The sequence below is a fragment of the Desmodus rotundus genome, chromosome 3 (genome assembly GCF_022682495.2).
Source record: "Desmodus rotundus isolate HL8 chromosome 3, HLdesRot8A.1, whole genome shotgun sequence".
Classification (NCBI taxonomy): Eukaryota; Metazoa; Chordata; class Mammalia; order Chiroptera; family Phyllostomidae; genus Desmodus; species Desmodus rotundus.
In genome coordinates this window covers 13,514,959-13,717,179 of record NC_071389.1, presented here as the reverse complement: position 1 = coordinate 13,717,179, position 202,221 = coordinate 13,514,959, and the positions used below count along the sequence as shown (strand labels likewise).

General features: G+C 54.6%; 1 protein-coding gene across 4 annotated transcripts; it reads right to left on the bottom strand.

Annotated features, from left to right (window-relative positions):
• Positions 1 to 9,983: 9,983 nt before the first annotated feature.
• Positions 9,984 to 180,125, bottom strand: EPHB2 (EPH receptor B2). 4 transcript variants are annotated; one of them, XM_053920924.1, is made up of 16 exons: positions 179,927 to 180,125; positions 118,907 to 118,971; positions 115,240 to 115,924; positions 47,289 to 47,444; positions 45,819 to 46,154; positions 34,231 to 34,355; positions 26,285 to 26,447; positions 24,088 to 24,196; positions 23,084 to 23,151; positions 17,728 to 17,850; positions 16,900 to 17,147; positions 15,718 to 15,933; positions 14,696 to 14,845; positions 13,312 to 13,505; positions 11,715 to 11,870; positions 9,984 to 11,179 (listed from the first exon to the last, which is right to left on the bottom strand). In XM_053920924.1, the coding sequence occupies exons 1-16, from the start codon at positions 179,985 to 179,987 to the stop codon at positions 11,071 to 11,073; spliced, it is 2,964 nt and encodes a 987-aa protein (XP_053776899.1). In that variant the 5' UTR covers positions 179,988 to 180,125; the 3' UTR covers positions 9,984 to 11,070. The 4 variants fall into 4 exon arrangements, with proteins under 4 accessions (XP_053776899.1, XP_053776900.1, XP_053776901.1 ...); XM_053920925.2 differs by having other exon boundaries at positions 23,084 to 23,148; XM_053920926.2 differs by having other exon boundaries at positions 26,285 to 26,354.
• Positions 180,126 to 202,221: the final 22,096 nt, after the last annotated feature.

The window sequence follows — 202,221 nt, the reverse complement described above, 5'->3', positions numbered from 1 at the left end:
CGGTTTAAGGGATTAAGCAGGATGGTCTGTGCAGAACACTCAGCACCACAGAAAGCAAGTGTTGGGCCAGTTATCTGTGGTCGAGAGTGACACAGGTGTGTGTGAGTGTGTGTGTGTGGTTGGATTAGTGTGGGGTGAGTTTGAACATGAGCCTGTACCCACACGTGCACGCGTGTGCATGAATATGTGGGCGTGTGGGATTTTACGGCTTTGTGTGTGCCTGTGTGTCTGTGTGTGGCCGATGGCATGAATGAGTGTGTATAAATGTGTGGGTGCCCCTGGGTGAAGGGGGCTCTTTATGCCTGCGTGTGCGTGGATAGGGGTGGGAGGCTGGGGCAGGTGCCAGCTCGTGCCTGGCTGCCTTGGAACCAGTAGCAGCAGTAGCCATAGAATCTCAAGTTTTACCATTGGTGCCATCCTTGGGCCGGAAGGGGAGGAGGTGCCAGCCGTGGGCAGGGGGAGGGGCGGCTGGTGGCCCCCGGACTCCGCATGCTGAGCCATCAGGGTGTCTGGGGCAGAGCTGGTCCAGCAGATACTTTGTCTGACGAGGATGAGTGGGGGTGGGGGCAGGCCATTTCTACAGTCCCACCTGGAGTTGGGGGAGGGGGCCCTGTGGCCATGATGCCAAACTCAGTGAGAGACTATGGGGAAAGCTCCTCCCGTTTCCCTTTGTCTCCTTGGTGACATGTTTTTGGCAGCAACAATGCCTCTGTCCCTGTGAAATGACTGAGCCTGTGGATGTCCATATAGAGCCAGGAGGGACAGTGAGAGGTCTCAGCTGCCCCTTGGGTGGGGAAGAAGAGTGAGCAGAAGGTTGAGAGGAACAAGTAGGGATTGGTGAGAGAGCTGGGAGGGAGCAGACCTGGGCCAGACCCCCATGAGACTGCGCTGGATCTGAGAATGGGCAGGGGAGCCCAGTGTGGGCCAGGGACTGGGGCAGGTGGGACCGCAAGGGATCAGACTTCACAGAGGCACTGGGCTCGGACAGACTGATGTTGTCTTGGGTGATGGGTCAGTGGCCCCCGGGTGAGTAAGGGAGGCCTTGGGTTGGCATGCTGGGCTCTAATGGTGCTCTGTCCCTGAGAGCGGTATATGACCCAGCTGGCTTCACTGTGGGTGCTCAGAGTCTTCCTCACCAAGGGGGCTGGAAGCCCTGCTGCCGGTAGGTGCAAACTGGTTAAGCTGTCATTCATTGTTTTTTTTAAGATGTTGTTTATTTATTTTTAGAGGGGAGAGAGGGAGATGTGTGAGAGAAACATCGACTGGTTGCCTCTCACATGCTCCCAACCCAGGCATGTACCTTGACTGGGGATCAAACCGGCGACCTTTCGTTTTGTAGGCCGACACTCAATCCACTGAGCCACACCAGCTGGGGCTGTTATTTTTAATGTGGTAGTCATGTTTACATCTACTTGGCTTACATAGTAATTCACGTCACAAAATACAGGGTTCGGCAGAAGTAGGGCCTTGAGTGTGGTTGGTAGGGTAATACCATGGGCGTAATCATTGACAGTTTTAATTTGAACATTTCACCTAAAATGTCACATGGCGTGCTTGGCTGGGATATTGTTATGTTACAGAATTACATGCTTATGATTTTGCAAGAAAAGATTTTGTAATAAAAAAGGGGCGTTCTTTGTGTCAGACCCTGCCTATCCATCTTGACTTCATACCTCTGTGTCTGCTGGTCCCTCCAACCCAAAATGCTTTGTCCACTTCTAGCTTCCAGGAAAACTCCCAATTATGCTTCAGAGCCCTGGTCGGGGGCCCCCAAGGGCTCCCGTCCGGGGTTAACTACCCCCTTCCCAGAAGCTTCGGACACTTGGATTGTTGAGCAGCTCCCGTCCCCCCGCGGTATCTGATGCAGCACCTGTTATGTAGCAGGGACATGCTCAGTGCTTTTCCAATGATAGACAGAGTGAGTGGCAGCCTCGGATGCCCCGCACCTCTGACTTCGCCACGTGTCCAGGCCCAACCTCCGTCTCAGCCCTGCTGTGCCTCTGACCCCCAGGGCATTGCCCAGGCCAGTTAGCTTCTCCAAGTGTGCTCCCAGGGACAGTGGTCCCATGAGGCACTCCCTCCAAACTGGGAAACCCTGCAGATGATGAAACCCTTAGACTTAGGGGGGTCCAACTGCTGGTCTGTGGGCTGCATATGGCTCAGGATGGCTGTGAATGTGGCCCAACACAAAATCGTAAATTTTACTGAAAACATTATGGGCTTCTGTTGTGATTACGTGTCACAATATATTCAACACGTGGCCCAAGACAACTCTTCTTCTTCCAGTGTGGCTCAGAGACGCCAAAAGGTTGGACACCCCTGCAGTTAGAGGTTCACATTGCACTTTTAAAGTATAGGATTTTACCCTGACTGGTGCAGCTCAGTGGATTGAGTGGGGGCTGCTAACCAAAGGGTCGCCAGTTCGATTCCCAGTCAGGGCACGTGCCTGGGTTGTAGGCCAGGTCCCCAGTAGGGGGAGCATGAGAGGCAACCACAATTGATGTTTCTCTCCCTCTCTTTCTCCTTCTCTTTCCCTCTGTCTAAAAATGAATAAATAAAATCTTTAAAAGAATACTTAAAAAAATAAGTATAGGATTTTAAGCATAGTTAAGAAATCTGACCAACTTACCCAAGTCCAAAATTTGCCTAATGAACCCTCCCCGAATGCCCCCTTCCGGTTTTTTTTAAGCAGAACTTCAAGTGACATTTATTTGACAGACAGTTATTGAGACCCTATGGTAGGTCCGGCATTGTCCTGCTTGTGGAGGACACAGCTGAATGTACTACAGACGTGGGCCCCGACCCTTCCAGCCAAATCCTAAGAGCCAGCATTTGTGCATGCTACGCACTCGACGGGCTTCATTTCATTTAATCCTCACCCACATGCTAGGAGTCAGAGGTTGTTGCCCCACTTTACAGACATGAAAATGAGACTTGGAGCAATTATGTGACTTCCCCACGGAAACATGGCTGACAAGTGACAGAGTTGGTATTCACACCCTAGGACCCCTGACAACAGAGCTCAAACTCTTAAAGGAGGATGTGTATTCTGAGCACACTTAGGAGTTACTGCTCCAGTTCAGTGCCCCCTTCCCAGCCCAGGCCAAATCGCCACCCCAGCCTCAACCCCAGCCTCAGCCCCAGCCCTGGCCCTGGCCTCATCCTCAGCCCTGGAAAACTCCTAACGATGCTTCACAGCCGTGCCGGGACCTCCAGGGGCCTGGTGTGTTCCCTGGGAGACCTCAGCAAAAACACCAAACCAAACCAGAAAAAACCTCTGTGAGTCCACATGATAATTTTTACAGTTTACATTTATTTTGGGAAAAAAAAATGGTTCTGCTAAAATACTCCTACAAAATCATTGGAGTAACAGGGCCAGGGGCCCATGGACACAGCTGGTGAGATTTCCTTGGTCACAGCAGTGGGGGGTCCAGGTCTGACCCACGGCCATCGGAACCACAGCTGCATCGCCTCCCCATCCCCCAGCGTTATCAGAAAAACCCATGTTTATGACCAAAGGAAACAGGGGTCTATGAAGCCTGCCAAACGCCACCCCGCCACCCCCCAGGGTGAGAGTTCTGGCCTGCATGGCCCAGGCTGGAGCAAACACCTTGGGCAGGGGGAGGGCAGCCTGGGACGGCGGCTCATACAGCGGCTCTAGGAGCTTAGGATGTCCAAATGCCTCCAAAGAGAGTGCCCCCTGGGGGTCTGGGATTTGACTGGGAAAGAGTCTGACAGTGGAGGGAGGCTGAGTGGGGGTCACTGGTAGCAGCATAGCGCAGTGACTGTGTGGGCAGATGCGGGGGGTCAGAGACCACCGACCGACTGTGTGGCCTGGGAAAGCCCCTATGTGGTCTCTGAGTTTCCTCGTCTGTGGAGCAGGAATACTGACCACACCTGCCTCCCAGAGCGGTGTGAGGATTAAGTGAGACACCGTGTGTAGAAAGGTAAGCCTGGCTTCTGGCACATAGTTGTCACTCAAGCAGTAGCAGCTGTGGTTAGGGTTCGGGGCTGAGCCTGGCCAGCTGGTCATCGCTCTTCTCTGCACTCCAAAGAGGCTGGCTGTGGGTGAGGTTCCTGCTGGGCCTACCCTGGGCCAACCTCAGAGGCTCAGCCTCGTGTCCCCTGCCCACCAGAGTTCCTGTCCATGGGAGGGAAAGCAGATAGGCTGATTACTGAGCCCCGAGCAATCCTCAGCTGGCTTCCCAGATCCGATAGGCAGTGGCCTGAACTAGAAAGGGTTAAAGGTCCCTTTACAGTCACCCTTGGAATGGGGCAGTGACTGTAAGGCCATGACGCCACACCCCAAGTGTTAGCAGGAAGGCACCTGGCTCTGGGGCTTGCAGCAAGACCCTGTGGTTGCTCAGTGTTAAAATTACAAAAAAAAAAAAAAAAAAAAAAAAAGACCAGCTCTGCACTGGAAGGCAGTGTACCTGGGGAAGATTCTTCAGCAAGTCTCTGGCCTGCAGCCTCCTCTTTGAAGGGTGGGTGGGTTCCACTCCAGATGAGTCCTACCCCAAACCTAGCCAGTGGGGGTCCCTACTTGGCTCCTGAGCTGAGCTATTTAGCCCACCAGCCAGTGGGCACTGTGGCCTGCATGGGGCTTTGCTCAGCTGGGACAGCCAGGTGTGGGCAATTCCGCTGCTCTACCAGGCAGAGAACTTCAGCACGGAGGGAAGGGTCTTGGCCCCTGGGAGGGTCCACTTCTGACTCTGATTCAAAGGGTGGGGCCGTTGTCAGTATTTGTTTCAGCTTTCGCCCTCACTATCTCTCTCATTCTCATTTCTGCTCTTTCTTTGTGCCAGGGTCTTCAAGTTTGGGGGCCAATGATGAAGAATGGGACTTGAAGTCTCAAGAATTAGCAGCATAGAATCATATGGGGATAGAATGTTAAAAACATGGAATTCTTCCATGGGAATCTTAGAATTATGAGCTTTTGCAATCTTAGAACTTTGGAATCTTTTACCCAGACTGTTAGAATTCTGGGACTCTTGCAGGCTCAGCAGGGTCCCCAGTGTATGTGGTCCTGGCTCTGACTTCCCCCCTGCTCCCTCCCATGCCCTGCCTCTAACAGGGGCTGTTAGACGGGATAGAGACAAGGACCTTCATTCCCTCACCCAGGGAAAGCCCCGGGTCTTAGTCTGGGTTGGGGGGATATGAAGCTCCAGATCCAGCTGGAAGCCCCATTCTTCCTTTGCCCAGCCCACCTGGCCAGGTGTTGAGTGAACAGGCCTTGGGGTCCAGTGGTCTCCATAGGGTGGCCCTGGGTGGGCGGCAGGGCTGCTCTGAAGTGTTAAGTTCTTGTTTTTTCTTGCTATATCAGCTTCCCTGAGGCAGCCTTCATGCTGGGAAGATAAACTCAGACAGACTCAGGGGCTGGGGGTCTTTCCAATTTTCCCCGAAAGCTTAGCTCAGTCTGAACACATTCCTGAGGGTCAGCCCCACCTCCCACTTCATGGGCCCTAATCCCTGTCTGAGTTGGGGCATCTTATCTGACGATGTCCTGCTTTCTCCTAATCCCTGTCTACGCCAGCCCCTCTCTCTGCAGACATGGGGGCACAGGTCATTGTGGGGAAAGCGAGGAGAGGATTTCAGTCTGGAAGAATCTCCTGTAAGAGCTTGTTAAGAACACAGGCTCCTGGGCCTGACCTTGGGGATTCTGGCATAGGTTGGGAAGCAGCCTGTGAGTCTGCAAGAACAAGAGATTCTGATACAGGTGGGCGACGGCCAAAATTTTGAGATCCCGGGAGGTGGGAGATCGGAATGCTCTGGCATCCCTCTGGGACTCTGCTTCCTCACCCGTAGCGCGGGGAAGGTAGTGCCCGTGAGATCCCTACTCTCAGGGCCTCGCACTTGGCACGCATCCAGCGATTAGTGCGATCCCTGCGGCCGCAACCTCCTGTGACTTGCCTCCAGTGGGGTGTCCCTGAACTTTCCTGTGCCACAGAACAAAGGCCAAGCCGCTTCCTGGGACCAACACGCTGACCTTGGTTTCTGTGAAGGGGAGACTGGCCAGCTTTGAGGCCCTTGGCCATGCTGTTACGGCAGGACCCATTTTCTGGGGGACTGGGTCAAGGCCGGCAGGCGGTGTGTGCACAGAGTGGCCCCCTAACTTCCTTCTGGGTTTCCCAGCATAACAGGCTGTTGTAAAGGGTGGGATCCCAGACCCTTCCAACCTGGCCCTGGTGAGCCCACCAGGGCCAGGGCTGCTGGGGCAGATTCGGCGTTCCTAAGCGGAGTGCGTGCCACCACCTGACCTCCAGCTCCTACTTGCACCAGCGCTCTGCTCTGTCCCCTCGGGGCTCTGCCACATCCACTGCCTGCCTGCCCAGGCCAATACTGCCACCCACATCTCTCAGCTCTGGTCGGTGCCCAGCAGCTCTCAGAGAGGCCTGGAGGAGCGGGGCGGGTATCAGTCGAACGCAGCCGAGTTAAGGATCAGGTAACACAAACTCCAACCCTGCTGTTCCGAGCAGCTGAAATGACTCTTCGGATTATCTGCGTCAGTGAGTGAGGATGGATAACCAAACAGCGGGGCCTGGACTCTCCTGGAATACACGAGGATTTCTCCAGGGGGCTCTTCCTCCCCAGGCAGGGGGCAGCCGTGAGGCATCCTGGCCCCACCTGATGGCCGAGCTGACTTAGAACCGGATGCTCGCTCTGCTACTCTCCTGCTCGAGCACCTGCTGTGGCTGGACCGTGGATCACGTCCAAACGGCCTCACCTTCCCAGTACATCAGCCTTGCCTCCCACTACTCTCTCCGGCGTGTGCAGACACAACTCCCCCCTTTGGGAGCATTCCAGCCTCTGCATCTTCGGTTTTACTCTGCCCCCCACCTGGGATGACCTTGCTCTCAACTGCTGTCATTTTCTGGACAGCCTCCCCATGAAGCCCTCCCTGACAACCCTAGCCCATTTGAGCTTTCCCTTCTCTTACCAGCCAGCGTCGGACACCAAGTGCTCTACGTCCTCTGAGTGTGTGGAGTGGGCACTGGGAGCAGATAAACATGACCTCACTGTGGCTGGGTAATCCTGAGCAAGGTACTTCCCCTCTCTGAGCCTCAGTTTCCCCTTTACCTATGGGAGGAAATTGTGCCTTTCACAGGACTGTGGTGCGTAAAGTATTTTGCACACCCGGCTTACCCAGTCCAATCCTCTCATTTTGCAGATGGGAGACTGAGGCTCAGCGAAGGGAAGTGGCATGCCCAGATCCACGTCTTCGGTTAGTAACAAGACCAAGGCTACCATTCTGGTGGCAGGATGCTTTTTCCCTAGCAACATGTGGCATCCTGTCCTTTGAATGCATGTACATTACTTTCCCTGGCAAGAGTCTTCCATCCTTTGGTACCATCTTGGAACTATAGGCACCCAGGAGAGAGCCGGGAGTAGCCAAGCCCAGCACGGTGGGGTGGGGTTGGGGGGCAGGGTGGTCTGGGTCCTGGGTCCTTTCTGCGCTTCAGCTGGGTGTGAGGAAGAGCCAGGCAGAGGGAGCTCCCAGTCTTCTGAAGATTCCAGAGGGTGCAAGGCTAGTGACTGTACACCAGGGGGTGGCAGAGAGCTCCCTGAGCGGTGGGAGTGTGGGGACCAACTAGGGAAGTGGGGAAAGTCCAGCTGATGCCATCTGAGCAGGAGGCACCACTGGGTAGTAAACAGCCACTGCCCTGCGTCCCCAAAGTGTCCCCTACGCTGTCATCTGTTCTGATGGGTCTGCCTCCATCTCACCAGTTGACAGATAATATCACCCCCCCGAGGAGAAGGCTGCTGATTATCAACAGTAACTCATTTTGGGGGCTTCCGGGGCAGTCGGAGCGGAGGAGATGGCGTGGCTCTGTCACCCAGCCTGGCCCTGTGAAGACTGCTCATCACACCCGCTTTAGAGCAGCTGGTCCCATTCCCACGGTGCCCTGGCCCATGTTCACAAGGCAGCTTTCTTTCCTCAAGTACCAACTGTGTGCGGAGCAGCCGGAACCCCCTCTCACGCTGCTGGGCAGGTGGGGCTGGCACTTGGGACGGTGGAGCCAGGAAAGGATTAGTAACCAGGCAGCGGGCGGCGGCTCAGAGCCGCCTGGGTGAGCAGCAAGGCTGGCTACTCCCCGCTGAGAAGCCAGCAAGAGGTGGCGGGGGGGGGGGGGGGGGGGGGGGGGGGGGGGAGCTGCTCCAGCAGCAAGAGGCAGACATCCACCTGCACCCCGAATGGCCGCAGTGACGTCTATCACCCTGAAGGGTCGGGGTAGCACCCTTCTTGTTGAGAAGCAGGCACGTGGGGGCCCGGGACCACTGAGGATTCAGGGCCTGGAGGGTGGAGGGGCAGACGTAGGGTGGGGTCTCAGCAGACCCCAGCCTAGCGGCCATCTGACAGGAAGCACTGAGTGCCAGCCCTGTGGGGCCCCCAGAGCAGTTGCGGGGGGCGCAGGCTGGAGAGACAGAATTAATCTGAAGAGCATCAGGGCAGCTCCCTCCAGAAGGTGACCTTGTGGACTCAGACAGCTGCCACCCGTGCTGGGCATCTCTGGGGCACAGAGGGCGGCAGGCTGGGCCAAGGCTGGCTAGTTCTGGGGAAACCAGCCAAGGCCTTCCCTGTGGCTTGCTCTGCTCCCCCACCCCCTTCCCGGAGAGGCACGCTTTCCTCTAATCCCTTCCCTTTGCATCTCAGGCTCTGGAGAACAAGTGAGTGACGGACAATAGGCTGTTCCATGCTGGATGCTCTGTCGGACCACTGAAGAGCCTGAATGTGTGGCTGGCCACCTGTGACCTGAATCTTGCCCACTGGCCAGTCTCCCATGGACAAAGGAAAAGGTCCTGAGATGAGGCATCCCTGCCCTCCGCTCTTCAGATCCCCTGCCTCCTCCTTCTACATAAAGAACCCTGACTATGTATGAGTAGGAGCCCATTTGCATGGAGGTCAGTTGACCAGGACAAGGTAATCATTCCTGAGGTTTTAACTGGGGGTCTGTGGGTACTTCAGTACCCTCACACTCCCACTATCACAGCTCACCTAATACCGTACCCCTGTCCCCCTGGCCCCCGGTGAGCTGAGGGCACCTGTCAACGCCCTGCTCCTGATGCATCCCGCAGAGGCACCAAAGGCCGAGTTCTGGGCCACTTCGAAATCACTTCTTTCATTGCCTGTGCTTTTGATAAGCAGGAGCCAGAAAGGCCACATGGACTTTAGTGTTCTCCGTGTGTTTCCTTAGCCCTGGCCCTTCTATGACCCTGAGGGTGGAAGGGTGTCCCTTAGAAGAGCATCATGGGTCACTTGACAAGTTCCAAGGGTGCCAGTGTCTCTCTCTCTTGGAACTTACAGAGAACAAGGGTCATTTTATAACTAAAGTGTTTATTTCCATTCAATTCACTAACCAATTGGTCCACTCAGGTGCCTGTGTTTGCTCACAGGAGGGAGACTGTGGCCAGACCCCTCGGCGGATGGGTTTTCCCATAGCCAAGACCTCTCTGATCTGGGCAGAGGTCTGGAGGAGGGGCGGGGGTGGGAGAGCAAGCACACACTTTCTCCCAGGGAGGAAAGGAGCATGCCTGGACGTCTCCGAGGGTGATGCTCTGGAGGCTGGGCTATCACAGTGAATGAGCCGGGCCGGGCCTCTGGTGCAGCCTGGGTTAGGCTCCCCGAGGCGAAACTGGGTTCTGGCCATCGGAGGGCACTCAGGAACCTCAAAGGGGCCTACGTGCCTGGAAAGTACTGGATATACTGGGGCAGAAGGCGAGTGGGCAAGTGGGCGGAGAATTCTGGCTCTGCAGTCTCAGAGCCTACACTTCCTGCTCAATCTGTTGCTTTCAAAACCAGTCCTGGGGGAGGGGATGCTGCTCCACCTTGGCCCCCACCTCTGCCCAAATCTCAGTCTATGAATGGCCCAGATGGCCCCGTGGCAGTTGGCTTTGGTGAGGCCTGGCAGCAGGTGGGAACTCTATTCAGGGAAAGCAGGGGAGGGTGTCAATGAAAACCATATAAAAATCCAGAAATGTGCATATAAAATCTCGCCCTTGGTGTATTGCCTAAGTCAGTAAGCAGAAAGCACCTTCTTCCTGGAGAAGGATCAAGTCCTCAAAAGGTAGGAAATGTCAAAGTGTCACTTCATTGTCATTAAAAAAAAAAAAAACCCAAATCCCAACAAACAAACCCCCAAACCAAATTTGCCCCTGACCAAAATACCCCCAGTCCACGGATCGCTGTAAACAAACCCAGACGCAGGATCAACCCTCCTCAGTGGCAGTCGTAGCTGATGGCAGTCCCTGCAGCGTCAGTCCTCCAGGTGGGGGCTGTCAGGAGCGGGCGCCCCGTGTGCCGGGCCGCCGGCCATGGGCGTGCTGTGGACATGGAGCTGCAGACCTGGGGGGTAGCCAGCCTCGGGAGGGCTGACCTTTCTGGTGTCCCTGTGTTCTCCGTGACCCAGGAAGACAAGAGTCCCTTTTTAGCCCCGTGAGCCAACAGGAGAAACAAGTCTCTTTCGTTGGAGTTTCTAAAATATTCTCCAAAGACAGAAAAATTCTTCTGTTTGCCCAGCGGCAGCGGGAGTGGGTGTTCCCCGAGTGGTTCCCGGTGGCTGCCCGTCTGCTGGACACGCAGCTGTTGGGTGAAGCCTGGAGGGGCAGCCTGGGGGCGGGAGAGCAGGAGGGCCCTTGTCTCTCCCCTTCACATTTGTTTTCCTGAAAGTGTTTCTTGGCTCTGGCCAGGTCACCGTCCCAGAGGGAGTTGGAGAGAAACTGCTTCTGGTCTCCAACTGGGCAAGTCACATGGATCTCCCGAGCCCTTTTTTTTGCCCCCAAGAACAGTGATCGCTTTCCTTATGAGAATCCTCTTTAAAAAATATTCCTTGTATTTCCCACCCCCTCCCAGGATCTATTTTCTTTTGCCCCCATTCCCATTTTTTTTCCAGCATCTGAGTTGCCCGTGTTCTTGGTGACGTCTGGTGGCCGGCGTGCTGCTTGGTTCTCCCTGTTGCCGTGGCCTCCTGGCAGGTGGCTGACCCGTCAGTGGACAGAGAACCGGGGCAGGGGCCAGCATGTGGGGTGGAGGGGCGGGGCCTGGAGGAAGAGGTGAGCCGAGGTTGCTGAACGTCAAACCTCCACAGACTGGATCTGGTTCATCTGTGCCCGCATCACCTGGATACTGTTCAGGATTTTTTTCTGGTGGCCAGCCAAGGTGACGCCAACCCGGAGAATGTCCCTTTGGGAGAGAAGCATGTGTGTTAGGGAAATGTGGGGGTGGGGGGGGGCTTTGGGCCAGGTGGAGAACTGCCTGGGCTTCTCCCGGGGTTTCCCGCTAAAGAGAGCGAGGGAAGGGGTGAGGGGCGTGGGGGAGTGGGTGGCCACCGGAGCTGAAGTGCGGGACTGCATGAGGTGGAAGGGGCACGTGGCAGGAGTCCGGGCACCTAGACGCGCTCATCTCCTCTGCGCTGGGGAAGGGGAAGGGAAAGGGGAAGGGAGCCCGCATTTACTGGGCACCCATTCACTCTGCACTTCCTTTGATCTTCCTACAAACCCCCAGGTTACAGAAGGAAATGCAGGGCTGAGGGAGGCTCTGTGAGTGCCCAAGGTCACGTAGCCAGTAGGTGGAAGGCAGACCTGGGTGTTGATCAGAACGTGCTCCAAAGTTGGCCCTCTCACCCCTTGGTCCCCACATGCCTGCTGGGCCATGGTCTATTTTTCACTCTCCAGAGCCCCTGGCTCAGTAGGGTAGGTGGAGGCAGCTGGGCACTTACTCCATCATCATCTGCGACACGACATCAAAGGAGGTGAAGCCGGCATTGGCGAAGCTCTCCTTGTACTGCCCCATCTTGATGGCCTCCAGCCACTCGTCCACTGTGTTAAAGCTGGTGTAGTCGGGGACTGTGCGGTCCAGCAGCGGCAGGTTGATTCTAGGGGTGGGGTGGGCAATAGGGACAGTTGGCAGGGCACGGGCTGGCCTGGGGGTGGGGGTGAGCATGAGGACGGGCTGCAGGCGTGCCCTCACGTGTGCATCCATCAGTGTGAGCTCGGTGAGTGTGTGTGTGTGCATGTATTTCCGTGTGGGTAGGCGTCAGTTTGGACCCGCACAAATGTGCACACATTGCGTGTATGAGAAAGTGGGGCGGCCTGGAAAGTCTGGGGAAGTCTCTGCAGGGTCTGCTGCGAGGCTCACCCTTGGGTGAGGCGGGGCACATTTCTAATTCAGCAGGAGGGCTCAGCTGGACTCATTGCTGATGATTCCCTGTCTCCGCCCCCAGTGCCACTGTCCAACCTTGTCCACCCTGGTTGTGCTGTAGGAAGCTGACCTTGTGAACCCCATCTCCAAAGTCCAGGCAGAGCTGCTTCATTAATGGGAACGACTTCCTGTCTGGCTCTGAGAGAAATGACCCTCAGGAGGCTAAAAGCTCACAGTATTTATATCTGGAGAGTCAGGAGCTGCTGACTCAGGGTCAAGGGGAGAAGCCACTCAGACACGAAGATCTGTTGGCCACAAGGACCTGGCAGGTGAAGGGCTTGGGCCCCAAAAGTCTCTGGACACAGCTAGCCCTGGACCCTGAGGGCACCTGCCCCTCAGAATCCCTGTGTGACTGAGGGTCCCGGAAGGTGCAGGGTCATGAGTGGGGCTGTGACAGCGCCCAAGCAAGGCGGTGGTGGCTACAGGCTGATGGAGCCCGCTGTGGGGGCTCACGTGTGTGTGGTAAGTGTGCGCTGCTGAGTGTGTACGCGTTCGGGTGCCTATGGATGTATGTAGGTGTGAGTCTGAGAATGGGTGTGCATCCATGTGTGACTGTGTGTGTGAAGGAGAACACAAGCACAAGCATTTGTGCCTATGTTCATGCGAATGATTAGAGCTATGTCCTCGTGTGTGCACACGTGTAGGACTATGTTCTTGTGTGCATGGCTATGTTCTCATGTGTGCATGTGTGTAGGACTATGTTCTTGTGTGCATGGCTGTGTTCTCGTGTGCATGTTTGTAGGACTGTGTTCTTGTAGGGGGGGGCTGTGTCAAGGAGGATGTGAACGCAAGTCAGAGAGTAAGGTCTGAGCGTGCGGGTAGTTAGGGAAGCAACTTAGTGATGAGGAAATCTATTCACCAACCAAGCTAACTTTCCATCAATCTTTCCGATCTGACCATGCTTTAAAAGTGCTTCCTCTCCCATCCAGCATGCACTGCATCCTGAAGGCCTCTGTACCCCAAGGCAGCACAGACGCCCACAAACTATCTTTCCCCATCCCTGTTTAGGCAGAGCGCCTGCCTGAAGCAGGGGAGCTGGGGTGGGAGGGCATGTGGAGAGGGTGAGGGCCAGCTGCGGCAGGGCCACCCAGAGACGGGGCGGGGCCGGGCCATACCCGGAGGAGAGGGGCGCCATGGCTTTGAGGCTGTTGGGGTTGCGGATCATCTTGTCCAGCGTGTTGACGATCTGACCAAACTTGGGCCGGTGGTTGCGGTCCTTCTGCCAGCAGTCCAGCATGAGCTGGTGCAGGGCGCTCGGGCAGTCCATGGGCGGTGGCAGCCGGTAGTCCTGCTCTACAGCATTGATTACCTGGGGACAACACAGGGGCTGAGTGGGGCTTGGCGGGCGGGCAAGAGCCCCTGCCCTCTGGCCTGGCCTACGGTGCCCCCAGTGCATTTCAGAAACTCCTCTTTGGTTGCCCTCCACCTCTTCCAGGCAGCCCCAGGGATGGACCTCACCTGCGTGCCCACCAGGTCCAACTTCAGTCTGACCTGGCAGCTGGCTGCTTGCCTCCCCCTGCCCCAGTCTTGGGACAGGAGAACTCCAGAACCCTGAAATGGCCCCTTAGGACCCACCCTCCCTCCCGTCTCTGAGTCCCTCTTGGCTTTGACGGCTCTGAGGGCTCCTCCTCCTGGCCCTTGACCCCAGAGTGGCCACACTCTTGATTTCCGGGCCATTTATGCTCCGTGTGAGACACCTTCCTTGTCAGGCCTCACAGCACAGCCTTGGACCCCCTTCCCCACCACCCCCGCCTGGCTGCTCTGCCAGGGAAAGGAGCTCAGACACCTCTCCAGCCTGTCCTGCCACCAGGGCCAGTCTCATCTTCCAGCTTGATGGCGGTGGGCAGCAGGGGGGAGGGTGGTGTCACCCTACCTGCTCAAGAAGCTTCTTCAAGTCCTCCTTGTTCTGCATCGTTGCAGAGTGAAATTCTTCGAGTTGGCTTTCAAACACCCCGTTATCGAACCTCACCAACCTTTCCGACTAGCTCTCCTCTCCACTGCTCCACACCACAGCCCCTCGTCATCACCCTCTGGGCCTCTGCTCAGGCCGCTCTCTCCACGGTCCCTCCCATCCGCAAGTCCCACTACTGTTTGAGTGCCCCTGCCCCGCGAGACTTCCTGGCTGCTCTTGCCCACACTGCTCTTGCCTCTACACCTGCCTTCTCCAGTTTAGCATCTGATTGTAACATTCCTGGTAACTTCATCTGGTTCTCGGAATAATTGTGCTGTCCCCAAATTAAACACCTGAGGGGCAGACACAGTCTCACTCAGGGCTGGCCACAAGGTGAATACATCCTAGATGGTGGACCTTTCCTACTCCTGGCCCCCTGGAGCGTCCAGGGTCCTGTGCAGATGTCTGAATCAGCCATTATTGGGCTGGGCACCGCCCTCGCCCAGGATCGGAGCCCTTGCTCCCACTCTCTGGGAGATCAGCAAAAGGCCAGGATGCTAGATATTCCGCGACTGGCTGGTCAGACAGGCTCTCTCTCGGAGACTTACGTCCTGGTTGGTCATGTCCCAGTAGGGCCGCTCCCCGTAGGACATCACCTCCCACATGACGATACCATAGCTCCACACGTCACTGGCCGAGGTGAACTTCCGGTACTGGATGGCTTCTGGGGCCGTCCAGCGGATGGGGATCTTCCCACCCTGTGCAACAGAATGAAGAGGGCTGATGGGTGGGAGGCTGACCAGTCTGGCCTCGGCTCTCAACATGCCCCCCCCGCCCCATGCCCTGTGCTGCAGCAGTCTTATGAAGCATCTTACTGTTCCCCAAACTCACCGTACTGCTTCAGACCGCCGGGGATTGGCACGTGCCTTTCCTCTGCACGGAGTGCCTTTTCCCACTCTGACATCTGGAAACCTCCTTCTCATCCTCTAAGTCCCTCTGAAAGTCTTTCCTTCAGTCCCAAAGAGTTGGGCACCCTGTTTAATCCTACAACTGGACTCCGCATCTCTCCATCAAGCAGGCACACAGAACAGTAGGCAGATCATTTGCTCCTCGCCTGGCTCCGATTGTACCATCTCCGAGCTCTTTGAGGGCGGGGACTGTGTCCTATTCCTTTCTGCTTAAAACCCTTCAACAACCCTAACTGCTTTCAGCAGAGACTCGTGAGTGTGGGCATTTAGGAGCTCCAAGATCTGGCCACGCACTCTTGCTCGCCACCTTTCCCCTCACATTCCAGTGTCACTTTGCCATGAAAACATGGCATCTGACAAACTTTTCCTGGCCCTTCAGCTTTCGGCTCAGGTATCATCATCCCTTCCAGCAAGCCATCCTCTGCCTCCCAGAGCTGGTGTCCTGGCCAGTCTAGCCCTGTCACTCCGTGTTGCTCTGTACACGTGTCCCCCCCAGCCTGTGAGCTTCAAGAGGGCAGGAACCATGTTTCTGTCCCTGTATCTCCAGGGCCCAGCACAGAGCTGGCATGAGCCGCTGCCCATGAACATGCACTGCAGGGAGAGATGGGTGTGTATGCCCTCTCTTGTGACACTGTCTCCAATGTTTTCTGCCCCCATCTTACCAGGGCGCTGGTGTAGGTGGGGTCTGAGGTATCATCCTCCAGAAAGCGCGAGAGGCCGAAGTCAGACACCTTGCAGACCAGGTTGCTGTTGACGAGGATGTTGCGGGCAGCCAGGTCGCGGTGGACGTAGTTCATGTCTGCCAGGTACTTCATGCCGGCCGCAATGCCCCGTAGCATGCCCACCAGCTGGATGACTGTGAACTGCCCATCGTTTTGCTTCGGGGGGAGTGGAGAAAATGCAGAGTAAATGGAAGGGTATGAGCTGGACTCTGGGTCATCTTCACAATCAGAAGCCAGGACCCTGCCACCCTGGCCTAGGCTCTGTGTGGGAAGGACTCAGATGCTTGGGGACCTCAGGCCCAGGAGAGGCCGGTTTCAGGGTTGCAGAGAGAATGCAGACTGTGCGGCAGACACAGCTGGTTTGAATCTGGCGCTATCCCCTGCTGGCTATGCAACCTTGGACAAGTGTCCTAACCTCTCTGAGTCTCAGTTTCCTCCTCTTTGTGTTGAATGGGGATAAGTGACATACACCCCCCCAGCGCTGCCTGTGCTAAAGAAGAGGGTGCATGGAAGGGGCCTGACACCTATTAGGTGCTTGAAAAATATTTGCTAAATGGCGGCTGGTCCAATGGCATGCTTCCGACTCCTCATCAGCACTCTCTGTCTGTCTGGTTGGCTGTGACCCCCTCGGAGCCTGAAACACTCCTGTTGGCCGTGTGCTCTGAACTTCTCCCCCTGGCCTGTAGTGCTTTGGGAGAATCCAAAATCCAGTGAAAAATCTGGACTGGGGGTCAAGAGACCTGGCTTTCACTTTGACCCTCTGGATGACCCTGGTCAAACTCTACCTTTCTTTGAGCCTCAGTTTTCTCTTACGCATAATGAGAAGGCTATCTAAGAGCACAGATGGCAACAGATTTCGGGTTGTATGCCAACTCTGATCAACTGGTTATGGTTTCCTGGACTGAGAAGGATTCTGACATTTGCTTTGGGTGTGGTTGGAAAGACTTCTGGGATTGATTAGCAATGCCTGCCGTGGGTAAGGGAATGGAAAGTGGCAGCATGCCAGCCATTCCCGATCTAGATGTTCTCCCAGACCCTTCCAGGTTCTAACAGTAGGAAGCTATGTCCACCACTCCTCTTCCTGCCCTGCTCGTGGTCCCTGACACTCTTGGCTTCCCCTACCCGGAGAAAGGAGTCCAGCGAGCCATTCTCCATGAACTCAGTGATGATCATCACGGGCGTGCTCTTAGTGACAACACCCTCCAGGTGAATGACGTTGGGGTGGTCGAACTGGCCCATGATGGAGGCCTCGCTTAGGAAGTCCCGGCGCTGCTTCTCGGTGTAGCCCGACTTGAGCGTCTTGATGGCCACAAAGATCTCTCTCTTGCCTGGCAGTTTCAGGTGGCCACTGCATACCTCACCAAACTCCCCTGGACAGACACACCAAGAGAGGCAAGACGTCACTTGCCAGGGGGAAATGTCACCTCCCTGTTCCCTATAACCTCCACCCCTGTGGCCTCCTCAATGGCCAACTACATCCTCTCGGGCGCAGAACCCCTTTGTAGAATATAGGGGCCCAAGAAAGCCCCAGCCATCTTTGAGAGTGGGAGTAAAGTCTTCATGGCTGCCCCGAGGTGTTTGGATGGGCATGGGGTGAGGATGGAGGGGGACCTGGAGAGAGGGAGGGAGGGACATGGGATGAATGGTGGGAAGGGCAGAGCACTGGGCACTGAGTCCAGAGAACTGGCTCCAGACCTAGCTCGATGTCTGATGTGAGGTGCCAGCTACTCCCCAGTCCTGTGCCTCAGTTTCCCTATATGTTGATGGGGTGCTTCTACTGGGTGACCTTTGAGGGCCTTTTCCACCCTGGGCATTCTGAGCCTTCAGGCCCTGGAGTGTTCTCTGAGGCTCCTGGCCCTCATCCTACCCTCTGTCCCAGCAGTGTACATTGCGGTGGTCACCCCACCCCCGGCCGAGGCCATGGTACCTGGGGGGGCACCAGCCACCTACCTGCTCCGATCACCTGCTCAATTTTGACACAGGAGATGTCAATTTCCTTGGCAAACTCCCGCACTGCATCATTGGGGTCCTCGTAGGTGAAAGGGTCAATGTAGATCTTCATGCCTGGGGTCACTGGGGGACAAGACCAGGCTTGGTCACGGGCACGGACTCAGGACGGGGACAAGTGGAAAGGCGAGAGCCAGTCCATGTATGGGGGGGAATATACTCCCAGGGCCCCTCGAAGAACTGGGCAACCCCCTGCAGGTCACTTGACCTCTCTGGGCCTCAGTGAGCACATGAGTGCTGAGCAGAAGGGGGAGGGGGACAGACTGCTCAGCAGGGATGGCAAATAGGTTCCAGCTTCTGTTCCAAAAACTGGACAAATAATGAATTCCTGGAGCTGCTAAAAGACTATCAGGATTGATTAGCAATGTCTGTTATGGGCGTGGGCTTAAAAGGAAAAGAAGGATGGATACGTTTGTCACTCTTGTGATAGAGAATCAGGGGGGCCAAAGTAAAGGAAAAGGAAGTCAAGAAGGAAAGGAGAGAATTATAACAAAAGTATAGAAAGAGCAGACAACAGACCATGTCCTTGGACCTCTGCTAAGGAAGTCTCCATATATTTCAAGGCCTAATTCAAGCCTCCTCTCCCCTCAGGAGACTTTGGCTGCCTCGGCCCTCCCAGGCAGCCCCAGAGCCTGGAGGGCTGCCTCACCGGCATCTGAGTACCCATGGCTCCTGGGACCACCACCTGGGACCCCCACTGGCCAAGTCTTAAGTCTTTATGGATCTCAAATTCCCCGTTGATCGGCGTTAGGCAGGACATGGATATATGAACTCCTGGTCTGGTGCGAATTTTTGCTTTTTGACACAGAGGAAGGAAGGAGGTGACCTGGATATGAAAGACCCAACTCTGACCCCAGCATGGAGTCCACAAAAGCTCTGAAAGAAGGAAAAGATGGTCCAACCCTCATTGCCCTTACCAGATAACTGGTTGGTCTTCCGCCGCCCAGACCACCTGGCTCTCTGCCAGCCTAGGCCTCCCTCTCGCTTCCCCAGCTCCCTGCCTGCTCTTTCCCATCACTCCAGGAGCTTTTGGCAACAGCTCTAGGAGTTGGGAGCCGGAGTCCCTGGGCCATAGCCAGGCTTGGCTGGTTGATGAGTGGGGCCATCCACCCTGCTCAGCTGTGTGACCTTGGACGTGTTAGTCGACAGCTCAGCCTCTGTTTCAGTCATTCCAGGAATCTAGGAGGTGGAACCTCTAAAGAGGGATTGAAAAAGTGGCCCACTGTCTGTTTTGTAACAATGTTTTATAAATAAAGTTTTATTGGAACACAGCCACACACACTCCTTTGCCTGTGGCTGCTTTTATACCACAGTGACTGAGTTAAGTAGTTAAAACAGAGACCATATGGCTTGAAAGCCTAAAGTATTTACTATGGGGCCCTCTATGGAAAAATTTCCCAATTGATGTTCTTATACACATGAGCTTCATTTTGGATTATTTGCCTGTCTAGCCCCTTAGGTCAGGGTTTCTTCATTCGAGTCTGGGAACCACTTGGCAGTCCCTGGGGGGTGGGGTTTGGGATGGGACAGGGGGTAGAGTCCGGTAACCTCCTCTAATGGGTTGCATTTATTATTATTGCCTTTTTGAATCAGAAAAGTAATTAATGTTCCTTTAGCCTGAACATTCTGGAAATAAATATTATTGAAAATAAGTTTTCCAAAATCTACCCCTGAGTATAGATTTTTCTGGATTCTCCTATCTTGTAATTTTATATACACACATATCCAGACTTTTGTTTCTCTGGCCACAGGATCCTAAACTTTTAGCATTCTCAGTGGAGCCTAAGACACCCTCCTCCCAAAGAGGTTAAGAACCACTGTCCTAGACCGTGGCAGCCTGGGGGAGGGGGTGGGCCCGTGAGCTCATGCCTCCCTCCCAGGCGCACTGTAAAGGGCTGTGCGCGCAACAGACACCGGATGTGTGTGGCGCTGAGCAGACTCCGGATGACAGAGATAGAAGCACAGCACGTACTGCCGCGTACTGAGCCCTGTGTCTGTGCCCGACACTGTGCCGGCCTCCGGACGTGGCTTATCTCTCTCCTCTGCCCGACAACTCTGGGAGGAAGGGATCATTATTCTCATTTCACACCTGAGGAAAGTGCAGCTCAGGGAGGCAAGTCGTCTGCCCAAGGCCACACAACTAGCAAATGGCACAGCCAGGATTTGAACCTGGTCTGTCAGACTTGAGCCAGGGGCTTGCACTCTGAATCACCATGCTCGCTGCCTCCTGGATGAAATCCATCCAGATCTGGCCTGTGAGTCCTCCTCCTTCCCTGAGTCAGCCCTCCTCGGAGCAGGGACATGGGCTCTCCAGAGATGCTCCCTTTTTTTTGGCTCAGACTCAGTGACTGGCTTGTGTTCTTAGGGACCAATTTTCAGCCTCCTCCCTAACAGAACTGGGGGAAGCCCTCGCTGCCAGGGCAGCTAAGGCAGCTAAGGAGAAGCACAGGGAGGAGCTCAACACCTACATGGGGGCTGCCAACCGATCGGATGCCAGCACCCAGCCTTGACCAGGAGTGCTGTTCAGGAGGGCTCTCTAGCGCACAGGACAGAGGCAAGTGCCTTCACCTGGCATTCTGAGCTGTCAGTGATGGCCCCGCTGACAGCTCCTGGTCCTCTACACGCCAGCAAAAAGGAAGCGTTTACCCAGAGGTCTCAGACACGCCTCATAATTTCTTGCCTCCGTGTTTTTGTTCAGGTGGTTCCTTCCACCTAGAAAACCCTTCTCTTCCTCTTTGTGTCCAGATCAAATGCCACCTCCTCTGTGAAGCCTGCCTGGATGCCTCCGGTGGAAACCCATGCTTTCTCCTCAGGCTCCCGCAGCCCTGTCTCCACACCCTCCTACAGCACTGATGTCTATATGGGGTTTTTTTTTCAACCTTGTATCGGGGCTTCCAGACACATGCCCAGAGCCCTCACCACCCCTTTCTGTTCCAGCGCTTTGAAAAAAAAAACAGAGTCCCGCCCAGACCAGGGCACGAACTTGAGCTTTAAAATGTACTGCTCTGCGAACAAATCCTGGGGTCTATTTTTAAAACAAGCCCCTGCTGCCATCTTTTTGCTGGTTACGGCTCAAGCTCTAAATAGTGATGCTCCAAATGGCTCCAGGTGACAGCGTGTGCGAGCCTACCTAATTCTAGCGCAGTCAGGTGCAGACAGCACAGGGTGGTGAAGAGTGAGCGCCCTGCAGCTAGACTCCCTGGGTTCGCACCCAGTCCTGCCCTGAGCGGCTGTGGGACCCCTCTGTGCCTGTTACTCATACTCACAGTGGGACGTTACCGGGATGAAATGAGTCAATACATGAAAAGCATTAAAATAATTCTTGGCACACGGAACACAGTCCATATGTTCAGCCACATCTACGACCATGATTTCACTGCTTGGGGAACAGGAGGGCGTGATGTAATTTATGACTTTTAAGGTACAGGTGATTTTTATTTCTGTGTAGTTAACTGTGTCTGCCTTTTTCACACGTTCCTTCCATTGCTTCTACGCTTAGAAAGTCCTTTTCCATCCACATGTCAGTTTAAATAGTTACCTGAATTGTCTTCTGGAAATTTTAATGGTTTAATCATTTTTACATTTATGTCTACAATGATTGTGAAGCCCACGCATTTATCTTCGAACTGAGTTTTACCCGGAGGCTTAATACCTAGAATTCCTTGACACTGACCTTTCTTGTACACCCCACTTCCACCCCTGCGGCAAAGTTAGGGGCTCTACCTTCAGCATAGGTCAGAATCCAACCACATCCAACATCTCCACGCTGCCACCCTGGTCTAGCCACCGTCGAATCATCCCTGGGTTACACTAACGGCCACCTCACGGGTCCCCCGCTTCCACCTGCGCCTGGCACGCCTCGGCCTTCTCCATGACAGCCAGGGAAGTCCTGCCAAAACTAACTCAGGGTGTGGCAGTGAGCTCCTCATTTCACTCTGAATAAAAAAAAAAAACCCAAGGCCCTGCTATGAGTGACAAGAATCCATCTGCTGTGGCCCCTCACACTTCCCCCTCCTGCCCTCTCACTCTGCTCCAGTGACACTGGCACCTTGGCTCTTTCCGAAACCTTCCAGACACACTCCAGCCTCAGGGCCACTGCACTGGCTATTCCCTCTGCCCGATGCTTTTCCCTGAGGGGTGGCTACACAGCTTACTGCCCCAGCTCCTCACGCAGCCCTGGCCCCACCACTCTCAATCTGTTACCCTGTTCTATTTGGGCTTTTTTTCAACAGCACTTTCATCTTCTAACATATCACATGCTTTACTCATTAATTACATGTTTGTTTGTTTGTTTCAATTCTCTGTCCCTGACACTAGGATATAAGTTCCATGAGGGCAGGCCATTTCGTTTGCCGTATGTCCCCAGCACCTATAACAGTGCCTGGCATACAGAGCAGACCACAACAAATACGTGACAAATGAATGGATGTGCTGATGGCCCTTCTTACCCAGTGGCCATTGAGGAACCCTATGGTCCCCCACGGAGTGTAGTTGGAGAAGCTGTATATTAGACCCATTGGGATTCCTGTTCTCTGAGTGAGGTGTTAGGACATACCTTCTCCCAACCCCCACGCCACCCCCCATAGATTGTTGGTTTGCCAGGACCAAATGGAGAGGAGTCTACACTCTGCGTTTCTCTCTGCAGGGCCCCTTGGGAGGGGACATCACTCCCAGCCCTGGCCTGAGGTAGGATGGGATGGTGGGGGAATGTGGAGGCCCTGGGTGGGGCGAGTAGTCACCAGAAGCGTTCCCGGGAAGGAATGACAGGGGGCCTCCCACCTCCCTTCTCTCTTGTCTCCCAGGCCAGGGCCCAGGGTCCTCTTCGTCTCGTTCGGGCCATGTGCCTGTTCTTCAAACGTATGTCTAGCGACTACCCTGTGTGGGAAGTGCGCTGGGGCTGGAGGCCGTGGTGAGTGTCAGACACGATTCCGGGTCCCCAGTGCTCCCATTATAACATCGGAGAGGCCAGGGGATGGCCATGACCGTGTAGCTAGGTCAGGGGCACTGTGCAAACACATATGCTAGCCCCAAGGCCCGGGTGGGTGGGGGTCAGGGAAGCCTTCTCTGAGGGGTTTGCATGTGATACGGCCTGAGGGAGAGAAAGAGACACTCAGGTGAAAAGGGGGGGAGCTCAGAAGAGGAACAGCATGTGCAGAGGTTGAGAGGTGATAGTGAACTTGGCACATTCAGGGAATAGCCTGACATCTGGTCTGATTACAGCAAGAAAGAAGGCTGGAGATGCTGCCCGGGACCAGAGAGTGAAGGGCCGAGGGTGCCAGCCCTGCTGGGGCATACGTACTGTGGCCACTGGTGTAGTGCTGCAGCTTGTCCGTGTACTCCGAGTCAGCACGCTCAAACCCCCGTCTTCTGGAACAAGAGCAAAGGGCTGGAGCCACCTGGAGGCGCCCGGGGAGCTGGGAGCCGCAGTAGGTGATAGGGAGAGGGTGGGCAGCTCCTCAAAAACACATCTCAGTCAGAGGCCTCCCTGCCTGCCCCTTGCCTAGCAGCTTCCCCTGTCCTGGCCCCACCTGTCCCTTTCTGCCTCTCCCACTTCAAGTCCAGGCTCACTATTTCCCCTGTCCCTTCTCTAGCCAAGCTCCTTTCAAAGAGCAAAGTCATCTCCTCTGGCTGTGGCCCTGGGCCCCAGAAACCCTGGGGCTTTGGTCCATCTGACCTCGTGACCTAGTCTGTTCTAAAGGGGGGAACTCTTTAAGGAAGAAGAGAGTCTCTTTGCATGTGCCCAGCAGGGGTCAGGGACCCAGGCCCACCTCCTGCCTTTGCACATGCTGTGCCAGCCACTTGGGGTGTCTTCCCCGGCCTCCTCCTGTCTGCGTCCTCTCCATCCTTCCAGCCACCTCAGTCAGGGGGCCTTACCTGAGCTCCACAACCTCCCATCTGATGCTCTGCTTACGGCCCCATTCAAGAAGGGGCCTCAACTAGTGCCAAAGGGGGGCCACCTGCATTCCCTTTCCACCATCCCCTTAGCTCCTAGCACCCTGCAGCCCTCCAGCCCAGTGCTCTGAGACATCCCTCACGCTGAAGTATTAGTGCTTCAATGTGCCACCTCCTTGAAGTGGACTTGTCAAGGGCAACGCCTAACCCGAAGGGATGGGCTGCTACTGGTGGTCATTTAGGTGGTAGGAGGCCACTCGAGGGTGCCCAGGCTGACCCGAGCCTCTCCCTGCCCCCGTAGGGATGGAAAGCCTCCCCAGTTCACAAACGCTGTTCAGGAGTGGCTGAATGGACGCACAGCCAGGCCTGGCGGGGCGGGGGGTGGGGGAGGAGGGGACGACGCCCACCCACCTGTTACACACGATGGCGATGACAACCACGGCAATGAGGAAGACCAGGGCAGCTGCCGAGGAGCCGATGATGAGTGGCAGCTTCTCCTGGATGCTTGTCTGGTACTCGGCTGAGGAGAAAGCACAGCACGGTATTCTCTCCTGGCTCTGGGAGTCCTACGGTCCCATGGCCCTGCGGGGCCTCCTGGGAATCCAGGCTCTATTCCTGCTCCTCAGAGTACCTGTCACATGCTCGGGTGGGGACCTGGCTGTCATTTGCTCACAGGTCACCTTGAACAAGTCTATGGACTGCTCCGGCCCTCAAGTTCTCATCTATAAAATGAGCATGACACCTACATCTCAGTGCTGGTGTGGAAACCAGAAGCAAACATGTGGAGAGGCAGCTATGAGCTCAGACTCTGAGGCCAGACCCCCTGGGTTTGTGCCCGGACAGTGCCACTTGCCCTCTGTGCGAGTGCTGGTAAAGTGCCTTACCGGTACCCCTCTGTGGCCCAGTTTTCTCATCCGCAAACTGGGGAGGATCACGCTTTCCATTTCATAGGTGTAAAGCACTTCATACGTTCCACGTTCGAAGTGTAAACCACTTAGAACAACACAGGGTGGGAGTAAGCAGTCGGTACTAAATCATCACTGAGTGTTTTAAGGGTCGCTCACTGTGCTAACTTTGTTATGTATCTTGTTTGATTCTCGGAACAGCCCAGTGACACATCGCCTGTTACCCCATTTTACGGATGAGGAAGCTGAGACTTACAGAGGTCATGCCTTGCTTGAGGTCACATGGAAAGTGGCCAAAGCCAGCAGTTGAACCCAGGCCTGTTTGACCCAAGGCCGTGGGGCTTAAATGAGATAATGCATGAAATGCACTCAGCCTTGGCCAGGCTCTTGGAAACCACTCAGTACATTCTCAATGCCACCAACAGCATCATTGTACTTCATTTTATTATTAGTCTCATTATGTTTTGTGACCAGACGGGGGACTGGCGAAGCCAGGGACAAGGTCAGTTCTGGGTCCTTAGCACCACATTTGTTGAGTTAATAAAGAGAGGACACCGGGACAGACCGCCAGCGCCCACGTCATTCACACTCATCTAGCATGCAAGACGGCTTACTGAGGTGAAAAATGCTGGCTGTGAGGGAGGGGGATTTTACAGAGGAAGAGATGCTAGAAGAGATGGCGGCCGTTGTGAGGGAGGATTATGGTAATAAGGTACAGGCCCAGGGGCCTCTGAAATGTCCCACTAGGCCAAAGCCAAGGCCCACACCCAGGGACTGAAGCTGATGCCAAGAAGGGATGCTGGAGCCTGATCCAGGAGCTTGGCTGGTTGGTGGAAGGGCCCCCAGACTCACAGAAATGACAACTATAACCTTACCTACTCTTTGGTGAGCGTTATCTAGGCGTGAGACCCAGGGCCAACCCTGTGCAAGGTCCTGTACATTTAGCCCCATCCTGATACTAGTTTGATGATGATGATGATGAGATAGTTGTTACCATCCCCATTTATAGATGAGACAACTGAGGCTCAGGGAGGTAAAGCAAGTCACTCAGTTAGGGCTGAATCTCTGCTGTAATTTCCATCTGTCAGGCATCAGAGCCCACACTCTCTAACTACGCTGCCCCTAAAGATTGTTAGAGCAGGAAGGGTATCTAGAGACCGTGTGGTCCCAGAGCGGGAGGCACACAACACGTGGGCTGCAAGCTCCCATTCCTGCCCGGGGCAGACATGACTGACCCACCCCGGCACTTCTTCCTGCTGAACTCAGATGTGGCTTCAGAATTATTCTCAATCCAACTGCAAGTCACTGAAGTGGTGCTTGGATAGAATAATTTTGCACTCTCAGATTGAATAGGGTGCTTTCATTTTATAGATGAGAAAAATGTGGACCAGGGAATGGGTGTGCTTTGCTCAGGTGACTCTGCAAGTTCAGGCTGAGATCCCAGGAGTTGTGGGCAAGGAAGTAGCCCGGCTCACATGATGGTAGCGGTGTATCCTTTCCAGGCCCCTGAAACAGTGCCTCTGTACATGGCCATGCAGTTTGTCCAGTGCACAAAGTGTCCCAGCCAGGGGCAGAGGAGGGCTAACAGTAAGTAGCAAGGGTGCATTTTCTAATTTGCACAAAGGCACGTTGTAGGAATGGTGGCCCTAGAGTTTGTTCTCGGTGGAAGTGGCGCCCTCTCCTGCCCTCTGGACGCCTCTTACCTTCTGTCATGGTCTGGAAGTACATCTTGCCGCTGTAGCGCCCGTAGCCCGCCACGGTGCGTGCCCGCACCTGGAAGACATAGATGGCGCCGGCTTTGAGGCCCTGCACAGTGACCGTGTTGGTGGGGCTTTTTATGGCTGTGGCGTTGTACTCACTGAGCTCCTGCCGAGGAACAGAGAAGACAGTTAGCGAGACTGTTGCCCACAGTGGGTCTAGAGCCCACTGACCGCTCCTGCCACTTGGGGTGGGTCTGGCCACCCCAATCCTTCGCTCCCTCCCAGTAACAGAATCACACAACCGCAGCTTTTGCATGTGGCTTTGCCACGCTGCCCACAAAAGAAGGCAGAGTGTATTTCTCCTCCTCATGGATGCTGAGTTTGTCCACATGACGTGCTTTGGCCATTGGAATATTCTAGAAGAGATGATGCAAGCCGGGGCTTTACATGTGCTTATTGTTTTGCCTCGAACTCTTGTTATTCTGCTGTCTGCCATGAGGGGGGCCGTTAACCTGGGTAACAGCTGGTTCCAGAATGAGAAACGCGGAAAAGGCCTTGATCTAACTCCTCGGATGAAACAGGGCCACCTCAGCTGACCCACAGACCCAAACCAATGAGCAAGAAATGCAGCCGCTTGTTGTTGGTCATTGGATCTGGGGGGTTGCATCACCTCGATGACAGCTAATACACCTATGCAGAGTGGTCACTACGTGCAGACCCCAGGATCTAGACTGTGAGCTCTTGCTGGCAGCAGGGAGGAGGCCCACATTGCTCACTTCCGCACCCCTCTCCCTGCCCCATGCCTTAATGGATTGAGTGGAAGGATCCCCATCCAGCCTTAGCACACTTGAGTCAGGCGAGAAAGCGAAAATTATGCTCAAGGTCAGCTGAACTGCCTTAGGACTCAAAACCATGCAGGGGCCACCTCTCAGGTTCATGTGTTTGGGCACCTAGGACCCACTGTTCCCTCCTTTCGGAGATGCAGAACGCTAGTTCTGACTTCCTGAGCACTGCCGGGGTGACCCAAGGAGCCTGGGACAGGACAAAGAGCCAGCTGCTGCAGCTGGGGCGGAGATGTGGTTGAATTGGATGCAAATGAGTACCAGCCCCGCCGATGCTCATTCAGGCATCTGTCAGCTGCCCAGCTAACCTGCCCCAAATACCCTCTTTGCATTAGGCCCTGGGCTGGGCACGGGGGACCCACAGAGGTTAAGCACAGGCCCTGGCCTTGGAGAGCCCAGTTCAGAAAGCAAACAGTGTGGAGATCTTAACCCTTTGAGGATCCAGGACCCCTCTGAGAAGCTAATGAAATGCTATGAACCTTTAAGCAGAAAAACACACACCTGATTGTACATGCCAATCATGTACATGTCAGGGATGCACAGAGCCCTTGAACACTCTCCCGAGACAATGAACTTCAAGGTGAGCAATGTGATTACAGACAGTAATTGGAACTACAGTGCTATTACAGTGCAGAGGCTAAGATCAGGAACTGGAGCCAGACTTCCTGGGTTCACATCCTTATTCTACGGCTGATTACCTTTGTGGCCTCGGGTTAAGCTCCTTAATTTCTCTATGCCTCCTTTTCTTCATCTGTGAAATGGGGATAGTACCAGCTACCTTAAGAGCTGTTTAGAGGATGAAATGAACTAATGTGTATAAAATGCTTACAGGGGTAGGGTAAGCACAATGAGGTGAGGGGTGTGTGAACTGGCCTGGGTGTGGGATATCAGGTGAAGTCAAGGAATGTTCCTTGGAGAGTGGGGGCAAATGGAGTAGAATTTTAGGTGACAAATAGAAGTCACCCAGGCAAAGAAGGGGGTGGGCATTCTGGACCAAGGAGCAGCAGGTGCAAAGGTAAGGAGGTGAGAAAGAGCTTGGGATGTGGGGGCTACGGGGGGACTGACCTGTGAGTGCTCCCCCCCATACCAGCGGGCAATGGCAGACTGGGAGCCTCTTTTCCTTTGCCAGATCACCTCCCCCCTCTTCCAGGAAGCCTCCTTGACCCCCAAGCCGGACATGCCCCCTCCTCTGAGCCCTGGAGCGCTTGCTGTGGGTACCGGAAGAGGGGCATTCTGCTGCGTCCCCCGCCCTGGGCCAAGGCTCGGCTCATCCTTTTGACTGTCAACCCCTGAGGGAAGGGGCTGCATTCTGTCCCCTGCCCCAAGCACGGGGTCTAACATGCAGAGGCCTTCCCTAGCACCCACAGGATGAAGGCTGTCCTCCTCAGGGGCATTCCAGACCCTCCCTGACCCACCCTTTGTCCGTCTCTGCTGCCCCATCCCTCGTGTCCTCCAGCTCTAGCCACGTGCAGCTATTACGTCCCCTTTCCCTGGGAGGGCTGCCAGAGTTAGCAGATGAGAGGATAGGATGCCCAGTTAAAGTTGAGTTTCTGATGAAAAATTTTTAGTATAAGTATGTCCCGTGCAATCTTTGATATATACTTATACTAAAACTTATTTAAAAAAATTCAGCCCTGGCTGGTGTGGCTCAGTGGAATGAGTGCGGGCTGCGAACCAAAGGGTCTCTGGCTCGATTCCTAGTCAGGTCAAATGCCTGGTTGCAGGCCAGGTCCTTAGTGGCGGCCATGTGAGAGACAACCACACATTGATGTTTCTCTCCCTCTCTTTCTCCCTCCCTTCCCCCTTCTCTAAAAATATATAAATAAAATCTTAAAAAAAAAAATTCAAACGTAACCCTGACGTCCTGTATTTTATTTTGCAGCCCTACCTTCCCTGGATGCTCAGAGCCTTTGCAAGAGCTGCTGCCCCATCTGAAATACCCTTTCCTCCTCTGCCTGGTATCTCCCTACTCATTGTCTGCCGGGGAGGCTTCCCAGCTACCCCGGCCAGAGGTTGCGGGTTCATCCTCTCCCCTCCCACCTATTGTTCTGATATACATGTGTCTCCTCTAAGGACTGTGGGTTTCCTGAGGGCAGGGACCTTATCTCATTCATCTCTGGGACCCCTAGGCCCTGCACACAGTAGGTCGTTGCTCATATAGGTGCTCACTAACTACTGACATGATGAATGTTAGGACTACTCATGATCTATGAACCCAGGATGCACTACCAGGCTTGGCCACTAAGCGCCGCCGTCTAACATGGGATTTGCTCCGGCTTGTGAAAGGGATGGATGCTGCAGACTCGGGGGGTGCCCACTTAGGCTGCAAGTTTTAAGTTCCTTATTATGTGAGGGAGATGGGAAATAGCTGCATAGGTGGCTGGGGAGAATGAAGGACCAATCTGAGTGGATCCCTTCTCTAAGGTGGGGCACGGGACCCGGCAGGGGATTGGCAGTCATTTCAAAGGCCAGTTCTTCCACTTGCTTGCATTGTGACTTTGGGGGAGACCCTTCATTTCCTTGAGCCCTGTTTTCTATTCCAGAAAATGAAACCATAAATTCCAACCACCCAGGGTTGTGAAAATAAAATTTGATCAGTTAGTCCCTGGCACAAAGGAGCTGATCAAGAGCTCCAACAGTTTCCTTCCCTCCCCACTCCCCACTCCCCCCAGGAGTATACCCTTATGTGAATAAGGATGGAGCACGAAGGGGTTAGAGGAAGAAATTTAGTATGAAACCCACTAATTCATAGTTTGAGCCCATACCCAGAGACTAAAGGCCAACGAGACAATGGGTGCAATTGCTCAAGATCTATGAGCCTCAGTTTTCACATCTCTAAAATGGGATGACGCCGCTATATGCCACACACAGTGGTTGTAGAGATTCAACAGGAAATAATGGGGAAAGCCTTTAGCATAGTTTCTAGCACGTACAAGGACGTAAGGAGCGTTGGCTATTCCCATTGTTGTTGTCATCACCGACGTCCACCCCGTGGAAGAATGAATGTACGAGTGAACGAATGAATGAACAAACCTCCCCACACAGATACTGCTCCACGTACACTGGGCAACACCTGGAATGCAGCCTGGACTTTCATTCACCCCCTCCTGCCCCAACCTGGGCTCCCTCTGCCTGGAATGTCCTTTCCCTTCACTTCTGCCAAGCAGAAACTTCTGTTGAATATATACATAAATGGACATGACCTACAAGGGCCTGTCCGCCATAGGTGGCCTCACAAATGACTCTTCTTCTTGAGCTCTTAGGGAGCCAAAGGGAACATGAACCCGTGCTTTGGGGAAGTGCCAAAGGAGGCCACCTCCTCTGGGATGCTGGAACAGGCGGAAAAGGCCGGCCCTGGTCTAGCTGACGCCTTTTGTCAGCTGCCCCTAGAATATTTCCAGCAAAATGGTTGTCAGCTCCGGGCTCCAGGCGGGCTGGGAAATCCCAGTGAAGCTGGGGAGAGGCCAAATGGAGAGCCTGCTCCAAAAGAGCCCTTTCTAAAGAAGGAAAGGAGGTAGGGGTGGGGCCCACGTGGAGCTGCATGGCCAGCATCTGACCTCCCTACTTGGGAAGATCTAGAGCATTCATTAAAGAAATCAATTGTGGGCACCAGGAGGATTCTGAAGTATTAGGTAAGAGCAGGCTGTGGACTTGTCAGAAATAACTCTCACCACTTGCAGCCTGGCTGCCCGTCCCTGGAGGTGGGGCTAATCCTGGACGGTAGAGGTGGTGGCTGGGATGTCAGAGCCTCCCTCACCCAAGGGGCCAGGGACAGAAACTACGCCTGGTTCTCCTCCCACCCCTGTGCCGGCATCTCCTCCAACACTTTGACCAACTGCTTTTTCTTTCTGTCCTTAAATCTTGCCAGTCTCTTGTCCTTCCACTCTGTTCTTCCTTGGCTCACTCTCCTGTCCGTTCTTGGCTACACCTTCCCACTCCTGGCAAGCACCACACCTACCCCTTCAAGTCACAATCCCATATCTGCCCCAGGAAAAGCCTCCACCATCTACCCTGATGGGAGTTGACCATCACCCTTCCCTGATCCTCTGCGTTTCGAAATAATTGTCTGAATCTGTCAGTTTCTCACCATCTCTGCTGCCAACTCTCCAACTCCATGCCACCATTATTTCTCACTTGGTGTCCCATGGGAACCCTATATAGGGTCCACCTGTGTTCCCGGGACCCCTTATAGTCTATTCTCCACAAGGCAAGCCACAGGAATCTTTAAAGCAATCTGAGTCAGATCACATGATCCAAAACCTTTGAGGGCTTCGTAGGGTACTTTAAATTGAATCCAGCTCCAAAGGCCTAGAGGCCCACCACAATCGGCCCAGCCTCCCTTTCCAAATCCCACCCCTATGGATCCCTCCCTTGTTCATGTTGCTCCTGCCACACTCGCCTTCTCTGTTCCCCGAGTGCAGCCAGTGCATTCCTGCCCCAGGGCCTTTGCACATGCCGTTCTCGCCACTTGGAATGACCCTGCTCTCATCAACTTGTCTGTCTGGTGAACGCCTAGCATCTTTCAAGGCTCAGCTCAAATATCATCTGAATGAAGACTTCCTCTCACCTGTGCCAGGATTATGGGCTCCTCCTTAGTGCCCCCATGGAACCTTGCTGGCATTTCTGTGGCTTGTATCACATCTTGTCTAATGGTTACTTGTATCTGAACTTGACTTTTCCCCTGGACTGTGAAGAGAAGGCCTCCAGGCATGCCTGGTTACTCCTGGTATTCCTGGCACCCAGTCCAAAGTCGGTGACAGGGAATGTTGATCCAGCCAGTCTCTTTCTGCACCCAGGCCCTGGGAGGAGGGGCTGCTAGAAGAAGGGCTATGTGTCTCCTAGCCATACTGCAAGCCTGTCCTCCTCTTATGCTGAAACTCCCACGTCAGAGTCTGGTCCTGTCCACCTCTCAAAGGTTATCCCTGGGAGAACACTGGGAGGCAGGAGAGCCAAATGAAGAGTGAGAGCCCGGGTCCAAACCCCTGCTCTGCCACTGGGCAGGTGGGCACTCTTAGACAAGTCACACAGCTGCTCTGCGCCTCAATTCCCTTTCCTGCCCAATGCGGTGAGTAGCAACACTAAGAGAACGAATGAGGTAATGGGAGTGATATGCTCAGCACAGAGCGAGCACTTGTGAAACGTGAGCAGGTGGTAACGGTGGTTGCTGCAAGGCCCACTGCTCCTCCACCTCTGGCGAGGGCCTGGGGATGCCCGGGCCGCGGTGGAAAGTAGGGCAGAGCTGCCTCCTGGTTCACACCTCCGTCAGCCTCCCACTGCCGCCCGTCTGGGTAGGAAATGGGTCGTGGGCAGGACCTGTGCCGGGATTCCTCATTTCCGATCCTGTCTTTGGGGACAAACACTTTCGGTTTCATTTAATCATAAACCTTCTTAATTAGTTTTTTTTTCTTTTTGAATTCTGAGTTGCTAAGCTCTCCCTGCCAGAGGAAGTGGACATGATTGCCCCTGCAGGGCCTGGGGCTTCCCGGGCCTGGCAGCAGCTGGTCCTGCTACCTTTGAGGCCAGCTCCTTCAAAGCCGGCTCCTTCAAGGCCCTCCAGGGCCCTACAAGGGATAGAGCAGCATCCCTCACATCATCCCCTGGGGACACAGCAGAGAAAAGGCAAGGTCTCCACCCTTGAAGAGCCACCATGGAAGGGATTCATCACTTACTCATTCAACCAACATCTATCAAGTGTATCCTCGGTGCCAGGCCCAGGGTGCTGGGAAGAATGTGGTGAAAGAGATAGATGTGGTCCCTGGCCTCTAGGAATGCATTGCCAAGAGGAGGTGGGGGGTCAAGGAAATAATAATAAACCAGTTGTGTGAGGCTGGAGAGGTATGCGATGAACCCCTGAGACTCATTAAGGTTTGGGTGACCCAGCAGCTAGTAGAGGGGAAGGGCCTGGCTGGGCCTCAGGAGGCAGAGCTCCAGCAGGGCTGGCTGGAACTACCTCCACCTCATTTCCTCTTAGCCCTTAGGGGGAGCCTTTCCATCCATTTCCAGTTCCTGGTGGGCGTGGCCTCAACTAAAGCACTTCCTGTAGTCATTTATACCATAGTCTGAAAGGGAGCCCAGTGAAATCTTTTCCAGGGGCTCCTGCAGCTTCTGCGGCTCTTTGGTGCCTCGGGGGACAGGTAAGAAAAGTCATGAGTCAAAAGAGAGCTTTCTGGGCCTCTGACGTCCAGCTGCTCTGTCTGGGCCCCTGTATTTGCAGGTCTCACATTTAGGTGTGCTTAGCTCACCAGGCCGCCCATCGTGCAGCCCTTGACCACCATGATGCAGGCAGGGGAGAAGAGGGAGAGAAGGAAAGCACACTCCACTTTGCTGAGGTCCAGGCACCCACTTGGCACTATAGCTGCTTTTTTTCTTTGACCCCCACAGCCCCCACGTAAGAGCGGTGGTCTCATTTGCCCTTGACAGAGGAGGAAACTAAGGCTCAGAGAGGAAAGACGCCTGCCTAAGGTCACATAGCTGGCTATGGATGGAGCTGCGATTTGAACCTACAGCTTCTCACTTCCAGTCCAGTGCTCCTTCTACTCCACCAGTGGCTTCCAACCTTGGGTCCCCGGCCCTTAGAGCTTCCTAAAGGGAGTCGCAAAGGTCTGATTTAAAAGCTCAAAGAGAAGCCACTCTCTCCATACAAAGGGAACTCAGGCAAACGAAAACAAGTGTTGTAGCTGGAATCAGGGCAACACAGGAGGAAGTTCTACTCTCTGGGCAGAAACTGTCTCGAGCGGTTCCAAATCTCTGCTTTGCAATGGGTGACTGCCCAATTACTGCTTAGTAGAACGTGAGGACAGCTGAAGTCAAGATGTGGGGATCTTGGTGGGGAAAGGGCTGTGAGCACTGTGTTTTCCTGAGACGGCTGGCCTGATCCCCCAGTCCGGAAAAGCAAGACTCAGAGAGGTCAAGGCACCCACCTGAGGTCTCACAGCCAGGGAGGAGTGAAGCCAGAGTTAGGGGGTCTAACTCTGAGGCCAGTGCTTTCTGTTTCATGGGTGTGTCTGGTTGCGCAGGGCAGCAGGACCCCAGGCCCCCGCCTGGGAGGTGCCCTAGGGGGGGTGGGGGTGGGGGTGGGGGTGGGGAGAGTGCCAGGAGCTTAGGTACCTTCTCATAGTACTGCAGCTCATAGTCCAGGATGACGCCATTGGGCTGGTCGGGCTGGGACCACGATAGGGTGATGCTGTCCACAGTGCGGCTCACCTGGTGCATGATGGACACAGCCGACGGAGCTGGAAGAGAGGTCAGAGGTCAGGGTTTGGAGTGGGCATGATGGGGTGCCCATAGGGAGCTGTGGGACCAGATAGAGGAAACATCTAGTCAAGGCCACACACCCTGAGGAGCCAACAGGGTGCAGATGGACCCATGCAGGGCCCCAGGTGTCCCCACTGTGGGACTCGGCCAAGGTGATCCAGGCCCAAGAAGGGACACTGTTCCTCCCTTCACCTCTTTCCCTTTGATTTCTCCTCCCAACGATGAAGAAAAGCGGTAGACGGTATCTGCACAGATTACTGCGCTGTTCAAACTGAGGGGCACAGGCAGCTGTGTGAAAACTCGCATTGCTGGGCTCCCCCGGCAGAGGTTCCGACTCCACAGGTCTGGGGTGGGGCCCGAGAGTCGGCAGTTCTGACAAGCCCCAGGCGTGCGCGTGTTGCTGGACCCCACTAGAATAGCAGGTTCAGGGTAGAGGAGGGAAGTGACGTGTCCAAGGTCCCCTAGCAGGTAAAGATGGGGCGGGGACCAGAGCCCAGACCAGCTAGTCCAGCGCATTTTCTGCCCACTACGCTGCTTCTCACAACCTGGCTCTGCCCAGGACTGCCCCTCTCACTGCTCACTCTAACCCGTCCCTGGGGCCCTCAGGCTCAGGTAGTCTTGAAACAGAGGTACAAATAGTCCCAAGGGGCGCAGGGCCGAGGCCACTGAGCAGGCGGGCCGACCTCCAGGCCAAGGCCCTTGCCCTGTTCGGAGGCACCAGAGAGCCACAGGATGACCTGCTCCCCCACTAACACACAGGCTGTCGTCAAGCTTGTCATCTTGACGGTCCCTGTATGTCCAATGATGCCCAGCACAAAAAAGGAAAAAAAGCCGCACAGCTAACACCTAACACTTCCTTGTTCACTCTACGCCGGGTCCTTTTTCCAATGCTTTATGTCAGTTACCTCATTTACCTGTTTGTCAGCCCCACGAGGCTGTTATTATTATCATACCCATTCTATGGACGAGGAAGGGGAGGCACTGAGGTGTGAAGTACTTCGCCCAAAGCCGCCCAGTTAGCAGGCAATGGAGCTGGGGTGTGAGTCCAGGCCCACTGGGTCCAGCGTATCCTTTCCCCGCCCGTGGCTGTGGCTGATGCTCGCTGCCCGGGGTGGTCTGCGAAGCAGCGGACCCCAGAGGGCTCTGAGGACACCCTGCTCCAGGTCCCATCCTGTTGCCGTAAGGCTAACTTCACCTAGCTCCTGTTGACTCACCTCGCCCACCCGGCCTGCCTGGCTCCGGCTCAGCTGTTTGTGGGGGCAGGCCCCCCCCCGCCCACTGCCACGGGGGTCTGGGCCTGGCGGGCTTAGCTGGCAGACTTGGGTTACAGGCAGCTAGCCTGGCTCTGATCCTGTAAGCCCCATGTCCCTGGGTGTGGCAAGGAGGCGGCATTGCTGGGAAGATGATCAAGGCTGGCCAAGGGGGCCCCAGCAGGGCTGGTCTTTCTCCCGGAATCCAGGGGGATTAACAGCGGAGAAAAGGGAACAGCTGGATGTTCTCCTGTCCCTCCTGCCGCCCGCTGCCCACCCTGGGGTGTCAGGTTTCCCTGTAAGTTGGTCTTCGGGGAATTCTGGTATTTTCAATTACCAGCCGGGCATGCTGGCAGGGCGATGGGGTCAGTGATGTCCTGTGACCCCTGCAAGGAGATGGAGCCCCAGGGAGCAAGCACAAAAGAGGCTTGTGGCCGAGAGGGGAAGGAGGGAGGCCAGCCAGGCGGGGCCTGCTTGGCTAGAGCAGGTGGTCAGGGGCCCTGTGGCCTCCAGAGAGCCCTGGGGGAGCATCCCGTCCCTTCATTAGCTGAGACTTCTGCGTGTGCCTCCGTTTCCCCTCAAGGCATGGAGGGGTTGACGAGGTGGTCTCCAGGGCCTTCTGGGACCAGGGTCCTTTGACAGGCAGGAAGTCTGGAGGCCTGTGACCCTGGCCCTGCTCAGCTTTGCCTCCCCAGCCCTGAGCTCTGAGGAATGAAGGAGACCCCTACATTCAGCCTTTATTCTTTTTCCAGTTGGAGGACCCCATGAGCTTAGAGAGAGTGGGAAGTCACTGGGCATTGGGCAGTCTGGGACCCCCCGCCTCAGACTCTCAGATCCCGCAGCCTGACATCTTCACTCCCGCCGATAGCCCGCAGCAGCTTCTCACTGCCCCTGGATAAAACACGGATGCTCCACAGGGCCCACAAGGCCCACCTGCCTGGCACCTGGCACCTGGCACCTCCTGCCACCCACCCCCTCACTCCTAAGCGCCATCCACACTGGCTGCCTTTCTGTTCCCAATCATACCAAGGTCATTCCTTTCTCAGGGTCTTGGCCTCACAGTGTTTCTGCTTGGTATCCTCTTCCCCCAAATCCCACGGCCAGCTCCTCCTCTTCACTCAGGTCTCAGCTAAACTGCTGCCTCCTCAGAGAGGCCCTCCCTGACTTCCCCAGTTGCTCACCATCTCCTGCCCACTTTCTTTTCATTATAGCATTAACATTTCTGAGAGCAGGGACGCGGTCTCTTGTATTCAATCCTTTATTCCTAGTGCCTGGAACAGTGTGTGGCTCAGAGCAGGTACTTGGTTGATATTTGCTGAAGGAAGGAAGGAAAAGCAGGCTCTCACCATTTCTAGCCCCTTGAGGAACCTGGCTGAGTGCACTGACCTTGGGGCCAGACCCTGGAGTGATGGCTTCAGGTAGCAGCCAGGGCAAGACAGCGTGGCTTGTATGACAGTCATTAACAGTTCGCTCTCCCCCAGACCCTTGTGTCCACCTGTGACCCGACCTGCTGCCATGTCATGGGGCTTCTTGCGGAGCAGCCGGCCTGCAACCCCACACCCCTTGTCCACCCCTGTGCTCACGCCCTCCAGGGTCTGCAGCAGGAACTCCTGACCCGAGAGAGGGCTCCGAGAGCTTCTGGCCGGTAAGAGGAGAGCTGTTTGCAGTGTCTGTCTCTTAAACCTGTAGCAATGCGGTTAACTCTAACGACCCGACCGCAGTTCTGGGAGACCCGATCCTAGTTCTTACAACAGAATTCGCACAGATAAAACTCTTCCAGAAATGGGCCTGGGTTTTTTCTGATTGGACCAAGGTTCTTGGCGAGGTGTGTGGGGCAGAGAAAAGGAAAAGCTGAGGACTGGCGCTGGGGTGGCACTTTTCTATTAAGAAAAAGTGTTCTGTGGCCCAGAAAGTTTGAGACACAGGGAGTTCTGGAGCCCAGCTTGTGAGACGCACCCCGCGCACCCCACTGTAAAAGCTCTGAGGGGGCCTGCAGGGGGACACCCGGTTTAACCAGGCAGTGTAAGTGTCATCTGGCTTCCAAACCCTTTTCTCACATAATAGTTATTCATGTCATTTGGAACCTGTGATCTGTGGAACACATGTTGGGACAAAAAACGGACAGAAAAACAAACAAAAAACACACAAAAAAGGGCTCAGGAGATGTTATACTTTTTTCTTGAACCTGAGAAAAGCAGGTGGCAGTTGGCTTTTCCTCTGCTCATTCATTCTTCCCTTCATTCAGCGTAGATTCACGGGCTGCCACACACGCAGGTGGAGGAGGGGTTAATCCCCTCATTTCACAGACGAGGAAAGTGAGAGTCAGACCAAGTCTCTTGCCAGGAGTGCCTCAGCTCACAGGCGGCAGGGCTGGGGTCCGGATCAGGTGGGGACCAGGCTGCTTTCTCCCTCCCTGACTGCCTGGCCCTGAGCTGGGCGCTGTGGGCACATCTCATCACCCAGTGGGCTGCTGAACGGCCTCGATCCCACCTGTGTCTGCCGCGGGAACCCAGTCCTTCCTACCCAGCCCCTGGATCAGCAAGATGGCAAGAGCCTGGGCCTCAAATCAGGTAGCCCAGAGAGTCTACCTGGTTACTCCTCTGCAGAATGCGGACAATGGCAGGGGTGTTGGGAGGTTAAATGAAGACCCGAACATAAAGGACTGGGCCCACAGTGAGGGGTCAGGGAACGCCAGCCACATCTCAAACAGCTGTGCGAGTAGCTGAATGCTCAGCAGAGGCTTGTGAAAAGGGGTGGTGATGGTGGTGCAGGGGAGAGGAGGCAGCGTTCAGGGTTCAGATCCCGGGTCTCTTAGGACAGGTGACTGTGCGACCTCAGGCAAGTTATTTCTCTCTCTGAGCCCAAGTTCCTCAGCTATAAAATGGGGTGTGGTAGACACCTACTCACTGCCTGCCAAATATCCTTTATTCTCAAATTAACAAAACTCTGGCTAGGCACCTTGTGCCCAAATAAAAGACTACATTTCCCCAAAAGCTCTGGCAGCTAGAAGTGGCCGTGTTATAAGCTAGAAGTGCTTGCCTATGATATAAACTGAAGTGTGTGACTTCTAGAAGACTCCTTCAAAGGGAGGAGTCTGACCCTTCTCACTCTCCTTCTTCCATCCTGTTGCCTGGGACATGGAAGTGATAGCTGGAGCTCTTGCAGCCATTTTGGCCCACAAAGATAAAAAAGCTGTGTGCCGAGAAGCCTGGATCCCTGATGGCTGCATGGAGCTGTCCTAACTCCTATCTTGTGACATCCTTTACATAAGAAAAACAAACCTCCATTTTGTCTAAGCCACGAGGGTGGACTGGTTGTGGCAATCGCCTCCCTACATCTACACCCTTTGCTCTGTAACTTGTGTAGTCCCTACTGCCTCTGATTCTGGGCTTGGCCATGTGACTTGCTTTGGCCAATGGGATATAAGCAAATACGCCATAAGCAGAGGCTTAAGAAACCCCTTGGCATGTATCTGCCCACTCTCCTGGTTCCCTGTGATTGCCCAAGAGAGAACATGCCCAGGCTGACCTGCTGGAGGCCAAGACACACGGAGCAGAGTTGTTGTTCCAGTTGTCCCAGCCAGGGCCACTCCTAACCAGCTGACAGCAGTCAACCCCAAACATGCAATAAAGCCCTAGCAGAATGCAAACATGTGAATACTCCCCGCCAGGACCTGTCCAGCCTACCCGGAGACTCTTGAGCTAAATAAGTGCTTCTTGTTTTTCCACCATTGGTTTTATGGCCGATTGTTAAACAGCATTACTGTGGCAGCGGCTATCTGTTATTTTTCTTCCTGTTACACGCAGCCAAAGCCAATCTTAACTGATACTCCATGTCGGCAATGCCTTCCCTGCAGAATGCTTGGGAGGATCAAAGAGGACAATGCCTTCAGAGGGCTTGGCCCAGGGAGGGAAGTGCCCTCTCCCTCTCTCTTCCTTTCCCCAGGCACGGGCCTCACCAGGGGCTTTTTTGGCCCCATTCTCTCTGATTCCTGCCACCCCTGGGGAGAGAGGTAAGTGAGTACATGCTCATGCCAGTTCCAGAGGCTGAGCCACGGTGTGCCCGCCGCCCAGGAGGGCGGGAGGATCAGAGGAGAACACGGTGGCAGACGGGGCTTTGGAAAGTTGAAAGCCTTTCGATGAGAAAGCCATGTGGAGTGGTGTTACCTGGCCAGGCTGCTGGAGGCCGGCTCTGCCAAGGAGCTGCTGTGTGATCTTGGGCAGCCACTCAGGAACCTCTCTGGGTGTCAGCTTTCCCCTCTATAAAAGGAGGTGTTTGCACTAGCGGAACTTCAAGGCCCCTGCCAGTGCCGATGGGATGGGCAGAATAACGGCCCCCAAAGATGTCCACGTCCCGCCCCTGGGGTCTGTGGATATGTTACCTTACATGGCAAAAGGGACTTCGCAGATGTGATTAAGGTTGTGGCTCTTGAGATGGAAGATTATCCTGGATTACCCAGGTAGACCCAATCTAATCACTTGAGCCTTTAAAAGAGGGGAAACTTTTCCAGCTAAGGGTCAGAGAGCAGAGAGCTGGAGTGTGAGGAGTACTCGATGCCCCTTTGCTGCTTCTGAGATGCAGGGGCCATGGGTAAGGCCCGGAGAGAGGTCAGCTTTCAGCCAACAGGCAGCCAGGAAACGGAGCCCTCCCTCCTACAACCACGTGGAACTGAATTCTGCCACCACCGAAACGAGCCAGGAAATGGGTCATCCCATGGAGCCTCAGAAAGGAACACAGCCTGCCGCCACCTTGCTTTTAGCCGAATGAGATCTGGCCTGGACTCCGGACCTATGGAACTCTAAGGTGACAACTGCGTGTCATTCCAAGTTGCTAAGTTTGCAGGATTTTGGTATAGCAGCAACAAGAAATTAACACACCATCCGATTTTATTTAAAGCCCAGCTGTCATGTAATTGCTCACCTACTAGGTCCTAGGTGCTTCATGGCATCATCTCTAATCCAGAAACCACCAGGCAACGCTGGAATGAAAGGGACGTGCCCATTTTGAAGGCGAGGACACTGAGGCTCAGAGAACTGAGGTCTCCCGGTAGAGCCTGGCCACACAGCTTGGAAAGGGTTGTGGGCCGAGTTTGCCACGCCCAGAACTGATGCCTCTTCTCCCATGTGACCCACTGGCACGTGACAACGGGGGAGCTTCCTAACTGGTCAACGTACCGTTCAGTATAAGGGGCCCCAAAGGCTGCTGTCACCCAGCCAGGCTGTGGTGGGGACGGGCCTATCTGCACAGCCCCCCTGACCTCCGCGGAAGGCTTGTGCCGGCCAATACTAAGCCCCGAGTATGCAGTGACATAATTATTTAGGCTCTGCCGCTGACCGCCTGGCCACCACGGGCAAGTCCCTTAACTCTGCGTGCCTTGCTTTCCTTACCTAAAAGACAGGACACTAATAGGACCCACCTCATAGTGTTGTGGTGCAGATTCATCATTAAGGACTTGGAATGGTGTCTGGCACAGAGTGAGCCCTTGGTAAACCTGAGCTATTATTAAGACGAGAGTGACTGTAGAATGATCTCTGTTCTTTGAGAGCCTGCCCATGGGGCACCTTGAGAACAGCTGAAAGCCTCACAGCAATCCTGCAAGGCAGGGTGAAGAAACCCGCGAGGAAGATGCAGGCTAAGTAACTCGTCCACGGCTACGTGCTGGTGGGCAGCCAGGCTTGATTCAAAGCCAGATTGGTTGGCTAGGCGCCAAAGCCCAGACTCTCCCCGCCCCTTGCCACCCGCTCTGGAACCCGGGCGGAGGTTGCTGAGGGGAAAATCATGTCCCGTGCCGCCCTGGAGGGCAGCCAAGGACAGGATGTGGCCCTGAGGATGAGCCCCACGTGACTGACACGGTGCCCACAGCCAGGTCTGCACGGCTGTCTCTGCTTCTCATTCAGCTCTCAGCTTACATGCCACCTCCTCAGAGCATCTCCTCTGACACCTGCCCTGAGGCTCGGTCCCCCCTCCTGTCCCTTTCTGGTCTTGTCTGTGCGTGTCGAGGGCCACAGACCCCAGACAGTGAGGCTGAATTCTGGGGTCTGTCCCTTCCCAGCTGAGTGATCCTGGGAATCTGTTTGACCTCTCCGAAGGCCTGGGATACACAGCCCAGCCTCCTTCCTCAGGGGGTCGCTGGGAAGATTCATGCATCCGGGGCAGAACGGTACTCTGGGACAGCAGGGTATAGTTGAAAGGTATGACAGCTTCACGAAGTCAGGAGACAGCTCTGACAGCTCTGGGATTGTAAGCAAGGCCCAGTCATTTGCCCCGAAGAAACACTTTTTCCCTTTAAGGCAATGAGCTAGATATTTATACACTGAATTTTGGGGTCTGATTAAAGCCTACCACTGAATGCATTTGTCTGGAGATCAAGTCCCCAGTCTTGCCTTCCAGCCTTGCCGTACTCCCCCACACCCCACCTCACCCCATGCTTCTCTGAGCCCTGCTGGCAACGGCCCTTGAGCACTCGCTGTGGTGTGCCCATGTCTGGGTGCCAGGAAAATCACGGCGAGGAAAAGCAGACCCACCATGACCACCGAGTGGGCATGGTGGGGGAGACAGACAGGAAGGCAATGATCTCAGGCATAAGGCAAACACTCAGTTCCAGGAACTTCGGGGCCATGGTTCTGGGGCATGGGATCAGGTCAGGGAGGCCCATGAAGACACACGAAGGTCTGAAGGAAGGCTCGGGGTGGAGGAGGGGAGCATTCCAGGTGGAGGGTACAGCACGTGCAAAGACCCCCGCGCTTAGGAGGAACAGAAAGGGAAAGAATGTTAAAGAAAGGAGGACTCTCCCTCTGGCCTGCCTCCTGTACTTCTCTTTCCCGGGACACCTCCCTCCCTGAGTGCTTAGAAGCCTCTTCCTTTTCTAAAATCAAGCTCAAATGCCTCCTCTTCCCAGAAGTCTTCTAAGGCATGCCTGCCTCCCATTCCCCAGGAAGAAAGGGTTTCTGCTGCCTGTGGCCTCCTGCCCCTCCCTGCCCCTCCCCGGGCTCTCACTCATGCCGTCTTGTATGCAGACTCTGTCCAGGGCTCATCTTCCCAACCAGGACACAAATCTGCAAGGACAGGAACACTGTCCTCTCCGGTGTAGACCTGGAGTCACATCATCCTGGGTTTAAATTCTAGTTGAGGCCATTCAGTAGTGGGACTGAGCATAAAGGACTCTACTTCTCCGGGCTTCCATGTCCCCACCTGGCAAAGGGGGATGGTGTGGCGAGGGAATGGTGTGGCTGCAACGGCCTCAGCTGGGCCCTGGGCATCCATGGGGGTGGGGCTTGTCAAGGGGCGTGAAGGGCTCACAGGGGCTTAGACTCCCTTATACCTGGGTTTCCCAAATTTGTCTGATGGTAAGAACCCCTTGAGCCACTTGACAAAAATGCAGATTCTCAGCTTATTGCTGGGGTTCTGATCTGGCAGGTCTGGGGCGGAGTCCAGAACTTATATTCTGAAAAGCTCTCACATAGTTCTGACGCACACTCTGGTGGAGAAAGTGAGGCCTGGGGGAGGAAGTGATTTCCACAAGTGTGATAGGTCAGATCAGTTATCTTAGTTCTTCCTCTCCGTGACAGGGTTATGCACCCACACCCTTTGCGGAGTAACTCCTCAGGGCCCATTTACTGTGGGTGACTGCACCACAAGTAGAGACAGGTGTGTGTGGCATGGCCCGGCCCAGCCAGGTGTGTTCCCGCCATTCACCACGAGAGCAATACGCCGGGGTGCCTACTGGTCCAACGAGAAGGAGGAGACACATGGAACAGACTGAATCCAGTCCACGTCCTGGAGTCCTCCCCAGCACAGTCTATGCAGATTAGCTAAACCCTAGCTGACCCACAGACCAGTGAGTGAAAAAAATAAACGTTCATTGTTGGAAACCACTGAGTTTTGGGGCGGTTTTGTTATGCAGCGTTATGGCAGCAATATCTGACTAATACACTAAGGTCACCCAGCAAATGAATAGCAAAGCTGGGGCTCAGACTCAGGTCCCGTGCCTAACCCAGGGCTTGTTTCTCACTGCCTCTGTCCCTCAATCCTGAGGCTCTCCGGGTACCTCCTCTCTGAAAGCCCCTCACTTCCACTCGGCACTATTGCTATTCTCTGGGAGCCTCCAGCTCCAGATGAGAGGGCTCCATGCCATAGCCCAGACTCCATCCTCACTGCTACTATGCTGGGGCTTCTGGAGCAGGCAGTTCCACCCCAGGGCTCCCACATGGATGCCGGGAAGGCCTCCCCACCCCCAGCCAGGGAAAGAAATCCAGGGCCTCTGGGGAACTCTAGCTTCTCCCTGTTGAAAAGAGTTTCCACCCCTCTGTTCCCGCTGGGAGCCTGGCTTCCTTGCCTCAGGGCCTTGTCAAGCTGGAGAGGCGCACAGCTGCGGCGGCATCAGTGCGTTCGGAGCCTCTGCCAGCAGCTGCTGTCTTTGGAGGCTCCTCAGATGGCCCACCTTGAGTCGGCTCCATCCGCACCCCAGGCTGAGGGGGACTCAAGTGCATCCACGGCATCTTCAAGAATTGCAGGCACACGCTCTCTCAGCCATAGCAATACCACAGACACTCACAAACAAAACCACACTCCTCCTCAGACACAAACACACAGACAGCCAGACCACATTCAGACACACGAGCGCGTGCTCATGGACTCACGTATTGGTGAGAAGCCACACGCCAAGGTCACGTGCAATCACACACACAGTCACCCAAACAATAGGACATGCCCACACGTTCCCCAAACACACTCACATGCACAATCAGACCCACAGTCACACCCGAGGTTCCCTGGACGCACCCTGGGTTTAGCCCGAGCACTGGAGTCTGTTAGGCCTGGGGAATCCCTGCCTCTCGTCCCTCCTGCTTTGTGACTATACTTTCTGAGCACCGTCTGTAAAATGGGGAAACAGATGCCTCCTACTCAAGCAAACCAGGAGGATGCAGTGAGGTCAAGCGTGGAAAGCCTCCCTCAACCAGGACCCCCTGGCTGCCTGCCCTCTCTCCTGTGCCCTGTGCACGCCCTCCCTGCCTCCTGAAGTCCATTTCTTTCTATCACTCCCTTCAGATTTCTACTGGGCCTTTACATTTGCCTCCGATAGCAAGCCTTCTTGGACCTGTGTGGGCTGGGCAGCCCATCCCTTGCTTTCCTGGAGCCTGGCCTCCCTCGGCTCCTCCCTGGACAGGGCCCAGATTACACTCGCAGCAGGGGCTGGGCAAGGCTTGTTGCGTGAATAACTGAGGGGCATATTCACAGTGCCAACCACAAGGTTTTCTACCCACAGGTGCCATACAGTCCTTCAAAATCTCACCTGGCCCTTGGTTGGGGGATGAGGCTGAGGACAATGGTCTTGGAGGAGAGAAGGGGCCGGACACCTAAGTGGAACGGACTGAAGAGGGAGTGGGGTGGAGGTGAGACCCCGGGTTTGGCAGCCTTTCGCTGTGAAGGAAAGCAGGGGGAAGGTGGAGGGCGGCGCAGGGTCACAGGAAGGGTGATTAAAGGTGAGCGTGGGGAGAGGAGTTTTGGTGGAGTTAGACTGGAGTGGGCTGAAAGTTCACAGAAAGCACCTGTGGGAACTGCCAGATGTCCACTGGAGTCTGCTTGCCCACCTTCCACAGTGACGGACTTGAGCCAGGCTGGGAGAGATTACGCTTCCCAGCCCCCTTTGTGGTTCGGTGATGCCGCGGCGCCAAGTTCCTTCCAGTGGAAGGTGAGCAGAAGTGATAGGTGCTACCTTGGTCTTCCTCGCTTAAAACACTGTCACTGCCCAGGGTCCTCTCTCTCCCGCTCTTCCTGCAGGCCAGGGCACAGACACGCCCGCGACCTGCCTTGACCTCAGAGGGTGCAGAGACAACAAGAAAGAAGGAGCCCACCTGAAGGGTGGGTCAGAGCTACCCTGCCAACCTGGACGGCGCACCTCTGGACTCCTGCATGAGGGAGACATGCATTTCTGTATTCTTGAAGCCCCCCATCACCGGGCCCTTTTGTTACAGCAGCTTCACTTTCACCTTCGATAATACACGTTCAACAAGTGACAGCGATTATCATAAATACTACTACAATGTAACACTCTCCCAGGTGGCTGGATCACACACACAGCCTCTGAAAAGAGGAAACCACAGATGTGAGGGCGTCTTTAACGAGGGCTGGCAGGACACCCATTTGGCATGGCGCGGTGCTGCCCCCAGGGCCTGCCGTGGAAGTGCTCACCTGCCTGGTTGGTGGTGATGTTCACAGAGGCGAACTGGGGCGAGAAGGGGCTTTGGTCGGTGACGCCATTCACGGCCTGGATCTCGAAGGTGTACTGGGTGTGGGCCAGCAGGTCGCTGACGTAGATGCGGGGCTCGGTCAGGCCCAGCTGGCGGGGCGCGTACTGCACGTTGTCCCCACAGCGGGTGCAGGCACCCCGGCCTGAGCCGCAGCTCTTACAGATGATGTTGTAGACGAGATCCTCGCGGCCTCCCGAGTCGCGGGGCGGGGTCCACTCCAGCATGAGTGAGGTCTCGTTGACACTGGAGATCACAGCCTGGGGTGCAGAGGGGATGGCTGGGGAGGGGGGGGGGAGGGGTGTCGATCAGTGGGGGCTGTGAAGCTGTTTCTGCCCTGGTTCCAGCCCATGCCTCCCAAAAGGCTTCCCCCACATACTTGCTCCTTTCCACCCATCAGAGAGATGTTTCTAGAAGATAACTCTCAACCTGCTGCACATCTGCTTAAACCTTTCTCCCTGGATGCCAACCTCCTTGGTGTCTGGTACTAGGGACAGTCTCTTTGTGTCACACCCGCCCAGTAACTATTTTCCCTCCTTCCTTAGAGCAGAACCCAATTTTATTCAGGTGGCGATATATCCAACTAAGAGACTCTATTTCCTAGCCCCCTGTGATGAAGTGCTGGCTACTGGTTATAATGGAAGTTACAGGTTAGGACTTTTTCTTAAAAGAAGACAGGTGTAGGCCATCCCTTTATCCCTCTCCTTTTTTCTGCTGCCTAGAACATGTGTGATGGCTGGAGCTTCAGCAGCGATGTTGGACTACGACGTGACCTGACGGATAGAAACCATATACCACAAATGGCAGAGCAGAGAGAAGAAGCCAGGTTCCAGAGAACTCCATGGATTCACCGTACAATCCCAGGACTGCCTGTCTTTAGACTTCTATTCCATGAGAGCATAGGCCCCTATGGTTCATGTCCCTGGGGTCAGTGCTCTGTTACTTGCAGCTGAATGCCACTCCTGCGTGACACGGCGGTTGTGACACTGCCCTCGCAGTCACCCTTTCTTAGAGAACCTCAGCCTGGGACTCAGGCAGCCGCTGCCAGGTCAGGACATTAGGCAGGCTCTTCTGCTACAGACACCACCTGCATTGGTCCTTCCTCTGCCAACCCTGCCATTCTCCGTCCCTTTGTGAATCCAGACCTTGACCTCATCCTCCCTGTAACTTAGCAGAAGGAGGTAGGGAGCCAGATGCCTGCTCCATGGTACCTGTACATTGGCCGCATGACCACCCCAGGGACACCCCCAGGATGGTCCTTTGGTCACCAGCACTCCATTCCCCTCCCCCAGGTACTGGTTGCTCCTCGCTCAGGAAGGGCTGGCTATAGCCGGACAGCAGTACAGCCCTCGCTCTGGGAATTTCTGCGGGTGTCTGTGGACTCAGATGTCGCCCTCAGGGGCCCTGGACATACTTGTGCAGGGCATGTCCAGCGGGTCCAGGTCTGCTCGGTAGTAGCCATTGCGGCAGACGCAATTGGTGGCCCCTTCTGAAGTGGTCCGGCTGTTGATGGGACAGTGGGTGCAGGCCTCGTCCCCTTGGTTAGCCTTGAAGGTTCCAGATGGGCAAGCTAGGAGAGAAGACAAAGGAAGTGACTGAGTAACCCAGGAAGCACAGAGAGGACCACGCAGCATCGTGAGGGGCCCCGTAGACTCGTGGAAGGCCACACTGTATTATGGAGGGGCCACACAGCATCACTACTGAGAAACACGACCTCCTGAAGTCCTTGGGGAGTCTCCACTCTCCAATGTGGCAGTCCTAGCTGTCCCCAGAGTTTCCGGCTATCTGCTTTCTTGTCTCTACAGCTGTCTGTGCATTCAGCGGGGGCCCCTGGCAAGCCTTCCTTACCTACTCCGGGTTGGCTGTGCCTCAGCTTCTAGGACCGATCCTGACTTTGTCGAAGACTCTGAAGAGGCACGCAGCAGAGCCCGTGGCCCAGGCTTGCTTACTAATGGCTGGTTGGGCCCTGATTCCTGGACTAGAGTGCTGGGTTCCAGATGATTGAGATGATGACATTAGAGTGGAAAAGTCCTAGCACAGTGTAGAGAGGCAATGGTGGTACAACAGGCAAGAACACTGCCTTTGGAAGCAGACAGACCTGGGTTTGAGCCCCAGCTTGGCTTTGTACTAGTTGTGTGGCCCTAGACAAGGGGCTTAACCATTCTAAGACTGTTTCCTTATTTGTAAAATTATGATTCTAAAGCCCATTTCCACAGGCCATGGTGAGCACTTGGCATAAGTGTGTGAAGCACATGACATGGGGCTTTGCACAATATGGGTGCCCAGTGAACAGTAGCTGTTACAATAGGTGTTTGATCAATTTATTAAAATAAAGGGGTCTGCAGTACTAGGGTCAGCCAGACGAGGGCAGTGTTTGCACTTGGTGGGCATTCAGCCATCTGGGGTCTTTGGCTTTCTTTCCTCCTCTGGGGGATGCTCAGGACTTGGGTTCAGGCCCTGCAGCTCAGGGCTTAGGTTCGACAAGAGGTGACCACTCCTGTGTGGACCTGTGTGCCAATCCACCCTACGCTTCCCCCTGGCCCTGGGAATCAGGAGGCCTGGGCTCCAGGCCCTGCCCCTTTCCTGGTCTGTTTCTTCTTCCACTTACTGGCGTTCCTAATCCCAGCTCTGCCCTGGTGCCTTGGGGGGAGATCGTGCCAGGCGCACGTGAGAAGGTGAACAAGGAAGAGCTTTGCAAGGGGCAAAGTTCCTCTTTGGGATGAAGGGCGGCTCAGCTGTCCCCAGGCCAGCAGCTCTCACCTGGACCACATTCCTGCGAGGGCACTTGTGTGACCTTCGGGGAGCCACCCCGCCTCTAGGGGCGTCACTTTCCTCATATGCAAATGGCTCACCCAAATTTCCCAAATCGTTTTTCCAGCCCCAGGCTCCAAGCTTACCTTTCAAGTCCCAGTCTTAGCAAATCACCTCTGCCCAACCCCTCAACCAGCTCCGGCCTCAGAGACCCCATTCTCCTTGGTGCCAATGTGTCTTGAGTTCAGAGGGCTTTACTTCCCTGCCATAATCACTCATCAAGGGGTCTCTGGCCATCCTCTCGGCTCCCTGGGGATGGGAGCCATGTCCAATCCACAGCTCCTTCCCCGGTGCCTGGCTCAGAAGCTGGCCTTCAGCAGACACTCCGCATAAACACTCATAGAAACTACCTGCAAAGCAGAAAGAGCTTGGACTTTGGAGACCACGCAGGGAAGAGTGGTGGTTAGCCTGCGAGCTGCCTGGCACGTGCAGGGTGGCCTTGGGGAAGCCACTTAAGCTGTTCCCTCATCTACAAAATGGGGACAATAATCTCTACCTCCTGAGTCATGGTGAGGATGACATTTGGTTAATTTAGGGAAAAATGCCTAGAACAATTCCTGGCATTATTAAACTATTGGGTTCAACTACCAAATCTGCTGCTGGGTGTTCTGCAGTTTTAGGGGGTAACAGCATCTACCCCTAAAGTGGCCTCAAGAATTGCAACTGACGAGCAGTCCTGGCCTAGGGTTGGGAGGGGCTAGGGGCTGCAGTTACAACCTCAGGGCCTGTCGCTAGAACACGGCACCCCCAGCCCTGGGGCCCTACGTTGCCGGCCTGTCGAGGAAGCTTCTGAAAAGTGGAAACCGTCCTAATCAACAACCACCCACTGACGTCATCCTGACCAGGCCCTGTGGGGATCTCGGAGGACCAGCTCCAGCCTAGTCCTTAAGGGAGCTGCCTGGTGAGGGGAAGACAGGACTATGACACGCTGACCGGGCCAGAGTGACACCAGCAAGGACGGCGATGAGTGCCTCCTGGGAGTTACTAGGACGTCCGTGGCAGACAGGGAGACAGCGCTCTGGAGCATACATAGGAAACGGCCGACATTTATTGAGTACTTAGGAAATGCTGGCGCTGTTCTAAGGACTTAACTCGTAATAACTCATCCAAGCCTCACCAGGCCAGTGACGGACGTGATGTTATCACCGCCGTTTTCAGATGCAGGAACAAAAGCACCGAGGTGAAGCAACTTTCCAAGGATGTGTGGGCTTAACAGTGGCAGGGCTGGGATTCGATCCCAGGTGGTCTGACTCCAGGGGCCACTTCCCTAACCAACCTCCACACTACACCACCTTTATTTTCATTGTGTCAATAGCCCATGAGTGCTGACCAGGGATTGGCAGCTTCTGCTCCGGGCGCCTGTCCAGGGCTCGCTCCAGTTTGCTGCACTGGCTCTGGGGCCCCTGAGCCTTCTTGCCCTCCCTCCCTCTCGCCTTCCTTCTGGGCACCAACCTTTCCCTGCTGGCTGGATAAAGGGGCTGCCCTGGCTCTAGTTGAGCAGTTGACCTCTCTGAGCCTCAGTTTTCTCTGCTGTAGAATGGGGCACAGGGCTCCAGTGAGGGTCTAGGACCATCTTGATAGATGCTGAAGGGTTTTGGCTCCAAGGCCAAGATCCTCCTGGCTCCCCCTCAGGTGAGAGCCTGCCCAGCTTAGCATGCCCTTCCATCTGCTGGCAATTCCCGGGCCCGGCTGGTGGGTGGCTGCCCACTCTCTCTTCCATACCATGCCAGCCCCTCCATCTGGACCGCTTTCCCAGCTGTCCTCTTCCATCACTGTGTCCTGGCCCCCTCTGAGACTCCCTGGGCTGCCTCCTCCAGCAGCTTTCCCTCCTTGGGTGTGCTGCCCGGCCACCCCTTGGCCCTCCCCTGGGCTTTCTGTGGTTTCTGTATCTACTGGCACTGTGCTTCATAAAACCCTTTCTCCTGTAGTCCCTCCCCCTCCCTCCTGCAGCCAATCAATTACTGCGTCTTCCCTCCTCAGCAGTGCCCTGCCCTGGCTCTTCTTTGCCGCCCTCCCACCCACTCCGTAGCTTCTCCTGGCCATCTGGCCTCCTCCCGCACCCCCCCCCCCCCATCCCCAGCAGCTTTCCAAAGCGCAAACCTTTCTGTGTCGTGTCAAAAATCCACAATGGCTTGCAATGGAATATTATTTGGCTGTAAAAAGGAACGAAGGGCTGGTCCATGCTACGGCTTGACCAGCTGGAAAACAGTGTGCTTTGGGAAAGCAGCCAGCTGCAAAAGGCCACATCTGGACTTCCATGAAAACGTCCAGAACAGGCACACCCATAGACAGAGAAAGTAGACCAGTGGTTGCCAGGGGCTGGGGAGAGCAGAGAATAGGCAGTGATGTGGGGTTTCCTTTTGCGGTGACGAGAATGTTCTCAAGCTGACTGGGGTGATGGCTGCACAATTATGAATACACTAAAAATCCCTGAACTGTACAATTTAAATAGAGGAATTGTATGGTATGTGAGTTATATCACAGTAAAACTGCTATTCAAAAAAATCCACAATAGCCCCCAAACTCCTGAGGGCCCCCCAGGGCCCCAGGGCTGGCACATGCCCACCTCAGCCTTGTGCCGGACGGTCTATGCCGTCACCTGCAAACAGTGCCCGCCCCCAGGCCCCTCCACACCTCTGGCCTTTGTCGATGCTGCTCTCGTTACCTGGAACGCCCTCCCTTCGTCAGAAGGCGAACTGAGACTCAGCGCAGGTATCACCTCTTCTGGGAAGTCTTCCCTGAGACCCCATGCAGGGTCGAGGTGACTATTTTAATCACTTACTTACGAACCTATAACTACCTGGCTGGGTACTCAGTGATGAAGTGAGGAGCTGGGAAAGCATCCAGTTCAACCACCTTTTTGACATTGGAGGAAACTGAGTCCCAGAGAGGGGCAGACACACACGGCTCTTTTCTGATCTCCGCTGGCATCAGCCACTTCCTCTCCCACAGAGAGAGGTCAGGGGCAGCTGCCGTCCTCAGAGCCCAGCGGCCTTATAAGGGGCCACACTGCTCCTAGCTTCCCAGCTGGGAAGGCACCCACCCTGCCAACATCTGAGTCTCGTACAGAAGTGGGAAGAGAAGCACAAGACCTGAAGACACAGTCCTGGGCAGCTGCACTGCTGCCAGGTGTGTGGGCTCAGGCAGGCCCCTGCTGTCTCGGAGACTCGGTCTCCTGCAGAAAGGGAGCGGATGATGCCTGGATGGTAGAGACGCAGCACGGCCTCCGAGGGGTCTCCCTGCATGCTGACCCTTGGTGATCTGATGAGAATGAGTCAGATCCACCACACCCCGCTTCAGCTCAGCAGTGGCTCCCCGAGAGGCACCGGAATTAATCCACATACCTCATTCGGGCCCACGAGACCTACCAGGCTGGCTCTGCTGTCTTCCCGTCACTTCCCACCACCCCTTTCACACCGTGCTCCAGCCCACTGGTCAAGTGCGTCCTCACCCTGGGCCTCTGCTCGCGCTGTACCCTCTGCCGGGACCGCCGGCCTGCCCCTCCCGTGGCTGACCCTTTCCACCCTCCAGGGCCCAGCTAAATGTCATCTCCGGGACAGGGCCCCCCTGGCCACCCGCACTAAAGCGATTGTCTCACTACACTCTCTGTCTTTGTTTGTTTTCTTCATTGTCCCTCAGCACAGTGTCTGCAATGACAGTTGACTGTTAGAAACATGGGTTTGAACTGCGCAGGTTCACTTATATGCGGGTTTTTGTTTCAGTAAATACGGGAGGCCCTTCATATCTGTGGGTTTTGTTCATTATCTGTGAATTCAAGCAGCCATGGATTAACAACAATTTTTCCCATTCTCAACGCAATCGAAAATACTGTTCTCCATCCGAGGCTGGCTGAATGCACAGATTGGAAGGGCTGAAAGAAGGGTCAAAGGGTATAGGCAGATTACCGACTGAATGATGGGCAGTGCCCCTGATCCCTGCATTGTTCAAGGTCAACTGTGTATCAGAAAACGGTCTGGAAATGTGCGTGCTGTCTTTTCCCTGCACTGAAGGGCCTGGAGAGCAGCCGAGGAACTGGGTTTGTCTGGTCTCGTTGCATCCCTGGCTCACAACAGAATGGTGGGAACACAGTAGGTGCTCAATCTGTATGTGTTCAATGAACAAATACACCCCTTACAGGATGCTGTGAGCATCAGGTCAGAAAGTGGGTGGGGAAGGGCTTCGTCAAGGGAATGCCAGGTTTGAGGCCACCATTATCGTCTCGACTTCGTCAGGCCCCGTGGACACTCAGATCCCTCTCTCCCCATGTCCCATTTGCTCTCCCCACCGATCACCCCAGGGGCCTGCCCACCGGGGTGACCTGCTCATCCTGGTTTTCAAACTGCAAGCCCCGTATCCTGGAAACACCCTGAGTCTCAGGCAGCTGCCCTGTGTGCTTCTCCAGCCCCATCTGTCCCCTCTCTCGTCTGTCCGCAGTTCCCTAGATGCCCTGGCTGTACGCGCACTGGTCCCTTTGCCCGAATGCCCTCCTGCCTGCTCCCCCTGTCCCCTGGGGTGGGTGGGTCTGACACAGGCACCTCCGGGTCGCCTGCACCCCACTCTCTACAGCAGACAACCCAGACCCATGCTCCATAGCCAGTGGCGTGCTGGCAAATGGCCGACTGGGGGCGCAGGGTGGGAGGAGCCCCAATTTGTTATGTCTGCTGATTTCTAGGGTGTAGATGCTCCCAACTACCAACCTGAGATAACTGAGTGGGGAAGAAATGCCCACAGTTGGCTCTTGTAAGCCAAGCTGGTGCATACCAGCTCCAGCCTACCACTGGACCTAACCTGGGTGACTTCTCTGAGTTCTGCCCACTGGTCAGTGAGCCCTGGTTGGGGTTGGGGCTGGGTCTTTAATCTCCACATGCCTATCACCGAATACAGACCTGGCACATAGCAGGCGCTCAGTTAATTCAGTTTTCTGAATGAAGGCAGGTCTGTCTCCCCAACTGGACGGTGAGCAACCTGAGGAAGGGGCTGTGGGTTTGATAGGTTCACATATACAAAGCACTTAGTACACTTAGCAAGTTCTCTGTAAATATTAGCTGTGATGACTCATCCAGCATGCAAGGGCAGTAATAATTCCCATTTATCACGTGCTTTCCAGGTGCTGGGCCCAGGACAATTGATTTACATAGATTTTCTCACTAAATTCACATGACCGTCCACTGAAGTAACATTATCTATCACCCTCCCTCATTTTACAGACGAGGAAACTGAGGCTCAGAGGGGGTGAGGGACCACACCAAGGTCACATAGCTTCTAAAATGGCAGAGCTGAAGTTTGACCGCAAGTCATTGTTGTCCCAAAGACCCGTGCCCAGGTGCTGCCAGACACGGAAATTACTGAGTGGCCGAATGTCAGGACTGGAGGCCACCTTGTGAGGCCTCCCGAGGGGCTGGGGCTTGAGGGGGTCACTCAGAAAGGGAGACGCAAAGCCTGGGCCCCAAACACAGGACTTGAGGCCAGAGCAGCCAGCCAGCGTCCGCCTTCTGCTGATGCTCGGAGCCCTTGGCCAGGCAACCCCAGGTGGGGTGGATGGCAGCCGGCCGGGGCGGGGGAGGAGGATTACAGGGAAACAGATTTTCTCCAGCCTGCCCCCTGGGCTCCGGGGGTAGGTGATAATTGACCGAATGAGCCCTGAGTCAGGCCAAGGCAGGGCTCCATCTGGGCCTGGCACAGAGGGGCTGCTAATTGGCACTGGGTGATCCGTGGAGCCTCCCTAGTTGGTTTGCTGCTTGGCTCTCCCCTGTCCTCCCAGAGAGTCTGGCTTACTCCCCAAAATAACTGATGCTACAATGAAGTCAAAAGCTCGCTGGCCCAGAGGGGCAGGCCTCGGGGGCGGGGAAGAGCTTCTCTGTCTTCTGGGTGTTCGGTGGTTCTAGGCAGAGGAGGTCTCACCACAGTTTAGCTCCAGCTACTGAGAACCTGAGCAGGAGGTCTGCTGACATTGAACCTGGGCCTGAACTGTGGAGCCTGCTGCCAAGGCTAAGTCTCAGGCCTGCCTCTTGCTAATAGTGTGACCATGGACAAGTTACCTAACTCCATGCCTCAGTTTCCTTGTCTGTATAACGGGGATACTGATAACACTGACCTTGTATTTGTTACAAAGATTATATGAATATAGTGAAAACATTTGTCACAGTGCCTGCCTGGTTCACATTAAATGCTGTACACGTGTCTGCTGTTGTTATCTTCATTCATTCTTGGCCCGCCAATGGCAATAGAGACAAAGATGTAGCCCTCAGGACTGTGGGTCCAACTAGGGAGACGGTGAGTGATGAATTTATTCAATAGGCATTTATTAAGCCCCTATTGTGTGCCAGGCACGGGGACACTGAGACAAAAGGCCCAGGCTCTGCCTGTAAGAGGAAGCTGGAACACCACCCTCCTTTAACCAGGCCTGAGTGCTGGCCGCTGTGGGCAGAGAGGCCAGGGACTGGGTCCTGGGCCCAGCAGTGCCAGGTACGAGGGGCAGATGACACCTTTCCTGCCTCGGGATCTCCTAGAAGTTCTGGGTTTGGGTCAGGGAAAGAAATTTGACTGAATGGAGGAAAGAGCCCTGGCCCTAGAGCAGGGAGGCCCGGGCTCAGCTGCCGCTGCGGCCCCTTGCTCTGTGAGCCAACTCTGTGCTTGGGGAGGACCATCGCTATGGCCCCCGCCAGCAGCGGGACTCTGGCTGTAGACAGGCTCAGGGACCCAACCCTGGGCCCTATGTTCTCCTGAACTGTGCAAAAAACTCATCTGTGTATTTTCTGGGGCTTGCGCTGTATGCACGTCAGGGCCCAGCTTGTGTTGTTCTTGTGGTTGGGTGGGAGGGGTTTGGGGGTCTCCCTCATGCAAAGTGGCTTTTGCATTTTGCATGCTTCTTGTTCTTGCTGCGGAGGTTGAGCCAGCGGAGTCAGTCCCCCTGGGCTGGGCTGGGCAGGGTGCCCGGTCCTCTGTGCCATGGGCAAAGCCACACCAGAAGCAGGAGGCAAGCTCCTGGGACAGAAGGAGCTGCTGATCCCTGTGGCTACCACGCACCTGCTCGGTGCTGGGCCTGGAGCTTCCCTAACCCATACCTTGTCCAAAGTCACTCAAGGAGTTAGGGGTAGAGCCTGTGCCCCACAGCCCATGTTCTCTCTAACACCTGCCTCCGAAGCCTCTCAGTGTTCTAGCCTGATGAAAGCACCCCTTCCTACCCTCCTCCTACCCTCTCCTAAAAGGAGGGGCCCTCCTGCCTGGACTGATTAAGTCCAGAGAGCACCTCAGGGTCATTCCACTGTGGTGGTAGCTCCCACTGGGACCACCCAGGGGATGTCAGTCATCTTGCCCCCACTACCACATGCCCAGGTCCCCCCTGCCTGCCCCAGCTGGGACCCGGGCTCTGTGGCCCCTTGCCAGCAGCTGGCAGGACTACAGAAGTTGGAAGGCAGTGGTAGAACTGTGTTAACATGCCTCCTCTTTGCCTGAAGGGGGAAACGTAGGGCCTCCCCAGGCCAGGCTTTTCTACACAGGCAGTCTGCACAGTCCCTCTTCTGCTCAAGAATCTTCAGGGGCTCGCTGTGCTTGCAGTGAGTCCGGCCTCAGCTCCCAGCACCCCCAGCTGCGCCCTGAGATCCCATCACAAGTAGGTGGTGTCCAGCTCCCCAGCAAAGTGTGCTTGGCCTCACCTCTGGGCCTTTCCTCCTCTGCCCGACACGCTGCCCCAGCTCCAGCCTGGCTAACTCCTTTTTATCCTTCAAACCTCAGCTCCAGCCCAAATCACCTTGAGGTCCTTCTCTCAGGACTCTCTCCTGGGCTCCTGTGCCTGCACCACTTTTCATCCACCACTGCACGATTACACAGCCATGGTGCTCTGCAGGGAACAGCCGTGACAGCAGGAACCCACAGTGGCCGAGAGAGGACGGACAGGAGGTCTCCAGGAGTGTTTGTTGACTGACTAAGGCTCAGAGAAGTGGAATCTTGTGCTTAAGGTCACCAAGCCTGTGTGTGGACTGTAGATTTTGTTCTAGGTTTCTAGAGTCCCCCGGCCCATGTCAGAGTCCCCGGAGCTCTTCCCTGTGTCCCCAGGAATAGCTATCAATGTATTCCACCTCTGTCCTTCTTGGCATTTGGCTAACATTGGTCTCCCCATGTCCCAGCTTCTCACCTGCCCAACTGTGAGCTCCATGAGGACAGCCACCATACCCACCCTGTTCACTGCCTGGCGCAGAGGAGACCTCAAGATCCTTTGGCCCAAGGCTGGAGTAACCAGAACTTTCACAACCACTGTGTCTCTTGACAGCACCTTCCCTGCTGAAGGCGGGTATGAGGGGGTGGTAGAGCTCAGCCTCCCGGGAGAGTCAGACCCTGCACCCCACAACCTGCAAAGGCAGGTGAGGGTGTATCATGCCTGGCCCTTCCAGCCCCTGGATCCTATGTCAGGCCCCCGGCCCAGCTCTGGCCTGCCTCCCCTCCTGCTACCCCCATAGAGGGTCTGGGAGCTCCCGCCCGCCCAGCAGGCAGCCCCATTCCTCCAATTTCCTCCCAATTAATCAAGCTCTGAACTTTTTAATTATCTGCCTGCAGGGTGACTCCCCACTCTGGTGAAGCAATTAAGGACATTTCCAAGTGCTGTGTGGCTGCCGGCAGGCAGCTTTGACCAGGCCTTGATGGAAGAGGTGAGTGGAGGGAGGGGCTGGTGACAGGAGGGGCAGACAGGGACCCCCCTGGGCCAGGGAGCTGCTGGGAGCCTGTCCCCGGGTCCTGGCCAGGGCCTCTGTAGTGATCGGGGCCACACTGTTCACTCAGAGCCCCTCTCTGCAGCTGGAATCTGGCTTCACAGATCCCAGACAGTTAGTTACCCAGGCACTGGGCTAGGTGTTTTACAATCCTGCTGCATCCTCACCTTGACCCTGGGAGCAGGAAACATAATTAATCTCTGTTTCACAGATGAGGAAACAGAGGCTCAAAAACACCCCCAGAGGTGCCGCTGGGATTTGAAGCCAGCTCTGAGTCTCCACATCTGCTGCATTCTCTGGTCTCTTAAAGGTCACTGGGGCCTGTCGACGTGCCCAGGAGCAGTGAGGAAGGGCATGGGTCAGGGGAAGCCTCCGGAGGAGATGCCACCCAGACCTGGTGAAGAGCACCGGCTCTCCACGTGCAGGGCTGTGTGGGTGAGGGCGTCGCGGGTCGGGTGGGGGCAGCCTGTGCAAAGGCACAGAGGCGTGAAACAGCACAGTGTGTGCCTGGGGAGCTACAGCCAGTTCAGGGTCACTGAAGCCTGAAGTTCGAGGCTGAAAGAGTAGGAGATGAGGCTGCAGAGGCAGGTGGGGTCTGGGTCATTGGAAGTTGAGTGTATTCATGACCTTCCAGTTCAAGCTTCTCATTTATGACTGCAGAATAGATGAGCCAGACACGGACGGAGACTTCCTTAAGGTAACACAGCCATTTAGTAGCTGATGGAGCCAGGGCTGCAGCCCTGGAGTCCCGATGCCCAGACTGGTAGGGAAGGCGGAGGGGAAGGGGAGTGGTAGCTGTCAGACCCTGCAGCAGCCTCGGGACTGGTGTCTGGGCTTTCGCCCTAGCTCTCCCACCTCCCCACTGTCTTCTGGCGGCAGTCCGCTCTCAACGTACCAGCCACAATGGTCCTGCAGGACAGGAATCGGCTGTGGGTTGCTCCTCTGCTCAAAGCCCTCCGATAGCTCCCATCTCACTTGGAATACAAACGCCTCCCTTACCTCGCTGGTTAAATTCATTGGTAGGTATTTTATTCTTTTTTGTAATTGTATCCCTTTTGCCTCTCTGAACTTGCCTGCTACTACTACCCTCCCTTTTGTCTACTCCACTCCAGCCACACTGGCCTCCTGGCTGTCCTGGAGCACATCAGGCCACCTCCAGCCCCAGGGCCTTTGCACGGCAATTTCCTCTGCCTGGTTCAAGCCCCAGCTCAGCTACTTCTTCACTATGTCCCTCTTTGAGCCTCACATCTTTCTTCTGTAATTGAGGTTAACGCAGCACACTCTACCTCCCTCCCTAGGCTAACATGAGATCCTAGTGAGAAAATGGGGAGCAAACAGAGCTTCATGAAAGCCCTCCTTCCAGTTCGAGGTTATCACTGCACCCGGGCTTATAAAGGTCCTTGAGGGAGATCAGCCTCCCAGCTTGTAATCCTCTGGCCTCACAGATGCTGGAAAAACGAGTGTTAAATAATAATCACAATGTGCCTGAGGGGAAGCCGGATGTGTTGGGAAAGCTCCACACATCTGGCAGGGAGGGCCAGGCTGAGTCCCCCAGCACATCTGGCTGCTGTATTGACAGGTGGTGTAGGGGGTCACTGAGGAAGGGCCTGGAGGGCCAGTCCTGCTGCCACCAGGGGGTGATGGCCAGATGGAGCTGGGGAGCATCTTCCGAGCTGCCATGGGGCATTGCCCCGCTGTGGATCCTCCCCGCAGGCCACCCACTGAACTTTGGTGGCTGTGTTCTGAGAGGCCAATGTAGGACCCAGAACATGGGCCACCAGATTCCCAAATCCCCGCTTTATTTTGTCAGCGCCAGCCACCCCTGCTGGGGCTTGGGAGCCTGGGAAAGCCCCTCCCCTCTCCAGCTGTGGGGGGGTACATTTTCGGGGTCACCTCATGCAGCACTTCCATTTCTATGGGATCCAGAAATGTGGTCATCAGCTCCACCTGAGGGAGCCCCCTAGGCTAAGACTGGCCTCCTCCCTCCTCCCACCTGCCCCAAGAAAGCCATGGTCATTAATAAAGGACACAATTAGCTGTCAGCAGAGAACATGTCTGGAATTTTTTACCTGCCCATGAGCTCGGTTAAGGCAACAAACCCCTGGACCCCCCGGGGAAGCAGCTGCCACACACCTTTCAGGGGCCCAGGCAGGAGGGGGCCTATGACTTTTTCAGTGTGGGTTACGCAGGCCCAGGCCTGCGCAGGGCAGTTTTTTCCAGCCCAGTGGAGAAAGTGACAGAGTAAGAGCGATTTCCTGGCAGAAGTTGTTTTTCTCAACCCAACAGGCAATACAAATTCAATACAATTTTCTCCCTGTTCCTGGGCCGACTTTAAGAGTCTTTTAGAGATAGGAGGACTTTCGAGAAGAGTTTGTTCAATCTCTCACTTTATACCTCATTTTATAGCTGGGAACCCTGCGGGCCAGGGTGGAGAAGTTTCCCTGTTTGTGGCAGAGGGAACTAAACAGGCTTCTCCTTTTGCTTCTCTATGGATCCCTCGCTCACCTAACGCAGAATTTGTAGCAGAAGTCTCAAGGAACATTTCAGTCCTTGACGGTCATCTGCACACACTGCTGAGTTCTGACTCTGTGCTGGGGCCAGGATGGGGGTGGGAGGGGCAGCCGCGAACTAGGAAACACGGTCCCAGCCCTCGTGGAGCTGAGGGTCCAGTGAGCGTGACAGAGGGAAAGAGGCGATGGACAGCACAGACACCCTTTAGGGAGTGTGGTTGGGGAAGGCCTTTCCGGAAAGGATGGCATTTAAAAGGCAATCCCTGGAGAGAAGACTGGCTGAGCAGGAACAATATTTGCAAAGGTGGTACACGCTTTTGTCCTAACAATGCCACGAGGTTGGGATTTGTCACTTCTATTCTGCAGATGAGAAACTGAGGCTCATAGCAACGAAGCGCCTACCCCAGGAAATATGGACCCCAGGCCCGGGAGCCCGGGTCTCCAGTACCTGCCTGTTTCTCCTTGCCCTTCTGGGTCATTTCCAGAAGCATTGCTTCCCCCAGTAACCTGAAAGGTTGGTCTGCTTGAGCCCTGGGAACCTGTGACTTGAATGCTAATGAAAATCCCATTCAAGAGGTGCTGGCATTTGGCACCTCAAAGAGAACAGACCAGGAAACACAAACAGAGGAGGGGAGCTTGCTCACATTCACACTGAGGCTCAGGGACCTCCAATCACTCTTCCTCCTAGGGGCACAGAAACCGTTGCCCTCCTCCAGTTGGCTTCTGGGGAGCAGGCACAGGCCTCAGCGAACCCAAGCCATAAATCAAACGCACAAGATGTGGCTTTGGCAGGCATCCCAGTGAAAAAGATCTGGGGGTTTGAGTTGACCACAAGCCAAAAGCTGCTGAAAAAGCCAATGTGGTCTTAGAGCGTCAGAGTGGACGGAGAGTGACAGCCCAGCATCCTCCCTGCTGCTCAGGCAAGGTCAGGTTTGAGCTCCACACTGACAGGAGGCCCGATGAGCGAGAGCGGACAGCACATCGCAGGCCTCCAGCTTGTTTCCCATCTGTGGCCATCTCTGGGTGGTGCTGCAGGGGCTTGGGGTGGGGTCTCGGGGACGGACTGTCCCGGGGAGCATTTTTGAGGTGCACAGCAGAGTTCCGGAGCCCCACTTGCCCTGGAGCAGCCTCTTGTCTGGACAAGTTCTCTCCTTAAAATGTAGTTCAGCTGCTGCCTCCACGACCTAGTGCTTCTGGACACCGGGGGTTTGAGACCACGCGTGTGGTCTCACGAGGGCCTGCTTTTGACTCCAGGACAGACTTACTTAAAAAAATAAAAGCCCAACAAGGTTTTCCTAAGCCATATGCTTTGCCCAGCTCTGTCCCGGGCACTAGGCACAGAGTAGGTGAGAACACAGACCCTGGTCTTGAGGACCGGTGATAGAGGGGTCCTCAAAGAAGGCTTCCCAGAGGAGGAGCCATTGGAACTGGGTATGAAAGGATGAGTAGGAGTCCGTCGGGGCCTGAAGACATGAAGGACATTTCAGGCAAACGAACAGTGTGTGCAGAGGAGGGGGAAGGGCCCAGCAGGGTGGCTGGACCACAGGGTATGGGGGGGAGAGTGGGACACACTGTAAAGAAAGGTAGTCGGAGGCTGTCACAATGGACTTTGTGTGCTCGGTGATGGGGTCTGGGGTTTTATTCTTTAACAGCAGGGGTGCCAGTGGTGGGCTTATGCTGGTGCTCAAACGGCCACCCTGGTATCCCCCCACCCTTTCTTCTGAGCAGCCTGCCCCAGGTCCTGGCCTTCTCATGCTGCAGCCCCCCTGCTCTGGCCGCTGCTGGCCCATGCAGTGACCACTGCCGAGGGCTGCATGGGGGAGGGGGTGCCGGGAAGAGGGAACAGCCTGGGTCAAGGTGTGGTGACTCGAGGCTGCAGAGCGAGGCTGAGGACCTGCAGCTGGGGCCCTGAGTCCATGAGTGCGGGGGTGCATGACATGCAGCTGGCCGGGCAGACGGGGTACGGGTGGACAGCAATGAGCATCCCCCCCCAGCACTGGACCATGTGCCGCTGCCTTGGTGCCCGCTGCCTGCAGATCAGGTAGCTGTGCCTGTGGATGACAGTTTGTGAACCCATAGAGTTGGAAGAAGCCTGCTCCGTCCCCGGACTGGATCATTCTTGGGTTGTAAAGTACCCTGTGGCAGCGCGGGGACCTGGGGATCCTCGCCTCCTCCGTAGGGCTCCTCTGAGTCTGATCCAAAACTTTCCCGGGGACAGACAGCTTATTAAAAAGTTACTTTAAAAATAACTGGATCCCCAAATCTTACAAAAGTCCCACACCTTCTCAGTTTTGAAGAGCCAAAAGTTGAAAACTATGAGCTAACAGCAAGATTGGCGGAACAAGGGATCTTCGGCCAGCAGCTGGGGTACCTCATGACAAACTGCCCAGACACAGTCACTTTAGAGCAATCACCTTTAAATGGCGCTTCAACCTGGCCCTAAATGTCTCCTTTATTTGAACAGTGTGTTTATGGGGCCTAGGCCGCTGCTGTTCCCAGCTTGCGCACTGGCTTTATAAAAAGGGGAGGAAAGCGCGCGCGAGAGAGACAGACAACAAAGCCGCAGTTGATGACAAACCTCTAATCTCATAAACTCTTCTCTTATCTCGGTCTTTATAAAAATGGGGAGGCCTGGCTGTTGCTGAAAGTGGCTCTGAAAGCTCATAAACTTGACAAGCACTTAGCTCTAGCACCCACAGGGAAGGACGCTAATCCTGGAGAAACACGAAGACGGGGTGAGGGGGGTGGGGGGAGGCGACTTCTGGTGAGGGGAGGCCTGCAGAGACGGCCCACGCTGTCACCAAGGGAGGGCTTGGGAGCACAGCATCCTTGTATCCATCCTCTGGCCTCACGGCAACCATGTTTGAGAGAGTCTCCCTGGTTACAGGAGAGGCTAGAACTAGTATTTTAACACTGGTAATCTTTGGATAAATAACAGCTCACATTTAGAGCTCACTCTGGGCCAGGTACTGTTTTAAGTGCCTTATGTGGATTAATTACTGTAATCTCAAATTATACTGTAATTATCCTCATCGACACAGGATCCAGGCACACGGAGGTAACTCACTCGCCCGATGTCGCCAGTGCAGTGAGTGGCAGAGCGGGAATAAAGCTGAGATGGAAACCATGTGCTTTCTATCATTTACTGCTCGCTCATCCTGCCCGGGCGGGCTCCGGGCTCGGGGAGGGGGCGTCACGCAGCTCCATCTCCTCCCCTCCTCTCATTACCACCTCCCGATGGACTCCTGGCCCTGTTTCATAGCCAAGGACACTGAGGCTCGGAGTGACTGAGAGCATACAGTGCGGGGGTGGCAGAGCTGGGACCTGCCCCAGCTGCCTGGTGGCACCAGCCTCCAGATCAGCCCACCCTGAGAGCCCCGGGGGGCTGGGGTCAGTTAGGGTCTTGAGGATCAGAATCTGGTGGCCCTGGGTGGCAGGCTTTGTTTACTCTGCTGGACTCGGGGTCCTTTCCTGAACCCGAGGGTTCTGGAGCCATGCCTGCTGGCGTCTCCTCAGAGCGGCAGTACAGTGCGTGGTTAGCGCTTGGGCTTTGTCCAGCTTTACCACTTCCTAGCTGGGTGACCTTGCATAAGTCACATAAACTCTCTGTGTCTTAGTTTTGTCATCTGCAAAGCAGGGATAATGGTGCTATCTCCCTCCTGAGACGGCTGAGAAGATGGTTAATACACACGCAGCACCTGGAACAGCGGTGCTCAGCCTTTTTGGCACCTGGGACCGGTTTCATGGAAGACAATTTTCCCACGGACTGGGGTCGGGGGGATGGTTTTGGGGTGATTTAAGTGCATTACATTCAAGTTCAGCTCCTGCTGTGTGGCCCGGTTCCTACCAGGCCACAGACCCGTACTGGCCCGTGGCCTGGGGGTTGGGGACCCCAGACTTAGAACACTGCCAAATGTGCAGCAGTAAACGTTAGGTGTTAGTATTACTGTGGTCTCCTCTCCTTGCCGGTCTGCCCTGCACCCTGGACTCTGCTGCCAGACCAGGCAGCCGCCTGACCAGCTCTAAAGCCCCTCATAGTATGGATGGCTGCCTGGCTGGGCCAGCCTCTTAGCTGCCTGGGCCTCCTGCCTTCTCACAGAAAAAGCAGCACTCTGGTTCAAATCCCAGCCTCAGCTCTTCCTGGCTGAGGCCTTTAGGCTCATGAACACCCCTCTTTGAGACTCCGTTCTCTTGTCTATAAAACAAGGATGATAACACCTGTGTTAATAACACAGCGGTAAGAATGGGGACTTAGGCTCAGACAGACTGGGTCTCTACTTCTTGCCCTCTGCATAACCTTGGGACAGTTACCTGAGCCCCTGGGGCCTCAGTTTCCTCAGCTGTAAAATGGGGACGCTTCCTTATAGGATTGTATACTGTGAGGACCAGATGAACTTATAGCTCCACGAAGCCATGTCCCGCCCTGCTGGGGCAAAGTAAGTGACTGTTAGGATTACCCATTTCTCCTGGTAGAGATCATTCATTCAACAGACATGAAGCCCTACTATGCGCCAGCCACTGTTCCGGCTGCTGGGAACACAGCAGCAAATAATGACAAGTGAGGAAGATGAACGATAAACAGGTAGCAAATAAATACGAAGTGATGTGCCAGAGTGGCCCAAGGGGTAGGGGGAGCTACTCTAAATGGGGTGGTTAAGGAGGGCTTCTCTGAGGAGGTGACACGCGAGCTGAGACCTGAAGGACAAGAAGGAGCTAACTGTGGGGAGGGTGTGGGAAAGAGGATTCCAGGTAGTGGGACAGCTTATGCAAAGTCCCTTCCTCGGGAGGGACTGAACAAGCCCAGAGTGTTTGAGGAGCGGCAAAGGGGTCTCAGTGGCTGGAAAGGTGTGAACAGGGGCGGAAGAGTGGGAGGCAGGGCAGAGCAGGAGAAGAGAGCCCAAGCCAGGCCTCAAGGGCACAGAGAGGAGATGCAGATTGACTCGAAGTTGATGGAAACCACTGCAGGGTTCTAGGCAGGGCTGTGAAGCCAGCTGATGTTTGAATAAGTCCCTCTGTCTGCTGAGCGGGGCACGGACTGGTGGGGAGGCTGCGCGCTGCAGTCCAGGCAGAGATGACACTGGCAGGACAGGGCGGTGACAGTGAGGGTGGAGAGAGGTGATGGGATTTAATGAAGGCCCATGAGCTGCTGCTTCTGCCCACAGTAACCCCCCACTCGAACGTGAGGGGTGAGAGGTGAGATGCCATGTTCTGCTTGTGTGAAGGAGTAAAAGCGTTTCCTTCAGAGCATTTCGTGATTTCAGCAGTGCCTTCTCCCCAAGGACTCTCCATCAGTGAGCTGACTGCCCACTGAGAGCCAGTAATTAGGCTTCTGGGACAGGTGCCCGGGGGCTGGCAGAGCTTCCCCTCAGGGCCGCGTGGAGTCTGTGGCCACGCTGCTTGTTGGCAGAAAGTTCAAAGGGAAGAAAGCTGCTCCAGGCAGCTCTCTGCTCCCTTCTTAGGGTCCTCCTGTTGCTCCTCACCCAATCCCAAGCATGTGGCTTCCCAAGCTGCCCTGAGGCCCCATGGGACCCCTGCTTGAGGTCTTGGCTCTTGCTCAGCTCCTGGTGTCTGCCCTCTGCCCCCAGCTGTGTCTCGTGCCCTCTGAACTGAGCTCATGCTGGGAGAGGCCAAGGACGTGTCTTTGCCAGGGACTCAAATGTCACACTGTCTGTACTTTGTGTGCATTAAAACAGGTTCCTTCCCAAGCCACCAAGCCTTCCCGCCAGGAGTTAATCACATGGTGGACGTTTCAGGCATTGTGACAGGCAGGGGACAAGTGACTTGGGGGCAGACAGGGCACAGGGCTGCCTTTCGTATTTCTTATGGCCTCCTGCTGGTCCCACCTTCACCACTGAGCCATCTGCTCCTGAAACCAGCCTGCAAACCACAACTTTCCAGAAGAACCACACCTCTTGCTTCTGCTTCCTGAGCAGTAAGTTTCCTGGCCACAGGTGTACCTCACAACAAGGAAGGCGTTGCTACTCTTGCCCTCGTGCCGATGGGGAAGTGAGGCTCAGACAGGGAAAGGACCGCCCAAGGACGCATGGGCACTGGGGTCAAGAGCGGGCCACCATCTCCACCTCCGGCTTTAAGTTGAACTCGGTCTCCTTGGCACCAGGTCTGCTTGCTGCCCAGTCCCCTCCTGCTCTCCAGGGACTGGAATGACAGCAGAAGGCTCTGCTTAAGATCAGGGGAATAGCTGACAAGGCCACGTATGGGTAGTGACAGCAGGAATGGACAGCAAAGCACGTGTCCTAAGAGAGCTTCAAAACGGACCATAACAATCACTTAGATGTGACACAGTCATTGTTGATGATTCAGGCACGAACCCCTGCCCTCCGTCTACTGAGACCGTCATCGGAGCCTGTCGCACTGCTCGGAGGGCTGCTCGTGCGCAGGTTCACTCATTCATTCGTTCGTTCATTCATTCATTCCGCAGACACTGACTGAGAGCCCACTACATGGCAGGTACCTTGCTGGGGACAGACAGACATCAGATATAACCCCTGCCCTTGGTAGTGCAGCTTCTCAAGAGGCTAAGAGAATGTGGCCTTGGGAGTCAGGCCACATCCTGACTGTAAGACCTTGGGCCACTTACTTCACCCCTCTGTGCCTCAGTTTCCCCACATGAGAAATGGGGATAATAACAATGCACACCACATAAGGTCACTGTGGGTTACATGAGCTAACATATGTAAAGTGCTTAGAACAGTGTGTCTGCACCAAGCAGGTGCTTCGCTCTGTCCTTCCTGGTTCTAAAGCACTTACAGGATCTCCCAACCAAGGTCTTACTGTCTTCGCGGCTCCTGCTGGGTTTTATTTCTAACAACTGTGTCCGAGGCTCCTTCCTCTGTTAAGCATCCTGGCAGACAGTATGCAAAATTAACTTGTCAGGAGCCATCTATCAAGAGTGTCTTTACCCTGGTGCTTAAACAGTCGCCGTTTATCCCTCAATAGTTCCTGAATGCTAGCCACTACTCTAGGGGCATTAGCCGCCTTATTTTATTTAGTCCTCACAACACCCCTGGAGGCTGTCACTATTTCCTCCGTTTAGCAGAGGAGAATGTAGGCTTAAAGAGGCTGCCTGACTGTCCATCCACCCATCCATCCATCCATCCACCCATCCATCCAGGATTTACTAAGTACCTGTATGAGCCAGGAGGCACTGCGCCAGGGCCAGGTTCAAGTCCCAGCTAGTAACAAAGAGACCCAGTACCTGCCCAATCAAGGCTTCCAGTTTAGCCAGGAAAGACTAACCTACATTTAACAACAAGCAAGAGGGCGAGGGTCACAAATGAGGAGGGTGTGATGGGTGAGTTCAATAGGGGCCGGGCAGTGTATGTCACTGGGCTTCAGCCCAACCAGGAAAGCCAACCTAGACACTTCCCTTTCACCTCCAAGTCACTCCTTTGAAATCCCATCTTTGCTCCTTGTCAACACTGCAAACTTCTGTTCCCCAGGGTCGGCTACCCCCTCCTATGACATCTTTCATCCTCTCACAGGCTATAGATGTCATTCATCCCCAGAGAAGCCCAGTGTATCTGCGTCCTGCACTGGACCTCACGTTTGACAGGTGTTTGCTGGCTGAGGGCTGACTGCGATGTTCCCCTGCTTTAGAAAGTCTTCCTTAACTGTCCCCAGCCCCCGGCCCTGTGTGTGAACAGCCACGCCTGAACTCTCAGTTCCCACAGGAACTTGGGTGTATCTCCAACCCCCATATCATTTTCCCTTTGACGTGAGCCTATAAGTGGGTCTTATTCAGCTCTGAACCTCATTCAAGCTGAGTAGGTACTCACTAAAAGTTAGTTTCAGGAGTAAGTGGAGAGGCAGAAGACTGGCAGAGAAAACCTGGGTCTGAGTCCCATCATTGATAATTCTGGCCAGATGATCTTGAACAAATCTAAGGTTAGGATTTTGGGTTGCTATGCAAATAGTTTCATCTTGCCGTCCACGTTAATCAGTTGGTAGCCACCTGGAATGTTGTGTTGAGAAGGGTCCTGAAGTCCCATTGGGTTTAGTGGGAAGAGGGTTGTGATCGATTAATAATGTCTGCCTTGGATTCAGGAGGAGTGGCAACGGGTGCTCATTATTTCTGATACCCTGAGAAAGTCATTTTCCTCTTTGTTTCTTCCCATCTGCAAAATGAGGTAACTGGACTCAATTACATCGGACACTCTAGGATTCTGAGCCCCACATGCCAGCCCAGCAGCCCAGGGCCTGGTGCACAGCAGCTGCTCAGGAAATGCTGGTTGGATGAATACTCTTCCTAGGTCATTGTGAGACTCTGTAGAAAGAACAGATTTATTACCCCAGTTTAATATGAGGGAACTGGAGCTAAAGAGAAGTGAAGATCCGTGCCCAGAGGCGCACAGAGCCTGCACCAGTCCCTAGGTCTTCTGACTCCTTGGCCAGTGCTCCTGCCCTGGTTAGCTGCACATACCTATCTGAACAGCTATCCCCTCTTACATCCATCAAATAATGGTCCCCATCTCCAGCCGTTTGCATTTGACTTCACAAAGCATTTTCACATTCATTATTGCACTTGAGCTTCACAAAGATTCTGGCGAGAGACGGGTGAGCACTGCCCTCAGTCAACAGATTGGCACACCGATGCTCAGAGAGAGCATGTGATTTGCTAGGGTCCCACAGAGCTGGGACTTCTGATTCCAAACACCATGCCCCATGCACCTGCCTTACTAACAGGCTCCTATGTCCCACGGCCCTTCCTCTTTCCTTACCGCTACTTCTGCTTTTTCAGGAAAGATGAAAGACCAGAGACATAAAGGGGCTGTAACAGGAGCCAACCTCCCCTCTCCCAAGAGGTCAAGCCCCACCTTGGGCCACCTCTTTGAGGGAGGGGTCTCCAAGGGGAGAGAAGGGGTCATAAGACCTGAGCAGTGGGGCGCCAGCTGGACAACAGGCTTCTGAGGTCTTTGCTGCGACCCTGGCCTGGGCTCATAGCAGCTGGGTAAACAGGAGCCAGCCCCATCCAAGGGGGGGTGGGGGTGGGGATGGCATTCCTGCCCCTGTCAGACTCCCCCTCTGTTGCTAAGGATGCTGGGAAGGAGGTGGGGAAAGCCAAGGTGAGAAGCTAACCTGAGCAGATCCACAGAAGGACTGGTCTGGGACTGTCCTCAGGAAGACAAGGATGATGGGAAACAGATGTGAAAGTGGCTGGACCTGGTCCGGCATCCAGCCGTCCCCCTCTCCCCAGCTCCTCACAAGCCTGGTTTTGTCTCATTCAAAACACGCTGCAGCCCTGGGTGTTACTTGGTCACCTGTGTCTCAACTATACCACCCACACAATGAGCCTAGGGACAAATATTCAGGACTAAAGAAACTCTTTCTTCGCCCCTCTGGAGGGGCCAGAGACCCCTTCCGTCCACAAGGAGCAGCTCCTAAAAAGGTGTGACTCTGCAAACGTCACATGGTCCCCACCCCACAGCGCAGAGCAGGGAAAGCAGGTGTCTGCACTGCAGGGAATGGCACCGGCGAGGCTCCCACCCGACCGTGGAAATGGCCCTGGACAGGGATGTGGGGGATGGGGGCCGCTGTGACAGTGGGAAACCCACTTCCTCTCTTCAGGCCTCGGATGCTTTCTTTGTAACACCTGGGAGTTGAGGATGATCCGCCCCTTCTGGCCGGGATGTCTTTTGAATGACTCTGTGGTCCCCTACCTCTGTACCTTTGCTCACCCAGTGTCCTCCCTCTCTGCGCATTCAAGTCAAGCTCAGTGGAGCCCTCCTTGGGATTCTTTCCTTGGCCTTGCCCCAGCCCTCCAGAACTACAAGGCCCCTCTTCCCTCCTCCTGTACCCCCATGGGACTTTGCCTGCGTCTTTCTGCCTTTCTTGTCAGCACCCTGCTGTCCACCTCCTGGGGCTGCTGGCTCTTAACGGCAGGACTCTGTCTTGTGCTTCTCAGAGCCCTCAGTGGCCGGCACAGGGCCTGGAGCACAGCAGATACCCAACATGGGTGTGCCCCTTGACGGAAGACACAAGCGAGAGGGCCAGTGCCACCCCTCCCTGGCCCTGGGTGCAGGCTCCAGAAGGCTGACGGGCCCTGCAGCTCTGGAACCCTCGCATTTGCCAGGTGCCTACAGAAAAGGTGAGACGAAATGCGAGCTCAGGTGGAGAGGGCTCAGATTCACAACCGTCCGGTGGGAACCCACGCTGCAGGGTGCATGGGGCCCCTAGAAGGTCAAGTTGGATTAACAGCTGGCTACAAGACCTTGGCTGGTTGACCCCTGACCCAGCGGCAGCCATCATGCATTCCTTCTTGTTTGCATGGATGAAAACTTGCAGTGCGGAGTAGTCTACGGATCAATGCACCATGGAGGCACCTCTTGTAAAACCACAATAGTGCCCTCCCTCTATGGTGTTTTCAAATAAGGGGAAAACGGGGACAAGCAAGGTCCCCTTGTCTGGGTCATCTCTGCACCGTGAGTGCCCGGTGCGGAGCAGGGCTCGGCCGAGCCTGGGGAGTGAGCGGCTGACATCACCCCAACGCACGAGCCGAGCTCCCTGCACACCTCCCCTCGGACACACGTGCTCTGGGGAGTGTAGACATCAGAAGGCTTCGGGGAAATCAAAAGCAACTACTCAGGAAAGGCCGGGGCCCTGCTGCAGAGGCGGCTCTGCGGGGCTGCTGGGCCCCCGGGCCGGTGATTCATGTCTCGCTGTCTCAGGGTGGGAGCTCAGGCCGAGTATGAGCTGAATTCATAAGACCTTCCCTGTTTTATCTCACAGATGTTTCTGGGATGGATGTGTCAAGGGGAAAAAAAAAGGCTGAAGTTGAAAAATTCCAACTCAACACATGTCCTCCAGCCCTGGGAGACGTGACAAGGGATTAAAACGCCTTTTCTTCTCATTCTCCCAGCATCTCAGGAGAAAGCTAAATTGCGTCCCTGTCGGGGCGATTCTGGCACCTGCCGGCTACGAAGATGACCTCCTCATTAGCCCGGCTTTCGTTGGAAACAAGCTTGCGAAAGTCGCACTATGGGCCCACATGTGAATGTGTGTGGTGTCACATGCCCCTCGCTGTGTCTCCAGAGCCTGTCCCCACATGTAAGAAACGCTAACTTCTGAGTGCCTACCATGTGCCGGGCAGTGCCCCAAGCATCATCGCACTTCATCCTCAACCCAACGAGGCCCATGTCCTTCTTATCCCATTTTCTAGGTGATTTGTCTACATGTATGAACACATGCTCATGCACGTGCATGTCTCCGTGTGTGCACACAATTTGCTCATATGTACACCTCAGTCTTTCTCTGTGTAAACACGCACAAACAGATCTCCATGTCTGTGTGTCTCTGCACACACATGTACATACACATGTGCACCTGCCCTCACACTATGTTCTTATTCACAGTAGGGACCATTTATCGAGCTAATGCTGGGTCACATGCTTTATTTACATTACTACTCTTTGTGTTATCACTAATCCTGGCAAGGCAAATAGTATTGTCTATGTCACGGTCGACAAACCACGGTCAATGAGCCAAGTTCAGCCCGCCACCTGTTTCTGAAAATAACAGTTTCGTTGGAACACAGCCATGCCCGCTCGGTTATGTGTTGTCTTCGGATGCTTTTACACGGCAATGGCAGGGTTGAGTCGTATGTTAATTCTTCGGATCTTCACAGTTTGCTGGCTGCTGATCTACATTTTTCTCGTGTGGAAACTAAGACTTAGACCGGGTACGTAGCTGCCCAAGGTCACGCACCAGGCGTGCTTAGCTGGCTAACCGATATCCCCACCTACCTCCCCAACGATCGCAGCATGTTTAAATTCCAATCTTCTTCTTCTTCTTTTCCACTTTGTGGCTATATTTTTGTTCCACCTATTATTTGAAAAAAAATCCCCTAAATTTAAAAAAGTCGCAGGCAAAGGAATGAAGCCAGACCACTGCCTTACAGCGCGCACACAAATTCCCTCAAAGTGGGCCAGATTTGGCCTGCCACCTGTTTTCGTAAGAGACAGTTTTATATAAAGACCCGAACGTCTTACATAAAGGTCCTAGAAGAAAACATTAGCAGGAAGCTCCTTGACATTGGTCTTGACTGTGATTTTTTGGATTTGACACCAAAAGCAAAAATAAACAAGTGGGATTACGTCAAGCTATAAAGCTTCCGCACAGCAAAGAAAACCATCAACAAAATGGAAAAGGAAACCTACTGAATGGGAGAGTATATGTGCAATTCACATACCTGATAAAAGGCTAATATCCAAAATATATGTAAAAACTCAATACAAAAAAACAAATAATCTAATTAAAACATGGGCAGAGGACCTAAATGGATACTCCTCCAAGGAAGATGTAAGGTAGGTGGCCAGCAGTCACATGAAAAGATGCTCAACATCACTAGCTATAAGGGAAACGTAAACCGAAACCACAATAAGATACCACCTCACGGCTGTTGGAATGGATATACCAGAAAGGCAAGAAATAACTGTTGCTGAGAACGCAGAGAAAAGGGAGCCCTTGTGCACTGTTGATGGGAATGCAAGTCGCTGCAGCCGCTACGGAACGCAGTGCAGAGGGTCTCAAAAAATTAAACTACCACATAATCCAGCAATTCTACTTCTGGTATTGGTCCAAAGAAAATGGAAATGCTAACCTGAAAAGATACATGTACCCCTGTCTTCATTGCAGCATTGTTTACAAATCCAAGATATGAAGACAATCTAGGTGTCCATAGAGGGATGAATGGATAAAGGAGATGTGAGATATATATATATGATATATATGATATATATATAATGGGATATTATTCAATCATAAAAAGAATGAAATCTTGCCATTTGTGACAACATGGATGGACTTCAAGGGCATTAGGCTAAGTAAAGTAAGTCAGAGAAGGACAAATGCTGTGTGATCTCACTTATATGTGGGATCTGAAAAAAACACAAGGCAAAAACCCACAACCAAGCTCATAGATATGGAGGACAGATAGGTGGTTGCCAGAGGAGGGGGTGGGGGTGGGAGATGGGTGAAGGGAGTCGAAAGGCGCAAACTTCCAGTCATAAATGACTAGGCCACGGGGATGTAGTACACAGCATGGCGACCATCGTTAATAATACCGCACTGCGTTTTGGAAGTTGATAAGAGAGTAGATTCCAAAATTTCTCATCCCAAGACAAAAAAACCATTTTTGGTAACTATGTAAGGTGATGGATGTTAACCAGACTTACTGTGATAATCATTACATATTGCACACAAATATCAGACCACGTGGTGCACCTGACGTTAATATAATGCTGTATGTCAAATATACCTCCATAAAAAGTCACCCGAAGATCTTCCGTCCTTCCAAGCCGTGTCAGTATCGTCTCTAGTGTGTCTGGATGGGTGTGGGGAGGTGGGGGCACCCCTGTCGGCTCAGTCCACCCTGTTGCAGAACGCACACCCTCTTCTCTATGTGCGTGTGCACTCACCCACCCACACATGCATAACCGTGCATAGGCATGACTCGCGCATATGGACTCCTACGTGAGTCTGTGTGCACCTGCATGCTGCCCTGTGTAGGAGCAGCTGCAGTAATTAACAGAACATTTATTGCGCCCCCTCCCTTTTGTATAGGAAGCATAGGCCGGGCCCTCGGAGCCTGGGGTGGGGATACCTAATAATTGTGATATAAATACTCTGACAGAGGAAGTTCAGCAGGCCGTGGGACAACAGAGGAGGCCTCCTTCACCGGACTGTGTGGTCAAGGAAGGCTTCCTGGAGGAACGGCACCTGATCTGAACCCTGACAGAGGAATAGGCTGAAGCGAAGTGGCCTGGCTGCGGTGGCCCACTGTAACAATTACTGGGCTTGCATCCCAGCCAAAGGATTAGAAGCTGTGTGATTCTGTGTAAGTCCCTTAACCTCTCTGATAAGAACTCTCACATGTCTTAAAGAAGTATTGCTGGACTCCAACAAGAAAATGGATGTGGCCCTGGCCAGTGTGGCTCAGTTGGTTGGAGCATCATCTTGTGAACTGAAAGGTTGTGGATTCAATTCCTCATCAGGGCACATACCTAGGCTGTGGGTTTGGTCCTCAGACCAGGGCATGTGCGAGAGACAACTAGTAGATGTTTCTCACTCACCTCAATGTTTTTCTCCCCCCTGCCCCCCACTTAAATCAATAAGCATATCCTTGGGTGAGGGAAAGAAAGAAGGAAGGAAGGAAGGAAGGAAGCGAGGAAGGAAGGAAGGAAGGAAACGGATGTGAACGTGCCCAGCAAGTGGAGAAGGGTCCAGATTTTGCGATCATAGCCATGGTAACAGCCTCCAGGTCTTGAGCACCTACTGTGTGTCTGGCACAGTTGCTAACCTGCCCAACAACATGAAGAGGCAGCACTGGTTTGCTCTTCCTCCTGAGGAGGACCCTAAACATCAGAGGTGATGTGACTTATCCAAGGTCACACCAGGGTGGGGACAGGCACGGTGACTCAGGGCTCTGTGTTCTGGATGGCTCCAACCCTGCTCTTGCTGCTGCCCCAGCCTGGATCCTCTTGTCCCAGGTTTCTGGCTTCCCATCCCTCTCTCCACTCCCTGCTTGAAGAGCCAGGAGCCTTGAAAGGAAACTGCACCGCTGACTGCTCCATTTGGGGCCTGGGGAAGTCCAATTCTTCCCTCCCCAGTCCCCCTCCCTCCCGGGGCTCCCTCTGCAGGTTTATGTGGGGCAGATAATCAGGTTAATGGAATCCTGGCCGCCTCTGGCTAGGGGGGTGGGTAGCCCCCCTCTGGAACCCATCATGGTCAGCCTTCTGTCTCCAGTCCAGCCTAACACAGCTCCTCCTGAGCCTGGGGGGCGGGAGGAGAGTCAGCATTCCTACCTTCCTGAGGGAGCCCCAGGTCAGCCTCTCTTGCCAATAGCCACTATGGGATTTGATTTCAGCATTCATTTTGGACTTTCCCTTTTAAATATCTCAGTCAGCAATTCCTGCGTGGTGTGGTGTAGAGTTTACGTTCTGGATTTGGAAAGCCCTGGATTCCTGCCCTGCTGTGTGACCTTAGGCAAAACACTCCCTGAGCCTCAGTTTCCTCATCTGTAAAGTGGAAATAATAGTAGGCTCGCTCGTAAAGGTTGTTGCATTTAAATGAGATGGCTTATGCAAAGGGCCTCGCAGGTTGCCTGGCACATAGTAGGAACACAATAAATATTTGTTGAAGTGACAAATGTTACTCTAAAGAGGGTGCGTAGTGCCGGGAGCAGACTTTCTGTGCAAAACGCTGTCCCTCTGTGGGAGTGGGTCAGCAGGGATGGGTCCTTCCCATCCCGGTTTTGGGTTTGTATCCAGCGCTCACTCACTCTGACCATAATCCCTCTCCACGCTGAACGCCTGCTACATGCAAGACACTCTGCGAGGCACCTTACAGAGGCCTCTCTGAATACCCATTCCCAGCCCTGCAGCCACTCCTCACCCTTTCTCTGCCCCTTGACCAAGTGGTCAGGCTGCCAACGTGGACCTACACGGTCAGTGCCTGCTGAACTTAACTGGGAGCCCTTAGGGTTATGGCCTGTCTGGTCACCCCGGGTTCAGACGTGGGGCTTCACCCTCTGGAGTCAGCACCGGGCTCTACTGCTCTTCCCTCGTCCAGCTCCCAGCCTGCAGGCAACCCTACGGTTGGCCGTTATCTCTCTGAGATGCCTGCTGTCCTTTTCAGGCCTCTGTTTGCCTAGCTCTGAAATGGGGAGGTTAAACTAAATGTTGCTTGTTCACCCTCCAACTCTTGGCATAAAGGAAGCAAGAACGACTTGCAAGCCTCTCCAGGCCAGGCATGCGTTCCCTCCTGGTAGCCCTGAGAGGGAGGTTCTGCTATTAGCCCCGTGTTACTGATGGAGAAACTGAGGCTTGGGGAGATAATGTCACTTGCTCGACGAACTCAGCAGTGCCAGGCCAGTCTGAAGTTTGAGCGCAGGCCTGTCTGGCCCCGTCTCTGGTGTGGACGGCCTCCTGCTCTGGGCACACGACCGCAGAGACTGCGCAGAACTGGAAGGAACCCTGAGGTCCACTGGGAGCCCGATCACCTCCCCCACCCCTCCCCTCAGAGCTCGGTGTCTGCTGCCAGCCTCCGGGACAAAGGCTAAGCAGCCAGCACCCCTGAGCCCAGCTCTGGAATTCCCGCTAAAGCCCTTTCTCTGAGTTTTTGGAGCCCAGCCCAGGGTTGGCCCACCAGTCCTGGGAAGGAATTTGCAGTTTCTCATTTCTAAAAGAAGAAGCAAATTGTAAGCTCTAGTCCTCCCTTCCCACCAGTCACCCTTGAGCATTGTCATGCATTTGCACAGCCATTTACCATGTACAAACCCAGCCTCCTTAGCCTGGCACTCAAACCTACTTCTCCTGCCCCATTTCTATCACTTGGCACCTTTCACGCGGCCCAAGCAGAAGCTCTTTGATGATTGCCGAACCATCCCACGCACAGCTGTCTCTGGGCCTTTGCTCCTTCTGCTTCCTTTGCCTGGAATGCCCTCACTGCCATCCCTATATCATTTATTCAAATTCTGCCTACTTCTAAGACCCCCCTCCTCTTCCAGGAAGGCCTCCATAACGCCCTGGCCATTTCTACTCCCTCTGACCCCATAGCACTTTTTCTCTATATCCCCATGTTATTGGGGGCAGGGGAATATCTGGATTGTTATCCATCTCCCCCGTGCCCAGAATAGGGCCTGGCCCTCGGAAGGTGGTCTGAAAATGAAGACTGACTGAATGGATGACTGACTGATGGGGGAAGGGTGTTCAGCGAAAATCCGTGTGGCCCTCAGTGCACCAGACAGGCAGGTGAGGGTCAGGGCAGGTGGGGGAAGGCCTTTGGGAATCACACACCCATGGCCCCTCACACCCTGGCTCGGAATCTGGGTGGGACCAGACCCCGTGAGGCTGTAGGTTTCCAGCCCACACACGGGAAGCTGATCCAGCGGAGCTCAAGCCACAAGTTAACGAGCAGAGAAACACTGCCCTGTGCCTCTCTCCTCTGGGGATGTGTTGGGGGTGGAGCGGGGCCGAGGACAGGCCCAGACAACTGCTCCCATCTTCCCTGCCAGGACTTCAGGGCCTGGGGGTCAAGCGTGTGGCTCCTGCTTCCCCATCCTCCCCGGCCCTCCCCAGCCCGCCCTGTAAAAAGCAATGAGCTCATCAAGGACACGGGTCTGGCACAATTCATGTAAGATGCCCTCCCAGCTCTCTCGTTCTCTGAGTCTTGAGGGGCACATAACACCTGAAGACTGAACTATCCTGCGGTTCTTGATGAGGACATGCTGCTACTGAAGCATCCTAGAATTCCTGCCTCTAGGTCCACCCGTGACTATTCCACGTGTATGTGTGTGTTCGCTGTCAGGCCACCGCTCCATGATGCAACAGTCTGAAGTCCCTGCTGGGAAAGCTAAACTTTTCATATGCTACGGCCGTCAAAGTCTACAATTCTATGATCATGACCTTTTCATGCCTGCAGCATTCTAAAACTCTGTGTCTTAGTTTTCTGTGTGCTCAGTCTTCTTAGTGCTTCTATGATTACATGATTGCAACATTCTATAATCCCATGATTATAACCTTTCTGGGCCTGTAACATTCTAGGATTCTTGCTTGACTGCGATTTTAACACTGCCCCATCCTGCGGCTATAACGGGGTGTGACCGTAACATCCTGGGTTGTCTGACCTCATGACAGCCCCTGCCGCCCGCCCCTGGCTGCTGGCTGTTCAGCAGGGACCCGCAGTCCCCTCAGAGAGGTCTCTCCCATGGTCTGGACCCTCTGGCCTCTTCCTGTCAGAGTAAGGATTGGGTCAACTCAGTGTCATCAGTGCAGATGCAGAAGGGGCCTCTGGAGCTCCCTGGGTGGGGGTGGGAGGGGCGAGGGGCTCTGGAGGAGGTCTGGACCCCTCGCTGCCACCCTGTCCCTATTGTTGGGAGGATCATGGGGCAGCCTGGGCCCTGCTGCGGCTCTGTCCCATCAGAGTCCACGGAGAAACACATGCACTCCCTCATGAGTCTTACATCAGAAACAGCCGAATCACCATGCAGTCCCCCAAATCTCTGGGCAACTGAGACCCTGGGGTTCCAGGTGCTGACACAGACCTAAAACAGCCAGAACCCCAGGGGGGTGGCCCAAGCCAGGTGGAACTGAGCAGGTATGGGAACCCGCCCAGGGAGCTGGGATGAGGGAAGTGGCAGCCTGGAGGAGTCTGCCCTACCTGCTCCAGCTCAGAAATGTCTGCCTTTGTCTGGCCGTCACCAACAGTGGCCTCCTCTCCTTATTCTGAGTGTGTGTGTGTGTGTACATGCACACACACATGCTCAAGTGTGACCTCGGGTGCCCGTGCCTGCAGCTCTGGTCTGTCTCTGAGGGTTGTAGGTCTCATTACCTTTGGCTGGTGTCATCTTGCCGTTGCCTGAGCCCTGGCCCAGCTGTTTGCTGGCAGAGTGAGGAGGGTTAGCAGGTCTCACACGGGACCGGCCCCTAAACTGGGGAGGAGGCCTCTTTTAATTCCACTCTGGGTCTGCATGAACCACTCCGCCCCTAGATGTGGGGGTGCTAGGGCGCTGGCTTGGGGCTCTAGCACTTCACCACCACCATCACTGTCAGTGGCTCTTTTTACTGAGCACTTACTATGCCCCGGGCACTTTATATGGATTCCCTCAATTAGGTCCTTACAGACACCCTCCCAGGTAAATGCTGTCACTACCCATTTTCCAGATGAGAAAACTGAGACTTCAAGGGAGTCAGCCCAAATCGCCAGCTGACTGGGGTGTAGCTGCAGTTGAGACCTAGGCTTGGTGCACGGCAAGGACACCGCTGTGACTATCGGCTAGGCTGACAGCCATGGGCCCCTGCGCCGAGAATGCAGCTCAGGAACGAGTCCGTCCACCAGCCTGAGGATGGGGGTCAGGCACCTTGGCCTGCTTCTGCGGGCCCCTGCTGTGAGCCAGAGTGTGTGGAGGGGAGTAGAGGACACAGATGCCAGCAATCCCCTGTCATGAACACAGGTCAAGTGGACTTGGGCCCGGGGAGGGGCTCCAGGGGCTCCAAGGTCTGACTGACACATTCACCTGGGGAAACCCAGGAAGGCTTTCTGGAGGTGGCATAAACTGAACAGATTGCCATGAGGCATGGGGGACAGGAAGAGTAGAAAAGGTGAGGGTTTTTTTTTTTTTTCTCTTTTCATATGAGCTCAGAGGCAGGAGCTCTGAATTCCACACTCATTTACTGAGAATTTCAGGAAAAACTGGTTTGACTCTGCTGGACTGAAAACAAAGATCAACTGGAGGTCAAAGGCAGGGGGAGGGGCCCATGGGGTATCCAGAGAGAGAATCCACCTCAATTTATAAACCCTCCCTGGGTTCAGACCTGTGTCAGGCCGCGAGGACACCAATGAGACGAGCCAGAAATGGATTCAGCGCTGGAAGAGCTCGCCATCCTGGGGGAAGGCGGGCCTGACAGCATTTCTCAGAGCTGGACAAGGCTCGGGCCCTGTGGAGGAAGAAATGTTCCTTGGAGACTGCCTCTGCAGACCTCAGATGGCAGGCTGGGAAGCCAGCAGCAGGCGTGGCCATTGCGAGGGACCACTGAGAAATCAGTGTTGCTTTGGAAGTGGTCAAAACAATTTTGGTTTTTTGTTTTGGATCAGCATTAGATCGAAACACAGAAATTTTAAATTCTCTTACAATTCCTGGGCCCCCGAAAATACATCTAGGATTTTCCTGTCACGACGTTCGCAGGCCCCGTTGGAAAGAGTGTGAGATACAGCCTCAGAGCTGTTGCCACAAAGAGACTCCAAACATGTTCGTTAAGGCCGAGGCCACGGGAGAAAGGCCACGGGAGAGGGAGGCGCGCCCTGCCTTTCTAAGGAGCACTCACTTTGCATACATAAGCTCACTGCTCTGGAAGTCTCCCTGAGCCTGCTCCACCTCTGCAAGGCTTCCCTGCCTAGAGTGAGGCAGTAGCCCCGTCACAGCCATTCCTGCCTCCTGCCCCCTCCCTCTGCTTCACTTGCCCCTGCCAGCGGCCAATCACCAGACCGTGCCACACTCCTGCTCTGAGCCCTGCCATGGCTCCCCAGGGCCCTCAGGTTCCAGAGAGGGCCTCCTCGGTCCATGAGCAACGGTCCTCGTATCCTGCCCTGAACGCCTAGCTCCCAGGTAAAACCAGGTGGAGGAGGGGTCCTGCTGGGCTCTCCCTCCCCCTCCCCCACCTTCTGTCACCCGATAGCCTCCCTCCATCCTCATTTGTCTAACTCTGTTGGCAGGTGCCTCTCTAGCTCCTGCTGTGGGGCAAGCGTGTAGATTTGTTTTCTACAAGGTCCTGCAGCAGAGCCTTGTAATCGAGGCAGCTACCTCCTCCCAGGTGGCACCTGCTTTGCCTTGCAAAACGCAGAGGCTTCACCTGATCCCCAGGGTGGCCCTTGGCCTGGTTCCCACTAGACCTCTGGTTCTAGATCTGGGGTTCTCTGAGCCAGCCACACACCCATTCTCTAACTCCAGTTGAAGCATGAAGGGGCGTGAAGAGCATCCTCTCCTGCCTCTTCCCCTCCCCTCCCCTCCCCTGCCTCTTCCCCTCCCTTCCCTGGCCTCTTCCAACATATGGATGGGAGTGGGCAGAAGCCATAGAGGCTGAGAGACTTGGGGGCAGTGGCAGAGCTGGACCGGGACCTGGGCAAACTGACTCCCAGGCCAGTGCTCTTCCCCCCTGACATCAGCTCCATCCCAGTCCTCTCCACTCCTGTGACGGGGGACTGTCCCAGGGTTTGTTCTGCCAGGACCACGAAGGAGCTGGGAGTGCAGATCACTCCTAGAGACCTGCATCCCTGTTGAGAGCAGGGTGACGCACCTAGATGACCAGCCCCTGTCACAGGGACCCAGAGAAGTCAAGTGCTTTTTCTAAGGACACACAGCTAGAAAGTGCCAGAACTAGGACATGAGTCCAGGTCTTTCAGAACCCAGAGCCCATGTCCAGGAAGTGTGGTCAGTTTATAGGGCCTGCCTGAGACCAAGGTGTGGTCATAGGCTGTGCTCCTGACTGATGAATGTTCTGGGAGCACTTGGTGACCTGAGAACCCTCCCTTGAGAGAAGGGGGGAAGTGTCCCATCCCAGGGTTTTCTGTCTCCAGGGCCAGGGAGGAGCCAGGCTATGTCACAAGCTCAACCCAACCCTGGGATGCCCGGCAATACCCCCAGGAATCGGGCTTCGGCCAGCCCACCCTGCCCCGGCCGCAGGCTCCCTGGGACAGAATGCTCGGAGGGCTGCCATCCTGGGCTGGAGCTGAAAATTAAATTAAAACCACGACAGGGACAGTTAATTAAAGCAGATTAGCGCGAGACTAATTAGGGACACTGACACTGGAACCATAGCACTCCAAGATGTTAATTAGCTGTTCATTAATGTCAGCTCCCTGTTCAAGAGAGAAATATGAACAGTCCTTCTCCCAGGCTTCATTCCGGAGCTGGGTAAACAGGGGTGGCTGCCCAATGGCAGTCAAGCCCCCACCCATCTTCCCTCCCTCCCTCTCTCTGGCCCTAGTGTCTGCCTACTCCCTTTGTCTTCCTCCTACATCCACTTCTGAGTATTGCTACCGCCAGACAGACCCTGGGCTCAGGGCAAGGAAGAGCTCCGCTGGGGCCCAACACACAGAGACTTTAGAAGAAAGGTGTGGCTTCTCTGCTCTGCAGGCCAGCATTGCACACAGGGAACCCCAACCCCTGTATCGTCACTCTCTGGCCTGGGTTAGACAGAGGCCATTTTTCTTCCCTCTCCTTCCTTCTATTCATCTACCAGCTGACAGATCTATGGATCCATCTTACCTGTCCATTGTATCCACTCATCCATCCATCCATCCATCCATCCATCCAACATTCTATACCTCCCATACACACAAACGTACACACACATTTTGTGTACAATTTCTACCTATCCATCCATTAGTTCATCCCATCTTCAGTCTATCCATCCACCTGTCCATTAGTTCATCCATCCAAATATTGCATAATCCCCTATATGCACATATAAAAATTTGGTGTAGAATTTTCATCCGCCCATCTACCCACGCCCCCACCCTTCTTCCACCCATCCACCCACCCAGCCAGCCAGCCAGCCAGCCATCTGTTTACCTGTCCATTCACAAATCAATCTGTGATTTATCATCATATATTCGTCCTTTTTACCCATCTACTGAATCGTTTATCAAAAACCTACCTACTTAACCACTCCCTCCCAAATAGCTATCCTTTCCTATGCTGATCCAGTCATCCAGACATTCATCCGTCTATTCACTCTATTAACCCACCCACCAGCCAGTCTTCCTGTCCACTAATTCATCTGTGTATCCAAGGAACCCAATACATCCACTGAATCTTCACGTGCAGCAGCCACTCACCCGTCAGCTCACTCACCAACACTCATTTATCTAAACACTGACTTCTCCTTCCAGCTCCCAGCCCATTCGTTCCTCTCACAAACATCCGCTGAATATGTACCATGTGTCAGGCACTACGCTAGGCACTAGAGTAGAGGAGGAACATGGACATCGGGAAGAGCTTAGACAGTGGGATCCCCAGCTCACCTCCACTTTACAAATGTGAAAACCAAGATCGAAAGAGGTGAGGTTACTTGCCTAAGGTCATCCATCAAAGTATTCATCCAACATTCATTCAATGAATATTTATTGTGTCGCCTGCCTGTTACCTGTCACTCGAGGATACAGTGACAGACTGTCTCCTAACTGGAAGAGCATCAGAGTCTACAGCAGGGGTTCTCAGAAGAGCCAGAGGAAAGTTGTTGCCGCTGCCCCCCCCACAATGCAGGTACGCACACACAGAAGCCATTCTGCGGATAACCTCTGTGAGCTCACAAACCGCCTTCCAGCCCACCCACCTCAGGTCAAGGTTCATGTGTTAGCTGGGACGACATACAAGTAAAGCGACCGCCAAACCCAGTGTTCACACATTGTAATATAGAAGTAGGAGGGGGTCAGTGAAGGCTTCCTGGTGGAGGTGGTACCCAAGTTGAGTTGTGAAGGGTGGGACAGATGAGCTGAATAAAGTTTAGCCAGCCTCTGTCTGCATGTTCCGTTGTGTGCACAAAGCTTAGAGGACTGAGGCAGCTGAGGGTGCTTTCTGGGAACTCTGTGTGTGTGCGTGTGTGTGCGTGTGCGCACACGCGTCTGTGAGGGGTTGGGGGGAGGATCTGCCTGGCTGGGGTGGGACTGGATCCTACTTTGTGCAGAGGATGTGCCAGGGTTAAGACTTGGACCCGGGACCCCTGCCCAGTCGTTCCTAGGAAACAATGAGGACCTGCTTCTGGCCCCACTTTTGCCCCTGCTCTAGGACTGGCCGGGGCACTCATAGGTCTCAGAGGCTTTCAGCTTGGGACTGGGCCCTGACCACTGCCAGATTGTCCCCTGGGGGCCTCCAGGCCTGCTGTTCTCTGCCCCGTCCAGGCATGCACTCAGCCACGGGGCTCACTCTAGCCTCCATCGAGGGTGGAAACAGGGAGGAGGGGTAGAGGCCTTTGTGGGCACTGGACCTGGAGTTCTGCTGGAACCAGCTGGCCAGAATAGGGCCTGGCAGGCACTCTGGCAGCCAGTCTGGGCCCTGGCCCAGTGGCTGGTGCATGCCCGGCCCAGTGCTGGCCCTGATGGGCCAGCTCAGCCTTCCCTTCACCCTCACTCCCTCCAGCCTTGCTGTGCAATGGCACACACCTGGCCCCGGGTCAGTGCCCCCTCAAGTCGAGGTTATGACACTGGTCAGCTTTACTGGAGGCAACTAGGCATTCCCAGAGGAGCTCAAATTTAGGAGACAGAAAGACCTGGGTTCAAATCGCCCCCCTGCCATTTAGGGGTGACATGACCTCAAGTCACACCTTAGTGTTCTGAGCCTCAGCTGTGAAATAGGGATGGTAATAATAGTGTCACTTTGGCTTTCTTTTCTTGCCTTTATTTTTAAATTTCTTCTTAGCACTGCTCAGTAGGCCTTGTTCCACCCCTTTACTTTGACTTCATCGTTTTGCTTTAAATGTGTTTTTTATTAAAAGAACACATTGTTTTTTAAGAGAGCAGAAAAGTAGATTAATTTTATCTTTAACCCTAAGAGCCATTGTCTATTAATAAGGAGCTATGACATACTCAGACTCACTGTAGTGCTATAAAGGGCACACAGTAAATACCGAACAAAGACTATTCTTTCCTCCAAGCATCATCCCAGGACCTTACCCGTCGCCCTTCCCACAGGTGCCCTCTCCTCCCACAAGCACCAGCTCAGAGCCTCATATGCAGGGGAATACACAGCTCCGTGGGCACTAGGGTGGCATGTGCTAAGCAAAAGCCACCCTGAGCTTCAGAGTGTCTCCTAAATAGACTGTCAGAGTAGGGAAGACCTTCAAGATCCCCAGACGAGAATACCCAGGGCGAAGACCTGACGTCCATAGATGTGGAGACGTACAGATGTTGGGAACAGAGTCAGGTCCTCTGTTACTCAATCCAGGGGCTAAAGGAAGTGCCACCAGCCTAAGTCCCCGGGAAGGGAGGGGGAAAATGGGAAAGTGAGAGGAACAACCCAAGAGCCAGAAGAAAGGCCCAGCCTGTTGGAGGATAGAGGGTGTTGTGCCAATAGCATGGGTTTTGTGACTAAGGCAGGCTTTTGAACTTGGGTCTGCCCCCATTTTTTTTTCAATCCTGGGTAAGTTACTTTCCCTCTCAGGGCCTCAGGCTACTCTTTTGGGGATACGAGGAGGCTGGGTTTGATGAGTTACTAGTCTAAAATTCAGTCTAAACATAGAATGATGCTAATGGAAGTCACTAATAATTGTCCCAGTATCTGGCCTCCTCTTGTTCCTAGGAGCTGCTGATTTTTAGCTGGAATCAACTCTATATTTTCTGCCAGTCTTGCAGATGGATATCATCATGTGATTTAGTTCTGGCCAATGAGATGTTAGCAAAATTTGTAGGTGTAATTTCTGGGAAGTGTGCTTACAAGAAATGAGCATGTCTGTCTTCATCCTTTTTCTCTTCTTTGCCGGCTGGAATGTGGATGTGATGGCTGGTGCTCTAGCAGCAAACTTTGATCATGAGACCAGGAAAGGAGGATCCCGGCACCTTTGTGTACACGGAGTGGCCACATCGGCCTTGAATACTTATCTGGACTTTATTTAGTTGAGAGAGGAATAAATTCCTATCCTGTTTAAGTTGATATTATTTGGTTTTCTCTCAGTCACAATCCAAATGGGAAAAAGTTGGTTAAAAACGCACGCTGTGGATTCAAACATACCTCCTTTGAATCCTAGTTCTACCACTAGCAATCAGAATGACCTGACGCAAGCCACTTAACCTCTGAGTCTCAGTTTCCCTATATGCAGAATGGTTATAATAATGCATACTACCCAGCGCCGTGCTAAGGAGGAAATGAAATATAGACTCTCTCTCCTAACTAAGGGCTCAGTAAATAACAGCTGCTATTGTTGTCATTGTTATTATCATCATCAGCTAACCCTCTCACCAGGAGCGGCACGAAAGCAGGGACTCCTGTAGCTCTCTGGCTCTTCGGGGAATCATCACCACTTTACACGTGCCACTTCGGGGAGGTGTCCGTTGAGGACGGGAAGAGCAAGGCCTGGATGCCAGGAAGAGCCGGGTAACTGTAGCCAAGCCTTGTCACCTTTTTCAGCCTACCTTGTGGTTTCTCGTTTGTCCCAGGGACGGCGATACAAATCACGTTGCGGTTGTGAGGCTGCAACCTGGTAACCTTGAGAAGCCCCGGGGTGGGGTTACTGCCCGAGAAATGGGAGCGGTGGCTGTGGCTTCAGGGGGTGTCTGCTGAATGGAGGGGACACATGAGTGGTGTGGGTATGGCCAGCCTGGTCTCAGACCTTCCGGAGAGTAAAGTCATGCTATCACTCATCTTCTGGCCTAACTGTCCCTGAGGGGGTAGTTAGGATGCAAGGAGGAAAACCAAAGCTCCATTTAAAAAAAAAAAAAAAACCAATCAATTTGCAGCAATCCAAATAAAAGCCATTAGATGTAGCTTCCCCACTGGAGACACCCAAGGGCCTCCTCCCCACCAGGATCCCAGGAAATTGATTGGCAATTACTGACACTAATGGGGGCCAGAGAGGCCTGGTGATTTACCCATCACTCTCTGGGGACAGTGATGACACGTCAAGATCTGTCAGGCTGAGTTCGTCCTGGGGCAGTCGAGACCCCAGATCTGGCCAGAGACTGGCAGCCAGCTGGGGTCGAGCCCCCTCAGAGCCTTCACCCCTTTACTTATTTATAGCTTCGTTTGACTCATGGGGAGTTAATGGCCCTACTGGGGCTGTGCAGATGGCGGGTCCCATGATGGGAGGAAGGGTAGGGGGACCAAGGAGGCTTCCAGGCCCGCCCTTCAACCTGGATCTGGAGATGTATAAAGGAGGCCTCAGTCCTCGCAGGAAGTCCGGGGCAGAAAAAGTGTTGCCAGAGAGGCCCAAACAGAGGCGGTGAGAGGTGGTGGTTGCAGACGGGTGGAGTTTTGAGATGGGATGAAAAGGCACAAAGACCAGCAGAGAGAGGGACAGCCGCTGTGACACCAAGCTGTGGGACTATAGAGCTGGTAGGGCCCTGAGAAGTCGTCCAGTTCAGCCAAGGCTTTTTGTAGACCCTTGGCAGCTAAGGTAGAGAGGGGAAGGCACTGGCCTGGAGTCTCACAGCACGGCCCTGGGGGAGCTGGGACTAGCTGTCCAGTGAGCTGGGAAGTGAGATTTACCCTGGGACAGAAGACCTGGGGTGGGCTGCAGGACCTTTTTCTAGTGGGCAGGGGGAGAATGTAAAGAGACAGTGACAATTCAGAGGGACAGCTGTTATGACAGGGGGTGTGGGAGCTCAGGGTGGCCCACTATCCCAGTCTGGGGAAGTAGAGGTTCAGGAAGGATTCCTGGAGGAAGCGAAGTCAGAACTGCAACCGGACGGATCAACGGGTGTTAGATGAATGGGGAGGGAGAGGGCAAGAGAAGGGAATTCTAGGCCAAGAGAACAGCATGGGCAAAGGCTTCGGGTGGACCCAGCACATCTGAGCTGTACAGCGGGTCTGGAGGTGGAACGGCGGGAAGGGGTGTCTGGGGCCAGGTGGTGATGGGCCTGTTTGTGGGATGGGAACAAGCTGCAGTTATCCTGTGCGCTATCAGGACGTGTCTTAGGGAGACACATACCATGACCAGATTTCTGCTTTTGAAAGATGGTTGTGGACCATGAACGGATGGGGAAGGGGGAAGTGGGGGAGTAGTGTGGAGGCTGCTGCACGAATCCAGGGAAAAGCCGACAAGGCCTGGACCAGCGTAGGGAGGAAGGGGGTCTGGAAGGGGCAGCGACTACTCGGATCTTTAGGGGGAAAACAGACAGAATTTGGTGTCTGACTGCATGACAGAGGGGCGGCTGGAGGATGGGTTGGGGTGGGACTGAGGGAGAGGCAATGGGGCGCTGGCCAGGTGTGGACTGGAAAGGATGAGCACAATGACCCCGAGTGTGGACAGGCCACCTGGTTAAGGCAAGGTGAAAGGGAGGTGACAGACAGAGGCTCAGAGAGATTAAGTGTCTCATCCAAGGTCACACCGCCAGGATGGGCCCAACTGAGTCGAACACCAAAGCCCACACTTTTCCCACCATTTGAGCCGCCCTCGAGGGAGATTGAAGGGCTGGGCCCTTGCCATTCAGCAGCTCCATGTCTCGTCCCTCGATCATCTGCCTCACCTTCCGGCCTAACCCCAGGAAGCTTGAGGCTGGGTTTTTCCTGCGTTGCCTGTGAAGTATGGGGGTGGCAAGACCTCAGGCTGGCCCCTCCATGGCTATGGGTATGCTGTGGCTTTGGCAGATGGGTAGTGAGACCGAGACTGCTGCAGCCCAGGGTGTAGGCCCCTGAGAATTCCTGCCAGCCAGGAGGAGTGGGCAGGTCTCCCACACCCAGAGCGGCTGTGGGGACCAGGCCCACCTTTGACCTGCCCACTCTGAGCTGTAGCAGGAGAAGGACGAGCAGGGCCATGTGCTGGGGAGGCACATCCTCCATCCAGCCACGGCGCATCTGGCCAAAGTGCATTCTGTGCCCCGAAGATGCAGCTCAGGGGCCAAAGCCCAGAGAGGCTGGAGATGAGGCCTGGAAGAGGCATTCTGAGCAGGAAGGGGCCCACGGTTGTGTGGGGGTGGGTGGCCGCAGAGTCTTCTGTGTGACTAGAAGAGCTGCAGAATATTCCACAACAGCAACAGCATGGGCTCTGAGCCAGGCCGGTGTAGGTTCTGGTCCTAGCTGGGATCCTTTCTAGCTGTGTGACCCTGGCTGAGTCACTAAACCTCTCTGTGTGTTTCATCTGTAAAATGGGGGCTGTATCAGTATCTGCCTCAAAGCATCCAATGTTGTGAGCATCCAATGAGTTAACATATGTTAAAAACAAATGAATGACCAACTTAGAACAGTGCGTAGCACAGAAACATTGCTTGGTACGATGACGCCACAGGTGGCCACATCAAATCCACATCATTCCAGTCTGGCCTGGACTGACCCTGAATGGGGAACAGGCCCGGCTGCATTTATTCTTGGCTCATTCGCACCCGTGGGGGTGGCTGTGGTATTGAGCGAAGCTGCCCGTCCTCCACCGTATCGATCTTCCCATCTCCCGGGAAGGTGTAATGCCTTTAGCGCATCAGTCAGCTGCTGGCGGGTCTCCCCAGCTGGGAGCCGGCCTGCCCGCCTGCAGCCCCGCAAGTGGGTCAGGGAGTTGCAGAAAAGTAAAACTTCTTGGAGGCCCCAAGAAGCCTTGAACTGAGGTCCTGATTTGGCACCAGCTCCCCAGGATGACCTTAGGCTCGTCACTCAGCCACCATCAGCCTCATCACTTCGGAGTTGATACAGCTTGTTCCTATCTGTCCTCTCATTTGACCCAAACAACAACTTGGGAGTTGGGCGGAACATGACATCATTCCCACTTTATGGAGGGGGAAACTGAGGCTGGGGGGGATTAGCCATGAGCCTGCTCAAGGTCACACAGCAGTTAAGAGGCCTGGCCAGGCCTTGGGTCTGTCTGACTCCATGCACAGACCCCTCCCATACAGGTGTTCTGGAAGTCACTGGGTAGCAAGGGTTTTACCCCAGGAGCAGGCAGCCCCGGGCTGTACCTTTCCAGTCAGTGCCATGAGGGAGGCATGGGGGCTAGAGGCGGAGGGCACCCGGGAGGACCATGGTGTGTGCACGCGTGTGCACGTGCAAGCGTCAGAGTGGGAACAGGCATCCGGGCAGATGGAACAGCGAATTCGAGACATAAGGTGCCGGTGGGTGTGGATAGGGTAGTTGGGCCAAGGTTGGAGGGAGGAATACTGGGGAGGGCAGTGGGGTGCGGAGAGGGCCAAAGGCAGGACTGGGACTTGGACCAGAGAGAACCTTCCATGGGGGCAGGGGCAGGGGCAGGTACGGGCCTTCAGCCCAGCCTACGGCTCCTCGCCCACGACAGGACGTGGCAGGGCTGGGCCTCAGGGTCAGGGAAGCCTGGTTTGGAGAGTGCTGGCAGGCCAAATACTGTAGGTCGGCTCCCACCCTGGATAGAGACCCCCAAAATCACACCCAGGAGTAGCCGGAAAAGTGATGACCAGCCCTGGAGGGGGGTGACCTCTGTTTTCTGATTGAGATGAGGTGGGAGGGGGACAGTCAGATCTGCAGAAAATGTGGTATCACCCCCACTTTACAGATGGGAGAAGGGGACCCAGGGGGTAAGTAACTAGCTTCAGGTCGCACAGCCTGTGAGTGGTGAGCTGAGTTTTAAAGTCTGTCCTCCTGCTGCCAACGCCCACATGCTGTCTGCTCTGAACAGCAGGTGCCCTGACGGACTCGGTGCTTCACAGGCTGAGTCCCGGGAGAGAAGGCTCGGAGCTCACACTGCCAAGAGTGCCACCTCCAGTGTTGCCCGGGGCTGTCAGCATGCTCTGGCCCCAGACCCCCACACCTCCTGGGGGATCTCTGCCCAGGACCTCAAGCCACTCCGGAAACCATGAGCAACGAACAGCCTTTGCAAATGCAACAGATTCTGGGACATTTACATCGTTTTTGGAGCCTCCAAACAGCTTCCAGGACTGACAAATTGCTTCCAAAATGTTCAAATGCCTTTGGAATCTTTGAACAGCCCCTGAGACTTGGACCAAAACTGAGAGCCAAGGAGGGCCGGGGGCCAGCGCGGGGCTCAGGCCGTCTTCCCAGCCAGCAAGCCCTCCTCCACATGTGGGCCCTCTGCGCTGGGCCGTGGCCTGAAGTGGGGCCCAGCCACACCTCGGGTCTGACTGAGCAGCTTCAGTGACCAGAACAAGCCCCTGACTCAGTAGGAGGCCACAGGCTTTATCTGGCCTCCACCTTGATGGGTGACCTTGGGCAAATCACTTCTCTCTCGACCTTGATTTCCCTATTTACAAAATGCGATTTCGGGGCAAGAGTTTTAGGATGGGTGGGTGTGCAGCCAACGGCTGGAATTCAAATCCAGTCCCCCCGCTGTACAGCTTTAGCCTGTCCAGGTCCAAGGGCGGTGGGCTGGGGAAGACACTGCTTCCAGTGAAGAAGACTCCACCTTTTCACTTTTCATGAGAGCTGGATTTAATCCCTCACCTCCTGGCCCTCAACAAGTGTCTCAGGAAAGGCCTCTGTGGGTGCCCCACCCAGCGTGGCGCTGGCCTCAGCACCTGGCAGCCTTCACGCGTGGCCACAGAGGGCGGTCGGTTTCAGCCACCCAGAGCCGTCTCCATGGTGACGGGCATGGAGCCGAGCTAGGCTTTTGAAGAACACTCATAAAGGCGCAAACTCACCCCAGATGAGCCGGCGTGCATTTGTGAAGCAAAACATTTCAGGCCAGCCCTGAGCCTTGTAAACCACAGCTGCCAGCGGCCTCGCTGGCCTGGCAAGGACTCGGTTTCTGCACCGCTAGGCTTGGAGCGCCTGCCTCCTTCCGCTTTCCTGGGGCTCTATCTCTGCCCACCCACCCCACCTTGGCCCACCCACCCCACCATGGGAGCTTCAAAAGTAGATGCACCTCATCTGGACTTGGCTTCTTGGCTGTGTGACTTTGAGCAAGTTCACTCACCTCTCTGAGCCTCACTGTCCACATCTGTAAAGTGGGCACGAGCCCACAATAACACATTGTAAGAAGAACTGCCTGACGAAGAAATGGATAGGAAGGATAGCAGGGTACAAAGTAGGTGCTGGGTCCCCTCCACTTACCCCTCCTTTCCATCACCACCCCTGCAGAGGTGCACAGAGATAGCACCTCCTGGCAGCGTCAGGGGCCCCTTCCTCCTGCTCCCACTGTGCCCTGGCTGTCTACCTGCCCTGGAGCACTCAGCACATTGAACTGCGATAGTCTGTTTACCTGTCTCCCAGGTTAGCTCGAGTAATTGACACAGTGCCTGACTATGTTCACTATGCCAAGCTCAAGGTTGGACTCCATAGGTCCTCAGTAACTAAACGAGAGGAAACAAATAAACGTGATGACTATTGTCACTGAACCTCAGGTCTAGGGGGACGGTCTGGGCAGTGTCAGTGGGCGTATTTTGGGTGGAGGGGCGGGCAGTGCCAGTGGGCGCATTTCGGGGGGAGGGGCGGGCAGTGCCAGTGGGTGCATTTCGGGGGGAGGGGCGGGCAGTGCCAGTGGAACAGAACACTGGTAGCTGACCAGGAGCCCAGCCACGTGCCCTGAGAGCCTCTGTGCAAAGGGCTCTGCAGGTGAAGGCTCCCTGACTTGTCCTGTTGCAGCTTCCACTTTGCAGAGGAAGAAGCTGAGTTTCAGAGAGAAGCCACTTGCTGTGTTGGCACGGCTGGCGGACAGTGAGGCCAGCACCCGTGTACTTTATCCAGGAACATCTGGACGTGCCCACCCATCTCCTGAGGTCTGTGGTGCTTGCCGTTGACCCTGCCTTCCAGCCAACCCTTGTGCCACCAGCCCCTGCCTCAGACGCCAGTCTCAAGGTCAACCTCCTGTGGCACAGGCTCCTCATGCCCCCACAAGGCACTAGACCGCACCCTTGAACAGGCACTGAGCTGTCCCTGTCCTCAGCCTCTGACCTCTGACGCCCATGTTTATTGCCCCCACCGCCAATGTCTCCCTCCCTTCCTTTACACCTTTCATGTCAGGCCCCACATTTCCTGAAATGTTCCACCCAGAAGGACCCACCCCAGTGGGCCATGCCCCACAAAGACAGAAGACCCAGAGTTTGAATTCTGGCCCTGCCACTTATGAGCTGTGTGACCCTTGACAAGTTACTGAACCTCTCTGAGCCTGGACTGCCTCACCTGGAAGGTTGGAGGATAAGAGGGCCTGCCTGACAAGTTGTGGTGAGGATGAGGCAGGTTGGTGGGTACGGATGAGCTCTGGGAACAGAAAAGTGTTAGGTGGGTGGTGGACTTTAAAGAACTGTAACAGATACAATATCGAACCATAATGTAAGTACATAATAGAGGACAATATGCCTAATTATAACAAATCATAAGTAATCCATTAAAAAGGGTACCAGATGTCAGCTGCTGCCTTATGGGTAATGGAAGAAAAACATACAATGCAGGCTTAAGCGCTTGTACCCAAGAAGTGTGGTCGGCAGTCCTTCATTCATCCCTTTGTTGGTCCAGTCCGTTCAACAGTCCCTCAATCTGGCCACTCCACCCACACTCACCAAACTCCTGCTGGTGCACGCCCGTTTCATAGACGAGGACACTAAGGCGCAGAGAGGCCGAGGCTGGGATGCGGAGACCTGGAGCCCCTTCCTAACCGGTGCCACATCCCTCTCCCCTGCTGGCTGGTGGCCCTGGAGTCCCCCACTGCCTTGGCAGTCATCTCCCTCTCCACAGTCCCACTCCCAATTTCCTTCATTCTGAAAGGCCCCCCACCCCCTCCCCCAACTCAATCAGGTGGGTCTGGCACCTCTGCGTACCAAGCCCACACTCCCTCCCTCTGGTTTCCAAGGGCTCATAATTTCCATCTCAATCCGTTCCTTATTAATTTTCTAACAAAATGTGTTCCATGATCTCTCTGACATCACTGCTGCCCACTATAAATGGAAACCTAGTGGAAAATCCCCAGGTGGCCCCAAGAGGCTCTGGGCACCCCACCTTCCCCCCCGGCAGGACTGTGGGTTCCCAGTCTTCTCTCCTGGGCCAGGCAGGACATCTGGGGCAAGGTGGCGCTGATTGGTGGTACCTAAATTTGCCATTATTTCATATTCTTCCAATGTCTGGAGAGGTCGGTGCCATGTCTACATTTTATAACAAATATCCAGGGCCACAGAGCACTGGACTGACTTGCCAGGGGCCACACAGCTAAGCAGGGTCGAGGCTGAGATTTTAGGTCCAGCTTATTGAGTAGGCTCATTCCCCCTGGACTCCTGTACATGCTTTTGACCCTCCGTTCCCAGTGCCCAGGCAGGGTTATTTTTAGCCCCTCATCTCGCCCAGGCCACCCACGAGGACAGACTGGCTCCGGGAGAGCCATACCAAGAGTGAAAGTGGCGGGGGCAGGGTGGGAAGGACATTTTGGCCCGGACATCCCGCCCCCAGAAGGCTGGCGGGGCTGATGCTGAGGGACTTTGTGGTCCTGGTCATCAAGGCGGGAGGGGTCAAACCTGGGTCAAAGGAGAAGTGGAGTTCACAAGTGTTGGAGCTGAACTTGGCCCTCGGGGATTTCCTAGGTGAGCAGCGCTCAAGCACAGGATGGCTGCACTCCTGTCAGACCACAGCACGGGGGCCCGGGGATTCTCATACACACTTGGGGCCAAGAACTATATTCATTTATTCACCCCCCCCGCATTGGACCGATGAGAAACAGGGAGGCTCAGAGAGGGTAAGGAACTCACCCAGCGTCACACAGCAAGTTGGTTGTCAAGTTGAGACCAGAGCCTATTTCTTCTGACAACCCTTCTCGCCTCACCCCAAAAGCAGGGACTAGGGCATGCTAATAAGGGGCCACTCTGAGGCTGCCAGGGGCTGGATGGGGCTGGGGAGGGGGACTCTGGGTGTAGACACCTCTGCACCCCAGCCTGCACAAATACGCGCCCTCTTTGGTGTGTCAGGGTGTCTGGAAGTCCCCCATTTGAGCTTTCCCAGCCATGGGATGGGGCGATAGGCACTAAGTGACACCTCAGGGGAGATTAGGTGACAAGGAACAAGATGAGGCCTGGACTGGGGTGGGACTAGGAGGCAGAGAGGTTAAAAAATAAACTTCCTGCCTTGACATCTCTGCTGGACTTGGTTGTCACGGGAAGTCCCCCAGCTCCCTGCTCCCATCCCCACCCGAGGGGAAACTCCCAGGACGCAGAGCTTCCTCGCTCATTTTCTCAGGGAACTCTGGGAGGCATAGGTTAAGGGCCGTTGGAGACCTCTGGTTTAGTTCCTTCCTTGACCTTTGGGGAGGCTGAGGGTCAGAGAGAAGTGCCTTGCCCCAGGTCACAGAGTAAGTTAGTAATGGCCCAGTCTGGTTGGGGGAAGACAGGGGGACCTAACACTCCTGGAAGGCAGCCAGAAGGAGGTGGCTCAGTGGCCAAGCAACCAGCTTATCCCCCTTCCATCCCTCCTCACTACCAGGAGACCCGGGGGACAGGAGAAAGGGCCAGAGGTTAGGGAAGTCCAGCTGTGTGACACTAAGCGGGATGGCTTCCTGCTGCAGGGTGGCCTTGGCAGCATCCGGTGCCCTCTCCCATCTCCTATGCCTCTTCTCTTTGGCCAGTACCCAGGTCTCTAGCATAAGAGCCGCCCGGTCCAACTCGCTCAGCCAGGCCTTCAAGGCCCTTTTCCATCTGTCCCGACTGTCTGCTCTGTTCTCTCTGCTGCTCCTATTCTACCCCGGCGATCTCACCGAACACCACGCCAAACTGTGCTACCTCCCTAGCACACAAAGCACTGCAGTGTCCGTGCTGAATTCTCCCCCTGGGATGCTCTTTGGCCCACCTTCACCTGGCAGACTCCTATTCAGCCTTCGAAGCCCAAAACAAGGTTTGTTTCCTCAGTGCAGAGTCGCTCCACCCTCAGAGCTGATTCGGGCTAGCCAGACCTTCTTGGGATCAGGTAGTACACAGCATACGCCTCTCACTCGGCACTTTCTGGGGCAGGGAAGCGGTCTCATTCTCTTACTCTCTGCCTGGCGTAGAGTAGGTGCACAGCACACACTGGGCCTTCTGTTGCTACTGGCCCATCTGGTGCCTAATACAGTGCTATACACTCTCAGAGACCAGGAAGGAAACTTGTTCTATGGCAAGAAGCAGAAGCTTGCAGTCAGATAGACCTGCAATCAAAGCCCGGCTCCCCTGTGCAGTCTGGGAGACGTCTCCTAACCTTGCTGGCCCTCAGTGTCCTCATCTACAAAACAGAAATAACTATGTGTACCTTGCAGAGAAAAGGTAAGGATTCAATGAGATAACTCAGGTAAGGAGCCTGGCACATAGTAAATGCTAAATAAATGAATATATATATATATATAATATGTATTAATATGTCACATATTAATAAGAATGACTAAAGACCGCGGTTCCCTGGAAACTTGTTCACAGGCCCTGATCCCTTGGAAAAACATCTCAGGAGGGGTTCCGTCTGACCTGTAGCCATCTCTGCACCCTAGCCTGAGCTCCACTTAATTGTCTTGCTCTGAGGGTGCCGAGTAAATACTCCAGGCCAGCTGGTGCCTGGAAACCGCCAATTGCCAGGGAGCAGCTCGTTAATTCTCCCGTCTCTGCACACAGACCCTGCAGCTTCTGCAACTCATCTTGAGAAATTGAGTGGAGCGGGTCAGACCCGGGCCAGGGGTCGCAGGAAGTGGGGCTGGGAGTGCCAGGGGACTTGAAAGGGCCTGCAGAGGCACCACTGGGAAGCTGTCCAGGCTGAAGGAAGTGGGCCTGGAGCTGCCGAAAGGCAGATGGATCCCAGGCCCAGCCTGGCCCTGCCGGCTCTAACTCAGCTCTCAGGTCTCCACTGGTGGGGAGGAAGCCCAGGGCCACATAGCAAGGCTGGATGAACACCAGCCCTTAAGGTGGCCAGTTCTGAGGGCCAAGAGGTCCCACATCAATAGGAGAGAGACGGTGTGGCACCACAGTTGGTGGCATGACTCTGGAGCAAGCCTCCTGGGGTTCGAACCCTGGCCCTACAAGTTAGAGATGTGTGCACCTCAGCTTACCGTCCTGTAAAACGAGAGGAAGACCCATGTCACCGGGGTGATGGGGGAATTAAACATACTTAGAAGTGTGCCTGGTGTATGGAAATCGCTCAGTGAATGTTCCGCTGTTGTTATTATAACCCCTTCCTCCTCATTTGGAAGCATCCTGCATGAAAGTCCTCGCCTGCAAATTGTGACCCTGGACTCGACTCTGCAAAGACACACATTTCACCCCACCCGCCAGCTCCGCACAGTCTGCCTGTGGCCCTTATGGACTGGGTGGCAGAGTGTGGTGAAGGATTTGTGGTATCTGTCTGGGCCCAGGAAGGGAGAGTGGCAGCTGGCAGGCCTATCACGTGCCTTCCCTGGGACATTTCATTCACTCAGCAGATCCTTATTCAGCTCCTGCTCCGTGCTGGAACAGGGCTGGGATACGAAGGTGAGCCAAACCAGACACGGTTTCCCTCTGGCGTCAAGAGTCCAGGGGGAAAGGCCCTCATCAACCAATCGCCGACTTAGAACCGTGCTGAGCGGGGGGCGGCGGGTGCAGTACTGCAGTCAGAGGGCAGCCAGGCTCCCCCTCCAGGACTGTTTGCTGTGTGACCTGGGACAGTCACTCAGCCCACTGGGCCTCTGTCCCCTCATCCACAGTGGGCATGGTGACACCTTTCCTGCCTGAACCGCTCACCTTTCTTGGAATTTGCCTTTATTTTATGCCCCTGGCCTTTGCCTGGAATGCTCTTGCCCACTTCCTCCTTTTGGAGAATCTCTTCATCCCTGAGCACCAGCTCAAATGTGCTCACCTCGCCCAGCACACACCACTCCTGCCTCTGTGCTGCCAGAGAATTCTCCAGAGCACTCCGCTCTTACAGGGCACCGCCACTGTGCCCGGCTCTATCCCTTCAGCTAGGAGCTCCTGGAGGGCATAGCTACACCTGTGCCTTCCTCAACACCCAAACGCCCCAGACTCAGTCCACAGGGGCTGAGGCAGGCAGGGAGCTGGTGCAGACAACCGTTTGACCTCTTAGAGGTTGCACTCCTACTATGCTTAGCTCCAACTAGTATGCCCAGGTCCAAAGGCCTGGCTTTGCATGCTGTTTCTGCTCCTTCCTATTCATGCTTGACCAAGTTGCAGAGCCTTGGCGTCTCTGCCCATGAAATGGGGATGCCTCAGAACCAAGCTGTGCGGAGCCAGGGTCCTAGCATTCAGCAGGTGGTCAAGAAAGGCCATTTCTTCCCTCTCCTTCCTTCTTAAGGTGGCACTCAAGGCCAGCATCTGTGCCCTGCACTGCCCAGATCAGGTAGAAGGTTCTTGAAGAAAACACATGGGCGGCTCGACCTCTAGGCAGGACCCAGATGATCAAGACTGAGGGGAGGAAAGGAAGGTGGTAGGTCTCCCCAAGCTACCCCAGCTGGACATGGTGCCCACTGGCCGTTCTGTGAAGAGGGGGACCCATGGCTCCTGTGTGTCAGGCCACCCAGGGTCCCTAGCTCCTGGGCTCCCCCGCCTCGCTGGGAAGCGCTCTATCCTCCCATGAGCTGAGGCGCCTGCCTGTTGGTGCTACAGCCTGAGTGCTGATAATAAAGGCACCTCTGTGTGTCTCTGGGGAAGCGGGGCTGGGGGCGGCGGTGAGGGGGGGCCCCCAAAGCTCCCGCAGCTGTGTGTTTGCAAACAGGAGAGCTGAGCTGTGCAGAGGGGCTGAAAGCACTAATTGTCTTTAATTAAAGGAGGTTGGAGGCAGCGCAGGCTTTGACAAAAGAGATTTCCAGCCTGTTAGCAGCTTCAGCCTGCACTGGGGCTGGGCCGCCCAGGCGCGGCCCTGGCTTTGTCCCGGTGGGGTCTGGCCCCCGTGGAGGGCACGGCCAACACCTGCCTAGTGGGGGTGGGGATGGGGGCCAAGCACTAGCAGTAGGACCGTGCTGGGAGAGCCAGACTCCTGGAGCCTGGGAAGACGTCCTCTGGTGAAGCCCCTCTCTCCCTCGTTCATTCACACGCTCACTCAGCAAGCATCGCTGAGCACTTGCTATGTGTTGGGCCAGTGCTGAGAACCAGAGGAGCAGAGATGTGACAGTCCCTGAGTTTCAAGGACGTCTCATTCTAAGTGGCTGCGTGGTTCAGTGACTGTGAGCTCAAACTAGCACCAGCTGGCCTGGGTTTGAGCCCTGTCTCTGCCTCGTACCAGCTGTATAATCTTGAGCAAGTTTCTTCACCTCTCTGTGTCTCACTTTCCCGCCTATACATGGGGGACGATAAAAAGGCACACACTTGTAGGTTGCATGAGGATTGCTAAGCTATCATAAAATGTTTGCCTCCAGCACTTTACAAAATCCACCGGTCATTCCTTCCTTCCTTTACCCAACTCTCCACCTGGCTGGAGTCCCCGGAGGCATTTTGGTGATAAGAAGAACCCGGGTCTATGGGGCTGGCTGGGTTCCAGTGCCAGTTCTGCCAATCACGTGCTGGGTGGCTTCCCAGCCTCAGTTTCCCCACCTGTACAATTAGGCCTGGGCAGGGCAGTATGAGGGAGGGCTCGGAGGGCTTGGGCATCGAAGCACTCCCTCCAGGGCCCTGGGAATGGAGACGCGCCTCTGAAGAGCTGCCTTGCTGGGCTCCTGCTCCTGCTGCATACAAATGGGCTCAGCCTCCCAGCCGGCAGCGTCTCCAGCTCACTCCCTTCTTTTGTCTCTCACCAGGCTCACCCTCCCAGAGCCTCAGACACATCTGCAGCCTCCTCACAGGGACACATGCACTGACGATCTCTCTCTCTCTCTCTCTCTCTCTCTCTCTCTCTCTCTCTCTCTCTCTCTCTCTCTCACACACACACACACACCTGCCTCATTCTTGGCTGCACCCCCCCAACAGAAGCTCAGTTTCTGTCCCCCTCCCACGCTGGAAGGCTTGCTGACCCCTGGGTCCAGGGTGGGCGGGAGGGAGACTGCTGCTCACAGCTGGCTGGGCTGGGTGGTCGCAGGATGGTGGAGGGAGGGGGCAGAGGGTGAAAGCGTCCTGGGGCCAAACTTCCCGGGCAGTAGGAGGGGAGGGGCAGGTCTGGAATTTCCAATGTGGGGGGCATTGCGGACGTTTACCCAATGCCCACTCTGGGCTGCAGCCCTTCATTTAATCTATTCAAAGGCCCTGATGAGGAAACTGAGGCTCAGAGAGCATGGGTGTGGCTCAAGGAATCTGAAATGGGTCGTGCCCAGCCAGGGTACCACTCTGGCCCTTCAGAACCCATAGGCTGAAGTCCCGTCAGAATTAACAGGCTAGGCCTCCTGTGGCCAGCACGAGACAGAGATGACGGGTAGATGATGTGGACTCTGGAGGCAGGGTGGCTCCTCCTATACCTGCAGGGGGCGCCAATCCAAACCTGTGTGCTTCTAGCCTTGGCGGAAAGGAGTGGGGCGACCTTGAGTGCTCGAGACCCCCTAGACGGACAAACTCTAAACCAACCAGGCCCTAGGCCTAATCCCCCGCTATGGCTCCTGCTGAGGCCCAGCCCCAGCATCACCGGAGGACTGAGGCCCTCCAAAACCCCCCTAGGCTGACCTCTTCCCCATGACCCCTGACCCCCAGACACTTTGTCTGCCCTTATGCACTGGTCTCAGCGGTAAATGTGCTCCCATCATGGCTCTGCCAGCTCCTCAGAGGCCGAGGGGGTGAATTCCCCCCACTGATCTGCCTTCCATGGGCTGTGGGGCCTCTGAGGGCAGAGCCCCTGTCTTCTGTCTTCCACAGCCACCCTTGGGCACCTGCGGTGTGTCAGGCAGAACACTGGGTACTCTTCCTGCTTCAGGTCATCTGAGCCTCACTTGGCCCTTCCAAGCTAACTCTCCTGTCCCTAGTTCACAGATGAGAAAACAGAGACTGGGAGGTGGAGGCACCCGTGCAGGGCACGGTGGGAATCTGAACCAGGGCTCTGTGAATCGGAACCCCTGCTGGCCTTGAGCCAGGCCTCACCTGGGCTGGCCATTGAGACGGGGCTGCTCAGTAAATGTGACAGCTAAGGAAACTGTCTCAGCCTGGCTGAGGACTCTGCTGGCTGGTCGGTGGGGAGACCGAGGCAGCTGCCTCCGTCTGTGTGCACCCACGCCCCTCCCGGAGGGAGAAGTAGGGGCTGCTTTCGGACTCCAGCTGGACCCCTGGGTGTCTGGGTTGAGGGGCCCACAGCTCACCTAGGGCTGCTGGTATGTCCAGGCACCAGACCATTATCCCTTAGGGCCCGAGAGAAGAAGGTGGTGGGGCAGAGGGCAGGTAAGGGCTCAAAGGGAGAAACACAGAGAGGATTCAAGATGGAGAGACTGAGAGAGTCAGCCGGTGCGGCACAAAGGGCAGTAGAGAGGACGAGACTGGAGGCTGATTATGGCAGAGACACCAAGAGAACACAGAAGGAGGAGGGGAGGGAGAGACAAAAGGAAGGAGGAGGGAAGAGGAAGGCGGGAAGGCGAGGAGGAGTCGAGTTCAGAGGGAGTAGCGGGGCAGGAAGGGGTGTGCACGCAGTGGTGGGGGGAGCTGGCAGGGCCAGGGTTGAGCCCAGAGAGGCTTCCACCTAAAGGGGCCCTAGCTGGGAGTAGGGGGGCCGAGGTGGGAGGGTGGAGGGGTGGGGATGAGGGTGAGGTCCCCAGAGAGGGCCCTCATGTGAACTCTGGCCTAGCCTGGGGCACCAGCTGTGAGGGAGGGGGTGTGAGCGTGAATGGGTCTGTGACTGTGTATATGTGTGTGTCAGAGTGTGAGTATGTGTGTTTGGGCCCACACAGGTGTGGGAAGCAAACTGGGGTGTCTTTTCTTGCTCTCTGGGGTTACACACCCTTCCCACTTGTGTGCCTGAGGACTGAGCTGAAAGATTAATTCATTTTTCATATGGCCTTCACTGGCAGGATAGGGGTTGGTGATAACTTATTTCTGTTTTTAAATATTTATTTATTTTTAGGGAGAGGGGAAGGAAGGGAGAAAGAGAGAGAAAGAAACCTCAACATGAGAGACAAATATCGATCAATTGCCTCTTATATGCACCCCGACCAGGGACAGATCCCACAGCCCAGGCATGTGGCCTGACCAGGAATCGAACCAGTGACCCCTCACTTATGCCCAACAAATTAAGCCACACCAGTCAGGGCAGTCTGTGTGTGTGTGTGTGTGTGTGTGTGTGTGTTTTAAAGGCACCAGGTAAGGAAGAATAAGTCAATTGGTTGGTTTTCTCCCTCCATACATCTACCCACCCACCACTCATCCACTAAGCACCTACTATATGCCAGAAAGCATGCTGGGACAGGAAGACCAAACACAAACACACATCAGGCATGGGCTGTGGCACCCGGAGTGGTGGCAAAGGTCTCCGGGCTCCCGAGTTTAAATGCTGGCTCCATAAACGAACACGTTCTGTGGGTCTGGGCAAGCCCCTTTGCCTCTCTGAACCATTTCTCACTTGTTGAATGGGGCGGCAGGTCCTGCTCCCCGGGCTTGTTGTGGGATTGGAGGAGACAGAGTATGTGCTGGAGAGATGCTGGGTCTCTAAGGTGCATTCTCAGATGCTGTGGCTTCCTGATCACTACGACTGGCCAGGGACAGCCAGGGGACTCCCAGGGCTCTCCAATCCCAGCCCTATGGTGCTTATTACTAAAGATGCTGAGCCTCTAACGGCTGTCAACTCGGCCAGGCCCGGGAGGTGGCCACAGCCGGGAAGCCCTGCTGGGGCTCTGCAGTGGGAGGTGGGTCAGCCCTGACCAGCCCAGGCAGCTGTGGAATGAGGATGGGAGGGGCATGGGCAGGTGCCCTACCCCTAGAAGCCCCTCGCTACCCTGAATATCTGGGGCCTCCTCAAGCTATTTCTGATTGTCCTTCAGGTCTCAGCTCAGGTGCCCCTTCCCCCAGGAAGTCCTCTAGGACTCCCAGCCTGGGTATGGTGCTGTCCCATCTCCCATTCCCCCTTGTGGGTCCTCACAGTCAGTCCTCAGCTCCCCGCTTCACACACTCCCCCACTCCCATGCGTCAGGGTCTCCTTGTCTCTCTCACTGTGGACTCCTGGAGACAGAGGCCACTTCAGATCCCCCTCTGTGCTCAGGCCCAGCGAGCGGCCAGGCTGGCAGCAGGGTCCAGCTATTTCCTGAGGGGCTGGGATATTTGCTGGTCCATGGGCTGAGAGTCAGGCCCTGTTCTACCCTGTGCTCCTGGGAATGGGAAGAGGCTGCTGCTTTTTCCCGGAGGGCCGCAAATCCACTTCCTCAGATGCTACACCCCACCTTGGGGAGGGGGTTTCGGGCACTCTCTTCACTCAGGGAGTGGGGAGTGGGTGATCTGGAGGCAGGGCAAGGCAACGAGCCATCCCGGCTCTGCTGGAAACCTGCCTCATGTTTTTGGGAGCCTCAGTCTCCTCAGCTGCAAACCAAGAGGGTGACTTTGTGGTGGTGGGTGAGGAAGGACATGGTCTTGGCCTTGGTCTGATGGCCATGCCAAGGAGTGGTTAGTTCTTCAGACACTATCTCTTAGGGGCTGGCCCCTCCCCATTCCTCAGTGTCCCCAGCCCATCATATGCAAAGCATTTTGCAAAAGAAGTTTCAAGGCAGCAACCCAAGACTGCAGTCAGACGGATCCCTCAGAGCCCCTGCTGGGTGGGAGTTCTGGCACTCCCCACAGTAGGCCGGTAGTAGTCTGGCCGTGACCTCTGCTGCAATCTAGCTTTGGGCCTTGACCCTCCAAACCTCTAACAGGGAACCAAATGACACAACTGGCCTGTCATTTCCCAAGGCCCCTTACAGGCCAGGGTGTGTGGCCCAGTACTTGCCAAGGCCAGCCTGCCTCCCTCCCCACTTCCCATTGCCCCAAGCAGCATTCTGTGGGGTGCAGGGTTCTACTCTTCCCCTGGGACGTGACATTCACCAGCATCACTTCTGGTCCCATCTGCAGCGTGCCTCCCCACCCCCCATCCCAAGCGGCTAATCCCCATAAAGCCCAGCGCAGGGCCTGGCATGACAAGCAGGCCCGTGCTGCATGCAGCTCCACCAGGCGTGCTCGGAGGGGCTGGGGCGGGATTCGGAGCGGCTGTCATTCTCTCGATCGGCTCCTCTAATTGGATTCCCAACACGCAGGGGTCAGCTGAAATGCTGGGGAGAGGAGAATCAAAGGGAAGGGCCATCCAGCAGATAAAGAGAGGCATTCTTCCTGGGCCACAAAGACTGCAGCGTGAGGGGTGGGAGGGGACCCTGTCGAGGAGCTGCCCATCTGGAGGGGGAAGAGGCAGGGAGAGCCCGAGCAGGCGCGGCAGAGGCTGAAGGGCCAGCTTTCCTCCAGCCTGGTGCTTCCCCACCTCTGCTCACATGGTGCCTGGGGCTTGGATGCCATCCAGCCCCCTGTGGGGTGTGGGCATCCCTCACGCCTGGCCTCTTACTCCTGCCTGCTCCAGGAAGCATTCTTAAAATGGAGTGGGAAGGCTCAGGAGTCAGCTGGACCTGGGTCCGGATCCTGGCTAGCCACCTGCTGCCCCTGTGAGCTTCAGGCAAGTCCCTGCAGCACTCTGGCCTCAGTTTCCTCCTCTGTGGGTTGAGGGTAATACCAGCTGCCACAGAGGGCAGGGGCCGGGATAAAATGAGGTGAGTTAGCCAAGTGCTTGGAGACAGGTCCAGGGCACAGTAGGGACACACAGCCCACGTGTGCCCCTCCCTTCCTCCGAGAAGCACTAGTGCCCCTCCGGGGGCCTGAGCACGCCGCCTGTGCTCTGGGGTACTGTGTAGACACAGCCTCTCTCCCGGGGAAGAAGGCAAAGTGCTGCGTAAACATAACACCCGGACAGATGTGGGAGATGACAATCCCCAGCCTGGGCGGGGCTTTTCCATCACACCTTTACCACCCTATCCTCTTTGGCAGACAAGAAACTAGAGGCTTGGAAAGTGAAGGGAAATGTCCAAGGCCACACGAATAGAAAACAGTGGAGCCTGAATGAAGGACTTGACCACAGCCCAGTGCCCCACCGCACCCCACCAGGGCCCCCCATGCTTTCCTGCAAGTAATAATCAGATTCTGGGTGTTCTGCACACAGCCAGCAGGGGAGGGGGTGGGCCAGAGCCGGGCCTTGCTATAAACTGGGCCCGTTTGCCCGAAGAACAGTGGGCCCGCCAACTTGGGCTCATGAAAGAGACATGAAGAGAACCTCAAAAGGAATTTCTAAGAGACAGAAAATCAATGGCCCTGACATCCTGCCCCCCGGAAAGTGTGTGTGTGCATATATGTTTATCCCACATGCACACACACTCCACAGTTGATCCAGTGCATGTACACGCACACACACACACGCTTATAAATACCCACTTTCAAGGGCATGTAAGTGTGGCTTGATACCATATGCAAAGGTACCATGAACACATACACTCTGGCTTAATCTCCTTGTGGGTGGGTGTGCACACAAGCACACACACGGCCACTGGACCCAGCACGTGTGTGCCCAAGGACACAGGCAGGGAGCCCCACCCCCAGGGTAGATGCGCTTGTTTGGTGTGCGACTCATGCTCCCTTACAGGCACTGGTTCGACTGATCCACTGTCCACACTAGTGTGCTCCTCCCTGCAGGCATGGCGCTGGGCATGTCAGAGAAACAGAGGCACACACCAATACAGGGAGAGCAATGACTTGCAGCAGGCTCCGGGGTAACCCCCACGGGCAAGGGCGTGTACACACCTGACCCCTGATATGCACGCGCATGCTCACTCTCGATGCTGGGTCAGTGGGCAGCCTGTGCACACACAGGCACACAGACACACTCCCAGCAGGCCCAGTTCACACTCTCACACTCTTAATGGGGCCAGTGCACACACACGCACATGCGTGTTGGGGATGCTCTGCATTGAACTTGCACACGCGTGCATGCACATCCCTCCTGGGCCTCCAGGGAGCTCCCACAGTCAGCCAGCTCCGACAGCAGGGTGTGGGGGGAGTGCAGCCCAGGGCCGGGGTTGCCAGGGATACGGATGTGGGGCTCCCAAAGCTGCACAGCCCGCCCAGGCAGTGCAAAAAGGCCAGCGACCACTCTCAGGTCTTTAAAATGCTGCTAATCAGATGGTAATGCCTTTAAGGGAGGAAACTTGAGTCTGGTTTCCTGGAAAGAGCCAGGGTAACATGAGGCCCTGAGCCCAGAATTTGCGGGAGACATAGGGACAGAGGTGGGAAAGAGCTCTGACTGGCTCCCAAGCCCAAGCCAGCACTCTGCTCATGCTCTACCAGACAACAGGGGTTACGAGGCCCCACTTGCTGTGTGGCTTGAAGCAAGTCACTTGCTCTCTCTGAACCTCTGTTTCCTCATCTGCAAAAGGGGAGGGTAACAACCCTGAGCATCTAACCTCCACGGGGCTCTGTGGAAAGACTGGGAAGGCCTGGAGAAGGAGCAGAGGTCCTGAGATACCAGAGAGGGTAGGGGACCCAAGGCCAGCCCACTCTTCACGGGAGCCCTGCCCAACCCCCACTCCGGGCCAGTTCATCTGTAAGGTTGTTAGGGGCTGGTTCACCTCCCAAACCCACCCACATGCTATTGCTTTTCACACAAACCATTCATTCTCTGGGCCATGAAGAACTCTTCCTTGAGGAAGCCTACCCCTTCCCACCCAGGATGGACTCAAGGGGTCCCTGGAGTCTCAACCTGCAGAGGTGGAGGCAAAGAGGGGGTGGGGAGCTGTCATCTTAGAGATGACAAGCAGTTCCAGAGAAAGCCCAGGCGTCAGAGGCCGGAGCATTGGGTTCCAGTCCTAGCTCTGTCCCCGAAGTCCATGTGACCTCAGAAAAACCAGGTCCGCTCTCAGCTTCAGTTTTCCTTGTCTCTAAAGTGGCGATAATAACCTTTGCCTCGCTTCTCTCGTGTGGGTATCCTTCAGATCAAAGTATCTCATAGGGTACGCCCAGAGCTACCCAAATGCAGCCTCTAAGTTCTTCTGGAACAAGGCAGGGTGTAAGTAAATAAATACTGTACATATGTAAGACATTATAATTACAAACGGCATTTCCACCCAAGCCATGAAAAAAACACAGAACAAAATAGTTTGGTGTAGTGCAATGCATTCTCCTTAGAACCTCGGAGGCCTGAGGCCTGAGGCCGGCTCTGTACCTGACAAGGTGCTTAAAGCTGGGCTAGTTGCCCCACCTTGCCCTGCCCCACAGCCCTAGCAGGAATCAGATGTTGGTTTGAGAGAGGCTTTGTAAATTCTGCCAATGAAAAATTAACAGTATAATGCCCTTCCTCCCTCCCCCCAAGGAAGGCAGTCTGGGTGGGAGTCTCAGGCTTTGCCAGGCAGGCTCAGCACGATCCTCTTGCCTGCTGTGTGGCCACGGGCAAGTCCCTTCCCGCTCTGGGCCTCAGTTCCTCCTCTTAGGTTAAAGTTCATACCTGGAGGTTTGAGTAGGGGGAAAGAAGAGAAGCAGCAGGATGGGGGCAGAGGACAAAAGGCCCCCCTGGGAAGGAGGTGCTCCAGCAGAGGGTGGGGGGGAGGCCAGAGTGGGGCCTATGAAGACCGAGCCAGCTGCCGCAGAGCAATGAAAATCTCTTAACCACACAGAATTGTTAACGGCTCCCAAATCCTGTTGTACCACAGGCTTAGAAAGGCTTAAACTGTTAAATGCATAAACTTCCTCATTAAACGGGCCTCTCTGCCAGATCCCGAGGCCCAGCCAGATGAAAAGGCAGCAGCTGGAGGGAGGGGAACTTCCCCAGCTGTTTATGGTCCTGCCGGAGTGTTCTGGAGGCAACCTGCGACCCTCAGCCTGATGTGTTCCGGGGTCTGAGGCCAGCCTGGGGCTGAGAGAGGGCAGTGCAGGGCTTGCAGAGTTGATGGTCTCAGCTCAAATCCTGCCCTTCCTGTGTCACCTTGGACAAGTTGCTGACCCTCTCCTAGCCTCAGTGTCCTCTTCTGTAAAACGGGGATGACACTGACCCCCGAGGGTGGCTGAGAGTCACTGAGACCCGGGGCAAGAAGCTGCCTGGTCCATGGGTCCTGAGTTCCTGCTGCAAAGCCTTTCTGACACCTCCGTGAAGCAGAAGACACCAGAAGTGGGGACATGAGAGCACACACCTGCCTCTGACACCGAAAACGGGTGTCACCATTGTCCCCAGCATGCCTCCTAATCCAATGAGGCGGGGGAGCAACAAGGTCACTGTGCAGAAAGGGAGCATGAGCTGAGCATTCAGTAAATGCTGTGTGGGGGATGAGGGGCTCTCCTCTCTGGCCGGAGGTTAGCCAGGGTTGCGTGGGCCTCCTTCCCGGAGCACAAGGCTCACATTCTCAGCACAAGGAGGGACTTCCCACTGCTGAGCCTTTGCTTGGGGACCCTGCTCCATCCTGCCTAACCTCTCTTGATGTGAAAACAACTCCTTCCTCAAGGCTCAGCCCAGGCCTCTCTCCTCTCCCGAGAAACCCCTGTGGCTGTCCCGCTGGGGTGGCCCCCTCGCCCTCCCCCACGGTCCTGCTGGTGAGCCCCTCAGCTGGTGAGCTGTTGGACTCTCAGCAGCTCCGGGCTGCCTCGGCAGTCCAGGCAGTGGGCAGGGCAGAGTCCATGCGGGCTTTGGCCCACGCCTGCTTAGTCAGTTGTCTTGGCCAGCTGGGGAAACAGGTTCACATTCCACCTGGGCTACTTACTAGCTGTGTGGCCTTGGGCAACTCGCTGATTGTCTCTGGACCTCAGTCTCATCCCGTGTCAAATGTAGCTAATCCTATCAGCAGAAGATTCAAGGAGCTAAGGGAGTGTACCTAGCGTAAACACAGGGGTGGGCACACAGGAGGTGGGCACCCTTCCCCCCAGCCCCGGCCCTCTGCGAGCCTCTCAGGATTCCCATTAGCCTCCGCCTCACTCAGCCTTTGGCAGCATGGAACTAAACCCTAGTGGCCCCTCTGCCCTCCTCCCTTGGCCAAAAACTCCTCTCCTCCACCCGCTGCCTCTATTTTGTCTGAGGGTCAGCAAGAGGCCAGAGTTAAAAAAAAAAATCAGTATCCTTTGTGACCATCTTTTTCTGAATTGATTCCTCCTCTCAGTTTCTCCCGTTCTCCAAAGTCCCTCCTGGGACAGCGGCCCAAAGCTGTAGCTATGGAGAGAGCTGACTCCTGGCCCCGGGCTGGGAGCTCCTTAAAGGCAAGAAGGGTCTTCATGGTCTCTGCAGTCCCCCCACCAGGCCTGGGGACTGGTGCACAGTAGATGCCCCGAGTGGTGTTTGAGTGAAAAATGCCTGGAGCCCAAATTACCCAGTATCTCCTGCCTAGACCCCTGAGGGAATAGGCAGACCCGAGAGGAAGAATCACCCCGTGTCCTGACATCCAGATCTTTCCAATTAGCTGATGCTGAGAAGAGAGAGGGCTAAAGTAATCCTCTCACCCTTCCCAGGAGCTCCCGCTCTGGCTGCCTCTGGGCCTCTGCATCTTCTCCTCTCCTGGCTAACTCCTCACTCGCTTCCACTTGAACAGCCCCTTTCCCTGCAAGCCTACAGGTGACCACGGTGGCCTTGGCTGGCGCTCCCCTGGATGGGCTGGGTGCCTTTGTCCACCTTCACTGTCTGCAGAGACACCTGTCAACATCTCTATGCAGGGCCGTCCTTCAGGGCAGAGGCCATGCCTGACCTTCCCAAGGACCCGATCGCTGGCACAGGACAGGCACTCAATGTGTGTTAGTTCCTAGTCCTCCTTGAAGGCGTCACCAACCATTCCATGGAACAAAAAAGTCAGAAGCTGCTGTTCAGTGGATGTCTGATGGCTTGGATGGCTGGGTGAATGGACAGGAGCCCCAATGGATGGATGGACAGATGGATAGAGAGTTGTGAACAGGAACAGATTCTTTGAGAGAATGTAGGAAAGGGGAAAGAGGGGATGGGGTACTTCCAATTTTTAAGAGCAAAGGCCTGAATAGCCTGAGTGCACTGACCAGGGCCCTCCTCCTCTGGTCCCCTTCCCCAAATCCTATCACTCCTCCCCCTCAGCTGGGACTCTTCACCCAGCCTTTGAAGAGAAGCTGCAGAACTTTCTATGGGGGAGTGGGCTGGGCCTCTCCTCCCATCCAGCATTCCAACCTTCACACCTTTTCCCCAGCCAGTACAGGCTCTGCCAGCCGGCGAACTCCTTCCTCCTCACCCCCGAGCCTGGCCGCACCTCAACCCCACAGACACATCTGGGCCCCTGGTCCAGCCTCTGTGGGAAGGGCTGAAAATGAGAACAGGGTGGGGAGAAGGCTGCCCAGGAGGCTCAGAGTACACTTCTGGCCCTTTCCTCCCTTGGCTGGGGAAGCACAGGATTCTGGGAGAAAATAAAGCCACCAGCATAATATCCAATGCTGGTGAGCATGTGGGGAAACGGGCACTCTGGAAATCAGCTGCGAGGGGGTAAGGCAGCCCGGCCTTTCTGGAGGCCGGTGTGTGTCAAGAGCTCTAAAAAAAGTACATACCCTTTGACCCCACAATCCCACACCTGGAGATGCATCCTACGCAAGTACCAGCAGCAGTACAAAAGGACAGAGGGACAATGACGTCCATCCCAGAGCAAAGGCGGAAAAAGCTGCGAGCAGTGTGCATGTGGATCAGGGAATGGGCAGAGACATGACGGTGTGCCACACTACGGAATCTTAAGAGCCTCCCCAAATGATACTGTAGATCTCACATGACATGGAAAAATGTCCATAAACTATTAATAAGCCGAAAATCCATATGTATTTTTAGCAGGGATCCATTTTCCTTCTCACAAAGAGGTCGGTATGTATAAATACACATAAATGCACCTAGAAGGATCTATACCAGTCCATCACCAGTGGCTATCCAACTTCAATTCTAATGCTATTTTAACTTTCTCCTTTTTGTTTTGTATCAGTAATTTCTAAAGATTCAACGAATAACCTGTATCACTTTTGCGATAAGGAAAAGTTATTTTTTCCTCAAAATAAAAAGCTCATCAGGAAAGAAAAAAGCATTCACAGGCAAAAGACAGTGTTCATAAAAGTCCTTCTTCTTTTTCTAATACTCTTCTAGGTATTTTCTCATCCCTCTGCACCGTTTGCCCTGTTTAACAGGTGAGAAAACAAAGGCTGAAGGGGGTCAGTGCTCGCCCAAGGTCACCCAGCTAGTAAAAGGCAGAGCTGGGGGGCTTGAAACCAGGTCTGCAAGGCCAAGGTCAAGGAGAGGCCATGGGTGGGAGAGAGAGTAAGTAAGGCTGGGGGCTGCCAAGAAGGGCAGGGAGGAGGAGAGGGAGAGGCCGGGAGGAGAAACCCAACAGCTGGGAACTGGGAAGCCTGAGCTGGAGCCAGAAGATCGACATGTGCCTTCACGCGCCCCCTCCACCACCCCGCCCACCCTGTCTCCTGGCTCGCTGCCCCTCTCCCGGCCCAAGCTAACTATTACAAACCCCTAGGCCCCCGCAGCATCACAGCCGTCGTGCTCACAGTGCAAATGCTTCTAGATTCCTTATAAATGTGAGTCTGCCATGGGAGAGAGGAGGGCAGGGCCCCCAACAGTGGCCAGGTGGGGGCTCCCAATGGGCAGGGGTGAGGATACAGAGAGAAACTTGGAGAAACTGAGGCAGGGGCGCAATCAAACCTATAAGTATCTGGAAAGAGGGAAATAGGTTTAGGTGGGAGCAGGTGCTGCAGAGAAGAATTCGAGGGCTATGCTCCTACCACCCCCAGCAGATCTACTGGTGGCAGCCCCATTGGGGACAGAGATCCTGAAGAGACTGACAACTGGAGTTGGGGAAGGGGGCAGCGTTCTTCAGAAGGAAGTCCCAGGAATCCCCACCTGGCAGCTGTACGGCTGGTGCAGGCCCAGTGAACAGATGGGGGAATAAGGGATGCCCTAGCCCCTGCACCCAGTAAGTCACCCGACACCCACCCAACGTGCTCAGTGCTCTCACGCCTCAGGGCCTTTATCCATTCGGTTCCTCGACCAACTATTCTCTCCCTCCCTTCACCTCTCCAACTCCTACTTACTCTTCAAGGTCCCATTCAATTGCCACCTCCTCCTTGAAGCCATCCTAGATCCCCTGCCAGAAATGATGCCTTCTTCCTCAAACTCTCAAAGAGCCTGGATGGAGCTCACTTTTGGAAGGATTCTGCGCTGCCTTGTTCCTCATGTGTCTGAGTCCCCTGCTCGTCCAGCAGTCACTGGAGGCCAAGCCCTGAGTCTCAGACACTCTCCTCCCGTTCCCCCAGGATGGCCCATCAGCTCAAATGGCATGCCCTCCCAGAGGCCTTCCTGAAGCACCTGGCTGAAGCAGATCTTCCTTTGGACCTCGACTGTTGCACCCCATATTTTTCCTGTTTCATGCATCACAGTCTGCGACTATTTTATTCATTCACTAACATTTTCCCTCTCTATCTCCTCCCCCACCCAGACTGAAAACCCTGGGAAGGCAACGAATGAGCCTGCCTTGCTCACGCCTATGTCTGGCAGCGCCGGCACGTGCCTGGCTCATAGAAGGTACCCGGCAAGTACCTGCGAGAGGGCTAGGCAGCACACAGAGTGTACTCAGTACATGCTTCTGGGACGGCTGACTGGCTTCTCCAGGCCCCGCTCCTTCCCACCGTGCCCTGCACACAGCAGGCACTGAGGGAGCTGGGCTGACTGCCTCAGTTTAACCGTTAGTTCTGTAAGCCACTCAGTCCACTGGGAACTCCCACCTTTCATTAGCCACCACTGCCCAGCCCTGGGATGTGGCCATTCCCCAGGGGCCTCCTACCCCCACCTGCCAAGACTTCACCTGCCTTCTTTTCTCAAATTCACACAAACAAAGCAATGCGTTGCTTCCTATCAAATTACGTTTCAGTAGTAAATGGATCTTCCCAAGCCACACCCTCCCAGAGATTCTGCTCACCAGTTAGGGTGGATGCCCCCTGGGGTGGGGGTGCGGGGCTGGGCCTGTGGTCATCATCTGGCCAAGGATGTGTTATTATATCATGTGTCTGAAAACAAGCAGCCCCACCTCAGGGCCACAGACCCAGACCTGGGGGAGAGGTTTGTGCCAGACCCAGGGATCTGCATTTTAACAAGCTTCCTAATGAATTCTGAAGCAGAGTAAAGGCTGAGAATCCCTGAGCCAGAGGATGAGAAAGCTCTTTGCCAATATCTCAGATGTGAGCTGTGACTACCATTCCTCCACATCCTGGGCCAGCAGGGCGCATGCCTGTGGGACTTGGGTTGCAGTAGCCCCACATCTGGGTGGCTGCAGCGCAGGCCACAGCGACAGCTGGTGTCCTTCTGGCTCCCGGAGCTCATTAATCATACTCTGACTGGCCTCTACACACACCCAGAGGCTGGCGGGGCCTGGGTCTTGGGCAGGCTGTAGGTCCAGGGGAAAGGGGGGGTAGAAGGGAACCAGGGCTGGGTGCGCATCTTGTCCCAGCATTACCTCGAACCCCTACTACTTGCAAGAAGCCCAGACTGTAGCAGGCGGCCTCCAGGATGGCCCCCAGTGAGTGACCACACCTCCTGGCATTCACGCCCAGTGTGATTCAGTTCCCTGGAGTGTGAGCTGAATTTGGTGACTCGTTTTTAATGAAGTGAATATGGCAGAAATAGTGTCACTTCTGAGATGAGGTTACGAAAGGACTGTGGCTTCTGTCTTGGGCACTCTCACACTCTCTTGGGTCCCTCGTTCTGGGGTAAGCCACTGCACATATGCAAGGACCACGGGGTGACGAACTGCGGCCGGCAAACAACCGTGTACATGAACATGGAAGCAGCCCCCCACCCCAGTCGAGCCTTCGGATGAACCTGCAGCCCAGCTGGCAGCCTGGTAGCAACCTCAGGAGCGGCTGAGCCAGAGGCAGCCACTTCAGTCACATGTGGATTCCTGACCCTTAGAAACTGAAATAACACATATTTATTAGTTTAAGCTGCCAAATTTGGGGGACTTGTTATGCGCCATAGAGAACTCATACACCTTCCTCTAGGCACCCTTCCAGTGAGTAACAGCTCTTCCTACCTCCTGGCTTGAACCCTCAGCCAGGGCCATACCAAACAGTTTACCTGTCCCCCTAATGGCCGATTCCTGTCCCCAGGTCTTTTGTCATGCAGATCCATCCTCCAGAGGGCTTGGGCCACCCAGTCAACATCTCTCTCTCCCCAGATTCCCAGCTCCAATGTCACCTCCTCTGTGAAGCCTTCCCTCTTTTTTCATTCCCATTGCAGCTGGAGCAGTTCCTACTAAAGCAAGTCTAACACAGCACCTGCCTTGTTCACCTACAGTCTGTCTCAACTGGGAGCTCCTGGAGGACAGGGCCACAGTCAGATTCTTCTCCATCATACCTGGTGCTTAGCGCAAGGCCTGACACAGAGCAGGTGCGAGGGAGCTTTGATGAGCGAATAAACAACAAGCAACCAGTGACCCATCCCATCCCCTGTGCCCCAGGTTCTGCTGTCTCCCAAGGCTGCACGATTTCACGCTCAGGTACAGAAACCCAGCCCTGTTATAGATCCAGGTAGAAACCCGCCCCTAGAAACCAGCCTCTCTCCCAACTTCCCCATTTCTTTTCCAGGACCATCACACCTCCCTGCATGCTGGAATTCCCGCCCCTTCGATTTCTCCCCTCCCCCTTTCCTGCCTGTGTCCACATGTCATCCCAATTTGCTGTCAAACATCCCTTGACCCTATCCCTCCCCTTCCCCAGCACTGTGGATGCCCAGTCACTGCAGCAGCTCCCCCACAGGCCACTGCTTCTGTCTCCTGTACCTCCATTTACCCTCCCCGGGGCCTTCAAAATGCCCAGGGGGTGGGAGTGGGGGAACCATGGGGAGGCTGGATGTGACAGTATTTTATACAGACGAGAATCATTGCAGCCACCCCAGGCTAACCTTTCATGGGCTCTTCAGGGCCCCTGGAATAGGGGTCCAAACTCTTAGTTTGACATCTGGAGCACTCTGGGGTCTGATTCCAATGGGACGTCAAGAGGAAGAGGCACAAGCAGACTTCAAATCTGTATCACCACCGTCACCATAACAGCTCACCCAACGGAGTACCGGTGCCAGGCTGGGTTTTGTATACATCACCTCATTTATTTAACACTTTTTAAGCTCTTTCTTACTGTGTATTGGAGACCATAATAAGTGCCTTACAGGTCTTAAGTTGTTGAATCCTCACAACCCCCATGAAAGAGGCTTTCACCCTCAACCCAGGACAAACAGCTAGTAACTGGCAGAGCTGGGCTTTGAACCCAAGTCTGTCCACCTTCACAGCCTTCTTATCACCATGCAGGACCTCTTACAAACCTCTTCTGCTTACAACCTACCTTTGTGATTCTTTGCCATCATCAAACACCACCTGGACTATCGTTTATTTAATGTTTTTCCTTAAATTAACTTACGCAGCATAGTGGTCTGGGGGAGGGGGAGTTTGGAATCCCACTACCTGGGTGTCAGACTCCTAGTTCCTCTACTTCTATACGAGAGTAAGGCTCTCTGAGCCTCAAGTTCCTTTTTTTTTTTTTAATGTTTTTTAATTTTATTTATCAATTTCTTAAAACAGCATTTTCCCTCCCAGGGTTTCTGTGAGGATTGAGTTAGACGTGTTGGGTGCCCCACACCCAGTGGAAGTGGTGATCAGGAGGCCTGGCTCACAGTGGGACTGTCCTTCTCCATTTCTTTACGTTGGAAGTAACCACATGACCGGTCTGTGGCTGTTGAAATGCGCACGGAGTGGTGTGCGGGCCATTCCAGGCAGAAGCGTTTGAGCCAGTGTACCGTCTGCCACACTCGCTCCTTCCTTCTGCCTGGTGATCGTGACATTCCAAACAGTGCCTCCTCCACCTGGTTGGCTCCCAGAGGGAGGAATCATCCCAAACTGACCCCCAATAGACATGAAGCAGTGAGAAATAGACTATTATTTTGTCATTTCAGCAGAGCCTGGCCTATCCGGACTGTTAGAAAAAGCTAAATAAATGTAAACTTATTGATGTGATGACCTATACATTTTCTTAAGAAGGAAACTGCATCAATTCTGTGCATGAAGAAATGAAGCACCACTTAGCATTGGATAATATTCATATAATAATTAAAATGAGAAACATGTATCCTCATACGACTAAAGTCACCTTGCAACCCCCTGTAGTACCTACAAGTACCACCATCAAGAAGTGCTGTTCAAATGCCTCCCTCTAAGAAGCTGAACCATGTCTGTGGATTGGGAAGGCCTTGCCAGAGTGCCCCACGGTCAGCTCCAGGCCACTACCCTTGCCAGCCTGGCCTCCCAGCTGCCAGGCCCAATACCCACTTGAGACATTTGCAGCGACACCTGCCCCCCGAGGCCCTTACCTCGGCAGACGGTGCCATTCTCCACGGCCTCGAAGCCCGCTTTGCACATGCAGCGCCCGATGGGCACCAGCCACTCGCCGTCCCCGTTACAGTACAGCTTGATGGGCACGTCCACCTCCTCAGCATTGGCGATGCAGCTGCCCCGGGCGGCCACCAGCGAAGTGCTCTCAGCCCCTGACAAGGTCTCCTGGAAGATGGCGCCATTCTGGATGATGCGGGGGCACTTGCGGTAGAAGACGCGCACAGCGATGAGAGACATGCAGCCGCCGTAGTCCTGGAAGGCCAGGTAGAAGCCACTGCGGGACACGGGCCCGAAGCTCCTCACCTCGGTGTTGATTTTCATGACCCGGCCACCCAGGTCCACCTGAGAGAAGCTCTCATCAGCGGCGATGGTGTCTACCTTCACCCATGGATTCTCCATCCAGTTGGGAAAGGTCTTGGTGGCCAAGTCGGAGTCAGCCTCATAGTAATAGAGGTTGAAGGTCTCCTTGCAGGAGCCGGGCACGCTGGGGATGCTGCTGCAGTCGCGCACCGAGAACTTCATCTCCACGTGGATGCGGTGGGCGCCGCGGCGCCGGATGAACTTGGTCCGTAGCCAGTTGTTCTGGCTCGACTCAAACACGTTGCACACCTGGTACGTGCGGATCGTGTTCATGTTCTCGTCGTAGCCGCTCACCTCTTCCCACTGCGGGCGAAATGCCGGTCAGGTGGGGGAGGCAGGGGCTCGGCCGGGGGTGCCCAACAAGGAAGGACACTGACCCCACCTTGGGGACTCCTCCAGTCTGACTGGGGGTACACAGGACTCCTAGCATCTGGGGCCTCCCAGTCTGATGGAGGAGGCACAGACTCTGCCTTAAGGGACCATCCACTTTGACAATGGAGACATGATCCCTCCCATGACGGAACTCCCCAGCTGAGGCAGAGATGTGGCCTTGGCCTTCAGGAATCCCTCAGTCTGTGAGGGAGACGTGCCTACCTGATGGAAGGGCACGTATCCTGCTCCTGGTATTCCCCTAGTCCGTATGGCAGAGGTGATCCCTACCCCCAGGGGCTCACGGAGAGCAGACAGACCTTTGTGCTGGGGGATCTGCCAGTCTGATGGGGCAGACAGAAATTCTGCCTGTTGGAAGTTCTCTGCCCGACAGGGGAAATGCAGTCTGTGCCCTTGGGGACTCCCATTCAATGGGAGAAGAGCCCTTGCCACTGTGATTGGAGAGACAGGACCCTTCCCTAAGACAGCAACCCTGCTCCAGGGCAGTGAGTGGCTAGATGGTGCCTGGAGGGAGACCTCCCACCCTCCCTGCCCCTGCCGGACCCATCCCCTCAGGCCCCAGCCTGGGCTCTCATACAGCCAGTTGAGAGTTCCCAAGCCTCATAGCTGGCGGGGGCCAAGTTGGGCCTTGGAAAGTTGGGACTGGAAGGGCACAGGACCCTTTTTCTCTCCTCACATACCCTCGAAGGACAAGCCCCCTTGCACTGCTGAGCCTTTATTCAGCTTTGTGCCCTCCTCAAGCACCCTCTCATCTTCTCTGTCCGTCCTTCTGGAGCCTCTCGCAGCAGGCTCTCCTCCCGGCTGCGTGTTCGCATTCACCAGCTCTGATCTGCCTGAGCAAGCGCCCTCTGGGTCTGGTTTCCCCATGGAGCTGAGGGTTTGCTAAGGGTAGCTACTGTTCCTCTCCTTCTCTTGTGTCCCCTTTGGTGATGGCTGGCTTCACCCAGAGCAGACAGACTCAGAGAGGGTAGGCCCAAAAGAATTCAACAGCAGAGCACCACCCCCATCCGTGTTGGCCCAGGGGCTGGGGGCTGATAGGATTCCCTTATTTTATCATGGTTATCACACATGGTACATACGGTTATCCCCATTTTACAGGTGAGGGAGTAGAGACCAGAGAAATAAGATGACTTGACCCAGGTCACACAGACCCCGACCGGTTCAGGTGTTTGCCCACACAGCCTCAAAAAAGGACCCAACCGTGCCCCCGGAATCCTGGGTTTTGTCCCAGCTCTGCAAATTGATGTGTAGCCTTGGGCAAGTCACATCCCCTCTCTGGGCCTCTACTTCCCCAACTGCCAAATATGACTGTGGTGGGGTGGGAGAATTGTCACCCTCAAGTGGGCGTTCTTTGTCCTTCTGTCTCCCTCCGATCCTTGGCCAAGTCTGCACAGGGCGGAGCGGTAGCAGCTGGCCTGGGGAGGGATGACGCTGTGAAGGGTGAGTGTGCGTGGGGAAGGCTGAGCTGAAGCCTGCTGGCCCCAGTCTCTACTTCAATGGCGGCTCTGAAGCTCCTTACATTGCATTTAATTTTTTTTTTATGGTACCATGTGACAAAGTCAGCCCCTTGCTACAACCACTGCTCTTCTTCAGAACTTAATTAGAGCACTTAATTAGAGCACTCTGCCTTTCTCCCCTCTCTCTAATTAACATGCGGAGGCCCTGCAGCCTAAACACCCCAAATAATTGCGTCCAGGGGCCCTGCAGCCCAGCCTGGCCTCATTACTGGCAGGGTGGGGCTGTGGGCCCTGCCGCCTTCACAGATGGAAAATTGGTGACAAGAAAGAGCTACAGAAAGAAGCCTGACCCTGGGCCCTGCCTATTGAGCGCACAGGCCTTGGGGGGTGGGGGGGGTGGGTTATGCAGCTCCATGGGGCAGCAGCTGAGTCCCAGCACAGATGCTGGGAAGGGGGGAAGGGAAGGGACAGGCTGTGGGAGCCCAGTACCCTCCCAAGAGACCAGGGGGATGAGGAGGGAATGATACAAAATCGGATGACAGTGACAGTGACGATGGCGACAGTTATTACAGCTACTCATTACTGGGAGCCCACTCCACGCCAGCCGCTGCACTAGGTGCCCTGCAGGAAAACCTCACAAGAGTCCGGTGAGGAGGACATTATTTGCACCATGTTATAAATGAGGGAACCGACGTTCAGGGAGGTTAGAGAACTGTCCCCGAATCACACAACTGGGGAGTGGCCGAACTGGGAGAGGACTTCAGGAGCGTCACCCCACAGCCTGGACGCAAGTGCTGGGCTCGCTGGTGCCGGGAGAAAGAGGAATCTGAAACTGGGCCTGATCTTGCCCTTGGGGAGCCCGCAGACCACATGGGCTCAGATCACTGCGTGCAAGGAGGTGTGAAGAGCTCAGGGAGGGGCAGCCTTGTGTCTTAGGGACCCAGAAAGGGGGCCCAGAGGTCACAGGCCTGGGTGCAAACCTGAGCCCCATCCCTTACTAGCTGCAGGGCCCCTGGCGAGTGGCTACAACTCTCTGAGCCTCAGTTTCCTCACCTGTACAATGGAGGTGATTCCTCCCCTTTGGGGTGAGGATGAATGGAAAGGTGCTTGGTGTCTGACAGTGTCTGACATACCCTGGGTACTCAGGAAATGACAGTTCAGTTTCCTCATCTTTAAAAGGGGACAGTGTAAGTACCTACTTCTGAGCCTCACCCTGAGGATTCCATGGGACAGCTGAATGCAGCCAGCATGTTGTCATGGTAACTGGCACTCCACCAATGGCAGGGGGCCAGGTGGGTGGGGCAATGAGAGGCTTGGCCCTGGGCTCTGAAGGAGGGAGAGGGGCTGGAATGTGAGGGGGCATTCAGGCCCTGCAGCAGAAACCGAGGTCCCCAAGGATCCCTGGGGACCAGGCAGGGTTTGGGGACCACTGACTCACCCCTGATGGAGGATGCACGGTCCAGCCGAGCTCTGCCGTCGCTGTGGTTGAGTCCATCAGTGTTTCTGTGGGGAGAGCAAAGAGTCACCACCCAATGCACTGAGCAGATTTAAATCGGCCCCTTTCAAGCATTCACTCAACAGTATTGATATATCCTGATGCCTGTTCTGTACCCGGCCCTGTGCTGCGTGTCCTGAAGAGAAAACAACGAGCAGGAAGACCCTACTGTGAAACAGATCAGTCTGGTAGTGGAAATGAGGTGTGAATACAGCTAGCTATGAGAGAGTAAGTAGAGAGACTTGGAAGGTCACAGCTGGCCCTTCCACGCCACCTAGCTCCGTGAGAGTGAGCGAGAGGCATGCTTGCTACCATCCTCCCCTTCTGTGCCCCGGGCAGGCACCACCAGCCAATCCCCACACACTGCGGCTGTGTGACGTGTCTCCCCACAGTGCTCTAGGAAACCAACACCTGCCACTTCAGATCCGATCCCTGGCACAGCCCAGCCACCCGGTTCTGCACGTAGGGCAACTGAGGAACACAGAAGGGGAAGAGAGGCTTCCTAAGGAAGGAACTGGTGGCTGGTGGCTGTCCCTGTCTCCTACCCTGTAAACTTCCAGATACTTAGTTCGAGGGTCTGGAAGATCTACAGAGAGGAGTGTGGGGGTAGGGCGCTCAGTGTCCAGGCCGCTCTGAAGGTCGAAGTGGGAGAAGCGAAGCCTTGAGCCAGGGCTGGGGCACTGGGGTCAGAGGGTGGGCAGGGGAGGCAGCATTTAGCCAGAGGTGACCACAGTCAGACCAGCAAACTGACAAGAGAGGATGCGGCAGTGTCCCCATGACCGTCAGTGGCTTGTGTTTTTGGTCATTGTGTCCCTTTGCACTGGGGGCTGGCGGTGGGGGAGGGAAGGTGCCAGGGACGGTGGAGTCCAGTGCCAAGGGCGTCTTTTTGATGGCAAATTGGAGGGAAGCTCTATTGTGCTGCTTTGGAGCTGAAAAAAGGGTTCCTTTTCACACTCCGAATGCTACAGATTTTTCTTCCTGGAGAGAACAAGGGCTGAACTTTTAACCTGTTTTCTCTCATCGGCTTCAGCCAGAGACGCGCCAAGCCGGGCTCTCTGCCTGGGCCCGAGGAACAGCTGCTAGGAGCCGTGTGGAACAAGGGAGAGGAGAGACTCTGCTTGGGACGAGAAAGGGGTCGGGTGCAAGCAGGCCAAGCAGGTGGCCCCACCCCTTGGCTGGATTCCTGGGCTGACCCAGAGGCCAAACCCTAGAGGATTCCCCAGCCCAGAGGAGGGACCGTGAGCTGACACCCTCATTGTACGGGTGGAAACTCAGGCCCAGGGAGGGCAAATGCCTTGCCAAAAGCCATACACAAAGTTGGTGCTCAAACCTTGGACTCCCAGGCAGCTTAGGCCAGGGGCTCCCACTGCTCCCTCTGCACCCCACATCTGGAACAAGCAAGGGGAAGATCTCAGAAGCACCGGAAGTCAAGGGCTGCCTGATGCACAGACAGGAATGGACTAAGGAGTGTGAAGCCTGCAGCCCCTCGGACGGTGTGAAAGGCAGGCGCCTCCTAGTCTCCCTTCTCAACACGCTAGTTCTGGGCTTTGCCTGGAAACCCACCTCTGTGGAAGCTGTTCCCCTCAGGGCTGCGGCAGGAAGGGGCACGTGGATGTGCTCCCCGCAACTTCGCTTGGCCTTTCACTTTTCAGTGTTGACACCTCCCTCCACCCTCTGAAAACAGGGCAGGTAAGCAGAGCAGATAAACTAGGGCCTGAGAGGTCAGAGACACTTCGATTCCAATGAACTTGCTCGGCCACCTAATTGTAACCTTGGACCTGTGACCTTTCCAAGCCTCAGTTTCCTCACCTGGAGAACAGTCATGATACCTTCTGAGTGCGGACAGGAGGACTAAATGTGACGGGAAGTGTGTGAGCTGTGAGCCCAGCACAAAGCAGGTCCTTAGTGAGTGGCGGCTATTCTTTGGCGGACTGAGCGTGGTGCTTTTTGGCCTGCACACACGCCATTTCCTTTGAGCTCATTAGGTGGCCCTGAAAGTGAAGGCGGGTCCAAAAGTCTTCAGCTTAGGCCATCCTCCCCCAACCCCGCCCCAGGCTGCGCTTGCCAACATCTGACAAACATCAGCCTCTTGCCTGATGGCCACAACCTCTGGGGAGCCCTTCCTGGCCTGTCTGATGCTGCTTTCCTGGGATGTCAGGAGTTTCCTTTGTTCCTCTCAAACCAAGCACAGAGGCCAAACTCGGTTCCTCAGGGAATGGAATTGGTAGTTCTCATCTCAGGAACCCGGTGGGTCCGGGAAGTCCAACCCCGTTTTTCCCACCAGCACTTCTTCCCAGAACACCCCAGGCCTCTCCCCTCTAATCCCAAAAATCTACAAAGGGAGAAAACTCACCTCCTTGGAGATTTTATTAGGAGCCAGGGACCCTCACCAACATTCTACCTTGCAAAGAGAGAGTTGATACTGTCCCATGTCACAGATGGAAAAACTGAGGCTTCCAAAGGTTCAGGACTTGCCCAAGGTTACACATCTGCTCCATTCATGAGCTGTGCTCCAGTCGCACAGAATGGGTGGTGCTCTCTCTCACCCCTGCACCCCACGACTCACCGTTCCTTCTGATCTTCTCCCCCTCCCCATGCCTTCTTTGTCTGCTCTAATTCTCCTCTTCCCTGAAGTCTCCACTGAGGTTACCTCCTCCGGGAAGTCCTTCCGAATCCAAAACACCTCATAGCTCTGCCCCGGCACTTGCAGATATTCTGGGTGGGCGCTGCCCCTGTCTGCTAGGTTTTTCCAATGGTCTATGGTTCTCCAAAGGGTGGGTGCTAGGTCCTCGTTCTGGGGTCCTTGAGACCCAGCACAGGGCCTGGCACATAGTAGCTCTTCCATTGCGAGGTGGGAAATCAACCCTCCCGACCCCCCGCCAAGCTGCAGGATTTGAACACATGCTGCTGTTCTGCTTCATCGGGATGACATTCGTGGCTTCAGCCACCTCCACCTACAACCTGTGCTTATTTACTCTTTTTCTTCCAGTTGCCTCTTTTTTTCTCAAGTGCAATTTTAAAGAGGAAAAAGCAATCATTATTATAAATGGAAAACCAGTATCACTTGCCATAAAAAAAGACAGTAAACACAAGATTATAATAATTAAAATTGCCTGCAAACTACCTAACATCATTTCACTCCCCAGGCTTTGGGGACCACTAGGCTCCATCAAACTGCCTCCGCAGTGTTGGAAATGTCCCCAACCCCATCCCCACGGTGACAACGCAATCCCTCATGCAAGGGACGCTGTTTTCACTGTACACAGATAATTAATCACCACACTATGTGACAAAGACGGCAACGTGGATGTGCAGGGGGTACTGTGGGTTATAGGAATTCAGGGTGGAAAGCAAGGAAGAACATGCCCCGTTTAGGGACAGCTTCCTGGTTTAGGGACGGCTTCCTGGAGGAAGTGACTCGGAGTGGAGGCTTAAAGACTGGGTTAGAAGGAAGTCGGGAGAGGCTGAGTGGGCAAGGCATGGTGGGCAGAAGGGACAGCAGAGGTGAAGGTGAGGTGAGCAACAGCATGGTTTGTGGGTGCTAACGGTGGGTGAGGGGCAGGGCAGGGTGTGCTGAGGGTGAAGCCTGGAGAGGTGGAGCTGGGGCTGCCCAGGACAAGTCAGCAGCTCTCCAAGACCCCCTTGTTGGACCATGTCCACCTGCCCACATCCTTGCCAGCCCCCTGGTCCCATCCCACACTGCCTAACTCTTCCCTTTTGCTTGCCTCTGGGCACTCCCACCTTGGCCAGCCCTATGGAAATGTCCAGTTCCCAAGCTCTGGAAGCTCTGATGGATAGATGAGAACACTGAGGCTGTGTGCACAGATTCTGAGCATGCAGCCGAAAGCCGGAACCGGGGCCTCCAGCCACCAGCCCAGAATGCTTTCCTCGGTGGGAAGCAGGGTTCGGGCCATGGGAGCTGCCTTGGCCCTGGCCCCACTGCACCCGCACCCCCTCTCCTTCCTGGAGGCTGCACAGAAGAAAGCAATCAGGAGGCCCTGATTGCACAGGCTGGGGAGGCCCCCAGGCCCCTCCGGCTATGTGTGAAGGAGTAGTGTGCATTTCAGAAATATTTGAGCTAAAAGGGGAGACACACTGAAGTCGTTAGTGTTGGGCCCAACAGGAGGGTGGCTGTGCGGGGCCCTGGCGGGCGCTGCCACAACCTTGCTTTCAGGCTGGGGGGTGGGGCTGGTCGCCCTCTGCTCCCTGGTCCATGCCTGGTCAGCTCTGTCTGACCCCCTCTTGGGCCAGAATTCTCCAGGGCCACAGACACTGTTTGTCTGCACTAAGGACAGTGCGCCAGAGTTGCAAAGGAGTGAGGAAGAGCTTCTGTTAAGCGCCTATTGTGTGCCGGGCACTGAACTGAGCTCTCTAAATACCATTTCAGGTTCATGACAACCTGGAGGGGGATATATATTATCAACCCCATTTTACAAATGGGGAAACTGAGGCCAGGGAGGTGAAGAACCTGTACAAGGGCACATGGGCAGGGCTAGGATTTGAACCCACATCTGTCTCAGCCCACATCTGTGTTATTTTTAAGAGGCTGCAGCTATAGACTTAAAAACACATACACAAAACAAACAAACCAAAAATCACCGGGGCCTTTTGTTTGTGTTTATTCTCTCCCTGGGTGGCCTGTGTGAGGACGGGAAGAGAAAGAGGGAAGGACAGCAGGGCACAGACTGGCCAGGCCAGAACCTGGGCTCCGACACTCTCTCATGTGTGACCACGGGCAAACCTGAGCGCTTCTCTGGGCCTCGGTTTCCCCATCTGTAGAACGGGCCATGTAAAAATGAAGGGACATTCTGCGGATGCTACGTCTCCCCGGCCCCTCACTGGGGGTGGCGGGGAGGAGGCTCTGTGTCTGACTCCTTCACCCCTGTGTCTGTCCCCAGCATGGGCTGAGAGCTGGCTCTGGAGCACAGCAGGGGTGTCGGACCCCCCCACCACCACGCACGACACCTGGGGGATATTTCAAAAGCCCATGTCTGATCACGACTTCACTCATCTTGATGCCCTTCAGAGCTTCCCTGCCAGCAGGATAAAGCCCCAGCACCTCAACAACGCACTCCAGGCTGCTGCTGCCCAGGCCAGCTAGTGACGGTTCAGCCACACTTGCCTGTGTCCCTACTGTCCAGACATCCTAAATTTCCTTCTGCTCGCAGAAGGCACTACATTTCCTCGGGCGTTGGCAACTTGACCATTCCAGATTTTTCTCTGTGGAATGCCTGGCCCTTCCAACTTTGTCAGCCTGGCTGACTTCTCTTCCAAAACTTTGCTCAAAGGCTCCTTCTAGTTGGCAGCTGTCCCTGAATTCTCCTGGGTTAAGTAACAAGACCACGGTCATTCGCTGAATGTCTACTCTGCCTGATGAGTGCCAAGTCCTGTGCTGGGCACTGGGGATACGGAAACAGATCAGCAGGTCTTTCCCTCGGGGACCTTCCAAGCGAGTGCCTCGCACGTGAACTTTCTACTGGCAAAGGGAAAGGCGAGCCTGGTCTGGGAGCCAGGAAACCCCGAGGAAGAAGGGATTAGCTTTGACCAGGGAATCAGCAAAGGCGCCTCAGAGGAGGTGGCATTTGAGCTGAGAGAAGGGGAGAAGAGCGCACCACGTAGGCACAGCAGGATGAACTTCTGGGGCAGCTTGGGTAGTAGTGCCAACCTGATGACTGGGGGCACTGCTCTCTCGGAGTGGAGGCTTGAAGACTGAGTTAGAAGGAAGTCAGGAGAGGCTGAGTGGGCAAGGCATGGTGGGCAGAGGGGACAGCAGAGGGGTCTCGGGGGGCGGGCTCTGGGTGAGGGTTTGGCATTCATTATCATCACATTTCATTGAAACAATTTGTAAACTGGGTGCTTTATTATCTCCCTTTACAGATGGGAAACTAAAGTTAGGAGAGTTTGCTCCAGGTTTCCATGGCCAGGAAGTGCTGGAGCTGCATCCGCTCCACCCCGAAGCCCACGCTCATAACCACTGCACCACGCTGGGATTTCTGTCCCATGTGGTGGGAGCAAAACGCTCCTGTAAAGATCTGGTAGCTCGGGAGGAGCCAGAATACGCAGCACCTTGGATGTGGGGCCAAGGAGTTTGGGCCTTGTCCCAAGGCAAGGTGGAGCCATGGAGGATTCCCAAAGGGTGTTGTGATGTGGTCTCTCCCGAGAACATGGACATGAGAACATTGTCTGTCCATAGCTGTCCCCAGTGTCTTTGCTCAAGACTCGCCAGCAGCCCCCAGTCAGGCAGCAAATCAGCCTGGCGTGTAACCCAAGCAGCAGATGCCACTATGGAGCCTTCCCAGCAGCTCCAGTTGCTCCCTGTCTGGGGCTAAAGAGGCTGGGGTGGCTCAAACACAGGCCTGTCTACAGAACCATGGCCTGGTGAGAAGCCAGCCGCAGCCTGGAGGCCAGACCCTGGCTACCAATGGCTGGGAGCTGGAGCATTCTTTCCAAGAGGAGGAAACAGTGAGGAATCAGGAGACGAAGTTCAAGGCTATCAGCAAGCGAAGTGACTTGAAAAAGTCACCTCTCTGAGCCTCAGTTTCCTCATCTGTAAAAGGGTGTGTCACAGGGTCGCTTGAGGACCCACAGAGGCTCTGGACACAAGGGTGTGTTATCATGTGCAAAAGGCCGAAGATAACAATGAAAATCGTTAACACTCGTGGGGGCCAATGGTGGGCAGGTGCTTGCTTCATCAGCCCTGTCTCATTGACATCCCAGAGCAACCTCCCAGGGAAACCAAGGCTCAGAGAGATCAAGGACTTCTCCAAGGCCACAGGGCCAGTCAGGGGCAGGGCAGGATCTGACCTTTTTGGTATCCCCGCTGCACAGACAAAGAAACCGAGGCCAGGAAGGCTCAGTGGCCTGCCCAAAGTCACATAGCCGTGAGAAGCAGAGCTGATATTTGAACCCGTCTCAGCCTGGCTGGGTTCGGGGAGGTCTCCCTTCTAAAAAGCAGATGAGGATCAGTGCCTGAGAGGGCCTCAGGGCCACTGGCTCCGAAGTAGGGGCGGCAGGGCCAGAGAAGCCCTGGGCAGCTCTGGGAAGGCTGCGGATCTTCTAAGGTAACAGGCAGCACGTTGTTTTTCCAGCTCGGCCCCCTGCTCCGTCCTCGGGCTCACGGAAAGGGGACCCAGCTAATGTAAAATCCTTCTGCCCAGAACTCTCGCACACATACCCCTCCTTGTCCTCCTGCCGCCGGAGGCCCTTTTCTGCCTCGGTTGCCTGCCTGGAGCCGGCCCTTGTTTTCTCAGGCCGGGGCGGAGGAGTCCCGCGACGCCGGCTCCTCCGCTCTGTCCCCCGCCTGCCCGCCGCTGGCCTGGGCATCCGCCAGCGCCGACCGCCTGGCTGAAACCCAATCCTCCGGGCCAGCCGGGCTGCTTGCTAACAGCGGGCCGCATTGTGAGGCCAGGACTTCGGGAGAGTTTGGATTCGCTGCTTGGGGACCCACTTAACCTCCGCAAAGGACAGGATGATGGATGGGGGTCTGGGAAGGGGTTGCTGGGGGTGGGGGGTGGGCGGTAAATGAACACCAGGGCTTCCTGGGGAAGGAAAGGAAGGGAGGCCGGGCTGGGAACAGCCCTCTATACATAAGAACTCCGTCAGTCCTCAGGACAACCCTGAGGGAGGCCTGTTACTGGTCCCATTTTATACATAAATAAACTGAAGCTCCGAGAGGTTAGGTGACTCGGCCAAGGTCACACAGCCCGTCAGAAATTGAACCCAGGCCTAATGCCCTGGAGCCTTCCTGACACACTAGGCTGCCTCTTGCAGCCTGCATCTGCCTGGAGGTCTTTAATCTTTAAAGTCTTTTTATTTCAATGAACCCACCACAGACCAGCATCACGGAGCCCCTACTGTGTGCCAGGCGCTGTGCTGAGCACTTTTTGATTTCATCTCGCGAGACCCTCACAGTGACCCAGTGGGGTGGAAACAGAGACGAAACTCAGGCGGACACTGGCGAGATGTGGCAGAGCCGGGAACCACTCTGGCTGGCTAATGGAGGCAGGAGGCCTGGCACCCCAGTTTTTACAGTGGGCAACCCTTCTGAGCAGTTGCTAAATATTCTGCACCTCCTCTCTGCCCACTGGACAGAGCTCCCGCGCAGCAGTCCGGCCCTGGAGGGGTGGTTTCTTCTCCCTGCAATCTTGCTCGCCCTCCCAACCTGCCTGGGACACACACACATCCTTCGAGACCCATCTCAAGTGTCACCTCCTCTGAGAAGCCTTTCCCGATGACCCCAGCACTGGGGCTTCCACAGTCCTGCATCCGTCACCCCCCGTGCCACTTTACGCTATGACTTGTTTTAACCCTCAGCCCTTCGACTGGCCTGTGCTCGCCGAGAGGGCAAGCTGAGTCTGGTTCACTGTGCTGACCCTCAGCCCCTGTTAAAGCCACCTCACTCTCCACTGTGCCCGCCCCCAGCCTACCCAGACAGTGAAAGCTCCTTCCTGCTTATACCGTCAGCCACGTCGAGAGGGCTCCACGCACTGTATACTTCAAAGAACTTAGTGCCAGTCACTGTGCTGGGCTGCCACATATATCGTACCCTTTGATGCTCACAACGCCCTACGAGCTAGAACTATTACTGTCCACATTTTCCCACCCACCCATCCTCCATGTACCATTCCACTCACCCAGTAACCCACCACCCACCCAGACACCTAACATCCCACTTAGGTATCGATTCATCATTCACGTATATTCCCAGCAAACCAGCTTCTCTTCCTTCCTTCATCCCTTCCTCCCTTTCTTTCTACAGATGGGGGGGAAATTAGCCTCAGAGAGGTTAAGCAACCTGCCCCATGTCACACAGCTAGTAAGCGGCAGATCCAGGTGAACCAGTACACTTTTAACCACTCTGCTATGTGGCCTCTTGCTTTCTCACTTTACTTTTCACTGCCCTGTGGTATGCAGGTTTAATATTATAAGTCACTGCAAACCCTTTTGGCTGTGCGTGGGTGTCAGTTACAAATCGATAAGGCACAGGCCACGGTAAGTCCAAGCCAGGGTCTGTCAGGTCGGAGTCAATTAGCTAGCCTGCTGCAGGACCTGCTGGGACTGGATCTATTTGCCTAATTGGCACTGGTTTCTCCCAGTGAAGGACAATTAACTCAAATCCCAGAATCCAGACCACCCCTCTGCTTCTGGGCAAGATGTCAGGCATTTAGCCACATGAGATTTCACTGTTCATTCATTCCCCATTGACCCACAGACACACTCATCCATCTACCTTTCCAATTACCCAATCCTTGCAACCATCCATAAACTATCCTGCCGTCTATTCATGCACCCACTTCCCTATTTTCCCACCTGCGTACCTATCCTGCCTTCCATCCGTCCACTCATCCATCCATCCACTTACCCAACAATCCACTGCCCCTCCATCTATCCACCCACCCATTCTCACACTCATTCAACCGTTGAACCACCCAATCCAAGCAACTATTTATAAAATTGTTTTGCCTTCTTGCCATACACTCACCCATTTGCGTACCCACCCATCTCTCTATCCGTCCATCTACCCTATCAGTTATCCCATCTGCCAGTCATTCCGCTCACCATCCCACACGTCCCACTTAGGTATCCACTCATCCATCCATCTACCCATCTTCCCACTGAAACAACCTCCCTCCCCTTTTTTTTATTTTAATTTGTCTACTCACCTGGCCATTCATTTACACCACTCACTTATACATCTAAAAAATCTGTTGCCCATCTATCTACCCCTCCCATCCAGTCAGCCTGCATTTATTGAACAACTACTATATGCCAGGCCCATGCTAAGTACCAGAGAATCAAAAACAAGACATTGTCATGGGCCTAAATTTAAAATGTGCTGATCTGGGGCAAACTCTAAACCTTTAATTTTTCCCACTCCCAGTTCCCAAGGACTTTACCCTTGGATTTGGCCCCTTGCTCAGGCTGGCACCCTGGGGTCTCTCTCTGCCTCTAGATAACACGTTTCGTGGGGTCCCCCTTGGCCTACAGACCTGACTTCCCCATCATATCAGGCATGGATATGACTGAGGCCCATTACACCCCACCAAGGGCCCAGTGAATGGGAATGCGCGCCCAGATTCAGCCTCACCTCCGCTGTGATCCCCTGTTGCATGGTCTGAAAGGGGGGATCTCAGGCACACACAGACAGAACTCCCCTTGGAACGTGGGTGCAGTGACAGAACCACCAGGGCACATCTCCGCTCAGTGGGCCTCCACCTGCGCCCTCTCACTCCCTGGGCTCACTTGCCAACCATGCCTAGCATCTCAGGCAGGCAAGCAGACACAGCTCTGCTGGGGTGTTTTCTCGTGTGTTGATGTTTCACAAGAGTTGCCCAGCCATTTCCCATCGTCTGCACCTCCATGCAGACGATCAGAGAACCTCCATGTCTTCATCATCAGGGACTGTTCATTCCCCTGTTCATGCGCCTGAGACCCAGAGAGGAGACACCAGACAAAGAGCCAGGCCCGAGAGCTTCTGACATGAGCTGCTGGGGCTCGTGATATGGCTGAGAAGAAACAGGACACAAATGTGGGGGGCCTTGCGGTGGCGAAGACACTGGGGGAAGGGCCCCCTGAGTCAGATGCAGGCAAGAGGAGGCCAGTCAGAAGGTGAGGGAATACCACCCACTACACCTCCGCCCCCCCCCCCCCGCATCCTCATCGTCATGGTGACCGTTTACTGAGCACCTCTTCTATGCCAGGCCCTGGGCCAGGCAACAGGCTTCTAGAATCACATCTAAGTTCATCTAAGCCTCCCAAACCTCTTCCAGGGATGTATCGCTGTTCCCATTTTGCAGATAAGTAAACTGAGGCTCAGTGAGGACATGTTAGTGGGCCAAGATCCTCTGCAAGTTAGTGGGGAAGGCAGACTCTGATTTCTGGGCCGTGTGACCCAAATCCCTTCATGACCCCAAGGAGATTTTTGGGAGTTCACAATCTCAGGTGAGGGCTTGGGCAGGTGGTGGCGTCAGGTGGGGTGGAAGGGCTTCCAGGCCAATGGTAGCAGCACAGCATCAGGAAGGAGGCATGATGTGAACCCAGAGGTGGCAGGTCGTCACCAGGAGGAAGAATGGGCAGGGAACAAGGCCACCTGACACCCCGCCCGGTGCTCTTCCACCACAGCCTGTGGGTGCCTATGCAGCTTGCGAAGTGTCAGGGGGAGGACACTGCCTGCTACAGGAGGTCCGTGAGGTGAGCCGTGACAGTCACTTCACCTGCAATGGGCTTTCCTGGGCCTCAGGTGGGAGATGGTGCAGAGGAGACATCTTGCCCGTGACACCATTCCATGAAGTCATGGAAGGCTTCCGAGGGAGGTCAGCCACCGTCCTCAGAGGGCGGGACTTCTCTTGCTCACCCCGGGAGTTCACAGGCCCCAGGCCAGCGCTGCCCAGGAAACTGACCAGTTGCAGACAGGCCAGGCAGAGATGCGTCCATCACTATCCAGACCAGTCTGACATTCAAGGCCTTCCGTGGGCTGACCCTGATCTCTGACCCTGACTGCACCTCCTTCCACCCCGTGGAGCCAGTCTGCTCACTGTCAGCCCACACCTTCTTGCCTGCCGCTGCCGGGCCTTTGCTCTTGGCCATCCCCCTGCTTGGAACACCCTCTCTGAAAAGATGGGCGTGTGGCGGGCAGGCAGGGCCTAAGCCCGGGCAGGGAAGAGTTCCTAAAATCTGCCACACTCCCCTGTTGCCTCCCTCACCTACCCAAGCCGCTCCCTCTGCCCAGGATGCCCACCTTCTTCACCTAGAAAATGCCTCTTTACCCTTTAAGATTTAGCTCAGGCCTCTCTTCTTCCAGGAAGCCTTCCCTGACCACCAGCTCCCTTGTCCAGCTTGGGTTAGATGCCCCTTGTCTGGGCCACTCCTCTCCAGAGTGTGTCTGATGCCCTTTTCTAGACTGGTATTTGGATGGGGGCAGGGGTTCTACAATGCTGGCTGCTGAGCAGAATGTGGTGGCTCCCAGTGTCCAGTGTGACCAGGAGACAGCTCCCCCGAGGCACAAGGAGGGGGCATGTCAGACGGTGAGCAGGTGGCCTGTGCCAAGCCCACAGACACCCCAGCGGGTCTGCCTTAGAGCTTAGCTAAGAGCAGCCTTCCCAAGCGGCTGGCTGTGCCTCTAGGCTGGTCCACCTAGGAGACCACAGGACCACTGGTCACAGTCAGGCCCTGATCAGCTCCCCAGGACCACACTGGAGCGCCTCCTTTCCAGGAATTCTGTGGGAGTGGCGGCAGCGGCGGCAGCAGCTGGGGGTGGCCCCAGCAGACCCACTGACGCTGGGAACAGGCTCAGGAATTCCTGCTCTAATGCAGAAATTGGATCTGGAACCTCAAGCGTCGCACCATGCTGGTGTGCACCCCCCTGGGGTGGGCTGCTTCTTTGAGAGGGTACGTGTCTTTGGTGGGGGGTCCTCCCCCTCATACTGACTAGTGCTCCTGACCTCTTCCCTGCTGGCCCTCTCCTCCACACACACACGCCCCAGGCCTGCAGCCTCAGCAACCTCATCTGGGAAATGGGAGCACCAAACGGGCCTTCCTCCAGGGATGAATGCGAAGCTCTTAGCACAAGGCCTTGCACAGTCAGCCTAGCTCAGGTGAGGTTAGTGCCACCATTTTTATCCAACCGCATCACCGGAGACCCACAGCTCTCAGAGAATCCTCTGGGGCACTGCGGGATGGGCAGCTGCATTTGAAAGGGGAATGGTGATCCTACCCCTACCTTCCAGCTACTGAGCACTTGCTATGTGCCAGGAACTGTGCCAGCTACTCTCACAGGTGATACCGTTTGGTCCCCTTTTCACAGATGAGGACAAGGAGGCTCAGGGAAGGCCAGTGACTTGCCTGGGGTCACCAGGGAGTTGGTGGCAGCACTGGGATTCTGAGTGCCGTCTGGGGCTTCCCGCCACCTCCCACTGCCGCTCAGCAAGTCCCTCGTGCTGGGCCTGGCAGGGAGCATTAACTTGGCCTTATTTAAAGTTGCAATTATCTGTCCCATTTCCCGTTGGTTACAACTGAGCTCTCTGGGGAGGAAGGAAGACCCTGACGGAGGCTGCCAGGAACAGGGAGTTGCTAAGGAAGGAATCGTCCCTGAGCTAGGGACTGAATGAACGTGGCGGATGTGTGCTCCCTCCCGTCCCTGGGCCTGTCACCCTGCAGTCCCTGCCCCAGGGAGCTGACCAGGCTAGCCCGGGGGGGCTAGGAGGGACTTCCCCTGGGTGGGAAGGCTCCTTGTCAGTCCTGCAGAAGCTGTGAAAGGGTCACACCAGGGGCTAAGGCATAAAAATAGCCCCCAGTGTAGAGATGGGAAGACTGACCCAGCCTGGGGGTCAGTCTAAGACCCCAAGGCGAAGCAGCCGTGTGTGGGTCCTAAAACGCAGTGACACAGACCTAGAGAAGGGCCCCAGGAAGCTCTTTGAGGTGGAAGGATGGAACTGGGGAAGGGCCCCGGGGATCGAGCAGAGAGTAACAGTGTCTATAGGCATTGACTCGGGGTTTTCTATGGGCCAGCGCCTCCCGAAGACCTTGAGAGGGGACAGCGTGCAACGGGAGCCCTGTTCTACAGACAAGAAAAATACCTCTGAAAGAAAGGCTTGGACCAAGGCTGTGTGTTGGTACTCAGTGGCGTGGCCAGAATTGGTGGCCAGATTATCTGGCTCCCAGTCCTGCCCTTCCCACGGGGACAGAGAATTCTGCAGGTGTACATCCACTCCCCTCTGCCCCATGCTGCCCATCTCTCCTCCGATTTCGACACACTCCCTCTCTGAGCACCTGCTGTGTGCCCAGCACGGCCCCAGCCCCTGCCTGGAGGAACCCACAGACTGGCGAGGGCAACCCCCGATCCAGCAGCTCTGGCTCTCGCCCTCAGAGCGAGGGGCAGAGGTGGACGGTGGGACAAGGAGGACAGGACAGCGGGAGCTGGCAGTGGAACACAGGTGTAGGGTCTAAACGCCAGGGAAGCGGCAGATCCTGTGGTGTACCCCAGGAAGCCGGGAGTGTGGGCTCAGCAGTCAGATCTACATTTCAACCCCACTTCCTGATCCACTGACCTCAGGCAAGCCACTTCCTTCCCTTCCTGAGCTGCGGAATGGGAATAACATCATCAGCGCTTGCCTTGCAGGTGGTTATGACAATGAGGTCATGCATGGGAAGCGCTCAGCCCAGGGCCTGGCTGCAGGAAGCGCTCGGTAAAACGCTGGCTGTCGTTACTATAACACAAATTTCTACACAACTTGGCACAAAGCAGTCACTCAGTAAGTGGAAGTCATGGTGGTGTTATTATCATCCACATCAGCCAGGCCCTCTGGTCAAGGAGGAGGCAGACTCTAGCTTCCTCGTCCGTGGTAGACAGAACAGTGCCCCCCACCACTCCACCCCGCCCCCAAAGATGTCTATATCCTGATCCCCAGAACCTGTGACTAGTAGCTTACCAAGCAAAAGGGACTTTGCAAATGAAATTAAGCTACGGATTCTGAGATGGAAGATTAACCAGGATTATCCAAGTGGGTCCCAGGCAATCACAGGGATCCTTATGAGAGAGAGGGCAGGAGGGAAGTCACAGGTGCAGTGATGGGCTCTGACGACCGAGGGGGTGGGGCTACAAGCCCCCAAACGCAGGCAGCCACTAGCAGCTGGAAAAGGCAAGGGCCGGACGCTTCGCTAGAGCCTGTGGAGAGTACGCAGGCCTGCCGACACCCAGACTTCTGCCCCCCAGGACTGCAAGAGAATAAAAGTGTGTTGTTTTAAGCCACTAAGATGTGGTGATTTGTTACAGCAGCAATAAGACACTAACATATCATCCTTAACAGAGAAAGTGGGCATCTCTGGCATACCAGTGACTGCTCCGTCCTCAAGAGCCCCACCCGCTCACTTCCCCACTGAGGACACGCCCAGCCCCTCTGGTTATGGAGGGCAGGGGTGGGGGGTGAGGGGCTGAGGGTTCGAAGCTGTGGTTGAGGAGAGCCCTCCCGGCGTGTCCAGTCCTGCTTGCCCCTGTGTGTGTCCCAAAGAGGCTTGGGACTGTGGCAAGGCAGATGCTGATCCCGTGTGACTGGGCCCTGGGGGCCCAGCAATAGTCCCAGTCTCTGTTCTGGATGGTTGGGAGAGCAGGCTGGGGGTGGGCTACTCTTGGGGCTACTGTCTCTGTCTAGTGTTTAGCCTGTGCCACGCCCGACCCAGCACCCAATCTCCCCAAGGCCTGAGAACTCTCATCAGCCCCATTTTAGATAAAGGAACCAGGGCTCAGAGAAGTGACATAACTCGCCCAAGGCCATCCAGCTGGGTGTGGTCTGGCTTCTGCTTGTTCAGGCCCAGACATGGGGAGCTCTGGTCCTCCCCGGGTGCCAGGCAGACCTCTGCTGCAGGTCAGGACCTGGGGCCTGCGGCTACCCCCTGCCCCTGCACTCTCTGGGCCTCAGGGATACGAACCATGCTCCCTCCGTACTCCACATGGTAGCTGAAGGCACAGGTGCAGGGGGACCCTGCAGAGGGCTGCACTCCTGGGGGAGGAAGGGACACTCTGAGAACCACAGTACCAGCACCCCTAGGTGATGCCAGCCCTTCCTCATGGTGAGCAGCTGCAGCCTGTGCAAAGCGGTTCCCAGCATGACCTCACTCAGGCTTCCTCCAGCTCGTCCTCACGCTCCCATTTCACAGAAAATACCCATGAGAACGGGCATGATCGTGGCCATTCGTGGAGCCCCTACCCACGCCAGGCACCCAGCTGAGCGCTCGCTGCTGTCCTCTTATTCTGTCATCTCTCACGTCCCCTCGGAGGAAGCGCCGAGATCAGCCTCCTTTCCGGCTAGCACACTGGGGCTCAGAAGCCCTCTTATGTGACATCCTTGGGAAGCAGGAGCTGTAGCTGAAGGCCCTGGGGACCTGGGAGCAGATGGGTCCAGAGTCCACCCAGTGGGGTGGCGTACGGCTCCAAATCGATCATCTTGTGCCTCTCATGAACCCCAAGACCCTGGACACCAGCACCTGGGGCTCCCCAATACCCCCAGTTGGTGTTATGGGAAACACTGCCTGCGCCTGGCCCCTCCCGAGAGACACTGGCCTCAGATGACTTCCTGGTGGTGCTGGTGCCAGGCTGGGAGGAGGGGGAAGGCAGGCTGGGCGTCTCTGTCACAGCAGGCTTCGGAGCCCTGTGAGGAATCCCGATTGAGCTATTTTTAATGTGCTTCAATTTTCATTTTCTCTTATTGGAAAACACAGATGGTGACTCGCTGCCCCTCACACACACTGAGCAAGGCGCCGACTGGGAGAGCGGTGCGCGGCAAACACGTGCCGCCCCTCCCGCGCCTGGGGAGCCGGAGCCGGCAGCCCAGTCTGGCGGCTGCTCTGGGCCTCCGTTTCCCCAGCTGTGAAATGGGGCTGGCGGAAGTGGCCCCGAAAGCCCCCACTGGCTCCACAGTCCACGAGGGCCTGGGCTAGAACAGGGGAGGAAGCTCCAGCTGGGCACTGGCGGCAAAGGACGTCCCATGTAATGGGCACTGTACCAGGGAAAGAGAGGTATGGGCAGGGGAGGGACCACTGTGGGCCACGGGGAATTATCTTAGTGACACCCCCAACCACACCTTGAGGCTTTCGCATTTTACAGCTGAGGAAACTGCAGCACAGGAGATTGGGCGCCCTGCCTAGGAGCCCAGTGGCTGTGGGGGTGGCGTGGGCGGGGCAGAGCTGGGCACTGACCCAGGTTGCTTAAGCACATCCCCGATTCTCATTCTCACCCCACCCCTCTCCACATCGCTCCCATCCAGATCCTCTGTGAGTTACCTTTCTTGTTATAAAAGCAATACATGCTCATTAAAGACAACTTGGAAAATGTAGAAAAGTTAGAAGGAAATAAAATACAATCATCTGCCCCCATTGGCCCTCCACCCCTACAGGATCACTGCCAACATCTTGGTTGTTCTTTCCACTCTTTGTTTTTTTCCTTCACATAACTGGTGATGCTTTTAGCATCACTTGGGGGTGGTGCAGGGTAGCAGCTGGCTGCGCATCACGAGGGACTCGGGTGCCTTTTGAAAACACCGGTCCTGGCTGTCCCTTAAGATGCAAAGACATAGAATTTTTGGAGCAAGCTGGCAATGGCAGCTGGGCATCTGTATTTTCAACAAGTGTCCCAGGTGATGCTCAGGCAGCCAGCCTGGATCAGCTCACGGACCTGTGCTTGGCAAGACCCCTGGCTCCAGAGACAGCTGAAGCCACCTGGCTTGACTGTGGTCTGAGCTGTGTGCTCTAGGTGAGTGAATGCACCTCTCTGAGCTGCAGCTTCCTCATCTGGAAAACTGGGACCTGCCTTTGCAGGGCTGTGGAGAGGATGAGCAGAAAAGGCTAAACAGGATCTTATACCCACTCAAGACATTGCTGCCCTCCCAAGGCTGTCACCTCAACTGTCCCAAAGCCACTGTCATGAGGGTGCCAAGGCCACTTTGCTAGGGTGTGGCCGGTGCAGTGGAAAGGCCTCAGGAGGGGAGAGAAATGGGTTGTAATAGGGGAAGTGACCACACAGGCCCTGCGTGTGCTGGCCTGCACTCCCTCTGCCTCATCTCCCCCAGTTGCACCAGCCCCGTCAAACATGGGGCACGTGTGAACCACATGCACACATGTGCTGCCTCTCCTGTGGCCAGAGAGACAGGAGGCAGATTTTTGAGAGCTCGGGCCTTGGGAAAGGTGGGAAGCTGCTACCTGTGGATGGGGGTGGAGCCACCTGGAGCCAGAGAAGGGGGCACAGCTGGGGCAGGAGGAGCTGTGAGAAGCAAAAGCATAACAGACATGGATGAGGACCCCACCTGTGCCTCCCCAGTGTCCCTTCCCACCCCACAACTCAGACCCCGTCACTCAGGGACTGGTGGTGGCTCCCCCATCCCCCAGGTGAAGGCCCAAATGAGACTGGAGGTCATTTCCACCAACACTTACCGAGAACTTACTATGTGCCAAGCTTCCAGAGTGAATCTCCAGCCATCCCCATCCCCTCCCCTGCCTGCCCCTCCTATGCCATTCTCCAGCCACTCCAGTCATTAAAAAGCAGGCCCCCACTGGGAAGCCTGGAATTGATCTCAGCCAAAAATCTCCTCCAGCCCACTGTACCCACCAAAAATCTGCTCAGCCCTCAGGGCATGGCTCCAAGGTCACCTGCTGGGCTCCCTCCGCCCCCCTTTCTAGGTGTCCCCACCCCTCCACTCACACGGGGATATAACTGTTTCTCAGTACCACACCCCTACCAAACAGTGGGGTCCAACAGGGTGGGGCTGAATCAGATTGCCCTGTATCTGAATAAGCCAAAGCCTCGGTTTTCCTAGCTGTAAAATGGGTGGGTTGTGTTATCTGACTCTCAGCAGTTTGGCATCTCTAATGCTTTAGAGGCTAAGGATGCATTTTGAAAACTAAAGCGTGTAAGCCTTAAGTTGACGAGCAGAGAGTGTCGCCTGGGTGGGATCCGGGGCAGACCCTTGAGGGTTGTCCTGTCCCCTCAACACCCAAGCCTGCTGTCAGCTGGGCCCACAGTCTGGCTCTGCAGCCTTGGCCATGAGCTGCAGGAGCCACCAGGTAAGTGTGGTTGTGGAGAGCAGGCCCATATAGCAGGTGGCACTGTTGTCAGGGGAGGCGCTGTGGCGCTAACTGCCCCGGTGAAGACAGGGCCTGCACCTCCTCTGAAGTGTGTCAAGAAACACAGTAGGGACGTGGCGGGGGGAGGAGGGGTGAAAACTGCCAGAATTCTCTGCCCAAAGGCTCAGAGACACAGAGGCATGGGGCATGTGGTCGGCATGGCCATGGGCCAAGACCCCTTAAAGAAGCCGGAGCAATGCTTCAGTTTGCAAGGAGCTGTTCACCTTCACCGGCTCTTGCTTTTCTTACACCCGTCCTGCCACGTGGACTTTCATTCACTCACCAGACCTTCACTGAGCATCTGTATGCCGCCTCCTGCTGGAGGAGTAGGTACCAGCCCCGGGGCAATGCAGATAACAAGGTGAGGGGGACAGGAAAGACGGGGCAGACAGACCACCCTGACGTGCAATAAAGGGTAACGGTCCCCACCACCCAGGGTACATGGGGGCACACAAACAAACAGGCAAGCCTCCCAGGCCTCATGTCACAGGTGACTTAACTGTGGTTCAGGGAGACGGGGTTTTGCCCAAGGCTTGCGGGGGTTAGGTGGTTAGTGGCTGTGCAGGCTCTTTGAGTATGCCTCAAGGCAGGGGAGGAAGTGAGCCGGGCAAATAGCTGGGGAAAAGCTGCTGCAAGCAGAAGAACGAGCAAGTGCAAAGCCCCCGAGGAGGAAATGGCCCTGATCTGGTTCCGTGTCCTGGGGTGCTCATTAGCTAACCACTGGACGGGCACCTCGGGGTCTGGCATTGTGGATGTCCCGGAGCCCCACTCGAGAGGCAGCGCCCACGTGAATGAGTGCTGGTTGCCTGGCCTGGATGCGAGGACTGCCAGGTGCCCTTACCGGTGCTGCCAGTCTTCCTGTCCTCATTCAGCCGCCTCGGAAGGCCCCTCCTGGTTTGGAACTGCTGCCCAGGAACTGCGCCCCCCCACCTCACCACCCCTCCCCCCATGGCCTCACACAATCCTCCCTGGCCCTCTGCCTTTCCAGGTTGGGGGCCTGGACATCTGCCAGGGTGCTTTAATGCTCTCTGGGGCCATCTCCTAGCTTTTGGGAGCCTCACACCTAAAAATTAACAGCCTACACATTGTGACCGACAGTCTGACTTTTAGTAACCAACCATAAGGTCCCCACTACACGGATGGGAAAACCGAGGCTCAGAAACATTTGCTCAGGTCCCACCGCTGGGAGTAAAAGAACAAAGATTTGGACTCACACCGAATCAAGTTTGCTCACAGCCTCCCTTCGGCTCCTAGGGCCTGTCTGCAAGTGGGTCAGCAGGGCCGCCCCAGGGAGGCCAGGCTCTCCTGGGGGCAGGGCTCGGAGCAGACTGAGAGTGACTCAAGCCGAGCATTCTCAGGGCCCACACCAGCAGCCCACTCACCACCCACCAGCATGGAGACAGCCTTCCCTTCTCTCTCTACTGTCAGCCCCCTGCCATTACTCTGAGTTCTAAAAACATAGTCTTCAAAGTGAAAAAAGTATATGCTTATAAGGCATTACAGAAGAGTAAAAAGTGAAAAGTTGAAGCTCTTTCTCTAGAAGTAGTCACAATTAGATATTATTTAGACGTTTCACTGTGCGGAAAATGTGTATAAGGAGGCACGAGTGCATATTTATCCCTTTGAAAGTCACAAAAGGAATGATACTCGATGTCCTGTTTGCAACGATGTCCTGTTTGCAACCTGTCAGAGATGCTCTCCTAGGCATCTCTGACCCTGGTACAGAAGGTCCCGGCGTACTCTCCCTCCTGGTAGCAACCTCCTTGTGTCTCAGATTCTTGCATGTGGCCCTCTCCGCTCACCTCTCAGGGTGTCTGTGAGGAGAAACTGAGGCAACAGGTGGCGGGTTCCTGGCCTGGCCCAGGGCAGGCTCTCAGAAATGGTGAGTGCTGGCACAGGGTCGTTTCATCATGGGGCCAGCTGGGTTCCCAGGTGGAAGTGGGGTCAGAGCATGTCCATGGGCTGGGGAACATCCTCCCACTCCCCCTCTTCTTACAGGCATGTCTCATGGGCCCACCACCCCGCCTGTCTGCCCGGCAGATTCCCCCACACCTCATAAATCTGCAGGCGGCCAGCCTGACACCCTCAGGAGACTCCCAGATAAAGCCGAAAACTGGCAAAGGGAAGGAGGCTTGGGGTCTCTGGAGCCCATTCAGCACTTCAGGCCCTGGGACCTGACCCTCCTGGGCCTTGCCTCAGGGTCCTGGGAGGTCAGTTTGACCGAAGGCTCCCTGTGTCTGTCTCAGGGGACCCCTCCCGTCCAGACGCTCAGCTGAGCTTCCTGCCTCCCGGGCGGACCCCTCTGCTGCCCATCCATCCCAAAACCGCAGCCGCGCAGACCTTTCCCGAACACCCCTTTTATCATGTCACTCCCCGCTTGCGGCCTGCTGGTGGCTCCCCAGCGCCTGTGGGAGAAAGCACAAACTCCTTCCCCCAGAATTCCTGAGCCAGCCCCAGTCGCCCCTTCCGGCCTGATGTCTCCCCACCCCCGCCCAGAGTCCTCTGCTGCGCTGGTTTGGATCCTTCCACCGCACCTCCCCACCTCGCCTGAGTCCGTGTGGTAGACGGCAATATCTCAGAATGCGGGCTGCAACACCCCCCCAGGGGTGCGAGCCTGGCACATCACTTGTGCTCTTGAAACCCTACCTTCTTCTCTGACAAAGAACTACCTTTCTAGAGTTGTCCTGAGGGTTGCATAAGATGAGCTCTGCAAATTGCAGGGACGGCGCTTGGCCCTTCCCAACAACTAAAAGCCGTACTTCGCTGCCTGTAAGGCGCGCCTGCGTATAGTGTGCACCCACGTTTGTGGCCCAAACCTTCAGGGGAAAAATCTTCCGCTTTATGTTTTTAATTCGATTATTTATTTATTTATAGTTAGAAACAAAACCGATCATCATATTCCAGGGTAGTATTTGGCATGCAAATATGGTTATTGCTTTCTAGAGTTATATTTTTAATGCAAAAGCACAAATAAAAGAATTAAAAACATTTACATAGATATGGAATCAGTACTACCCATGTATAATGCACACCTTGTTTTTCCCTCAGAAGTTTGGACAAAAAAGTATGCATTACACATGGCAAAAATACAGTACACGTGAGGCTCCCTCCTTTCCTCCCTGCGCGTAGTAACAATAACAACAGCAGCAAACAGCAGAGCTTGTGCCCGGCTTACTTGGAAGCCTTTACATGCATTACCTTATGTAATCTTCTGAATGCTCCTATGAGATAGGCATGCATTATCCCCATTTTACAGATCAGGAAACTGAGGCCCAGCAGTGAAGTCCAGGGTCATGTGACCAGCAGGGGGCAGAACTAAGATTTGAACTCAATGTATCCAGCTTGCCCAGGAAGCCTTCTTGAAGCCAGTGACATGGCTCTCCTCTCTGCCCTGTGTCATTCGTCTGATAATAACAAGGACTCGGAGATTCACCCTGAGGGCCCCGGACTGGGGATGGGCAGAGGATGGGAGACCTCCAGGACAGGGGGTCGGGGGAAGGCCTTTCTGAGGCTCTGGCTCTTCCCACAGAGAACAGCTTGGCTGAAGGTAGCCTCCTGCCCATTCAACTTGGGGCTCCCCTTTCCCGCATCCATCTACAAATACTAAGAACTGTGAAAGTGAGTGAAATGAACGTGGGGACAGCAGGTCAGTGCAGTGAAAGGACAACTGCGCTTCGCAGTGGCCCCATGCCTTGGACAGGTCCCTTCCCTTCAATGGACCTGTTTTCTCACAGGGATTTTGAGAGGGTTTAGTGGGACCTGCATTCTAGAACACTACACAGTGAGAGTGTTCCCCTCTTTTTAATTCTCTTCAGCCCCTGGATCCCTCCGAGAGACACTCTTCACCGGAGACCTCAGCACCTCTCTGAAACCCACGCAACTGCAGCCGCCGCAGCCAAGTCTCGGGCTGCGGGCCTGTGCAGAGCTGCCCTGGCGTGGCCTCCTCACCTCGCCTGCTCCTCATCTCAGCTGCCTCGCTCCCACCTTAGCGCCTGCACAGCCTCTACGTCGTCACCAACAGCAACCAGAAAAATGCAAGGGAAGTGCCTCCCCATGAGCAACCATGGCTGGTGAGGACAGAGGCGGTGCTGAGGTCCATCTCCAGGGTCCCACACGGGGTCCTGGTGCCACCAAGCCCCAGCTGCCCACAGCAGTGACCAGCTGCGTAACCTGTTCTTGCATCACCTTTGCCTGCTTCCCCCGCCCCTCTGGTCCCCTGCACCCTGCCACAGGCTCCCCTTCTTTCCGCAGGAGCCCAGCTGAAAAAACAAGCCTCAGTCTCCAGGTGGACCATTACCACCCTGTCCAGTCTCCGCTGCATTTATAGTTACAGGTACCTTCTGTCTGTGTCAAGAGATATTGGTGTTTTATTCATGGCAAGGATATGGGTTTCCCTTAATGCATTTACCGTCATCCTTCTTCAATTGGCGGTTTCAGTCACCTGTGGTCAACCACGGTCCGAAAATTTTAAACGGAAAATTCCAGAAATAAACAGTAAGTTTTAACTTGTGCCCCATTCTATGTAGAGTGACGAAATCTCAGCTCCATCCCACCCAGGACGTGAATCATCCCTCTGCCCAGCGTATCCACGCTGCATATGCTACCTGCCCACTAAGTCCCCCAGTAGCCACCTGGCTAACAGATCGACTGTTGAGGTGCCACGGTGCTTGTGTCCGAGTGACCCTTACTGTGTTTACTGATGGCCCCAGAGCCATTCACATCACTTTTGTTATAGCACATAGTTTTACCTGTTCCATTTTGTTATTAGTTCTTATTGGCCGCTTACTGCCCCTAACTTGTAAATTAAACTTTATCGTAGGCATGTAGGTATAAGAAAAAACAGTCTATGTGGGGCCTGTCACTACCCACAGTTTTCGCATCCACGGTGGCTCTCAGAACGTGTCCCCCAGAGCTAAGGGGGACTACTGTACTCCAGGAAATGGAAAAGTGAGCCATTTCAAGAACAACAGTGAAAACAAGGCAGGAGACAATAGAAATTGAAACTGACAACTGGAAACCACAGGGCAAAAGGTTTCTGAGCCCCTTCAAGCCCTAACATTCTGGTTTGGTTGGGGGATATTTTCACTGTCTTTGTGGGTTGAAAGAGCTTCCTGGCTGGCCCGCCTCTCTCCTGGGGTGGCCAGAGTGGGCTCAGTATCTGAGGGGTACCCCTTGAGGAGCCCACAGAGGTCCTGGCCTGCAGAGTGCTCGGGCCCAGGGTGAGGGTCTTGCAGTGGCCTGGAGCCCCCAGAGATGCAGCACCCACCCTAATCTGTGTCTTAGGCCCATGTAAGGGGGAAGCCAGGGTTGGGGAGCAGGCTCTAAGTCTGTCCCTTCACCCCCCCCCCCAATCCCAGCACCCTCTGGGCTGCAGGCAGAGGTTTGGGGAAGGCCCCCTCAGCACATCTGGAGCTCATTACGCCGAGAAGCTGGAGAGGCTGAGGATACAAATGGGTCCAGCAAGGGTTTGGATAAATACAGGGATGATAGATCCGCACCAGGTTACTGAGGGGAAGTGAAAGGATGTTCGGGGAAGATCCTTAACCTTGTCAAGCCGCTCCGACAAACTGTCCCCGGGGGGCCTGTCTACTCAGCAGCCTCTTCTCCCGCCTCTCCCGCACACACAGCCCACGGAAGCCAAAGGCAGAGACGGTTCCCTCTCAGGATGCCGAGCCTTTGCCTGGGCCCATCCCTCTGCTGGGCATGCCCTTTCCTTCCCTTGCTCTCGGCTCAGAGAAGCCTCCCCTTACCACCCAAGCTGGTGTGGCACCAGGGCTCCTGCACCAGGATGTGGGACTAACTGATTTGTACGTTCGCCGAGCCTAACGGAATCGGTCACAAGAGCCTAGTGGAGCGCCCAGGGGGTGGTATTAGACAACAAAGTGGCGACCAGGCTGTGTGCCAGGCAGTTCACAGGCACCAACTCATTTAATCCCCACAGCACCCTGGTAAGGCAGGTCCTCTGATCACCTGGTTTTAGAGACAAGGAAGCTGAAGCTCAGAGAGGTGAAGCGACTTGCCCAAGATCACACAGCCGGAAGGTGGGGGAAGCCGAGATGCAAATCCAGGGTGGCCAGGGTGGAGCTAATGCTCTCTCTTCCAAGCCACAATGCCTCACCCAGTAGTGGGTGAAAACAAGGTTGTTGACTGGAAGAATGAATGAGAAACAAAGTATCAGCCCAGCTCCGACTCCATCAGGCCCTTTTCAGGGGCTCTGGCTGGAGGGGGGGTTTAGTTCCCCTGTGCGTCCCATCTCCGTGGTAGGAGTGCTGCACGGTGATTTTTCTGTCTGCAGAAGGCTCACAGACAGTCATAAGTAACCTCTGCAGCGCGCTTCAGACATGACAAAGGACATTCATCAAGTGAAAGCCTCGCGGCAATCCTGCCTGTAGGTTTCATTTGACAGATGAGGAAACTGAGGCCAAGACAGAAGAAACAACCCGCCCATGGCCAGGGAGCGAGTGATCAGCCAGGATCCAGAGCTTGTGAGTGGAATTCCAGACCAGGGCCAGATATGAGGAGAAGCTGGCCTTGATTTTCTCATCTCTGTAATGGGGACAATGACCCCAACTTATTCCCCTCTTGACTGGAGCCTTATGTCCCTCCAGCACAAGGAGGTGTCCCTGAAGATCTGTGACTCAGAAAGGAGCTAAGCAGTGACATTTCTGGGCAACAGGCACACCACACTTCGTGTCGCTGCAGCCAACTGTCCTCAGCCTTGTTCCTCCTCACTTTATACCCGGGGACAGCAGAGCTCAGTGGGGCTAAGCATCCTGCTGAAGATGGGGACGTGGCAGAATCAGGATTTAAGCCCAGCTCATGTCTCTCTGCAAGGCGGAGGCGTGGAACCTTCTAGAAAGGTATGAAGGTGAGCACTGATAAGCAGCTGAGGACAACTCCCTGCTCAGGCTGCACCTGGAAGAGCGGGGAAAGAATGCAGAGAATGTGGCGAAAGTCAGCTCAGCTGGTGGCCAAAATGCTGCTGTGGGCTTGGGCCTGGGCTGAGGGCCTGCCTGTGCAGGGAACAGCAGAGATAACAGGACCGTGTGGCGCACACCTCAGCACCCCTCCTCTGGTGCCCCATCAGCCCGGAGTGCAGGACGCAGACCGGGTGTGGGCTGCAGGTGAGGCCTCAGCCCCATCTGCCCCGGCAGATTACAGGCTCACTTGCTGTGTGACCTTGGGCAGATCCCATGCCCTCTCTGAGCTTCAGCCTCTCCACTGGCAAATGAAGGGCTTGGACTAGACCAGAGTTCCTCAAACTTCAGTTATTCCCGAACTATTTCTAGGACTGGAACATGTAACCATTGGAACTCCACTCTTAAAGTGACTCACCCAATTTTTTAGGAATGGAAAAATCAGGTTACTTCTGTAACTGTAAGAAAGCCAGTACTGATTCCTACAACCAGAAGTAGTTGGGCGAGGTGGTTGAGAACACGGTCCATGGAGCCAGCTGCCTGGGTTCACGATCCTTGCTCTGACATTCACTGTGTGACCTCAGGCAAGTGACTTGACCTCTCTGTGCCCCAGCGTACTCATCTGTAAGATGAAAATCGTAACAGTGCCTGTATCATACACTTGTGGTGAGGGTAAAAGGAACTAATATTTGCAAAGTAGTGACACTTACTAAGCGCTGTCTCTGTGTTTGTTAAATAAAAATAAAAATACATAAATTATGCACAATGAAAGCGAGATGGTGCTCTGGCATTCCAGCTCCCTAGCAGGGCTTGAGCTTGAGGCCTGCTTCTCCTTATTGAAAAGGGAGATTAGGGGCTGTCGGCAAGGTGTCAGAGACATGTTGGCAGGAAACAGAGACTTTCTCCGTGAGTAATCAGCAGGGGTGGAGGAGAAGGCAAGGGGAACTTTCTTCGTGTGTGATTCAGTGTCACTTAATGCATTTCCGTGTTCCTCCCAGAGTCTGCTCTGCCGGATGCCCTGGTAAACACGGGACTAAAGCACATCTAAAGTCTGGCTCTGGTGGCCTGGGACTCCAGGAAGAGACGAGAGCAAATCTTTGATGCCACAGAAGGGTCTGGACCACGGCTCCCGCTCTACCACGCGTCCCTTCCTTCTGCTGCCCCTGGCCGGGTGAAAACCCAGTACTGCAGCAACCTCCACTACCCTGATTTTCAGGGTCAGCCCTGATGTGAACTCTCCCCCTCCATCTCTTCTCATAGGGAGGCGGACTTTAAATGCTATTTCTGCCCTGCTTTGGGCAAGTCACGTCCTTGCTCCGTTCCGTTTCCTCGTCTGCCAGTGAAGGGTAACCTACCCTCCTCAGAGGGTGGCTGGGTGGCAGGGGCGTCAACACAATAAATGCGGATAAGGGCTCAGCACAGCCCTGGGCACAGAGCTAGCACTCGATGCACACCTGTTGCTATAAATGAATCCAATTTGAGAAAAACATCCTTTGTCAAACCATGTCTCGATGACAGTAATCGTAGCACCCCGTGCATTCTTTCCTCACACACATCCTCCTGCCTGTCTTTCTGATTCCCACTCACCTCACTCGGCACAGGGCTGGAACCCAGCGGAGGCCCAGCTGAGTTTGTGGGATGAGTGAGTGAAGCAATAATGGCTCAGGCGCACCCAAGCTACCCAGGGAGGGGAGGGGTGGGAAGAGGGGGAGCAGTACCCTCAGCTCCTGCTTCTCTTCCCTCCCAGAGGAATGGGGAGGGACAACTTTCCTTGGTGGGAATTGATGTCATGCTGAAATGTGTGACGTCAGACACTTTCTGCCATGACCATGGGATCGACACCTTGGTCTGAATGGCTCGGTTCAATCCCGGGTCTCTGTGGAGTGTGTATGAGGTGCCTGTCACTGCGCTGGGCAGGTGAGAGGACAGGACCGCACGGCCCATGCACATCCCAGTCCCTGTCCCCACTCCTGTTCCTAGGGCACCGGCATGTGCTGGGACCCGCCAAAGTCACAACTACGAAGGAATGGGACAGCCCCTGATGACAAGAAGCGCACTGAAAAAAGGCCTATGACATGTGTGGCTTACTCTGTTGGTTTTCATAAAATACTATGTACTCTGTTTTTCCTAGAAAGAATTGGAGAGCTTATTATCTAAATATAGGAGATACTTAAATTCCATTTACGTTTAAAAAGCACCCAGCAAGCCCTCGGAGGTGAGGGAAAGAGAATTGTTCTATGAATCTGGGATGAGAGAAACTGTCTTCAGGAAACGTTCGCTCTGAGTTTCCCAGGAGCCAAAGTGAGAACAGAAGCAGGCTGAGCGGGGAAGGTGAATGGAAAGAACAGCAGTCACAACTCACCGAGCACTTACTCGATGCCAGACACTGAGACCTGAATGTGTAAAAAACGTGTTGAATGTTCACAGTGAAACGGAGAAGATTTATTTCCCCATTTTACAGATGGGGAACTGCAGCAAGAGCAGATCAGTAACTTGATCAAGTGGCCAGCAGGGTTTTAGCTGGGAAATTTGGCTCTGGAGTCACACCCGCTGCGCCACTCTGCCAGCCCTTTGCATCTGCTTTGTCATCGGACTTGCACAACGCTCCCAGGTGGGCGTCATTGTCTTCAGTGGCCAAATGATGTAACAGAGGCACAGCCAGGTGAAGCGGCTTGCCCGAAGGTACCCAGCACGTCCGTGGCAGAGCAGGGCCTGCCAACGTCCCTGTCCTACCAACATCCCTGTCCTACCCCTCTTGCAGACTGGCTCAGCTCCATGGCACGGCGGGTTCTAGGGCTCACAGCGCTGACAAAAGAAAACAGGTTCATCCCAGGTGACGAGACAGGTCACGCCCGGGTGGCAGCGGAATCCGGACAGCTCCCCCACAGGCCGCCCGTGCTGACAAAGGTCCCGATGACTGGGGGTCTGGCAATGCCAGCTCACAGGCCGCAGGCACCCAAGGTGTTTGCTTTGCCCCTCCGGCTGGGTGAGTCATCTCAGAGCCCTGCCCCTGGCCCCTAGCCCCTGGCAGGTGGGGTTTGGAGGAGCTCCTAGCATGACAAAGAGCCCCTGGAAGAGCCTGGTGGTCCTGTGCTCGCTCCCTCGCTCGCTTGCAGGCCTTGCTGGAGTCTGACCTCAGGCAAGTCCCTTCATCGCCAGGGAAACAGTGTCAAGGACTAAATAATTTAATTCAGCAAAAGCACTTAGCACAGACTCTGGCACATAGAAAAGACTTAATACGTTTTAGCTGTTTATTAATACAATTATCCTGGCCTGGGCCTAGCTATGGTCCACAGCCACTCTACCCACAACGGACAGATGCCAGCCTGCCTCACTGGGGCCCCAGTCCAGTGACCAAGGTTGGAGCAAAAGGCAGTTAGTTCTGCCCCGTCCACTGCTCTACCTACACCCCTGGCATGAAGCGGCTGGTGCAGAGGCCCGCGTTTCAATCCGAGCCGTGCCTCTAACTGGCTGTGTGATCTGGGGCCAGCCAGTCCTCATCTCTGCACCTCAGTTTCCCCTTCTGTAAACTAAGAGGCTTGGATTAAGGGGCTCACCCACTCTGACTGGCTGTCTTGTCATCCTTTTTTCATCTTATCTGGCAACATCCCATACGAGGGAGGGGGAAGGTCCTAACCCACTTCCAGAAAGGAGAGGAGCAGTGCTGAGAAGGAAAGGGATTTGCACCCCGAGGCGGTCGTAGACCAGAAGGCGCAGTGGGACGTGTGTGGACGTGGCCTCAGACAGAGCTGGGTTTGGATCCCAGCTCCTCTACTCCCTCACTCCCTCGCTGGAAGGCCGAGACGAAAGCACTTAACACCTTCCTGACCTGACTTCTCCGTCTTAAAAAGTGGGAGTGAGACCCCCTTGCGGGAGGGGGTCAGAAGGAGGAGTGTGGCCAAAGGGCCTAGCATGGCCCACCTGGTCAATCAGGAGGCTTTGGTGTCCTTCACGAAAGGCCAGTTTCATTGTCTCCTCTCTCCCCTGGAACGGCTGGCTTTCTGTTGCTCCACGTGTGAGGACATGCGGGGTGGGGCTTGACTGGAAGCCCACAGGCCTCTCAGCCTCACCCCACTCCCTCCCACCTCTCCGTTCCAGCCACTCTAGTTCCTTTCAGCCACCAGGAATCCACACTCTTGCTGAGTTTTTGCCCAAGCTATTCCCCCTTGTTGGTGCACAGTCCCTTCCCTTTGAGCCCGATCAACTCCCAACTCATCTTTCAGGCTGCACGTGTGTCACTTCCTCCAGGAAGCCTTCCCTGGCCTCCCTACCAGATCCCACCATCCCTTAACAACTTCTTCTGAAGAAGTTGTCTACGATGTGGTTGTCCCATGTATGTGAGGTTCTTTGATGCCTGTCTGTTCTGCTATCAGCCTCTAAGTTCCTCGAGGGCAGGCACCTAGCACGGCCTTCCCACCGCCACACCCTGGCCCAGGGCGTGGTGCACAGCGCGGGCACTGGGTCCTTACTGGATTTTGATCAGAACCGAGGTGACCACTAAGTGGTCGCAGGTCTTCCTCACCGAGCCTTGTGGCACATGGAGAAGTTAAACCAATCCTGCTGTTTCCCCACTTTGCCAGCTGGTTGCGGGATGTGGAGGGGCACAGGGGCAAGCTTTGAAAAATAAGCTGGAGATTATCACAGAAACCAGAGGAGCGCCAGCTAGACGCACTGGTCACAACCATGGGCAGACTCCAGGCTCCTCCTGCACTGCTGATCTGTCTGAGGCCCAGCCTGGGCCCCGCTGGGCAACATCAACATGGGTCCCTGCCGCCGAGTGCCCGCAGAATGCCAGGCTCCTGTACTGACTGTGATTACCTCTTTAAATTCTTACAGCCCCCTGATGTAGGGTTTGCCCCACAGACGAAGGAAGTTGAGACTCAGAGAGGTGAAGCCACTGGCCCAAAGTCACACTATCAGAGAGTAGGCAGGGGTGTGGTTTGAACCCTTTATTTTTTAACTAAGGTACAACGTACAGACAGTGAAGGACACAGAGCTTCAGTGTGCAGCTCGATGAGTCTCCCAAATGACCATCCCCCTATAAACTACTCCCCGGAAAGTTCCTTGCCTCCTTCCCTGCCTTCCCGTGCATTCGCCATCCTGACGTCCATCACTGTGGGTTAGTTTTGCCTGCCTTTGAAGTTTCTAGAAATGAAATCGTTCGGTGATCTTTGGTGACTGGTCTCTAGCCCTCTGTGTGATGCTTTCGAGATGTACCCATGATGCTTTGTGTTACCAGCAGTTTGTTCTTTTTTTACTGCTGTGTGGTATTCCACTGTGTGAGTCCACCAGTTTAGTTGCTTTATGGATGGGCATTTGGGGGTTTTCCAGTCTGGGGCTATTATGAGCAGCGCTTCTACGAACACTCCGTTCTAGTCTAGCACCTGCCTCGGTGAGCAGGCGCGCTCATGCATTTAAGTAAATACTAACCGGGGAGTGGAGCTGCTGGGCCGGTGGGTAGGCGTACATTTAGCTTTATTAGAAATTGCAAAACTGTTTTCCAAAGGAGTTATATAACTGATTTTATTCACATTATCGCCCCAATCTGTTTCTTAGGGAAATCATGATGTGAAGTGATTTTATTATTCTGGATCAAAGTGATTTATTGCGTTAGTAATAAAATGTGATTTCAATCTTTTTAATACTGTTGGGTGATTTCCATCAAAAAAATTCACAGATCAGTGACAGACCCTTTGTCAGGCCTCCTATGTGCCATTTGGGGGTTCAGAGAAGTGTGGCTCCGTGAATGGCTGCCTTGGACACCAGGCCAGGCTTCCTGACTCGGAATCCAGCGACTGCAGTCCAGAAGCAGGTGGAATCGCCGCGTGTGGGCGTGCGGGAAGAGGCCTACCGCATGCCAGGCACTTTACTCGGAGTTTTTCTTCATCTCCTTTAATCACCCCAAATGTATGATGAAGCTGCAATGACCATCCCATTATACAGAGGAGGAAACTGAGGCTGAGGGAAAAGTGCCTGGGTCTGGGTCTCACAGGAAGCAAGTGTATGTGAATGGTGCCTCCTGGTATTGGAGGTCAGCGGCCCTTAGGACACTGGGGAGGGCCCGGGCCTTGTTCAGCCCTGCGTTGATGTGACAGTTAACAGCCAATGCACCCCCAAGAGTCCGATGCCCAGCACGGAGGGCTGCCCAGTAAAGGCATGGTGGTGACTGAACGACCACGGGAGTGCCGCTGATGTGGAAGTGCCCATGGAATGGGGCTCCTGGGCAAGTCTGGGGGTTGGACTTCCCTGCCCGGAAAAGCAACATCAAAGCACAAGGAACAGAGTCGATGAAGCCCGTTCTCCTTCCCATCTGGGTGAGGCCGAGGAGCCAGGAGCACTGCATGGAGCTCCAGCCCCCAGCTGAACCCCCAACCCCGTCCACCGACATTCCCTCCATTACCCCTGGCTAGTCCTACGCCTACCCTGCGTGCAAAGTGCTGTCTGTCTCCAGCCTGTCTTGTCCTGGGAGTCCTCCTATATCACAGCTGGGCAGTCCTGACATTAGTGACTCTGCCTTGACCGAGCCAAGCTTTCAAAAGCATGAGAGCCCCTAGCTCATACGGGCCAGAAGGGTGATGCATGTGAGCCCACGAACAGGGGACCTGGGTCTGGCCCTGGTGTGGCCCCCCACTTTCCCACCCATTCATCCAGGGGCTTTGGGCAAGTCCTTCTCTCTGAGCCTCAGCTTTCCATCTGCACCAGGACACATTTGCAAGGAAAATAAAATGGTGAAGAGCTGTGGGGTGGGGGTGGTATGCATGGCCTTGGAGGCCCAGGCCAAGTTCACATCCCAACTCTACCACTTCCCTGCTGGGGGCAGCTGCCGCAACCACGCGGAGCTTCAGCTTTCTCATCTCTAAACCAGGGAGCTACCAGAGCCCACCAGAGCCCACCGCGGAGATGGGCAAAGGAGGTGTGGCAGTTTTACACTCTCGTGCGGGTTAACTACTCTTGTCATCCTTGTGAGTATTGTCACACTGAGCCGGAGCCAGAGCGGGAAGCTGACAGTTTTCTTGCTGGGAAGAAAACCAGGCTGTCAGAGCGAATGCGTCCTGCCCTCCCGGAGGTTTTCCACTCCAATCTCCACACGCACGGGAGGCACAGACCCTCCCCAGTCCATTCACTCCCTCAACAAGTATTTAAGTGCCTACTATGTGCCAGGCACTATCCTCAGTGTCCGGCAATGGGCGCCTAAGGAGCAACTACGGTATCTGCTGGGGGCTGGGGGCGAGGGTGGGGGACCGGGAATCCCCTTATCTCCCGAGGAGAGACAAGACGCCTTGGGATTTAGATAAGAGGGAGACTGGGGGGCAGGGGGCGAGGGGGAGAGCAGCCAGGTGTCAGAAGGGGAGGGAAAACAGACAGCTCCAGGAACGTGGTTTTAAGAAGTTTAACTTAAAAGGAGGATAAAGTGGAGGGGACGGACTCTTGAGATGTCGGGTTAGGGAGACAAGTCCCAGCAGCCCCAGGGTGAGAAAGGAGATGTCTCCCAAGGCTGCTGCTGGAAGGAGAGCCTCAGGAGGCAATCAGATGGAATGACAGGATGGGGGGTGGGGGAGGAGGGGCAGGTCACCAAAGCCAGCCCCACCCCCTCTGTCCACCTTTAGCTTGCACCCACCGGACCACATGGCACCCTCCTTGCCAACGTAGCAGGGCTAGTGTTGCCGGGTAGGAGGAGCCCATTGAGGGTGGGGCTGTCCCTTCTACCACTGCAGGGGAGGCCCAGGGCATGGGGAGCAGAGGTGGAAGCAGGGGAGCAGGGTGAACCCGCCCGGCGGCCAATCCTCGCCTTCAAAAAGGAAAGGCTTGGCCAGGCAGGGGCGCCTCGTACTGACGAAGTGTTCACTCCACTGGCACCAAGTTCAGAGGTTTACACGTATGGCTCACGACGGGGGAGGAGGGATCTGTTCGGCTCCCCATCTTGCTGATGAGGAGCTTGAGGCTCAAAGGGCAGAGGGGCTGGGTCCAGGCCACACATCAGTGAGTGGAGGAGCCCGCACGGCGCCGCCATGCCCTACATGGGGGGCTTCCGGGGCTGAAAAGGGTGGGGCTGGGGGAGAAAATGGAGCTGTGGGGAAGGGCATTCCAGGCCACGGGAATGGCAGCAGCAAAGGCAGGGTGGTATGAAAGAGTAGGGTGCGTGCAAGGAGCGGCAAGATGTTGAGGGTGGCAGGACGCGAGGCTCAGGCGGGATTGGGGGGTCTCAGCTAGGCACCATGCCCCCCGCCCCACCATGGGTGTTTATAGGAGTATGGAGGCACTGGTCATTGTGATGGCAACCTAGACTCATGACCACACTCACTCAACAGTGATGCCAAAGCAGTGCCGTCTGCAACCTGCTAGGCTGCAGGACCCCAGGGCCACGGGTCCGACCTTCGGAGGACTGTCAGGGCATCAGGACCATGGGAGGCACTGCTGGCATTTCACAGCCAGGCATGCTAAACGCCCTGCCGTGGGCAGGCCAGTCCCACAAAAGGAAGAATTGTCCTGACCAAAATATGAATATCAACCTTCTCTTCTAAATATAGTACATTACACTAATTATAACATCTATTCTCCAAAAGAAGAAGCCTACTCTGGTGACTTCCAGTGAGACCAAATGACGGGACATCACCCAGTGGGAAAGGGCCTGGCTGCACCGGTACCACTGAAAAAGATCTCAGGGTCACCGGGGACCTCAAGCTGAGTACGAGGAAGCAACAAAAGGCTCAGGCAAATCACTTGGACCTTGAAGCTTCAAAAACGGGTTTATTTAGATAATCCCTCCCCAGGCCTCCCTGCCTCAGCGCCTGGTTTCTCTAAGGATTTATTTTGTGAAAATGTCTCTCTCAACAAGTAAGTTATCCTACCCTGAGCCGAAGAGGGAATTCTTCTCTGCATTCAAAACCACAAACCCTGGGCAGCCCTTCTGCGGCCCGGCCCAACTTTCTGCAGCGTCAGGTTATGAATCACTCATCAAATCTCAGTCTGACTCCAGGCCAGGCTGGGTGTGGGGGGGAGGGGCCTGCCTTCCACTCCCAGCTCAGGGGCTGCTGGGCCCTGTGGGCTTGAGTTCAGACCGGTTTCTCCTGACTCTGACTGCCCAAGGGTCATCTCGCCATGTGATGCCAGAAATGCCCGGACTGGGTTAGGTCTGGTCTACCATGCCAGGCCCTCTACCCAGATGAGCTCTTTGAGGCCTCAGAATAGCCAGGTAAGCTAAATCTGGTTAGCCCGTTTCAGAAATGAGACTCAGGCAGGGGGTGATGCGGTGAAAAATAGAAGTGGAAGGACTAAGAGAGCCTATCGGGGTTGGCTCCTGACCCTTGAGCATGCCTCAGTATGCCCGCCCAGACTCCTGAGTGTGCTGCTCATTGCTGATGCCCCAGGGGAGCCGTTCCCCACCTGCCAGGCTGCAGGACCCCAAGGTCTGACCTTCTGAGGAATGTGGGGGCATCTGGGCCCTAGGGGTTCCTCCATCGTGGCTTGAGAACATCTCTCTTCCTCTCTGCCAACGTCCAGGCTCAGCCCACACCTCTCTCCCCTGGAAACCTCTACAGCAGAGCCCTGGCACATAGTAGGACCTCAGTAGACACTTACTGAATGCAAGGAGTGAATAAATGATCAAACAGACTAAATACAACATGCACTCTGTAAATGGCTACTGAGAGAGTAAACGAGCAGACTGATGGGCGTGGCGTCGCCCTAGAACAGCAAAGTGCCAGGAACTCACATGTAGGTTTGAATCCTGGCTCTGTCACCGACCAGCTGGGTGACTTCCGGGAAATTCCTTTGCTCCTGTGAGCTTCGGTTTTCTCACCTGCCATGTGAGGATAATGGTAGCACCTACCACAGGAGTTGTTAGGAAGATGCAATGGAGTAAGGAACCAGCAGAGCCTGGCACAGCACCTGGCCCCTGGGCGTGCTCCGAGATGAGAACTGTTACTCTCACGACCATCATTAGTATTTATAATCGATGCCTCAGGGCTTGGGACCAAGAACCCTTGAGGTTTCCTTGCTTTGAAAAGACCAACACACACATGGACAGAGCAGGCACCTACAGAGATGAGAACACGACAAAGGAAAGACAGGAAGGGAAGCTAAGACCAGGCTCCAAGTGAATACAATCATTTGTGCGTCTCTGTGAAGCATTCCCAAAGTGGAGTCAGGGCCCACCTGAGTCTCCCCAAGAATCTTTCAGCCCCAAAGTGGGGATTTCTCATCTCTGAGACGAGTTGGTGTTTTTGACTTTAAATGGCTTCCTTAGGTCCTGCCTCAAGAAAGGAGTGAACTCAAAGACCTTTCCAAGGCTGCCTGGTAGAAGAGCCACCCTGTCCTGGTCCAGACTCATCCTGGGGTCTGCCTAGTTTTAGATGCATGGGAAAGCCTGTGTATTGTCATCACTCCTCCTACTTCCAGAGCCTTGTGGGGGCATCAGGCTGAGTTACAAAAGCTTCTAGGACTGAGGAGGAAGTTATTTTTATGGGCGATGTATTCATTCATTCCTCCATTCATAAAACATTGGTTTGAGAGCATGCTGGTAACGAACTCTGTGCTAGGCACTCGTGGCCCAATGATGAATAAGATAAGAAAGTCTCTGGACTTCCTGTCAAGATGAAGGTGTAGGTAAACCCACTTCGCATCCTCATGCAACCTCAGAAAGAATTACAGCGGGGCCTCAAAATGAATAACACCCGGAACCGTCAGAAAATCAAGCAGTATGGAAGTCCAGCAACCAAGGACTTGAAGAAGTCCCATTCATCCAGACAGGTAGGAAGGACAGAGACATGGAGACTGGAGGAGAGGCACAGAACAGGTGATCCCACATTCACGGGTGGTGGATAAAAGTCAGGAGGGATACCTTGGAAGCGAGCAATCCCAGCCCCAGGCCAGACTGCACAGCACCAGGAACATAAATCCCCATAAATTCTGGCTGTAAAAACCAGTGGGGGTTGGGGCAGCAGAAGAAACTGCTAGATTTTCAGGATACCCCACTTAAAGGGCCCGCACAGACTTAGAACGTACGCAGACCCGGCCCCTCTGGAATTCAGCACCAGGGCAGCATCTGGAAGGGCACCAGTCACATATGGGGAATGAGGGAAGTGAGTGGGAACTGGGTGAGTACCAGGCAAACCTCCAGAAGTCAGGCAGTGGCAATATCCCCTCTTGGAGCTCTCCCCCCACACAGAGCCACAAAGCAGTGAAGCAGGTTGCCCCACCCTGGCGATTAAGGCTCCGTCCCATGTAATTTACAGCTGCCTTTTCCACATTAGGCCTTGACACTAAGACAGGGAGTCAATACAGAAACAAACAGAGGGAGGCTGCCAAATTGAGGAGACAAAGAAACACGGCCCAAATGAAAGAACAGAACAAAACTCCAGAGAAAGGGCTAAATGAAATGTAGACAGCCAACCTATCAGATGCAGAGCTCAAAACACTGGTGATCAGGATGCTCACAGAACTCCTGGAGGACGGCAACCACATAAAACAGACTCAGGGAGAAAGGACGGTTACATAAGTGAAGTAAAGAAAAATCTACAGGGAACAAACAGTGGAGGGGATGAAGCTGAGATTCAAATCAACAAGTTGGAACATAAGGAAGAAATAAGCATTCAACCAGAACAGTAAGAAGAAAAAAGAATTTAAAAAAATGAGGACAGAATAAGGAGCCTCTGGGACCTCTCCAAATGTATCAACATCTGAATCATAGGTAGACCAGAAGGAGAAGAGGAAGAGCAAGCAATTGAAAACTTATTGAAAAAATAGTGAAAGAAAACTTCCCTAATTTAGTGAAGGAAATAGACATACAAGTTCAAGAAGCAAAGAGAGTCCCAAAGAAGTTGGACCCAAAGAGGACCACACTGAGACACATCATAATTAAAGTGCCAAAGTTTAAAGATAAAGAGAAAATCTTAAAAGCAGCAAGAGAAAAGTAGAGAATCACCTACCAAGGATTTTCCATAAGACTGTCAGCTGATTCCTCAAAAGAAACTTTGCAGGCAAGAAGGGACTGCCAAGAAGTATTCAAAGTGATGAAAAGCAAGGACCTACAACCTAGATCCCTCTCTCCAGCAAAGCTATCATTTAGAATGGAAGGGCAGATAAAGTTCTTCCCAGACAAGATAAAGCTAAAGGAGGTCATCATCACCAAGCCATCATTACATGAAATGTTAAAAGGACTTATTTAAGAAAATAAAGATCAAGACTATGAACATTAACATGGTAACAAATTCACAACTATCAACAACTGAATCTAAAAAAACAAACTAAGCAAATAATCAGAACAGAAACAGAATCACAGATATGGAGATCATTTGGAGGGTTATCAGCAGGGAGGGTGAAGGAGGAGAAGGGGGGGTGGGGGTGGGAGGGGGAAGGTGCAGGGATTAAGAAGCATAATTGGTAAGAACAGTATAGGAAATGTGAAGCCAAAGAACTTACAGGCACGACCCATGGACATGAACTAAGGAGGGGGGATCGCTGGAGGAAATGCGGGCACCAGACCGAGTGGGGCAAAAGGGAAAAAATTGGGACAACTGTAATAGCATAAGCAATAAAATATATTTTTCAAAGAAGAAAGTTTCTACATCCCAGCCTAGTGGGGGAGGCCAATGGACGAAATCAGCCATACCTTAGCATTAGAAGGTCATCTACACAGAGTTGTGGAGAAAGGGCTGGGGGGTGGGCACAGAGCAGGACACACTGGATTGGCCAAAACATTCGTTTGGTTTTTTCTATAAAATGGCTCTAGTAGAACTTAGTTGTCTTTAACTTCGTTCGAAACAATTTTGTCAGATTGTATTGTCACAGCTGTCATATCAGTGTGCAATAAAAAAAAATGATCAAAATTGGTGAATTTTTGTGCAGCCGTTTTAATATTGGAAGATGGAAGAAAATATACAACATTTTCTGCATATTATGCTTTATTATTTCAAGAAAGGTAAAAACACAACTGAAATGCAAAAAAAAGATCTGTGCCGTGTGGGGAGAAGGTGCTGTGACTGACTGAATGTGTCAAAAGTGGTTTGCAAAGTTTCATGCTGGAGATTGCTCGCTGGACAATGCTCCGCGGTTGGATAGACCAGTTGAAGTTGACAGAGATCAAACTGAGACATTAATTGAGAATAATCAATTAATTGAGACATTAATCGAGAATACTACGCAGGAGATAGCCAACATACTCAAAATATTCAAATCAATAAAGGTATTGGTGAAAATGAAAAATCTGTCTTTTATTTTATGGAAAAACTAAACAGACTTTTTGACCAACCCAGTACTAAGGCGGGAACATTTGAAATGGGTCTTGGAGGATGCCTAGGAGTTCACCAGACAGAAAAGTGAGCGAAAGGCAATCATTCCAGGCAGCAACTAAGGCCTGAACAAAGGTCTGGGGGAATAGGAGTTGATGACATGTATGTATAAAACCTAGAGCTTATGGATGAGAAGGACAAGGACGGGCAAGGATGTCAGGAGGGGGTTAATAAACTAGAGGAAGGGGTTTGACATTGACTTTTTAGACAGCAAGGAGTCTGAGGTCCGAGCAGGGCAGTACCACGGGCTGAGCTGCAGTTTTGAGGACTCAGTGGTGATGACCCATGGGGTCCCGAGGAACTGCGATGATGCAGGAGAGGAAAGCAAGGCCTGGCGACTGTTAGGACGGGAGGCAGGGAGCAGTTGGAGTGGCCAGGGAGGAAGGGAGGCACAGATGAAAAGGGCCGTGCTGGCTCTGGCCCGGGTACAGTCTCCCGAGATCCATAAAGCAGCCAGGTCAGGAAACTGAGGCCCTGGATGGCTGCCCAAGATTCCTAGGCAGCCCAATGGTTGGGTTCACAGATACCCAGAGGCCTCTGGGGGGAATCCCAAGTTCTTGGTTGTGCTTCCCCTTCAGACTCCACTCAGAGAGCCATTGCCAAGGTGGCAGCAGACATTTCTGAGCCAACCAGCAGCCCCCAGCCTCCCCCTTCCCCCAGCTCTGATGGGGGGCGGAGGGGGGACAGGCTCATTTCTGTGTCTCCATCAGTGAAGTTCCATTATCCTCCAAGGCCGGGTGACCCCCTGCTGCCGCCCCACAGTGCACTGGGAAGAAAAGCTCCTCTCTGACAAGAAAGCCCCATTCCCGGCTGGGCCCGGGGTCTGGGCAGCGCCTTTATCCGCAGTGACCCTGCCACAGTGTCAGCGGCACAAATGTGTCGGGCTGCAGAGGCTGCCCCCACCCTCAAAGGGCCTTGTGCTGAAGCGGCGAAGGGGCCTCCTCCTGGGGCCTATGGGAACCAGACTGCAGCCTGCAGGCCCCATTGATGCTCCCAGGCCCCTTCCCACCACCCCCCTGAGGAATCATACTCTGGCCGGGATGGTGACCAAGGAGGGTTTGTAGGGAGTGAGACAGCTCCCTGCTCATGCACTGGGAAAAGGGGGCCCAAGGAAACTCTTTGTCCAGCCTCCAGAATTATTTGGGAGGAAGAATGGAAGGGTGGAGGCTTTTGTGCCCCTGGGCCCAGCTCCTGGGCCTCATTCCCCACACCAACCAAGCAAGAGGGGCCTCCCTGTCCCCAACCTTCCCCCAGACCTGCCTGTTCGCTCCTCGCCTGATCCCCCTCCATGTACAGTCTCACCAAGGAGGAAAGAAAGGCCATACGCTGACCAGCTTCCTGCAGACACCCATCTGCATGTACTTTTAGAGGCCAGGCGATGCGCTTCCTTCCGTCCCCTGCTTACAGCAACAACAACCATGGCCAACTGTTATCATCTTTATTGCATACTGCCTCTGTGCCAGGCACGGTGCTAGGTGCCTCTTTGTATGATATGACCATTGTCATTTTACTGATGGAGAACTGAGGCTCAGAGAGGGAAGGCAGCCTACCTAAGGCCCCAGAGCACAGAAGTAGCTGAGGCAGGATTTGAACTCAGGTCCACCAGACTTCAGAACCCACACTCTTGACCACCACACAAGACTCCTGAGGCTACCAACAAGGGACAAACAGGCAGAAGCTAGCTCCAGGCCTTGTGCTAAAGCTGTGAGGGGTCTCCTCCTGGGGCCTGTGGGAACCAGACTACAGCCTGCACGTCACACTGATGCCCCAGACCAAAGCCCAGCTCCAGGTCTGTCAACCCTCCAGTCCCAGCAGCAGACTTGTTCCCAAAGAGCTCTGAGTGTCCTCCAAGAATTTTCAGGCTATCCTAGGGTGGAAGGCAATTTTGAGGAAGGGAACCTCCCATCATTTAAGCCAAACAGCTTAAACAGCAGATTTTCCAGTCATACAGAACTTTCTAGGCAAATTCCGTAGAGAGAGGGGTTCTCTTCAAAGTTCTCAAATCAGACCCCTAGGAAGTGGAAGAAGGGCTGACGTGTTGGGGATCCCTGGGAGCCAGACAAGCCTGGTCCTTGGTGCTCTCCCTGCTCAGGCCTGGGGCGGGGGGAGGAAGTCAGCACAGGTCTCCTCTTCCACAGGCAGGAACTAACAGTACACTCGGAACTTGCTCAGAACCCCTGGTTCTCCAGGACAACCTCTGAGGATGCTGCCACACTGTGTGCCTTCCCCAGGACGGGGCCAAAGAGCAGAGCCTTCAGAGTCGGGCAGAGCTGGTTCGAATCCCTGCTGTGCAAGCTTGGTGAGTGTTTGTCTCTCTGAGCCTCGCTTTCTCCACCTTGCAGGACTGCTATGAGGATTAAATGAAACAAGATATGTAAAGCATCAAACACCCCGCCTGCCACAAAGTAGGTGCTCAATAAAACGATGCTGTCGGCAGCAGCAGCACTGCAGAGTGGGGAAACACAAGCGCTTAATTTGTGAGTCCCCTGAAACTGTACACAAAAGCACACGTGCCCATGTCTCTTTTGTGTGGGAGGCGGGGAGTTCATAGCGTTTGTCAGCTTCTCATGACTCAGAAGAACCACAGCCACAGCCAAAGAATAGTGACATTCCTGTAGCACTCTCTGGGGGAGTACGCATCTCCAAGCTTCAGTTTCCCCATCTGAAGACTGGAGACCCCGGCTCTGCTGGGCTCACAGGGGTGTTTCAAGGCTCATTTGAGACTGTGGAGGCTCAAGGACCCTGTAAACTGTACAGGAGTGTGAGAGGGGAGGGTTACTTCATCCTGAAGAGCCAGCAGGGCCAGCTGCTACAGGTGGGGCTCCAGAGCCCCCATGCAGAGGGCCTGGAAGAGACACCAGCCCTCCGCCGCACCCCAAGCTGGTCTCCCAGTGGGGGCCCTCTCCAACTCAGGAGCTCCAATGAGGGCAGCTTCTTGCCTGTGCTTTTGTTTTTGGAAGCAAGGGGGCCAAATGTCAGAGTCCTGATTCAACTCCTGGCTCTGTCTCCACCAACTCCAGCCAGCCTGACGTAAGAGCTATGAGCATGAGCTTTGGAGTTAGAAGATCATGGGTTCAAACCCCACCTCTGGCACTTACTGTGTGTGGCCTTGGGCAAGTTCCTGAACCTCAGTTTTTTTTAATTTTTGAAAACAGAGATAATAGTCCTGCCTCATAGTGGTAGATTCAACAAGGCAATATAACTAGAGTGAGGCTGCAGTATATGCTAATTACCATTAATGCGAACCTACTTTGTAAAGTCCACGTCGCACTAATAATTTTTGTCACTCTGTATCACTCATCACTCTGTAACCCTGCACAAGTCCTTTGTCCTCTTTGGGTCGTGCTCTCCCATCTGAAGGAGCGAACTAGAAAGGAGAAGGAGACACACAGAGAATTTGGGGACTCCTGGGTTTGAATCTAAGAGGAATCCACTTGGGCAAATCCTTTCACCTCCGTGAGCCTCAGTTTCCTCCTCTGTATTATGGGCCTCATTCTCCATCTGTATTCAACTGACTCTGAGTTTGAGTGTGTAACGTGCCAGGTCCTGGGCCAGATGCTGCCGGTCAAAAGGGGGAGGCGGTGTGGCCCTACCTCCAGGATGAACCATAGTGACCCAGCTCCCCCGCACCTGCAGAAACACAGGAGGAGCCCAGCATAGTGTTGTGAACGCGCCTTCTGAACCGCAGAGAGCTGCAGGGTCAGCTGTTGCTAAAGGCCCCCGAAAGGCCTCCAGTTGCAAGTCAGAAAGCAAAGGGGGAATCCCTAAATATTTACCTGCTATGCAAAATAAAAATAAAAACTACACGCATACAACCCTCTAGCAGAAGCACAAAAGGCAGCTTTAAAATCTAGTCCTGTGTATATGTATGTGTGTGTGTGTGTGTGTTGGGGGTGTTAAATGAAATGAGGTCATATGAAAATGGACTATTTTTGTTTCAACACAGCATTTAAAAACATAATCTTAATTTTATGAATATGGGGAAAGGTTGTCTCAAAAATTAGAGAACTGCTAGAGCTACCCTCTGCCCCCTTCTTCCAATCCCTGCCCCGAATCCCCCGCCTCCCACCTCCAGGCATCTGCCCACCACCCACTTCATGCTCCCCTCACCTTTCCCAGGCCCCTGCAGCTCTTAGCTCCCATCCCTGGAAGGGAGCTGGCCCACACATCTGGACAGAAGCGAGCCAGGATTCGCTGAACCCCACCCTCTGAGTCCTTTCCAAATGGGTTCTTATTTCATCCCTACAGCAACCCTGAGAGGCAGGGCTTCTTATCATCCCCTCTGCACGAATGGGGAAGGAAGCTCATCACCCCTAGGGCTCAGAGAGGCTGTGTCCCCAGTCTGAGGTCACACAGCCTAAAAATGATCTATCAGGAACGGGAGCAGAGTCGTTTCCTCTAGAGGGCGCTGTCTCCTGGGGCCACCGCTGCTGGGCTCGGCATGAGACCCAAGGGGGAGACCAAGGATCAGGCAAATTCAGACTCGGCCAAGGCTGGACATGGGTGTTCCCAGGCTGGCTTCCGTGCCCTGCTTTCTACAGCACGATACTGACCGTTTGTTAAGCACTGACTATGTGCCACAGCCTAACAAGGTAGGGACTATTATTATCCCCATTTTACCCATAAGGAAACTGGGAGTCCAAGAGCTGAAGCAACTTGTCCATGGTCCCCCTTAGGAAGAGCTGGCACCAGGACTCGGACCCATCCGGCGTGGGTGCAGAGCCCCTTGTCAGCTGCCCCGCCTTGTGGCCCCAGCCCTGCTTTAATGAATCACTGTGGGCCCCACATCTGTCTTTTGTTCAACCCGGTCTTCCTACCGACACTCCGACAAAAAGGCTCAGTCCTCCCCATATTAGTCTAAATAACCCAGCATGCAGCTGGTGCTTCATGGGTACAGGTCCGAGGACGCTGGCCATGAGGTTGTGCAGACGAGGGCAGAAGTCTCATCCTCTCATTCTGCAGACAGATGAACCCTGGCCCACATTGGGAAGGATGCTTGTTCAAAGCCACCCAGCAAGTCCTGGCCAAGTGGGACCTGGACCCAGAGCAGGCTTGTCGCTTCTCCTCTGCCCTCCGGCCCCCAGGACGCTCCAGCACATGGTGGCGTCGCCAGCGCAGATGCCAAGAGATCAGGTTATTAATAAATCATTAATTTATGTTATAAACAGAAAGATAGATGCTTCCACCTCACAAACCCCAACAGAGCCTCCTGGGGTGGGTGGAGGAGTGAAGGGCCAGAAGAAATGCAGGGCGCTCCCCTCCCTCCCCCTCCAACTGAATGAAGGAGACCAGGGAGCCAAACCAGGGCCATCTATCAACAGGTCTGCCCCCCTCAACATCCCTCACCCTCCCACCTCCCTCCCCCTGCTGCTGCCACCCCAGTCCTCGACCACCATCTCCCACCTGGACTCGGCAGGGGCTCTTCCCCGTCCCCTGCTTATCCCGTGTCCCCAGAGTAGTCAGAGTGGCACTTTCTAAACGCAAGTCAGATCCTGTCGCCTCCTCAAAACCCTCTGCCACTCCCACCTCACTCAAAGCAGAAACCAAGTTCTGACCACGGTCCCCTCCCCTCTGAGGTCATGTCCGGCTCTCTCCTCACCCTCTGCCCCACTGGCCTCAGGGCCTTTGCCCTGTCTGTCGCCTCTGTGTGGAACACTCTCCCTCAGGGCTCCCTCTCTCGCTTCATTCGGGCCTCTGCTCAAAGGCCCCCTCTGCTGAACCGCGGTCCTGATCAGTCCTGACCGCTCACCTCCAGCTGGGCCCCCCGGCCCCCCTTTCTCTGTTCTAGTTTGCATCTTGGCACTATCACCACCCAACCAGCACACTAGGCAGTGTCTCCAGTCTTGCCCACCAGGAGGAAAGCTCTGCGGAGCAGGACAGTCCACACTGCCCACTGTAGTTTGTCCACAGTTGCATCGGTAAGAGGCTTGGATATCGAGGCAGCGGGATTTAGATCCCCAGAGGCCAGGGACCACCCCGCACTGCCCATCTGAGTGCCAGAGAAAAGTGGGAGAAGGGTCAGCAGACTTGATGCCCACCGGATCTGAGTGTACATCTGTCCACCCTTAGCCACTATGTGGCCCCACCAAGCCACTTCCCCTGAATGTCAGAGTGTCAATCCTCACCCGTCCATCTAGAAGAGCAAGCCCTGGGGGCTACGTGCATCGTCTAGTGTGTGAGCTCCCAAAGGCAAGGCCTGTGATGCCTGACTCACTTCGGATCCCCCACCCCCACCCCGGGGCCTGGCCCGGTGCCAAGCCCCTGCAGACTTCAATACTAGTCTGTTCAATTAAAGGGAAATGACGGATGTCACAGCACTCTGCCAACTGTCACAAAAAAGAACAAACAGAAGCGTATCTTCCTTTTGCTTATCCCAAGAGCCATTCACTCAGTCATTCATTTATTCTTCCAACCGATACATATTGATTGAGCACCTACTATGGGCCGGGCACTGTGCTAGGCCCAGGGAACCTAGTGATGGAGCAATTCAATCATGGTCCGTGCTCTTGGGAAGTTTATTCACAAGGGAAAGAGAAGTTTGTTCCAAGGGAGGAGAGGGAGAGAGAAATAATCAAGGAAACACTAATTATTTTCAAATTATGACTTTGACAAATGCTGCCAAAGACTGGCCTGTGGAGCTCTCGTCAGGTCAGGGAAAACACCCCTGAAAAATGGAGAATGGGTGAGAATTAACTGGGGGGTGAGTGAGGAGGGACCAGCCCGTGTGAAGCCCCTGCGGTGGGAGGAAGCCCAGGGAGTGTGCGGGACTGAAAGGCCAGCGTGGCTGGAGCTGCTAGGCCGAGCGGGTGATGGAGACGAGCCACAGAATGGGCTGCAGCCAGACCGAGCAGGGCTTCAGGGCCGCGGGAAGGGTGGGTCTTTATCCTGAAAGCAATAGGAAATCATGGAAACGATTTAGAAAAACAACATGATTGTATTCAAAATCCAATCCCAGGTCAAGTTCTCCTAATATAGGATTGCGTGTCTCTGTTGTTGTCCCAGTGTGGCCAGGGTTGGGGACTATCGGGCTCAAATCTCCCAGTTTGGAGATTTCAGGGCAAAAGTTGCTCTCCTCCCAGCATCTCATGCCCAGTGGGATCACCAAGCGCTCTGGGAACTCAGCATTTCCAGAGGTCCAGGTGTCCGCTGACTGAGGTCTACTCGCCGGCCAAGGTCTGCTCCACAGCACACTTGTCACAGAGAAGGAAAATCCATCCAGAAACTCAGGGAACTCGGTGTGCCCCCACCCCGTGATCCTAACTGGGAGGCATTACCCCGAGTGAGCAGATTATCAGGATGTGTAATTTCTGGAATAAACACAGCTGTGTTTGTTTCTCTGCGCAGTGCTCCAGACAGAGCAGCAGCCCGGCCCGCCGCGTGCAGCTGGAGCCTCGCACCTTGGGCCCCGCGCCATCAGGGTGCGGAGAAAACGCCCCTCCCAATAGCCACCGGGTGCTGCCATCCAGGCAGATCTGTCTGGAGGCCAACTTGGGGCCCCTCAGGAAGCTGGCGGGGAGACCACGGAGGTGCAGGTGTTCCAGTCCCAGGAGGGGATGCGAGTGCCCAGAAACCCCCAGGCCTTTTCCCTTTGGAACAGGGTTGGTCACAATTGGCAGGACAATCTAGAATTGTTAGCCTTGTGAAGTCCATGTGCCTGCAGCCAGGACCCTGAGGAGGTCAGAGGCCAGCCTGGAGCTTTCCAGAGGGAAAACTAGGGTGCAGGGAAGGGGAATGAAGCGAGTAGAGCAGCCGACAGACAGGGTCACACAGAGCAGGGTTTCAATCCTAGCTCCACTGCCCAGGAAGCCTTTGATCACGGGCAAGTCACATGCCAGCCCTCTGAGCCTCGGTTGCCTCATCTGTAAAGCAGGGACAATCCTGTCTATTCCACAGGGCCGTTCTGATGACTGAGCAGGATTTTACAGGTAGCGGGCTTTGTGCAGTGCCCGGCACGTTGTAACAAGCTCTCCAATGAGGGCTGCTCCTCATCCATTCATTCTTTCACTCACTGATTACTGAGCACCTGCTGCATCCCAGGCACCAAGCTAGACGCCTGTAAACAATTACCTTTATGAAGCATCCATTCTTTCAGGGAGAAAACCAGTGACTAGCTGCTTTCGTCTTTATCATCATTATTCCCTTCTTACAGAAGGGTAAACTGAAATTCAGAATGGTTAAGTCATTTTTTAAATGCCCAGTGTTTATTTTTATCCCACCTCCTTCTCAAAAGGGCTAGAGGCAGAAGTTAAACTCTTCACCCAAGTCTCTGAAGCTAGAGAAGGAAGCCACTGACTTTTAGAGATTTTTATCTCCTGTGGGAAGTTTTAGTAGTTATGATCCTAGCCCCAGGTTCCAGGCCTGCAACTGGTTTTGTGTGCCCTCAGGCCGTGGCCATCCCTTTCTCAGCCTCTGTTTCTCTACATGTCCGGCTCTGGTATTTTCGTGTTCAAGGGTGACCCCGGCACGCTGCTTGGGCTGTTCAGGCTCTGTGGGGGAGCTGAGCCCCAGCAGGGTGCCCACAGCCTCTCCCTGGCACCAAGGGGTGAAGTGGGCAGGGTGGGATGGGATCCCAAGGAGCTCACTGGAAGCTAGAGGATTTCTGCCAGGGGGAAGGGGCCCAGGCAGTTGCCCTCCCCTGACATGCTCGCTGTGCCATGGTCCCCCCCACTCTGACCCACCCTCCCAGTACAGTTGCTACATTCTGGCCCCTCCTGCAGCCAGAGCAGCTAGCTGGGTAGGACCAGCTTTTACCCCGGGTCTGGGTGAATCAAGGCCAGACTTGTGCAGCCCTGCCCAATTTCCAGCTGCCTCTCCCTCTTCTCGATACTTCCCCCAATGCCCATCCATGGCCATCTTCCTAAACCCTTCCTTGCTTTTGATTTCTTTCAGTGGCCTCTGACTAATTCCAGCATCCAGTCCAGACCCTGGAGCCTGCCACTCAACGCCTCTCCTACCTGGCTCCAACCTCCTCTATCAGCCCCCTCTCCCACTTCCCTCTTTTATTCACTGTGGCTCCTACAAGCCTGCCCCTTCCCAGCGTCCACATCCTCGCTCAGGCTGCTCCCTCTGCTAAGAAGGCCCTTCATTCCATCCACTGTGCGTCAAAGACCCTCCCAGCCAATATGCCTTCCCCGCCAGCCCTTTGCACTCAGCAGATCCCATCTTACACTCAAGTGTGAGTTTATATCACCAAACATTTCTGAGCCTGCTTTTTTTTAAATCTACCAAACAAGTGTTACTAACTATTATGCAGGGTTGTTGAGGAGAATAAACGAGGACACGTTAGAAAAGCAGCTAGAACGGTGCCTAGCACTTCATAGGAACTCGGTGGTGCAAGGCTGCTAGGATGATGTTGATGATGTAGATGACAGAAGAGAAAGAAAAGAAAGAGAAGGGAGGAGAAGAGAAAGAAGAGCTGGAGGAGGAGGAACAGGAGAGAGAACTTGCCTATCCGCCTGCTAGTATACAATGTTGTCACACCTGAATTCTGTTGGATTCCTCTTTGTCCCCCAGTATCCTGGATGCTTTCATAAATGATTATTGGGTGGTTAGATGGATGGATGGGAGGAGGAGAGTGGGATCATGGGAAGGAAGGAAGGATGTATGGGCAAATGAATGGAAACAGATACGTCTGGAGGAGACTGAGCGTGCTATCCCGGAAGCCTAGCAGCATAGCAGCCCACTGGCAGCTGAGGCTTCTGGGACCAGATGCCAAATCTGTTTCCCTTGGCTCCAAGCTCCCGTGTTTGGCCAGCATCAGCCCGCTCTCAAGGTTGAGTGAGTGGAGGCTCAGGGCAGCTGATGCCCGGGGGAGTTTCAGCTTTTCCCCCACCTGTCACCCGCCTCCAAGAGCACCAGCCCCTGACAGCAGGAGCATATCTCCCCGCAAGCGTAAGCCAAGTCAATGGAAAATAGGATTTGCTTTACAGAAATTCACTTTGGGGGCCAACTTCTCCAGAACGCCCCCGTGCAGAATCTTTGGCAAATCCACAGTCAATGGCTTAGAAAGTTTCTCCAAACCTGGGGAGTGTGCTGCTTGCTAACCCTTTCTAAGTCCAGAAACTGGAGAATAAGGAAATAACCGCAGTTCAGGCAGCAAAGGGGATCTGGGGGAGAGAAATGCATTCTGAGTTTTGGTGTTTGTTCATTCTTCCATCCATTTATCCACCCAACTGTCTAAAACATGCAACCATCTTCCCATGACTCACCCCTCCATCCACCCAGCCACCCACCCACTCATCAATCCAACCAGCAATCTCTCAAACCATCCAAGTACTCAGCTGCTACCCACCTATCTAACAGGCTCACCCAGCACGGTTTCGGGGAAGCCAGACAGGGTGACGCAGTGCACGGCAGGGTCTAACCTGGGAAATACAAAGCAAATAAATACAAGGTGCCACCAAGAGCACTGAGGCCACCAAGGACAGAAGGTTCAGCACCGCTCCCATAAGGGGTAGGACCAGAGACAGAGGTCAGGGCAGGATTCAAACCGGAGGAGATGCTCAAGCTTAGTCTTAGTAAGAAGCAGCAGGAATCAGCCAGAGAGAGGAAGCGAGAAGGGTACCCAGGCAAGGGGCCACAGGAAGCAGCATGATGGATTTTAGAAATCCGATTAACTGCTTGGTTAACTGAGGACCCTGGGCCAATCCCCAGTTTTTACAAGTCCACCAGCCTCTATCATTGCCCCCTGCTTTACAGAGAGAAAGGGCCATGTCCAATTGCAGCTGGGAGTGAAGGTGCCGTCTGCGGCCCTGGTGGCTACAGTACAGGTAAACCTGCAGGGGAGAGAGGCGGATCCCCAACGATTGGAGGAGAGCTGCTGTCAAGCAGACACACGTGGAAGTCCCAAGCTCACATTCTGCTGCGAGTTACTTAACCTCGCAGTCTTTCTTCCCTCTTCTGAAAATGAAGACGCCACGAATAGTCCCCTCCTCGCCACAGCGAAGATTGAATGAGGTGACGGGGGAGCGCTTGGTAGGCTGTGGGTACTACTACACATACACACATACGCACACACCATACAAAGAGAGAACAAATGTGGCAGAAATGCTCATAATGGTTGAGTCTGGGTGAAGGATGTGTGGGTGTTTATCTTACTATACTTGCAACTTTCTGTAAGTTTGAATTTTTTTTTTTTAAAGAACGAAAAGAAAAGACATCAGCTCTTTGTGGATCTATCTTGAAGTTAGGCTGCCCGAGTTCGGATCCAGCTCCACCGTTACTGGCCGAATGATTGCGGGCAAATTATCTCACTTCTCTAAGCCTTAATTTTTCAGTCTGGAGGAAGCAGGTAATAACCCCTACATGGAGCTCCTGGTCTCCAGCAAACCCTCAAAAAATGCTGGTAGCTGCTGCTGTTACTACTACTATTACGATTCTCATGGAAAAGCTCAGAGACAGGATAGGAGAGGTTCGGTAAACACCTGCTTTGCATACAGTATCTCTTTTAATTCCCCAAACAGCAAATCAGGTGACATAATCCTCATTTTACAGATGAGAAACCAGGGCTGAGGAGGGTGAAATGACTTATCCACAGTGGCACGGCTGGCCAGTGAAGTCAGGGTTTTAAGAGTTTGCCCATCTCCAAAGTCCAGGATCTTCCCCCAGGGTCTCCTGCCTTTTCTACGTCCCAGGACCCAGGCCAAGGGGACATTGGAATCTTTCAACTACAGAAGGGGCCAGTCAGAAGGGAGTCCTGAGCTTTGCTGGCGTGGCTGGGCTTCCGGCCCCGCTCGGGGACACCCAGCATCAGGGCCTCCTTGGCAGCTCAGGAACCCTTTCGACTTTTCTCCCGAGAGCCGCAGGAGCTGCCATCTGGGGCCGTGGGGAGTGACAGCTGACACTGATGGGGACAGGCAAGAGGACGTATAGGCTGGGGCCCTGACTTGAACAGACTCCCTGGGCCACAGGCTTTCGTGGGTTCCAGAAAGGCCCCACGGGCTCTGGCCGAGGCTGTTCCCAGGCTTTGCCTCCCCGTGAGAGGCGGAGAAGCCCCATTCAGGCGGGACGCATCCCACTGTGCGCTAAGCCGCTTTCTCCCCACTTACACGTTTCAGATGCTTTTTGTCCTTCCGGCTTCCCATGGACTCAGGCCAAGTGACAAGTTGGTGCTGTGGACATATGTCGTCGCCATAATGGGAATGTTGACCCCACGCTCTCTCCCTGCTGGGGCCAGGCAGCTTGCACCCCGCCCCAGTGCTTGGCACGCCTTGTTCTCAGCCACACAGGGCTCTTCCCAGCTCCCCAAACACGCTGTACCCTCACGGGCCTCCCATTCGGGTCTTTGCAGATGCTGTCCCATGGCCTGGAATGCCAGCCTGCTGGCTTCTTCATCTGGCTGTTCCTTAACACTCACCTGGGAATTCGCCTCTTTCCGGCAGCCTTTCCTAACCCCATTTTGCAGTGGAAGAAATCGAGGCTCAAAGCGGCAAGTTGAAAGGGCCAAGGTCATGCTGTGTGTAAGCATCAGAGCCCGAGGTCCACCCCGGCATGGTTCGACTCCAGGACCCTGCCCTCAGAGCAGACACTGAAGGGAGATAGGCTATCTGTCTGCAGATGGGACAGATGCCTGCAAGAAGGAGCTTCTGTTCTTGGACTGTTCTGGAAGGTGGGAAACAGACAGTGTGGAGGGAAGTTACAGAAAAAGAGCCTCTCCAATTCAAGGTTGGGAGGCATTTCTGACACCTTCCCTGCCTACCAGCTGTGTGACCTTGGGTAAGTCACTTCAGCTCTCTGAACAGCAACTTCTCCATCTGTAAAATGGACACAGCAGTGTCTTTGCTACCTGTCTCCCCCAAACACCTACACTTGAGCTTGTAGGCTGCTAGCCTGTGAGCCAAATCCAGCTGGCAACCAGGGTTTGGTGTGGCCAGATTGTATTTTAGAATAAGTTGAATAAAAATTTAAGGACTAGCTTTTCCATAAATATCAGAACTTTGCAGATCAGAGGATCTGGCAAAACCAAACCCAGACAGACATGATCCCAGCATGGTCAGGAGTGGGTAGCACCTGCTTCTTCAGACAGGACGTGTGCTCTTGGGGGGACATTGATGTCTAACACCCTGCTCCCACGCTCGTCCACAACCCAGGACTGCTTGGGAGTCTGGGATCTCCAGCCATGACTCTTATGACTTCTTATCTGTCCTGGGGCTGGCAAAGAGCAGCCCCATTTCTTGCTCACTGGTTTAGCACATACAACATGACCACACGTTGCCCCTAGTCTTCACCATGTCTTTGATCGTGATCTTCCACCTGCCCCCTTCACCATGTGCACAAATTTCCACGCGCTCTGAACCAGCCTGTGGTGCAAAGTTAGATATGATGGCAACTGGCCAATGCTTTTCGGCTTGTAGATTTCCTCCATTGTCCTCCTCTTCCTCCTACAGCGGCCCCGGCCAAGGCGGGAGCGACACGCCCCAGACACACCTTTGCAGGTTCTTTTCGAATTGAGCGAGGAACACAGTCGCTCCATGGCACAGCCTTCTGAGGTGGCTGAAATCATGACCCCCAATGTACTGATGAGAAAACAGAGGCCCAGAGGGCTGAGGGGACGTCCCTCCTCCTCCAAATTCAATCCTGCCAGCCCAGGGCCGCCTCCTCCTCTGGCCTCAAGCCTCATGCCAGGTCCTGAATATCTATGGTCGGGCCTACGGTTTTAAATAATTTGTAGCTTCCTTTATTGCACAAACATCTATTTAGTGCCTATCAGGAGCCAGGCCTTGTGCCAGGCATGGGATCAGGTGAGAGGGAGGGTCCCTGCTCCTTTGGAGGAGGCAGGTAACACTGGAAGCCGATGCTGGGGTGCAGTGGGAGGGAACAGAAGGTAGGGAATGAGGTTTCTGGATTCCTGTTACCCCACCCCAGGAGACCATCAACTCCCGGGGGCCGAAAGCCTCCCACCACAAAGCCACTCCTCCCACTAAACGGGGGAGCGGCTAAGTCTGAGTGTGGACCACAGGTGGGCCTGGAACACATGCAGATGCGTGCACATGGCGAGGGGACAGGTGGGGCCGTGAGCTATGGGCATCACCTGGAGACTCTGGGCAATCCATAGCCAGAGTCTGTGTGTTAAACCCCCGGGGAAGGAGGGGAGGCTTTCCTTTAATGACTGAAAGAGAACATCAAGCCCAGTGTATTCTCCCTCTCCCCGGACCTGGCGAAGAAGCCTGGGCTGAGCCTGAGACGGCTCTGTGACACACTGTCACTGCAGGAGCGATGTTTGGTGGCAGTACAGTCTAGACCTCAAGAACTCTTGCAGTTTCCGCTTTACCCTCTCGGGAGACAGCGGCCAGGGAAGACAGTTGAGTCTAGACTACCGACAGGTAAAGGACCGTGAGGAGTGAGAGAGGGGGAGCAGCCTTTCCACCGTGCCCACCAGGGCCTCAGCGTTGCATGGAGACCGTGATGGGCCTCCCGGCAAGCCTAGCTGAGGGCAGTCTCAGGGGTGACCCCGGCTGACACCTTGGAGCAGCAGAATAATGAACCCAGCCAATCCACAGAGTCACTGGGGCTCTAAGCCAATACATCTTGGGTCGGCCTATTACGGAGCGATAGATAACTGATACACTTTCCAGGGACAGAACCCTGTACTTTTTACAGCTCTCCCCTTCCTGCGTGAAGCCCGGCACTGGGCACTGAAAGCCGGAGCTCGAAGAGGAGTCCAAAACTACTGAGTCCCACCCCCTCATTTCGGAGAAGAGGCAGCTGAGGTGCAGGGAGGAGAAGTAATTACTCCAGATCACACAGAGAGACAGGGCAGATCTAGAAGGCAAACTCGAACCCTACAGGGGCCAGACAAGTAACACAAACGTGTAGCTCGAGTTGGTGGCGAATCCTCCCTAGGGCTCACAAGTTCTGTCTTAAGAGCCAGCCACCATTCAGCTCCAGCCAACTGTGGCCATGTGGGAATGTGTGCCCAGGGAAGCCAGATTGTCTGACTTTTCAGAGAAGCCAGAAACAGAATTTCTCTGTAAAAGCTCTTGATTTTTAAATGGTGGCTAAGAATTCAACCTGGATTGGTGATCTCTGGGCCATCGAGACTGGCCTTGGGCTTCAAGCCAGGTCTGGCCATGACCTTGGGTGGATCATATTACCCCCGCCCCCAGGCCTCAGTTTCCGCATCTCTAAAATGGGCTCCTGCCCACTTACTGATGCACTAATGGATTGGGAAGGAGAAGCTGCGGAGGGCCCTGTGGCTGATGGTTCCACAGTCTCAGTTCTCTGTGGAGGTGCCCCTTACAATGAAATGAGTTAACACCCGATTTGTCTAAGTTAGAACAACATTATTCTGGCCATTATGACAGAGATTGCATTTTTATGGCAGGTCTGTGAGTTCCAGAACCCTCCCGCTTGCATTATCTCAGGATGTTGATGGAGTCAGAGGCTGGACGGCTGCCTTGGAGACCCTTGCCAGAGCCAAGCCCTTCCTTGGAGCCGGGAGGCACGTTCCAGAAGCTGCCTGAATGGCAAATAAAGAGAATGAGCTTTGGAGTCACCCAGACCGGGGTTCAAATGCCTGCCTCCCCGTCCCTGGTTATGTGTCCTTGGGGCACTCACTCTCTGAGCTTTGGTTTCCCAATCTATAGAATGGACGTGACAATAAAACTGCCCGGTGAGGCTGTCGGGGCAATTGCATGAGCTGGCGCTGGTAGGCACTCGGCCAGGAAGGAAGGCACAGCCGCAGAGGATCCGAGGATTAGGGAGGATGCATTGGGGGAAGGATGGGGCCTTTGAGAAAAACCTGGATGAAGCCCAGAGAGGCGGCCAGAGGGGCCTCTCCACCACCCATGAGTCAGAGAGACTCAGAACTGGACTCTGTGTCTTTGGTTTTCCTGCAGTTGAGAGAAGAGGAGGTGGGGGAGAGCTGAAGACAGAGTGCCCCTAGTGAGGTGGCACCCGTGTTCCCCTACTCTGAATCCAGATTCCTGCTGGTATCAAGCCGCACCAGCAACGGTGCATATTTACTGGGCACCCACCACACTCAAGCATGCACTTGACTTAGTCTTTAGTGGATTAACACATTCATTCCGCACAACCATCTCAAGAGCAAGGAACCATTATTGAGCCTTATGAACCAAGGCTCAGAGATGTTAAGCAACTGGCCAGAGGACACACAGTAAAGGACGGTCTGACTCCAAACACCCTTCTTTACAACTGCCAGGCTGTGCTGCTTGTTGAAAGAGTGAAAGTGGCCAGGGCTGTGGGAGTTCAGAGAAAGGAACAAGGACTGAGGGGGCTGGCATTTCATAGGGATGACAACGAATGAATCCTGGGTACAGCCATGTTCTGCTAGTCGCTGTATCCCGGATAGCATTTAACCCTTGCCTTGAGCCTCTGACAGGCCAGTTTACAGATGAGGAAACTGAAGCTAAGAGAGCACATGACTTGTTCAAGGCCACAGAGCAAGCAAGGTGTCCCTGGGACACCTCCACCCACACGGGGCTGCAGCAGAGCAACAGATGGCTCCTAGAAGCTCACCTAGCAAGGCCCAGGGTAAGGTGACCTAGGTAAGCCCCCAGGTGACACAGGGGCGCCAGGAAGGCAGGTTTCCCCTCGTCCACCTTTCTGAAGGTACCCGCTTAAAAAGGCCCTAAAACGCTTTCAAGGTAGCTTATCAGGCTGAGCCGATCCCAATCAGGAAGCTGCCAGGTGCTGTCACCGTCAACGGCTGCCCCACCCCTGTGAGCTGTGCAAACACTGTTCCCGCCAGCCCTGCCCTCCCCCCTGCCCTCCCCCACCCCCCCAGCCTTTCTGCATACACCAGCCGGCAGGCAGCCCAGGCCAGTGGGCGCTAACTGATTGAGTCCATTTCAGTCTTTTCCAGTTTCCTGCTGAGGTTTCTCGTTCTCTTCCCCAGGAATCCAGTATTCTGTCTTAGGCCCCGGGGGGGGGGGGGGGGGGGGCAAATTTGCTTGACCGATGGAAAAACCTGGGGAGTATGTTAAAAATACAGACCCCCAACCCCCAACTTCCCCAACCCTGGCCTCATTACTGATCTACCAAATCTCCGGCTAGGCCAGGCAAGCAGGCCAGGCCACAAGATGGGACAGGGTCGTGGTCAGAGATGTGGGCCGGGCCCAGATCTGCTGGGGGGAGGGGGGGGGCAATCCTGATCTCCCCTCTCCACTCTCCGAGGGAGCACAGCTCCCCTACCTTGCCCAGCCCAGGCCTCCTGTCACCAGCCAGCTCCATCTGCCCCTTCCTGCAGGGGCCTCTCTGTGCGCAGGGATCCGACCTTCGACCTAAACTAATAGGTGAGCTCCGGCAGGCAGGGGTGCTCGGCACAGCTGCCTCTACCCTGGCTCTGAGGCCGATGCAAAACCTTGATGAAGGGGGACCAAATGTACCAGGAAGGACGACCTCCTGGGACAGCCTGGGGGAAACAAGGAAAGCTGATTTGTTGCCTGGAAACCCAAAAGCCAAAGAGGAGGCCAAACTAGAGCACAGCCATCACTGACCACACCGAGGGGTGCTCCGAGGGAGGGGGGAGCAAGGGGCTGAGGACAGCCTCTACTGTGCACGCTTGTGTGCCTGACACTTTACGTGGTATCCACAGGCATCCCTGAGGCAGTGGAAGTGCAGGGACTCCGGGCTCCTTGTCCAGGGCTCACAGCGATCAGACCTGGGTTCAAATCCCAGCACTGATTGCCCCCCATGGCTGTGCCTTTCCTACCCCACACTGTCTGTGAAGTCAGCTGGGCCTGCTCCCCACCAGAGCTGGAACCCCTTCTCCCACCCCGCACTTGACATGGATATAGGTGCCCAGTGGCTCTTTGAAAATATATGGTTGGGTGGAGGAATGAAGGAACAAGTTGACTTGCCTTTAAATTCTACAGCATTTGGGTTTTAAATCTAAGCCCTGGTTTCCTGGTTAAGACGAATATATGAAAGCAGCCTCCTTTAAAATGAGAAGCAGAAGAAACAAACATCAAAGGAAAGCCAATTCCAAATTAATCCTACTGAAGGTCACTGGGTCTTAGATAAAGGTGGGCCCAGCGGAGGGCTGGGATGGGGGTAGGAGGGGTGGGGGATCTCCCTCAACCCCCATAAGGGAGAGACTTGTCCAGCACATAGCTGCTACTGGTCCATTTGAAGCCTTAACTCTGGTTGAACCGGTCTGCCGTTATCCCGAACACCTTCCTGCAAACCATCCCCTCGGCTTCTCCCTCCAGGAAGACTTCCTTCATCTCCCCGGCCAGGTGGACCCTGTCCTCCATCTCTGGGCCATTCGTTCTCCTGATGCTGCACAACGCAATGTAATACAGGCACTCACTCGTTCCCTCAGCGTTCATTCATTCGTCTTTCCTTAGCTGCCTGCGTCACTCAACAACTGGGCACTGATACGATGGGGCGCGGTACTGGGAATGCCACAACCAGCACAGCAGGTAAAACCCTCTTCCCTCCTGGAATGCGCAGTCCAAGGGCGAGACAGGCGCAAAACGAGGAGATGAGCAAAAACGAGGAGACGAGCAAACCGCGGATGCGTTTCAAGTGGTGATGGGTGTTAGGAAGCAAAACAAAGCCGGTGGGAGAAAAAGTGGCAGAACTGGGTCTGTTTCGGATGAGGTATCAAGGGAAGGCCTCTGGGGAAGGGCATTTGAACTGAGCTCTTTTTACCACACTGGACAGGAAAACGAGCCAGCAGGTGTTCCTCAGGGAGCTCACAGTCTAGCCGGGAACAGACAAGACAAGCCGGCCTTTCCTGGAGAGTGCAGGAGCGGGTCTGGCTCCTCCGAACGCCCCACACACTAGAAGTCAATGATCTTTCCGAACACCAACCTGGCCAGGGCCCTCAATGACTCAAGGAGCTTCAGAGGCTCCCCAGTACCCTCAGCATCAAGTCCAAACTCCTTAGCCTTCCATCCCAGCCCTGAGGACCTGCCCTGCCCTCCACTCTCAACCTCATCTCCCACCGTGGCCTCCCTCACACCTGTCAGATACACCCAAGTAAGCATCCGATTACCGTGCCTCCAAGTCTTTACACAGTTTGTTTGTTTGTTTGTTTCTAGGCAGAATTCTCCTCCTCCTCTAAGTCCCAAAGTCAACCTCCTTAACTAGGAGAACACCGCTCGTTAGGGTGACAGGTGGCGGAGACAGTGTCATTGCAGGGAGAATGGGCAGTGGGAAGGAGAGGGAAGGGGAAAGCCACGAAAGACAAACAATGCTCTTCCCCCCCCCAAACCGCCTCTTCGGCCCCAGGTGGTTCCCAACTTCCTCCTGGGGGCACTCTGGGATGCACTTATCACATCCTGTCTTGCTGACTGCTTTCCCTATCTGCTTTTACCCACCTCCCTGCCCGCCCCAGGGTCCAGCACCCCAGCAGCCTGAGAGGAATATTTGGAGATCAAATGAGCAAATGTGCAGAGGAAACCCAATTTTCTCTAAACTTCAACCTTTGGATTCCATCTAGTGGCTGGTTTGTCACTGGCCTCCTCTCTTGCTGGATGTGTCCCCAGGGCACTGCCATCCCCCTCTAAGCCCTCATTTTAGATGCTGCAGACTTGTGCTTCCCATGCGGGACTCTCAGTTTTGGGGAGACACTAAGCTCACCATCCTGACCCAGCAGCCCCCCTACCTCACCCCTCACTCTGCCACACACGCTCTCTCTTCTCACATTCCAAAGGCCGGGGATTTCCTAGGACCTTGGTGCTCGAGACAGCCTTGTTCCTACAGGGTATGAGGAGGGAGAAGGGCAGAGGAGCGGTGGCCGCATGTCTCTGGGCAGCCCCATGGGCCGCCCTCCCCCCACCCCGAGCTTCACTCCTGCTCCACAGACTGTGCTGCTCCCAGGAGGACCCTGGTGTCTTTCGGGATGTGCCACAGCAGCGCTGTCCATCCCTGTCTTCCATCCCCCACAGCCTCACACGGTTCTTTAGGGCGGACTTCTCCCACTCACTGTCCGGTCGGACTCTCACATGCACCCAGGAAGACAGGCAGGATGGGCTTGTGATCACTCTCATTGGACGGATGAGGAAACTGAGGCTCGGAGAGGGGAAGTAGGGTGCATACCATCTCTGCATCCACTTGGTCAGCTCCCTCCTTGTTAACCCCTAACGGACTAGACTCTTTAGTGTCCAGGGGGCAAGGGAGGAGCCTGAGATGAAGTTTGGGGTGCCTGCTGCAGCCCTCCTCCCACCCTGTCCCCAAGTGGCAGTCTGAGCACCCAACACTCCTGTTACATCAGCAGCCGACCAGCCCTGTGTCCAGGGCCCTGGGTCCAGCTTGGGCGCAGCCTACCAGGTACCAACGCCCCTACCACAGCCAAGGCTGGACAGACGTGGCCCTTCCTTCTAGCCCACGGTAATTAAAAACACGCCCAGGCTTCTTCCAATGAAAGAGGGGCCAATTTTCTTCCCCTCCAGCACCGCTGACTGCAACCTACATAGCAATATTTATGCCAAGCTCCCCATAATACTGTAAACATCCCAATGTACAGTGGGCCAACACATGAGTCATTTCCCCAAAGCCAGAGTTAATAAGTGGTACCTCAACCATATTCCAGGGAGCTCCCACCCGCAGCCAGGACCAGGGCTGCCCTCCACACCCACGGCCTCGTGGCTCCCTCAGAGTCCCAGTGGCCCAGCACCGGGAGACCGCAGGCAGCCCCCCAAACCTCCGGAAGCCAGGAACTTGGGTGCCAGAAACTGGCTGTCATCCAGGGTCACCCCTTCACCCCCTGAACTATGGTCCCTAAAGCACTCATTGCTGAGAGAGAAACTAAATTCCCAGCATAGCATGATCCCCGCTGTGCCATTCCCAGAGGCTGCAGCCTCCAGGCCTGGTCGGATCTGTGCTGGGTTTCTTTTGGTTTGTTCCTGATTTGCAAGAGGGGAAGGGAGCTTCCCGCTACTCCAGAGCAGACGGTGATAAGTGTACGCGTTTCACCCCTCCGCCTGTGGTGGCAGAATCCTGGAAGAGGTTTAGGAACAAGAAGACCTAGCAAAGCGAGGAGAGCCCAGGCTTCAGAGACCTCAGACCTGGGTTCTGTTTTTATTACCCACTGACTTCTTAGCCTCGGTTTCCCCACCTATGAAAAGGGAGCAAGAATCATACTCACCTGGCTTCTGGGGAAGACTTATTTTAGGAAATCCAAGAACACCGTGGGTGGGAAAGCACTTTGCGAATCTAGAGTACCTCGTCAACTGTGCAGCGCGTTGTAAACCACAGACAGTGTAAAATACTTCATAAACTGTAAAGCGGTTTGAAAACTGTAAAGTGCTATACACACGAGAACCATTATTCATATTCATTCCTGGCCCTACAAGCTCGGCCATTTCTAGTGGGCACACCCAGACCCCACTAACTTTCCCTCCAGAGTAAGCTGGCTCAGGAAACCTGGCAGCCCGCCTGTCCCTTTGGGGGTCAGTGGTACCATGGGGAGACGGCCCAGCGACCCTGGCCAAGGCCAACACATGGCAAGAGCATCTGGTCCGGCACTGACGGCAGCTGGAAAGTTCCCGGGGCTCCAGCGGCCACGCTGAGCTCTGCCGCCAGCGGGGCGGTGGCCGGCAGGGGTGCTCGGAGACCCCGCGCGGCGGAGAGATGCCCACGAACCCATCCCCCCGTAGTCCTTTCGGGGAGGGGACCCCATTGTACGCCGCGGGCGATGGGCAGGCACAGACGCGAGGGGCTGGCGCGCTCACTTCCACTGTCAGTCCCAGCTCTTCGGGGCGCCGACCCCATTCCGGGGGCGTGGACCCGGAGCCCCCACCCTGGCCAGCCGCGGTGCCTCCCTCCTACTGCTCCCTGCCAAACTTTCCAGCCCCGACCGCGCGTCGGGTCCCCCGGCCGGCGCCCCTCAACCCCGTGCCGAGCAAGGCCAGGCCAGCGCGAAGGGGGTGCCCGGGCCAGGGGCGGCGAGCGCGCGTGGGCAGCCCCCGGCCCTGGGCGGCGCTTGCCCGGCTGGCTACAAAGCCTCGTCAAGATGGTCCCTTCGCCTCCTCCTGGCACAGTCAATCAGAGCCCGCCGCTCCCCGGGTGCCCGCGGGGCCCGCACCTCCAGGCGCGGCCGGACACACCTCCTCGCGGCCACCTGCGCCCGGTGCGAGCCCCAGGGCAAACTTTGCGGGCCGCGGGGTGGAGATGGGCGCCGGCGGCCGCCCGTGCCCGGCCGCTCCCCACCCCCATCGCCCGCCCGCCCGCCCGCTCACCTTCCACGGCGGCGAGCAGCGGCAGCAGCAGCAGCGCGGCCCCCAGCCTCCGCAGGGCCATTGCTGCGCTTCCCGGGGCCTCGGGCCGCGGCTCCGCGGGGCCCGGGCGGCCCGGGCGAGAGCGCGCGCCCCGGGCTCGGGGGGCCGGGGGGAGCGGCGAGGCGCGGCGCACACACAGCCGCCGCCACCGCGCAGCCAGCAGAATGAGCCATCCAGCCCGGGCAGAACGGGGACCCGGGCTCCGCCAGCGCTGGGCACAGCCCACCTGAGCCGCGGGCGCGGGGGGAGCCCAGCCGGGCAGTCGTCTCCCCACGCTCGCCCTGAACCCCAGCCGGTCGCGCAGGCCCTCCAATCCCTAGTGTCCCCTGGCTGCCGGGTCATCTGCGGGCAGCGCGGGCGCTGAAGCGCGGAAACCTTTCGCGCTCGTGCGACGTAGACACCGGGCTCCCCCCGCGCAGCAGTGGTCTCTCCCGGCGCTGTGGCTCCTCCAGATAAAGCAGCGATTTCAGCCCAAATGTTTCTGAATTTTTATTGAATGCTGCAAAGCCGGAGAGCGTCTGGCGCGGCTGACAGGGGCAGGGAGAGGGGACCCGGGGGGAGGGCGGAAGAAGGGGCTGCCCAAAGCAGGCTCTGGCCCTACCTGTCAGGGCCGGGAGTGCCACCCTCTCTCCTCAGCCCTGCCACCCGGTCCCTGCGGCTCGGAAAGAGACCAAACTGCAATGAATGAGAGAGAGAAAGCCGGGGGGGGGGGGGGGGGGGGGGGTGGAATGGGAACAAAACAGGCGGCTTTCCCAGGCGCTGGGACTGGGCTGGGGCCTCTGCCTGGGAGAGTGGGCCTTGGCGCTAACAGAAGGGCCTGGGGGGTCACTCCTGCAGTGGTGGGCCGGGCCCTGGCAGGCACACCCCAGTCCTACCCTCCACGCCTTGTTCTGAGCCAGAGCAGGAGCCCCTCCCCGCAGACCCATCTATCTGTATATTGGATTTCTCCTCTGTTCCTCTTTTCCCAATGCAGTTTGGGGGTGAAGGAGGCCAATGCGGGGGCATCTGGGGAAGTCCCCCTTCCCCTCCCCCCACATGTGGAATGGACCTGTCGGTGCAGCCACGGTTTTGTGCATGGCTGTGCCTTCAGGGAGGACACAACCCCTTGTTCCCTCCCTGTGGGCCCGGCCCTGCTCTGACAGCCTTCATCACCATCATCATTAACAGGCTTTGCTGAGGCCGGATGGTGGGCGGGCTGCAGAGGGCCTTCGGGAATCATCCAGGCAGGGCCCCTGGCCTTTGGGAGAGTCGCTCCTGACAAACCAGGCTTAACCAGGAGTTGCCCCCTCGGTGGAGTGGGCGTGAGAGCCCAGTGGAGGTACAGACTGTGTAAATTTAGTCTATGCCACCCGGACCTCTCCCGTCCCTTTGTCCCACAAAGTATCAAAATATCCCTGTGATCCCCTCCCTTCAGGGCCTACCCTACAGTTCATACCAAGAAAAGGGCACCACAGACTTTGAGACCCCATCTAAGGCTTGGAAAATTGGGTCATCTTTTGAAGCTTCACGAGTCCAACTAAAATGGGCTTCATCCTGGAAGGCCACCAGGAGGAAGTGAGGCTCAAAGGCTGGGAGAGACTGCCTGGGAAGGAGACAGAGCAGATGTGTGCAGAGAGAAGGGAAACGAGGTGTATGGGAATTCTGCCCCTGCCCCCGCCCCCCACCGCCCTTAAGCCTACAGACTCCTTTGACCAGGGTTGAGATCCACTGGGGTGGGACCGCCTTTATTTTTAGTTCCTGCTTCTCAGACTTTCCAGGGGACCTGAAGTTGTAGAGACCCTGAGTTTAGCCCATCCTGGGGCAAGACTCCCTTTCCTGGGAAAAGTGGCTCCAAGCTATCCGACTCCCCCGTGCCAACATGCAGTGCCTGACCACTTCCCAATTCAAGAAATATTTCTTGAGCACCTATTATGTGCTAGGTGGATTCAACTTTTCTTGTTTCTATTCCGCATGCCCTTGGTATCACCCACCCATCCCTAATGGTTCTACCCTTGTTGGCTCAAAATGGGAAGAGCAGTGGCATTCATTCAGGATCTGGTACGTGTCCCTTGGCTAAGCTGTTTATACATTGTCCCTTTAATGTTCAGCCCTATGAGGTAGGTGCTGGCCGTTTCAGACGTTGACACTGAGGACCAGATAAGTAATTTGTCCAAGGTCACACTGCAAGTCAGAGCTAGAATTCACACCAGGCCTGTCCTACCCCAGTGCTGATGCCCTGAGCCTTTCATGAATTAATGGAGAGAACTCAGGGAGTCATTTCACCCACTTCAGACACCCCCATTTCACAGATAAGAAAATTGAGGCCTAAAGAGGGAAATCACTCTCTCAGCATTATATAATCCAATAGACATCGGTCCAAGGCCTTTAATTGACTGAAAAGGAAAATGGTGATAATAGTAAAATACAGTCCCCTCCACTCCCATTTTTTTCTCCCTAAACATTATTTCATTCCCCATTTGGGATCCTATAGGGTGCTTGGGTTTTGCAGTCTGGCCAGACGCCTCCTGGCTGGTCTCTGTGACAACTTCCTCCAGCTCTGCCTTTGTCCCGGCTGTGCCCTCTCCTCTCTAAGGGCTTGGATCTGGTCCCACCCTACCCCCTACCAAGAGCTTTAATTGACATCAGCCTCACTTGCTCTCAGACCATTTGCACTTATTATCTGTTTCCTGAAGGATAGGCCATTGCTGATGTCTCAATTGTTTATTTCAATTTGCATCTTATCTCTATCACTCCTGCAGACTATGAGCTACCTGCAGGCAGTGCCCAGCTCAGAGCAACGCACTCACTCACTGGCAGGGTGGGAGGCCTCCCCAGAGCCTCTGACCCAACCCCTTCGTCTGCAGAGGAAGAGGCGGCTGGAGCTTCATTTGTCTAATGACAACAGCTACTCACATTTGCAATCACACTTTAACAGTTTACAAAGCAGTGTTCACACCCATCAACCAGACTGATGCTAATTCAACCAGCCTACCCTGCCAGCCCTGCTGGCAGTAGTGGGAGCTCCATTTCTCAGAAGGGGAAATTGGGGCCCAGAGAGGGGAAAGGGTACTTGCCTAAGGACACCGCAGATTGTGGAGTGGTGGGGGGAGGGAGTAGGCTGGAACTAGGCTTCAGTGACCTGATTTGTCCACTTCTTTCAATCAAATTTGATTTAATAAACATTAATTGGGTACTTCCTATATGCTGGATACTCGGGACGCTGGGACACAGCCATGAATCTGCCTGACGAGGCCCTGCTCTTCTAGAACCTACATTTTGTTGTGGGAAGACCTATATATGTATACTATCATTAAGATAATGTTAAATGCTCCCTGGCCAGGTAGCTCAGAAGGTTGTGGGTTCGATCCCCAGTTAGGGCACATAGAAGCAGCAACCAATGAATGCATAAATAAGTGGAACGACAAATCGATGTTTCTCTCTCTCCCTTCCTCTCTCTCTAAAAATCAGTAAATAAAAGTTTTTGAAAAGATAATGATAAAAGCTAGGAAGACAATAAAACAAGGTGATGGTGTTATGGGACAGTGAGCAACGAAGGGGAGGGGCCACTCTAGGCAGGGGCGGTCATCGAAAGCCTCTCTGAAGAGGAAACATGGCAGATGGAAGCTGGACAATGCCAGTCCACCTTGCAAAAGTAAGGAAAGGGAGTTCCAGGGGGAAGGGACTGTGAACGCAAAGGCCCTGAGGTGGGAATATGCTGGGCGCCGTCTAGGAAAAGCAGCTGAAGTATGGCAAGCAACCGGAGCGTGGAAGAGATTAGGTCATGGAGGAGGAGTATGCGTTGTATTTTCGGCACGGTGGGAAGCCCTCGATAGAGAATGAATTGATCTGAGGTAGGGGAAGCAGCATGAACTTGGTTTAGCACGGTCTGGGAGCAGCCTGGGTTCCAACCGGTGCCACTGCCCTCCTTGACTATGGGACTGGCCTGGCCTCTATGTCCCAGCCCTCCCTAACTCGCTGTGTGCCCTCGGGCAGGACACTCACCCTACTGGGCCCCACTTGCCACAAACACAATATGAGGGTATTGGCCAAGCTGATGTATCCGAGGCCACTTTCAACCGTGACTTTCTCTGTGTTGTGAATTCACTGGGGACAGTGGGACCTGTGTCCTCGTCTCAGCCATACCAGGAGATGCTAATGAGCTCTCCGCCCCCTTGAGGCCTTGATCCTGAGGGGAAGGTGGAGGGGGTTCTGAAAGGGACTTGTGTTATGCGGACGGACGGAGTCTGGAGGAAACATAGAGGTCACCTCTCAGCACACCTGGGCCTCTGCCTCCCACCCGAGTGCCCTTGCTCTGCCCAGATGCGAGGCTGATGGGCCACGTGGTCAGCTATGGGTCAGGCCACCCCAGGAGCCAGAGCCAAGCCGGGAGCAGTTTCTCAGTAGATACCTGGCTCACTTTCTAGTTCTGCCACTCGTCTGCTGTGTTTCCCCACACAGGCCCCTTTCCCTCTCTGGGCCGGAGCTGGCAGAGTCACAGATCTGCCTTAGGAAGCTCAGGGACCGGCCCCATAGACAGGCCCCACGTGGAAGTTTTTACTTTCTCGTAATACAAGCCTCAGACGTAGTTTTTGATTTCCTAACAGCCACATTAAAAAGTAAAAAGGAACAGGTAAAGTTAATTTGAATATACTTATTTAACTCAAGATATCCAAACTATTGTTTTGACACATTATTAATAAACTATGTTACATTCTTTTTTTTCATATTAAGTCTTTGAAACCTGGCGGGTGTTTTATATTTCTGCTCTTGTAAGTTCCCTCTAGCCACATTTCAAGTGCTCAGTAGCCACACGTGGCTAGTAACTCGTGGTTGCCAAATTGAGTGGCATGGATTTAGACACTGACAGCTATAACCACTGTATGGAGTAAAAACTGCTCTTTAATTGAGGCTGCCCACACCCCCTTGGGACACAGAGGAGAAGGAGGGAAGGCTTCCTGGAGGAGTTGGAAAAAGACATTTTAACAGCTAATATTCTTCCCCCTCTTTTAAGAAAATCATGGTAAAAGTAGCACACGCTCATTGTTGAAAATAACGAAGATACAGAAGACTTAAGAAGGAAGACGAAAACCACCCCTAACTTCCCCAGCCTGAGAGCCACAGCTAATGCTTTGGTCCACTTCTCCCAGGCATTTTTCTAGGCACACGTGCTGTGCCCACAGCTATGATCTTGCTGTGTGCGCAGTGCTGTGTGCTCTTCCCCCCACCCCCACCCCTTGCACTGGGGAGTGAGCATTTCCCTGGGCTGTTAAGAACTCTCAGGTAACAGCATTGCTACGGGCTGTGTACGACCCCAGAGAGGGACGGCCATACGCCGGCAATTCTCTCCTGTCTTCCTGCTTCACCTGAAGGTACCTGCGAACACGGCTCTGCTTTGGATACCCCTCTGAGCACAGAGGCTGCAGGGATTGTGGAGAGGAGCAACCAGGAGGGGAGGGTCCCCTGAAAGCCACCCTGTTCCTCACTCCTCGAAGCCAGCCCTGGGTCTTTGTGACTTGGAGCTGGAGGAGGCTGGGCTGGGCCACGGCTCTGAACGACCAGTCTCCCCACTGCCACCTGGCGGCCTTGCCAGTGAATGCACCCTTAAGAGCATCAGCGAAGTGGTGGTTGTCCGTGGCTGGAGGGGCTGGGGTCCTGGGTTTCCATTTTTAACTGCTGGTCTCCACCCCGTTTTAGGACTAGCATTCGAGGGTGAAGGTCAACTGAGTTTTTATTCCGTAAACGGCCTTCTGTCCTGCTCTCATTCTGAACGGTTGTAGCGTTGGGAGAGAGAATGCCAGCATTCACATCCAGCTCCTCCTGCCGAGTGCGCTGTAGCCACTCCCATTTTCTGTGCCTCGGTTTCCTCCTCAAGGGGGATAATGATAGTGTTTGTCTCCTGGAGTTGTGAGGCTGAACCAAGCATAACCCGTGAAACGCTTATCACCGAGCCTGGTCCACGGTTAGCGCTCGATGTTTAATTATTTGACATCAGAGGGAAACTAAATGCAAAGTACAGGGGACGGATCTTATTTAACCTCATCTTCTTTCTCTCTCTGCTCGTAACCGTCCAGCCCCTGCACGGTTTTCCTGACACTCTCCACCTCCAGCTGAGCCACTTTCTTGTGCAGAAATCTTCAACGGCTCCCCAGTGCTCCCTGTGATAAATACAAACTGCCTTGCTGCTGGCATGCAAGGCCCCTCAGGAACAGGGCCCAGCCCACCTCTCCAGGCTCGTCGCCTGTGCTTCTCCTCCAGGTCTCCCCTGCTCCAGCCAGACTCTTGTCCTCAGACGCACAGCAGCCTCCCCCATCCCCACCTCCAAGCCCTTCTCATAGTCAGCTTCACTGTGGGCCACGTTCCCCCTATCCTGTCTTCCAGAATATTCCTCATCCTCCGCATACCTTGCCACATACCACCTCCTCTAGGAATCCTGCTGGAGATCAACCGCCCGTCTCCAGACTCCCCAGCAGGCTGACGTCACACACCTCAATTTCCTTCATCGTGTGTTCTTACAAAGCAGCCTCAGAGGGTGGCAGGAGCCTGGCTTTGCAGGTAAGGGAGGTATGCATTCACGTCCTGTGTGATCTTGAGCCTCAGTTTCTTTATTTGTAAAATGGGCTTCATGCTTACAGGCACGTGACACATACGGAATGAGAGGACACTCGCAAAACACCTGCCAACAGCAGATACCTATGAGATGCTGGTTCCCGTGCCCTGCCAGTCCATGGGCCCCTCCCGATGGGGAGCCCCGCAGGGCAGGCTGCATCCTGCTCACCCACCTCTGAACCCCAGAGGGCCTGGCCCAAGGGTCCTGACTAGCTGCCTGCTGCAGTGAATCAAACCTCTCCCACCATCACGAAGAACCTTCACAGCATTAGAGACAGGGAGTAAAGTGCTGCCCAGTGTCCGTGAGCCATGGGAACGACCACGCAGAGCCGGGCAGCCACTTCCTTCTGGGAGCCAGGAAGGCCTGGATTGTGCAGCTTCTACCTGGGGGGCCTGGCAGAGGTGGGCGGGCGTCTGGCTTGCGATGGGCAGCCTGTCCCCACAGCCTGTTCCCACCTGTCAACAGCTTTGATCCTCACAGTGGTCTCATGAGCTGGGCAGCCCCTCAGCAGAAACAGCAGCCAGGAGAGGAAGTGACTTCGCTAAGGTCACTCAACGGACTTGTGAATGCTGGGCTGGGAGCCAGGTCCTCCAGCCTCCAGGTTAAAGCCTTTCTGAGGCTGTAATGTGGTTGAAAAGGCACTGGATTAAATATTAGGAGACCTAAGTTCAAATCCTAATGCTGCCATTTACTTTTTGTATGGCTGTGGATGATTGTATCACTCTGTGAGCCTCAGTTTCCTTGTGGCAGAGGGCCTGCTGGGAAATGAAAGGAGCCAGGAGCTGGGACACGCCTCTGCAAACTGTGGAGTGCCACATGCAGGCGAAAGGTTGTTATCGTTGCCCACGGTGCTGATACAGGGCGCTTTGATCTTTGCGTCACCCAGGAATAAACAGGAATTTTATGGCCACCTGTTTCCCAGTTTGCCTCTCTTCTGGAGTTTGAAAGAGCTGCTTTGATGGCTGCCTGGTAGCAGAGGTGCAGGGTGGGGTTGCTGGGCTGGTGAGCTGGGTGTGGACGCACTGAAGGCCAGGGGAACTGCCCCCGTCTAGGCACAATTGGAGGAGACCCAGACTAGGGTGGGCCCTGGGGCTGTGGAAAACAGAAGGAGAAAGTCATAGAAGCACGTGTAGCTGAGCGCTCCAGAAAGGTTCCAGAAAGAGTGAGCTCCAATAGCCAAAGATGATAGCTGGGTCCCATTTAAACAGGACTAGGCACAAGTTGGTGTTCTAGAAGTATCTACCGAATGGGTGAGTGAATGAATGGATCGTAGAGGATGGATGAAGAAAAGGGAGGATGACAGACAGGCAGGCTTCCAGGAGGTGGTGGCGTATGAGCTGTGACAACTGTCCGGATTGTAGGAAACTGACTCGGGAGTTTTTGGAAGGCCACATCTGGCAATTAAACACCAGGAATCTCTACTCTGTGATCAGGGCTTAATGCAACCCAGCAAAGGCCTTGGAGGGCCTGACCACGATTTCTGAGGATTTGGAACCTAGGGTGTCTCTAACCATTGAGTTCCTCATAGCAATAGCTGCCAGGGGCTGGACTGAGCAGTTAGTTTACACATGTTATCTCCTTCACCCCTCAAAATATTCTCGGGATGCTTGCTGGAGGCTTCTGAGACTTTTCTTCTCTCCGCAGACTTTCCCCCTTCCTCAGCCACCTTGAGTGCCTGACCCTGTGCCTCTTGGGAGATGCTGAGACTGGCCCAGCCAGCACGCCAGCCCGGTGCAGGCAGAGCATCCACGCCACCATGTGGGCCACCGGCCAGTCCACAGGCCTGCTGCCCCAGGGCTCCTGGGAAAGGGAATGGCCCTGCCCCGGGTCAGGACTAGAACTCAGATCTCCTGGTGCTTTACTACACACAGTATCTCTGCGATCAGACAGGGACGGGTCTCTGGGGTCCAGGAGATACTCTGAGAAGAGGGAGGGGGAAGGGGCTTTGAGGTGGTGGGCCTGCACTTCTCCAGCCTGTCCAGATTTCCCTCAGGCGGCTCTGTCCCTGAGAAGTGAGCCCCAAGATGTTGAGCCTCATGTACGTGTTTGATATCAATGATGACAAAAGCCTTGGAGTTTTAAATTTGGAAAAGCCTCCTGTCGGCTTCTCCACCCCTCTCATTTTGTAAATGAAAAACTTGAGTCTCAGAGAAGGAAAGCGACTGACTCAAGGTCACACAGAGAGGTGGTGGGTGACAGTGGCGAGGTGGTCTCTGGGTTCTCCGGCAGGACTGGCAGTGGGCCTCAGACCCCCAGCCAACGGCCTGGGACAGGGAGCTCCAGGGAGTCCATGGAAACCAGGTGTGTGGTTCCCATCTCTCCAGGACCATCCCAGAGGCTGGGCAGAGTTCAGCCCAGCAACTGCCTGAGATGACCTTGGAAAGCAGCCAGCTTGTCTTTTCCACCTATTAACTAATTGTCTATTATTTTCCTCTGGGATTAATTTTTAAATGTGAACAGCACATTTTATCACACATTTGAACATTTAACCTTCGCCATGGCTGATCTCTGAGCAGAGGCCAGGCCTCCCTCCCCGCCCGTGGTTCGAGAGGCCCAGGCCGCCCTGGGGGGAACACAGGAATGGGAGACCCATGGGGCCAGTTCAAACCTTTTGTTCCTGAAGTCCACTTCTGCGCCACATCCAGGGCATGTTTGGGAGGGACCAGCAGTAGGAGTGGCATAAGGGAACAATGATTGACAATCAGGAGCCTGTTCTCCTTCCCCAGGACGTTTTCCTCCGCTTAATTAATATCACAAAGGAAAGCTGAGTCTGCTTTGGATTGTGGGGATTATGCAAATGAGGCCATGGAAAGGGAGATTTCTGAGCTCCTGGTTGTTCTGGCTGCAGTGAAGGCCTGTCCAGAAAACACCCACCAGGGCCAGAGCTGGGACTAAGACCTTGCCAGGAGCCAGTTGTGGGGACCCTGACTTAAAAGGGCCCAACATGGGGCCAGAACTTCTAGAGGGAGCCTGTGGGGTGGGCTTTCCTAGCTTGGAGTGGTCATTTTTATAGAAACTCAGCAATAGTACCCAGAGCCTAGTTCTTCTCCAAGAAGCCACAGACAGCGGAGAAAGGGGGCAGCCATTGGAGTCAGAACTGTGTTTGAATCTTGGCTCTGCCTCTGGCTGTGTGAGCCTGGGTGAGTTGTCTCATTCCACTAAGCCTCGGTCTCCTTGTCTGTGTGGTGGGGGGCAGGGACAGCCCTGCACTCAGCAGGTGTGAAGAAGGAACAAGGTAGAGTCCACCAAATGCCTGGGGTGCCTCAATTTCCCATCCGCGTCATGTGAAATAAATGCAACAATGACCCACGTATTATAATAGTACTGGTACTGCCGACACTGTGACAACACAGCATCGGGCCACAGGTGCACACACATGCAGCAGTGACAAGCGGCGAGTGGCCGAGTGGCACCTGTCAGGGCTAAAAACTGTTCTGAGTGCTTTGCCGACATTGACTCATTTATGGCTCCCACAGCCCTGCGAGGTAAGTGCTAATACACCCATTTTATGGATGAGGAAACTGAGGTAAGTTAAGATGCTAAAGGTCACATAGCTGGTGAGTGGCTGAGCTGAGATGACAAGCTGGTTTCTCTCACCCTCCTCAGGGGAGGGGTGGGGTGGCGGGTACCTTGGGGTCAGAAGACATGGGGTTCGGGTCTGGCTGTCCCTCAGCGTGCAGGGACAGTGTGTTCTGATAGGGCACCCCGGAACCATGTGTGTGAGGAGGGAGCACAAGAGATGTGCTCCCTCCTCTGAGCAGAGTCTGGCGGCTTGGAGGCCTCATTACCAGCTGTGCAGGTGCTGCCGAAGGGCCTGGATCTGCCCATTTCCGGGAAAGGGAGGCCGGGGGAGGGAAAGCAGCCCGCCCAAGGCAGCCGGTGGAGTTATCAGCAGGTCTCCTGTCTCCCAGCAGAGCTACTCTCCCTCTTGGCCCCCACTCCCCACAGGGGAATTGATTTCTGAACCAGCAGCCTCATGGACTAAAAATGTTTGCTGAGCTTGAGTCATGAGCTCCGAGCTAGACACTGGGGTGGGGACAGGCACGGAAGCTGAGCAGCCTTCACACCTGTCTGACCACAGAGAAGGGCCCAGACAGAGAGGGGGGCTCTGGGTCAGGGGCTGGGAGCTGAGGGGGAGGACTGGGGGAGGGGGACAGAGATAAACAGATCCTGGTCCTTGTCCTGCAGGAGCCCAGCCTGATGGGTGACCTGCAGTAGTGACAGCCACCCCCACAAGCGACATTTATCAAGAGCTCACTGTGCAGCCTGCAAGGTGCTACAGGCTCGAGACTCCTTGTCCTTAATCTTGGTAACAATCCCTGCCTGGTATAACAATATGTAAGTTAATGATATAACAGTAATAGAATGATAGCCCGTATAGAATATAACAGTGTCACCTATATAATAACGTCACATGTAGAATATCACAGCCAGTTTACAGATAAGGCCACTGAGGCTCAGAGAGAGTAACTTCCCGCAGTCACCCAGCCCCGCAGGTCCCCAGGCCTGTGCTCCACGACCACTCTGTTCCATTCAGTGGCCGCTGGCCAGCCATGTGTGGCTGTTGAGCACTCGAAAGGTGGCCCAGGTCAGTGAGACTCAAGTCGCACCATAAATGGAAACCACACACCAGACTCCAAAGGCTTAGTAAGAAAAAAAAGTAAGATGTCCCCCTGACAGCTTTGAAAAAGCAAATCAGTGAATAAACCTGAAACTAATATGATTTGGTGTCCCCACTATACTTACATGAAAACATACACACAGATACTGGTGACATGTTGAAATAATATTTGGGATATATTGGGTTAAATAAAATGGTATTGGGATTCACCTCACCTGTTTATCTCTACTTTTTTCACATGGCTACTAGGGAACTCGGCATTACACACGTGGCTTGGGTCACCCCTGCTGGACAGGGCCGCTGCGGACCAGCGCCGCCCGGCAGAACATTCTGCAATGATGGAGGGTTCCTTTCTGAACAGTCCGACTGTGGGAGCCCCTACGTCGCATGTGGCTATTGAGGGTGTGAAATATGACTTCCAGCTGAGAAATGACTCTTTATGATGTTTCATTTCAATTAACTTCCACTTGGATCTAAGCAGCCACAGGAGGCCGGTGGCTGTGGTACCAGACCTTTGCGCTTCCTGCCCTGTGAAGACGAATGAGTGGCACGCGCGTTATGGGCTTCCCGACAGGTGTGTCTATTCTGGGCAGAAGGGGCACAAAGATGGGTTCAGTGGATATTACTGTCTCCACTGTAGTTGCAGAAACCTGACTCAGAGAAGTTTAGAGATTGTCGAAGGGCACACAGCTTGGAGGTGGTAAAGTCAGGGTTTGACCCCAGGGGAGCCTTGCTCCAAGTCCCAGATATGTCCTCCAGGTTTGCCTCCTCTGCTGTGGTGATTGTCTCCAAGGAGCCCCTCCAAGGCTTATACTGGCCTGCACCGCCCCACCCCAGAGCTCTCCCAACCTTCCAGCGCCCTGCTGGAAACCCTCAGGTGTATGCAGTCCCTTGTGTCATCAGGCTGTCCTCGGATACTGCTGGCACTTGCTCCAGGTCTCTCTCCATCAACCCTTCCCTGCTCTGATCCCTCAGCACTTCAAGCTCAAATGGCATCTTCTCTGCGCCAGCCACACCCTGTCTCGTCCCGTCCTTCTTGCACACGTGCCAGACTCCTTCCGTCCTGCCCCACCCTCTGCTCCTGGGAGAGCAGCTGCCCTTGCCCATGGCTTGTTAGATTTCTATGCTTCTCCAACTTCCCCAGGTGCTTCAGAAGGCAATCCCAGAAGCAGCCTGGCTTCCTGCTATACTACAATGCTGACCATGAGCAGGGTTCCAGCCCCAGCTCTACCATCAATGCCTCGGTGACCCTAGGTAAGTCACTTCTCTCTGAGCCTCAGTTTCCTCATCTGTAAAATGGAAGTAATACTACTGATGGATTCTTATGAACATTAAATGTAGCAAGGGATGCAAAGAAGCCTGTTAACTGTCCAGCGAAATACAAACATGGGGCACAGGTATGGCACTCACCGTGAGCACTTACTTACCAGATGCTCTGCTCAGCATTTCCATGCTGCAGTCATTTTAAAATATGTCCCCCATTTCTTTGACCCTCCTCCCTATAGGAGGTGGAGCCTAATTCCCTCCCCTGAAGGGTGGTCTGGACTTAGAGACCTGCTTCTGGACTAATAGAATAAAGCGGAAGTGATGATGTTGACTTGGAAGAGTAGGTCATAAAAAGGTACTGTGGCTGCCTCCTTTTGCCTGGATCGCTCATTTGCGGGGAAGTTAGCTGCTATGTCTTCAGGGCACTCGGGTGCATATTGTGAAGCCCAGATGGTGAGGGATGGCATCCTCCTGCAAGAAGCCATCGAGGAGCTGCAGCTCCCGCCACAGCCATGGGAGGAAGCCACTTGGGGAGCGGATCCTCCAGCTGTGGCCAAACGTTTGCACAACGCAGCCCCTGCCGACGCTCTGACTACAGCCCCGTGAGAAGCCCAGAGCCCGAGCGCCCAGTGCAGCCGCCCCTGAGTCCCTGACCCAGAGAAACTGTGAAACAGTAACTGCTGGTTGTTTTAAGCCAGGAATTTTGGAGGATAATTTGTTATACAGTAGTAGATAACGAAAATACACATTTAATCTCATTTAACTGTCATAACATAATGATGTTGGTATTAGCCCCATTTTACAGATGAGAAAAACTGAGGCTCAGAGAGGAGGAGACACTTGCCTGGGGTCACTCAGTGAGAACCTGGTGGACTCAAGACCTCAGCGCTGGTCCATTTGAATTAAAAGCTGGTGTGTGTGGAACCATGGGCCGCGCACCTCCCAGAGGTACGTGATGACTAGACACAGGTCTGTTTGGCCTCCACCAGGAACAGACGCCCTCCCAACAGCAGGGACTGTGAACTACACCGCTTGGCCTGATTCCCATGCTTTACAACCAGTAGGTGCTCATTAAACCCACATCCGAATGGGAGCCAAGGTTCGGGTCACGCATGCCCCAGTCGTGTCGCTTGGCCACGCCCATCCAAACAGCGGTGGTTCCAAGGCAGTGAATGTACAAGGGGAGTTCCACGTACCACAGAGCTAAATATCGAAAAGGCATAAACCAGACTAATCAGCAATGAAGGAGTGAGGACAAGGATATTCTCATTATAACAGAACGTCAAATATGTGTAAAGCTGTGGTTTTTACGTGACTGAAAGCCAGCAGAGGGTCAAAAATGACCGACTCTCACTATTCCCGCACATGCCCGGTTGTCTGTTGTTGAGCCGGTGATGTTTGAATGAGCGATAAAATAAAAACGGATGTGACTCGTAAATTATTACATAGTTATTCTACCAGTTTTGTTTTTCTTGCCTTTATTTCAGCAAAATCAGTAATTGTGGTGTTATAATCAAGACTTTCCCGTAATTGCTGTTCCGCTGAGAGCAATGCGAAATTAGACCACCTTTCTCCAATCATTGTATTTCTTAGATAGTTTTTAATTAATTTCAATTGGGAAACACGTGCTCTGTTGAGGATGCAGCAAGACATTGTCAATAACATTCTGAAAGGAATCAATTTCGAGGAGGAAATGAGCCGTGGATCTCACACAGCAAGCGTCAATGCTGCCATGGGGGTGGGGTGTGATAAATTACGCTTATTGTGCAAAATGTTACAAACTGGTTAATCCCTCCCATAAATCCTAGCACGGATACCTTGAGTTTTACCGTCTCTCAGAGCGACATCCGGACCCAGGGCTCTTGTAACGAGTCCTGCTTAAAGCCAGTTACACCTAGACCTACCTACACATATACAAACTTAAGAGTGGTGTGAGTTATTTAACATTGCGGATGTTCCTCGGCTGCCCTCTGCAACTCGCAGGGGCCCATGCCCTTTTGAATACCTCTGGAACCACCACAAGTGGGAACGAGCCGAGAAGCAAGGCCATGGACGCTTGGCGCTGCTGGGGGCTCACTGCTCTGGGCTTGCTAAGAGGACGGATTTAATAAACAAGTTAATTTGTTTCTTCTCTTACCAGAGAGCAAGGGCTTTTCTCACACGGTTCAAAGCTTCTCTGTGCTCCAAACCTGCGTCCCTCTGCAATGCCGTGGTGGCTCGGGAACCAGCCGTCCTTCGTCCTTCGTGTGGAGGACACAGAGCAGATGAGTGGCGGCGTTTCCCTCCCCGTCCCTGGGGCCTGAACGGTGTCCGTCAGGACAGCGGATGGTGATGGTGATGGCGTGTTCTGTGCCAGGTGACCAAGGCTCCATGCGTTCCTTAGTAGAGAGTTTGCGCTTGTGACATGTGGGTCTCTGTGGTGCTCGTCACGTGTGGTCTGGTGGGATGTGGCTGATGCATGAGCTGGGCAGAAACTGAGAGTGTTTGAAAACTTTCCTAGCATGCCCTGGACGGGTAGCTCAGTTGTCAGAGCATCGTCCTGATACACCAAGGTTGTGGGTTCAATCCCTGGTCAAGGCACATACAAGAATCAACCAATGAGTGTCTCAATAAGTGGAACAACAAATCGATGTCTCTTTCTCTCTCTCCCCCTTTTTCTCTCTAAAATAAATAAATTAATTAATGATTAAAAAATAATAAAAACTTTCATAGCAAAGTAGCATTGCTGCTACATCCAAGCTCATTTTTTTCTGGTAATTCATCTTTTTATAATTATTTTATAAACTGTCCCAAGACAAATATAATATGTTTCATTTCCTGCATAATTTTCCTACCAATGTTTGATGAAGCATTGACTGTCATTTCAAAATAGCATTTTATACATTTTCATATAATTATGATTACAGAAGTATCAGTCTGCAGCAAATTGAAAATTTAAAAAGCAAAACAATCCTTTGCAACAGTGTTTGAGAAATACTGCTCCCAAAGTTCAGGGCCCAGGGCAGGGCCCCCCTTGCCCAGGAAGGTCGAAAGGCATTTGTGCTTCACTTTGCTGGACCTGCAGTTTCCCTGAGCATGAAAAGGGGTGACCAAGCCCCAGTCCTCTGCAGGCTTTGCAGGCCAGTCACCCCAGGATGCTCTGGTCATTGGAATTCCCCGAGTCAGGGCTGGCTGTCTGGCTGGGCAGCCCCCCTCCGTCCCCTCCCAGCGGGCCCTGCTCCAAGTCCCATTTCATGTGCCAAGGATTCCTTTGTCTCCCTGACACCTGGTTTCCTGCCCATGCAGTCACCGAAGGGCCTTTTCCTGGGTGACACACGCAGGCAACTTCCACTGCTCGCGTCCTGGCCAAAGGTCCACAGTGTTTGCCCACCAAAACACCACTCCTCTCTGGCTGACGGTTTCCATGAGTCACACTATGGCTGAAAGGGATGAGCTGACGTCAATGAGGACACGGCCAAGGTGACGTCCCACCTTCTAGAATTTCAGAGCTAAAAGGCACTTGATTCCGGATTTCCTTCTCTTACTTCACAAGCAATACACAATCACTGCAAATCACCCCAAAAGACAATATGCTTATATATTTTTAAAAATCACCCATAATCCCAACACCCAGTGATAACCACCTTTCATATTTTGGTAAATATATCGCCTGTTTTCTTATAAACATTTTTAAGCAATAACAACATTAATAAGAGTATCCTGCTTGCATCTGCTTTGTGCATCAATAACTGTTCTACTTCTGTAGGTGCACGGCTGCATCATCAGTTTGGACAGTCCCAGGTTATTCCATCGTGTGTGCTTGGCAATGCACAGGACCAAGGTCCACTTATTCTCTCTTTCTCGTTCCCTTGCTATTATAAACAATAAACAACATTCCTGTAGTCAAATGTCTCCATGCTCTTCTTAGCATGAAATCCCACAAGTGGCGTTTCTAGGCCAAAGGACACACACACCGTGTTGGAAAGGCCTCGACTGCAGGGTCTGACAGCACCGCCGTCACGAGTGCTGAGTGCCTGTTTCATCTCATGCCGGCCCACACTGGCTATTATCACTTTTCATTCCACTGTTTTGGTTTTTCATTCTTACCAGAGGACATTTTTGCCTTGCTTTTAGAGAGAGAGAGAAAGGGAGGGGGGGAAAGAGAGAGAGAAACATCAGTGAGAGAAATATCGATCGGTTGCCTTCTCATACATGCCCTGACTAGGGATTGAACCGGCAACCCAGGCATGTGCCCTGACCAGGAACTGAACCCGTGACATTTTGGTGGATGATGCTCCAACCAGCAGAGCCACATTGGCCAGGGCTCACTGTTTTAGTTTACATTTCTTTGTAGGATGTTGGATGTGTCTTCCTTATGCTCACTTGCCAATCATATTGAAACAGATTTTTGAGCTTATCCATCTGAGGCAGAATAGTACGAGGCTAGGAAAATTCCTGGGCAAGCGGAATGGGGAAACTGAGACAAGATAACTAAACAAGGTCGAACAATTTGACCGATTCACAGCCAGCTAATGAATCACAAGACCTTACCTTCCTTAACCGAGGACTCTTGAGAACAAATGGTTTACACCTCTCCTCCTTAACCAGAGAATAAATAGCTTAAATCACCCTGGTCAGGGAGCTAGAGGACAGAGGCCCAGTTAATGTCATCTGTGCCAGCCAAACCCAAGGACTGATGAAGCAGGAGAACAAATAACAAAAACCCGATTAGAGCTGGGCAGGCCCAAGATACAAGTACAACAGCAAAGCCGGCCAAAGAGTAATCCCAAACTCTCCTATATGCTCACTTTGATGCATCAGCATATTAAAAATGCGCCTGGAAAGCTGACGAACATTCTGCTGAAACCCTTCCCCGCGATACCAGCATGGGCTCTCTCGGGAGCACACCCATGCACCTTCTGGGGCGTGAATTTTGACTTCCTCTCTCCTAAACTCTAAGGGTCCCCAGGAGACTTGCAACCAGAGGAGCAAAGGGCCACAGCAGCTCTTCCTGGGCTCACCCCCTGATCCTGTCTCCAAGGCAGACCCGCTCTGGGCCAGTGCCCATCCACGACACATGCAGTTGTGAAAACAGGCACAGAGGTGAGGAGCTTCTTTCTCAAGCAAGGTCGGGACAGGCCAGAATAGGAACCAGGTTTTCTGAGGTCAGGTGTGGAGGTTTCCCCATGATTCTGGGGCCCCTGGCGTGGACAGAGGGAGTCACAGGGGATGAATCGAGAATGGAAAACGCCCCTCCCACGTTCCGTGTCACTGGGTGACATTAGATGGGCGACTCCTCCTGCACGAGCCTCCGTGTCTCCCCAGTAAGATGAAGAGGCTGCACGAGTCAGGTGCTCAGATCTTTCTCGGCGCTAACTTTCAGGCTGTCCTGCCACTTCCCGGTTCCTTCCCCGTTCTGATAGTTATAATAAAAACCCTGCACATGCTCAGCCCTTTGTGGTTTACAAAACGCTTCTGTGAAGCAGAGAGGAGAGGTGTCGTCATCAGCGCCGTCTCCCAAACAGGCAAATGGAGGCCTCAACCTGCGTGAACCTCTCTCTACAACTTCAGGCAAATCCCCCAACTGTCCTCTCAAACACCGAACAAGACAGCTGCCTGGAGGGTCCTCCTGCATGGAGACCTTGGGGCCATCAATGTCCATCTCCCTGGCACAGGCTATTTGTTCAGCTCCGAAATTCACTGAGCCCCTACTCTGCGCCAGGCTGTGTGCTGGGGTGGGGGGTGCAGGGCTGAGCACGGAGCTTGCAGTCTCGTGGGGAGACACACCGAAATAGACCATCTCGATAGCCGGTGATGGGTACTTGAAAGAGGGCAGTGTGAGAGTGGTTTTAGCAAGGGGGATAGCGTCAGGCCAGATGAGAGGAATCAGGGCAAGCTTCCTGGAGGAAGTGGCACCTGTCTCTTATCTTGAGGAGGGATTAAGTGATAGCCAGGTGACAAAGGACAAAGGGGCTTTGTAGGGCAGAGGAAATAGCCTGGGCAGAGATCTGTAGACAAAAAAAAAAAAGGTGGGGGGGGACAGCACCTTCAGAGTACTTTTAAAGAGGCCGCAGGGCTTGGACGAAATCCAACATATGAAACATGTAAACATCTTTATTTATTAGGTCATTTCCAAATAACAACAATAAACCCATTTTTTAAAATGGAAGATAACTGTATTTTCCAAAATAAAAGTATTTTGTGGGGGAGTGGAATTGTTTTACATTTTTTGCTGATCTCTTTTTTACATTTGGCTTATTATCTAGTACAGACGATTCTTGTCCTTGCAGGGTCTCGAGGGTCTCCAGAACATGAAGAGTGTGAATTGGCTGAGGGGGTCCCAGAAGCAGAGAGGCCAGGGAGGAGGCAGCTCTTGCCTCCCATGGCCTCCTGGGAGCGGGCTGAGGGAGGGCCTGGAGAGGAGGGTCCGGGCTGAGAGAGGTCGGTGGGGTGGGAGGTGGAACCTAGGGCAGGGTTTTGGCCGCAGGACTGGGAAGCAGGCCCAGGACGCCAGTGTAGGTCTCGGGCTGCTGGCTGCCGAGCCAGGGCTCTGGTTGGGGAGCAGATTTGGGAAAGAGAGGATAATCATGTTTAGAACTTGCTGGGTTTAAAGTGCCTGTGGACCCCCATGCAAAGCACCCAGAGACCGGCGCCTAGGCCATGAGGAGGTAAATTGGTGCTGGACAGGGAGTGTCTCTGAGGACAGAGCTTCCAGGATGGGGTTCACTCACCACTGCTGTGAGATCATCGAGGGGATGGTAAGGGATGTGCAGCCTGGATGCTGCATGCCAGCCTGGCAGGGGGAGGACCTGAGGGTCTGTGCCCTCCCAGACCTGCTGAGCAAGCACTGAGTAATCTGTGCCAGCTCCTGGGAGGAGGCTCAGCAAGTGCTCAGCCCAGAGGAGAGCAGGGGCCATAGGGGAGCTGGAGCTGGAGGCCCAGGATCTGGGTGAAGGTTCTGGGGGTGAACGAGGTGCCCAGCTAGGGGCGGGGAAATTCAGGGGAATAGCATGTCCAGAGGCTTCAGTGAGAAGGGACCAGAGGGGGTTCTCCTTATCTTTGCACCCCTGCTGTGTTTTGAAAATGTGGACATCTTGCCAGGTGCTGGGTTGGATGACTGCAATGTGGGCCCTTGCCACGTCCAGCCAGAGCCGGACCTCAGCCCTCTGCTCTCATACTGTCTTGTGAGGTCTCCTGCGGTTAATTAGGGCTGTAAAAATGCCAATCCTGGGCTGGCTGGGCCTTCTCAGGCAACTGGATGAGCTCTGCTCGTGTTCAACCCCACGCCAGCAGGGCTGGGCCCGGGCCCTCGGATGATGTCATTGGTCACCCACCTCTTGCCTCTATTTTCCTCTCCAAGGGCTCTGTTCCCGAGGATTCTCTCCTCATATGTTGCCATGATGGCTTCCTGCATAGCAAACCCAGTAACGAGAGGGCTCTGTTTTCTCAGTATTCGCCCACAAAATTCCTGGATGGATTCTCGTTGGCCTGACATTAGTCACATGTCCATTTTTGAACCAGTCACCATGGCCAGAGGAGAATGGGCTATACCAATTGTTGGGCCTGGGGTGCATGCCCACTCTTGAAGTTGGACGTGGGCTGGGTAGGGCCGGCAGTATCAGCAACCTCCCCAGACAGCAAGTGAGGACAGGAGGGCCCCAAAGGAAAACCAGGAGGCTGCCATCAGGAGAAAGGGCTGGTTAGGTACCGTAGGTCACAGCCTTTCCCTTCAGGCTGATACCCTCGGAGCTGAGGGAAGCCCTTCCCTGCCTGGATTGCTCAGCTCCCCCTCCCCCACACCCTATATGTAGCATAGAGCTGGGGAACTCACACCCGCACAGCACTTGGACATCAGTCAGGTTTGGCTCCTCACCCTCCAGCTGTGGGACTTTGAGTGAATCATTTCTCCTCTCTGAGCCTCAGTTTCCTCCTCTGTAAAATGGAGTGAGTCTCGAGCAGAAGAGGAGAGGATGCAGAGAGGAGGCCGTATGAAGACGGAGGCAGGGATGAGAGAGATGTTGCCACCAGACAAGAGATGCCAGGAGCTGCTGGAAGCTGGAAGAAGCGAATCCTTCCAGCGTGGCCCTGCCACATTTGGATTCAGACTTCTGGCCTCCAGAATTGCGAGATGATAAATTTCTGTTGTGTTAAGTCAGCCAGTTTGTGATATTTTGTTGCAGCAGCCCTGGGAGGCAAATATACCAACAGAAATGGTTTTATTGATTTACGTGTTTATTCTCTATCCTTCTCCCCAAGGGATCAGTGCCACGAGGCCAGCCACCATCTGTTTTGGTCACCGCGGTGTCCTTAGTGTCTGGAGCAGTGCCTGTGGCATAGTAGATGCTCATGAAATATTTGGTCCCTTAAAGAATGAGTGCATGCACGGGCCTCTCAGCCTAGCAAGCTTGCAGGGCCTTCCCTGACGGTCCTTCTCAGCCTGCGGTCCCAGCCAGGCCTTCTACAGGCCTGCCCACCTCAGTCCTCAGCCATGTGGACTTTGACAAATTGCTCTGGTGACAGAGCACGTTCCCATCTCCTCTTACTCTTAGAGCCACACACTCTCCCTACAAAGGCAATGCAGCCAGGTGGTGACAAACTTAGAGTGGTGACCTCAGACCAGGTTTCAATTCTGGCCCTGGTGTGCCCTGTGGCATCCTTCAGACAAGACAAGTCCCTCATTTCTTAGTTTTCTCCTATGAGAAATGGCAATAGGGTCTCCATCTTTTAGCGCCAGAGACACAGTAGATTCTCAATAAATGGTGGCTAATGTCAGCTTTCCTCACACGTCCTATTTTCCCCAAGAGGCTTGCCTGCACCCCTTCCTCCTACAGGAAGCCCTCCCAGACCACCCATGCCCTGGCCCTGCTTGCCTGAGCTCAGACCCACTGAACTGCCTGGGATCATTAATTCTCTTTTGTGCAGAAGTGGCCCATCTCCCCGTCTGCTTCAGCCGCTGGCCATGTTTTAATGAGGGTTTCTCTTTGTGAATAAAGAAGCAGGCCTTTGATCTCCCTTCTGGAATTGGCTGTCTTTGATAGTCGGCACTGAGTAACTGCTGAGAGTCAGGCCAGGATTCAAGTCTGGGCACTGCTGCTCCTCGCTGTCGGACCCTTGACAGGTGGCTTCTCCTCTTCCAGCCTCAGTTTCCCTTAAGTATAAAGAACCCACGCAAAACAGGCATTCCATTGTATGTAAAATAGCCAACCCATGAATTCAGCAAAATGTCGCCTTAGCCCCAGTTTCTTTTATAATATTTCCTTCTTAAATTTCAACTGCAAATCAGCAACTGTCCCCAGCTCACTGATGAGGAGCGATGAGGCCAGGAGATGGAAAGGTGCTTGTCCAAGGTATGAGTCAGAGGCGGGATTTGAACCCTGGTTGCCTGGCTCCTCTTCTTGCTTATTCCCATGACCATCAAGGTCAAGGTTAACTGGGAATGCTTCAGTCAGCTGGTGACACCTTGGGGTGGATCAGAGTCAGGACACACAGGCCCACTGTACTCTGGGAGGGGCAGCCCAAGAGCTTTGGGTGATTGAGATGGCAGTCCCTGGGGGGCACAGGGCATGGGACGTTTGTCAGGGGAGGAGTGGAAGAGACCCTAGGGTTTGGAGGAGGGACTATTTTCAAAGCTGAATAAGTTCTTACGTAATTCCTCAAATCACTCAGTGGCCCTGGTTCTCGGGGATGGACCGTTTGGGGCCATGCCCTTTGTGCGTCCCGGCCATGGGCACAGACAGAGGAAGGGGGAGGCTAGACGGGAGAAATGGGTGGTCTGGGGCTGGCAACAGCACTGGAACTGGTCCC

Coding starts and splice junctions, on each gene's coding strand:
- EPHB2 (XM_053920924.1), bottom strand. CDS start 179,987: ATGGCCCTGCGGAGGCTGGGGGCCGCGCTGCTGCTGCTGCCGCTGCTC. Junction 34,356..45,818: donor CATCACCACCAACCAGGCAG/GTGAGCACTTCC, acceptor CCTCTCTTCCAG/CTCCGTCGGCTGTGTCCATC. Junction 11,180..11,714: donor GTGTCGCAGATGATGATGGA/GTAAGTGCCCAG, acceptor TCTCTCCCAAAG/GGACATTCTCCGGGTTGGCG.